The 261,610-nt window shown below is 45.2% G+C and overlaps 1 protein-coding gene across 6 annotated transcripts; it reads left to right on the top strand.

Moving 5' to 3' along the window:
* The first annotated feature begins 22,729 nt into the window (after nucleotides 1-22,729).
* On the top strand, nucleotides 22,730-249,726 carry DOCK8 (dedicator of cytokinesis 8). 6 transcript variants are annotated; one of them, XM_019463659.2, is made up of 48 exons: nucleotides 22,733-22,915; nucleotides 74,983-75,085; nucleotides 85,337-85,512; nucleotides 88,045-88,116; nucleotides 102,629-102,752; nucleotides 107,991-108,203; nucleotides 114,445-114,530; nucleotides 119,250-119,316; nucleotides 120,281-120,430; nucleotides 124,486-124,566; nucleotides 125,700-125,859; nucleotides 128,120-128,256; nucleotides 131,348-131,441; nucleotides 132,187-132,349; nucleotides 161,891-162,008; nucleotides 163,421-163,491; nucleotides 165,242-165,380; nucleotides 166,040-166,141; nucleotides 168,122-168,217; nucleotides 169,142-169,376; nucleotides 172,710-172,874; nucleotides 174,503-174,648; nucleotides 177,255-177,350; nucleotides 181,764-181,859; nucleotides 188,420-188,569; nucleotides 190,547-190,660; nucleotides 195,088-195,243; nucleotides 197,621-197,760; nucleotides 202,861-203,030; nucleotides 205,650-205,795; nucleotides 207,687-207,869; nucleotides 208,238-208,370; nucleotides 209,334-209,421; nucleotides 213,680-213,776; nucleotides 215,169-215,303; nucleotides 216,302-216,454; nucleotides 217,543-217,701; nucleotides 218,324-218,424; nucleotides 219,202-219,394; nucleotides 224,719-224,862; nucleotides 226,090-226,221; nucleotides 226,684-226,818; nucleotides 228,455-228,544; nucleotides 232,462-232,698; nucleotides 235,100-235,243; nucleotides 236,519-236,625; nucleotides 248,144-248,314; nucleotides 248,625-249,726. In XM_019463659.2, the coding sequence occupies exons 1-48, from the start codon at nucleotides 22,863-22,865 to the stop codon at nucleotides 248,683-248,685; spliced, it is 6,282 nt and encodes a 2,093-aa protein (XP_019319204.1). In that variant the 5' UTR covers nucleotides 22,733-22,862; the 3' UTR covers nucleotides 248,686-249,726. The 6 variants fall into 6 exon arrangements, with proteins under 6 accessions (XP_019319208.1, XP_019319204.1, XP_019319203.1 ...); XM_019463658.2 differs by having other exon boundaries at nucleotides 174,503-174,672; XM_019463660.2 differs by lacking the exon at nucleotides 22,733-22,915 and adding an exon at nucleotides 23,699-23,949 and having other exon boundaries at nucleotides 174,503-174,672.
* Nucleotides 249,727-261,610: the final 11,884 nt, after the last annotated feature.

Raw genomic sequence — 261,610 nt, 5'->3', positions numbered from 1 at the left:
CACTGATAAGTACAAAGTATATATACAAGTGGTATTTATGTAACGATGTGTAATTATTAGAATACAACTTGTTAACGGGGTTTGTCTTTGAGGAAGACGAAATAGGGAAGGTGATTTGGGTGGCAGACATAAAGAGGAAGGAGAAGCCCTCTACCCTGAAAGAAAAAAAAAAAACTTTAAAAATAGTACACATAAAATACACAAAAATTGTTTTAAATGTATTCACAATATAATCCTGTTTAGATAAAATTAAATATATTTGAATATACAGTTGACCCTTGAAACACGTGGGGATTTTCAACCTCATGCTATCGAAAATCTACAGATAAATGTCAACTCCCCCAAAGCTTAATTACGGGTAGCCCACTGTTGGCCAGCAGCCTTACCAAAAACATAAAAAGTCAATTAACACAAATTTTTATTATATACCTTATCCTTACAATAAAATAAGCTAGAGAAAAGAAAATTGTATTAATAAAAGCATGAGAGAAAATACATTTATGACGCAAACTTGTGCTGGTCAAGGATTAACTGTCGACGTGTATGTGTACGACGGGCAATGGGATAAAGGAGAGATGGTTACCTTTTATTTTTTTATTTTAAAAAAAAAATATTTTTTTTAACGTTTATTTATTTTTGAGACAGAGAGAGACAGAGCATTAACGGGGGAGGGTCAGAGAGAGAGGGAGACACAGAATCCGAAACAGGCTCCAGGCTCTGAGCGGTCAGCACAGAGCCCGACGCGGGGCTCGAACTCACGGACTGCGAGATCATGACCTGAGCTGAAGTCGGACGCTTAGCCGACTGAGCCACCCAGGCGCCCCACCTTTTATTTTTTTAAATACACCTTAGTATCATATTCCTGGCTACAAAAGGCATCTATGATTTTTTTTATATGAAAATTAAACTTTTTAAAATAAATTAGATATGTATCAACAGCCTTTTTGGGAAAGAGAAATTGTAAAATATCTATCAAAATATTAATTGCATATACCTTTTGACCTAGAAATTCTACTAAAAGGAATTTATTCTGTGTATATACACATGCAGACATTTATGACATTCCTAGCGTTATTGTTCTAAAGGTAAAATGTTGGAAACATCCTAACTTTCCATGTGTAGGGGAATAGCTAAATAAATTTGGCTCATTCATATGTTGGAATATGATGGCAGGGTAAGGCTTTGCATTGTGCTTACATATGAAATTGCTAGAAGCACCTTTATTTATTTTTTATTTTTTTTAATGTTTATTTACTTTTGAGAGAGAGAGACAGAGACAGAGACAGAGACAGAGACGGAGCACAAGCAGGGGAAGGGCAGAGGAAGGAGACAGAATCCGAAGCAGGCTCCAGGCTCTGAGTTGTCAGCACAGAGCCCAATGTGGGGCTCGAACTCACGAAACACAAGATCATGGCCTGAGCCAAAGTTGGATGCTTAACCGTCTGAGCCATGCAGGTGCCCTGAAGCACATTTATTTTGAATAGCCTCCAAGAAAAAGTTGGACAAAAAGAGTGAATGGAGCATTCTGGTTAATAAGAGAAACTACACTAAAAGATGGACGATTTTTTTCATCACAAGAGTGGTAAATTCATGTACAGCTTGATTGAAAACATTTAATACCCTATAATATATATATTCCATAGATTTAATGAACAACTAAGATTTCCTTTAACCAACATGTTTGTAAGGTCGTGACATGCTTGAAAGTTAAAGGTTATATTCTGGGAGATTAAATAACTTCGAAGTTAACAATCGACTCGCCTGGAGAGCTATTTGCTCTTTTTCAGTAAACATTGACGAGAAAAATTAATATTTTATAAAAGAAACAGAGCACGCACACACCTATGCCCTCCCTGGCCAGTGCTCTTTGTGCATTGTGCTTCTGTGGCCACCAGAATGTCAACGTTCACTTTATTATCTTTACTCAGCAATAGAATAACCAAAGTAGTGCTTTGAATTCTAGACACTCTGGAATCCATAAGGTTCTGTCTTGCCAAGTTTTGCATGAAATATCGTTGTGACCTATAATCTGTCTTTTAAGAAAAAACTTTTTTTTAGGTGCAATTATCAAAAGCAGAAGATTAACCCCGACCCGATGCTATTAGCCAATGTGCAGACATTAAGCAAGTTTTGCTGGTTGCCCCACTGGCATCCAGTTTCTGGACCAGAATCCAATACAGGATCTCACATTACACTTGGTTATCTCATCTCTTTATTTTTAATTTTTAATTTTTTTTAAGATTTTACGGTTTTAAGTCATCTCTACACCCAGCATGGGGCTCCAAGTCACAACCCCAAGACTAAGGGTCGCCATGCCTCACTGACTGAGCCAGCCAGGCGCCCCTACATCTCTTTAATGTACTTATTCACGGGCATTGTTCTATCTCTTTCGTGACTTTGACACATTCGAAGAGTACTTGGTCAGTTATTTTGTAGATTTCCCTCAACTCTGGTTTGTCTTACGCTTACTCAGGATTAAATTCAGGTGTGCGTTTTTGGCTAGAATATCACAAGTTGATGTCACCCCCCCGTGCCTCCCTTCGGAAGTTACGTGATAGCCATACATCCCTTTACTGGTGATGTTAACTTTGATCACTTGGTTTAAATGTTGTCTGCCAGGTTTTTCCACCATAAAGTTACTATTTTCCACATTGTAGTTAATAAGTATCTGGGGGGGAGACGCTTTGAGATTATGTAAATATCTTCTTTTTCATCATATTTTAGCCCACTGATTTTATCATCCTTTATTATTTGTTAAAATTACAGCTTTATTAAGGTATAATTTCCCTAGCATAACATTCACCCATTTTAAGTGCATAATTCAAGAATTTTAATTCATTTATACAGTTGTGCAGCAATCACGACAATCTGGTTTTAGAACAATTCTATCATCCCCCAAATTGCCTTCTCTCTACCTTGGGCCCCAGGCAACCATGGATCCACTTTCTGTCCTCATTTGTACAATACAGTAATTTTTTCTCACTTATTTGCTTGATTTTTACCCTTGTTCATCTGCACACTAACAGACATAGACACTTAAGTCCAACACATTGTTTGGCATTTGACACAGCATGCTGATCAGCCTGGAAGTCAAGAGAAATAATGGGTCATTTACTGACATCAGACTAAAAATGGACTTTGGATATTCTACATATCAGCAGGACCTAAATGATCCTGTTGTTTAGATCTCCAGTAAATTTGTAAAAGTCATCCCAATTAAATTATCTCTCTGAATATGTGAAGTCAAAGGCATAATCTCTGATATCTTATAAACACTTGGCAATTCTGACTTTATCACATCAATGTGCCTTGGAAAAATGTTAAGGTCCAGAGGCTTTGTTTCTTTGTTTTGTTTTGTTCTGGCTTGTTAGTTTTATAGGTTTTTGCTCCTGGGTTTGCTGTTTAAAATTATTTTCATCCAGAACCAATTTTACTAACCCAATGCAATATAATTTCAGGGATATTAGGTCTCTCCCACACCCTCCAGGAGAGGATAAAAAAGCTTCGTCGGTTTCACTGGCAGTATATAGGCCAAATATAGCCCACAGCTAAGTTTTTTCATAAAGCGGTGTTTTTAAAATCAGGACATTTACATTTCTGAGAACTTACCTATCTGGTTTCTCTCTCTCTCTCTCTCTCTCCCTCTCTCTCTCTCTCTCTCTTTTGATTTATTATTGAGAGAGAGAGAGAGAAAGAGCATGAGTGAGGGAGGCTCAGAGAGAGAGGGAGACCCAGAATCCGAAGCAGGCTCCGAGCTCTGAGCTGTCAGCACAGAGACTGATGCGGGGCTTGAACCCACGAACCATGAGATCATGACCTGAGCCAAAGTCACACGCTTAACCGACGGAGCCACCCAGATGCCCCTGTGATACATACATGTTTTTATAACTGGAGCTAAATAAGGGTAGTCCACGTGAAGAACAGAACCCGTGTCCTTCGGTTTGCTGTGTCCCCACTAATTCCCTATCCAATCTTACCAAGTCTAAATCACTTGGTGAAGCTCTTTGCCTAGCCCCATTGGGCATTTGCGTTTGCTATCTTAGGTTTAAATTTTTTTTTTTTTTTTTTTTTTTTTGAGACAGGGAGAGATAGAGCATGAACAGGGGAGGGTCAGAGAGAGGGAAACACAGAATCTGAAACAGGCTCCAGGCTCTGAGCGGTCAGCACAGAGCCCGACGCGGGGCTCGAACTCACGGACCGCAAGATCATGACCCGAGCCGAAGTCGGCCGCTCAACCGACTGAGCCACCCAGGCGCCCCTATGCTAGCTTAGGTTTAAACCTGAGTCACACTTGTTGGTGTTGTTTTTTGTTTCTAACTGAGCCACAACCAACTCTCACTAAGCTTGAGGGGGCAGATTAATGACTTTTTCTGACACAATCACAGATTTGTACACGGGAAAAATGAACTCTTTTTCTGACCTCACCTACACAGAGCACACCAAATATGCACCACTATTTCTTATCTCCCCACACTTCATCATATTTGTCTTGGTTAGATTAATATTTATTTTAACATGATTAGAAATGTGTGAATGATATTCACAGTGGAACCTCATGATGTCCTGTATTTTTTTTCCTACTCAACTTTTCATTTTCCCTGAAGTTAATACTTTTCTTGTTTCTGTTTTTGTAGTTTAGTTTGCTCCCTCTTGCCTTCTTATCACTAATTCACCTCAAACTCTCATACACGTGTCTAAATGTCCTTTTCATATGTTCAGATAGATAACGCATTCTTTTAATTTCACCTTCTTAAAAAAATCTATCCTGGGGTCCATAACACCTTGATCTTGGACTTCCAGCCTCTAAAACTGTGAGAGGACGAATTTCTGTTATTTAAGCCACCCACTCTGTGGTATGTTGCCTGAAGCCCCAGCAAACGAATGCACAGTGTTTGGAAATTGCACAAGAATGTACCTTGGAGTAGGTCTAATTTCATCTATTATCCGGACACTCAGTAGCTCTGACAATCTGCAAACTCATGTTCTCTCTCTGGAATTATTTTGTTGACAGTTTCCTTCCTTTGGTTTTCTCTGTCTCTCATTATGGAACTCCTCTCATGCAGCTACTGAACTTCTTACTCTGGTCCTCTAATTTTCTTTTCTTTTCTCTTTTCTTTTCTTTTCTTTTCTTTTCTTTTTTCCAACTCTTTTTTCCATTTCTTTCTTTTTGCTCTACTTTCTGGGAGGTTTGCTCAACTTTATCATGCAAACTTTCTCTGAAATTTTTTTAAAGTTTATTCATGTATTTTGAGAGAGAGAGAACTTGAGCAGGGGAGGGACAGAGAGAGAGAGAGAGAGAGAGAGAGTCCCAAGCAGGCTCTGCGCTGTCAATGCAGAGCCTGACGCAGGGCTCGAACCCATGCGCGAACTTCGAGATCATGACCTGAGCCAAAACTAAGAGTCGGATGATTAATGACTGAGCCACTCAGGAACTCCTCTATGAATTTTTTTTTAATTCTGCTGTCATACATATTTTCAATTTCCCAAAGCCCCCTTTAATTCTATGAATAGTTCTTTTAAAAATTGCATAATGTTCTTGTTTCCTGGGTACAAAATCACCCTTCTCCTTCTGTGCATATTACTAATAGTTTTCTGATCCCATTAGAGTCTTGCTTTCTTCCAAGTTGCTTTTGTTTGTTTGTTTGTTCTGGCCCCCACCTTTTTTTTTTTTTGAGAGAGAGGGCACATGTGAGTGAAGGGCAGAAAGAGAGAGAGGGAGATAGGGGGAGAGAGAAAGCGAGAAGCGGGGCTCACCCGGGGCTCATGTTCACCCCAAGTGGGGCTCGAACTCATGACCTGAGCCGAAGTCAGATGCTTAACTGACCAAGCCACGCAGGCACCCCGGTTTCCACCCTGATGAGAAAAAATAAAACCCTCACTAAAGCTCTCATAAAGGCCTGATTTATAAAGGAAGGCATTCTAGATTTCTTTCTAAGTCAGTGTGACGTACATAAACTTTGTTTAAACCGAAAGCGTGCCTTATGGCCCGCCAAGCAGACATCGTAGGTCTGCCTTGCAAACAAGTACATACAGGAAAACTGTCTTGTCCTGAAGACATCCATCAGTGCCCCTACCCCCTTGACATTAAATCTTGCGATTCCTGCCTATATGTTAACTTACAACCTTCTGACCTTTCACAAAATGTGAAAAAGTATACAACCCTGTAAAACTTTTCACTCTCCTGAGCACTTTCTTCCCCGTGAAGAGCAAGTTTCCCGGGCAGTCCCCCCAACTTGAGCTCAAATGAAACTCTTTGTGTCTTTTTAGAGATTCCAAAAGATTTGTTCATTTTGCATCCACAAATGCAAACTCTTGGTGTTGGTGGTTTTCCTTACATGTCTGATAATTTTCGGTTATCTGTTCAAAGTTACCAGTGAGGTTCTGAAAAACTTTCTGGGAAGTCGTGGTCCCATGGGTGAGCCTCCTTGACTGCCGGCTTCAGTTTCAGGTGCTCTGGCTGGGCCATTTGATTATGGTGCTCTTGATGGCAGTAACATTGTGTCTTCCCTCTCCATTTGGTCAGATACCCCAGACGACATGCCAATCTCCAGCATTCTGGAATCAAAATGGAGGCAAAAGAGCTCGGCTTTTACTTGGTTACCAATGTTTCCATAAACGTTCACAGAAAACACCATCCTTCTGTTTGCAGTGCTGAATCCTGTCCCCAAATGTGCCAAGTGTTCCCCAGAAAGTGATTCTCTCGGTTGACCTTATCCGGTCTCTGCGAGGCTGGGAGAGGGCAGTTACCTGGCTCTACGGTGTTGGATAGGGCATCTAGCGATCTAACTGCTTCTTAAACACTCACAAACCAATCTTCCCGTTTTTAATCCCACTTTATACGCATTTCCAAAAGTAGTGACATTCCCACACCTTTTGGGAGGCCTGCGATGCAACCAGGCACTCCCTAGCTTTTTCCAGAAAAAAGGTTTAGGGGTCAGCTTTCTCAGATCTCATAAGACACCTCTTGGGGTGCCTGGGTGGCTCAATCAGTTAAGCGACCGACTTCAGCTTAGGTCACGATCTCGCAGTTCATGAGTTCGAGCCCTGCATCAGGCTCTGCACTGACAGCTCAGAGCCTGGAGCCTGCTTCAGATTCTGTGTCTCCCTCCCTCTCTGCCCCTCCCCTGGCTCGGATCTGTCTGTCTCTGTCTCTCAAAAACAAATAAACGTTTAAAAACTTAATAAGAAAGCTCTTGTCTGTACGGCTTCTAAATTACTAAATCTTATTGTTTTGTCTTCCCTCCTAGTATCATTTCCACTGTGGGTTTCTGCCTGAAAATAATGATTCCTTTACTGTCATTTTATTAGGTTTCAGAAGAAAACCAAAGTAAAGACCGAATATCCAATTGATCTCCTTACTCAGAAATCCACTCTGCATCTTCCCAAGGGAACTCAAAGCTCTCTCAGGAGTGTTTGAAAACAACCAGACCTGCTTTATAATTTTCCCGTTGGCCAACTGTGTCCATGGAACATAAATTACTACTCTGACTCGTTCTTTTATCTGAGCAACCACAAGTTCATTCACTTTTATGGTTCACTCGTCAATGGAAAAGGAAACTAATTGCTAGTAGCTTTAACTCTAGCCAAACGGATCTTGTAAAACTCTTTGTATCTTCCTAGCTTTGGTCTTTGAATACTGACCCTCCCCCCACCTCCTGATTTTCTTCCAGAATAACAAAGCCTCCAATTAAAAAAAAATTTTTTTTTAAGTTTATTTATTTTGAGAGAGACAGAGACTGTGTGAGTAGGGGAGGGGAGAGAGAGAATCCCAAGCAGGTTCTGCCCTGTCAGCACAGAGCCCAATGGGGGGCTTGAACTCATAAAACCGTGAGACCATGACTTGAGCTGAAACTGAGAGTCAGGTGCTTAACAGACTGAGCCACCTGGGCGCCCCGAAAGCCTCCAAATTTTGAGCGCTCAGTATGTGCTAGGAGCTGGGTTAGACACTTTCATAGTCATTATTTCATTTAATCCTCCCTATAATTTCCTGTAATGTCCTACAGTGCCCATGCTGTTGTTCCCATTTTATACAGTGGGAAACAATCACTCTGAAAACTTAAAGGATTTGTTCAATTTCACATGTCTGTTAAGTGGTGAAGCTAGGGTTTGAACCTAAGTTGGCCTGACTCCTGACCCATTTCTTTTTCTTTTTCGTTTTTAATGTTTATTTATTTATTTATTTTTAGAGAGAAGGTGGGGAGCAGAGAGGGAGGTAGAGAGAATCCCAAGCAGGCTCTGTGCTGTGAGCACAAAGCCTGACGTGGGGCTCAAACTCACCGACCGTGAGATCATGCCCTGAGCCAAAACCAAAAGTCAGACACTTAATAGACTGAGCTATCCAGGCACCCCCTGACTGATTTCTACTCTACTATGCTGTCTTAATGATTCTTTCTTTCTGGGCTTTTTGAGTGTTTATTTTCATGTCCCCAGCTGATGTAATTATGTTCACCTCTCCTTTTCAATTCAATGTTTATACTCTATGTCCTACGACAGTTCATGGCAACCAGCTGCTTCAGCCTTTGTGAATGTCTACACTACCTTCCTATCTAACCTGTATCTGGCCACCTACCTTAGGTATCACTCCTTTGGGGATTTCATGACCTACCAAAGATTTATTTGGTGCTTTTCACGTACTCCTATTACACATACAGAATCCTATAGCACATATACAAGCCGTGATTACCATGTTCATAAACAGTTGACTTATCTGTCTCTCAACTACACTAAACTACAGAGTCCCGAGGACAGTGGCAATATTCACCTCATTCCCGTGACATGTCTATGACCTAATGCAACGCCTGATACATAGCAGGTGCTCCTTAGATATTTTGTTGAATGAACAAATAATGAATAAAGTTATGTATACACCCCAGTCTGAATGAAAACAAATGTCTAATTTAAAATGACGTTCTAATGATATTTTAACATTTGTCAAACAGAATTTCATGAACACAAGTCTTTAGTGCTTTTCGTTCATTATTCAGAGCATAGACACTATTTTCACTTCAACATTTTCAACCGAAGTGTTGACATTAATCCGTGACGTGAACCCTGACAGGTTTTCAAAATACTGACTGAATTTCACTGCAATTTTAAAATGTGAATTTTTATTTAAATAAACTCAAAAGTCATCTTATCCTTGATAAAAATCTATCATGCTCTGAAGCCTTTCACTTTAAAAAAAAATTTGTGTGTGTGTGTGTGTTTATTTATTTTTCAGTGAGAGAGAGAGAGCGCCAGCTGGGGAAGGGCAGAGAGAGGAGGAGACACAGAATCTGAAGGAGGCTCCAGGCTCCGAGCCATCAGCACAGAGCCTGATGCGGGGCCGGAACTCACAAATCGCGAGATCATGACCCGAGCCACCCCGGCGCCCCTGAAGCCTTTAACTTTAATTGAAAAAAATTTCACTACATAATCACAAAGTACAACGCAAGAAATAACTCCAAGAACTATTTTTGATCTTCACGTGTTATTATGAATGGAACTGTTTCAAGTTTTCATGTGATAAAACTTCTTACCTTAATTTCGGAGGAAACAGAAACTCATACAGCTGCTATGAGAATTTCTGCGAAATGTTTCTCAGGAGATGTGTTTGTATCCAGTTCAAACATTCTGTGGTCCTAAATCACCCAAGTGAAAAGGGCAGATGGATGGGAGAGAATGTCAAGAATAGGAATAAATAATAAACTTCTTCTTGAAAGATCCTAACCTTGTAAATGGTTTTGAAAAGAGTGCAGGAGTTTAACTGCTTTATCCTGACACCCAAGGCAAGTCATTAGGGTGACTCAAGAGTCCTTCTGTGGATGCAGGCTGGAATCAGAGAAGGTCTGGGGAGGATGTGGTCGATGTTGAGCTACCCTTAACGAAGAGATTTACTGATCAAACATTAACCGTCCAGGTATATTCGTACCACGGCCACACAGTAATGAGACAGATGATCTCCAACTAAAGGTAGAAATAGGAGGGGCACCTGGGTGGCTCAGTCGGTTGAGCATCCGACTTTGGCTCAGGTCATGATCTCACGGTTCGTGAGTTCCAGCCCTGTGTTGGGCTCTGTGCTAACAGCTTGGAGCCTGGAGCCTGCTTCGTTCAGATTCTGTGTCTCCCTCTCTGTCTGCTCCTCCCCTGCTCACACTCTCTCTCTCAAAAATAAATAAAGATTAAAAAATTAAAAAAAATAAAGGTAGAAATAGGAGTGAATTTCACAAACATAATGTTGACTAGACAAAACAGATTCTACTTCTATAAACTTCAAAAGCAGGAAAAAAAATTGGACCTATATTTAGGATATTAATTACTCTGGGAGAATTCAGATGGGAAAGGGGGCTTCTGGAAGTTGGTAATGTTCTCTATCTGGATCTGAGTGCTTGTTACGTGTGTGTGTTTGCTTTGTTAAGTTCATGGAGCTGGGCAGTCATCATCGTGTACTTCTCTCCATGTATATTCTACATTGAAAACAATGTCTACTAAAGTAAATAAAGCATCAACTGTACCATTTTCCAATCATCTCTTCCTGTCTCCAAGAGCACCTGATCTAGGAAAAAGATCATCCTGAACTATGGTCTCCCTAAATGCGGCTTATGGCAGGATACCTAAAACTATAGGAAAATAATGTTAAAACATAAGTTTTGCCGGGATGATCACATGCAACAAATACGGTATTCCAAAACTAGATCACCTTATGCAGAATTTACCCAGGAAACACCGAGAACCATTTCCAGGGCTCTTCGATCCTACAGGAGTTTTGCAGAGATTATTCTGGAGAGGATTTTCCCGAGGAGAGCTTCCATTTCTGGTTACAGGTGTGGAATGGAAATGGGAAAGGACTGCCACTTCCTTCCCAGGCTTCTACAATACCTTTCAGAGAGTCTGAAATGACAATTTTCCTGTAACAGGGAGACTCAAGGATGCAGCCTGACTCCTGACCAAGGATGGTTAAAGCGGCCCGGGCCACCAAGGTGAAGGTTGTGTTGGGATCAGCCAGGATTATTTATGAGCACGTTCAATGGATCAGATGCTAGGTCACAGGGGAGAGATCCAGCTAAAGGTCATTCAGGGTCCTGGTCATGGGGTCGCTTGGAGAGCAGAGGACACTAACGGCCGGAAAGTGGAAGCGGTCACAAACGAGTCACAAGAGAACAGTGTGAACACAGGTGCATGAAACAAGCGAAATGACCTATAGGAGGGAAATCTCCAGGAAATCTTCCAGAAGACCTAAGAAACCCCCCGTAAAGAGGCAGCTTTGGGATAACTGTCAGGCACAGAAAATGCAAAGCCAGCTTATAACAGTGCCAGTTCTGCAGTTCTGTAAGAGCGTTTTTTCCAAAAATGTTTAGGTATAGTTGACATGCAATGTTATCTGAGTTTCAGGGCTGCAACGTATCGATCTGGTAGTTCCATACATTACCCAATGCTCCCTGCCCCGGTGTAGTCACCAGGCAACATGGCTGCGAGATTATTGTCTCTTTCCCCTGTGCTGTACTTTTCATCTCTGTAATTGGTGGTTTTATAACTGGAAGTTTGTACCTCTTTATCCTCTTCATCTATTTTTTTTGCCAGTCTCCCCACCACCGTCTCTTACCTCTGGCAACCCCCAGTTTGTTTGCTGTATTGAAGAGTCGCTTGTCTGTCTGTTTCTTCGTGTTATTTTTTAGATGTTACGTATAAGTGAAATCATATTATATTTGTCTTTCTCTGTCTGATTTATTTCACTTAGCGTAATGCCCTCCAGGTCCATCCATGTTGTCACAAACGACAAGATCTCATTCTTGGTTCCAGTTGAATAACATTCCACTGTATGTATATCATGTAGATAGCACATATCCCATCTTCTTTGTCTGTTCGTCTATCGATGGACACTTGGGTTGCTGCCATATCTTGCTTATTATAAATAATGCTTCAATAAACATAGAGGTGCATGTATCTTTTTGAATTCGTGTTTTTGTTTTCGTTGGGTACATAGCCAGTAGGGGAATTCTGGAGCTTTCTTACATCTTAGTATTCATTCAACCCGAAGAGGTCAGAAACTGGCTGGCCAGCTGGAGGAGAAGAAACGAGCAGTGGCACCAAGAGAAGACAAGAAGCCGACCATGCATTCTTCCCCCTCTTCGCCACTTCAGGCTGCTGGCCCCAAGCCCACTCCGGCTGGGGGAAGATTCGTCATCATAGATAAGGTGGAGCTTTCCGGTCTCAGACTTGAAACTATGTTTGCGCTTAAGGACTTGTACCTTGGAGAAAGAGAAAAGTCATGGGACCTGCCATACTCCCATGGGGGATAGGCAAGGGTTATCCCCACTGAATGCAGAGGGAAACCATAGAAAAGATGGGTTTTGTCTCCATCCACCAGTCATACGGTCACAGTATGGGTTACATGGGCATTTACTTTAGTATACTCAGGTTTTTTGTTGTTTTTTTTTAAAGCTGATTGCTGAACCGTGATCTAGGCCTAGAAAGAGAACCGTTTCAGGATCCTAAATTCACAGTATGCCTACCCATATAGGTTATCTATTTTATTTGCCATTGCGCCCAGCGGTTCCTCTCACCACTTAATCCAAGCTAAACCTCCAGCTGATACAAGTTTTTAATCTTCTACTTTTAAGGATAGTTTCCTTTTATTTGACAGCTCGCAAACAATGGTTCTCAGACTTTGGTATGAAACAGAATCACCTGGAGAACTTGGCAGACTTATAGAAGTCTATGCTTCATCCTATTTCCGTAAGTTTGGGACTCTGTGTTTGTTCTTAGCTCTCTACGTAATTCTGACACTCCCAAAGCATGAGAACTTCTGTCTTAAAAGACACAGATTGGGGCGCCTGGGTGGCTCAGTTGGTTAGGAGTCCGATTCGGCTCAGGTCATGATCTCTCGGTCTGTGAGTTCGGGCATCGCGTCAGGGTCTGTGCTGACAGCTCAGAGCCTGGAGCCTGCTTCGGATTCTGCGTCTCCCTCTCTCTCACTGCCTCTTCCCTGCTCATGCTCTGTCTCTCTATGTCTCTCAATAATAAATAAACGTTCAAAAAAAAAAAAAAAAAAGACACAGATTGCTCAGGGATGGGCCGTAGGTTTGGGGACATGGCAGTCAGGTCACCTGAATCTAACATCCATATTCTATGTCTTAGCACCACGTAGTGATGCCGTTATGAGAATCGCAGAGATCACACAAATTGTGGCATGATACAACCTCTTGTCTGTGGCCGTGCCCAGTCAGATGTGTGTAAGGACCAGGGGACACTGAGTCAGGCAAGTCTGTCCTAAGAACCACCACGCAGCCTGCTCTTCCCTCTTCTGAAAATGTCCTAGTGCTTGTCATAGTACCTAAATTGTTATGGTGATACCGGGGCTGAGGCGGGGGGGGGGGGGGGGGGGGAATGGGTGGAGTGAAATCAACTGGGAGGATATTGGAGATCAACAAAATGGGAAAAAAAGCTTTTCAAAAATTCGTATAAGCTTTGGTCTGATGCTGGCGCTTGTCAGGGGCCAACAAAATTTCTAAATGTTCTATAAACCTGTCCGGTTTCAGTTCTTCCCCAAATGGATGAAGATATTTATGGAGACCAGAGTTACTTAAAGCAAAATACTCTGCTTTGCAAACCTATTTCTTAAAGGGTGAATACAAGCAATGAGAAAAATGTTAAGATTTTTTTTTAAGTTTCTTTATTTTGAGAGAGAGACAGAGAGAGCGAGTGGGGGAGGGTCAGAGAGAGAGGGAGAGAGAGAATCTCAAGCAGGCTCCATGCTGTCAGTACAGAGCCCTTTGTGGGGCTCCAACTCCCCAACCATGAGATCATGACCTGAGCTGAAACCAAGCATCTGATGCTTCACTGACTGAGCCACCCAGGCGTCCCAACGCTAAGATCTTAGTAGACAAGTGGGACAAGATATAAATAGATACACACATGCCCACACACACGTAGTAAAATAGCACACACAACCATGTAGTAAAATAACAGGGAAAAATACCCAACTCATCTAACTAATAAGCACACAAATAAAACATTTTAAAATGTATTTCTAGGCTAGTAAACTTGGAAAAACTAAAAATAAATGCTAGTATAAATGAAGGTAAAATGAAAGTCTTTAAATTTTTTTTCTTTTTTAATATTTATTTATTTTGAGAGAGAGAGAGAGAGAGATGGAACACAAGCCGGGGGAGGGGCAGAGAGAGTGGGAGACACAGATTCTAAAGCAGGCTCCAGGCTCTGAGCTGTCAGCACAGAGCCGGACGCGGGGCTCAAACCCACAAACCACGAGATCACTACCTGAGCCAAAGTCAGACATATAACCGACTGAGCCGCCCAGGTGCCCCCAAAACGGAAGTCTTTTAAACATTGCTTGTAAACTGGTACAAACTAACTAAAGTCAAAATCGTGTTTGTAATGTTTTGTTTTTTTATCTTTAACCTTTCATTTTGAAAAGATTTCCGATGTACGGAGCAGGAATCTATGCATAATCTTCTTCTTGACTGACCAACTGTTTTATTTTCATTATTATTTATAACCTTATTTTAATGTTATTAATACCACCGTTGTCATCGTCATCGTTGACGAGCGTCTGAGAATTAGTTGCAGACATCATACCGTTCTGCTCTACCCTAAAAACTTGAGTGTGTATCTCCTAAGAATTACGACACGCTCCTATGCAACCACCGTGTAAGTATCAAATTCAGAAAATGTAACTTTGATTACAATGGTGTAATCAAATACACAGTCAAGACGCAGACTTCGCCAATGGCTCCTGTAATATTCTTCATAGAATTTACTTTTTCTTGCTCTAATAAATTCCACTTCTGGGAATCTGTTATGAGAAATAATAGTAACCATGCAAAAGACTATTTATATGGCTTTAAAGCAGCACAGATATCAAATACTAATCAAATCACAGCCCCCATGCTCTGAGAGGATACTGGCTGCACTGCAGTATGCTTTCTGTGCACTATCTTACCTTCTCAGTGCCTTGAGTATGGCAGACTCCGTTCACTGCCTACCCAACAACTACTCTCCCCTTTGTCCCTGTTTTGTTTTGGCAGCTCCGGAGAACGAATCAGAGCAGGCTAAGCCAAACATGATTACTCACTCCTGCCTCCAGGTATTTTTTCCCAGCCTCCCTTGCAGCTGAGGGGAAGAACCAGACTCCTGTCTAGACCATGGGTTCTAAAGGCAGGTTTCCTGGACAACTTCTGGGAAAGATAGCGCCTCACGCAGAGAGAGCACTGTGCTCGGAGTCATGGGAGCTACCTTGTGATCACGAGGTCCTAAGGGGATTGGGTGTTTGGTGGCGTTGTGGAGTTGCTGTCCTAGGCTCAGACCACCTGCCTCTGGTTCACTTGGGCAATACACTTAGAGATTAAGCTACTTTTTATTTGGACCTTTAGTGACTTGTCGCTATAGATATTTCAGATCATGGTCAGAGCAGGAATAATGACATCATTTACTAGAAGAGTTTTACATTATTTACTCTATAACAGTTCTGGAAAGAGGTACCACTGTTAGCCACATTTTCCACGTGACGCGTGCCGACCGCAGCTGGCGTAGAAGCCTACCGCTGCATCCATTCAAGCATGGATCAGAGTCCAACTTCCCCTCTGGGGACACAGCAGACACAAGGTGGGAAGTACAACACTTCAGTAGGTGCCTGGAAAATTGTCCAGGCAGAACAAGCCAAGGGATAGGTAGTGGATCTTTTCTTTAGGGAGATGAGAGTAGTTTGACAGGGAAATGGGTGCACGGAGGGGCCTGAGGGAAGTCAAGGAGAGAGCTGAGGTCAGGAATGAGGCGGTGACCATCCCCACGGGAAGCGTTCCAACGAGAGGCAGAAGGAACCAGACCAGAGGACCAGTCTTGGCTTTCTGTCCCCCATAAATCCTCCCTCTCTCTATGCCATACGACTTTGAGAAAATTGCCTAAATCCTTTTGTGAAGAACTGTGTATTTCTCCATCAGGGTCCAGTGTGTGTACTCGGGTTGAGGAAGGTGGCGTTGGCAGTGTCAGATCTAGTGGGCATTATCCTCATCACGCTGTGCCCATACTCTGCGGGGCCGCCCTCATGGTGGATCTCCAGGTAGCAAGAGGCATCCCCCAAGAGGCAATGACCTAGATACAGAAACAGCCACCACTTTGATAGGATCAAGTCTGCATTCTTTGACAGGATCATTGTATTCAGGCCCTGCCCACCTTCACAGCTTCTTTTCTCACCACTTCACTCCGAACCCCTCGGGCTCCCACTGTGTGTGTGTGTGTGTGTGTGTGTGTGTGTGTGTGTGTGTGTGTAATTTTTAATGTTTATTTATTTTTGAGAGAGAGAGAGAGAGAGAGAGAGAGAGAATGGGGGAGGGGCAGAGAAAGAAGGAGACATAGAATCCAAAGCAGGCTCCAGGCTCTGAGCTGTCAGCACAGAGCTTGATGTGGGGCTCGAACTCATGAACCGTGAGATCATGACCTGAGCCGAAGTCAGATGCTTAACCGACTGAGCCATCCAGGCGCCCCACCACTGTCTTTTTTTTTTTAAGTAGGCTCCAACCCAGTGTGGTGCCCCAGGCGGGGTGGGGTGGGGGTGGGGGTTGGGAGGGGCTCATACTCAGGACCCCGAGATCAAGACCTGATCTGAGATCAAAAGTCAGATGCTTAACCGACCGAGCCACCCAGGCACCCCTCCCATTGTACTTTTAATTCCTGGGATGGACTGCGGAGTCTCCGGGCTCCCTGTTTTGTGCACAGTGCTCCCTGTGCCTGGGATATCCTGAACGCGTTTCTCTGCCTGGCAAATGCTTCCTTGCTGGTTAAGACCCAGTTCCCATGTCACTGGGTCGGTAAAGTCATTGTTCCTCAGTGTCAGTCTCTCTGCCAACACCCTTTTCACGATAATAAATCACTTCCTCTCTGTGTTTCCTCACTCACAAGAGTTTTGTGCAGCAAAACCATCCTGCATTGTCACCCGGAACTCAGGCCTCTAATTTTCCTTTGTAACGCATCTCGTTCCTAGTCCATGAGTTCTGCGAAGTCAGGGAGCAAATATTGTTCATTGTTTTGCCCCTAGTATCCCTCAGTTCAGAGCCTGACATATGGTTACCATCTGGTAAATGTTTGGCGACTGAATAAAAGGCACATAAATGATAGTGAGAGAATTAATTAATTCATGAATTAATCCAAGGTCCTTCTAGTTAAAAAACTGCTATGGTATGAAATATTCCTATTGAAAATGAAATAGCATTGTACATTGGAATATGATCTAAATCCTAAATTAAATTTTTTTACATGTTATTTATTTTTGAGAGAGAGAGACAGATTGTGAGCGGGGGAGGGACAGAGAGAGGGAGACACAGAATCTGAGCTGTCAGCACAGAGCCTGATGAGGGCCCAAACTCATGAGCTTTGAGATCATGACCTGAGCCAAAGTTGGATGCTTAACCGACTAAGCCACCTAGTCGCCCCTAAATCCTAAATTTAAAATGCATACATGTATACATATATATGTGTGTATATATAAATGTGTGTGTGTGTATATATATGTATATATATATATACACATATATATATAGTAAACTGTACCTATAAAAATATATATGATATGGGGCACCTGGGAGGCTCAGTTGGTTCAGCCTCTTGATTTCAGCTCAGGTCATGATCTCACAGTTCATGAGATTGAGCCCCCATCAGGCTCTGCACTGGCAGCATGGAGCTTGCCTGGGGTTGTCTCTCCCTCTCTCTTTGCCCCTCCCCTGATCACTCTCTCTCTCTCTCCAAATAAATAAACTTAAAAAAAAAAAACCTCTCTTAAAATATATATATATATATACATATAATATGCTTGTATATATATGTATTATGATTATTAAAAACATTTTTTAACGTTTATAATTTATTTTTGAGAGAGAGAGAGAGAGAGAGAGCAAGAGCATGAGTCGGGGGAGGGCAGAAAGAGAGAGAGAGACGCAGAATCTAAAGCAGGCTCCGGGCTCTGAGCTGTCAGCACAGAGCCAGATGTGGGGCCCGAACTCACGAACTGTGAGATCATGACCCCAGCTGAAATCAGACGCTCAACCGACTGAGCCACCCAAGCGCCCCTCACCATGATCATTATTAAGGGAAAAGTTTCTTATTCTTTATTCTTTTCACATTTACGGATTTCTTGTGACAATATAAGGAATGAAGTAGAGAAAATTAGGAACTCCAATTCTAGTGTCTGAGCTGAGGCTGGCTTTAAATGCCAGCACACACATCTGTCTCTATCTGTCTTCAATCATAAGACAACAAGACAAATATCTACTTGCTAGTAGTAATCTGTATGCTGTTCATTTCTCAACCCAAGAAATAAACACAAAACAGACTGGAAGATGTTCATACAAAGGCACAGCTTAAACACTCAAGAGAATAAAAGAGACTCTTACTTCCTTCTGAAAGACACATGAAACTCCAACTCAACTTCACTTTAACAAATATTTATTGAATGGATGCTCTGTGTCCAATACTGGGTCCGCTCTTCATTCCTTTATTCAAGTACTTGTTGAATACTTACTATGTGTCAGGCATTATTCCAGGCAACAGAGGTTGAGCAGGGAATACAACAAAAATCTCAGCACTTACAGAATTATATGCTAGAAGCATGAGAGATAATATACACAAATAAATAAATTAGGGGTGCCTGGGGGGCTCAGTTGGTTGAGCATCGGACTCTTGATTTCAGCTCAGGTTATGATCTCACACTTTATGAGATCCAGCGCTGTGTGGGGCTCTGCACTGACAGTAGGGAGCCTGCTTGGGATTCTCTCTCTCTCTCTCTCTCTCTCTCTCTCTCTCTCTGTACCCCCACCCTGCCCCACTCACTCTCTTTCAAAATAAATAAATACACATAAGTAAATAAGTTATGTCAGACAGCGATAAGCACTATAGAGAAAAAGTTGGAAACAGAGTTAGGAAGTATCTGACTAGGAAAGGGGGCATTTTAGTAGTTAAATATAGGTAGTCACGGAAGGTGACATTTAAACAAAATCTGATGGAGGTCTTCAATCATTTGGGGAATAAAGAGTGAGATGTGCAAATGATCACACTTTTGTTGGGAGTCCTGTGGCCCTCGCATTCCACGAGGTTGCGTCTTTTGGTGATGACCTACATTTTTTTTGCTCGTTCAAGGTGCCATCAGAGTGAAAGACATACTCCTTTGGGTAGAGGTGGAAGATGTAAATTTCATTCAAACTTTGAAGGATCAGAAGAGACTGTGACTTCAGGTGAGATGGCAGGGAGAATGACATGAGCACAGGAGCCTCGGGTCAAGGAGGTCTTCCTTACTTTGACAGAGAGGTAAGGTTTACAGTTGGTTCCAGGAGGGCCTAGAAACCAGTTGGAGAGCTCCCACTTGGTTGTAGGGCTGTGGGAAGTCACCAGAGTTAACTGAGCAGGGAAGAACATGATGAAAGCAGTATCTTCGGAAAATTAATACAGCGCACGGTCAGGGTCAATTGGAATAAAAAGAAGCTCGAGGCAGGCTGGCCATGAAACCCTTCTCCTTGCTGTTACTTAGGCATTAATTGAGGAGGGCGGGGCTAGGACCATGACGTCACATAGGAGTGAGGTTTATGAAGAATAACAGGACTTGGTGGGTGATTAGATCCTAAAGAGAAAGAAGAGAAAGAAATGAGAGCTGACACATTGACAGAGTCCAGAGAGAGGCGAGGAGATGGTGTCATCCTAAGACTGAGGGGCTCTGTCAGCCAAACAGCGGGGACGGGCTCTGGGTCACACAGCTAGTGAAAAGCTGGAGCCAGAAGGCAGATTTCCTGCTTTTCCCACACAAGACGACTCCAAAGCTCGAAAACTGGCATATGGGGAAATAGGGCCACTCAAATGAGGGATTTGTGAGGGCTGACAATAAAAACGAGTGATTATGGAGGGATAGCCAGCTTACAATCAGGTGGAGGAGACAGAGAATTTTCGTTTTATATTTGTGGAGTTTGAAGATATCCAAGGGGAGGTATCCGGGAGATATGCATTAATTTAGGACTGGAAACGACTTTATCCCTTACTAGCTTGTGATCTTGGGCAAGTCGCTTAACCTCGCTGAGCCTCAGTTTTCCCAGGTGCAAAGTGGGGATAATGTTATTATTTAATGGCTATAATTAATTAATACTTGCAAAGGGCTTGGAACAGGTCCTGGTACAAGGAAAGGGCTATTTGTTAAATAAAATAGGCACGATGCAATGTAAAAAAGAAAAAGAGGTTGGCTTCCTGGAGAGGTAACAAGATGTAGGGAAAATTAGAGGACAATTTATGATATCAGGTCTGTCGTAGAAGTCAAGGGAGGAATTTTACGAAGGTGAGAAACAAAATCAAATGACACAGAGATGCGGAGACAAAGGCGAGCCACGAGAGGTCAGAGGCGTGGAAAGCATCCGAATTCCAGTGGGTTGAGCATCTGACTCTTGATTTGAGCTCAGGTCATGATATCACAATTTGTGAGTTCGAGCCCCACATTAGGGTTTGCAAGTGACCTGTGAGTGTACCCAACAGCAGACACATTTTTAAAATAGGCATTTCAGTAAATTAGTGGGTAACATATTCACGGTGAATTGTTAAAATGCTGTTAAGGAAATTTGGAGTCATTTCTAGCCATCAGAGGATGGACAGCATGGGCCACAACACCTGCCTCACCTTTATAATTAGGTACCACATACTCAGCTGAACGTGGCATGTCTTGGTGTGAGATGGGCGATTTTATGATTTTAAAGTTTCCTTGACTGCAAATTCTGAAATGTGAGAGACTCTCATCACATTTTATTTGTGTTTGTACGGAAATTGGCACATTTTTGCTCTGTATGAAAGTGTACCTATGCCACAAACATTCAGAAACTCATAGTAGCCCCCATGAAAGGCTGACTTGGAACAGAGCAGACTCACGACTCCACTGTAAACATTTGTCTACAAATCATCCATTTGTTCCCAGTTTGAGAAGTAGTCACAGAATTGTTCTCCTAGCATTTTTTTTTTTTTTTGATCTAAATGTTGGCTTATAAATCCCAGTGCAGCAAATGAACTTAGATTTCTGAAAGTCAGAAACTCCACATTACAAAAAAGCATTTTTTTATTTGGATCTTTTTTCATAGTCTATATAATGCTGGACTTAAGAACTTTGTCTTAGGTGCTTAAAGGCATTGATATTTGCAGGGAAAAGTCACCTAACCAGCTCTGAAGAATTATTAAAGTAGCAGAGTCAGCCAAAACCAGAGAAAGGAAGGCCATCAGGAAGAGACTGAATTCAATCCTCCGGTGTTTACTATTAGGTTGCAAACCAGAAACCAGCAGCATCCCACAGGAATAGAATATTGTGACCCTCACATGTGAGCTGTGTATATAATTAAAATTTCCTTTAATGCAAGCCACATTTTAAAAAAGGTAAAACAGGGGCACCTGAGTGGTTCAGTCAGTTAAGCGTCCGACTTTGGCTCAGGTCATGATCTCACTGCTCCTGAGTTGGAGTCCAGTGATGGGCCCTGTGTTGACAGCTAAGAGCCTGAAGCCTGCTTGGAATTTTGTGTCTCCCTTTCTCTCTGCCCTCCCCTGCTAATGCTCTCTCTCTCTCAAAAATAAATAAACATTAAACAAAAATAAAAACAAATGGGAAATTAATTTTAATATTTTCTTTACCTAATGTATCCAAACTATCATTTTAACATGTAACTAACACACAAAATCATTAACAAGATATTTTGCATTATTTTTTCTACATGATCTTTAAAATCCGCTGTGCATTTTACACACCCAAGACCTCTCCATTCAGACTAACCATCAGTTCCAAAGGTCAACAGCCACACCGGACAGTAGCCTAGCTTTGAACCAAAAAAAAAACCTTGCTTTGGTATTTTTTTAAAGCACAAATTGCCAAACGGAGGCATTATTCAGAGAGCGCTCTATTAGAGCAAAACCGAGAGCAAATCAGTAACTTGAAATAAACGCGTACTTTCCCACTGTAGCGAGCATTGGGACTTTTCTGATATTTCTTGAGTTGGGGCTGAGCCTCTCAGCAAACCTCTCGGTGTGAAACTGAAATAAACAGGCCTGCCGTGTGTTGCCGCGTATCCTTGACTCACAGCAAAGAGGCCTGTGGCGTTTTCCCAGAAAAACAAAAACAAAAACCTTTTATCCTAATGTTGTAAAAAAAAAAAAAAAAAAAGAAGAAAGAAAGAAAGAAAAGAAAAAACTTGAAGGGGATGTTGGGGGGTAACTTACAATGTTTACTCCTTGGAGGCATTCATTCTATTTACAGCAGGTGCCCCAGGAAGGATGCGGGACACATCTTTTGCAAAAGTTGATCTGTATCCTGGGTTGTGTGTCTGCCAGCCTGCCTTCCCCCAGGCTTGGCGTGGACCCCGGACACGGCCCGGCTAGGAGAATCCCAGGGCTGGTTTCCCGGCCTCGCCGGGTCCCGCGGGGCGGGCGGACAGCGCGGTCCCCCTCCTGCCCTCGCGCGCTGGCAGCTTCGCGGCTCCGGGCGGACGGACTTTCCCGCCTCGCTCAGCGGTCGCCCGGCCCCCCGCCCGCGTGCCCTCTTGCCCGAGGTCAGGGCCCCCGCCCCGCCGGAGCGCGCCGTCGGTCGGAGCATCCGGAGGGCAGTTCCGCGGCGTGTCCACACCCTCTCGCCCGCCGCTCCCTGCGCGCCGGGCCGGGCGCCGGGTGGCTGGGCTCGCCGCCGCCGCTCGAGGCTGGGCCCTCCCCCGCGGTGACTGCAGCGCCGAAGGTGGAAATGCGGAAGTCTGCAGCCCGGACGGACAGATGAGGCTCGCGTCCCGCTCGGCGTGCGCTGCAGCGGCTCCGCGGCGCGTCGGACCCCCGCCGTCCGCGCCCCGCGCCCCCCGAGGCCGACGAGGCGCGCGCCAGCCATGGCCACGCTGCCGGGCGCAGAGCGGCGCGCGTTCGCGCTCAAGATCAACAGGTAAGGCGCGCCCCGCGGCGCGGTGGACTGGCGACCGCACCGCCCCAGCCGGCCGAGCGCCGCGGGCGGCGCGGCGGGGTGCACCTGAGACCGCCCCCCCCCCCCCCCACGCCGAGCGCCCCCCGAGGCCGCCGCGGTGGGGCAGCCGAGCGCGCGACAGCCCGCTCCTTCCCGACAATCCTGGGCCACCAGCGTCCCTTCCCCGAGCGAGCTCTCGGGCCACCTCCCCAACCCCGCCTCGCCCGCGCCGCCCTCGGGGCCTCTGACAGGTGGCCGCGCGCGGGGGCGCGGGGGCGCACGGGGGGGGGGGCGGTGAAGGGCAAGGGGTTAGCCCTTCGGGGGGCTCGCTGCCCACTTCCTCGTCAACTGCGCCTTCCTTTGAGCCTGCGGTGAGACGGGGCAAGAGGAGAGGCGGCTGAAAGGGGAGTTTTGCCTCTGGGGGCAGCTGCTTTGGGGCTTTGGTTGTTCTGAGCAGGGCGCTTTGCCCTGTGCTTTTACTTTTCCCTAAGAAGTTTGGCTCCTGTGGACATCGCTATTTTTATTCCCTGGTCCGAGGGAGCCTTGAAGTGGAAAAAGTGATTTTTTAAATTCTCCGTTTAAATAAACAGAGAGGAATGGCCTGTGGCTGATATTTTTACATTTATAGCGCTCGGGCAAAGAACTAAGGACAAGGAATCCAACTCACCGTACAATTCCTGGCCAAAATGGCACAAACTACACGCGAGCACATTTACTGCTCAAAGTTCTCACCGGAGGTGCTCTAACTGCAGTTTTTCCTCCTCGGAAAACTGCTGACAAGTCGTTGGGGCCATGTTCGTCTTGCCCTGAGAAATCCAGACCGTCTGGTTCAAAGATAAGGCGAAACTGGTCCTGAAGGGTCAGCTCATCATTCCCCTGCCCTCCCTGCCGCTGGGACTTGTTATTCTTCTCTCGGCCCAGCCGGTGAAAGGGTGGTTCCACAGGACATTTTTTTGTGCCCATAGTGTGTTAAGAGGTGGAACAGCAAGGAATTAGAAGTACGGAATAATCTGGCGGTAAGGACTTCTAGAGGGTCACCGGGCTTCCTTGCGATTTTGTTTCTACCTGCTGGAGGGCTGAGGGCAAGTCCTTTCTCTTACCTTACTATTTCTTCACCTTTAACACGAATTTAATTGTGAATATGTACGTAGATTAATGTTGGAGGCCAAAAGGTACTAGTTGAAAGGCATGAAGTAGATCAGGGATCTCCCCGTGGGATTTTTTTTTTTTTTTTTTTTTGGATTAGGTTTCATGACTGTTGCAAGCCAGAAAGAGCAATTGATTCATTTGGAGAATTTGGGAATCTAGCTGAAGTTAGCAATGAAGGTACCGCTTAGCCACAACGGTCCCTCCCTCCCTGTGAATGTTAGGTCAGGAAAATTGTGACTGGGACAGAAAGATGTTCGAAACTGTGGGGTGTGGAGGAGTTAATTCCGGGGGAGGGGGGCAGGCAGCGGCAGGACCTGTGCTCATCCTAAAAGCGCTCTTGAAAGCAGCAGCCGGGTTGGTGTGGCCGGGCTGGAATCACACGTGCTTGCAGATCGGCTCGCTGCTATAAACCGTGTGACAGTGGGCATGTCGTTTAACCTCCCTAAACTTTGGTTTCTTTCTATGTCAAGGGGGATAATCATGATACCTACTTTTTACGACCATTGGGAAGACTGAGTGAAATAATGGGGGCAGAGTGCTCGTAGGGCCTGGCTGAGGGCGTATGTTACGCAGTGGCTGTCCTCATCGTCATTGCCGTCAGCTCCCATCTTTGTCACCATTGTCTCCGTTGTCACCTTTGAGAGACTAAGGAAGAAGGGGCAGGAAAGAGAGCTGGAATTGGAGAACTTCCCACGCAGGGACCACTTTGGGCTGGGTGTGACCATGCCAGTGGCCGGCTAAAGCCGCTTGGGGCGGATGGCCTCGCCCGTATGTCTTCTGTCCCTGTGCTGAGATCACCAGACATGCTCAGTGGAACAGAATGTGCGATGCACTCTGAACAAGAAGTGCCTCACTCAAGTTAAATAAAGTAGAAAAGGTTCCCTAATCCTCGGGTAAGAATAAGGATTGGATATTCCTATTCAGGAGGGTTGTTTTCTCTTCTGAGGCATTTGTGTATTGGGCAGAAGAGTTATAGTTACTGCTCAAAGGAGTTCATTAATAAGGACATATGTGGTATTAATATCATATTAAAACTCACCTTTAGTTGATCGCTTACTGTGTTGCAGAAACTGTGATATGCTTGAGGGATTATATCATTGAATCCTCACAGAAATCTTAGGAGACTCACATGAAATCTCATATGGAAGGAAAATGAAGCCTGGAGATGTAGTTTGCACAAGGCCATACAATTTCAAGGCCAAGAACAGAGCTGGGATTATAAACTACTCTAAAGATTGTACTCTTTTTTTTTTTTTTTTTAATTTTTTAATGTTGTATTTTATTTCTGAGAGACAGAGACAGCACGAGTGGGGGAGGAGCAGAGAGAGAGGGAGACACGGAATCCGAAGCAGGCTCCAGGCTCCGAGCTGTCAGCACAGAGCCCTCCCTACGTGGGGCTCGAACCCACAAACTGTGAGATCATGACCTGAGCCAAAGTTAGACGCCTAACCGACTGAGCCACCCAGGCGTCCCAAGACTGTACTCTTAATTGGGCATGTACCATTTTGATGCCTGAGTCTTAATAATTTCCTTTAAAAGCAAGCAAGGGGGCGCCTGGGTGGCTCAGTCGGTTAAGCGTCCGACTTCGGCTCAGGTCGTGATCTCGTGGTCCATGAGTTCGAGCCCCGCGTTGGGCTCTGTGCTGATGGCTCAGAGCCTGGAGCCTGCTTCAGAGTCTGTGTCTCCCTCTCTCTCTGACCCTCCCCCATTCATGCTCTGTCTCTCTCTGTCTCAAAAATAAACGTTAAAAAAAAAATTAAAAAAAAAAAATAAAAGCAAGCAAGGAATTACCTGCTTTTTTAAAAAAATGGCATTTCAGTAGTGGCATTGGTGACCTTTTCTGTATTCTGATTAGTGTTTAAACCACTCAGGTGACATTTTGCAATTTTGAAGTTGGAAAAGAAAATGTTTTCCCTTGTGTGCCTACCCACTATTTTTTTTAAAATAGATCAACTTGGAGGTGGCTGGGTGGCCCAGTCAGTTTTGTGTCCAGCTCTTGATTTCACCTCAGGTCATGATCTCACGGCCCATGGGATTGAACCCTGAATCAAGCTCTGTGCTAACAGCGTGGAGCTTGCTTTTGATATTCTCTCTCTCTCTCTCTCTCTCTCTCTCTCTCTCTCTCTCTCGCTTTCTGCCCCTCCCCCGCTCGCTCTCTCTCTCTCTCTCTCTCTCTCTCTCTCTCTCTCTTTCTCTCAAAAAAAGATAAACTTAAAAAGATTAAAAAATAAAACAGATCGGGGCACCTGGGTGGCTCAGTCGGTTAAGTGGCCGACTTCGGCTCAGGTCATGATCTCGCAGTCCGTGAGTTCGAGCCCTGCATCGGGCTCTGTGCTGACAGCTCAGAGCCTGGAGCCTGTTTCAGATTCTGTATCTCCCTCTCTCTGACCCTCCCCCGTTCATGCTCTGTCTCTCTCTGTGTCAAAAATAAATAAACATTAAAAAAAATTAAAAAACAAAACAAAACAGATCAACTTACAAAAGTAAGATGCTGTTGAAATATGGCCATCAGTATATGAAGCATGGGTTCCTGTTTTTTCCCCTTTCTACTCATAAAGATACAAACTATCCCTTGAAAATGTTTGTGGGGTAACTGGAAATATTCAAATCTGATACATAAAAATTTGTAAGGAGCTCAGTTCTACCCACACTGACCTCTAGAAGGAGTGAGCAGGCCAGCCGACAGTAGGAGAAGAATGTTCTCCACCCTTCCCAAATTCTGTGGCTTCTCGCAAACACCGTCACCCAGTTTAGGGGCAGGGCTAAAGCAAAACAGGAACCTGGGACTGCCCACCCCTCACGATTGCCCTGCCTCTTCCGTACTCTGATGAAGCCTAAATTCCCATATGTTGGAAATCCACATTCTGGAGGAGTCCTATCCTATAGGGCTCTTTGTTTTGTTCTGAGCTCAAAGTATAATCGTGTGATGTCATCGTATGACTTGTTACGGTTAAACGTTTCTCTAGAGCACACCTCTCAGGGAGATGTGGGGGAAAAGACCCCCCACTGAATTTTTCTTTCTTCTTTTTCTTTTTTTTTTTAATGTTTCTTTATTTTTGAGAGAGACAGGGTGTGAGTGGGGGAGGGGCAGAGAGAGAGGGAGACACAGAATCCGAAGCAGGCTCCATCCAGGCTCTGAGCTGTCAGCACAGAGCCCGACGAGGGGCCGAAACCCACAAGTCGCGAGATCATGACCCGAGCCGGAGTCAGACGCTCAACCGACTGAGTCACCCAGGCGCCCCGGCCACTGAATTTTTCTGAGCTGGAGAAAGTAAAATTTAATTTCATGCAAGTGTCCTGTATTCGGCTTCATTTCAGTGTAACCGTCACTGGCTTCCTGTGCACAGAGGAAGACTACGGTAGTTAAGAAATTCACCATCATGTTTGGGATTTTGGACACTGCTTCTTTAAATGTCGTAATACAATCCTTGTATTATCAATTACCTTTCTTTTCTCACTGGCATTTAGTGCTTTCCTAGATTAGAAAAATTAGTACTAATAGTTTGAAATTTCATTAAGTAAAATCTTGGTTTCTTTCAAACAACAGAGAGTTTGGTCACATGTAAAAGCAAAATAAGGACTTTGGATATGTAAGAGACTGAAAAGGCACAAGGCAGAAAAAAACATAAATGATCGTGACATTCAGGTTTGAAAGGAATAAATAATAGAAAATGGCTGTTGTATGGCAGGTACGGGTCTAAATCTTTGCATGTGTAACTCATTCACCCCTGAAAAGTGAAACAGTTATTATCTCCATGTGTAACATGGAGACTGAGCACAGAGAGGTCATAAAAATTGTCCAAAGTTTCAAATCGCTAATGAAGGGCAGGGCTGGCATTGAAATGCAGGTAGCCTTGTTCTAGAATCCTCTAAGTAACATTTATTGACTGCTTCCTATGTGGCAAGCATCGTGCTAAGTACTTTATATATCTTCATCGCATTGTTGTAGAAAAGGAACAAAACGTTAAGCAAAACAATCATCGTGAGAATGTGATTTTGTGGACGATAAAAACAAGGAGCTGAGAAAATAGATGGCATTCAAGAATCCCAATACTTTTGAGCCAGAACAAGGTGAAGGTGTGGAGATCTTCCTGAGACGTATTTGCCCTTTTGTCTATGGAGATGACGCACATGTAGAAATATATGAATAAATGTGCATCTGCAGTGAAACAGTGCCGTTCTTTAGCAGTGACGACAGAGGGGGCATGTTCGTGCTTTCCAGGATCGCTTCATTTCTCGGACATGTTCTAGACCAATGACCTATCGACAAGGCTTCAGGCAATCCAACTCAGGATTTTGGTCTTTCACGTTCAGAATCTTTTTTTTTTTTTTTTTTCAAGATTCTTGGGAAAGTTCCGCTTTGACCTCAGGCATCAAGTGCAATTGAAAGAACCTTCTGCCAGGGTGAACTTTTCTTCACTTGGAGTTCTTTGAGCTCTGACAGTTCCCATGAAGGTGTGGAGCTAGTATTTACTTCTACATGGAAAATAGATGTATAGTTGCATCCTGCGGTTACCTGTGGAAAGAGAATATAATTACATCGTGTGGTTCCCTGGGGAGAAGGGGAGAGCTCAAGGGATCAGGTTTCCCATCTCACCTCCCCAGCCGGACACACTAATGATGGAATGGGGTGATGCTACAAACACCCCATCCTTCTATACTTAAAAAAAAAACAAACATTATTTATTTATTTTGAGAGAGGCACAGGGTGAGTGGGAGCAGGGCAGGGAGAGAGGGACAGAGAGAGAATCCCAAGCGGGCTCCGCGCCGCCGGGACAGAGCTCGAACTCGGCAAACTGGGAGATGGTGACCTGAGCTGAAACCAAGAGTCGGACGCTTAACCTACTGAGCCCCCAAGGCGCCCCATCTTTTCATCCTTTTTAACAAGGACCTTGCCAGGGCAGGGGTGTGGCAGTCCGACTGCTTGCTGAAGAAGGCTAAGAAACAGGAGTGCTTAGCATTTTTCAATGGCAGATGATCAAGTGGTTATTCATGGTTTGCTCAATAATAAAGGGCCAAGAAAACATACTATCCCTGTACCCACAAGTGTCTACTCTAATTTATCAGTCGCGAAGTTTCTCTAGGGTGGAGGAAAATGCAAGAGTTTATACGGTTGTAGTAAGCGTCTTCCCTCTGCTACTTGAGCTTGCACTGTAGTGGCACTGTTGGCTTATGGACAACTTGGGGACACACACAGAATAAAAACAGGCTCATATCGGGGTGCCTGGGTGGCTCAGTCTGTCAAGCGTCTGACTTCAGCTCAGGTCGTCATCTCACAGTTCGTGGGTTCGAGCCCCACGTCGGGCTCTGTGCTGACAGCTCAGAGCCTGGAAACTGCATCGGATTCTGTGTCTCCCTCTCTCTCTGCTCCTTCCCCACTCATGCTCTGTCTCTCTCCCTCTCCTTCTCTCTCTCTCTCAAAAAATGAATAAACATTTTAAAAAAACAGGCTTATATCTCTAAAAAAAATATATGAAGGCATCTGTATGCAGGGCTTTGGTGAGGTCAAACTATTTGGTAAAGTTGGCATAGGGTATAGGACTGTTATCCCGTGTCCCACCTCATTGACATCAAATGCAGGCTTAGAAAAGCAGAATTGGGGGTTGCAGAGCAGAGTCTCTCCTGACCTTTGTCCTTTTCATCCGTGTTCAACGTGAGAAATAGGAAACAAATAAGCAAAAATGCCTGCCGCCCATAAATTACAGTTATTAACATTGGCATGCATATCCTTTCATTTTTACAAAAGTAAGATCTTATCGCACATGCTGCTCCGGGGTTGGTTTTTAAAATTTTAAAATATCATGAACAACCCTCTCCATGTCAGTCAGTGTAGATCGACGTTATAATTTACACGACACTGTTTAAAATCACCTCGATTTCATCCGCAGTGATTTATTGAATTCATATTCTATTATTGTGCCTCAAGATTGTTTCCAGTTGTTCACGGAAACATACAGAGGTTGATGGAATGTCTTATATGTACATCTCTATGTGTTAGTGCAAAACTACCTTAAAAACTTCTAGGAGTGGAATTGCTTGGTCCAAGGAAAGAAACATTTTTCAAGCTTTTGATGCTCATGGCCGGATTGTCTCCCAGAAAAGTTATACCTATTTATGCTCCCACCAGTCGCCCTAGGAGTGATCGTTTCTTCGCATCCACACCCCTGCTGGTTTCTATCATTTTTTAAAAAATCTTTATTCCCAAGCTTGACCCCTTCTCTTAAATGTCTCTTGCCTCTTCCTGTTTAGCTTCTCTTCCAGATCCCTGCATGACCTCTGAAGTCATGCTTTAGGGATTAAAACAGTCATACGTTTCTCCTCTTTCCTTTGCCTAATATACAGCTAAAGATGCTGGTAACTCCTGTCTTCTATACTTTCTGTCTTTGTTCATTGAATAGGTGGGTTACTGATAAAGGCAGAATGTTCTAAAAACTTAGGTCTTGTCTTATCTTTTAGACACTAGCTGCCACGCTTGCACTCGCTTTTTACTTTGACAATCTAATCGAATCTATCCATCCTTTGCTTAAACTCTAGTTCTTTTAGGAATCAGAATCTCTGTCCATCATAAAACAAGATTCCAGATGACGTAATTCTCCGTGTTTTCCTCTTCGATCCGATTGTAGAGAGACTGGACCTCTTTCATACTTTTTTGAGTCCCTCTTGCTCTAGGATTGGCTTTGGGTTTACACAACCTGTTTACACAACCTCAGAAGGCTTCATGAGAGCTCTTATCATTCAAAGGATATAATTTATTGTTCTTCCCATGTGAAAGGCCGAAGATAAAAATAGCAGACAGGTTACTTAATGATATTCAGGCTAAAGACTAGATTAAGGAACGTAGAACTTCAAAGTAATCACCTTCTTTCTCCTATTTCTTAACTTTCTGGTGTGTGGTTAATGTAGTGGGTTTGCAAATTCTAGGCTTCTAAGTTTTAAGAGTATATTCATTAATTCACTCCAGCTACCGAGGGTAACTCTGTTCTGAGCATTGCACTAGACCCTGGAAATGCAAAGACAGCAAGCCATGCCCTGGACTTGCAGGAGCAAGGACGTTAACCCAACATCGTGCACCGGAAAAGGTCGGAGCCTTCTGCTTTGCTTCCTAGCCCTGCCTTTTGGGGCCTTGTGCCTTCAAAGTGGTCATCTTTGGCGTCATACTGCTTATTCTAAGGATAGTTGATGTATCCAGAACATTTTAGGAGATCCTTTTAGAACTGCTCTAAGAGACTGGAGTGTATTTATCAAAAAAAAAAAAAGCTCAAGGGCACGTGGGTGGCTCAGTCAGTTAAGCGTCCGACTTCAGCTCAAGTCATGATCTCGCGGTTTGTGAGTTCGAGCTCCGCGTCAGGGTCTATGCTGACAACTCGGAGCCTGGAGCCTGCTTCCGATTCTGTCTCCCTCTCTCTCTGCCCCTCCCCTGCTCACGCTCTGTCTCTGTCTCTCAAAAATAAATACACATTAAGAAAACAATTGGCCCAGTGGTGTGAAATCTTTTTCCCTTAAGGGAGAATCTGCTTTTTCTCTTACTTGGAAAGTTTCAAAAACATAGAAAATACAGGGAGATGATAATGTGGCAGGTTCCTGAGGGCCTGTTGGCCAGAATTAATACATGTTAACACGTGGTCACTTTTGTCTTAGATATTTCTGAGTGAGAAACAGGGACATTAAGGATAAATTTGAAGTCTCCCTTATTCTTCTCTCCTATCCTGTTGTCTTTCTTCCTGTCAGAGTCCAGCACTATCACCAAGATGTGTTTTTATTCATTTTGTGATGTTTATTTATTTATTTTGAGGGAGGGTGGGGAGACAGAGAGAGAGAATCCCAAGCAGGTTTAGCCCATCAGCACAGAGCCCAACATGGGGCTCGATCCCACGAACCGTGAGATCACGACCTGAGCCGAAATCAAGAGCTGAATGCTTAACCACCTGAGCCACCCAAGCGCCCCTGCAAGTTGTACTTTGTGTGTGTGTGTGTGTGTGTGTGTACACATATCCATAAACAATATTCTGTATGGTTTCCGGAATGAGCCAAAGTTATTAGCATGTAATCAAGCCTGTTACATTAGGTAGTACCAGTCCGAATTAATGGAAAGATGTGACCGTCAAATATTGGAAGCCGGGAGTTTAGTTGCGTCCTTAAGTAGCTCCGAGAGCTGTTGCAAAGAGGAACTGCTGATTCAGGAAGACAGTTCTATCAGAATCAATTACACGGCACTTGTGTAAAATTGTGCAAAACAGCAGGTATCTTGATGTGTACATTCTGGTAATGTTTCTTTTGTCAATCACTCCTTACGTTGTCACCTCACTCGTTTCCTGGAAAAGCTAGGAAATTTAAAAAAAAAAAAAAGTTTTTTTTGTTTTTTTTTTTTTGGTGTGACCCCTGAGTGGCTCAGTTAGTTGTCTCTGACTCTTGATTCTGGCTCAGGTCGTGACCTCAGGGCTCATGGGATCGAGCCCCATGTCAGGCTCCGTGTGGACAGCGAAGAACCTGCTTGGGATCCTCTCTCTGCCCCTCCCCCCCCAAAATAAATAAATACATCAATACGTACATTTTGTTTGTTTGTTTCCATCAGATAAGTGTATCCATGCTCTGTAGTTGACCTGAGATAAGGAGTTATGTTGAGAACACATTTATTTTTAAATAGTATGGTTTTATTTTATTTTATTTTATTTTATTTTATTTTTCAACGTTTTTTATTTATTTTTGGGACAGAGAGAGACAGAGCATGAACGGGGGAGGGGCAGAGAGAGAGGGAGACACAGAATCGGAAACAGGCTCCAGGCTCCGAGACATCAGCCCAGAGCCTGACGCGGGGCTCGAACTCACGGACTGCGAGATCATGACCTGGCTGAAGTCGGACGCCCAACCGACTGCGCCACCCAGGCGCCCCAATAGTATGGTTTTAAAAGCACAGAATACAATTTGGGCCTCCTTGCCTGGACATCTGGTTAGAGAAAGTGTGTAGGCTAGCAAAAGAGGGTGGGTGATGTTTGCTAAAAAAGCACGTGGCTCTTTGGGCTTTGCTATGACTGACCGGTCGGGCTGGGTTCTCCCCTGTCTGAACAGGGAGGCCTAGTCCCCTGGGGCACCACACCTCATAAGAGGAAAAGTGGGGAGCATGGCCACAGACAGCAGTGCCGTCCCCCAACTCTCTGCTTTGCCTCGCTGCGACACGGGGCGTCCCTCTGCACACAGCAGACCCCTTCTGTGGTGGGAGTGTTAGAATTCTCTGGATTCACTTCCGGGCCACGTACTGTACAGTCAGGAGAAGTTGAACTCTCAGCGGAAGGATAACCGCCTTGGGGGCCCCGGTCATTAGGGCATCAAACTCAAGCTGCCTCGGGGTTGAGTCACCTCTCAGTGATTGACAGTAGAATGACCGTCCAGTTCCCTTATGCTAGCAGAACAACTCAGGCTCAAAGTCCACTAAAAACGTACCTTATCCTGCTGTTTAACATAAATGTTGTTTCAAGGCAGTGGTGGCCATCTGTTCTCTGCGGGAACAAGATCGTCACCTCCCTGTTGACATTCTGACTGGTTCGCTTCACCTACTGGTATCGTGCTCTTTCATTCCAAATCACTGTCTGTGCTCACAATATCCCTTTAGTTTTTTAAAAAGTTTTATTTATTTCGAGAGAGAGCTAGAGCGAGCAGGGGAGGGACAGAGAGAGGAGGAGACAGAGAATCCCAAGTAGGCTCCACGCTGTCAACGCAGAGCCTGATGCAGGGCTTGAACTCACAAACCGTGAGATCATGACCTGAGCCGAGATCAAGAGACATGCTTAACCGACTGAGCCCCCCCACCGGTGCCCCTCATAATATCACTCTAGAAGGGGTGGCCAGTTTACCTGTTGTAATTGTACCCTATCCAATAACTTCATTCAACTCACGAGAATTTTTTTGATTGCCTATGACCTTCTCTAAGGCATCAGGAGAGGGGAAGATACAACAACCAGTAAATGCCCCAGAATTCAGTGGAGTGAGCAGGTTGACATAAGAGAACACAGGAGATGGAGTTTGTGTGGCTGGGTGAGGGTGAGGGCAGGAATGTTGACAGAACTCTGGGCAGGTAGGGGAGGGGGTTCCAGCAGCCCTGGGAGGTGGGTTCAGCCAGGCCTCGAGGGACAGGGGGGTGAGCGACGGATGTTTATTGGTCACTGGCATGATGAGAATAACTAGCAGTGTGCAGAATGGATGGTGTGGGGTCGGCAGGGGGAGTTCTGTGAGACGGACAAGGAGGGGACCACAGTCACCCCCCTGGGAGGTGATGAGGTCTGGGATTAGGCTGGGGTCTCGAGAAGGGAGTGGAAGGGGACTGCATGCACAGATACTTCAAGGGAATCAACTAGACTTGAGAAACGCCTAAATATTTATTCATTTGCTCATGTGATGGACATTGATCGTAGCCTCCTATGTGCCCAACACTGTTCTAAGGTCGACATAGAGCCTCGAGCAAGACAGATAAGGTTCTTGTTCTAAAAGAAGTCATTCTCCAGCAGAAAGATAATAAAGATGTAAAGCAGGAAACAGACGAGGAGATATCAGATAAAATAGGTGCTCTGCGGAGAATGTAAAAGGGCCGCATGGAGAGGGCAGATACTTCAAAAGAGTGGGCGGGAAGGCATCCCTGAGCCGGTAGATCGCTGGGAGCGGGACCAGGCAGAGGAATTAGCAAGAGCTGTGGCTGGTGGAGCAGGGGTAAGTAAGTCTGGTGTGTTGGAAGAAAAGAAACAGCCGGTGTGTCCGGAGTAGAGTGGATGAAGGGGGAGTGGTAGAGCGGAGAAAGGAAAAGTTGGCAACAACCAAATCCTTACAAGCAATGGGGAAAATGTAAACGTTACTCTAAGTGTGCTAGGAAGGTTTCTGGAACAGAGGCATGACTTGGCTGGAAGCAAGGAGAGCGCCCGGGAGGTAGTCAGGGTCCAGGGGACGGACGGTGGCTACACGACAAGAGAGCTGGGACCACAGCGGAGAGGGTCAGTCAGGTCTGAGACACAGCCTGGGGACTGAGTGGGTGGGTTAGATGTGGGGGGGGGGGGGGCGGGGCAGTGGGAGAAAAGGAGAAATCACCAGGTCTCTGGGGTTGAAGTCATGGGTGGATATTGATGATTTTCACAGAGATTGAAAAGATTGGGTGAGGAGCAGACTTTTAGGGTGAGTCAAGAATTTAATTGGGGGCATATTAAGTCTAATGGGCATATTAGAAATTCAAATAGAATTTCCTACTATGTAGCTTTATTTAGGAATCAGAGATTCAGGAGAGAGGTCAGTGCTGGATATTTAAATTGGCCAAGTCATTATCATGATATTTTTCAAAATGGAAGAAAAGAAAATATTGAAATTATCTTGCTAAGATTTTGACAGCCACCAAGCTGAATGTATGGGATGAAATCGTTCTTACTGAAAAACAGTATGTATGTATCTCCCTACGGAGATAATAGATCGATACGTATGATAAGGAGGCGACCAGAAGGACATATGCCAACATGTTATCAGGGTTATGCCTGGGTAGTTGTATTATTGATGATTTTTGTTGATGGCATGTGAAGTGTGTGGGTATATGTATATTTTACAAATTTTTGTAATTGTAATCTCTTTATAATATTTATAAAAGAGATACCATCCCAGTGAGAAATTATGAAAGCTTGGAATCCGAGTAAGTTTTGGGAAGATGATTTGGTACTTGTCTTGTAGAGTTTGTGTTTAAGAGAATATAGTAGACTGCACATTGACCTATATTCAGCTCTCCTTCCCTGTGACGGGATTTAACTTTTCACCTTATGGGAGGTGATTTGGTGACTTCAAGGTGAAGCTTTAAGAGCCAGCCTGGCCTTTTTTCCCTCTTCTGTACAACCAGAAATGTTCAGACTGATCTGTCAGCCTGCGTCCTGGAGTAAAGACCATGAGGGCAAGGTCATGCTTGCTCTCTGGAGGTCTTGGTCTTTATAAAGCCACTAAGATTTTTTGGATTCTTCGTTACCACAGCGTAACCAAGCCTACTCTGACTAATACAGATAACATAAAATATACAGCATTTCTATTGGGCAGCTTGAGCTATAGGCTTGGGGCTTGAATGATAGGTCGGGATGGAACATGTGAATTAGGAAGTCATCAATGAAGGTGGGAAGGTATAGTGGGAAGAGAAAACTAATGGGTCTAGGCTCGACCCACTGCCACTCGGTACAACGGGATATCTACAAAAGGAAATGAAGAAGAATTTGGCCCAGATATGGCAGAGGGGGTGAAAAGGGAGCGAGAAAACCCAGCTAACAAGGCAGTTAAAAAAGTCAGATGCTGGGTATTGAGGAGGGCACCTTTTGGGATGAGCACTGGGTGTTGTATGGAAACCAATTTGACAATAAATTTCATATATCAAAAAAAAAAAAAGTCAGATGCCAAACTATGAGGACAAAGAAAGAGCCCTTGGATATGCCTTGCTGGTGGTCAGCATAAACGTCTGACCCAGCAGTTTTAGTGGAGCTGTGGGGAAGGAAGTCAGATTTCATGGGGTTATGGGGGGAGCCGGTGCAGAGGAAATGGAGGAAGCTGGTAGAGACCACTCCTTTATAAAGCTTCTGTGAGACAGAAGAGAAGTGGGACAACGGTAACCAGAAGGTTCTAATGAAGCTTTGGCTTGTACACAGACTTGAACCCGCAATGCTGGACACGGCGTGCTCTGACCTTAGAGGGAAAGCGCATGTGTGTTTTGTTCCCAGAAAGTAAGTCTTAAATGTGGATAAAGATGCTCCAAAGACCCGGTACTGTCTCATATATCAACAATTCTGCTTTACGCCAGCATTAAGACCCCTAACAATAAATAAAATACTCTATTTATGTATTTTTCTTCCTGGGAGATTCTGAAACTCTTCTCTGGACACTGTCCTGTATTATCTTTCAGAACTGATCACCCTTTCCGTTTTATTATCTTTAGGTTTATCTTCATGTGTCTGAAGTACAAAAAATGATAGAAAAGGGTATCAGTACCAGTCCTAGTTTGCTATTTGACAGACCACCTGTTGTGGATAGAATTGTGTCTCTTCCCCAAAGATTCCTAAGCCCCGGTACCTGTGAATGTCGTCTTATTTTGGAATGAGGGTCTTTGCAGGTATAAGTTAAGATGAGGTCATACTGGGGGTTTTTTTGGAATGTTTTATCTTATTTTCTGAGAGACAGAGTGCACGCAGGGGAAGGGAAGCGAGAGAAGGAGACACAGCATCCGAAGCAGACTCCAGGCTCTGAGCTGTTAGCACAGAGTCCGATGTGGGGCTCGAACCCACAAACGCAAGATCATGACCTGAGCCAAAGTCGGACGCTTAACTGACTGAGCCACTCAGGCGCCCCAAGGTCATACTGGGTCATACTGTGCCCTAAATCTTATCCCTGGCATCCTTATAACAAGAGACACAGAGCCAGAGACAGACACGGAGAAGACACCACATGGAGACAGAGGCGGAGATTGGACTTAGGCCACCACAAGGTAGGAAGCACTAAGGTCTGCCAACAACCGGTGGAAGGTAGAGAGGCAAGGAAGGATTCTTCCCCAGAGCCGTCAGAGGGAGCATGGTCCTGTTGACACCTTGATTTTGGACTCCTGGCCTCCAGAACGGCAACGGAATAAATACCATTGGGTCTGTGGTAATTTGTTATGGCAGGCCGTAGCAAACTCATCCAGTACCCCAAAGTTTATGGACTTAAAAGCAACAGCGGATTGTTATTTCTCATGATTCTGTGAGTGGGCAGTTGGGGCTGGAAGGTCTAGAATAGTCTCACTCACAAGTTCAGGGCCATGGTAGGGCTGTTCCTTCTCACACGGTCCCTCATCTTTCAGGAGGTCTAGCTTGATCTTCCTTATGTGGTCGAGAGAACTTTCTAAGAAGAAGAGGTTGGAAGCTACTAGGATCCCTGAGGCTTTAGAACGTCTATAACTTTCCTTCTACCATATTAATTGGTTAAAACAAGTCACCGGGCAAAAACTCAGCTTTATCGGGTTGGGAAATAGATTCAATCTCTCAGCAGGCAAAGCTGCAAAATATTTGGCCCCTTTAATCTGAAAGAAAGAAAGAAAGAAAGAAAGAAAGAAACAAACAAACAAACAAACAAACCATATTGTTTTCAACGTCACATATTGAAGCAGAAGGTCTTGTCATTCCCTGCTCCGATCCCAATACCCATTTTACTGACAGGGAAACTGAGAACAGATCAAATGGACTCCTTCAAAGTGGCCCATGAGTCATGCTTTGTGAAAGACTCTTGGCCCTTGGAAGTCAGTGAAATGTCTGGAAAAGCTAATCACCGTCCTGCCTGGGGGCAGGTGAATGAACTTAATAACTTCTTGGGTTTCTCTTCAATCCCATAATTACATCGATGGAGCCAAGATTGCAAAGTTGTCTGGTCCAGAGATGAGGCAGCCGCTTGAGGTTATGGAGACGAGGTGTTCGAAAACCCCTGGGTGTCGCTCAGAGGAGCAGGATTTGAGGCTACATTAAGTGACGAGCAAAAGAGTCCGCGAGCTCTTTACCCTCAGAAGTTATCTTATGGGCTTAGAAATTCAGCAGCGCTGTGGCCCAGGGTAAGTCCTGGGCTGGGAAGAATCCAAGAGAGTAGGAGAAGAGAACAGAGCAGGGAGGCAGAAAGGCCAGCCTATCAGGAAGATAGGTGATTTGGGCTGTCTCAGAAGGATTACCCTTGTATCAGGTAGGATTGCCATTGGCTGCCGCCGGGAACAGACAACCCCACTAAACCGTGGCTTAAAAAAAATTAGGAGTTTATTTATTTTTCTTACACAGCAAGAGTTCCAGTGGTCGGCAATCCAGACTCGGTAGGATAGCCCAGGATGCTGGTGGAGGCTAGCTTCCTTGTGGCTTTGTTTTCGATCGTCCTCTGTGGGTGGCTCTCATTCTCATGGCCTTGAGATGGCTCCTGAGACTCCATGCGTTAAAGAAAACATTGAAGCCAGGAAGACGAGGGAAGGCAAAAGAGCCATGTCTGCTAACGTTGCTCCCTTTCAAGGGACTTCCCCAGAAAATGGAAACTGGACATTTGCCGTATATCACGTTTGGTCAGATCTGTGTCACCTCCAACTACGAGGGAGGTCAGCAAATATCGTTTGTATTAGCCCAGCACAGTACCACTTCCAATAAAAGCAGGCTTGAGTTAGAACGAAAGGGATAATGGCTACTGAGAAGCAGCTAGTGGTCTTTCCCACAGCCCCCCCCCCCCAAATTGCTCTGGGTATGAATTAGCGACAGGACTTCCATTGTAGCATCATGGCACCCCCAACTCATTAATCCTTGTGTCAGTTTCAAGCTCCTCGAATTCCAGGACCCTGGCCAAATGAGGAGGCATATCCAGGCTTGGGGACAAATAGTCCCCAAATCTCAGTGGAATAACCCAGGAGAAATCCATTTTTATACTCTTGCCACCAACCGATGCAGGTCCGGTGGCCCTTCTTCTCCAAGTAGTGGCTCTGGGACCCAGGCTGCTTCCACCTCATGGCTCCGTCGCCTTGTGACTTTTAGGTTACCCTGGCATCGTTCAGCCAGGGGCCAAGAAGAAGAGACGGTGAAAGACTTTATAACCAATTCCACAATACCTCAGCTCGAAAGTGGTACACAGCCCTTCTCACGTTACACGGTGAGGACTACTTACGAGGTCCACTGATCCTCAAGGGGGGCTAGGGAATACGGTTCTTGTCTGGCAGCCACTGCCTAGCAACAACTCGTCCCTGTGAGTGGGGAGCACGAATCTTTGGGGGTCAGCTAGCCATCTCTGGCTCAGGGTCCCAGTCGCAAAGGAGGAGCCAGTAACAGAACGTCAGCGAACCTACAGGTTGGCCTGGTTTGCTGTGCTCTTGGCCGATAGATAAAAGCCATGTCCGTATGGATGTGGAGAGTTACCGGGGAAGCAAAATCCAAAAGCGTATGGCCTGAAGCTCCTGAGATTCAAGGTGGAGACGCTGAGAATACAAGTCACGCTTATTCTCCAAAGCAGGGTGGCTGATAGTAGGAAAAAAAAAATAAAATCTCACTGAAATCAAGACACCAGAAGCGGCCACTTGCTACGTGCACGCGGATCTTTTCTAGAAGCCGCACATGTGGATAAGAAGCCAAGTTGCTCAGCCATTTCCTTTTCCCCTGAGAGCAAGCATTTTGCCAGTGTTGGAGGAAAACCCAGAAGAGAGATTTTGAAACAGCGCTTGAGCGATTAAATCGGAACGAATGTTTTATTTGACAGGAAACGAGATGTCAGCTGAGAGAAAGAAGCATTCTGAAACATTCACTCCCACTCGCGGGGTCACGGTGTGATGGTCCCACCTCCCCTCCGTGACAGAATTTTGATGATAAGCTGAGCCACTTTGCTTCTTGTGACTGGTTTACTTTGGGTTTGAGGAGTCCTCTTGTTTTATTGGCCTTTGAATCATTTTTTTTTAAATGTTTATTTATTTATTTTTGAGAGAGAGGGCATGAGCAGGGGAGGGGCGGAGAGAGAGAGAGAGAGAGAGAGAGACAGACAGAGAGAGAGATAATCCAAAGCAGGCTCTGAGCTATCAGCCAAGAGCGGCTGCGGGGCTCAGTCCCATGAACCGTGAGATCATGACCTGAGCCAAAGTTAGATGCTTAACTGACCGAGCCACTCAGCCCCTGCCTTTGAATCCGTTTAATAATCTGTGAGACCAGTCTTCTTACTCCTGTTATCATTTGCCATAATGAAAACCTCTTAAGCCCTCACTGCAAGGAGAAAAGCGTGCAGACCTTCAAGTCAGATTTGGGGAGACAAACTAAGTCAGATTCCTGTCCCCGTCCACGGCTTCTCAGTGGGAGCATCGTCTGCAAGTTCGTTAACTTTCCCGACTCTTCATCGTTTTCCATCTGTGAAACAGAGCAATACCAATGTCACTGGGTCAGATGGTATAACAGCTGTGAGGATGCTATGTAAATCAAAGAGCACGACACACGTGTGAAGGAACCCCCTGCAAAATGGGAATACGTGCCGTGTTCCTGTGGTTAGGCAATGTGTCACAGAGAATACACCCGGCCCAGGAGCTCCCACGAGGAAGGTGCTCAGAAAGGAAAACGCAAAGTATGGACCAAGCAAAAACCACTGGAAACGAGAGGGAGAGAGATGTTCAAAACAGCCACCACAAGAACCTCAGATAAGATTTCAACTCATTTACAAAGCCTACCCCTCCCCCCCCCCCCACAACGCACCTGCACACACGTACGCATTGCACACGATGGACGGTTCACTCAAAAGGAAAGAGACGTAAAGGCCCAAGGGAGATCTGGACCTTGACCTTCGCCACGGCCTCACATTTTCTGAATACCGAAAGAGATGACAGATACGCACTTTTGCCTTTTCCAAAAAGGAACTTGTACGAAAACTCGTGGCAGTTCTGAAGGACTGCCGAGGGAGCTTGGTAGAGCCACTTAGGTCATGCTGGTCACGTGGTCTCCAGGAATGTTTCTGTGAGAGACGGGAAAGAAAGGATGGTAAAGTAGCACCATTTAGGAGAAGACGTGGGTCGCCCTGGAGGCCAGCGGGTACAGTTACAGGTTGTTGACTACAGACCTCTTTCCTATACTTTCCTTACACGAAAAATGGCTTCTTCTGACGCAAGCCTCTGGTGCGTGAATTCTAGAAAAAGCAGAAGCGCGCATGAAGCGAGTATTTCAAAAATAAAAATTATATTTCTAGTTCTTTGACCAGAAGTTTCTCACTTAAAGTTTTAATTTTGGGGCACCTGGGTGGCTCAGTCGTTTGGGCATCCGACTCCGGCTCAGGTCATGATCTCGCGGTTTGTGAGTTCGAGCCCCGCGTCGGGCTCTGTGCTGACAGCTCGGAGCCTGGAGCCTGCTTCAGATGCTGTGTCTCCCTTTGTCTCTGCTCCAAACCCCCCCCCCCCCCCCCCCCGCTCATGCTTTGTCTCTCCCTCTGTCAAAAATAAATATTAAAAAAAAAGTTTTAATTTCTTATTTATTTATTTATTTATTTATTTAATGTTTATTTATTTTTGAGACAGAGAGAGACAGAGCATGAATGGGGGAGGGCCAGAGAGAGGGAGACACAGCACAGACTCAGAAGCAGGCTCCAGGCTCTGAGCTGTCAGCACAGAGCCCGAGGCGGGGCTCGAACCCATGAACCATGAGATCATGACCTGAACTGAAGTCAGATGCTTCCCCAACTAAGCCACGCAGGCACCCCAAAAGTTTATCACTTTTAACAGCTCGATACATGTGTATTTTCCTACACACACACACACACACACACACGCATGTTTTCTACAAAATTGGAAGCAGCCTTACAGACTGTTCTGTAACCTGCTTTTTCATTTAAAAACATATGATGACCAACTTTTCATGTCACTAAAGATTCCTGCATGACATTTCATTGTGAGGATAGGTCATAATTTATGTAACGAATTCTCTTTTGAGCTACACTTATTTGCAATGATTCACCACTAGAAAAGAGTGCTTCACTGGATAAATGTATGCCTTCACTTTTACGTTCATCTTGAATAATTCTTTAGAATAAGTGCTGGACATTGAACCGCAGACCCAGAGATTATCCACTGATCTCCATAGCTGTCCATTTGTCTTTCTGGAAGGTTTTGTGTGACATCTGTCATGAGAATGAAATTTTAAAACCCTTGAAAAATATGGCATCCCTGAAGTCTGCCTTAGTTCCTGGGGGGAGTACCGAAGGGTGGTTTGTGTTCAAATAAGTACAAACAGGTAAGGTCAATCTTTTATAGATGTCTTCAAGAAAAAACTCAGCCTCGAAAGATTGAGCTGAAGCCATTATTATGATCGAGTCAGTGAACCCAAAGATAAATTTGGTTTGGACAAATAGTGTTAAGTCATGAAGTTTCCTTGGGGCCACAGTTTTAAATGAATGCTTTTCTGGACAATTTTGGTCCTTTTTGAGGTTATCCTCATATTAATTACCAACATTTCCAGTTATACCAAGAATCTGTAAGCTAGCCCTCATCAGATAGTTATATGTATATTTTCTTTCTTTTTTTTCCTGCGTTTATTTATTTTTTGAGAGAGAGAGACAGAGCATGGGCGGAGGAGGGGCACAGAGAGAGGGAGACCCAGAATCCGAAGCAGGCTCCAGGCTCTGAGCTGTCAGCACAGAACCCGACACGGGGCTCGAACTCACGAACCGTGAGATCATGACCTGAGCCGAAGTCAGACACCCAGCGGACTGAGCCACCAGGTGTCCCTATTTTCTTGAAGAGAATACACTTATGTAGAAGTAGAAGATCACCTAAAAAACAATTTTTGTATATAATTTATTTTTTATTGCAAGAGTTACATGCTACTTCCATTTAAATCTGACATTCTCTGTTATATCCCTTTTTAATTCGTTAAGTCACTAATTCATTAATTCATTCATCCATTCATTCCCATGACAGATATTTACTTGAGCACTGTGTGCCACATACTGTTTTCCACTTTGGGGAGGGGGGAGCTATGGAAAGACCCTGCCCCCACAGAACTTAGGTTCTAATGTTGGGAATGGATAAATAATGTACCAGTCAATATATAATATAATGTCAAGTGAGGCTAAGTGCTGTGAAGAAAATAACACAGGGTGAGGGCTTATGGAGATGCCAAGTCATTTTTGGAGTGAACATGAATAGTTGAGTCAAAACGGGGTTCCAATGCCCATTTTACCACCTCCTAGCCCGCTTCCAGCTCAGTTTCCTTGTCTGTTGATTAAAAGATAATATTCTATTTCATAGCATTGATATAAGGATCGAATAAGATTATGTGGAAATTACTTATATAGGTGTTTGATAAATACTATACCTCTTTCCTCCCGTCTTTTGGGAAAGGTAACATGATTGGGTATAAATAGACGAATTCTCACTTGAGATGGAAAAACTAGACCATTCTTTATTCCGTATTTAAGGAAGGGGTAGGTAAAAATTTTTAAAAAGTGTTTAGGGGCGCCTGGGTGGCTCAGTCAGTTAGGTGTCTGACTCTTAATTTTGGCTCAGGTCATGATCTCACACTTTGTGAGTTCAAGCCCCATGTAGGGCTCTGGGCTGACAGTGCAGAGCCTGCTTGGGATTCTCTCTCTCTCCATCCCTCCCCTGCTGGTGTTCTCTCTCAAAATAAATAAATAAACTTAAAAAAGAACAGATGTTTTCTTTTCTCTGAGCAAAATTAAATACCAGCTGCTTCTCGGTAGAGAAGGGCAGCGTGTGAGCCTTTGTGTCATTAGATGATCTCTAACATCCCTTTCTGGCTCACATCACTGTGTCCTTTTATAAATTCCTCCCCTACTCCATCCACTTGCAAGGATGAGTGCCGGGCCCCAGACTCTCCTGGAGAAGAAATTTGGGCCCCAAGCCTATCAAAAATGATAGCAACGTGACTACAACTTTTTTTCAAATTTCTCTTTTGCTGAGAAGTAGAAAAACCAACTGTGTAATTCCTCTTCGTTGACTGGGGAGGGCTAACACGAACTGGGAGAAACTGAGAAGCCAGCGGTATGTTCCTTGTCCTGCCAACAGGAAAGAGGGACGTAATGTGATCACTAATAATGATTGAAACACGTTAATTCTCCCGCGTATCGACACTTGGCTGTTGCCCTGCGTGTGCATATAATTACATATTGTGGTATCATGTATGCACGTGCATGTAATTCACATGCGTAGAATTGCACATTATACTATGATAATTCTGTAACTGCCGTAACGGCCTAAAGGGTGAAGGGTGTTCTTCTCATCCCAAGATGTGGATTTGGAAACGGAGGCGGGGTGGTTCTGCACTCGATCCAAGGAGGCAAATGGTGACCCGGTGCTAGAAACCCAGGTGTGAATGCTGTTGTTAACCTGCTTGCTGCTAGTCCCCGCCTCTCCTGCCAGCAAGCCAGCTTTCTGGCCCGAAGAAGTTTTCACCACGGCTTTGCCACGGAATGTGTTGAGATTGTTTTTTCCATATGCCGTAATATGTTTAGTTTTGCCTCGGATGGGTGAGCGGATTAACTTTCAGGACGGATGGACCGTCTCCACTCTAAACACAACTAGAGGTAGCCTTCCAGCATCTGAAAATCCTGGGGTGGTATCCCTTCGTCACGGCTCCAATCACCCTGTTCGTGGGCTTGGTTTTTCAATCTTTCTATTAGTGGGGGCCGACGCTGACTCAATTTTTCTCCGAAATTAGCTGTGAACGGAGATGCATCTTCAGCCTCGAAATTCTAACTTTTCCCACACCTCCACGTTAGCCGAACTAGAAACACTCTGCTGAAAACACGGCCCAGCCTTCAGGGACTTCATCGACTCAGGGCTATAATGCGTGAAACTTGATTTTCAGATGGAGGGGCTGAGTGTCGGGAGGTGACCTCTCTGATTTGGTGTAACAAGTACATTTGTACTCACACCTGGCCCCTTCAAACCAATGCACGTTCCCACTCCTGAGTGCTGGGGACCTCGTACTGCAAACCCATCCGTGGGGTCACTGCTCTGTTCCTTCTCTGGGAAGACGACATAGTGTGGAGACAGAGACGCTGCCCTGATGATCAGCCTCGGGTTCTGGTCTCTGCTCTCAGTGAAATTTGAATTTTGGATACAAAGAAGAAAGATCTCATTGGCCCCCATACAAGTCAGTATTTGCTGGCTGACATGTTTTGTTTAATGTCACGACTCCCAGGGAGCCCCGGTTTGGACAACTGCTGTGTTTCCAAATGCAGTGCTGCGTTCTTCCTCCTTCCCTCCCCTTCCGCGGAGGCCTCAAGTGGCTCCAGATGAAATGGAGAGTGTGTGTGTGTGTGTGTGTGTTGGTGGGGGTGGAGTTATTCTATATATCTCATTGCCCAAATCCACTGACCCCGACCCCCAGTGTGTTTCCCATGCTACCCTCTAGGAGATTATGTCCATGAAAGGGACCTTTGATTTGCAGTCCCTCTTTCTTACGGCATCATCCGTCCTCAGAGACGATCTGTGGTACCCACCACTGCAAAATCTTGTCACCTTGGTCTTTAATATTAGCTTTCCAGCGAGCCTGCCATGAGTCTGACTCCTTCCTGCCCTTCTCCCTACCATTTGCTCTACTGCTGGGAATAAAGGGAGAGTTTAAGACTGTGAAGCATCTACTCTGTGTGAGGCATGAGACACTTTCCCAAGTATCTCTTATTCTCACACAATTCCACGTCATCGGCAGAGTAGGGATGCCGTCCAAGATCTGCTGGGTCAGTTGGATGATGTCAACATGTAGATGCTAAAACTTCAAAGCCACTGGACCAAGTCATATGGGACTTTGAGGTGACTGTGCAGACAATTTAGGCAAACAAACGACTAAAAGGGGCAACCCGCAAACGATCCTAATCGATCTATTTTACATCTGACAGAGGCGGGAGAGGCACAAGAAATGGGCGTTAGGTGTTCAACATAGGGCTGATTTCCTTGGGGGTAGAAGGAAGTAGACAAATACATGTTTGAAACCTTTAAAATATTCCTGTAAAATGCTCCCATTTCAAAACGGTCTTGCTGTTGAATCCAGGGATGGAGGGCATGTAATTCACAGGTAATTCACCAGTAAAGTAAAACCTTCAACAAGTCTGAGGAAGTTGGATAAACATAGGGTGGTGCCAGAGAAGAAATGAGATTTGTGAGCATTTTTTTTTTATCTTTGAGTATTGAATTCAGGGTTTCTTAATTGACACTGAAGATCATCTGTGAATACTGAGTATTTAAAGTGACTTGAATGTTTTCCTTTTGACACTTAGTAAAAATATTCTCACCATAGCCAAAATAGAATAGAATTCTGCATAAATTCATACCCGAAGTACAGAAAGAAGCATGTTTCCTTGCTTATCATACTATTAATTTGAATGGGTTTTTTTCAATATGAAATTAATTGTCAAATTGATTTCCATACAACACCCAGTGCTCATCCCAACAGGTGCCTTCCTCAATACCCAACACCCACCCACCCCTCCCCTCCCTCCCACCCCCCGTAAACCCTCAGTTTGTTCTCAGTTTTTAGGAGTCTCTTATGTTTTGGCTCCCTCCCTCTCTAACCATTTTTTTTTCCTGCTGTTTGTTTTTTAACATCTCTTGAAAGTCCACTGGAAAAACGGATTATGAGCTGTTATTTTATATCTTTTCACTGCTCCCACATTTGGTAAATTACCCCAAATATGGCAAGTCAATGAGCCTGTACAATTTACTTCAACTTGCTAATCTTTTAACCAAAAGGGCACTTTCCACAAAAAATCTTTTATGGTGCCCATTTGCCATTTTTAAGGTAGTCAGACTAGCTTTATGGCAGTTTCAAAAGTGTAGCAGTCTCTGGGGAAATAAATATTTCCAGTTTACGTTCTCTTGATAGTATTGTCATTTATAAATAAACCAAAATATTTCCAATTCCCTTCCATTGTCTCTATATACATTGTATTAAAGCATTCTTTTCTGATCTTCTCAGATTAAAAAAGAAGCGAAGTTGAGTAAAAAAGCTGTACAGACTTGGGGCGCCTGGGTGGCTCAGGTCATGATCCCACAGTTCGTGGGTTCGAGCCCCGCATCGGGCTCTGTGCTGACAGCTCAGAGCCTGGAGCCTGCTTCAGATCCTGTGTCTCCCTCTCTCTCTGCCTCTCCCCTGCTCACACTCTGTCTCTTTCTCTCTCTCAAAAAAATAAACATAAAAAAAGTTTTAAAAAAAGCCGTACAGACTTTGTGTTAAAACTTTAACACCCTTCAGGGGTGCTTGGGTGGCTTGCTGAGTTGAGCATCCAGGTTCGGCTCAGGTCATGATCTTACGCTTCACGGGTTCAAGCCCCAAGTCGGGCTTTTTGCTGAAAGTACTGAGCCTGCTTCAGATTTTGTCTCCCTCTCTCTCTGCCCCTCCCCCACTCATGCGCACATGCTCTCTTTCTCAGAAATAAACAAACATTTAAAAAATTAAAAACACTTTAATACTTTCAGAAAAGGAAGCTTGTATTTGGTTCAGTGCAAATTCTGGTAATCTGGTGGGGTGAAGTGCCTCATCTGAGGTGACTCTTCTGTGGAACACCAACACTGAAGTGTTATGCACACCCACACTCAAGCTCTACCTTGGGCTTGTGTCCCTAAAGCCCCAGAAGGGACTCCTCAGTTGTTCGGCTATTTTCCCCTATACTCTCTTTGGCATGTACCTTTTAAGCTTATTTATTTATTTTGATAGAGACAGAGATAGTGTGGGAGGGGAGGGGTAGAGACAGAGAGAGAGAGAGAGAGAGAGAGAGAGAGAGAATCCCAAGCAGGCTCCACACTGTCAGTACAGAGCCCCATGTGGGGCTCGAACTCAAGAACCATGAGGTCTGGAAAGGGAACTGAGAGTCAGATGCTTAACTGATTGAGCCACCCAGGTGCCCCAGCATGTACCTTTTAAACAAAACATTCACATTGCCCTCTTCTTTGGTCTCCAACATTGAACTTTCTATCATCGTGTGGCCTGACTCGTCACCAGATTTATTTGGTCAATTTCACATTTCTTCCTTTCAAAGAAACACCATTCACCTATGTCACGTGTGCTTGCTCTCTCTCTTTCTCTCTCTCTCTCTCTCTTTTTCTTTTATCTGATTCAATTATCAGGACCTGAAGAAAATTGGGATGTAAGTGATGTTGCCTTTAGATGCCCCCACACACCTTCCTATCCCCCTCCCTCTATGGTTCCACCCATTTCCAACATGGTCTCGGGTTTTATCCAGATGTGGTCTCCAAGGGTTACAACTGCCCCTTTCTTCTCCTCCCCCAACCACCTTCAAAACCCGCCTTCGGCTGATGAATCCTTCAACACGAATTGGTTTGGGCTGGTAAGGACTTAACGTGTTATAGCTCCTAGAGTCAGTTGATTTTTCCTGAGATAATGTGACTAAATGCAGGGTGCTGCCCGAGGAAACACAACTGTCGCTGGGAAATAGGGACTTTCCACAAACATAATAACCTAAATAGATCAGGCAACCCCGAATGCAGACTTCTGGGAGGAAGAGGACACATAGTTTGGAGGTCACACTCCCCGGGGTTGAACTCAATGCCCCCTCTTCTCATCTCTCTCTGTGCCTGGTTGTCTTTGTAACTGTTGTTTCTGCTGTAAGCGCTTCCCTTACCTGAGACCTCGCAGGATAGGGTGACGGAACAGCCAAAGGATTGCTGGGAAGTTGGCCAGGATCTTGGGCCAGTGCCAAGAAATGGCAAGCTTTCAAGTCCAGAGGTAGCCCTATGGCACGGCTTTTGGGGACAGAGCTTCCTTCACCAGAGCGTTCACATTATCCCAGATTTGCCCTCGTGAGTTCTCTCCGATGGCAGACTCTCTCAGATGGAGATGAGTTCTCTCCAGAGTGGTACAGAGACAGGTCCCCACCCCGCCCTTGGCCTGCCTGTGACCACAGCCTGTTCCTTCCAAAGGGAAAAGAAAGAGAAAAGTCAGTGATGTTTTGGATACTGTCATCTCCGAGCTGACAGCCCCAAGAAATTTTCCTTCAAAACTTTAAATGTGTAATGTCCAACCTTCCTTTGCCGTTCCTGGTTGGTTAGAGTATATCGTGTCTGCCGTGCTAATTCTGGCTTTTCAAAGAATATGCTACCAGTTTTGTTTTTTTAAGTTTATTTATTTATTTTGAAAGAGAGAGAGAATGAGAACGAGCTGGGGAGGGACAGAGTGAGAGGGGGACGACGATCCGAAGCAGGCTCTGTGCTGACAGCAGAGAGAAGGGCTCGACCTCATGAACCGCAAGGTCATGACCTGAGCCCAAGTCGGACGCTTAACCGACTGAGCCACCCCGGCGCCCCGAGAATATGCCATTATTTTTAATTACTTTTAATTTGTAGCACCCTAAAAGCTCTATGAAGCTGCCCTTGGCCCAAAGTCCCTCTCCCTTATTTTGGAACACAGGCTTTATAAGGAGGGGCCACATCTTGGGACCCCTGGACCTTCTGTCCAGGATTCCACACAGTAAGGATCTTTTAAGTGTCATTTGTCCCAGACAAGCATTTACCATATCCTTAGGAGCATGTGGGGCTCTAGATGTGAGGGCACAAGAGGGCTGCGTTGTTTATTATTAAAACTGACAGGAAACAGCCAAGGCTTCATGTGCTGCTGCTTTCGGTCGGGCAAAAGAGGATAAGTTAATTGCTTTACAGAAATTCCTTTCTGCATTCTTTAGGGAAAAAAAATTTCCATGTAAACGAAATGATCAAACTGGGCACTTTGGGGCTCAACAACTTTGACATTGTCCCTTGAAGGAATGAAACTGTTAAAACCACGGATGTCCTCTGAGAAAAGGCCGTTTATAAAAATCTATTTACGCTGCAGAAAATACTCACAGTAGGCTCCTCAACAGACCTAATCTAATAAGAAAGATTGTGCGATGCCACATAACATTGGGCTTTTCATCGCTTGGGATTCCCCCCCCCCTTTTTTTTTCTTTCTTTAATGCTTCCCCATGTTTTAGGAATAAGATTTACCCACCTGGTGCAGCCGCTCGTCCTTTTCCCCTCAGTCCCAAAGGTATCCCAGTACGGCCGTTTGGGAACAAACAACATGTAAAGGGTCCGAAGGGGAAGAAAACCAAAACCAAACAAAAAACAAAAACAAAAGCAAAACACCAAAAAACCAAAAAGCCAAAAACAAAAGCACTGACGGCCGTTGGCTAGGCGAGTTGGCAGGATGTGTATGCTTCCAGGGAGGGGCTTCGTGACGGATGGAGGAGGTCACCAGTGTCTGATGCAACGAAGGGGCGAGCTAGAACGGGGCCGGAAAGAAGTCAGTGGCTTCCCAGCAAACGGTGGCCGTGTGAAGGACGGCTTCTGCAGAGGGCCAAGCGTGGAAGCCTGAGAACACTGGACTAGGCTGTGCGAGGGAGTAGAGAGGAAGTGGAGGCCAGGTGGTCGCGGGAAGGGGAGAGAGGAGACTGAGGATGGAGGTTTTCAGCCGGGACTGAATCGAGCAGGTCTCTAGAACATTGCAAGGCATCAGGGAGTGGAGGGTGCTGGTCAAGACAGGTCATGAGACGCTCCGGGTAGAAAGAGCTGGAACGAGAGCCTGACTGAAACTTCTGTTCCAGGTACCCTTTCTGCCTTCCCCACCCCGCTTCCTAGAAAAATATGCGGGGCATTAACGGATTTTGGACCCCGACGGCTTCACTTGTATTGTGCTTGAGATTTGTTCCCCAGTGAAACGTGAAGCGACGAGACTGCACGCGAAAAAGAAAATGGTATTCGGGGAAAACTCATCCTTCGGCAGCTGCCCTTAAATATCTTCCCCATTGCTCAGATGCGTACTTGAATCACATTTGGACTCGTTTCCAAGACTGCTTGCCTCTGGAAGGATTAGTGATACTGGAGCCGTGTTCAGAGTCTCACAAACAAGCCACGACCTGTCCCTTTTTTCCCTTGCTAAGCTGCTGGAAAAGGAAAATGCCAGCAGTTTGACCCCTACGGCGGCTTTCTTGTGCCAGTCACTTAAAGCTTTCTTGCCCTCGGTGTCCTAACTTGTGAAACAAAGGTGATACTGCCTATGTCATGGGGTTGTTGTGAGGACTAACTAAGTAGGCCAATGAAAACAGTCCCTCCCAGACAGTGGGCACTCGTTGTGAGCTGACGTGGTTAATTGCCGTGAAAGCAACTACAGCCGTCGGCTTTTCTGGGCGCTAAGGATTGTAGACCCTCTCAGGTTACCTTCTGTTGACAGGGGTTGATTTTAAGGATGCATCACACAGTCAGAACACAAGCCTAACTAGCCAGCACCTGGGTCTGCAGGTCCAAGGGCATTTCTTCTCGATGTTTTTTTTTTTTGTTGTTGTTGTTGTTTTTCCCCTTACCAACATTTACAAACCGCAGGTTTCACGTAAAAATCCAGGTTTCCAGTAACACGAGTCAGGTACAGCTGCATGGCAATGTTGGTCTGTCTGGAGCTGAACAGCCCCTCATTATCTCCATATGGATCTGCAATCTTTGGGTTTGCTAAGGTTAGTGCCAGTCCCTGCTACTACTAGACTTGGGCCCGGCCGCCATGTAAGGCTGTGCAGGTTGCTCACTGCACAAGGCCCCTAGCTATGAGGCCAAATAAGGGCTGGATTCCTTATAATCTGCAAAAGGCAATCCTGAGAGCCTGACAGATTCGGGACTCAGGGTCTCCTTTTCTTCTTTTCCCTACCTGCTCCTTCTTCTGCCAGCCCTGTCGGCATCTTTCCATCCCATGGCTTCTGCTCATTTGTAGCTTCTACTGCTTTACAACCTCTGCTTACTGCCCCCTGTCTGTGTGTTTCTACGCCTCTGCCCACTCCAGCGTACTAGACAGGATCAACTGATTTGCCCAAGATCATACAATTAGTAGGTGATGAAGCCAGATTTGAATCAAGTCTATCCCTTGTTGGAAAACGATTACTAGGTAAGTTAGCATAAGGACACTGAAGATAATTTCTTTTTTTTTTTTTTTTAGCAGTTATTCATTTTTGAAAGGCAGAGAGAGACAGAGTGTGAAGGGGGGAGGGGCAGAGAGAGAGGGAGACACAGAATCCGAAGCAGGCTCCAGGCTCAGAGCTGTCAGCACAGAGCCTGACACGGGGCTCAAACGCACAGACTGCGAGATCATGACCTGAGCCGAAGTTGGACGCTCAACCGACTGAGCCACCCAGGCGCCCTGATAATTTCTTATTAGATTTGATCATTTAAAAAAAAATCCTGTATAGATTTCCTTGCATAAATTAGGACAAGCTTTATTGTTAACTTTTATTCATAGCCAACATGCATTTATGCTCACTTGTTATTTCCTGGTCTAAGAAAAGTTGACCCTAGGGTGTCCAAAGGCACGGAGTGCTTTATTCTATCCTTGGGACAAGGGTTTGATTCAAAATGGATTTTTCTGGGGCACCTGAGTGGCTCAGTCAATTAAGCGACTAACTTCAGCTCAAGTCATGATCTCGCAGTTCATGAGTTTGAGCACCGCATTGGGCTTGTTGCTGTCAGTACAGAAGCCCGCTTGGGATCCGCTGCCCTCCCCCGCCCCCTGCATGCATATGTGCTCACTCTCTCTCTCTCAAAAGTAAATATTAAAAAAAAAGAACTGTTAAAAAAACGCATTTTTCTGAGACTCCCTGTGAAAACCTGGTTTTACCTTGTTCACTCTCCATCTCTCCTAGAAAAGGACCCCCATTCCCACCATTGCTTTTTTGACATTGCCTTCCTCAGCTCCCTAGGCTCCCGTGGGATGGTCTGGACTTCATTTCCTCCGTGTTTCTGTATGAGATTAGCGGAAACAGGTTAAACTGAATAGTGACCTGTCATCATTAGCAGCTTTTGTTTATGTACTATTCTCTCAAGTGACTAATCATTCAACCCAGTGAAACACTTCCTTTATGCTCTAAAGTGGTGGGAATGACAAGCATAGGTCAGAGATTTTTGCCACCTTTATCATAACACAGAGATTTCTACCCATTATGCTTGCTTAGCGCAACTTTCTCTAGAAGCAGAAGACCGTAGGGTCCTTTCTTGGACATTGAAAGAACTGCGTTCTCATCTCATCTCCGCCGTTTACCTGCAAGGCTTGTTAGCTTTAGACAGTGGTTCAACCTCACTGGGTGTTTTCTGACTTGTCCCTTTAACCTGCCTGAGCATCGTGGACTCGTCTTGCCCATTTCGTAGGCAGTGAGGCTCTGGACAGGGAAGGTGAGCCTTCGTAAGCTTCTAAAATTATGCAAAGCTGGAGACATGCTCACTGACTTCTTGTGGGGATCACCTTGTGCTTGACCAAAAGGGATGCCACAGGAAGAAGTGTGCGTGTGTGTGCGTGTGTGTGTGTGTGTGTGTGTGTGTGTGTATGTGTGTGTGTGTTGGCTTTATGCCCCCCAGTGGCCTCTTCCCCATGTGTGATAGCTTCATTTCAGAGATCAGTTTAGGTTTTTCATTTCTAAAATCTCATTCATGTCAATTACCACGTCTTAACTTCGCCTTAAGCGTGTTTAGCACACAGTCACCTGGTGCAAAGGCATTGGAACGTCCTCAGGGGTCATAACTCCATAGTCATCCATCGAGGAAAGAGGGTGCGGCCAACACTTTAAATTGGGTTCAAACGCAAGAGACTTTCACAAAACAAAGGGTCCAAGAACTGTAGGAAGTTGAAGCTGTATGTTAGTCCCTTGCTGGAAGTAAGAAGTAAAGCTGTTTTCCTTGCGTGTTTCATATTTGGGAATCGCACAGGAGAGTAGTTCAAGAGGAACCACGATATCAGCAGTAAGATACACTCACAAACCCTTAGTAGGAACATGGGGGGCTGAGATCTCAGCAAGATCTCACTGACAGATGTAATCCCATTCCGCAGTTTGCTATCGATTAAGATTTCTGAGGGGTGCCCGGGTGGCTCAGTCGGTTGGGCCTCCGACTTCAGCTCAGGTCATGATCTCCTGGTTCGTGAGTTCGAGCCCCGCATCCGGCTCTGTGCTGACAGCTCGGAACCTGGAGCTTGCTTCCGACTCTGTGTCTCCCTCTCTCTGCCCCTTCCCCTGCTCATGCTCTGTGTCTCTCTCTTTCTCAAATATAAAATAAAACATAAAAAAAATTTTTTTTTAAAGATTTCTGAGAAAGATCATCCTTCTAAGTTCTATGAACTCTGCAGAAAATATGAGGCCAGAATATGAATAATTCCTAACTCTGACTATTTGGTTACTGGCCAGTGTGCTGGCTTAGCTGGTAATGCCATCGGAAGGAGATTCTGGAGCTATTCAGCATTGACAGTGTGGTTCATCCTACTTATGTGAGCAATATTACCTTTCTTTTAAAAAAATGTTTATTTTTGAGAAAGAGAAAAAGCACATGCATGTGGAGGGGAGGTAAGAGCAGAGAGAGAGAGGGAGAGAGAGAATCACAAGCAGGCTCTGTGCTGTCCACACAGAGCCCAACTCAGGGCTTGAATTCAGGAACTGTGAGATCACGACCTGAGCCGAAATCAAAAGTCAGATGCTTCACCAACTGAGTCACCCAGGCATCTCCAATATTAACTTTGTTTTATTTTTTCCTATAAAATATCTTTTTTTTAATGTTTATTTACTTTTGAGAGAGAGAGCGAGTACCCACGCAAGCGGGGGAGGGGCAGAGAGAGGGGACAAAGGAACCCAAGCGGGCCCTGCACTGACAGCACAGAGCCCAGTGTGGGCCTTGAACTCACGAACCCTGAGATCATGACCTGAGCTGAAGTCAGACACTTAACTGACTGAGCCACCCAGGTGCCCCTTCCTATACATCTTTCTCTGCCATCTTTCCTCCTTTCTCTTTTCTTTTAGTTTTTGTGCCTTGACCTTGTTTCCACAGTGGTGAGGAGGAAACTATTTACTTAGGGTACCCCGGGAACCTTGACCTTCCTGTCTCACAGATAAAGCCTTCCCCCCTGGGACAAGTGGGAAATTACAAACAGAAGCACTGACACACTCTGCCTCTAGTTCCCTCCGAGTGAGCGCGAAGTATGTGTTATCACCTGAGATTTTGAGGTTGGTTTCCCAGTGAGCTAGGTTTCTCGGTCAGATTTTCCATTCACTTTGAGTTCCTAAGGCAGTTGTGGCCTCCTTCTCAACGTGTGCCTAGGTGGACTGCACCTGAACCCGTGGGGCCGTTAAAAATGCACATTGGCGTCGCGTCCAGACCAGTGGATCAGAATCTCTGGAGGTGGGGCCCCGATGTTCACACTGTTTGTTGACCAGCTCCCTCATTTGTTCTCAAGCGTGCTGAAGTTTGAGGCTCCCCCCCCCCGGAAGGAAAAGGGTTTCAGGACGGAGATTGCAAAGGAAGTGTTCCAAGTTTGGTAAAGTAAGCGTGTCGTCACGGAATTCACTTGAATATCAGGAGGTCTCATATTAAGGTTTTCTAAAACAGAGGAGGAAAAGAAACAAGCACCGTCTCAAGTATATAAAAGGGAAGATTGTCATATATGTGCCCAATTAAAAGTTATTTTGCATGATTTTCGAGAAGTCTACACAATGTTGTCAGGCCATCCTTATCGTTATTTTGAGACTCTTTTGACCGTTTTGATTTTAAGAAGGGTGATAAGGAGGAAATCACCAATGAATAAAGAAAGAAAGAAATTTCTTTATATACAGTCTTCGCGTTTGCTATAACTCTTGAAAGGTTATATTACTTTATCTTTCAGTCATCATTTTTCAGTATCAGAAATAATATATACCCATTAGTGTAAATTTTACTGTACTTTTACATAATAAATTATTATTCTAATATGGCATATAATATCCTAATAAATATTGCATGAGAAACCTTCTTCCCCCCCAAAATTGGATGAGCTGTTGTTTTTAGCCAGTATTCTAGACTCGAAATACCTTTTTGATCTGGGGCGCCTGGGTGGCTCCTTCTCAAGGCTGAGCATCTGACTTCGGCTCACAGTTTGTGAGTTCGAGCCCCGCATTGGGCTGACTGCTGTCAGCCTGTCAGCTAGGAGCCCACTTCGGATCCTCTGCCCCCTCTCTCCACCCCTCCTCCACTTATATGCTTTCCCCCAAATAAATACATATTTTATTTTATTTTTTTTACATTTTTTTTAAATGTTTGTTTATTTTTGAGACAGAGAGAGACAGAGCGCGAATGGGGGAGGGTCAGAGAGAGAGGGAGACACAGAATCTGAAACAGGCTCCAGGCTCTGAGCTGTCAGCACAGAGCCCGACACGGTGCCCGAACTCACGGACCGCGAGATTGTGACCTGAGCCGAAGTCGGCCGCTTAACCGACTGAGCCACCCAGGCGCCCCTAAATACATATTTTAAAAAGTACCCTTTTGGTCCCAAAACTTATGCTTCACAATTTCACCACAGTGGCTGCCATCTTGAATAACTCTTCAGTGCACAGAGTGTATTCTAATTCATCAGGAAGGGATTTAAGGGCTTTTTGCTTCTGCATGTATTGCATTAACATGACCAACACTTTCATAAGGGATGAGCAAAGGAACCTCTTTTTATAACCAGATAGAAATTTTATTAAGGGTGCGGCATCGGGAGTTTTACAGCAAGTAGTGGATGGAAAATAAGGACGAGGCTCTTTCTGTGTGATGCCAGCAGGAGAGAATGTTTACGGAAAAAGATAAAGGACATAGTGGCTTTCTCCAAAATGGCGGCCAAAGACTGGGCATGGCCTCTGGAGAAGGATGAGCGCTGTAGCTGAGTGAGCGTACACATGCCCACCCGGGCAAGCAAAGCACGTGGAGAGGAAGACAGGGCTCCTTAGGTCAGACCGGGCTCTGCTTCAGAACTGAGTCCAATCACTGAGTTCTTCTCTGCCTGAGTTCCCTTCTCTGGGGAAAATAGGGATATGGCTTCTTCCACGGGAGATCTGTCATGAGGACGGTTTGGCTCTATGGAATGTGCATAATCCTTGGAACTTATAAAGACATACACTTTGGAAGCCTCTGGGAGATTTCCTTTAGCCACTGTGAGTGGCTAAATTTGGTAGATGAGGTGGGGTCTGCTTACATTTCCTTTTTGAACAATTTTCCCTCATTTTGGCCATCTCCCGCCCTTCCACGGAGGCACCAAAAGATACTCTTGCCTCGCTTACCTACGGTCGTGAAACACAGGGACAATAAGCCGAAAGATCGCTGGGTAGGGTGATGCCTGACGCAAAATAAGGAAGCTTGGTACAAAATACAGAAGTGCAGACATCAGTGCACATTTGAATAGAAGCTTCTCTTCAGGGCAGAGACCTTTGCTTCCCCTCACTGTAGAACCTTGGAAAGGTGGTTGCTCAATAAATGTTGAAAGAGTGAATAAAGGTCAGACTTCTGGGCTTTTGTCTCACCTTTCCTTTCTATTCTTCCTAACCAAGAGATTCTCTTCATTCTACAACTTTCCTGATCTGTTCTTTCTCCAAAACATTCCCCCTGGTGGGCCTCCGTCCTGCCCCTCCCCCACTAAAGAGCTTTTTTTTTTTTTTTTTTTCTCCCTAAAGTACACAATAGTCATTAACAGCTTAATAACTTAGGAAGAATGTAGTTTCTCTGGTTTAAGAAGTATTGTTTCCATCCTCCAGTCTAAAAAATTTTTTGAGAAGGGCGCCTGGGTGGCTCAGTAGGGTAAGCATCGGACTTTGGCTCAGGTCATGATCTCATGGTTCATGAGTTTGAGTCCCGCCTCGGGCTCTGGGCGGACCCCTCAGAGCCTGGAGCCTGCTTTAGATTCTGTGTCTCCCTCGCTCTCTGCCCCTCCCCCACTCACACTCTGTCTCTCTCTCTCTCTCTCAAAAATAAATAAATATTAAAAAGATCATAAAATAAATTTTGAGGGGAAAATGGAGATGGTTTGGGACTGGGGGATTTGGTTATTTTGAGGTGCACGTATTTGTATAAAGTTGCGTGTTTTGGTTAAATCTGAGTCGGAATTATAACCATCATTAAGCGAATGTCTGCTAGAATCTTGATTTTCAAATTAACTGGCGAGACAGGGTAATTTAGGCTAAGGGAGGGTGGTCAGATGGCCAAGTCCAAAGTCAGAGGGAGAGTGAATGGAAGGCAAGGGCAGGCAGGCAGGTCGGGTTGGAATTTGTGGGCTCACAGCAGACCAGTGGTTCCCAGGCTTGGGAGTGCATCAGAATCCATTGGAGAGCTTGCTAAAATACAGGTGGCTGGCCCCCCACCCCAGAGTTTAGGGTTCAGTCGGTCTGGGGTGGGGCCCAAGAATTTGCTTTTCGAACAGATTTCCAGGGGCTGTTGACATCGCTGGTCCAGGGACCACACTTTGAGAGCCGTTGCGATACAGGGAGGGCATGAGGATACAAGCAATCTTACTGGCCTTCCACTTAGTACATTCGTCCACCACAAGCTCAAACTGGGTTCAAGGGCAAACAAAAATGTTCTCCCAGTTGCCTCAGTAAATTCCACAATTTAAGGAAGGAAACTCCCCCGAAAAAGAGTGGGTTAAAACCATCCAGTTAAACCTTACACTACAAGGCATTTTTGGACTTCGTAGCTGCAGTCACCTTGGGTAGCAGAGGCCAGACGTTTCTTAGGGTCTTATTGAAGGCACCTCCCTGAGACACAGACATGCCGTTAATTCACAGTCTTGGCCAGAATATTTGAGAACAAATAGCCCCATAATACAGCCTTGGATGAAAAAAAAAAAGGCATGGATGGCCTCTAAACGGCCAAGGAGCTGGTCACGCCCAGGACAAATAATTTAGAAAAATCACAAATCAGAGTGGAGAAACGAGGTGCTTTTAAATAAGAGCACCCAACAATGTTTGTTGACTTTAATGGAGTCCAGGTGGGTCAGGAAGTGGGTGCAAGGGCGCAAAGTATGCTGGGAACACAGTTTTATTTAGAAATTCCAGGAGACTGAAAAACAAACAGAAAATAATAAAAAGAGCCCTCAAGAGACTCTTAGGGTGTTCAGGCTCATTCCTGTGTCTCAGCAGAAGAATTTACGTTATTCAGAAAGCTGACAGCATGTAGGTTAAAAATGTGTGTGTGTTTATGTATGTGGGTGCACACAATTTCTGCCATAAAATTAAGACAGCCACAACACAAACCATATGAAAAAAGGAAAGAGAATAGAAAGAAAAGACTCTTTTCTTGTCTCTCTGACCTAAGTGCAAATAGTATTTCCTGCTAGTGGTTTTCCTTCTCTGTATTTTTAAATAGTGTGTGTAGATTTAAATACATTTTTTTTAAAAGCTTATATCACCATAGTGACTAAGAGCACTGTGCCTGGAGTCAGATAGCCTTGGTTTCAAATCCTGACTGCAGACATTTCCTGCCCTGAGTTCTGTATTTGTTGGGTGGGGGAAGACAAACTCAGTTCAGGGCATTGCTGTGGGCATTCAGTGGAAGGGTTCACATCCAGTGGTCCCCACAGGCCCAGGCCCAGTGCAAGCACTCGAGACCTATTGGCGTAATTTTCTGTTCTCACTAAAATGCTGTGTTCACCTCCCCCAGTCCCCATCATCGGGACGTTGTCCTCAACATCTAGAAGCATGCCTATTTGTGTTTCGTGAATCTGGCAAAATTTCATTCCATAAATGCTTCCGTGGTTCAGACACCGCTTTGAAGAAGCTCTTTTTTGCCCAGCCTGTTGAGAGCCCTCATGACTTGGGTTTTCCTCGGAAATTAGACTCCTCAAAGCCAAAACACACAGACGATTGTTGGGCTTGGAGAATTTGGCTCATTTGCTCTTTAGTAAGGCTGCGTGGCTTTCCTCCAAGACCGCAGATTCTGTGACCGCCATTGCGGGCAGCACTGATGGCCATGTACGTGATGGGTTGCTAGGGAGGCAGGTGAGAAACCATGGGCGGAGAGATGTAGCTCTCTTCCCACTGCTGGAAGGACAACCATAAACTCAACGTTGGCCAAGTTTACACCTGCAACCTGGACCTCTCATTTCTGCTCCAGGCCTGTTTATGCCTAAACCAAATCTTCAGGCCAACAGAAGGTAACCATGCTGTCCTGAGCTGTAGAGTTGCCCTGTAAATGAAGGGCTTAGTTTTGTTAGATAGCAGCTCCCAGCCCACAAAGAGAAGAAAAGAGCTCCTCAGTGAAGACTCATGGGATAATTACACATACAGTAAGCAAAACAGCTCCTTGAGTTTGATGAAACCATGTTGTACCTCCCCTTATGTTGCTAGTTACAGTGTTGATTGCTAAAATACTGTGAAAACAAATACACAAACCCTTTGACGTAGGAATTCCACTTCCAGGGCTTTATTCCACAGATATATTTATAAATGTGTGAGTTAGCACACGTGAAATTTACTGAACATTATTTGTGCTGGCAAAAAGTTGGAAACAACATGGGAGGGTAAACTGGTGAAGCCACTCTGGGAAACAGTGCGGAGATTTTTCAAAAAAAAAAAAAAAATGTTTAAAGGTTTTGCCATTGGCAAGAACATAGATGGATCTTGAGGGCATTGTACTAAGTGAAATAAGCCAGGGAAAGACAAATACTATATGACCTCACTTATCTGTAGAATCTAAAACAGAACAAAAATTGAGTTCACAGATATGGAGAACAGATTGGCGGTTGCCAGAGGTGGTGAGTGGGAATGGGCAAAATGGGTGAAGGGGGTCAATAGATACAAACTTCCAATTATAAAATAAGGAAGTCATGGGGATGTAACGTATAGCATGGCGATTATAGTTAGTAATACTCTATTGCATATTTGAAAGTTGCTGAGAGAGTAGATCTCAAAAGTTCTCGTCATAAAAAAATCTATAACTATGTATGGTGACAGGTTAACTAGGCTTATTGGGCGATCATTTTGCATATTGAATCACTATGTTTTATGCCTGAGGCAAATATAATTTTATATGTCAGTTATACCTCAGTAAAAAAAATTGGAAATAACAAAAATATGTAAAAGAGATTAGTTAAGAAAATGCGCATCTATACAGTAGAATATATACACAGCCATAAAAAAAGACTGAAGGAATTCTTATATACTTACGAGGTGAAAAGAGCAAAATACAGATCACCAGTGAATGGCTAAACAGATTGTGGTATATCCATGTAATGAAATACTCCCTTGAAAAAAAGGAATGACTATTGGTACACACTACAGTATAGATGAACATCAAATATTATGTTCCCATCTGTGTACAGTATTGAGGGAAAGAATATATACATATATTTGCATGTATACTGTATATACACAGAAATATGCACAAAAAACTATTATGTGGGTTGTCTGTGGGGAGGGAACTTGCATGACTGGCAGACAGAAATAGGAGGGGGACATGTTGTAATGTTCTTTTTTACACTTTTTATATTTAAAAATACAAATAAATATTACACACTGAAAATAAAAATAGGATAGTTTATAACCATATATAACATATTATATATATCATATATATAACGTATATAACATATATATAATTTTTCTCTCTATTCCTTTTTGGTTTGTAACTAGTTTTTTAAAATCCATTTATTCAGCCTATGTGTGTGAACATAAAGAAGATGTTTAATACTATTCCATTTGCAAAAATAAACAAATATTTAGAAAGCTAGTATGTTTTTGTTGAGTTCCAGTTTAATTCTACTGTGGCGTCAGACCTCTTGCTCTATATGGTTTCTGAACTTTGAAATTTGTTAACACTTGCTTTGTGGTGGTCCAGTATATTGTCACTTTTGGTAAATGGCACAAGAAGAATGTATACTGTGTCATTAGGTGTAGATTTTCTTTCTTTTTTTAATTTTTTTTTTTAACGTTTATTTATTTTTGAGACAGAGAGAGACAGAACATGAACGGGGGAGGGTCAGAGAGAGGGAGACACAGAATCTGAAACAGGCTCCAGGCTCTGAGCTGTCAGCACAGAGCCTGACACGGGGCTCGAACTCACGGACCGCGAGATCATGACCTGAGCCGAAGTCGGCCGCTTAACTGACTGAGCCACCCAGGCGCCCCTAGGTGTAGATTTTCTATATAAGTCAGTTAGATCAAGTTGTTTATCATGTTCAAATCCTGTCTATCTCTGATTTCTTAATCTACGTGTACTATCACTTACTAAAAGAGGTACGCTAAAATCTTTCACCATAATTGTGAATTTGATATTTCTCCTCTTACTTCTGCAGTTCTTGCTTTATATGTTTTGAGCCCTTATTACTTGGTGCATACACATTGCTGTATCTTTCTGAAGAATTGACCTTTGATCATTTAGGAAATGTCCTTTCTATCTTTTGTCATACTTCTTGCTTTAAAGTCCTTTTTGCCAGGGGCATCTGGGTGGCTCAGTTGGTTAAGTGTCCTACTTTTGATTTTGGCTCAGGTCATGAACTCACAGTTAGTGAGATCAAGCCCCAGGTGGGGCTCTGAGCTGACAGCACATAGCCTGCTTGGGATTCTATCTTTCCCTCTCTCTCTGCCCCTCCCCTGCTCATGCTCTCTGTCTGTCTGCCTCTCTTTCAAAAATAAATAAACATTTAAAAAATCAAAATAAATAAGTCCTTTTTGCCTAGTATTAACATGGCTATACCAGCCTTCTTTTGGCTGTTTTTTTGCCTAATTTTTTGCCACCACTTTGTAAGCAGTTTACACAGACATTTACCCAAGACAAATAAAAGGATATGTCCATATAAAGGCTTGCACATGACTGTTAATAACAGCTTTACTTGTAATAGTCCCAAACTGGAAATAACTCAGATGTCCATTAACAGGTGAATGGATAAGCAAATGGTGTATATCCATGCAATGGAATATTCTTCTATGATAAAAGGAAATGAACTATTGATACATGCTACAACATGGACAGATCTCAAAATAATGATGCTGGTGAAAGAAGCCAGAAAAAAAAAGAGATATGTTGTACGATTACATTTGTATAAAGTTCTAGAAAATGCAAACTGATCTACAATGACAGAAAGCAAAATAGTGCTTCCCAGGGGAGAAGGGTCGGGGGAAGGGGGAGATAAGAAGGGGCAGGAGAAAGGTCTTTGACTGCAGTGATGGTTTCATCAGTGTACATACACATGTGTCAAACTTTTAAATTGTCCACTTTAAATATGTGCAGTATATTGCATGTCAATTATACCTCAATAAAGCTGTTAAAAAAGTAAAGTATGTAAGTATGTCTGTCGTAAGCAGCATGTAGTTTTTTATGTAATCTGGTGACCTCTGTCTTATTATCGGTGAATGTATTCTAATTCTATTTAATGTAATCACTGATGGATTTGAGCTTGTTTTTTCCTTGACCCCTTTCCTTCCTAAGACTCATAACTTATCTTGAACAGGATCATAACAAACAATTCCGCCTATCTCCCGAGGTCATTTTGGGGAATGAGATTATTATGTATCAAAGTCTCAGTAAGTTACCAGTCCTTACAGTTTGCAGTTTCTTTCCTGATTTTTCAGAAATGAGCAAGATGAATCCTAGGTAAAATTGTAAAGTGGATGACTCTTTTCAACGGAAAGATCTATACTTGGGCAAATTGCCTGGCATTTTTTTTTCAAATCTTTTGACCCCCTTCACTCATTTCTCCCATCCCTCTTGGCAAGCACTAATTTGTTCTTGGTGTCTATGATCTTGTTTCCGGTTTTGTTGTAGCTTCCACATATAAGAGATATCATATAGTATTTGTCTTTCCCTGTCAGACTTAATTCACTTAGTATAATGCCCTCGAGGTCCATACATGTTGTTGCACAAGGCAAAGTTTCATTCTTTTTTATGGCTGAATAATACTCCATTGTACATGTATATACAATTTCTTTATCCATTCGTCCATTGATAGACACTTAGGTTATTTTCCTGTCTTGGCTATTGTAAATAATGCTGCAGTGAACATGAGGATGCCTATATCTTTTTGAGTTAGTGTTTTTGTTTTCTTTGGATAAATACCCGGAAGTGGAATTGCTAGATCATATGGTAGTTTTATTTTTAAATTTTTTGAGGAACCTCTATACTAATTTCCATAGTGGCCGCACCCGTTTACATTCCCACCAACAGTACACAAGTGTTCCATTTTCTCCGTATCCTCACCAACGCTTATTATTTCTTGCCTTTGACAACAGCCATTCTGACAAGTGTGAGGTGATAGCTCCTTATGGTTTTGATACGCATTTCCCTGATGCTTAATGATGTTGAGCACTTTTTTATGTACCTATTAGCCATCTGTATATCTTCTTTGGAAAAAATGCCTGTTCAGGTCTTCTGCCCATTTTTAAATCAGATTGGGTTTTGTTGTTGTTTGTGTTTTTTGTTTTTTGCTGTTGAGTTATATGAATTTTTTATATATTCGAAAATAGCCCCTTATCAGATATATGATTTGGGGATATTTTCTTTTATTCAGTCGATTGCCCTTTCATTTTCTTGATGGTTTCCTTCACTGTGCAGAAGCTTTTTTATTTTAATGTAGTCCCACTTATTTATTTTTGCTTGCATTGCTTTGCATTTGGTGTTAGATAAAAAAAAAAAAAAAAATCATTGCCAAGGGCTGCCTGCGTGGCCCAATCAGTTAAGTGTCTGACTTTGGCTCAGGTCATGATCTGAGGTTTGTGAAGTTGAGCCATGCATCAGGCTGTGTGCTGACAGCTCAGAGCCTGGAGCCCGCTTCGGATTCAGTGTCTCCCTCTCTCTCTGCTCCTCTCCTGCTCACACTCTGTCTCTCTCTCTTTCAAAAAATAAATAAACATTAAAATTTGTAAAACCCTTGCCAAGACCTATGTCAAGGAGCTACTGCCTATATTTTCTTCTAAAAGTTTTATGCTTTCAGGTCTTTAAGTTTAAATGTATATTTCTGCTGTTTTTTTTTTTTTTCTATTTTTCAACTTGTCTCTTGTTTCTAGAGAGATCACAACAATACATGCTTAATAGAATTCTAATATTAGTTAGTACTTTTACCATTTCGCAGACAATGCAGGAACTTAAGAACACGTGAAGTCCGTTTACCCCTCCCACCTTTTCTATGCTATGCATATTTTATTTAACTTTTTAAAGATTTTTATTTATTAATTTTTTTCAATGCAGGTTTTTTTTTTAATGTTTACTTATTTTTGAGAGAGAGAGAGAGCATGAGTGGGAGAGGGGCAGAGAGAGAGGGGGACAGAAGATCTGAAGCAGGCTCTGTGCTGCAGCAGAGAGCCTGACGTGGGGCTCGAACTCCCGAACCGTGAGATCATGGCCTTAGCCGAAGTCAAATGCTTAACCAACGGAGCATCCCAGGTGCCCCAAAAGTTTTTATCTTTCTAAAGCAATCTCTACACCCAACACGAGGCTCGAACTCAGCCCCAAGATGAAGAGTCCCACGAGCCACCAACGGAGCCAGGCAGGCCCCCCAATGCTATGTATATTTTAAGTACCCATTATTAGCATTATTACAATTGTTTTGTACTGTCACTGTCGCTCACATATTGTCCCTTTTGATGCACTTCATTGCTTTGAGCCCTGCTGTGACTCCACCCGGGGTTGATTTCCTTCTGTCTGAAGGGCTCTCTTTACTATTTCTTTTAGTATAGCTCTGCTGGTAATAAGTTCTCTCAGTTTTTGTTTATCTGGTGAAGTCTTTATTTACCTTTTATTAGTGAAGGATATTTTCACTGGGTAGAAAATTCCAGACTGGTAGTTGTTTTCTTCTAGCACTTTAAAGATGTCATCCCGTTGCCTTCCGGATTTCACTTTTTCGGTTGAGAAGTCAATTATCAGCCCTCTGATTACACTTTGGAGGTAATGTCTTTTCCCCAGATTTTTTCAAGAACCCTTAAAATCTCTCCTTGCTTTCCAGCTGTGTTTACCATGGCGTGGCTAGGTTTGATTTTTCTCTGTGTCAATTCCGATGGGATTTTGTAGAGCTTTATGAATCTGTGTGATGCTTTTGTCGATATATTTCTCTGAATATTACTTCTCCTGTTTTGTCTTGCCTCCTCTTTTGGGACTTAAGCTTACGTATGTTAGATCTCTTTCTTTAGGTGTCAGCACGTTTCTTTTTTGGAGAAACTTTTTGGTTTTTTTTTTAAACAGGTACACACAAAAATTACTCAGTACTTACAAGTGTTCTTAGGGGATTGCAATGCCTCATCAGTAGTGATTATGTCAGGAGAGAAACTCACTTATATGATGTGTATATGATGATATCTAAAGGCTGGACAAAAGCCATGCTTTAGAGAGACCCTGAAGACATTGACTAACTCTTCTCTAGGCTTGCTGGGGAAACCCTCAAACGCTTCGGTCATCTAATAACTATTCTTCTGCATTCAGAGGAATTTTCCACAGGAAAGGAATTTGGGACGCCCCTGTGAGGAAGAAACAAGTTCCACAGCTCATCACTGAGTGGCAAACTTCTCTTTGTAGTCGTGTTTCCACCTGTTGAATCATCTTTATAAATGTTGTACGTTTATGGCATGTCTGTTGACAGGAAGAGATGGAAAATATGAGAAACTCTGAAACTTGAAACATCCATTTTGAAGCCTCAGGCTGACACACTTCTGAGGAATTCACTTCAGATTTCGTTGCTCAAAACATGTATGTGTGTGTAAGGATGGATATATATATATATATATATATATATATATACACACACACACACACACACACACACACACATATAGTATTGCATACATAATATACATAGAACATTTGCTACAGAAACTCATTTTGTAACCTTCTAAATTTATTTTTTTTTAAGTTTATTTATTTTTTGAGAGAGAGGGGGACAGAGGATCTGAAGCAGGCTGACAACAGAGAGCCCGATGTGGGGCTCAAGTTCATGAGCCTGAGCTGAAGACAGATGTGTAACTGACTGAACCGCCCAGGTGCCCCGTAGCCTTTTTAAATTTAAAGGTGCACTCCAAGGGCACTTGGCTGTCTCAGTCAGTAGAGCGTGCAGTTAACTCCTAATCTCCAGGTCGTGAGTTTGAGCCCCACGTTGGGCATAGAGATTACTTAGAAGCAAAAAAAAAAAAAAAAAAAAAAAGGTGCACTTCTTTAAAAACAAGGTGCACTTGGGGCGCCTGGGTGGCTCAGTCAGTTGAGCGTCCGACTTCGGCTCAGGTCATGATCTCACGGCTCGTGAGTTCGAGCCCCGCGTCGGGCTCTGTGCTGGCAACTCAGAGCCTGGAGCCTGCTTCAAATTCTATCTCTCCCTCTCTCTCTGCTCCTCCCCGGCTCATGCTCTGTCTCTCTCTCCTTCAAAAATAAATAAAAACATTTAAAAAAAAAAGTGCACTTTACTAAAAGTATCTGAGGATGCATCTCAGGAAAAGCCTTAGATCATTTTTATGTGGTCCCCTCCAGGAACTACGCACTCTCGAGCCTGCTGTGTGTTTTCAGACCTCATCCATGCTCCACACAGTGACCCAACCCCGGGTTATTTACTTCAGAGCTAGATTTTCTACATACAACAAGCTTAAAAATCTTTATCACTGTTGTTAAAGTACACTGCCCTAACCTTTTAATCCAGGAAGTTTGGGAAAGAACATTCTTTCACTGCTCACTTGATGCAAGTTGTCTCTAGTCTTGAACTGTGGTTATTTTGCAAGGCTTAATAACACCGTGTGCTCCCGGGCCACATCCATGTGTATGCCGCCCACAGATGTCTATAATTAGTATTTGTTACTAGCTGTGTACTAGCTACATACTTGTATTCGTTGAGTGTCTTGTTAGTTACTAAGTTATTCTAGTGAGAGTCAATTATGTGTTTGCTTTTCTTTTTTCCCCACCCCTTTCACTATTGTTTAAAACCTGTCACATTTAGGAGAATCCCAAGCCCGTTCAAGTACTTGTCGATGTGGTTTTATCTTGAATCAATTTTACAGTTCTCCCAACCATTTTGGCTGCTGGCCATCCCAGCATATAGCGAAAGAATTTTCTTTCAGGGGTGAAAGCCAGTGAGAAGCCTTCCGGGGCTGCACGGTTTCCTCGCACAGCTGCGGGCACAGATCTCGGTGCTGACTGTCCCATTTGCTGATTCTTAAGCAGAGTTGCCAGTTTGAGCTGGAAAGGTGCCCAGGAGATCACATAGCCCAGCCCCGTTCATTTCGCATGTAATGAAACTAAGACCCAGCCTGGTTAACTAATATACTGGAACTCAAACAGCTGGCAAACGGCCACATCATTGTGCAGAAATAGGGCAGCCTGATAGTTAAAATACTTGAAGGAGGAGTATGGAAACTTAATGTCTAGATGTCGTGAAGTGGCTAAAAAAAAAAAAAAAAAAATGCTTGAAATGCATTTTGTTCTTTTATATCAGGTCTGCTCCTACTCGTTTTTTTGTTTTTTTCCCAAGTATGATTCTGAAGTCCTCTTGTTCGAGAAGCCTCCTAAGCATTCCTGGGCCGAATCAGTAACTCCCTCCTCTTTGCTCACAAGGCACTGTGCACATTTTTTATTATAATACTCATCCTGTTGTATTATAATTATATATTCTGTTATCCACGTGTCCTCCTTCCTCCCACCCCCTGGACTGAGCCTCGAGGAGCAGCAACAGTATCATCTTGGACTTTAATCCCTTGGCGGAGAGCCTGGCACTTTTGTGCCCTTGACGTTTCATGAATGAATGAATGAATGAACCAATACTCTCTCATAGTCTTGCACTATGAGTGAATCTTCTGCTTTGCTGACATGAAAACCACCTGGAGTTGCTGGCTCAACCTGCAGTTTTCCAGGCCACACTCTGCGAGATGCTGTGTTAGGACCAGGGGGGTAGGATCTAGGAATCTGCATTTTATGAAGCAGCTGATACATTTGATGCAAGTGGTCCATGGACCACACTTGGCAAGCTCTTCTCCGTTTAGTTCCTTCCACTGGGACTTAGTCCAAACTGTGCGTATTGCAATGATCTGTTCATCTGAATTAAAACAGAGCTTTGAGGAGCGCCTGGGTGGCTCATTCGGTTAGGTGTCAGACTTCGGCTCAGGTTATGATCTTGCTATTCATGAGTTCGAGCCCCGCGTCAGGCTCTGTGCTGAAAGCTAAGAGCCTAGAGCCTGCTTCAGATTCTGCGTCTCCCTCTGTCTCTGCCCCTTCCCCGCTTGCGCTCTGTCTCACTCCCTCTAAAATCAACAAACATTAAAAAAATTAAAAACAAAAATAGAGCTTTGCTACCCATCCGCCTCTACCATTCTGACCCCCGAGCAGGGGTACCAACCTTTTAAACAAACCCCAAGGCTCCCTCCCAGTAAAATTTGTAGAAATAAAGAAAATAATATTTTAAAGCATTTTGAATTATTGGAAGAACAGTGTCTTAGCTCATCAAGGAAATATTATCCTGCTATAAATCTAGCATCAGAAAAGTTGTTTTCGACATGTTGAATTTAGCCTGAGACTCAAATACAGAGGAAATAAAACCCACACACAGTCAGTACTGTATGGACACCACGCCTGTGTGATCCCTTGCCCGGGCTGAGTTCTCTTCCCTGTGTAGGCAGGCTTCCCCCTCCCTAGGATCAGTGGGAGATAAAGCCGGTTGATTTTGACACTGGGATCCTAGGTGCTTTTTTGAGAATGAAGTTCCGTATCACTAACTTAAGAGCTGAAATTTACATAATTTTTTAAATTCCCAAGTAGTGTTTCTGTGCCTGCAGGCTACTTTATAGGTACACAATTTTTTTTTTTTTAACATGATGACCATAAGCAGCTTTACATCAGAAAGAGCTGAATGTGATAGATATTAAGCTAGCTTTATATAACTACCAAAAGGATCTCAGATCCTTGTAGTATATTTACACGTATATTGTTAGTTGTTTGTATTCAGTTCCTCATATTACGTTTTACTTGTAACTTATTTGGGACGCATCTTTTTTTAAAGTTCACTTATTTATTGAGAGAGAGAGAGAGCACACTATCAGGGGAGGGGCAGAGAGAGAGAGGGAGAGAGAGAGAATCCCAAGCAGGCTCTGCACTGTCCACATAGAGTCTGATGCGGGACTCTGACTCAAGAACTGTGAGATCGTGACCTGAGCCAAAATCAAGACTTGGATGCTTAACTGACTGAGCCACCCAGATGCCCCTGGTATACACCTTTCTATGGCTGAGTCCAGTTCATATTTTTACTTTAAGTGGTAAAATCGTGTTTCATCTATTTGCTGTTACGTACTCGGTGCTCTCCCTTGTGCTGGGTGCTTTGGTTATTTTCAGTTATTTGCTGCCATATACAGAGATCTTCTACTCATTCCTGCTCAAATGATATGTTTGTTTGTGTGAATTCCACGGGCTATATGTTCCGAAGTGAAATGATTAGATTAAAAGGTAACGACAGTTTTATAGTTCTTGTTGTGTATTACAGTATTGCTTTCCAGAGACACTGAACTAATATACACCCCTGTGGGGTTCCAGAGGGGTGTGGGGCATGCCGATTCCACTACAGTTTGACCAACGTGTGATCTTGTCATTCTAGCTTATTTTTGCTGGTGTAATGTGTGTATAGGGCCTCTCCAGGGAGATTTAATTTTGAAGTTCTTTAAATGATGGACGTTCGTTTCCCTGTGGGATGATTCGCTCTTTCATTTTAAGGACAGACAATTCATCTCCGTAGTTGACGGTTTTGAAGAGACAGGTTTAATTGCATTCTGTAGAATCGATCCTGTAAGGACAAGAAATAGGACCCATGTTAGGGGCTGGGTGGGGCTCAACTTGTCAGAAGAGGGTCAGTCTTAGATCACCGAATTAGGAAACCGATGCGTAAGATTGCAACAGAGGCGCCCGCTGACCCTGTTTAAGAAGGGTTGAAGAGCAGGAACATTCTGATTTCATGCTGAAAAAAATACTGGGGTGTTGGCATAGGATGACAGATTTTGCTTCAAAATGAAAGCAGGAATCTGTCCCTGCTTCCGTTCTTGGATTCCCTCAAAATACCACTCCTTTCCTGAAACTTTTCAGGTATTCACTCCCATGTCAAGTAGACCCCTCTGGTCTCTGGCTTCAGAATGACCATGAAACGAAACCGTGTTATTTGAGAGGTCTTGCGGGGAGGATGTGGAGATAGAAGTCTCAGGGGCAGGCAGTCATGTCTGTCAGAAGGCACCCAGGTCACAGCGAAGGGCCTTTGCTTGGTTGTCTCGTCCCTCTGTGTGGACGGTCCCCTGCCTAAGTAAGCAGATAAGTGATTGCCCTGCCGGTGTGGGTTGCCAAACGCAAGATACAGTGTTGTTCATGCAAGGTGGGCTTTTTGACTTGGTCAGTGGTCGAATCTATTGGTTTTTAAAACTTGGTGATTGTTCAGCTTATAATGAAAATCAGCCCTGGGGTGCCTGGGTGGCTCAGTGGTTAAGCGTCCAAATCTTGGTTTGGGCTCACGTCATGATCTCACTGTTTTGTGGGTTCGAGCCCCACATCGGACTCTCTGCTGACAGTTCAGAGCCTGGAGCCTGCTTCCGATTCTGTGTCTCCCACTCTCTCTTCCCTTCCCCTACTTGTGCTCTGTCTCTTGCTCTCCCAAAAATAAATGAACGTTAAAAAAATTTGGGTCACCTTTGCCTTCACTCTTGTGTCTTTAGAATACTTATACGCCTTTCTATCTATATCCATATCTGTTTCAGCTTTATTTGGAAAGAATTCCCATACCACACAGCTCACCTATGTAACATGCACAATTCAGTAACTCTCAGGATATTCACAGAGTTGTGTATCCATCGCTGCAATCAAGGTGAAGACATTTTCATCACCCCAGAAAGAAATCCCGTTCCCCTTAGCTGTCACTCTCCGTTTGCCTTTGGCGTGCCCCGACCCTAGGCAGTCACTCGTCTACTTTTTGTCTCTTGAGATTTCCTTGTTCTGGAAATTTCATATAAGGAATAATAAAATATGTGGGTCTTTGGGTTTGGTTTATTTCACTTAGCATGATATTTTCAGTGTGCATCCATATTGTCATATATATGAGTACTTCTTTGCTTTTTTTGTTGCTAAATAATACTCCATTGTGTGATAGACCACATTTTCTTTACCCAGGTGATAGCCATTTGGGTTGTTTCCACTTTTCTGAATAATACTTATGAGTATGTGAATAATTATGCTTATGCTTATGAATAATACTGCTGTGAACATTCATGCATAAATTTTGGTGTGACCGTATGTTTTCATTTCCCTCAGATATATACCCAGGAGCGAAATCGCTGGGGGTATATGTGGGAACACCATGTTTAACTTTTGAAAAAATTATTTCATGTTTATTTATTTTGAGAGAGAGAGAGAGAGAGAGAGAGAGAGAGAACGAGCAGGGGAGGGGCAGAGAGAGCGGGAGAGAGAGAATCCCAAGCAGGCTCTGCACTGTCAGCCCCAACCTATGGCTCGATCTCACCAACTGTGAGATCTTGACCTGAACCAAAATCAAGAGCTGGGCGCTCAATGAACTGAGCCCCCGCAAGCGCCCCCACGATGTTAAACTTCTGAAGAAACTGCCAGACTATTTTCCAAAGCACTCGTACCATTTTCCATTCCCCCCAGTAATGTGTGATGTTCCAATTTCTCTGTATCCTCACCAATGCTTTTCGTTGCCCATCTTTTGTGACACAGCCAGCCTAGTGATCGTGAAGGGGCAGCTCATGTGGTTTTGATTTGCATTTCCCCAGCGGTTAATAGAATACTTCTCATCCTAGTATTTTCCTATACTTACAAAATTAAACAAGGAAAATTAGGAATGCAGTTAGTATGGACTACTTTCACATCCTGGGGGGGCGGGGTCTCACCCATCACTGTATCATCATGTGAGGGGCTGCCCCTGACACAGAGGCCCTCCAGCCATTTTTTCCCCATCCTCGTATCCATTCATCATTCAGAATCCTGGGAAGGAGAGATCGTTGTCCCAAGTTGGCTTATGTGCCCACCCCTTGGCTTTGCAGTTATGCCTAGGCAGTGTCCAGCAAGAGGGCCTGAATCCTGGAAGGACATCGGGGTGCTCTCAGATGGGGAGGGTGGAGGCCACACATGGGACCAGAGCAGGCTTTCTGCCTGTGCAGATGTACCACATTGCCACATCTGGGAGCCAAGCAGACCATGTCAGAAACCTTATCCTGCAGGGTGATTAATAATTGTGCCTTAGCACACGTCATAATGGAGAAAATATGATAAGCTTCATTTATAATATTAAAATATTATATTTTAAAAGTATCATTTAAACAATGTATCTAACCTTTTGTTGCATACCCAGCCCGTTTCCAATGTATGATCCCGCCTGATCCTCAGGAAATGTCTTTCGCTTCTAGTGGCCTCCCTGTGGTTTAAATACGCTTTTGTGAACGAGCCTAAGAATCTACCCACAGAGGAGACTGAGAAATGTGAAATGAGAAAATGTGTTCTGAGCCCCAAACAAATGACCAGCACTTGTGTGCCTCAAAGTCAATCCGCCTGTAAGCTTGGGTTTCCCTGGTGAACAGAGCTCATGCTGGTGGGTGTGAGTTAATGGGGACCCGCTTTCGTGTGCCTGGTTTCCAGCTCCCAGCGGTGCCGGCTGAGGGCACGGCAGTGTTTCGACGTGGGGGGAGTCAAAGGATCCCTCCACCAGGAGCAGTCGGGGAAAAAGTCAGTCCTTGCAATTCCAGGTGGCATCTAATGTGCCTGGAATTCTCTGGAGTGTTCTATCATAGCAGGCAGCCAACCAAAGGGTTCACTGTTTCAAAAGAGAAGGGCTGGGGGCGCCTGGGTGGCTCAGTTGGTGAAGCATCCAACTTCGGCTCGGGTCATGATCTCGTGGTTCGTGAGTTCGAGCCCCGCGTCAGGCTCTGTGCTGACAGCTCCGAGCCTGGAGCCGGCTTCGGATTCTGTGTCTCCCTCTCTGTCTCACCACCTCACCTCCACTCGCGCTCTGTCTTTCCCTCTCTTAAAAATAAACAGTAAAAGGGGCGCCTGGGTGGCGCAGTCGGTTAAGCGTCCGACTTCAGCCAGGTCACGATCTCGCGGTCCGTGAGTTCGAGCCCCGCGTCGGGCTCTGGGCTGATGGCTCGGAGCCTGGACCCTGTTTCCAATTCTGTGTCTCCCTCTCTCTCTGCCCCTCCCCCGTTCATGCTCTGTCTCTCTCTGTCCCAAAAATAAAAAAAAAAAAAAAAAAAACGTTGAAAAAAAAATTAAAAAAAAATAAAATAAAATAAAATAAACAGTAAAAAAAGAGAGAACGGCTGGATCCGAATGGGAGCATGGGGTTTAAAGTACCGCAGCTGAGACCAGACGTCCTCGTGCAGACATGAGGACCTGAATGGCCTGGGAAGAAGGACTCAAGTGCCCCGGGCCTTTCCTTGAACCTCAGACTCTTCCTCCGCTTCATGTTCTCGCCTTTCCCCTAACAGGCAGCCGCTACGGTTGTAGGTGGCCTGGCCTTTGTGAACTTTTCAAGGGTATATATTGTTAGACAAAAGCCCCAACGTCCATGCATAGGCCACTGAGGACTTGTCCATCAGTTCTGCCCATCACCCCGCCAAGGCCTGGGTTTTATAGCCTGGTACCAAAGATCGTATCTGTAATTGTGACGATTTGTTCAAAACGACCGCTTCATCGAGACGTTTGTATTTTACCCAAGGTATTCTTCGGCGGAGATCAGGAAGCAGTTTACTCTCCCCCCAAACCTGGGCCAGTACCATCGACAGAGCATAAGTACCTCCGGCTTCCCCTCTCTCCAACTAGTAAGTATGAGTTACGGCCTTGCGGGGAGAATGGTCAAGTGAAGAAATCACAGCGTGTGCTCGCTGTCGCTTCCGGCTTTTCCTTTGCTCGTCCAAGCCCCCTTGCCCCCTCCAACCGCCAGTTCCTAACTCACTGCCTGCTTCTTGACATCACTTTCCTTCTCCCCTTCCTTCATCGTGAGCATAGAGCGCAGAGTGGACCCTCAGGGATGTGGTTCTGAAGCTTCAGGCTTTAGTGGGCAAACAGGCTCCTCGATTTCACCCACATTATGATTCACATTTTGGGGAGGGGGGTACCTTGCCGCCACTCGTGACACGCTTTTATTAGGAAAACGCGTTCCCAAATCTGAAAAGCCAGGTTAGGAACCTTCATTTTTAAAAAAAATTGTTTTCTTGGAAGAGTAATTTGCATATAATAAACGCACTCATGTTTAGGTGTCCAGTTTGATGAATTTTTGGGTGCCGGTTTCTAGTCGTTGAACCTCTGCTCAGTCAAGATACAGAGCAGTCTCTTTGCCCTAAGATTCCCATCATGCCGCCTTGCACTGCGTCTCTCCTCTTCCGGCTCCCAGCCCAAGGCAGCCACCGATCCGTTTCTGTCCCAATTGGGCCCTGCCTGGAACTTCACGTAATTGGAAATCACGGTAGAGACCTTCATTTGTGAAACAACACTTCCCCTTTTAAGTCGAAGTTTGCCTATATTTTTATATTAACACCAAACGCTGAGTGTGTGTATCTTCTGCGTGACATTATTTGACGCCAAGAATGCCTGACATGTGTCAAGGGGGATAAACCTGACTTAACTGAGATGGTTTGTAAAACCAGAAGTGAGTCCTCACTTCCTTGGTGAGAGGCTACGAGCCCTCACTGTGCTCACTTCCTCTCACACACAGCAGAGAGGCACTTTTCTTGCTTGTTCTAGCGGTTATCTTGAGTAGGTTAGGTTATTCTTTCTTTTTTTTTTTTTTTTGGTTTTGTTTCTCACTTATTACTTCAAAACCACTTCTGCTCTTCGAAGTTTTGTAACCTTCCACTTGGTTTCCTGTGGCCGCCATCTTGCCTCCTGTAACAATTCACACGCTGTTTAACCGTGTATCTTTCAAAGGTATGTTTACGGGAGTGATGTGTGCTTCTGTCAGTCGGATAATGTGTGTGTTGTGTCACTGATGAAACAGTAATAGTAAAAAACGTATAGCCCCCTTTACTGCAAGAGGTAACTTGGGATGACATTTCTTCACAAAAATCTATGACTTCCGTGGCTTGCTCGACTGCCCGTTTTGTTTGTACTTTTCCTGTTTCCGAATTGGAGATTACAGTAAAAACACGTTAGGTGCATAATATCCATGCTTTTGGGTATACTAGATAACCTTTAGACCAAGAAATACTAGATATGTTTTTTGTTGTTGTTGTTTAATCTGGTGCTAATATATATCTCAGTGAAAAAAAAAATTTCTTTTAAATTTCTGACTCAAATTGTATTCTAAACTGTGCAAAATTCAGTTTAAAAGTAACCAGATAGGCAGCTCTTTCTGTCCACGGGTCCTGTCTCTGTGTTTTAATAAGGATACCTTTATTTGCACTTAAAAAAAAAAAAGGGCGAGATACTTATATTTTAAACGAGGTAGGGAGGTGGGGTTTGGTGGCTTGCTTGTTTATAAATTACGACTGCAGCTTTCTGCAGTTGATGTCTTGAGAAACAGCGTGGACCTCACAATTAAGAGGCTTTAAGGAAGTTTAGCTAGCAAGCTTTAACCCCTTCTCTACATGCCAGCTTTGACTTTTATGCTGCAGCCTTAAATTTCTTTTTTTTTTTTAATTTAAAGACACAAAGGGAAAAGAAATTGCTTACTGAGTGAAGGGTGCTCTTTTGGTAGTTATGCGTCCTCATCAGTAAGTTTTGTCAAAAGTGAATTTTGATGAATCTCTTCATTAGCTCGGTGATCAAGTTACCACGTGGCTTAACTACCCATTTTCTAACAGGGGGTATCAAAGACATGGCAAAAGTAAGCAAAAATGTTTAACTACACGAGAATCAGGTGTTCCTACCGGTCATAATTTATTCCTGGTTCTATTTGCGAAAGAATAGCCCTTCAATATATTTCTCTTAGCATTCCAGGATAGCTTCTGATGATCTCTTCCCAGATCTCTACTCCGTTTTCAGGACACCATGCCGTCCCTGTTCCTTCTTGTCACCTGCAGGGGAAGCAGGGGGCACGATGGAGCCAAGAGGCCTGATGTTGATTCCCCCTTTTTTTTTATTTTGAGTGAGAGAGAGTTAGTGAGAGCAGGAGAGAGGCAGAGAGAAAGAGAATCCCAGGCAGGCTCCACGCTGGCAGCACAGAGCCTGATGCGGGGCTCAAACTCTTGAACCGTGAGATCATGACCTGAGCCGAGACCAAGAGTCAGCCGCTTAACCGACTGTGCCACCCAGGTGCCCCCAATTCCCACCCCACTTAAAAAAAAATCCACAGCCTGATTAGGAAACCACCCTAATGTTTCCCTGCTGCCATGCTAGAATGTCACAATGAAGTGGCTGTTCTTTCCCCTGAGTCATCTTCCCAAATGAAGGTTCCTCCAACAGAAATCGTCAACTTAATGGTGATTTCCCTTTACCTTAAAAAAAAAAAAAATTATTTCATAGAAAGGTAATGGGACATTTCAGCAAGATTCATTCCTGGCACGGCAGGGAAGTAATTTATCATCGAACAACTCTCACCCGGGAGTAGCTTTAAAAAAACTTGTCTTACACGCAAGGCTATAGGACTGTTGATTGTGTTATTTCAGACAACCAAAAATTAAGACCAAGTGCCTTTTGACCTTTTGTTTCTCTTGCCTTTACTTACATAACTACCCATTTCAAAAACTCCACAGGCTGATACAAGGGGTTGTTCAACTTTGAGCAGTATTTCACGGCCCCGAGTTATTTAAATCCAATCAACTATAAGTTTGTTGTTTTGCGAGAGATTAAGAACTTGGCCACCAGCCTAAGTGGAGCCCATTCTGCTTGGAGTTAACATGCCTGCCTGCCTTTCATGAGTGTGAGTGTGTATAAATAGGGTGCTCGGAGTTGCAAAAAAAAAAAAAAAAATGCGTTGTATCATAAAATACTACTCTTCTTTTATACGTAAATCATTAAAAATAGGGGCGCCTGGGTGGCTCAGTCCGTTAAGCATCCGACTTCAGCTCAGGTCACGATCTCACGGTCCATGGGTTTGAGCCCCGTGTCGGGCTCTGGGCTGATGGCTCGGAGCCTGGAGCCTGCTTCCGATTCTGTGTCTCCCTCTCTCTCTGCCCCTCCCCCGTTCATGCTCTGTCTCTCTCTGTCTCAAAAATAAATAATAAAAAAAAAGTTAAAAAAATTAAAAATAATCATGGATTTTTTTTATATGAAAACGTACTAGATGGATTTGGGGCAAAGCATTACTGCCATGATAGTGTTCCCCGCCTCCCCCGCTAGGGTTAACCAAATATGATGTAAGAGGTGCTGGGTAACTAGGGGCACGTGGGTGTCGTCCCTGTGTTTGGCACTGTTGTCTGTGTGTCGGAGACAATATGAGAGATGACAAGGTGGCCAGAAGTGGTTTCGGCTCTGAGGGGCCTTGTGGTCTTTTGGGGAGGACAGTTGATACAGAGGATCTATCCTGTCTTTAAGCGAGGTAGGTGTTTCTGAGAAGGGAAAAGCTTGCTGGGGGAGGCCGAGAAGGCTTAACGGAAGATTCTGAGCCCCGGCTGCACTTCAGAATCTCTAGGATTAGAACCCAGGACCTTTAGAAACACCTGTGACCAGACCCACTCGAGAACAATTAAATCAGAATCGCTAAGGGTCGGAGCCCAGGTATCAGTGTTTTAAAGTGCCCTGGGATTTTAACATGTGATCCAGGTGGAGGATTGTTTAAAGAACCTACCAAGGTAGAAGGATTCCAGACGGGAGGAAAAAAACATTAAGAACGATAGTTTCTTCTATTGTCTTGCTTGCTCTGAATTTCAGGAAGTGTGATAGTTAAGGACCACTTGCTAGCCCAATGGATGTATCCTTAGGTAAATAAAGTGGCTTCTGTCATAAATCTGATCAAAGGAGAGAAAGGGTGTGTTTGGTGTGTATGTGTGTGGTTTTATTGGATTTTTGTTTTGGGGGGGTTGTTTTAATTTTTTCAATGTTTACTTATTTTTGAGAGACAGGGAGACAGAGCATGAGCAGGGGAGGGGCAGAGAGAGAAGCAGACACAGAATCTGAAGCAGGCTCCAGGCTCTGAGCTGTCAGCACAGAGCCTGATGAGTGGCTCGAACTCATGAACCGTGAGATCGTGACCTGAGCTGAAATCTCTCAACTGACTGAGCCTCCCAGGCGCCCCTGGATTTTTGGTTTTTAACTCTAAATGTAAATGTTCGCTGTGGTGATGTGTCTCCCTCTCTCTCTGCCCCTACTCCATTCACACTCTGTCTCTCCCTGTGTCTCAAAAACGAATAAATGTTAAAAATTTAAAAAAAAAAAAAGAGTGAAATACAAGAAAAGAAAGGGTTGGGATCTCTGTCCTAAGGTAGAAAGGAGGATTTGAGACACTGTACATGCTTAATAACCTTAACCTACATTTTCATAGAGGGAAAAATTGTTTTTAAAAATGAGAATAGAAAAGGTTTGAAGTGAAATGGAACGAATCAGCTGGAATGTAAGGGTTTTTGCTGAAGAAAAGGATGTAAAAAGCCACATCCTAAACACCATGGTTACAGGACATGTTTGTGTATAACATTTAGGTAAAAAAAAAAAAAAAAATCTCGTACCTTAGAAAGCATTCATTTTTGTAATGTGTTTAAGCTAATTTGCAATAAAGCAACGTTTTTCTTTCACTACCAAAGATAACCTAAATGTTAGTCACTTGATAAATATGGTTCTTTAAAATTTCAAAAGGTATTTTATTTTTATTTTTTATTTTAGAGAGAGAACACATGAGTGGAAAAAAGGAGCAAAGAGAGAGAAAGAGACAGAGACAGAGAGAGAGAGAGAGGGAGGGAGTGGATGAGTTCATCTGAGAGTGAATGTAGATTGAGGGGAAAAAAAAAAGATGTTTTAGGACTGAACCCTGGAACACTACGTTGTAGGAGAGGAACCTAGAAAAAGTGATGTCCTAAAGGTAGGGTAACCAACCATCCCAATTTGTCCAGGACTGAGGGGTTTCCTGGTACACAGAATTTCAGAGGCTGCGGCACCCTTGGCCATTTGGTCACCCTGCATCTGAATAAAGTGTTGCAAAAAGGAGGGAGTGGTTAACTGTATCCCATGTAGTAGATAAACCAGGACTGGGCCATGACCGTTGAATTTGGCAACATGGAGGTCTTGGGTGACTTTGACAAGACGTCTTTCTTGAACAACCAGGTATATTTGAGGACCAGCCTCCAAAGGGGTAAACACACAGGAGGGGGCAAGGCTAGTATACCTGGAGATGCCATGCCTCTCCCCCCACCCCCAGCCTCACACAGAGCAGTGTAAAGTCCCCTCAGTACTGTAACAAAGGACCCAGGACCCTTGTGACTACCTGCGTGATTTGGGGCAAGTCTTTTGACCTCTCTGTTTTTCAAATACCCTGAATTGTGAAATATTGTCCAGATCTGTTATTTTAATCTGCTGTCAGTGTGCTGTCTGCATACGACACTGTGCTAGGAGCTACACAGATGAATTTTAAACAGATACAGTTTTGGTGCTATAGGAATTTTTAGTTTCACAACGAACTGAATCCGGTTCATGTCAGGAGAACCAGCCTTTGATGTGCTTTGTGGGACAAGGAAAAGCTCCAACTCCCTTCATTAAAAAATTAATACCTGGCTGTGAATAATTGAAACTTTTAGGGTATTTGTAATCTTTTTGTGTGTATCCAGTCTTCCGCTGATGAGGCCTCTGGGAAGAGTAGCTAAAAAGAAAGGCTGCACAAGTCTTCACCTGAGAGATGTGGCACGTTGCTTCAGGGCGGTGACTTTGTCCCCTCACCCTAGTCCTGGACCACTGTAGACCCCAGTGAGTACTTGCTGAATGAATGGAAGTAGATGTTATCCGTCCAGGTTTAGTCAGAGCAGCGGAACCAGGAACAGAGATGTATATGTATGGATATTAAGGAATTGGTTGCAGAGAATCGGCTTACCCACTGGTGGTGGCTCGCTAAGCAAGTCCACACCTGCAGTCAGGAAGACAAGATCACAAGCAAGCTGGGACTCCCTGGACAGGAGCTGAAGCCTGGAGTCCCTGAACTGGGAGAAGGCTGTTTCGCTGATGAAGTCGGCATCCACCCAGTTAAGTCAGGACACCCACGGGAAGCCTCCCTTGTGAGTGACTTACGGTCAACTGAGTAGGGACTTTAATTACATTAGCAATATCCCTTCGACAGCAGCACCTGAATTAGTGTTTGATTGTGTCAGTAGAAGGTGTATGTATGCTCCAAAATATTGGCAGCCTGTCTCTGTCCCCCAGCTCTGGCAAGAGACAAATCCTGTAGCCCGCCTTGACTGGCAACGTACTAGGAGGGGAATTCAGGGAAGGGTAGTTGAGCCTGGCCAAGTTGGCCGTCATGATAGATAAATCCTGATTTAGGATTATTTGTAGTCTTAAGAGTTTTTGTTGTTGTCTTAAGAGTTTGGGAGTTCTCTTTGGATCATTTTGGGGTTTTTTCTTCCACTGTTTTAGCAAGTGACAGACACAGTGTGGTAATCCATGGCATAAAGTGACCTTGGAATTACTTTGGATTATACCATTTAATCTAGTCTTGGGTCTCCACTCACCAGGAGGCCACATGTATAGCTCAACAGCAGAGAAAACAGAGTAGTTAATTTTCATGTTTGGCGTTTAAGCTCCCAGGAGCCCCAGTCTTACCTTAAGGACTGATCTTCGACTATCCCCTCCCCAACCCTGTTCTCAAACTTCAGCCCCCCCCCCCAGATAAATAACATACCACTCTGATTCTGTTCAATATTTGTCTCCTCCCTTTGCGTATCACTAAATCAGCATAGTGTATGTGTTTGTGTGTATGTGGTGATCGCCTTATAATAAAACCTACTCTTGGGATTAAGGCTTCAGAGAGTTTGGAAAATCAATCTCTTTTGGTTCCTGGTTAGTATATTATTATTATAATTTGCAAGGGGAACAACTTCCATGGAGGCATCCTTAACAGTAGTTGGGGTCTCTACCCACTTGCGAATACTGAGACTAGTTTGCATCACATTAGGAATGAACAGCCTCCTCCCTTGTTAGTTTCAGTGTAGAAAGAATAGAGAAGGTTGGTTATCAAATACCAGCTTGTCTGTCGTGCTCGAACCATACTCAGTATCACACAGCTGACGTTTACGGTCTGTTTGTCCTGGAATGTATTCGGACCTCGAGAGTTTGACTTTATGATCAATCGCGTATACCGATCACACTTGGCATATCGCCACCCAACTAGTGCCCAGCGATGGTATGCGTTCTTTACCGTGGCTCCCCTCTTCAAAGGTAGCTTTCTTTATCTGTGACGATGTGGCAGGCTTCACCATCTCACGGTTGACAAGAGATCCGTGCAGAGATGCTTGAGATTAGCTACCTGTCCTCTTCCCTACCTACCCCTACCACCCGGCTCAGTGACTCGCGTTCAGCAGACACTTAGCAAATCATGGCTGAAAGAGGGAGCCAGCCATCCTTTTCATCCAGGGTCTTGGCCACCCTGGTTTGTAGGCAGTAGGTGCTACCAGCCAGCTTTGGCATCATTTGGATTTCAGGGTCGTGACGAGCAGAACACTTGGTCTGGACCTGAATTTGTATTCTCTCTGGCCATCTCACACAAATGCCATTTCTCCCTGGAAGCTTCTACTTAGTTATTAATGCTAGTGTGACAATGCTTCCAGTTGTGCTCCAGTGAAATTTTTAAGGTATACGTTTAAAGCGCTTCCTCGGCTTGAGGCATTGATATTCTCCATAATAAATCTACCTTTAGGAATATTTTAATTAGTTAATTACTTTATGTTATTACGTGGAGCAGCTGGTCTCGTGAGAAACACAGAGTGGAACTCGGGGTGTAGTGGTGAGTGTAGTTTTTTACACTCTTCTAAACACACTATTGCCTTGTGTGTTCATTATTTCTGGAAGTGCAGATTGCCTCAAATGCTTGCGAGAGAAAACCCAACGATTGTGGGTAAGAACGTGAGCCTGCCAAGGTTTGACTTCCCGAGGGCCTACTTCCCAGCTGTGTAACCACAGGCAAATTGTTAAATCTCTAGCCTCCGGTGTCCTCCTCTGTAAAATGGGTTTAATACGAATATATCCCTTTTAGACTTTACTGAGGATTAAGTGACATAGTGTGTATAATGACCTGGCCAATTTCTTGGCACGTAGTAAGTGCTTAGTAATGATTAGCTCAATGGGTATCCGCTGTCCAACAATAAGTCTGCAAAGAAAAGGATTTTCTTCACTCAGTCCCTGACTCTGAGCTCTCTGTCCTGGGTGTGGTAAGGGTGGGAAAATCCACCTCCTCCTCTGGGGCTGGTCTTAAGCAAATCTGCATAGATGATGCCTGTCGTTTCCTCTGGCAGAGGTGAGTAGTGTCCTTTTTGCAAACGCTGTCTCCACCTGGCTCCTGCACAGGCTGATCGCCAGCTCCCTGAGCCCCCTCTGGCCCCTGTCTCTTCATTTTGAGAGGCACCCTGTAAGGACTGTGCTCATCCCCTTAGCCGACCTCCGGGTCCCTGGTCAGAACCAAGAAACTTCCCAACCCTCTGTCACATCACGTGGGAGCCATGTAGAACTGCGGGTGCCTTTGCTCTCTCCTACCGAAGTGTGTGGATCCTCTGCCTTCTCGTCAGCCCCCCTTTGTCCCTGCAGCAAGTTAAGTCAGCCACTGTCAGAGAAGAAGGAGGGCATATGTGCGCTCGGTTCTTAGCTTTGTCCTCCATTCCCAACGCGTCACTCAGTCACTCCCGTCTCCCCCACCAGCAGGGACAGCAAGGGTGGGAGGAGACCCGGCAAGCCGCATTGACCTTTTCGAATTTTATGTGCTTTTGCCCCTTCAGGAGCCTTTTGTCCCTCCCCTCCAACTTGGAGCCCTCATGTCTGGTCCACTGTATGGTTTGGTGGGGGGAGAGGGGGGCGGGGGTGAAAAACCGTCGTGTTAGCATTTCCTTGGATCTGGTCTTGTTTTCACATCCCGGCAGTCCGAGTCAAGAATCCGGAGTGTTTGTTTTATTGGTCCATGGGGTGGATGGTTGGGGATGGTTGGGTCGGGGAGGGGACAGAAGTTGAGAGCAGGAGCAGTAGCTCCTTGGGCTGATGATTCCAGACAGCCTGCCATCAATTTGAATACCAATGGGTGCTGCTATTGTAATTATTCCAGAATGCCACTCAATCTGATTCTTTTACTTCCTCAAGGCAATGGTTCCTGTTTTGGAACTTTACAGACAAGAAAAAAATATTTGCCTCGTTGCCAAGTTTTTATTTTATCAACTATAGAAAATTCTGTTTGGAATTGCCAACTACTTCTGTCATTTCTTTTGTCCCCTCCCTCCCCCACTGTGCAAGGATATAGTTGAGCAAAACAAGAGAGTCCTTTAAAAGGGAGTCCATTTAGGCCTGGGAAACCTCAGCCAATTGCCCTTAGTTTACTTATTTAACTGCAGTCCAGTGACAATGTCTTCCTGACCGGCACGAGTCAGTCCAGAAGCACCTGGAAATCGCTGCCTTGGAGAGTTTCTGCCCCCAAGTCTGGTTCACCGAGGGCTGTGATTATGTATGAAGTGCTTTCAAGAACCAACATATAGGATGAAGCAGGCCAAAGGAAACACTGTGCCTAAGTACTCAAACAGAACGAGTGTTGACTTTGCCCGAATTTCTGGACAACTGCCCCCGTTCACCGCTTCACTGTATTTGGGTAAACATGGCCTCAGAGAGCCTTTCGCAGGAGAAATTATAAAATTCAGCAAAGCCTCGTGATCTCATTTTGGATCTCCTCAGGATTCCTCATCAAGATGCAATTAAGCAGAGAAAAAATTCTGCCTTGGGGTGTGATTTGGGTGCCTCGCCGTGTTCTGACTTGACTTTCCTGTGCTGAGTCTCTTTCCCTTTTTCCGTATCACTGCTGCTGTGCTGGGCAGCTCCTCAGAGTTGTGCATGAAGAGCCGAGCACTTGCTGGGTGGAGAGGGCAGGCAGGACCATCGCCTGGGCGCTTTGCCTGGAAGCCTTGTGGGAACCCCCTTTCTCTCTCTCTCTCTCTCTCTCTCTCTCTCTCTCTCTCTCTCTCTCCCAGCCTCAGTTTTATGACCCGGTGGAGCCGGTGGACTTCGAAGGGCTTCTGATGACACATCTGAACAGCCTGGATGTGAAGCTGGCCCAGGAGCTGGGAGACTTCACCGAGGACGACTTGGATGTGGCGTTCACGCCAAAGGAATGTCGCACTTTGCAGCCCTCTTTGCCGGAGGAAGGGTAAATGGGCTTCTTAAAACGTACACGTGATTGTGATGTCGTGACCGGTATGGGTAACGGGGGGACGGGGGGAGATGCCTCAATTCTGGACTTCTTGGAAAACTAAAGTTACTCAGATCCGCTGAGATGTGCGGAATGACAACGTGGTGCTCCCGCCTGTGAGAGTTTTTACCCTGGTTTGACCAGAGGCTTCGAAAAGGCATGTGGGGACCAAGCCAGTGAAGGGGAAGCGGTAGGACGATATGCAAGGCTCAGGGGGAGGCGAAGGTGGAGGCGAAGGGGACCGTCTAGGTGGCAGCTCAGGGACCTTGGGCGGCTCACGTGAGCTCAGGGAGCCTGGGTTTCTCCATTTGTAAAAACGTCAAGTTTTTCAGTAATAATCAGTGGAACGATTCCCAAGCATTATCGTTTCCACCTACGAGACTGGATCGAGTCACAAATACATTCCACCCACGTCTATTGAGCATCCACTATGTGCTGGGCACAGCCATCAGTAGATGAACAGGGCAAAGTTCCTACCTTGGAAGAAAGTTTTGCCAAGTGGGGAAACAGTAGGGGAAGCTCTGTAGAGTGAATGCATGAATAGCCAGTTAGAGTTTGAGCTTCTGTCGTGGGTTAGTCTGTGTGTTTCCAGGTGCAGGCGTTAGCCTTGGTAGCAACAGAATTCTCTCCACATGAAACGCTTGTTATTTCCATGGTATAAAAAGCAATGCCTCCTTAGAGGCTTAGGATGAGCTTTTAGTTGCATTTATCTTCAGAAACAAAATTAAGGTTCACATCTCTCCTGGACATTTTCAACCTTGTCATCTTCCCCAAAAAATGCCCCCAAAGGGAGATCATGCCACACAGCCCCTGCTCCCGCTGCTGTGGGATCTTCTGCTTCTATTTTGGATTTTCTTTCGTCAGTTGAAGGATGTTGGGTGACATTCCCATGAGCCCTTGCTCTCCTGTTCAGATAGTTCTTATTCACAAAGGAGAGCTTACACCATGCTCCTCTCAGACACTTCAGAAATACTCGCCGGGAGACAAACACTGGGAAACATTTCCCCCCATTGCCAGCCCATTTATTCAGGTGTAACTTTAAGATAGGTAAGGTCTCTCTCTTTTTTGTTGTTTTTACCTTCGCCAGAGAATCATTTCGTATTATTTCTTTGTCTAAAATTTATGGTGACTTAATTATTTTCACATGAGGTAAGAATCTTGGAAAATCCCGATTAAGACACTTACAGTAGATTTAGAGATAGGCTTTTTTATTATTTAAATTGTGATGAAAGAGGCAGTTTTTTGTTTTTTGTTTTTTTTTTTTAACTTAGCCTCAGTGATTCGGTAGAACACTGCCTTGTGACCAGAACTGTTAGCTCACACTGTCTGTCTGATGACATTAAAACAACTTCTGCTCTTCTAATCACTGCCAAAAAGCCTGCCATGGTGATCAAAACCCAGGAAGGCATCGTCGTCATCACCAGAATAAAGACTAACTGACCCCCTGTGCACCCAGAACTTGAGGTTGAACTCCGATAGTGTGGTTGGTGGGAAGCCTGCACCCCACAGGTGAACGGCTTGGGGTTAAGTCCCTGCCCTTCTGCTTGCTTCGGGACTTTGAGCAAGATCCTTATCATCCCCTTCTTCTGCGAAATGAGAATAATATTGCATGCCTACGCCCTGCGGGGCTGATTGAGGATTAACTGAATTAATACATGTAAATTGGTTACATCAGTACCTAGCATATAATAAGTAGGTCAGAAGTGAGTCTTATCATGTGCCTGATACCTTCCGAAGCACTCCCATACTGACCTAATTTCATCCCCTGCCTCTAAAGGAGACATTCCTCTATTAACAGTGCTCTAAGATGAGGACACTAAGGCCCACAAAGGTGGGGGGACTGACCCGAGGTAGCTAATAAGGGGCGGGGCTAGGATTTGGGCAGTCAGTATTTAGTATGCAGTCCTTAGACCCATTTATCTCAAGTACCAAAACATTTAGGAAAAACAGCAAAAAAGCCCCTGAAACGCTGGGAGGGTCTTTCCCATGATGCACTGTTGCACAGGTATGAAAAGAATAGTCACCGACCAAAGTCATGTCAGCTCCGCAAAGGATGAGACAACTGTTCGTGGCTTTCCCGAGGGGAAACATGCATGTTCTAACAAGGTTACACATGAGCAAAACATAGGCCCAAATTACCCCCGTGAGAAATTGGTATTTATGCCTCTTTCTCTTGTTTCGTATGTGATTATAGCTGGTTCTGCCTCCCTGGTGTTGGAATGCCTTTAAGGGATAGGTACAGTTTAACACGATTCCCTATAATAAGGACAACCCACAAAGCATCGAATGCCAACATGTTTGTCTCATCAAAGTGAAAATGCTGTTGCCTGGGGGATATTTCAGACACTTGATGAATGGGTAGGGATGCCCCCGGCACTCTCCCCTGATACAGATTTGAGATCGTGCTGCTCTCCTTGGTTATGATAAGGGACTGTTTTGTTGTATCTCTCCAGTAATAACATGCTTTTGTTTCATTCCCCACCTCATTAGGGTTGAACTGGACCCTCACGTCAGGGACTGTGTTCAGACCTATATTCGGGAGTGGCTAATCGTGAACCAAAAGTAAGTTCGTTTTTCTTTTCTCTTGACATATATTGTTGCCTCATATCGTGAGCTTGTAACATTGCATTTTAATCAGGGCGCCTGGGTGGCTCAGTCAGTTAAGTGTCCAACTTCGGCTCAGGTCTGATCTCACTGTTCCTGAGTTCGAGCCCCGCATCGGGCTCTGTGCTGATAGCTCAGAGCCTGGAGCCTGCTTCAGATTCTGTGTCTCCCTCACTCTCTCTGTGACCCTCTCCTGCTCACACTCTGTCTCTCTCTCTCTCTGTCTCTCAAAAGTAAATAAACATTAAAAAAAAATTTTTTTAACTGCATTTTAATTGAATTTTGCCAATGCAGCTTTGGGTTTACAGGAAAACCGAATAGAAAATACTGGGTGTTCTCATATGCCACACCCTAACAGTTCCCCTTATCAGTAACATCTTGGGGTTTTGGGGGGTTGGTTTGTTTGGTTTTTTTTGTTTGTTTGTTGCACGTGTGCCCAAATGCCCGTTACAAATACATTTGGGCAAGGAAGCGAATTTGCAAATTCAAAATTCGTGAATTATGAATGCAGATGGACTGTATCTTGTCCCCTGTTCAAACACCTGCTAAGGCTCCGTACTATCTACTGCATAAAATAGCAATTCTGCCTGCTTGCCTTTCAGGAGCTTTAATAATCTGGCCCAGTGTATGTATTGAAACTTATTTCCTTTACTTGTCAGATGCACTTCCTTTCTTCAGGGCCTGGCACCCTCTTCCTCAATCCCTCCGGGGAACTCGGTCCTACCTCCACACCTCAACCCTTGCTGTTTCCCTCTGGATGTGTCCTCCCACCTTTCTCCTATCTGTCAAATCCCACCTGTGGAGTAAAAGCCAGGACAAATGTCTTTTTTCTGTATGCAGCCTCGTCTGGCTGATTCAGTCTTTCTTGGATGGACCTTACTTAAGTGATAACATTTGTTATAACTGATGAGCCCATAGTGATTCATTATTTTTTTTTAAATTTGTTTTGAGAGAGAGAGAGAGACAGCGAGAGCACGAGCAGGTGAGGGGCAGAAAGAGAGAGGGAGACAGAGAATCCCAAGCAGGCTCTGCATTGTCAGGACAGAGCCTGACGCAGGGCTCAAACCCACGAACCGTGAGATCATGACCTGAGCCGAAGTCAAGAGTCAGACGGACGCTTAATCCACTGAGCCACCCAGGTGCCCCAGTGATACATTATTATTAACTAAAGTCCATAGGTTACATTAGGGCTTATCTTCTGCGTTGTACATCCTACAAGCTTTGACAGATGTGTAACACCATGTATCTGCCATTGCGGTATCACACAGGGTAGTTTCACTGCCCTAAAATTTTCCTACGAAGCTTCGTTCATCTCTCCCTGGCAACCACTTACCCTTCTACTGACTCCATAGTTTTGCCTTCTTCCTTCACGTCTTTTTGTGATTTGAGAGCTCATCGCTGTTTTTGCCGAATAACGTTCCACTGTGTGGATTTACCAAGTTTGTGTGGCCATTCCCCTATTGAAGGAGAGTTTACATTTAAAATATAAAGAACAGGGCCTCTTTGTTTTGTTTCCATTCTGATGAATTCTTAGGGGGAGAAAAAGAAATGAATTGAAACTTGGCCTCACATTGAAAGGTAACATTTAAATTTGTGACCACAAAGTAGATTACTTGCTAGGCTTCCAGTCAAAAGGGTCCTTCTCTCCTGGGTTAATCAAATGTGCTACAATATTGTTTGTGCTTTTTGCCCATATGTCACTGGCCTAGACAGTACTCTCCCATGAGAAACATGTACATACCTCAAAATCCCCAACCTGTATGTGGGTATGTGTTGGGGAGCAGGGCAGGGAGTATCTGCAGATTGAGGGCACATCCCATTAGAGGATCTAAACATCAGATGCGGTGCCTGGGTGGCTCAGTCCGTTAAGCATCCGACTTCGGCTCAGGTCATGATCTCACAGTTGGTGAGTTTGAGCTCTGCATCGGGCTCTGTGCTGACAGCCTGGAGCCTGTTTCAGATTCTGTCTCCCTCTCTCTGCCCCTCGGCCACTTGTACTCTGTCTCTCTCTGCAATAAATAAACGCTAAAAAAAAGAAAAGAAAGAAAAGAAAAAGGAAAAAAAAATCAGAGAGCCTTTGCCAAGACTTATAGTTTGAAATTCTGCTATCCTCACTGACTCTCTTATACACTAGTAAGAATTACTGCTCTATGGGATAAACGAAGAAAGACGTTGGGGGTTGGGTTTTATCCGGCTCTTGGAAGTGTGCCATTGAATTTGTGCTGCTGTTTTTTTGGAGCAGTGTCAGTAAGCATGCTATTTTCAATAGCTGAGCAAGAGAAAGCATCGCTTATAAAAAGTAATTAAGAGAAAGTGAAATGCTAATCCATCATGTGTTCTAATTTCCAACGTGAATGGAAAACGAAGCTTGTCAGGCAGTCAAGTAAGATTATGCTTTGTTGGTAATAAATAAAAAAATTCAGAACAAGTTGTTCTCAAGCTTTTAAATGTTATAATTAGATATACTTTCTGGATATTAAGGTTCTAAAAACGTCTGAGAAGGAACAATAAATAGAAAGGTCCGTTTTACTACATTTGGTTTTTATTTTCTCCTTGGGACACTGTACTATTTCATTCCTCATAGCAACTCCCATTGGGGTATTCTTTTTTTTTTCTCTATCTTGCACAAACTTAAAAAAAGGACTCTTTCAGAATACTCATTTTAGAAATTTTAGAGATTATAGGGAAACCAAAAGAGAAAAAAATCACTCAGTTTCACTACTGACACAAAACTGCCATTAACATTTGATGCATAACCTTTGAATCGTATTTCCTTATGTATATATTTATATAAAAACTAAATTACATTATAATACTATTTTGTAGCATGATGCTTTTTCAGTCTTTATAGTAAATGGTGACTATCTCTCTTTGCTATGAATCATTCTTCCTCAACCCAATTTTTAATGGGTGCATGATATATTTATATTGAAATTCATTTAACCAATTTTGATGTGTACATGATTCCCTGTTTTTCAGTGTTATACCCCAGTATAGTAACATCCCTCTACAAAGCTATGATTTTTTCCCCTTCAAAATAAATCCCCATAAGAGGAATTTCTATGTCTACGTTAAGTACAAATTTAAGGATTTGGCAATAATACATCAGAAAGATTATTAACAACTATGCATGAATCCTAAGAATTTTGGATGTTATCTTTTAATAAATTTCCAAGTTACTTGTAAAGAGACAGTACTTTGCATTTTTTAAATTATGAAATTGGGCATACGTTTTCTATACATTTGTTGGACATTTGTTATTTTTCCTTCGTGTCTTGCTTATTTATAAAATTTGTGCACCTTTGTTAATGTATTTGTCTGGGCTCATCTCTAGGATTACCTTTACGTGTTAGGGATATTAACCCTTTGTCATATAGTACAAATTCCTTACCCAGTGTGTTCTTTGTCTTTCAATATTGCTTATAATTTTATAACATTCAGAATTATTTATGCAATCAAATCTTTTTTTTCTCCTGTGATTTCTATTTTTGCTGTCATGATCAAAATGTAATTCACAAACCTGATGTTATTTGTTAGGAATTTTGGATTAAATGTTAATCCAGACCATTAGCCACTTGATCGTTGTTCTTTTCCCTTATGTGTCTCCCTCCATTTGTTTTCATCTCTTCTGTGGGAACAATGATTATCCATAGTTTTATTTTATGCACATTTTTTTCTCCCCTCCCACCCCCCACCAAACTAGGCAATGTCAGCTTTAACTTCACGTGTGGCAACATACTAGGGATGGGGATTGCCATTGGTCCTGTTTTCTGCACACTTGTGTGAAGGTCCAGTTCCTTTCCCAGAAATTAGGTAGAAGCCTGCAACTCTGAAACTCACTGTCAGTTTCGGGAAGCTTCGAGTAGTGTTTTAGTGAGGAAGCACCTTTTCTACCCCACCGTTTGATTCTTTGGTACTCTGAATCTGATACTCTGGAAACAAAAGCTCCAGTTCGTAGAACACACTCCTCCCAGAGGTCATTCTGCCCCAGTGTGCACCTTTAATATTTTCTATGTGGGGAGAAATGAGTACACGGCTGCCAGAGGCCCTTCATCTCCCAACCCTGCATCCGTCTTTAGCTCAGTTGTTCTCTCTGAGTTGTTTCTTAATCGTTGCTGAATGGCGGTAGAAGGAGAGAGGCATGGGGAGGTGGGGGTTCTGGTGGTGGTGCAAATGGGTGCAACCTGAGAGTGGCTCCATACATAAGCCACTACAGGGAAGAAGTTGCATTCAGATTTCTGGCGAGTGTAGACACTGACTGCACAGGGACTGGCAGGAGGGAAAGCACCAAGTGCCTTCCTCGGAGTTCCCCTCTGGGGAGACAGAGCGTGGGACATCATTCTGCCAGCTCATCTCATTCACAGACAGTCTGTCCAGATTCAGGTGTCTGTTCATTCTGGCGAGTTTCCATTTTGTCCTCGTCTTCTCGAGCTGTGTTCTGGGAAGCTGGCAGACACCACAACAGGGGTTGCTGGCCAGTTGTTACTTAGTGATTAATTAGCTCTCCTTTGAACTTGTTATTTTATGTGTCAGATGATGCATGCTCGTTTGGAGAGAAATCAAGTAACTAAAGCGTGTTAAGTAAAAAGCAGTCTCCTGTCTCAGTCCTCACTCACCCCCTGCCTTTCTCTTCAGCCCACTCTTAATGACACGGATGTTGCTGTGTAGACTTCCAGAGCTTCTTTTCATACCTTCGCAAATATATATATGGATATTTATGTTTTACATAAATATTGTGTATGTAGATGCGTATATGTAGATATGTATATATATATATATATATATATATATATATATATGTATATATCCCTCACTGCCTCATATCCCAGAGGAGAAGAAATGTATCCTAAGTTATTGAATCTTCCTCTTTTGATGCACATTGCAATTGTCCTCATTTTCATGTATAATTAACTCGCATATCATTTTTCACATATTATGTATGTTGACATATTATTTATAATAAGACCACAATGGACATCTGCACATTTGCCCTTCTTCGTGTGTGTATTTCTGAGGGCAGAAATGGAGCCAGTGCACATGACACATGCTCATAAGGACTGCCAAATTTTCCTCCGGGAAAACTATACTGATTCACTCCATTACCACCTGGGCATGAAACTGTCCTGTCCCCCCATGTCTTTGCCAATGCTGGATACGATTGACCAGAAGAAAATACACATTCCTGAAATTTTTCTCTTGTCATTGTATACCAGAAGCTGTTATATGTACCTTCTGAATGTTGTTTCTATCACTGAGTTTTCTTCCCTTAGCTATCCAAAAATCCCAGTTAGATATATATTCACACCACCTGAATTCCTACTCCTAGGTATTCACCCAAGTGAAATGAAAACGTATGTTCCCATAAAAATCTATATGACAGTATTTATAGCACTGTCATTTGTGATTACCCAAAATTAGAAACCACCAAATCGTATGCAGTTTCGTGATGTATAACCAGACTCTCATACATCCATACAACGGAATACTACTCAGCAATAAAATGGAACATATCCTTCATACATTGAACCACACGGATGAGTCTTATTTGTATGATGCAAGGTGAAAGAAGCCAGACAAACAAAGATAATTTCACCATTCCATTTGTGTGATCCCTTCTGGAAAAGGCAGAGCGGTGGGGACAGAACACAGATCAGGGGTTGCCAGGGTGTAGGGCTGGAGAAAGGAATTGACTGCAAATGGTCACGGGAGACTTTTGGGAGTGCTGAAACTATTCTAAATCTTGACTGTAGTGGTACTTACCCAACTGTCTGCATTTGTCAAAACTCACTGAACTGTAATCCAAAGAGGATACATTATAATTGTTTCCACAAATCAATGGATAGAAATCTAAGATACTTCCTGGCTTTACTTAATTACTCGTTAAATGTAAGGTCTATTCCTTTGCTATGGTTTATTATATTATTTCACAGAATGGTGATTTCTCTGGAGCAGGAATAAATGGGTTCAAGTCCTGGCTCCATCACTCGCTCGTTGTATGGCCTAAAGCAAACTATTTTTTTGTGTGTGTGCCTCAGTTTCCTCCTCAGGAAAACCAGAATTAGAATAGCACCTACCTCATAAGTTATATTGTATACAACAAATAAATCAGCACATGTAAAGTACTCAGATTTCTTGGCAGATGGCAGTAGGCTAGCTACCACTTCCGATATTTATTAAACAGTATTACAGAGTGTGCTTCCGTTGCCCCTGCCCAATTAACAAATAATTTCAATTAGACCTATTCGTAAGGTATGATATGCAAAGGAAAAAAGCAGGGGACAACTCAGTGTTACTGAAAGTTTCTTTTCATTTAATAATCCAGGGAAGATTTCCCATCGTCAGCACTATACTTCATATGTTCTTGACATAAAGGTAAAATTTGGAAAATCAGAAGGCCTGCTGCTTTAGGGAGTATCTCGTTCCATTTCAACCTTATCCAAAATATTTCTCTCAAGTGAAATGAGACCTGAAGACTTCAGAAAAAGTGCTTCTATTAGCATGTTAAAAGAATGAAGCAAAACCCCTCTCCCGTATATTTTAAGGCACTGTTGGGGGGTGGTAAACTCCTTTCCTCTGGAAGCCATTTCCCCTTCTGTGGACATGTCTCTGTCATCCATAACCGTGCAGTCAAATCCTGATTTAGTTGGCTCTTTTATTCCTCAATTATCTCCTTGCTGATATTACATTTCTCTGTAATATCTAAGGATAGTCTTTTATGTTCTTGCTATCTGTGATAATGGCTTTGAATCCCACTTAGGGAGCAGGGGAGTGGAGTAATGGCCACTTCCGTTCCCTCCCACGCTCATAATTCTATAGAGCATTTGCCACTCAAGTTCTATAATTGAGACTTTTAAATCAGACAAGAGTGCTGCCCATGAAGGATAGAGGAAAGTTTTAGAATTTCTTTTATTTTTTAAATTTTTTTAAAAGTTTTATTTTTGAGAAAGAGAGAGTAAGCTGGGGAGGGGCACAGAGAGAGGGAACTCCAAGCTGTCAGCACAGAGCCTGACGTGGGGCTCGAACTCACACGAACCATGAGATCATGACCTGCGCTGAAGTCAGACGCTTAACAGGCTGAGCCACCCAGGAGCTCCTAGAATTTCTTTTGAACTTAATAAGAAAGATTAGACGACACGGAAACACAAAATACATGATCTCCTTTGGGGGGAAATATATTTTCCTACTGGACATGTTTATGTTACTTAGACTGGGCGATGCCTTGACTGGATCCCATTTTATCTTTCATGTCTGTAGCATAAAATTTGGCGTCCTAGCTCCAAAAAATAACAGTGCTTTTCTCCCCATGACTTTTTGGAAGTGACCTTTGATCTAATGAATAGAATGGCGGTTGCATGTTCTTCTCATCTCATTTCCAAATACTTGAAAATTTTGTATGGATTGATGTTTCCTGGCATCTTTTGAGTCACATTAAATGTTTCAGCTTCCCTTCCTCTGCCATTTTCTCTAAACGAACTCGAGAGCGACTGACTTGAGAATGTGTTTGGTATCTTGGTGGAAAGTCAAACTCTTAAGTAGTGAAACTTGTTTACATGCTATTTATTCTTGGCATATTATCTGCTGCGACAGTGAAACATTTCATGAGTGTTATGAGCAACATCGTAAAAGCCCTTAGACTTTGCCTTTCATCCTGGGTGATTAAGGTAATTCTGAAGGAAGGTCGTGCTCAAGGAGAGCTGGGACATCAAGGAATGGGGTATCATCTGTTTTATTACTCCATATTTTACTCCCAGTGAACTGGTAAACAATTAAAATTCAAACACATCAGTGCCTATAATTCAGTTACTCCCAAAACACCATAAAAATGTCTCCCTGATCAATAATTGCTTATTATGACACGCATTTGTTGTGCTGGCTGTCAAGGTGCTTAGCTATTTGCTTTCTAAAAGCAAGCAAGGCTCATCAGCCGGTGCAGTTACAAAGAGCGACCCAGCTGTGGAAACCACTGAGCCACGCCTGAGCCGTGACGCACAGACTCCCGGGCCACAGCTCCACACCCGCCGTGGCCCTCAGGCCAGGGCTTTCACCAAGCCTTCCCCGACCTGGCGAGGAAGGAAATCTCCGGAGGAAATCGCTCCCTTCTGTGAATTTTCAAAGCATGCCGTTTCTATTTGTCTTAGAAGCTCTCGCCCTACTCTACATTGCATTCTGATGAACATGTCTGAATGCTGGTCTCCCCTGCTCAGTATGTGCTATTTCTCACTCGACCGTGACCTCACTGAGGACAGGGTCTCCTTTAAAGTTAGGATTCTTGTGTATTCCTCTTTGCATCTTCTTTGTTGCCTCAGTCTCAGGAGACACCTTATAAACATGTGTCGAACAGGACAATGGAGGAAGCTTTACTTGGCCAATGTGCAGGGGGCTCTGGAGGGATCACGCTGCAATGTTTTCTCACCGTCCCGCTTTGAGGCAAGGGGTGGGAATCTTGTCCCCTCAGACCGGTCAGTCGTTGGCCACAACCACGGAGCCACATGGGAAGTTAGAGGGCTTGCTGGCAGGTAGAGTGAATCATTCTGATGTCTCTGGACATGGCAACTCCTGTGCTCACAGGAGCTGCTGAATAGATGCACAGCTTGGTAAGTAGGACCCACTAGCAGACTTTATGACAGTGCCAGACACCTAACATATATTATTTTCCTTTTATTTTGAAACAAGCTCAAAGTTACACAAAGCTGGGAAGTGTAATACAACGATCTTTTTCCGTCTCCCAAACCACTTGAGGGTAATTTGCCAACCTGATTCTCCATTACTGCCGATTACTTTAGTGTGTAATTTCTCTTTTTAAAACTATTGATTCATTTTTGAAAGAGAGAGAGAGAGAGAGAGAGCACATGTGTGCATGCACCTGCGTGGGGGAGGGGCAGAGAGAGAGAGGGGGACAGAGGATCCAAAGCGGGCTCTGCGTGGACAGCAGTGAACCTGATGTGGGGCCTGAATTCACGAACCGTGAGATCATGACCTGAGCTGAAGTAGGACGCTCAACCGACTGAGCCCCCCAGGCACCCCTAGTGTGTAATTTCTACAAACAAGAACATTCTCCATCATACTTAGCATATAGCCCTCACATTCAGGAAGTTCCCATTTATACATTATTACCATCTAATCCTCAGACCCTATTCAGCTTTCTCCAGATGTCCCAAGAATGCCCTTTGGAGCCAGAGGATCTAGTTGAAAGGCCTGCATTGCATTGAGAAGTCACATGGCTTTCGTATTATTTATTTTGGAGCAGTTCCTGACTGTTTCCTTGACTTTCATGACCTTGAGATTACAGGGAAGTTTTTTTTTTAAGTTTATTTGTTTATTTTGAGAGAAAGGGAGAACACAAGCAAGGAAGGAGCAGAGAGAGAGGGAGAGAGAATCCCAAGCAGGCTCTACGCCTTCAACACAGAGCCCAACGTGGGGCTCGAGCCCACAAACTGTGAGATCATCACCTGAGCTAAAATCCAGAGTCAGAGGCTTAACCAACTGAGCCACGCAGGTGCCCCCAGGCAATTATTTTTTTATACATAATAATCCCTTCATTTGGATTTGATTATTATAAAATACTCAATTCCTCATCAAACTTTCAGTTTATTTGTATCAATATCAAATCATAGTTTCCTGTTTTGTTCAGGTTTGAATCCAGTTCTCTGGTTTATGTTGATGCTCAGTTTGTCCTCACTTTGACAAGTGTGAATCCCTTCCACTGGCCGCTGTGTCTTTTTTACATGCCCCTAGCCGTCACTGATCACATCCTTGCTTTCTGCCACAAGATATTGCACGCTGATCTAACACTTTCCTTTCCTCACCCCTGGAATCAGTCATTTCTCCAAGCGGCTCTGATTCCTTTTAAGTGGAGAGCGCTTCTTAGAAGCCAAGCTGTAGGTGTTGGGTGTGCTCATTGCTATTAAGATGTTGCTCATCCAATGTGTTCTCAGGGAACAAAGTAGGGCGTGTGTGTGTGTGTGTGCGCACGAACGTGCACTGGAAGTCACAAGTTCATGTTGATAGGTGCAGTTCTGGAGTGACATCACAGTATTCATTGTCATTTTCTTCCTTTCCATATTTTTACCCCTGCTTAGATGGTGAAACACCTGACTCTTACTGTTCTTAGTATGTTTACTTACTTGATCAATCCCCCTGTATGTAACCATTGCCAGCATCACCCCCCATCACCACACAGTTGCCTTCCTCCTCGTATTCTGGTTCTGACACCCGCAGGCTTCCCCCCCCTCCCGTGTGCATGCCCCTTTTGGCCTCCCCTGATACTTACTGCCAGGCCACCCCTCCACAGAGACACCCTTGGCAGGCTACTCCGGGTGCATGGCCTCCTCGTTCTACTCAGAACCTCACCCTGTTATCACGTGCCAGGATGTTCCAAGGTTGGGCACCCTCCTCACACCATGTGGGTTCTGATTCTCCATGCCTTTTATATGCGTGCTCTCCTTACCCTCTTTGGCCTTCAACTTCCCATTCTGGGCTTCCTCACTTCCTCCCCTTACGCCCTCAGGCATGGAGGATGATCTTGTTCTGATAGTTTTAGTGCCAGCTCGTGCAGGAGGGATAGGAAGGGAAGGGAAGGGGAAGAAGGGAAAGGAGGCATATGTATCGTTTTCCAGTCATCACAACAGGCCTTCAAAATGATCAGTGTTACCCCCTATGTCACACCTGTGGAAACTGTGGCTCAAAGAGATTATGTCACTTGCCTAGCGAGGGTCTCATAGCCGGTAAATAAGGGGGCAGCATCTGAACCCAGGTCCTGGACACCAGAGCCAAATTCGGTCCACTCCACACTGCCCCTAAAGAGTATGGTCTTGGGGTGCCTGGGTGGCTCAGTTGATTAAGCGACTGGCTCTTCATTTGGGCTCAGGTCATGATCTAATGGTTTGTGAGTTCGAGCCCCATGTCAGGATTTGTGCTGACGGTGCAGAGCCTGCTGGGGATTCTCTCTCTCCCTCGCTCTCTGCCTCTCCCCCGCTAATACTCTCTCTCTCTCTCTCTCTCTCTCTCTCTCTCTCTCAAAATAAATAAACTTTAAAAAAAAGAGTTTGGTCTTCAAAATATGTTTGATCTTTGGATGGTTCCCAAATATACGATAACAGTGTTTGGAGAAAAAGAATACAATTCTCTTGGGAAGCGATAGGTTGTGCTCTTTTTAGGAGAATAGTTTTTCTACTGTTCTACTGCTTGGCCTCCTTCCCCATCTCTCTTTTGTCTGCAGATAGGTTCAACAGGAGCATGGCTTTATTTGGCTCAGTTGCCCGCGTAGGGTAATGAGGTTGGGCGTTCGGGTGGCCAGTGGCCCTCAGCCAGCAGTCTCACTACCTACCCGTTGGTGGTTTCTGCCTTCCGTGGCTGGCACTTCTAAAATGAGTCATCTTTACATGCTTGCCAGCCCTTGTCCTCTCCCACAGCCAACTCTACCCCTGCTGCCACAAGGGAGCTTTGTGACTTTCTGAGACTTGAAAATGGGGAAGTAGACGCTAAATCTAGAATGAGGAAGGGGAGAAAAGTTTGCTGTGGTTCCAAACACGCAGCCATGGAAAACGGCAGTCTCAATGCCTTCCGTCCTCCCAATCCTCAGGGCCGGTGCGTGTCTGGCATTACAGTGTACGTATTGTATATAAGGAACTTTTAATACTATTCAGTGACTCATTTTTGTAATGCCCATTTGTCAGTGTCTTTTGGGTTCATATAAAGGACTCCAGGAAACATTCTAACAAAACGGAGGAGAAAAAAAGAAGAGCAAGCATCCATTGGCATAAAATAGCAAAAGATCGATGGCCAAACAATTCTGACTTCTCCCAGATTTAAGCATCTTTAGGCAAAAATTGATTAGAACGTTTCCAGATACAGTGTATGAACTTTTTATCACAAAATCTTAAAGCCGGGCAAGTATCTTAGAGTTCACCTCGTGTTTATGCCTCACCTGTGAAGAAACAGAGGCACTGGGAGAAGTGATTGAGGATGATGGGGGCAGATGCATGGCTGTAGTTGTGTGTGTGTGTGTGCGTGTGTGTGTTGTTACCTGTCAGTGAACACTCAGATAAGTGCACCTTAGGAGACAAGAAAGAAAGCTAAGGCAGATACGGTTCTGGTTGCCAAGGCACACAAGGTCTTAAGTTAGGCTGCTTCCCGATTTTTATTTCTGTGGCCTGAGCAGGTGGCCTTATGAGGAGACATGTGACACTGAACCTTTGGCATCAGTTCTCTCTGGAGTGTATAAGTCCCAAGAAGGTCAAAGGGCAGACACCAAAGTGTGAAATTTGTGTTTTAATTCACTGTTCGTATTAGATTTTAGAATTACTTTTTTTAGTGTTTATTTATTTTTGAGGGAGAGACAGAGACAGAGCACAAATGGGGTAGGGGCAGAGAGAGAGAGAGAGAGAGAGAGAGAGAGAGAGAGACAGAATCCAAAGCAGGCTCAAGGCTCTGAGCTGTCAGCACAGAGCCTGATGTGGGGCTTGAACCCACAAACCGTGAGATCATGACCAGAGCTGAAGCCGGACACTTAACCTATTGAGCCACCCAGGTGCCTCTAGTTAATTCCTTTGGGAATTTTTCCCCTTAAAATTGGATTCTGCAGGGAAAATAATCGTAGATTCAGTGTGTTATAATTACAAGAGGCATCTTAGGATGCCACTCCCTATTTACCACTATTTTGAGTTGGGTGCATTTTCCACAGGACATTATATTACATGTAAGTTTTTCTTTGAACCCTTAGAGTAAAAAAAAAAAAAAAAAATTGTGCACTGGTTACCCATCCAACACCCGCTTGGATATTCCTAAGTTTCTACTGATGAGAATAATTTTTAAGAAGCTAACAGGTTTATGAAATCCTATGTAAAGCTCTCTCTCTCTCTCAAAGATCTTCTGTTCACAGAAAGTAAATATTATAAAATAAATCTTGCTCACACATGTATCTGCTCTTCTCAACACTACCATTTGCACACTTAGAGCAACTGGAACCAAAATCATTTTCTTAAATATTTTAAGTACTTAGTACTTCTGGGGCATTGTTTGAAGGGGTCCCCCAGAAGACGTTTTGGGAATTGATGTCTATGAACAATATATTTTAAATTTCATTTATTTGGTTGGTATTTAGGAATTCCAAACCAGAAATTATTCTGGATATTTCTCTTGAAATCTTTTCTAAATGTTTAGTCTTATTTCCTTATTCAGAGTTTACCTTACTCATTGACTTATTTTTTTTCAGTTCCCAATTTAGCCTGCTGGTCCCCCAGCCCTGTCAATACAGGTTTAGATCGGGGCAATGCAAGGGGCCAATGCAAGGGGCAATGCAAGAGACACTAACGATGACCATTTATAGTAAACTTTGACTTGAGTTCGTCACCATACCCATCTTGTGTGTCTTCTACGCTATTCCTTGTCTCCTTTCACTCAAAACAAATTGCCTGTCTTTAGAGCACAATAAAATCGAAGGACAGAGCTGTTCTCCCAGCAGACAACACTGGGACCTCTCATTTTTTTCTTTAATTAACTTAATCAACTAAAATTTATTGACTACCAGCTCTGTGCATAACCCAACACTTCATCCCTCCCAAAGAGTTATAGACTCTGTATTTGGATCGTTGCTGGTAGCTCTCCCACATTTCCTGCTTAATCTGTCTGCCATTTGATTGGCCTAATAAATCCTAACTCATTTCATATCCTTTTACCAACCTGCTCAGGGGGGTTTCGAATAGTGTGAGAAATCAAACAAAATGGCGGCGTGGTTGTGCGGTTGACTTTGCAGCCTGTTTTCCAGGAAGACTCTGAGTCAGAAAAATGGGGAAAAGGCGTGCTGGTTTCTGTAGTTATTATTTCACAACTCCTATCTGTTGCCTTTTGCATGGTGGTCTCGTTTCTTTCTCCAGTGACAGTGGTGGCCATTATATTTTAAACCCTTTTCATAGCTAGACATTTTTGAAACACAATCTTAATGGAGTGCATGGAGTGGAGATTGAGAATATTAGCAAAGATTTTTAGCATGTACGTCATTTATCTCTTCTTTTTCTTAACCATGTCCTGCCTTTTTCATTCATCATTAAGAACACTGATGGGGACATTAAACGTTTTCCTCTATTTTTATCTTCAAACGATCTTTATTTGCTGCTCTGCACATTGCTAGATTTATTCCAGCCTCTTAACACTGGGGTCATAGTTTAGCGTCAGCTTGTTGCCAAATGCCCCGCAGCTGAAATGACCACACCTCCGAAGTGGCATTTTCCCAGACCATTCCTGCCTTTAATAATGAGCCAGCCAGGAGGCAAGTCTGTCTCTCATTACAGCGCAGCTTTGTATTAGGCCTGGTGCATAATTAGATGTGAGGAATTACAATCGGTCTCTCTTTGCAAGATCTTTCAGTGCCGTGTGTACACTTAAGCCATTACTTTTGTTTTGAATCTAATATGTTTGCATCCCTCTCTTTCTCTCTCTCTCTCTCCAAATGATATAATAACAACCATAAAAGAAACCAAGGAAGTGCGGAGATTTGCAGCTTTAAAAAGACTGGATCCCGAAGGGATTTTCACAAGACACTTCAGAAACAGACGTTTGAGTCAGAATCCTTGGAGAACAGTGAACCCAGCGCGCAGGTATTTTCTGTCAACAAACGTGGTTACCAGGTTACCGGTCTGATCTGCCCAGGGCATGCTGTTGATGTTTGAACTAGAAAAAAGGCTAGAGACTCAGAGAATGTCAGAGTGGGAGGGACTCTACCATCTGAGTCAGGGATTTCTGTTTTTCAAACCTGTTTGTAGCTACAGAAGTTGCTGTTCAAATGAGAACCCACAAGTTCAATAATGAAAATACACAAAAGCGGAGGGAGGGTGCCCACGGAGCCCACCCCTGCTACAATTCCTGAGGACACCCAGGGGCGTCCCTAAGGCAGGCTGCGTGCAGAATGAGTGAAAGCCAGACTGCCTGGGTTCTCTGTGGTTTTTGCCACATACTCACTCTGTTGCCCCAGACAGGATAATTTACCTCCCTGGGCTTCGGTTTCCTCCCCTGGGAAACAAGGATGATAACAAAGCCATCTTTCATATTGTAATTTTTACTTTTATCTCCTCATTCCGTTAAATTTTTTTGAGTTCATTTTAAAACTAATTGTGTGTAAGTTATATCAGCTGTACATTACGTTTCAGGATGGGAAAGGAAAAATTAGGAAATATTTACCTTAGAAAGGAGTGTTGGGTATGGGGACCCAATGGCATAAATGAAATAGCGCCTTAGGGGACATGCTCTCTGACCATCTTGGTCAACTGTTGTGTGATCTTGGAGGAGTCGTGTTCTCACCCGAGTCTACTCAATGGGAAATGACGGTCTCTTCACTTGGTCTCTTCTCATTTTAAATCACAGCTCCCTGACTTCAACACTAGTTTAGGTTTGAGAATATTTGGACCCTTCGGGAAGAAACGGAAGCATCTGAACTAACTGGGCAAAGTAAATATTTGGAATCTGGAACAGTCTATTGAATGTATTTGAATAATTTCTCTAGAGAAGGACAGCCATAGTTGACTGGAAAGATCGAGAACTCAGGCAGGGATTCTGTGGAGGAATAGTTGAGCATATATATTTTGTGCATCTATTAAAATTATGGAGCAGTTGAAATCCTAGAAGAGAATTTTGAAAATATGTTCATGTTAAACCACAATCAAGAATCGAAATTTAGAACACTGATGGGGAATCAAAATTTTGAATTTGGTAGGAAAAAGATGCCTACAGAAACACAGAAGGCATTGTCTTTGGGCACTAGAACTCCTGTAACTTCTTAAAAAGTATTCTTTTCTCAATTTTACCCAGTTTCTCTAACAAGTACTTATTACTTATTTAAGGGAAGCTCACTGTCTTAGTCACTTTGGGCTGTGTAACAGACTACCATAGACTGGGGTAGCTAAAACACCAGACATTTGTTTCTTATAGTTCAGAGAGGGGGAAGTCCAAGATCAAGGTGCTGGCTGACTTGGTTCCTGACGAGAGCCCTCTTCCTGGTTTGCAGACACCTTTCGATGTATCTCCACACAGTGGAGACCAAGAGAGAGGAAACAAACTCTCCCGTGTCTTTTCTCAGAAGGGCACTAATCACATTCACTAAGGCCCCAGATTCAAGACCTCATCACCTCCCAAAGGTCCTGGGACTTGCAATTTCAACATAAGAATTTTCCAGGGACACACACGTTCAAGTCCATAACGCTAATGACAATAACAGCTGGTCACTAACACATAGGGTCTTGTGACTCTTCGATGGGTTAATTTGTGTGAAGCATTCAGGACAATACGAGCCCACACTTAGTGCCCCACACAGGCTAAGTAAAGAGTCACAAGAGAACAAAAAGTGTATAATTCCCCATGTGTGAGGTCCCCAGAGTAGTCAGATTCCTAGAGACAGAACATAGAATGGCGGTTGCCAGGGGCTGTAGGAAGAGGAAGAAATGGAAATGACCCCTTAATGGGGACAGAGTTGCAGCACAGATGGGTACAGGTGAAGAGTTCTGGAGACTGGTTGTACAAGCGTGTGACCGTCCTTCGCCCTGCTGAGCTGTACGCTAAAAAATGATTAACATGGTAAATTTTATGTAGATTTACCACAGGTAAAAATTTTTTTAGAAAGCCAGTGCTCTATTCCAACTTTTATAGGTGCGAAAAACAAAGGGGAAGGAATTTGCGTTTCTATAGTGCGTTTTCTGAACTGGTATAGTTTTCAGCTTGGCTCTCCTTATAAGCATCTCACCGTGCTGAATGACTAGACAGTTCTACAATACTACCTGGTTTTCAAACCACGTGGTCTCTACAGCCAAGCTCACTGCTTTATCTGAGCTCTACCTAGGAATCAGCCATCAGTTCCAGTACTGAATATGGTGGGCTTCCTCAAGCATGGAATACCAGTGCTCTGTGGGGGATTTTTAAGGGATTTTTCACTGGTAATTTTGACTAAATTCAATTTTTTTTAAGTTTATTTATTTTGAGGGAGAGAGAGAGAGAATCCCAAGCAGGCTCCCCGCTGTCAGCACAGAGCTGGGCACGGGGCTCGAACGCCTGAACCGTGAGATCACGACTGGAGCCGAAACCAAGAGTCGGATGCTTAACCGACTGAGCCACCCCGGTGCCCGGACCTTGTCTTGGTCACCTAAATTAGGCCTAGTCTTGGTCACCTATCAGATACGCCACCCCAGATATCTTAACAACAAGAAAATGTAACCGAGGGAATTGTTTAAACAGGTTTTGGAGGACCCGGAGAACGGAACAGGAAAATCGAAGTCCGACAGAAACTTTAGGTGCAGGAAGCAGCACGTCACCCTGGGGCTGGGGCCTAGGGCAGTGGCTCTAAGCCTGGAGCTTCACTGCAATCCCCTGGAGGGCTTGTTTGAACTCAGATGGCTAGGCCCCACCCTGGAGTTTCTGATTCAGTAGTTCTGGGTGGGTGGCACTCAATAATTCGATTTCTAATTAGCATTTCCCAGGAGGTCCCAAGATCACATTCAAGAACTGGGGGTCTAGTGGGAAGAGTTTGGAGTTTCCAGAACCTAAAAACCCTGAAGAGTGGCTTCGGAGCTGGGACTCAAATCCCTGGGGAGGGGGTGGGACCTAGCTGTGGGGAGTATTTCCCGATCTCGGAGGAAAAACCCCACAGGGTCAGGGAGTCTGGACTCTGACCTCTTAGACGTGGGACTGTCCACCTGGTGCTGGTACCAACAAGGAGGTGAGATGAAGATGGTTCTAGAAGTGCCCAAAGAGGCCGAAAGCCAGAACCAACTGCCACTACCGAAGTGTGAGGAAATGCGAGCAAAGAGGGAGGAGGGAGTCCCTTCTCCCTGCTCCAGCCGTCCAGTCTCCCTATAGCGCCCCCTCCTGGCGCAACCCAAAGGGAGCCGTGGCAAAGCCGAGATGTGGCTTGCTGAGTGCCAGAGTACAAAATTTAAAGCTGAGGGAGGATAGGCAAATTACCAACACCCCCATGAAGCACCCTTGTTCAGCGTACTAACTGCACTCAACTAAGTCCTCAGCTGGGTTGTGGAGTCAGGTTATGCAAAAGTTGTATGGTTTTCAGTATTAGACTAATACTCACCGTGCAGAGATGCTCAGGCAGTGAGACAACCGGCAACATCGTCCACGTCACTGCCATTCTTGGCACCTTCTGAGTGGAATGGTGAGGCCAGGTGCCTGAATTTACGTAGGTGCAACACATAACATGATACAACTCCGTGGTACACATAGATTTCATAAAAATTAGATCATATTATACCTAATATTGTATGCCCTCCGTTGTCATATTAACAATACACCATACTATGACCGTCTTTCTCTTCCAACGATTACGTGTTTCTTGGGTTTTCTTTAAATGGTTACATACAGGGGCACCTGGGTGGCGCAGTCAGTTAAGCGTCCGACTTCAGCCAGGTCACGGTCTCGCGGTCCGTGAGTTCGAGCCCCGCGTCAGGCTCTGGCCTGATGGCTCGGAGCCTGGAGCCTGTTTCCGATTCTGTGTCTCCCTCTCTCTCTGCCCCTCCCCCGTTCATGCTCTGTCTCTCTCTGTCCCAAAAATAAATAAAAAACGTTGAAAAAAAAAATAAAAAAAATAAAAATAAATGGTTACATACATTCCCTCGGATGCAAGGTCCAGAATCTCTGAATGCTTCTTCTTAGGGGGACATTTAGATTGTTTCTCTTATTTTGTTGCTATAAACAATGTTCCGGAGATGCTCTTGTCCTCACAGTCCTTGCTGACTTGTCCAGTTTATGCCCTTAGAATACATTATGGACATCATATATATTTCTTGACGTCCTTTTAAAGAAACTTGGTAAATTCACTTCCTTTTCCCAAGGCTCTCATAAATTCTAAGCCAAAGAAGTATCAATGATTACAGTACTAATATTGATTATTGCTAGCACAGTTAGGTCAAATTTATGATCTAGCAGAGTAGAATTTCTGTAAGGTCGGTGGATGTCACAAAAAGTATACATCGTAGACATTGTACAGTACCATGTCCATTTTGTAGAACTTTAGGATAACATTTTACCATTAATTTTACAGATGTTTGTAATAGTTCCATCTGCCTTCTTACCCCGTATCATTAATTATGGTTGTCAAGGCTTTGCCAAATCTTTGGCTGGGTTTGCAATTCCCCGTGACTGAAACGTTCCTAATGGAATAAAGCATCTGCTTGTGAATTGCTTTACGACTTTTTTCAAACACACTGCAGCCAAAAGTGGACACTACTTGACTGGCAAATGCTTTCCTGCTTTTTGTTCTGGTTCCTGTTGCCCTAACTGTTACTAAAGCCCCGTCGAAGGGTGTTCCCACCCCCACGTCTCTGTCTTTGGAAGCATAATATCGAGTGTGGGAATTTATATGAGGTTTAATTTGGAAGGCTTCTCATACAACCTCTCATTTTCAGTTTCAAAAGCCAAGTTCTGGAGTTGAGATTAGGCCAGGATCCCTCTATGCCCCAGTCCAGCCCCCTTTCTATTATATGTTATTTCAGTTCTTTTCTGCTTGAGCGTGAGACCTCAGTGAGGTTCCCAAGAGACTTGGCTCCCACCTCCAGAAAAGAACATGGCCCCAGAGCTAACAGGAACACCGTGCTGTGGTCAAACCTTTCCTCAAGGACCAGTGTATCCACATCCGATGAGTAAATTACCTGCTTCCAGGTGGGAAGGAGACGTTTCATTTTAGGGTATTCCGACCAGGAGGCTAAGATGTGATTGCTTGGCTCAGAAGCCACCTGAGGCGTGACTCTGTAATCCCACGTTGGAGCAGGGGTCCGACATCCCAGATGCTTCCGGACTCACTTGAGACCCGCAGTCTCTCTCACAAGATGTGTCTTTTCTCGCAGGCACGCCCCCGCCACTTAAATGTGCTGTGTGACGTGTCCGGGAAAGGTCCCCTCACCGCGTGTGGCTTCGACCTCCGCAGCCTGCAGCCTGACCAGCGGCTGGAGAACCTCCTGCAGCACGTGAGTGCCGAGGACTTCGAGAAGCAGAATGAGGAGGCTCGGAGGACCAATCGGCAGGCAGAGCTCTTTGCCTTGTACCCAGCGGTGGACGAGGTGGGTGCGGCCATCTCCATGTGTGAACTGCAGTGGGGACACAGAGTCTCCAGGAAACTGCTGTTGTCCGTCATCACTCTATAGCACTGCCAGAAGGCCCAGCGGTATGATTTCTGGGCTGTTCTTTTTACCAGAACAGGCCTGTGGAAGAGCAAAACCAGTTATCGATCAAGCTTACAAATGAGGTTCCGACAATAGCAACCAGGATTTCCATAGCTCTTAACGAAACGCTTTCACTGATACCATCTCATTTAACCTTCAGAACATTTTACGGTCTGCATGCAGTAACCTCACGCAGTGAGTCAAACCATTCAGTGATTTGGGGGATCTGTTTTGCCGTTAATCCATCAAGGCGTGTTACTTAAACTTCGGTGTTCTTTTTTTTTTAATGTTTATTTTATTTGTTTATTTTGAGAGAGAGCGCATGAGCAGGGGAGGGGCAGAGAGAGGGGAGAGAGAGTCCCAAGTAGGCTTTGCGCCCTCAGCTCGGGGTCCAATGTGGGGCTCAAACTCACAAACCGTGAGATCGTGACCTGAGCCGAAGTCAAGAGTCAGACACTTAACCGACTGAGCCACCCAGGCGCCCCTAAGCTTTGGTGTTCTTAAGTGTTTTGTTAAAATATTTTTAAAAATAATGTCTGTAGGGCTGCCTGGGTGGCTCAGTCGGTTAAGCGCCCGACTTGGGCTCAGGTCATGACCTCGCGGTCCGTGAGTTCGAGCCCCGTGTCGGGCTCTGTGCTGACAGCTCGGAGCCTGGAGCCTGCTTCGGGTTCTGTGTCTCCCTCTCTCTCTGCTTCTCCCCTGCTCATGCTCTGTCTGTCTCTGTTTCTCAAAACTAAATAAATGTTAAAAAAAAATTTTAAGAAAGAAAGGAAGGAAGGAAGGAAGGAAGGAAGGAAGGAGAGAGAGAGAGAAAGGAAGGAAGGAAGGAAGGAAGGAAGGAAGGAAGGAAGGAAGGAAAGAGAGAAAGAAAGAAAGAAAGAAAGAAAGAAAGAAAGAAAAGAGAGAAGGAAAGAAGGAAAGAAAGGAAGGAAGGAAGGAAAGAGAGAGAGAGAGAAAGAAAGAAAGAAAGGAAAGAGAGAGAAAGAAAGAAGGAAAGAAGGAAAGGAAGGAAAGAAAGAAAGAAAGAAAGAAAGAAAGAAAGAAAGAAAGAAAGAAAGAAAGAAAGAAAAATAATCTCTGTGAACAGCCTGAAGAGAATTGCTTTGAAAACATTCTGGCCAAAAGTGATCATAGCTGTGCTCTTGATGCATAGAACTTCAGAACCTTGATTGTCCACTCTTTATATATCAGAGCTGACCCAGAACAGTGTGATAATTTAGGCTTTACCTGTGGTCATCCCCAGGGGGGTGCTTCAGATGGGCTGAGAAATGACCGTCCTCCAAGCCTGTTTCGGCTCCTTATACTTTATGAGGCTCTCAGTCTTTCCTCCGCGTGCCAGAATGTCTGCTACTGGCTCGTGCCAAAACTGGCTACAGCAATATCTCCGTGGTCCAAATTTTATTCAAAGTTCTGTTGCAAAATATATGATTTGGGGGGCATTTTTGCCTAAAAGATACACTGTCCATCCATGCCTCTAAATGTTTTAAATTTAATTTTTGGATCAAGCAAGAAGACCATTAGGGAGCCTGGTTCTTTTTTTTTTTTTTTAATGTTTATTTATTTATTTTAAGAGTGAGAGAGAGAGAGAGAGTGCACACATGTGAGTGGAGGAGGGGCAGAGAGGGAGAGAATCTCAAGCAGGTTCCATGCTTAGCATGGAACCGGATGTGGGGCTTAATCCCATGAACCTTGAGATCATGACCTGAGCTGAAATTAAGAGTTGGTCCCTCAACTGAATGGTTCACCCAGGTGCCCCTAGGGAGCTTGATTCTTAAACCTTTTGAAGCCCCCACCCCTGGGTATTGTGACTGCTGACTTGCCCTTCTATGAGTTTACCAATGGTCAGCGGAAAGGACAGGAAAGCAGACATCTGTGATGAGATAGGATATTGTGTGTACTGTGCAAATATCATTGAGGACACTGACCTCATCCTACGCCTCAGTGAGGACCCGGAGGGAAAGTGTCTCTCAGGCCTTCAGACAGAGAAGAGTTCGCGTCCACTGGGGAAACGCAAACACAGGAGACATGTGCGTGTCTTCTCATTGGCTCTCCTGGATTCATTACTTAGGATCAAATTTCTGTTCATCACTACTAAATCTAGTGGCTTACTTACTGGTGTCCTGAATTATATTCAGCTTTCTTTCCTTCTTTTTTTAAATTTACTTTTACTTTTTTTAATGTTTATTCATTTTTGAGAGAGAGAGAGAGAGCGTGCACGTGCACGCACATGAGCAGGGGAGGGGCAGAGAGAGAGGGAGACAGAGAATCTGAAGCAGGCTCCAGGATCTGAGCTGTCAGCACAGAGCCCGACGTGGGGCTCAAACTCACAAACTGTGAGATCATGACCTGAACTGAAGTCAAATGCTCAACCGACTGAGCCACCCAAGCACCCCTTCTTTCTTTCCTTCTTATCTTTATTTCCCAACCCTCTTGGTTTTCTCATCTCTTGATTTATTTTCAGTGGCCTCAAATTCCTTTTCTGAATGAGGCAGATTACAAACAAAAATGAATGATGTGGGCAGCCTTATTGCCTCCGTTCTTGAGATTGCAAAGTAACAGAGAGGTAAAGTGACTTGTTCAGGATTCAACAAGCAGGTGAAATGACAGAATGGAGCTCCTAGCCCATTAACCCCAAATCTTATGTTTGCCTATTTATCGATCTACATATGGCTGCCTGGCAGATTAGCACACGTACCTGAAACCCCGAGATGATATCAGCAACCACATTCTATCTCATACCTTTTCAGTTTCCATGGGAAACTTTAAAACTTATTACCGGTGTTAAATATGACCTTCACATGCATTCTTTTTCCTCCAAGTTCCATGCTGGGGGTGCCAATATGTAAGAAAGAGTCCCAAAGTGGACATCAGGAGAGAGAAAACAATTTGAAAGGGGGGCGGGGAGAACATGTCCAGTGAGGCAGCAGCTCATTGGAGTCGCCCTCGTGGGATTACACGGGAGGGTGTCCAGTCCCACATTGAGTGCAAGAATGAGTTACAGACTGTGTTGAAGGCGCTTTGTTTTATGGTCTTTGAAACAATGCAGAAACTTGATTAGGACTGAGAGTTATGATCTAGCAGAGGCCCTAATGGGCCTGCTTTATTGAGTGGAGAGGAATGCTTTGTAATTAGTGTGCCAATTATTTGTAAATTGGTATGTCTACAGTGCTGGAGGGCCCCTAGACCAGCCTTTAATATTTTGAAGCTCATACATCCAGAGGTTGCATTTGCCCTTGTAATTTGCACTTTCTCCAAAGGTAGCCCTGTGGAAGAAAGGTAAATTTCTGGCTCCCATGAAGTAATCACACATGCTGATTTCTTTTGAAAGCACATTAATTAAACTATTTAATATTACCATTACTTTATTTCTTGGCGAGGAGAATTAGAAGAGAGGTGGACCATTATATCCCAATTATGACTGAGCCTGCAGGAGAGGCAAAAGTAGAATGCAACCATTATGCTTCTTTTTTTTTTAATGTTTATTTATTTTTGAGAGAGAGAGAGAGAGAGAGAGAGAGTGAGAGGCGGAGCATGAGAAGGGAAGGGGCAGAGAAAGAGGGAGACAGAATCTGTCAGAATCAGGCTCCAGGCTCCAAGCTCTCAGCGCAAAGCCCAATGCAGGGCTTGAACTCATGAACCGTGAGATCATGACCAGAACCAAAGTCCCACACTTAACTAACTGAGCCACCCAGGTGCCCCACAACCACTAAGCTTCTATGAGGCACGTTTGTTCCCTGATTCATTGTGGGTTCTGTAAAAGGTATCCTATGTGTTGGTCCCTAAAACCATGCCACTATACTCTGAATCGCAGAAGAGTTTGCATTCAGACTCTTGAGGCTGCAAGTGACAGAGCCCAGTTAAAAACCAGTTAAGAAGAAGAGTAGTGGGGGGGCTCAGGTGATGAGATCACAGGCAGGCAGAGTTAGAGTTGGCCCCAGGATCCGTTGGGTCAGCTGATGGAAGAACATCTCTCATACTGTCTTTCTCTTTCTCTCTTACTGTCTCTCCCCCCATTTCTTTCTCTCTAAATACACACACACACACACACACACACACACACACACACACACACTCAGCAAGATAGAACAACAAACATCCTCTAAAGCTTCATATTTTCTCTTCTCCTCCTTTGCAAGCTAGTTCCTACTGCAGACAACTATAACACTTAAGAAATGCATGTAGACTAGAAGAGACTTAGGAAAGACATCAATATGTAGACCTCGTTTAGATCGTGATTTAACAAACTAACTGCAAAACACACACACACCCAACAAAATGGATACATTTTGGGGAAAATTGGAACTGACTAAATATTCAGCAATGATAAGAAATTACTGTTAATTCTTAAGAGTCATAATGATTTTATAGCTCTGTGTTTTTCAAAGTCTTTATCTTGTAGAGATGTGTGCTGAAATATTTACAGAAGAAATGATATGATGTCTGGAGTCTTGCTTACAAGTAATCCAGTATTGAGTGTGGGGGTGGGAGGAGAAAGTAGTCAATGGGACTGTAGGTGAACCCAGGTTGCCCCTGAGTTGAGCTTGTGGAAACTTACATGACAGGTAAGGGAGGTTCACTACATTACCGTCTCCAATTTTGTGTATGCTCCCATTCTCCCAATGAAAAACTTTTAGCCAAGGATCCCAAGGGTTGGAATCCAGACCAGAGAGGTAGCCTTAGAAGCCCGTGAATATGTGTTGAGGTTCTTCTCCAATGGAGTGGGGTGGGAGGAGGCCTCACTTTTCAGTGTGTCAGCTCTGATCACCCCACAAGTGCCAGCTTGTTCTGGAGGGAGTTGAACTCAGTGTGGACATCAAGCAGTGGCTGTCCCGAAACACGATCAGCAGTTCCAGCGGGCAAGGTGGCCATCTGATGAACCCGGGCTTGGGCCTCGAGGAACGGAGGTTAGGGTACAGCTGGTTTGCTACTTTGTTCCACCCATCTGGGTACAGATTTACCGAGGACACGATTCTACTGCTGTATTTAAAAATGTTACCTGTCTCTGTGGGGTATTTGGTGGAAAGCTCCCATCATTTGTAGGCCAGGAGAATATAATCAGACACGACTCTTCTTTGGACCCTTGTGAGTTGCAGACCACCAGTGTTTAGGGAGTCTACTGCAAGAGCAGGAATTCAAGTTTTCAGGGATTTGCACTGTTATCTTTGAATAGATGGATATAATTAAGATACTGTCGGGGCGCCTGGGTGGCTCAGTCGGTTGGGCGTCCGACTTTGGCTCAGGTCAGGCTCTCGCCATCTGTGACTTCGAGCCCCGTGTTGGGCTCTGTGCTGACAGCTCAGAGCCTGGAGCCTACTTCAGATTGTGTGTCTCCTTCTCTCTCTGCCTCTCCCCTCTCTCTCTCTCTCTCAAAAATAAATAAAACTTCAAAAAACAATTTTTTAAATATATTATGATAGCTCAGATTTGAATGTTGAAAGTTGCCTCAGGGACTTGATACTTCTTTTTAAGTCTTGAGTCCCGAAGTGGTAAAATAGACAGGTGTATTTGTCATTACTAAGTCATTGCTAATTTGCCATTACTGCGCTTCCTGTCCTTAGAACTTTTGCCAGCTCTAGCTGGATATGCAGGCATAGAACCTATACATATTCAACCCCAAATCTCTATATCATCTGTTTAAGAGAACAGTGAACTGAGAAAGACACTATATTGGAGTCCTGATGGTTTACATGTAGCCTGACGTGAGCTATTCTGACTCAGACCTCAAGCCTGAAACTCACATATTTACTAGTAAAACTTTGACGGGAGAAATATTCTGAATGTGTGTTTAGAGCAAGCAAAAAAAAAAAAAAAAAAAGCCAACAATACCAACAATAGGTATTAGATTTTGCAATGCCATCTGTGGATGTTACTCAGCCATATTCCTGTTCACATTTCCTTCCTTCCTCCCTCTGTTTCTTTGTCTTAAATGCGTAGCTTTCTGAAAGGAGAAATTGTTTGCTGTCAATGTTGACTTTGAAGCTTGGGGTTGGATGAAAAGTCCAAGTGTTATCCCACAGTTAGAAATAAAGCAAATGACAGTCGAGCCCTGGACAGCAGCCTTCCCTTCCCTGGACTCACTTCAGCTGGAACCCCTCGTGGAAATTCACTAATGATTTCTTTACCATGTGTTTAATAATAGGAGGATGCCGTGGAAATACGTCCGGTACCAGAATGTCCTAAGGAACATCTGGGCAACAGAATACTGGTCAAGGTCCTGACCCTGAAGTAAGTATCAGCAAACATCCCAAACACGACACTGAGGCTTATCTTGCCCTTTAGACAGAAACTGTCTCTGTCGACAGAGCCTAAATCAGGCACCTGTCAGGTGGTGGGAGGAGTAGACTTTGGAGTCAGCTACACTCGATTCTATTTCTACCAAGCCTTCGACTGTCACTCTTCTATAATAGGGAAGGCACACCCTGAATTAGTCATGTAAGGTAATTGAGTGAAAAAGCATACATTAACAAAAGTAACAAGGAAAGCTGGATGGTGGGGAAAAAAAACAACTGAAAAAAACCTAAATAACAGTGAGTGGTGTATTCGAGTCCGCTCTGATTAATTCATGAGAGCTGATCGTGCTCCTCCCAGCTCTGTGTTCTGTGAAGTCAAGCAGGTAGCGTGACGTTGGCCATGAGGGAATAATTACAACATAGAAATCAGAAAATGCTGCAAATCAGAGCTTTTTCTTTCCAGGGACTTGTTTGTTAAACATTTACCGGCACACCGCTGTTGAAACATAATGTGAGATGCGGCTAAAGCCCAGTCTCAGTGCCAGGGGAACAGGGTAGCAGGGAGCAGTGGGGACTATAGCAAACCATCCCAAGGGGACACTACTACTGGTTAGAGCTGATTCTTGCCATCCAAGTACACAGGCCCTTTTTTTTATCAACTGTCTGCTTTGCTTTTGTTTTTGTTTTTGTTTTGTTTTTTCAAGAGAAGCTGGAAATTCAATTTTTATGCATAATTTTCTGACTTCTTAACTATCTTCTCATCTCCTTTTTTTATTATTATTTTAATGTTTATCTATTTTTGAGAGACAGAGACATGGTGTGAGTGGGGGAGGGGCAGAGAGAGGGAGACCCAGAATCCGAAGCAGGCTCCGGGCTCTGGGCCGACAGCTGTCGGCCCAGAGCCCGACACAGGGCTCGGGCCCACGAACCATAAGATCATGACCTGAGCCAAAGTCGGACACTCAACCGACTGAGCCACCCGGGCGCCCCAAATTTCCTTTTTAAATACTACATAACTGCATGTCTGCATTCTGGATTCCTCTTCTGGGCCAACTGTTTGCCACATCTACTTAAATTTTTTTTTTAACGTTTATTTTTGAGAAAGGGAGAGACACAGTGCGAATGGGGGAGGGGCAGAGAGAGCCACCCACACACATACTGAAATCGAAGCAGGCTCCAGGCTCCAAGCTGTCCACACAGGGCCGGATGAGGGGCTTGAACTCACGAACCTTGAGATCATGACCTGAACCAAAGTCGGACGCTTAGCCAACTGAGCCACCCAGGCACCCTGTGACATCTACTTTAAAGCAGTCATCTCCAAATTCTTTGATTATTTAACTTTCATAGTGAGAAAAAGCCCTGTATGCTCCATATATGTATGACAATTTTGTACACAGACATTAAAATACTGTACGCGTTATAGGGACGCCTGGGTCCTACAGGGACGTCGGGCTCTGTGCTGACGGCGTGGAGCCTGCTTGGGATTCTCCAACTCCTCTTCTTCTCTCTGCCCCTCCCCCGCGCATGCTCTCTCTGTCTCTCAAAATAAATAAATAAACTTTAAAAGACACATAAAATGTTACATGCATTATCAAATAGACATAAATTTTGAAGTATGAACTAAGTAAATCAAAGTAAATTAGAGTAGCTTTTCCTCCACAGGAGCAGACTGTCTTGCATGCCCACCGGAGGGTCCATTGCAGCCTGCTCCTGCAGACTGCCACGCTAGAGAAGGCTTCCACCTCAAATCACAGACTCTTCTGAAACTATTAAGTTCTAGATGTTCCATCCAGGCAACAGCACGTGAGCATAGTATTGTTTCACGCCCTCGGGGGAGGGCATCCATGTCTTGAAGTGAATTCACGGACCCCTAACGCAGCCCCTGGTTTGAACTTCGGGCATCTGGACTCTGGACTCAAGGCTGTGTTTCAACCCCCGGGAGCCTCTCTGAGAATTTGAGTTCTTCCTGATAGATGAGGTTGTTACCCGGGATGATCTCGAGGTTCCTACCCGCCCTGCACTCCTGTGATTCCAATGCGGAGCCTCCCCAGATCCTCTCCTGAGAACGCGAGCGTGAGCGGGCAGCGCTGCTCACCCTGGGTCCTGGGGGCTCGCTTGATGTTGCAGCCCCTCCCCCCAGCCGGCTCTCCCAGCGGGGGGAGGGGCAGAGGGGCTTTTGTCTGTAGCAGGACAGGAGGGGCCCCGTGAGCCCGCAGTCGGTCAAGTCAGGGCTGCAGAAAGGCAGACGCTAGCCCTTGCAAGCCAGCCCTGAATGCCAGCCTTGCAGCCGGGCCGCTGCCCGGAAGGGGCCGCTGGTCTCCTCCCTGTTGCCGGGGAGCCCACCCTGTTGTGTGAGGCACTGGTGCACCCCCAGCCGGCCCCTCGTAGGTGCAGTAACTATGCTATTTGGGATTGGAGGAATTCTCCCTCGTGGTGTCCCTTTGTCACCAAACTTTCTAGACCTTTCCAGCCAATACACAGCAGCAGTTCTCACAGGTGGGAGAACATGGCCACGAAGACCGACATGTATTATTTGAAAAAAACCAAACAAATAGAGCCTTTTGGATGTCTCTTAATGAAAATCGTCAAGTGTGGATTTCTGGTGATGTTCTTCCCAATTGCCAACGCAGACCTCAAGCAGAACCGAGGTGTTTGCCCACCTTGGTGGGCACTTGGCCCACTCAAGGGGCTTAATATGCTTGGCCCACTCAAGGGGCTTAAATAGCATCCATATCGACTTAACACCTGCAAGAAGAGAGATGGGCCAAAGAGATTGGCGCAGCTACTCTGTCCCACTGCTCTGCAACAAACTGGCTGCAAAAACAAAAAAGAAAGCAAGTTCTTTTTTTAAAAAAAATTATTTTCTTTTAATTTCTGTACTTATTTTGAAATAGCACGAGCAGGGGAGGGGGAGAGAGAGGCAGGGGGAGAGAGAGAATCCCAAGCAGGCTACGCGCTGTCAGCAAAGAGCCCCAAGCAGGGCCTGAACTCACTGACTGTGAGATCATCGTGACCCCCAGGTGAAATCAAGAGGCAGACGCTCAATCGACTGAGCCACCCAGGTGCCCCAAGAAAGCAAGCTCTTTTAGGTCAACCTGCGGTGTCAACAGATGAATAGTAAGAACTTAATGACAATGCTTAGGCCTTCCATTTCCCCAGTGACGCTGACCTGCAGAATTTTGTTTCTACTCCTATGGATTTTATAGCTGGGGAATTTTTCAACAACTGTTGAGATCAAGCACTGTCACTGCTTTGCTCTTGAGAAACATGTAAAGCCTCAAGCAAAAAGAAAGAATCAAGCTGATGCCATATCTGCAGATGTCTGTAGCACATGGGAAAAAAAAAGAGGATGACAACGAAGTATTTGTCTCATTTGCATTTTATGTGGAGAAATCTTTTTTTTAACATTTATTTATTTTTGAGAGAGAGAGAGAGAAAGAGAGCACAAGCAGGGGAGAAGGAGAGAGAGAGAGACACAGAATCCAAAGCAGGCTCCAGGCTCTGAGCTGTTAGCACAGATTCCGGAGCGGGGCTTGAACTCATGAACCGCGAGATCATGACCTGAGCCGAAGTCGGCCGCTTAACCGACTGAGCCATGCAGGCACCCCTGGGGGGAAATCTTTTAGTGGAAAATTTATTATCCCCTTATGCGAAGTAACCTCAGCTCAGACGAGCTGTCTTGGTGGTGAAACCAGTGTGTGTCAGATTTACTCAGGGAGCTTGTTTTCAATGCAGACTTTGGGACACCTTCCACCACTGTTTCCCCCCAAGAGAGAAATTCTGGTTCAGGAGATCTCAGCGGAGACAAAGAAACCTGTGTTTTGATAGACAGAGTTACCCAGTGATAAAGCCCTCCTCTCACACTGCCTTGAAACAAAACTTGGCCTAATTTACATGACTTCTGAGGCAATGGTGGTCCAGGGCCTGGTTACTGGTGCTCTCAGATGGCCGTATCCAAGGTCGTGGGTTGTTAGCCTGAGACGCTTGGAATCTGCACATCTGTGCTCCATGTGTATGCTATAACATGTGGGGAGGGATTATGCCTCGGGTATGCGGTCTCTTCAAACCCACCCTTTCGAGGGCAATGGGCAATTAGGGCCAAGAATTTTCTAGCTCTCGCTGGACCCACTCAGCTCAGTGTTTATTGGCTGTGCTCGGTTCCCTGCCCCCACCAACTACTAACTCAGAAGCTCCCCTTGCAGTGGAATTAGGAAAGGGCAGACATTCACCCCTACAGACGGTCCCTATCAGTCCAAGGAAAAACAACAGAAGTTTCCTTTCTTCACTCTCTGAAAAGCCTTGTCCCTTAGAATTGAATTCATAGGGATTCCTACCCGAGCGATAAAGGGTAAACTGTGAACAAAGCCTTTACCTGAGACAGAGGCTTCACCATCAGAAAGCACAGCAGCTACCATGATAAGAAGGGCCATGCTGGATCACACCGTGGGACCATTCTTCCCTGTCTCCCCTGTGGTGCCACAAACAAGTGCTTTTTAGGAGAATGTAGCCTCCACCACGATCTCCAGTAAGTAGGAATCTTCCACGAACCTCTCATATCTCTCCACGAATCTCCCAGTGCAGATTCTCATCTGCGCGGAGTGATCCAAATATTTTGGGGAACGATTGACATCTTTAGCCGGTTTATGTAACGAGTCACCGTCAGCAAATTCGAGATCATCTAAGTTAAAACCCTCTTTCTTCCTCTCTCTGACAGGTTCGAGATTGAAGTTGAACCTCTGTTTGCCAGCATCGCCCTCTACGATGTTAAAGAAAGGAAAAAGGTAAGGAAGGAACGACCCATCCCTGAGGGTACACTTAACTGCTCGTGATTTTTCGGGTTCATGTTTTCAGATGTCACTTCTGTGCAACAAAAACATACCAGATCTGAAAGCAGATGACCTTTGGTACGTCCAGTTGTACTGGGAATGCTGGTCGTTTGTGTTCTTTGAAGAATCTTAAAGCGAGAGCCTGTTGGAGGTGGTGGCCTGTTTGAGATCGAGAGAGAAAAGAAATAGCAGCATATGGGATGACCAGTGAAACAAGGCAACTTAAATTCATTTTTAACAGGGCATATGTGTAATGTTACCTCGGTTTGGGAGCTTTTGCGTTGTGGACTAGCCTCATCACGGATGGAGGGTGCCATCCTGTGCAGTAAATGTATTAATTTGCCATTGGAGAAAGAGCTCACCAACTGTGATGTGCTTTTTTTTTTTTTTAATGTTTATTTATTTTTGAGAGAGGGACAGACAGGGTGTGAACAGGGGAGGGGCAGAGAGAGAGGGAGACACAGAATCCGAAGCGGGCTCTAGGCTCTGAGCTGTCAGCACAGAGCCCGATGTGCGGCTCGAACTCACAAACTGTGAGATCGTGATCCGAGCCGAAGTCGGACGCTTAACTGATTGAGCCACCCAGGTGCCCGTTTTCTCCTCCTTCTTGACTGTAAAGTAACCGAGGGCAGAGACGGCGTCTTTCCCTTCTTGCCTGCAGTGCCTAGCACGTCACTGGTATTCAGAAGATAAGGACGGGTTGATAAAAATATAAGTGTTTCAAGGAACATCTCTCAAACAGCTCCAGAATATCTAGAAATTGTGACAAAAGGTGAATCAGGTTTTCCACCAACCCCTAGAGACGTCTGTGATGACCCTCGTTTTGCAACATTTCTTTGTGGGGTTTTACTCTTCAAACCTACTTAGACCATGAGAACAACAGGTGGGACTCATTTTTTGCCTTGTTCCTTGTTGACAGATCTCGGAAAATTTTCACTGTGACCTGAACTCTGACCAGTTCAAAGGATTTCTGCGTGCTCACACGCCCTCTGTTGCCCCGTCGAGTCAGGCGAGATCTGCCGTGTTTTCCGTCACCTATCCGTCCTCCGACATCTACCTAGTCGTCAAGGTAGTTAAACACAATCTCGTTTGTACGTCGGGCATTCGGATGCTTCACTGTTGTGTTAGTCCCAGAGCACGTGGGAGATGTCAGAACGTATCCACTTGTTCTCTGCGCGATTCGCTGTCTGCGTTTCAACTTGCCCCTTTTTCCTTTCCAAGCAAATTCTGTGTGGGATACTAGAACGACTGTGGGTTTTGAAGGCCTACAGTCTTGATTTTGAATCCTGGCTTTGAAGCCTTATCGCTATAGGACTTGGGGTAATGACCCAAACCTTGCTGAGACTTGGTTTCCTTATGTGTAAAGTGGGGATGATCATCCTGCCCTCCGTGGGCCGTTGTGGTTGTGGAACAAAGCCTGGAACGTCACAGGCCCCCTTCCTCCTGGCCCAGCTCTTTCTCCTATGCTTGGCTGTTCAGCTCTGGGAGGCTGCTGTGGAGGAAATCCACATAGACTTTCCTGACTCCGTTCACGTCCTTCTAGACACCTGTAGTTAAATGTTCCCAAGTCCAGGCTCTGGCAATTTAAGATGTGAGCTATACTTTCTATATTTTACCCTCCCTTTTGAGCACCATGTGACAGACTGCGTATGTGCAGTGGGACTCGAAATCTGCGGGACAGTTCCAAGTACAGGGACCTTCTGTTCTCAGCGGTACTCTTTTTTCTGATGTGAGAAAAACGGAGACTTTGTCTACACACCCAAGTGCCTGGTTAGAGGTTAACAACAAACACTGGATATTTCACTTACCTTAAGCCAAATATTTAGTCTTACTGACTGTTTACCCCAAAACTGAAAACAAAAACAAAAACCCAAAAAACACAAGATTCAGGTGTTCTGATTTCAGGTACACCCAGAGTTCTGGGTTTGGAACCTTTTCTAGTTAACGCAGTGTCTTACCTCCATAATCGCATTGATTCCCCCCATGACCCCATGAGAGTAGCATATCGATTCCAAAGAATTTAAGTGACATGGAGGTCAGCTAACAAGTGGCAGATGTCTCGGTGTGTGAGCTGCCTTCTCACCATTCTACAAAGACTCTGAAACGTTACTATTGCTTGAAGAGGATCTGTTTAAGCTTTTAGGAAGCATTAAAGTTAAAATCCTATTGCTAAGAAGACACATCTGTTGTTGTCAGACTTCACATGTATCCATTTTCCTGCAATATTACTTAGACATGTTGGAAGATTAGCTTCGAACCCACCCTGGCACCCCTGTAGTTAAAGTTTTCTCAGCCTGGGAAACCAAAGACACTAGTCCCATAGAGCCGGATTTTGCTTCAGGCTCTATTTCTTAGTGGATGACTTTATTTTGGTAAATCCATCATAGCCTGCTAAGTATCAGCAGCTACCTATAGGTTACTATTAACTTGCTTAATAGATTCCAAAATTTTCAAATATACAAATGCATTCATTTGGCCATAACGAACATTCTGTCAATTGTCTGGATGCAGGGAAGACGTTTAAAGCTCAGCAAGACAGGCCCTGGTTTGCTTCTGGCTTCTTTTCCTTTACTGTAATGGCATCATTGCTGTTTCTTTCTGTCTAAATACAGAGCAAAAGGTGTGTAATATTTAGCAGGCAGATGCCATGCAATAAAGAGGAGCTCTTTCTTATTTTTATTCCCAGGCTGAACACCAGGTTCTTTTCATTTCATTTTATTTTTTGAATTTTTTAATGTTTCTTTTTGAGGTGGGGGGAGGGGCAGAGGGAGAGGGAGACACAGAATCCGAAGCAGGCTCCAGGCTCTGAGCTGTCAGCACAGAGCCCGATGCAGGTGTCGAACCCACGAACTGTGAGAACTGAGCCGAAGTCAGAAGCTCAACCAACTGAGCCCCCCAGGTGTCCTGAACATCCAATTCTTAACTGTATTTTAGGTAGCGTTTCCTGGTTTAGTATTGCATATACCATTGCTTTGAAAGATTATCCAGGCTTAAAGGTTGTGTGTCTCAGTTGAGGGATGGAGAATAAGGATGAGATTTAAAACTTTCAATATGAACATGGAAGGTGTGGTACCAGCCCCTCTTGATCTGACAAAAATTCCCTGGTAATTCCAACGCACCCCCTTCCCCTGCCTGACTTGGTTGTAAAGACACATGTGTTTGTTTTACACATAAACGTGACGGGCCATACCGTGGACCCTCATAGCAGTTACAGCACTTGTCACAAAGTACCTGGCGTTACCCTGTCCACCCCAGGGAAGGGAACAGTACCTGCTGGTCTGGTCAGATCTGGAGTCTCCCACTTTCAGATTCTGGAGACCCCTCTCCTGTGGTCTATACGTGACTAATACACTATACACGACTAATGCTTGAAGCATTCCCATTGTTGCTGCGGGGTCCTAATAAAAAGGTTCTCCATCTGTGTTCAGATTTCAGGTCAAAGACCACATTTTTAGCCACTGACTGCCTGGGAAAACCAACTTCTTCCCGTTTTTTCCATAAGCTCGCCACTTCAGGAGAAGAGGGGCCAAGCGTATCTTGTTTACCACCTATCTCCCCAGCAGCTACCGCCCCGAAGGTGCTCAGCCAGTGGTTTTTGAATGAATGAACGAATGAGTGAATGATTGCTGACTAGCAGTGATACCGGTCAGACTCTAGCTCAAGCGTTGTGGTGTGTGTGCTCAGCCTGGGGCATCTGGGGGGGAATCAGCCTTTGTGAGAAGTGAGAGACTTCCGGTGTGTGGTTTCCATGAGACGGAGAGATGCCCAATGAACAGCTCCACACCACTTTCTCTGAAAAGGCCACGAAACACCCTCCATCGCTAGGGTATTCCTGGTTTAAATACTATCTGGCAGTGCCTCTCAAGAATGTGTGCCTGTAAGTGATGAATCGGGGGAATCGACTCCTGAAGCTAAGACTACACTGTATACGCTGAATGTTAGCTAATGCGACAATAAATTTGAAAACAAACCAACAAAAAAGAATCTGTGCCCGATGGAATACGTTAACCCAGATTTCTTCTTTTTTTTTTTTTTTAAATTTAAACTTAAGTTAGTTAATGTATAGCGTAATATTGGTTTCAGGAGTAGAACTCTGTGATTCCTCAATCACCTACTTACAATACCCAGTGCTCAACCCAGCAAGTGCTCTCCTTAATCCCCATCCCCCATCTAGCCCAGCGCCCCACCCACCTCCCCTCCAGCAACTCTGTTTGTTCCCTGTCATTAAGAGTCCCAAATTTTTTTTGAAGCAGCATCTCAATTGATGTCTAATCTCAACACAGGCTAATGGGATCAACTCCACTTGTTTTTCTCTTCAGGCTTCAGGTTTAACTGCATTTTCTTGGAGCAGAGGGTTGGGAAATTTCAGATTGCCCCTTTCCTTTCTCCTAAAGAGGATGGCCACATTTATGGCCAGTCAGATCGTTTACCTGAAGCAAAATGGAAGAAGATATTCGACAGTGGTGACATTAATTCATATTACCAGCCAGTTAGCAAAGTGAAAAGCTGTACCATCCGCTGCTTTTTTTTTTTTTTTTTCCCCATGTCTGTTAAATCCAGAGAAGCGGCCCTAATAGGAAATACAAGGGAGACAATTACAGATAATTTATTCTCTTCATTTATTCATTTTGTGGAAGGTTTTAGTCCCCAACCTGACTTTTACAGAGGCCATATCTCTTTTTTACATTGTAAGCAATAATAAAGAAAATGAGTTTTTCCCTTCTTACATATGTCTCATGGGTTCTGTTTTATAAAATAACTTTTATTGCATTTTTTATTGTAGGCATAATGCACGTTTATGGTTTAAAAATAGAAAATACACATAAGCAATAGGAAGAAAATAAAAATAGCACATAATCTCAGCATACAAAGATAACTACTGTTAACATTTGCTGTGTATCTACAATCATCCTTTTAATATACCTTTATGATTTTTTTTTTTACACACCTATGGGGTACTCTTCATGCCAATTTTTTTCACACTAATTTTTTTAGATCAAAAAACATGTAATACGAACATCTTCCCTGTCATCACATATTGTCACAAAATATCGCTTTGATGGTTGCCCCGATGCCAATGTATGGATTAATTTATGAGTTTTGTTTTAATATTTTTGTTGGTAGATTGAAAAAGTCCTTCAGCAGGGAGAGATTGGAGACTGCGCAGAACCCTACATGGTTATCAAAGAAAGCGATGGCGGAAAGGTATGATGTTGGGGTATAACTAAATGGTGACATTTTAGAATAAGCAGACATTTTCCCCAAGTTCCACAAAATAGTTAAGTCTATAATATGTCCCCATAAGAGACATTACTAAATCGTGCCTTTAAAAAGAACGAAGAGAAACTGGTCATTGATGATAACTTTTTAAAGAAATAAATTCTTGAATTCAACAAATGATGACATACCCACCAGCATCTAAGAAAAGTTGGCTAGGACAAAGCCACATCTGTTGTGTTGGCTCCAAGGCTCTGACCCAGGTTGTGAAGGTCACAGAGACCTCACGAAACTGAACCATGCCTGAGCTCTACTGGACTTTCTCAATGGTGGCAGCCAGTTTCCAAATATCCTTTCTGGTGTGGATATTTAGAAATAGGCTGAGACTTCTGTACATCATAAAATCACGTAGAAAACATAGGTACTGAGCCTGTGAAAAGGACATCCTTTCTCAGCAACCATTTGCAAAAGTTTCCAATGTGACTTTTAAAACGTGGCCTTTCTGGAATACTACTTGGCTTAATCAGTGTCCTGCTACGGACTTATAAATCTCAAATAAGATTTATTGAACTCAAGACATTTATTTTTTAAAACTTACCTTCTATTCTGAACTTAGAAAGAAAAGCTTGGAAGTGTGGTCAACCTAATAAGGAAGTCATTAGCAACCTTTATACATTTTTCTGGAGTTTTCCAAGGCAACTTTTGAAAAACAGGTTCTCTTGAAAGCTTGGTAGATAATATGTGAAATTTTTCATTCCAAAATTTCGTCGTGCAAATCCAAGTCCTGTGGCTAGCCCCTAAAAGAGTCACTTGTTGTTTAGCTTGTATAACAAGCCTTGGACGACAATGACTTCTTTTTCTTCTTCTTGTTCTTTTCTTTTTTACTTGAAGGTATATTTATAATTAAATATTGATTTTCTTTAAACTCTTCCATTTCAAATCTGCATTTTCTTATCAGCTAGACTTCTAGGATGAGTTGTATCTTTTTCCTGCCTATTCACTCTTTTTAATCAGTTGGGTAGAGATTTTGGAGATGGCTGTCCTATTCATAGCAGAGACCATTGATTTCTTGCTGGCACCATATAGTTTGTCTCTGCTTGTCCCTTTCTACTTTCTTCTAGAGTAAAGAAAAGATTGAAAAACTAAAACTTCAGGCTGAATCCTTCTGCCAGCGTTTGGGGAAATACCGGATGCCTTTTGCCTGGGCTCCCATAAGCTTAACAAGTTTCTTCAATGTCTCCACCCTGGACAGGGAGGTAACCGATGTGGAGTCCATGGTTGGTAAGATTTTCAACTGCAGTGGGAAAGGGGGGTGTCCCAGGGTACTAACTCTGAGGTCAGCTGCTTATTAGTGGGGGCTTGGGGGTACAGTAAGGTGTGAAGAATGGGAAGGAAGAGGGAGATAAATAGGATGAAACACTGTTGTGACTGACTTACAAATGCTTGAGCGGCCAGTGGTCCCCAAAGCAATTACCGTGAATATTTGTGGAGCTGAAATATACTCTTATAGTAAGATGTTTGGTTGGAATTTTCTGGACGCTCTGACACTTTAAAAAGTTAATTTTCCGTAGCCACCTCCATTTCAAAGTAAAATTTTTGAATTAACAAAGTGTAGTAACTGTCTACAGTGGGTTCAACAATGCCACCGTGGTTGGCTCGTCAGCGTAAGAAAAGCTACACTCAGATAGGGCTTCTGAAAGCAAAACTCAGGTTTCTCAGTAAAATTTCCAGTCCCTTCAAGTTTGGTGGTGGTGTCTTTTTTTGTTTTGGGTTGGTTTTGCCACGTGCAGTGAAAAAGATGCCAAGAGAATATTTAGTGACTGTTCCAATTTTTTTTACCCTACTTCTCCTTTTCATTGCCTCACCCTTGGTCTGAGTCATTAATTTCCTGAACGGGTTGGCTATGGAAATGTTCAAGAGGGTTCAGAGTTTTCAGGTCAACCCACCCCACCTGTGGGGGCGTGTCTGTTGTCCTCAGTGTCTGTGTGTCCAGCAAATATTTAAGGCTGTGCACTTTTCTCCTGCATTCCTAAGCCCTGACATTTCTGAAATGCTGCCTGTAACGGGGGACTGGAGGAAAAGGCACTTTGTTATTGCTGCCGCTGTTCTGGATTATTGTTGCGTAACTGCCAGTCAGAACTGCTGGGTTATTTCTGATTTACCAATAGCAAACCTCACTTTAGTGAATCCTGACCTTCACACCACGGGGTGTGTGTGTGTGTGTGTGTGTGTGTGTGTGTGTGTGTGTGTGTGTTTAATGCCAACTTCTATGTAGATCCAGGTAGCCTTACCTGAAAGAGTTATGCATAGACTTTAGAGGGCACCGTGAAGTAGGTGATTCAGGCATAGGGTTTGCTGAGTCCTCAGTAATCTCCAGGTCAAGGATAAATTAACCTAACGTCAGAGGCTGCTTCCTAAGAAGTAATTGGGAGGTGCGGTGTATTATACCGGGGCAGTGTGGCGAATGCAGGCGGGCAGTGGAGGCACGAAGCGCCTCACAGCATCACAGCAAGAATTAAGGGTACGAGAATATTCAAAGAGGGGGTGTGGCAACATTAGCGTTCCCAACAATTTGACCATTCACAACAGAACCCCTTAATTTTGCAGTACAGAAGCAACAAGATCCCCCTAAATCACAAACAGGGGTAACACATAACTAGGCAGAGTACCAGGGTCCGAGCCAAGGTGTGGGCGTGACTCAGGGTTCTACTCCCTGTTAGACGGGTCAGCCGGGGAGCCCGGCTCCACTGCCCGGGGCTCACAGGGAGTGCGGAAGAAAGCCCAGATTCAGAACGTACACGGGCCAACCCTAGCATGTTTGGGTCACAGTCCCAAATGAATTCAGGGGCATTCGAGTACATGGCTCTCCCAACGGAGGGCGAGTGCAAAAATAAAACAAAAGCAAACACTGTTGGCTCAATAACGCTCATCTGCAGACCCAGCTCTGGCTGCAGTTTGGCCCTTGCAGGGAGGCCGACCCTGATCTCCACGTGGGAGGGGACCGCGGCTGCTCGTGGCTTCTCCACTCAGGTCACAGGAGGACTAGGGACCCCAACCGGGGGACTGAGAAAAGTAAGGCCAGTGGAGGGAAATTTTCATTCAAAACAACAATGGTCATGTTCGGTGTTCTGGCATAGTGACTTTGAACATCTCTTTTATGTACATTGAGACTAAGGTAACATTGTACGTCAACTACACTTCAATAATACCTTCTTGGGGTGCCTGAGTGACTCAGTCGGTTAAGCGTCCAACTCTGGCTCAGGTCATGATCTCGTGGTTCATGAGTTCAAGCCCCGTGTCAGGCTCTATGCTGACAGCTCAGAGCTTGGAGCCTGCTTCTGCTTCTGTGTCTCCCTCTCTCGCTGCCCCTCCCCTCCCCCTCCCCTGCATTCTGTCTCTCTCTCTCAAAAACAAATAAACATTAAAAAAAATTTTTTAAATACATTCTTAAAAACCTATCTTTTACATGATAAAATTAATGACTTCTGTGTATTCAAACACAAAGGCATATGCTTTCGAATGATGATTGTTTTCCTTACAGGGAGAAGTTCTGTGGGGGAGCGGAGAACTTTGTCCCAATCTAGAAGGCTTTCTGAAAGAGCCCTCTCCTTGGAGGAAAATGGGGTCGGATCCAACTTCAAGGCCACCCCCATGACCATTAACAGCTTTTTCAAGCAGGTATCTCTTCACGTGACAGTGTGTCTGGATTTCTCCCCACGACGGCCTGGGTGTTGGAGCCCAAAGGGGGAGGTGTACGTAATGATTAGGGGAGCATGTTAGTTAACCTCGTCAAACCTCAGTTTCGTTACCTGCAGAACAGGAAGGGCGGTGCTTGTTTCTTGGGGCAGTTGGGAGTGTTCGATGACACGAGGTGTGTAAAGCTCTTCACACGGTGACCGGGATACAGCAAGTGTTGGCTCATTTGATTGACGGAAGGATTCATTCCCACTAATGCAAACTCTCCTATTTGAATTCTCATGGTCAGTTCATCTATGAGGCTATGAAAACTCTCTGGTGGAAACATCCCTTTCCCCCTTGGTCTTGGGGTTTCCTGGCCCAGCTCTTGTCCCTCTCACTCCTGTTCCATGCACAGGCTTTCCACGTTTCTGCCATATTTGTTTGCTCATAGAGGGGTGACCATTGCAGATAGTGCTTTTTATTAGCTCAATAGACATTGAGGTCATGTAAAAACCACAGGATCTCTTAGAGTAATCAACTTCATAGAGACAGAAAGTAGAACGACGGCTGCCAGAAGCTGGAGGAGGAGAGGAATGGAGAGTTGTTGTTTAATAGACACAGAAACCTTCGGTTTTGGAAGATGAAGGAATTCTGGAGATTGGTTGCCCAACACCGTAAATGTACTAACGCTAATAACTGTCCACCAAAAAATGGTCAAGATGGTAAGGTTCATATTATGTGCATTTGTTTCTGTTTGGGATATCCCCCTTCCCATTGTGTTGCTTTGGTTGGGGTGGGGGCCAGAGTATCTAACTGACATTTCTCATCTGTACCTGGGAATAAGACCCACCTGCCTACTTTCCCGAGCCTTTGGATTAGAGCTCTTGCCCTTGAATCCTTGAATCCTTAGCAGAATACCTGTCTCATGTAGGCACCTGGAGAGTAGTATCGACACTTAGTCTTCTTAATCAAGACACATGTGAAGAAAATGAAGATAGGAAGAAGATGAAAAGATGCTTTCTCTATCTTCAAATCTTTGGAGAAGGAAGGAACCTTACTCTGTATTGTTCCAGAGAATAAGGCACGCATGAGTGGATTTAAGTTACTGGGAGAGAAACCTTTGGCCTGGATTTCTAATGGTCACACAGACTTCCTAAGAAGGTAGTAGAAGGATTGTTGAGAGGCTGGGAACAATAGGTCGGGAGTAGTAGAGAAGGAATTTTTTTCCCCCCTTGTAAAAGGTGTCTTTATTTTATTACACTCCACTTTCATTCAGTCATCTGATCTAATTGCAGATTTATGATCAGTCTTTTGTTTCTTGTCCATGAAATGTCCCTAGAAGGAATTTTTTTAATGTTTATTTTTGAGAGAGAGAGAGAGAGAAAGAGAGAGAGAGAGGATGAGGGGGCGGGGAGGAGCAGAGAGAGAGAGGGAGACACAGAATCGGAAGCAGTCTCCATGCTCTGAGCTGGCAGCACAGAGCCTGATGCGGAGTTCGAACTCACGAACCATGAGATCATGACCTGAGCTGAAGTCAGACGCTGAATGAACTAGCCATCCAGGCTCCCCAGAAGCAAATTTTTAATTGCCTGTCTTAGCCTGTGACAGACCAAATGGACAAATCAGTCTGCAGAATGGCATCATTTATCCAACACTACACCCAGAAGCACTCTTCTGAGCCCTGTTAATATTAAGTATAGTCCTGTATTCCTCCCAAGTAATCCTTTGAGGTAGGATCTATTATTATCCCATTTTACCAACAAAGAAACAAGCCCAGAGAATGCAAAGTCAGGGTATAAAAGAACCAAATAAGGTAATTGATAAGGCATATCAAATTGAAGTGCTTAAATCTCTACCCTGATAACAATGAATGCACCTTCTTTTAAACTTTGCACAGAGCTTTATTTTATTATTTATTTATTTTTTTCATGGTAAGTGCACTCCTTAATCCCCATCACCTACTTCACCCCTCCTCCCACCCCCCTCCCCTCTGGTAACCATCAGTTTGTTCTTTAGAGTTAAGAGTTTATGTCTTGGTTTTCTTCTCTCTTTTTTCCCCCTGTTTTCATTTGTTTCATTTCTTAAATTCCATGTGAATTAAATTGTGTGATATTTCTCTTTCTCTGACTGACTTTGCTTAGCATTATTCTCTCTGACTCCATCCATGTTGTTGCAAATGGCAAGATTTCATTGTGTTTCATGGCTGAGTAATATTCCATTGTATATATATATACCACATCTTCTTTATCCATTCATCTTTTGACCCACATCTTTTGATGTGCATTTCCCTGATGATGAGTGATGTTGAGCATCTTTTCATGTGTCTGTTGGCCATCTGGATGTCTTCTTCAGAGAAATGTCTGTTCATGTCTTCTGCCCATTTTTAAACTGGGTTATTTGTTTCTTGGGTATTGAGTTGTGTCAGTTCTTTATATATTTTGGATACTAACCCTTTATCAGATATGTCATTTGGAAAGATCTTCTCCCATTCAGTATAACTTGCCTTATAGTTTTGTTGATTGTTTCCTTCATTGTACAGAAGCTTTTTATTTTAATATAGTCCTAAGGGTTTGCTTTTATTTCCATAGCCTCAGGAAACATTACCTAGAAAAATGTTGCTATGGCCAGTGTCAGTGAAATTACTACCTGTGCTTTCTTCGGGGATTTTTATGGTTTCAAGTCTCACATTTAGGTCTTTAATTTTAGTTTGCTTTTGTGTATGGTGTAAGAAAGTGGTCCAGTTTCATTCTTTTGCATTTAGCTGTCCAGTTTTCCCAGCACCATTTGTTGAAGGGACTGTCTCTTTCCCATTGTATATTCATTCCTCCTTTGTTGAAGATGTATTGACCATAGAATTGTGGGTTTATTTCTGGGTTTTCTGGGTTTCCATTCTATTCCATTGCTATATGGGTCTGAGAAGGAATATTTAACAAGAGGTTGAACTAAATTATTTCAGCATTGGCTGCAGCCCTAGTTTCTATGAAAAGTGTGTTAGAATAAAACTTAAAGATCAAAATCTTCCTGGAAATCATTGGCCCCTACCCAGGAGCCCATGGTGCATTCTTGCTAACCCTAACTTCTCTTTTTGCAGGAGGGGGATCGCCTTAGTGATGAAGACTTATTCAAGTTTTTGGCTGACTACAAAAGATCTTCCTCCTTACAGAGAAGAGTCAAGTCAATTCCAGGTATGGATGGCTTGTCTTTTCCTCTCTAGCTTTGCCAAAGCCATTTATGAGTAGACACATTATTTGTCTGATGCTACAGTTTATAAAATAATGTTTGCTAAATGAGATGTGGGATTTTGCCATAGGAGTTCAGAGTCTGACTTGGTCTACTTTTTTTGAAAATCTGTTTCTATTTCTATTTCTGTTTCTACTTCTCTTTCTATTTCTATTTTTACTTCTATTTCAGGAACATCATGCTGTAGATCTGGTGTCTCGGATAATCAGATAATTGAACAGAGGAGCCTCTTTATCAAATAAAATATTGTACGGAACTTGTAGTTTAAAAAGAAAAGTGAAAGTGAGCTGCCTTGGTAGAAGATGAGAGCATCTTCCTTATTAGCAATTTGATAGTTCCTGAGGCACTTCTGCAGCACCCTCGGGTACCAGGGAACCCAGTTTGAAAACCACCAGTAGTCACGTGTGTGTGTGCTACTATAGTGTGGTAGCTTTGAAAGGAAGTTTAAAGATCCATTTCTACTCCTTGTACAATTTCTTGCTTTTTAATTTCTAGAAACTGAATCTCAAAAGTGGTCATCGCATGATCTTTCTCCAACTATCAGAAATTAGCTGAGAATTCCAAAATTCTTACACTCCCACAACTTATCCCTTTTTTTTTTCATAAAAGAAATATAGTATAACGGTCTTTCTTGACTCCCGTGGAACATGACAGCGTCTTGACTGAAACAGTTCTGTTTTCCCTCTGTAGGCTTGCTCAGACTGGAAATTTCTCCAGCTCCAGAGATCATCAACTGCTGTCTGACTCCTGAAATGCTGCCAGTGAAACCTTTTCCTGAAAACCGGACGCGTCCTCACAAAGAGATTTTGGAATTTCCAATCCGGGAAGTCTATGTCCCCCATACTGTGTACAGGTAAGAAACTAAGGCTCGTGGAAAACCTTGGAACCCACATGTAGAGTTTTGTTTGGAGAATGCTCTCATTATCCTTCAACTGATCTCCTCAACTTCCTTAAGTTTGGGAGAAAATGAAATAGGATGCTTACATAACTATGGATAATTGTTAGATCAGTTTCTAAAAATGGTTTATCTAATTTTATTTAACAGTGTGTTACATCATAGTTGGAATTTGGGATTACAGTGGACATATTCCTTCCAGAAAGGAAATAATCCTGCTAGTCATTACCTTGGTATTTTATACATACAGAAGGACATATTAGGGAGACCAGTGTGACCAAAAATGTTCTCATTGTCTGAAAGAAAGCTTTTTAGCTCAAGACCAGCTCTGTCCGGTAACGTTTATAGCAGTGATAGAAATCTTCATTACGTGTGCTCCCCAATACAATAGCCACTAACCACATGTGGCTGTTCAGCATTTGAATTGGGGTGCGTGCAATGGAAGAATTGAAATTTTGATTTTATTTAACTTTATTAATTTCACTTTAAGTTCAAATGGTTGCACGTGGCTGATGGCTACCATACTGGACGTCACGGAACTAGACGGTAAAAACCTAACAAGTTAGGCTGCCTCGGTTTCTTAGAGTGCCTTCTTGGGGGGCTGGGGCGGGGAAGCTTGTCAACACACGTCTTCCAAAGCCATTGCTGCTCATATCTATTAGTTTTTATCTTGAGAAAAAAACTTAAATGCAGGGAAAAATGTTGTAACAGGTGCCTTTCCTCTACCGTCTAGAAATGACATTTGTTGTTTCTTGTATCTTATACACATACACGTGTACATTCTTACTGGTTATATTGAAGCCTCCTTTATCCCCAGCCTCAAGTCCCAGACTTCTACCTTGCCTCCCAAATGCCATTGTTAACCATGAACTTGGATGGGTTCTTTCCTCTATTTTCTCTGGTTTGAGACACACACCCATATACATACATGTATCTGTGAACACCGAATGATGTTATTCTTATATTCATTTTAAATGTACCTAAATAGCTTTATACTCTACGTTACCCTGTACTTTTATACAGCAGTATGAGTTTTCTTCTCTCTTATTGTGAATTCATGAATTTTATTGATGTGGTGGGTTGCACTCCATTACAGTCATTATCCTGTATAGTTACTCAGTTTGTCACACATATCACCAAGGGGAAGTCCTTAACAGCTTGTGTTTTAGAAATATTAATATAGATTCATATAACATTTATTTTTTAACGTCTATTGATTTTGAGAGCGTGTGCATGCACCTGCATGAGTGGGGAAGGGGCAGAGAGAGAATTAGAGACAGAATCCCAAGCAGGTTTTATATTGTCAGTGCAGAGCCCCATGTGGGGCTCGATCCCATGAACTGAGAGATCATGACCTGAGCTGAAATCAGGAATCAGAAGCTTAACCGACTGAGCCACCCAGGTGCCCCTATGTAGCATTTAGTCATTCTTTTTAACTGCTGTATAGTATTCCTTTGTGTGAAGATGCCATATTTTACTTATCCATTTCCTGTTTTTCTATTAATAGATATTTCTGGGGTTTTATTTTCCAATTTGGGGCTCTTACAAACCCTATGCAAGGTGAAAATTTTTGCATTTGTCTCTCTGTGCACATGTGTGAAAGTGTCCCTAAGCAACATCCCTTAAAGTGAAATTACTGGGTCGCCAGTGATACACATTTTCAGCTTTTTTCATACTGCCCCTTGTTTCCAAAACTGTACCAGCACGCAATCCTTCCAGCAGGACAAGTGAGCTGATTCCCCAGACCCTCATGCATATTTGCCAGTGTGACGTGTATGTATGTGGGACTGAAACGCAAAGAATTTCAAAACTCACCCAATTCCCACCCCCACCCTCACATTTCTCGATGTGCAAAATTGAGACCCAGAGAAGGTGAGTGATTCATTGAGGCCGAAAATCACAGAAAGAAATATAAACAAGCATCCGCTCAGTTTGAAATGAGTCTCTTCATGGGGTGCCTAGTGGCTTAGTCGGTTAAGCATCCGACTTCAGCTCAGGTCATGATCTCACGGTTCGTGAGTTCGAGCCCCGCATCAGGCTCTGTGCTGACAGCTCAGAGCCTGGAGCCTGCCTCCAATTCTGTGTCTCCCCCTCTCTCTGCCCCTCCCCTGCTCACTCTCTGTCTCTCAAAAATGAATAAACATGAAAAAATAAATGAGCCTCTTCCTTTCAGTACCGGTGAGGTCCACGTGGTCATTTCCCTACTTCATCCTTTCTAAAGCAGCTCTCCGTGGTCTTTTCTCATTCCCTAAATACAAACCCAGCCCCAGTCCCTCTCCTTAGATAAGTATTTCTGGGATGGTGGTTTCAGCTCCCCACTCCCTAGGGGGAGATGAAGGCATGAAAATGTTTGCTTGTGGAGACTGTGTTTGTATCTTTTTAGAAACTTTATCCTACCTTTGGAAAAGGAAGCGCTTGTGGCGGAATAAACTTGCATCAAATGAATTCTTAGTCAGCTTGTCCTCAGCACTTAATCACCCATGGAGGCATTTACAACTCTTTCTACTCCTTGCTGCAAACATGCTGCCTTAATGACATCACAGCAGGACTCAGAATGCATTAGTGCACCTGATGATTCAAGGGATGGAGGGGTACTAACCAGGACAAGTCCGGACAGATTTCTCTGAACCCGACTTGGCATCAGGAGAAACAGACCCGCAGGTGCCCAGTGAAGGCTCGCCAAGGCCAGCCCATTAGAAACCAGGTCTCTCGTTTTCCTTCAACGCCTTCTCTTGGCTCCTAGGCCACCATACTTTCTAGCTTGTCTGAGGAAGGAGCGTTACAGTGAACTTGGCTCAGAACCTCTTAGTGGGGAAACATCAAGGAATTTGGAGAGCTTCTTGTCCAAATCTTTAGAGTGGTTTCAGTTAGGTTGGTCTTAGCAGCAACCCAGCCCTGGACGAATCTTCTCCCTTCCTGTATCTCCCTCCCATTTCACAAAATAGAAATGGAAGCCTCGCGTTAGGTCTCAACTGCGGGTCAGATCAGTGAGCGGACTGTTGGCCTTGGCTGACCCACTCTTCTCATTTCTGTCAAAATCCGCACCCCCCCACCCCACCCCCGCCTTTTGTTGCTTCTCATCTCCTTATACCTCAGGAAACTCACAACCTTGTGGCTTTTCTATCCCCTTCCCCTCTGGTCAAAGTGTCCCTAAGCAAGGATCTCTAAACCTATTTACAGTACGGGATCAACAGTGGGTTTGTCCTAAAGCCTTATCTCTCCTGAGAGTCTTATCATGTAACAGGGACAGCAGTTTGTCTTTCTTTTCGAAAAGTTTTCCTTTGATTTAGTGGGATTCTGGATACCATCCTAAGGGTTTGGCATTGGGGAACTCGCCCTGTTGACACTGCTGTTTCCAGGTCTCTGATCCTGGTCACGGCTGCATCCATCTACCAAAATCAAACAAATGAAGATTAAAATGTCCAGGGCCGGTAAATTCAGGCATAATGCTTTGTTTTACGGAGGGTTGACCTCATGAATTTGAAATGATGGCTTCGCTTGTCAAAGTTCGATCTACCTGGAACTTGGGGAGAGTGCGTCTTGTGGGTCAGGCAGGGAATGCCCGAAGGTATCACATCCAGCATTTGAATTTCAAATTTGTGTAGTTTTCACCTAAACTGCAGAGCTCCCGTGGCGGAGGGAACTATTACGTGGATCTAATGACAGATGGAAATTTCCTGGCCTTGAATGCGAGTGGTGGCCAGAGTCACACATATTACAGGACTGTAATATGGGTGAGGCTTCTAGTGAACACCGTGTGAGTAGAATTCAGTAGAACTTATTTTTTTTACCTGTCTTAAAGGAGCATCTGCCATGGAGCCTCAAACAGAATCGGTTTAGGATAGGCTGAAACTGACTTCCTGTCCTTAGTCCCCTTCCCCATCCTTCCTACCCCCTCGTTCAGGGTCACCACCTCGTGCCACAGTCTGTTCTCTGTGAATGCCACCGTGGTGCCTCTGCCTTATTCAGATTGGTTTTTTTTTTTCAACGTTTTTTTTTTTTTTTTGGGACAGAGAGAGACAGAGCATGAACGGGGGAGGGGCAGAGAGAGAGGGAGACACAGAATCGGAAACAGGCTCCAGGCTCCGAGCCATCAGCCCAGAGCCTGACGCGGGGCTCGAACTCACGCACCGCGAGATCGTGACCTGGCTGAAGTCGGACGCTTAACCGACTGCGCCACCCAGGCGCCCCTATTCAGATTGTTTTAAGGAGGAATCTGCATGAACTGTAGGATCACTACCCTGGGCTCCAGCAATATCCCCCTGAGCCAAAGCGGGTCGGTCACGTGTAAAATAAACATTCTAAGGGAGGAGGTGAACTTGGAGCCAGAAGTGCTATTGCCAGGAGCGGCCGGTGTCTTCCAGACCAGGGGCCTTGGCCCCCTGCGGGCCCCGTGCTCAGGTACAGGCGTGGAGGCTTGTCCCGCAAACCTCGTTCCCTGCCACAGACCCAGGCCGGGCCCTTTGCAGAGTCACCAGCAGGACAGTGATGATTGTGAAGAACATCGGGGAAAATGAGGTTGGTAAACAGGATTATCCAAATCTGAGTTTGGCACCCCTTTCTCCACGGCCAGATGAAGAGAGCACCAGTTGTTAGGCCAGAAACATGTTTGAGCCCACTCCTGGCTCATTTCCCAGGGACGCCCAGCAGCTGGTAACGGGGACACCAGCTGCTGCCTTCCGGTGGGGGCACGGGGGGAGGGGGAGCAGGGCTGTCGCTAAGGCCCAGCGCGACCTTTCAGGACGTCTCCTTCTGCAGCCGCCACGGGGGTGTGTGCGGAGATCACAGGTGCTGAGGTTGTAATGAGCTTGTTAATCTCCTCGCCGTCCCTTTAGCTGGTGATTATATCAGAGAAAGCCACATAAAGTGCGTTTTCATCTCTTAGCCCGGCCCCCAGAAGCCTCTGAGGTCTTTTCATCCAATTAGCTGACTTGCGGCGGACGACCGTGCTTGCCGAGAACAAGTGTATCAGTTAGAACATGATTTCTTTGACGGATAATGAGCTGTTTGCAGGCCTCCTCCTATTTAGCTGAATGTTCTCAGACCGGCCGTCTGCATTCCCAAGGTTCGCCTGATGTCTGGTTGAACAGGGAGGTGCCTCCCATATCACAGGGAGGGGGTCTGAAAACGACTGGCAGACATGTGATGCACAGAGATACAAAGAAGGGCGTAGCAGAAATGTGGGAGTGGATCCTGCATGGGTGTCTGGAAGGTAAAATGGAGCGAATACGATTTATAAGGAAAGGAATGAACCAGAAGTAATTCTGGATGAGATGGTCAGGAAGGAGCTGGGCCATGGTGAGTGGACGGTGTCCTTGAGAGAGACTTTGATTTGGTCCAGGGAAGGGGACTCCCAATCTGAGCTCAGCCGGCCGTACGTCCGGACCGGACGTTTTCAGTACTGTGTCCTGAGGCTGGGGGTGTCTCAGGGTCCACTGCGGGGAATTATTCTATGTGCTACCAAAGCAAGCACAGCGGGAAATTAATAACACAGTACCGGGGGTGCCTGGGTGGTTCGGTGGGTTAAGCATCCGACTTCAGCTCAGGTCATGATCTCGTGACTCATGAGTTCGAGCCCCGCGTCGGGCTCTGTGCTGACAGCTCGGAGCCTGGAGCCTGCTTTGGATTCTGTGTCTCCCTCTCTCTCTGCCCCTACCTTGCTCACACTCTGTCTCTCTCAAAAATAAATATTTAAAAAATTTAAAACAAAAAAAAAAACAAGTGCAAATGCCCAGCCCCCACTGGGAGACCCCCTGGAGAGGACCAGGCAACTCCATCCACCTGACTTGGGAAGCAATCCCAACATACCCTGGGGTATCAGGTGAGGTGAATTTGGCAAAGAGAAAGTCCTGGTTTATCAAGACGCTGCAACACAGCGGGAAACCTCTCCACACGGGGACAGTATTTTTACAGCATAGCCCGGATGCTGCCAGCACTCCAGCATTCCTGCTAATGAATAATTGGTGGTTTCTGATGTGATTGGCCCTGGTGTAAATCATTATCAAACAATACCTTCCTTAAATAACTGTCGAAATGACAACTCCCCGTTCTTACTTAAAACAAACTTCTATAACTTTTCACACCTGTGCAAGCCTGTTTATTGGCTAAATTCCTGCTTGTCACCCTTTCAAGGGATCTTTAAAGAACTCTAGCAGAGTTCTTTAGCCTGAAAACCCAGTCCTTGGTTTTTACTAGTCTTAGCAAGCAGTTGCTTGTGGAATATGGGGTTTATTATAAACTAGCATTTCATTTGGAACAATAGTACCACACAGGCAAAAAGCAAAGTGAATTCCTGGTGCCTGAATTGTCCAGATACTTAAGTCCCCGCGCTTGACTTTGCTGTGGCAAGTTGGTCTGAAGAGTAAATTGGGAACACAGTCTCACCTTCCCGATGCCTTGCTCCAAAACTCGGGTGTCCTCCTTCTTTATGGAATGAAAATCAGGAGGGAGCCAGTTAGCTAAGATGGCTTACCAAGTGCAAGTTTTGCAAAGCCAGCCTGCCACCACAACATTCAGCCACTTGAGGGCACAATTTGCTCACTTTCTAGGTGTAGACACACCTAGTTATTTTTTTCCATTTCAAAGCAGATGGAGTCTTGATTTATTAAAGGAAAACACAGCTTTTTTTGTTTTTTTTTTTTGGCTCTTGAAGCACAGGACCAAGAAAAACTGGAAAGTATCCCCATGTCCCGGAAGATGGCTATTGTGATTTTTTGCAGGGACAAGTATTCTAACCTGTCAACATCTGCCTTCTTTCCTTAGTCATGACCTTAGAAATCTGGCACGTTCCGAATCACTATGTTGTGCATCTAAAACTTAGGTAACGTCATGTGTCCACTCTACTCAGAAAAAATTCTTTTCAAGAAAGGACGTGAGTGAGACAGTAATGAACTAGTGTCACAGAGGGTTCTGTGTTCGGAAATGTCACTGATGCCACATGTCACAGCCCCACATTTGTCTCTGGTTTATACTCATTCCTTTTGTGTCCACTAAGTGTTAGTGTGAGCGTCCTACTGAAAGGTCCCGTTCCGTGCACTGAACGATGGTGAAAGTCATTTTTCCTTTGGATCCTTCACACAGCGCTCGGCAGACAGGCTGGTGCAGCGTCCTGTTTGGACACAGACGGGCAGCGTAAGGTGGATGGGGCAGAAGCATCAGGGAGATGGTAACGAAAGTGAGACCCATCTGGGCCCACGTTTGATGATGATGATGATGATGGTGATGTTGAGCAGTCGGCCCAGATTAGAAGGAGCCTCCTAAAATTCGAGAAGCCTGGTTTCTTTGATTTCTAGACTCTTATTTCTTTTATTATTATTTTCACATGCGTTCTTTGAAGTGGCTTGTCCTCTGATGACATATCCTTCAGAGAATTGTTCCCTCTTACTTCCTGCATCGTGCAGGGGGACCGTGCAGGGGGAAACATCTTCTCTCCTCTATAGCTTTTTCACCCTCAGTTCTGACTTTGTTGTGTACTTGATACATGATCTAAAGGTACAGGTTCATCCACTCTCCGCCAGACATGTTTGGCCATCTCTAAAGCAGAGGTATTTAAAAAAAAAAATTACTTATGTTTATTTATTTTTGAGAGAGAGAGACAGAGTGTGAACGGGGGAGGGGCAGAGAGAGAGGGAGACACAGAATCTGAAGCAGGCTCCAGGCTCCGAGCTGTCAGCACAGAGCCCGACACAGGGCTTGAACTCACGAATGGTGAAATCATGATCTGAGCCAAAGGCAGCCGCTTAACCTGATTGAGCCACCCCGGGACCCCTAAAGCAGAGGTGTTTTAACAACCCTCCATAATAATGGACGTCCTGTGCTTTCTGGGCCTCAGACCTCACCCTTGGCCTTTCTCAGCAGAAGTCACAATGCCCTGAGGCCAAATATTAGACGCTGTGTTAGGGTCTTCCCAGGGGACAATGTGGGTACCGGTTGGGACAAGGCTGGCTAGCCCCATAACACAAAGTGAAATATATTTTATTTCAAATTTTACTGATTTAGATTCAGCTATTTACTGATAGGTAAGCAGGGAAGGACTGAGTGTTCCAGTGTAATGTAATTTTTGAAAATTATACAGTCAGATTTCTTGGATATTTGCCACTAAAAAAATGAATTTCACATACCCACCAACCTAAATACCAAAAAGGTGATAAAACCAAAAATGTGCCCGTTCCACCTCATTTGTTTTATGTTCTTTGTTTGACAACCTTCAGGAGGTAAACTGGGATCCATGCAGCTGTGTAGAAATAGCCATCTTATAGTTCACTAAGGATGACAGTCGAGGAATTCCACTTCCTGGCTCATTTGAATGGTTTTAAAGAGATTTCCATGCCTCAGGCTAAAAATCAGACATTTAGCAATAAGAACATCTCAAAGCTCATGTCTCAGCTTTTCCTAGAGTTTCTGTTTTTCTTTTTAATTACTTATTTATTTTTAGGGGAGAGGGGCAGAGAGATAGGGACAGGTAATCCCAAGAAGGCTCTACGTAGACAGATCCCAGGAACCATGAGATCGTGACTTGAGCCGAAAGGAAGAGCCAGTGGCTTAACCTGCTGAGCCGCCCAGGTGCCCAAGCTTCAGGTTTTAAAACCTTCACACCTGTGCTTCCTTTTGGCCCTGGCCACTTTCTTCTTGAGGGTGACATGGGTGGTGTTTTCTCTCTCATCAGGGTCCCAAGACCAGTGCAACAGCCTTTCTGAGATCCCTTCTTGGGTCCAAAGACAGGAAGCAGACCAGCTGTGGCTAGATTTACATCGCTGCCATGTCGGGCTGCCAGTTCACACCCCCTAGGGTCACACACACACACACACACACACTCTATACTCCATTTCACCTTTGAGAAAATTGAGAAAGAGACAAACCAAAAAACCTTGGCTACTCCCACGCTCAGAGTTCTGTTCTCTCTTGTCCCCATGCATCACCAGCCTTTACATATCCCGGTTGCAAAACTTTTTACTTCACCATCGTTGAGCCGCATGCTGCCAAAGGACACATCACCCAGGACACTTGGGTGCTGCTGTAATTCTCCCGTAACATCAGTGAGATGTGCCTAGTGAGGAGAGGAAGAGGGAAGGGAGGTGAGATCCGTTCTCCTGGGATGGACTTTCTCCCGCTGTCCTCACCAGCCAACCCACGCGTGGCGGAGTGGACTGACCAATGGCTCCTTTTGCTTTTGTAAAGAACAAACATCAAATTAGTGGTCTGTCCTGGCTTTGTGAAAAAGCAAACCGAGAACACTTAGGCTCCCCAGGCCCCCTTCCAGCCAATATTTTGACACCGGTAAAACTTCGTTGAGACCAAACCTGAGGAGCAACTTTCATGGGGACAAATGGGAGGAAGTGTCTTTACCAAACAGGACCATTCAGCCTGAAGGGAGGCTTCTGTGGTGCCAAGGAAAAGTACCCATGATCACAGTCAAGAGACTCTCGGTTTTCTCATCTGTAAAATGGGATACCTCTGGGATACTTGGGGAGATGAATAGAGACTTTACGCATGAACGTGCTTTGTGAAATGTAAACCGCTCTACAATACCCCTCTTAATTGTTTTACTTGTGTTAAGTGTTTGCGTTTAACCTGATCGTTAACTCCTTGAGGGTAGTACGTTGCTCCCTGATTCAGGACCTAATGCTGTTTATGCAAGTGGTGGAACCCGCTCGCTCCCTAAATGCTCTTGGTACTGGCATGTAGGAGGGGTAGAGGCAGACTGGTTTTTAGCTGATTCGCCGGTATTTTGCTCTGGTGGCAGGTTGGTGGCATCTGGGAGCCAGCTGCGTCCCTCATGTCTCTAGCGCCCCGATTATCTCCTCTGCAAGGTACTGGTACAGCCAGGGTGACTTCCCCAGCTTGCCTTGTGGGGTCTGTCTCTGAGATTCAACTCCAAGCAGGTGCCCGGGGAAGGTGTGACTCTCGTGGGAAGGTTTTGATGTGATCTCCTCATTGGGGATTGGGTTGGACCTACCACTTGGATTGGAAGACATCAGTCTTCCCATAGTCTTGTTTCAGAAGGTTAGCCCTGGTCTTGTGAAGGTCAGGAGAGCAGACAGTTGATGACTAACTTTGATACTATTACGGCTGGAAAAGAGGCCCTATTTCTTTCGTACCCCTGGAGGGGCTCCTTTCTCACCAATCATCGAAAATGAAAGATCGTCTGCAATTCTTTTAAATGCCGTGAAGCTGGCATTGAAACCGCCCATTGGTAACTCACGTAAAATTTTTTTATATTCCCATTGTTTTCTTCACGGTTTTTCTTCCCTGGTCCTGGAATTCAGGCCAGGCCGTATTTGACGAGTTAGATTCTGTGTGGATGACGTAGCAGACTCTGAGTTTTTAGGATTTACTCAGCAGGCAGGGCCACGTTCAGCGAATGGCATTGACAGAGTGGAATAGAGGGGGGGGGCTTGTGAAGAGTGGAAAGTTTCCCTCGTGATGTCCAGGGTCTGTTGACGCATCAGGACGGGATGGTGGGCCCGCTGTCTGGTAAAGATATTCCAACCAAAGTTCCCGGCCAGTTCGCTAGCGATAGTGAGTGTCAGGCGAACCCTTTCTTTTTGCACGGTACCCATGTAGAGCTTTCCCTGTGAGGATCAGGAACTTGCCAGAAATTTAGCAGTTACCTAATACGTGATTCTGTAGACATGTCAGCACCTCCCAGCAGTTTCCCTGCTTGATTCGTGGATATTGGGTGTGTGTGGCCATTTGTAGAAGGTCGTGGAGGAAGACACCTGCAGCGGGAGTGATGTTTGATGTTGCTAAGTGTGAACCCCAAGGCGGGTCCGGGGCAGAGGTGGGTGGGGGAGGCCAGACGCACAGCTCTGGAGGTGGTGCCTCCAAAGTCGTTGAGACCCCTCCGTGTCCCTCCGAGGTCGCTGATTTTTCCAGGGACTGCAGTAGCTGGTGTTGTCACAGAATCGCTGTAGTACTGAGCACAACGCCACCACGACAGATAAACGGGAGCGGGCCACCTGCTGATTTCATGAGGTCTCGAGTGTCTTCTCCCAGAGTCACATTGAAAGGAACCCAAACTCTGGCCTGGGAATCCGTGTCTCTGGCCAGCAGCCAGGGTGCTGACTCTGTGTGTCTCCAGGGCAAGGAGAGGTGCAGCCCATGACAATGACAGTTGCCCCAGCCCTCCTAGTGGTCTGGGGATGGGCACAGACCATCACACTGGTGATGAGCCTGGGGATTGAGAACTCCTCCCTACCCTCCCTTCCCACCCCTGCCTCGGAGCACCATACCTGTCCTTTGAAAAGCTTGCACACCTAGCAGAACTGGTCTCCTTTGAATGATGTTGACACGTTCATCTGGCCACTATGCTGGGGCCACCTGCCACATGCCAGGCACCGTGCTTGGTGCTGAAAGAGACCAGGAGTGACGCCTCTCTTTGGAGGCATAGCCCCGGTCTCCTAAGAGACACCGGAACCACTTACAAAAATGCCAACCCGCTGACAGCCATGCATGCAACTTTGTCCTATAGCCACCTTGAGATATTTGCAAGTTCCCCCACGTCCAAAACCCAGACAAGCCTCCTCTCTCCCAAGCACCCAAAGCAGGTGTGTGTTCATAGAGGGAGCTGGGGGGGGCGGGGCATCGGGACGATTTATGTCTTCATAGACCCCCAACTGCATTACTTTCTTCCCCCACCCAAACCAAGGGATCTGACAATATTAAAACCTATCAGAGGGTGCCTGAGAGGCTCAGTCCATTGGGTGTCCAACTTCGACTCAGGTCATGATCTCAAGGTCCGTGAGTTTGAGCCCCGCGTTGGGCTCTGTGCTGACAGCTCAGAGCCTGGAGCCTGCTTCGGATTCTCCCTCTCTCTCTGTCCGCCCCCCACTCAAGCTCTCTCTCTCTCTCTGTGTGTCTCAAAAATAAATAAACATTAAAAAAAAAAAACATCAGGAACGATGCAGCAAGCGTTTTAATGAATAGTGTTGACTTACTCACTGGCTGGGATTTTTTGTTTTCTTTTTGAATGGGTGGGGGACTAAATAAAGTCTCTGCCCCAAACCAAAGGAAAAAATAAAAAAGTCAGTTGTAGCCACAGCAGAGATTGGAAATTTTCTGGTATGTGTAGGTATTTTTGTCAGCTGGGCAGATTTGTTCTAGGAAAGTATGTGCAAAGCCTGGAAAAAATGTGCTCCTTCTGTGCTTTAAAAGAACATACAAGTTGGTTCATGTTCATCAGCCACGTGACAGTCCTGTCTGGTGGTCTCCTAAAAAATGCAGCCCGGTCCAGATTTTGCCTCAAAACAGTCTTTAAAGCCTGAATTTTAAGGCTTTTACAAAGCCAAAGATTATTGAAATGCTTGTTCTGTTTTTAGTTGGGGAAGCTTTCATTAAAAATTTGCTGTGTTAGGGAAGAAGGAAGGATGTTTGTGGTCAGTACTTCTGGGCACTCTTCTTACCTTTTACCCGACCTGTCACAGCCTGCTGAAGAGACATTAATTAATTCAGGTAATGGAATCAGAAGTAGACCCAAACAAAAATTATTGATTTATGTTTATTTATTTTTAATTTTTTAAAAATATTTATTTTTGAGAGAGAGAGAGAGACAGAGACAGCATGAGTTGGGGAGGGGCAGAGAGAGAGGGAGACACAGAATGTGAAACAGACTCCAGGCTCCAAGCTGTCAGCACAGAGCCCGTCACGGGGCTCGAACCCATGAACCGTGAGATCATGACCTGAGCCGAAATCAGATGCTCAACCAACTGGGCCACCCAGGCATCCCTGATTTATGATGTTAGTAATTCTCTAATTTTTATCCTTAGTTGGAGATTAGATTGATGCCAAAAAGGCTCTTTCAATATTAAGAACCTTATCCGATAGGTCGTCATTATATTATATTCTTTAGGCCAGGAGGATAACTCTGAGATCCAGTCAAGAGGCAGAAATTTTATAAGGTGTAAAGCAATGTTTAAAGGAATCACATGTTTGGGGCACCTGGGTGGCTCAGTCGGTTGAGCATCTGACTTTTGCTCATGTCACGATCTCACAGCTCGTGGGTTCGAGCCCCGCGTCGGGCTCTGTGCTGACAGCTCAGAGCCTGGAGCCTGCTTTGGATTCTGTGTGTGTGTCTCTCTCTCTGTCCCTAACCCACTCGCATTCTGTCTCTGTCTCTCTCAAAAATAAATAAACATTAAGAAAAAATTAAAAAAATAAATAAAGGAATCACGTGTTTAAATGTCAGCAAATACCTGACCTATGCTTTTTAAAACCATATGCAACAAACAGGGGCTCACGGGTGGCTCAGTCGGTTAAGCGTATGACTCCTGATTTCAGCTCAGGTCATGTCTCCCGGTTTGTGAGATCGAGCCCCACTTCGGGCTCTGCATTGACAGTGAGGAGCCTGCTTGGGAGTCTCTTTCTCCCTCTCGATGCCTCTGCATCCCCCCACCACCTCTCCCTCTCAAAATAAATAAAAAAACATTTTTTTAAGAAATCAACAGGCACTCCTGATCTCACAGTCCATGTGGTTTGTCCAGGTGTGGCTTAGCTGGGTGCCGCTGACTCTGGGCTCTCAAAGGCCACAGTCAAGATGGCAGCCAAGGCTGTGGTCACTCCATGAGTCAACTAGGGAAGGATTCGCTTCCACGCTTACTCGTGTGGCTGTTGACAGGATTCAGTTCCTCTTGGATTGTAAAGGCTTTAGTTCCTCGCTAGCTATTGGCAAGCGGCCTCCTTGAATATTTTACTGTGTTGGTCTTTCCATTGGGCAGCTTAACAACATGGCAATTGGCTTCCTCATAATAAGCAGGAGAGAGGCTCTGTGTGTAAGCAAGACAGAAGCCAGAGTCTTTATATGAAACTGACCTCCAAAGTGACATCCTGTGACTTCTGCTGTGTTCTCTTGGTTAGAAACAAGTCACTGGGTCCAGCCCACACTCAAGGGGAGGGTATTACGCAGGGCAAGAATACCAGGAGGCAGGGGTTCCTGGGAGCCATCTTGGAAGCTACTACCCCAGTTTGGAACCAACTACAAAAGCTGGGGTGCTCCAGTTGTGTGAATTTGAAGGAGTCTAAAGAGGTAGAAAGAGGAGTGACAGAGGGCGGAGTACCCCTGTGGATGCTGAGGACACCACTTGCCGTGGAGAATCTTCCGGTCAGCCTGGTATGTTTCCAGGACGTCTGCAATACGTCGCTCCCTAGTAGAAAAACAATCACTTCTTGACAGATCCTCAAAGGTGAGAAGAGTCTCCATGCCTGCCCCTCAGTAACCCACACTCCAAAAAACAAGTCTGCAATATAGGAAGAAAAAAAAATTTTGTTACGGGGTTTAAAACCAATAATCCCAAGTTTTCTTAGAATCGGTAGTGAGGAATACCCTGAAGCTATACATATGAGGGAGTGTGTTCACTTGTCTGCTTGCCCAGTATGCCAGCACCTCACCCCCACCCTCCCTCACACCCCACCATGCTCTCACCTCCCAAGCATCTGTGAATCTGTGTACTTCTAAAATCTATATCAAGTCCTCTGGGTGAAGTGGTAAATGTAGCCGTGGAAGGGTGAGCTGTGCAGGATGTCTGAAATGTATCCTGCCAAAGTAGTTCAGATCCAATCCCTCCCGTGTAGATAACATACATTCTCATTAAACATTTTCTAGTCATCCAAAAAAAAAAAAAAGAAGAAGAAGAAGAAAAGAAATCATTGAAAATAGGGGTCTAATAAACCAACTGGGGGCTTGATCTCTTCAACACATTTCTGAGCCCCACCCCCCCACGGGGGAGTCATGTTTGAATATCCAAACAACAGACCTGAAAACCACATCACGGGTCCCGTGGGGGGAGCTGGGAGTTGGGAGAGATGCGGTTATCCAGTGAAGGTTTTGACTATTTTGTCAGGGTCAAGTTAAGAAGGTTTTAGGATTAAAAAAATATGTGGAATAAAAAAATTTGGATTTGGGACCTTTCTGTGTTTTGTCACTCCTTGTCATGTGAAGGATCCAGATCCGGATCCAGCTTCATGATTAATAATGACCCCCTGTTCCTTTCCATCCTCTGTCTCCACTCACACCGACAGTCCATAAATCCAGCCTCTTTGTAAGGAGGAAAGGAATCAAGAAAATGAATTCATACTAAGGTGGGAGTGGATGATGTTTAAACCTCTTAATATTTGAAATCTAAGCAGTGTTTCAAAAAAAAAATATTTGGTAACATGGATATCTTAATTGGTAAAATTTCATTTAGCTCAACAAAGTATGGCTTAAAAAAATATTTCAAGTAAGCTTGGAGAGAGATTTACTTTTTTCCTAAAGCAGTCAGTTTTCCCAAGCAGGTTTCAAATTTTTATGTGTATTTATGATTGTTTTCAAAGGGAATCTGGTCCAGATAAGACTTGAGATTGTAAATGTCCCAACTTTCCCTTGGGTCTTGTACTGTTGAAAACTAGTTGACTTTTTTTTTTTAAAGTTTATTTATTTTGAGAGAGAGAGAGAGAGAGGGAGAGAGAGACTCCCAAGCAGGCCCCATGCTGTCAGTGCACAGCCTGGCATGGGTCTCGAACCTACAAATAGTGAGAACGTGACCTGAGCCGGAATCAAAGAGTCAGATGCTCAACTGACTGAGCCACCGGGTGCCCCAGAAATCTAATTGACTTTTCTTTTTTTTTTTTTTTTTTTAAGTGTTTATTTTTGAGAGAGAGAGAGAGAGAGAGAGAGAGAGCATGAGCAGGGGAGGGGCAGAGAAAGAGACACACACAGAATCTGAAGCAGGCTCCAGGCTCCAAGCTGTCAGCACAGAGCCCAACACAGTGCCAGAACCCATGAACTGGGAGGTCATGAGCTGAGCCGAAGTTGGACACTTAACTGACTGAGCCACCCAGGTGCCCCTCTAGTTGACTTTTTTCTTTTTTTTTTTTTAAGTGTGTTTATTTTTGACAGAGGGAGAGAGAGAGAGACAGAGCATGAGTGGGGGAGGGGCAGAGAGAGAGGGAGACGCAGAAGCAGGCTCCAGGTTCTGAGCTGTCAGCACAGAGCCCGACGTGGGGCTCGAACTCATGGACCGCGAGATCATGATCTGAGCCGAAGTCGGATGCTCAACCGACTGAGCCACCCAGGCGCCCCTAGTTGACTTTTCTTAAACAAGTAACTGGGTTTTAAGAAGAGCTCACGTGCATTCACATGTGTCTAAAAGGTGGCATTCTCTTGGCCCCAGCTTGAAGTCCTGCTTTATTTATTAAGAGTGCTGGTTTTCCAAACTCTCACTTAAGAGGAACTTTATGAATCATAAAAATAAGGAATAGGATTGATGTAATAGGAAAGGTGCTCTACAAATGTCATAGGAGCTGTGTCTAGTTCATGTTCAAAGACAATGTAATAATAGTTCTGTATAAAGACACCATATGTGGTGCTCAAAGTGTAGTTCATCAGTTGAGAAAACATGGACATTCCTTACCCCTACCCCCATCTTGAAAAGTGCTATGATAAGAGTTATTGGAGTTTACTGTTGTTTTGCTTTGTTTTTCCCTCTTGTTTTCTGTTTTTGAGCACTTTTTTTTTTTTTAAAGCATAACAGGACCATAGAGAGAGAATGCTGGGTCATTTATTGCAGTGTTTCTAAATAATTGGGTAACATTGTGTCTCTGGCCTCTTAACTGCATTTGCTTTTTGTAGGGCTGGGGGGTAGGGGTCCCCAAAGCTCAGAATGCGGTCCCAGCGCGTATACAAAACATTGCGGCCTGGCCTCCTGAGCATGGCGGTTACCGAGGGACGAGCTTGTGATTCCATCCCCAGTGCCTCCTTCGAACCTTGTGCGGTTTCCCAGGGCAGGCGGCCTCGTGTGGGCTCTGACTGGGGCCCCGGGACAGAGCCTTTGACAGTCCCTTTCTCTCTCTCTGATTTCTGAAGCTGGAGCGTGCCCTACATCCTACACGTGAGGGTTTTCCTTTCCACCTTCCATGGATCCCTTTGTAAATTTGTGCTTCGATCTAACCTTAAGTATTAGACACAGAAACAAACGCAGGTCATGGCGTGAGACCGTAGAATGTCAAGACAGGACATGGAAAATGCCTCATTTTTATGCATTTATTTATAAACCTCATTGTAAAAATAATTTGGGGCAGCTTAAGGGGGCTGTATAACAAGGATAAAATTTCTGAGTAGAAGGAAAATAAGGAGAGGGCAATCAATGTAAATCTGGGTAAGGTTAATACCAGGACATATCTTAACGTCTTTGGCAGTCCCTTAAAAAGTTAGCTGCACATTTGACCTCTTGCTTCCTGGCAGCCAAGCAAAAACACAACAATAACAAAGGGAAACATGATGAACTACAGGATTCCTATTTCTGACAAATGAAAAACACACCAGTTCTCTTGGATCCGTGCTGCTCGAACTTGAATGTGTGTTTGAATCATCGGGGGTGTTGTTAAAATGCAGGTTCTGATTCAGCAGGTCTGTGACGTCCTAACTGGCTCCCGGGTGGTGCTGATGCGGGCGCTTTGCTCCTCCCAGGACGTCCTTTGAGTCGCAGAGCCTTAGCTCCCTCATAAGCACGTATTTACAAAGCATGCCGCCGCTTAAAATGTTAGGTTTGCAGGTTTCCTAGGTAATTCTGGGCTATAGAAAATATTGAGCTCTCAGATTTCTGACTCCAATTTGCTCTTGATGTATTTCAAACATCAAAACCTCCAATAGCAAGGGACAGGACCCACCCTCCAAAGCTAACTGTATTATTTCATGCCTTAAAAAAAAAACAAAAAAAAACTTACCGTTCGGGCGAACATCCTTCTGCCCTTGTAAATAATAAATTAGAAGACTACGTTATAATAAAGTTCTGGTCAGTCTGTGGACCGAAGAGACATTTGCTGTTGTTCTTAGAAGTAGTGATGGTTAGGTGCACTGGGTCTGGCCTCAGGGCACTGGATCTGAATCCCACTGTGCCTTTTGCTAACTGTTACCTCGGGGAAATTACACATCCTCCCTGTGCCTCTGTTTTATCATCTGCTAAGTGAAGTTGGGTCAAATACTATTAGCTGTTTTTATTATTACATTTAAGACATATTTTCCTGGCAGTGAAATGTGGATGATAAATAAAACCACAGCTGCTCATCTGGCACGACCACCTTAAAAGAATGTATCTAGATTTGCAATTTCCTTTGGAAGGTTTGAGTAAGTCGCAGACAACTTTAAGATCACTGATATTAACAGGCGCTTGAATTTCGTCCTGTTAGAATCAAAGTCAGTTGCTAACACATTACTAAAAGGAGTGAGAGCCACCAACCTTTCCCCGTAGTTTTCAAATGAGGGCATCTCGTTTATGCAGGCGGTTTTGCTGTATTTCCACGTCAGCAAATAGTTCATCGATTCTTTGGCTCTGTCTTTGCAAAAAGGGCTAGAGTTATTTTTTAAGTTTATTTATTTATTTTGAAAGAGAGAAAGTGCACAACTAGGGAAGGGGCAGAGAGAGAGAGAGAGAGAGAGAGAGAGAGAGAGAGAGAGTAAGTGAGTGAGTCAGGCTCCCAAGCAGGCTCCACACCACCAGCGCAAAGCCCAATGCAGGAGCTCAAACTCACAAACTGTGAGATGGTGACCTGAGCTGAAGTCAGACGCTTAACCGACTGAGCCACCCAGGCGCCTCAGAAAGGAAGAGTTTTTAAACACAAGAAAAGAAAAATACTTTGAAATTACCAAAGTAGGGTGAGCATGTTTATGGAGGAAACCGGAGAGCTTTTTATGCAGTATGTTTCAGTGTGTTGTATCAGGAGAGCCGGGTACTAATTTCCCACCCCATCTACTTCAGCCTGTATTGCTGGTGGTCCTCTGGGAAAGCAACACATGGGTCTCAAGCTTTAGGAGCATTAATAAAATAGCAAAGCTGATTTTGCTGGCATTTTATTCTCCCTCTACTGCATATCCGTAGCCAAGATCCTTTTAAGGTCTCCCTAAACCTGAAGCACCTGACCGCGTGTTATTTAAAACATACTGAGATCGGAGTGCCTGGGTGGCTCAGTCAGTTAAGGGTCCAGCTTTAGCTCAGGTCGTGATCTTGCGGTTCATGAGCCTGAGCCCCACATCGGGCTCTCTGCTGTCAGTGTGGAGCCTGCTTGGGATCCTCTGTCTCCCTCTCTCTGCCCATCCCCCCTCTCAAAAATAAATAAACGTTAAAAAATTAAAAAGAATATATTGAGATGCATGTACTTCCCCATTTGTTATATATATATGTATATATTATTATTTTATTATTATTATTTTATTATATTATTATATTATATATTATAATATATGTTATATATAAATTATATAATTATATATAAATTATATAAATTAAATTATATATTATATAATATATATTATAATATATATTGTATAATATATTATAATATATTATATTATATTATTATTATATTATTATATTATTATTTTATTATATTATTAACATATATGTTATTATTATTTTACTATTATATATATATATATATATATATATATATATATATATATATAAACAGTCTGCAAAGTATGGGAAAATTTTTTCACCTCTAGGTTAAACTCAGTAGAGTTGCCATTGATGAACTGACAAAATGTTATACGTAGTAAGCAGTTGATTTTATTTATTTTAACAAAGCTGATCTCACTACGATGCCTCCACTCAGCTTTTCTTTGCAATTTTTTTTAATGTTTATTTATTTTTGAGAGAGACACAGAGTGTGAGCAGGGGAGGGGCAGAGAGAGAGGGAGACACAGAATCCGGAGCAGGCTCCAGGCTCTGAGCTGTCAGCACAGAGCCCAGTGCGGGACTTGAACCCACAAACCATGAGATCATGACCTGAATTGAAGTCGCTTAAGCAACTGAGCCACCCAGGCGCCCCCAAGTAAGCATTTAGTTTTAGAATCATGCAGCACCTGGCTGGCTTAGTCAGAAGAGTGTGCAACTCTTGATCTCTGGGTCGTGAGTTTGAGCCCCATGCTGGAGTAGAGATTACTTAAATACATTTAAAAAATAGTAAAATGAATAAAATCATTAATTGTGATTTTGAGATTTTACTTTTCATATTTTGGAGCTAATAATGTTGGAGGCCTCAGACATTTTCATGAAACCCTAAGATGTTCCTCAATCTTGGGCTCCCGCCTGTCATCCTGAGGGGAAAGTGGCCGTGCCCACAAGCCAGTCCCAGTCCTTGGCATGAAGTCATCATTGCTGCACATGTGGAAGGAAATAGATGCCAGTTGGAACTGGAGGAGAGCTCCCTCGTAAAGAGCATTTTGTCCTTTGCTGAGGGGCTGTGAGGAGGTGGGGAGAAGGTTTATCATAGACATGGAGAAAGAGAGAAAGCAAGGGGGAGCTAAAAAAAAAAAAGAGGCACACACACACAGATTGAAGATAGACAGAGACAGAGAGACGTTGAAAGATGGAGAGAGAAACCTGGAGAGATGGACCGGTTCCCTAAGTAACGTCTACTGAGGCCTCAGCCCTGAAGAGTGTTGGTGGTTGCCCGCTAAAGCGCACTCAGCTGATGCCATCGTGATAGGAAGACTATCTTCAGTGACATCTGCGTTTACAGCTGACAAAGCACTTCTCAGGGGTTAGTGCGTTGGAGACTCCTCTCCAACCTTTTTCTTACAGGTGAGGAAATAGACTTGTCCACCTTACACTGAGAGAGCGTTCTCTAGTTTTTTAAAGGACATTTCCACCCCTCTCTCATTTGGTAAGGACCACTGATCACAGGTCTCCGTCGAGGCCCATCTTCCCTGGCATAAAAGCAGCTTAAATTTTGGGTATTACTGATCTTCAAAAGAAGGTGGGGACAACTCCAGTCACAAAATCAGCAATATAAAAATTTTTCTCCTTGTTTAAAGAATTTTTAAAAATATTTATTTATTTTCAAGAGAGAGCACGAGCAGGGGAGGGGCAGAGAGAGAGGGAGACACAGAATCTGAAGCCGGCTCCAGGCTCTGAGCTGTCAGCACAGAGCCTGACACGGGGCTCAAACCCACAAAGTGTGAGATCATGACCTGAGCCAAAGTCGGACACCCAACCGAATGAGCTACCCAGGCACCCCACCCCCTCCTTTTTTTTTAAAAGTATGTACTTGATATTACTACTTTGTTATAAGTTCTATTCTGAAATAACAGAAAGAAAACCAAAATGGACACCAATTCCATTTCTAAATCAAATTGCTTTTTTTACTTCCCTGTTATCATCTGTTACACCTTACCCTTTGTGCCTATTCAGTTTCTGGATATTTACAGCCCTGTCCTAGGTAAAATTTTATATTCTGAATTCTCACCCAACATTGTTCAAGGAGGATAAGCCAATGAACTCACTTCAAGCTCACTTTCAAAGAGACACAGGAGAAGCACCAAGGACTGTTTGATCTTGAACCTTGATCCTCTTTAGGATTTCCAAGATCCTGTAAGTAAAATATTCTCAGAGTCTAGAAGGCTAGGTTTCTGGCTTTATGACATGACCAGGTGGTCCTCCATCCATTCCTTTGGGAGGAAGTGGCACATTTTTTTTATTCCAAACATAGTTTGGGTTGCCATTCTCAGCAATGGAAGATACGTAAGCAGTCATGTCACAAAGGGTTACTCTGTACCACTGCTCTTTTTAACCAGGTTTTTTCTTTTTTTCTTAATGTTTATTTATTTTTTTTATTTTGAGAGAGCACGTGCGAGCAGGAGAGGGATAGAGAGAGAGAGAGAGAGAGAGAGGGAGGGAGGGAGGGAGGGAGGGAGGGAGGGAGAGAAAGAATGCCAAGCAGGCTTCATGCTGCTAGCACAGAGCCTGACTCGGGGCTCAATCTCACCAACCGTGAGATCATGACCTGAGCTGAAACTAAGAGACGCTTAACCGACTGAGCCTCCCAGGCACCCCTTAACTAGGTGTTTTCATAGGAGGCTTAGCCCCAACTTGATGATTCTTACCTCGTGGCTTATTTTCCAATCTGTCAAAATCGCAGTCAACACAGATTATCACCAAGGATTCACTCACCACAACACCGTCTACCACTGTTGTCAGCCGAACCCCCACTCCGTGAAAATTGCAGCCTCCTCCCTCTCCCGCTCCAGCAACTTTATTTTTTAAATTTTTTTTAACGTTTATTTATTTTTGAGACAGAGAGAGACAGAGCATGAACGGGGGAGGGGCAGAGAGAGAGGGAGACACAGAATCGGAAGCAGGCTCCAGGCTCTGAGCCATCAGCCCAGAGCCCGATGCGGGGCTCGAACTCACGGACTCACAGACCGTGAGATCGTGACCTGAGCTGAAGTCGGACACTTAACCGACTGAACCACCCAGACGCCCCAAGCAACTTTAGCTTCTTGTCGCCTCTCTCCATGCCTCACACCTGGAACCAGCCGGTGCTGGATCTCAGCCACCAGCAGGTGGACGCCTTCGTTCCTCTTGCCGAGCTGCCCGGCTCTCTTCTCCAGGCTCGGCTCTCTCTCCTGCTGGCCCTTTTGCATTAGCAGCTCCACTAGAGAGCGGTTCAAAGTGTCCGGTCGTTTCGACAAGTGCCCGATGTTCTCTTTGCTGTAGCTCGCCTGCTCCTTGAGCTGCACTCCAAGCTAGAGAAGCCTCTGGGAGAGGACACAGATGTCATCGTTGGAATAACAGGTTCTTCTCTTCGTTTTCTCACCCTGGAGAGAGAATATGCTAAACTGAGTAGGGCGCTCACTGGTGTTCTTTGCATTATGGCTTTGCAGGATTTCTAGGTCCCCTGTGCTAAGCTGTTTTCAGGAAAGGTAATAGAAGACAGTCCCAAGGCGGTGAGGAGCAGGGAGAGTGTGGTCGCCAGTTGGATCTAAGAATGATCAAATTCTGCGAGTTTAACTTCTGACTTCCTGGAGCTGCTCAATTACAGCAGCTTAAAAATCATTGAATCAGTGGAAAAAATTCGAAGTTTCCAAAACAGTTTGTCATCAAAAGAAGCCATCGGATGTGGCTCTGGGAAGAAGGCTGTTGATGGATACCGGGTGTTCAGTTAAATGTCGTGACGTATAGAATGAAAGAAAACCGTTTTTGTCTGCGCTGAGGAAGATTGGATTGTACTAAATGCACATACGCTGGACCCACACTTAACTAAAGCAGCTTTCAAAATCGCTCGGCCATAACCAGTGATGCCTATTTTGGTTATAGGCTACCTTCTCAAGAATCATTAGATAACATAACTCTTAGGGTTTTTCTCCAGCTGATATGAGGCATATAATTTATCACTTATAAAAATACAAGCTCATTTGTCAGTTTCTTGATAATCACCCTTACCTGGTTTAGACTCTCTGAATCACCCACCCTGCAGATAGATCTTCCCTCCCAAGAGATAACATTATTGCTTTTCATATATTCATTTCTTTAAGAGCATGCATATTTAACAAAACACATCACTTAGCATTGTGGAGGTAAGAAATAGAATGATCCTTGGGAGACACATCTTCCTTAAAAAAAAATGTTTAGGCAAAACCATTTAACCTCCCTGGAATCAGGTTCCAGCTTGCAGAAAGGGATGTTGAACTAAATTCTCTTGAAGTTTCCCTCCACCTGTGTGTCCTGTGGAAAGCGCGTTCAGTATGGAGCAGGACCCTGAGCACCCATAGTGATGATGTTTGAGAACAAGGGTCCAGCACCCCTGTGGAAGCAATGTGCAAAATTGAAGGACAGGTGGGTCAGGTAGGCAGCGCCCCTGTACTGGGACGCGGGAGAAGAGTGTGAGGACAGCTCACCTGCTTATCCAGTCTGAGTGACGACGGTCGTGATTTACACGGACCCTTTGACCCACCTACTTCAAAGCATTTTTACAAACTTTCGCTCATTATTTCTTCAACCACAGCATAAATAAAGGTAGATTGGTGGGGGTTTTTTTTCCAATTAATTCAACGATGAAGAAACTTGAACTTTATAGAACCTAAAGAGATTTTTCCAAAAGGACACTACATTGCAAAGGGGGCAAGATAGATAAAGGATTCATCAGAGCCTAATAGTTGAGACAAAGGAAATAGCCTAAATGTGTCTTTTTGGAGACTGGTGCAAACTATGGCACATTCATAACATGAAAAATCATGTAGCCATCAAAGCCATGTGTATTGGGAAAATGGTCATAACTGAACATTCAGCGATACAAAAACAAAAAGTTTTGTCTATACAGTATGATAAAAATGTTGGACGTACAGAGGAAATAAAGGCAGGAGGAAATACGCTACTCTGAACAGCGATTTTCCTCAAGGCAGTGGGATATTGGGTAGTTGATATTTTATTCTCTATACTTTTCATTACTTTTCAACTCTCCAAGATTGAAAAAATGGATACATATCGTCATAACCATGTAACTTTCATAATTGTGATTATGAAAGAGAGAGAGTTTGCGTGAGAGAGGGAGTGGAGTGGGCCGACTCCAAAGGATGATAGGAAAGATCTCTTGGATGATGTGACATGTGAGCCGAAACCCAGGAGATGAGAAGGGACTGGTCATGTGGAGAACTGGAAGAAGCTCTTCTCGGCAAGGGGAAGAGCAGGTGCGAAAGCCCTGACATAAGAATCAGTTTAGAATGTTCTAGGCCCTCAAGAAAAAGGCCAGTGTGGGAAAGTAATGAGCAGTAAGGTCAGAGAGATTGCCAAGGGCCGATCACCTAGGGATCATGATGCGAAGCTTGGGAAACCCTCGCAGGAGCCTGCCGTAATCTAGTTTACACTTGGAAAGGTCCTCCTGACCGATATACAGGGAGTAGATGATAAGGGACAAGCATAGACGCCAAGAGATGAATTGGAAGCATCACAGTGGTCCGGCTGAGACACGAGAGTGGTTTGCAGCAGAGAGTGTAGGTTGTGGCGTGTGTCAGACTTAGTAGCTGTGTGCAGGAAAGCCTCGTCATCGTCACAGCTGTCCTTAGTGCATTCTTACTCGCGAGTGCCCACCACAGCCCTGCGAGGGAGGTGTGATTATTAGCCTCCCTTTGGAAAGCCTACATAACTTGCCCAAGGCCAGCTCTCTGGCTCCAGAGCCAATGCCGTTAACCGCTCTTGAGGCTACCGCTCAGGCAACATTCGCTGTGCAGATGGAGCGGTGGTAGCAAAGGGGAGCAAGAGTGAGCAGAGGGGTGTCTGCACCCCTACCCTTGTGCCCACACCCACCTTTGAACGGCATCCCATCCTCAGTATGACATCCGTGTCCGTTCCTAACAGCCTCGCGTTTGGGCTCCCTCCGTTCGACAGGGCAAGGTTTGGGAGGTGCCGCTGAGACAGGCACAGGCTCTGTTCAGAACAGCACTGAACTTGATTTCGGATCTGCTCTGTGGCTAACTCAGAGGGTGAACTGTTCCTCGACCGCCCCCCCCGCCCAGGGCCTCTGTTTTCTCATGTTCAAAAGTTGGGGCTTGGACTGGGTGGCTCCCAGCTCTCACCCCCCAAATTCTACATCCATCCCTTCACTGTATCATGGCCTGACACCTACGTTTCGGAGGAAGGCATCGACGCTTTCCTGGCTTTTGAAGCCTGTTGAATATTATGCCCGTTTGCTAAATTTAATCAATTTCCTTGTGATGACATTCTTGCCTTGCAATTATATTCTTTTTCACTTAAGTGTAGGAAGCGGTCACCGCAGTGAACCGTTTACAGCCACTTGTGATCCTGAGATCACAAGAGATCAACAAGAGGACAGGATGGCAGCTAGAAAGAGCTGGAGACAAAGGCCAGCAGGCAGGGGGAAGTGTGTGCGCCAGCCGCTGCCACGCCAGGGCATCAGAAGTACAGTGCAAGACACAGAGTGCCCTAGAGAGGTCACGAGACACAGCAGTTAAGATCTGTCGCCAGCACCGTGTCACCCCCGTTGTGCTTCCAGAAAATTGCCCAATACAGAGAGTCGAGGGTAAAGTAAGACCTCCCTGACCTTTGCACTTGCCGAAGAAAAGAGCGCCTGTGTGTTCTTGATAGCTCCAAGTAGCATTTTCTTCCTTGAGCACCTGAGAGTTGTCCCTCATCACCTTGCAACCTCTTTGAGCAGAGAATCGTGATGCGTTTTTCCTCCCTCGATGTGGGATGCTCCTCTGTCCCCAGATAAGTTCATTTCAGTGTTTTCCCAGGTGATTTCTCAGAACATTACACATGTGAAACATACCATGAAAGAACAGATCAATGAAATGAGTTCTGAGGTCAAAACATTGAGGGAAGGGAGCGGCCTCTTTTCCCCTGACAGCAGATTCACGGTGCACATTAACCTGTGTATCTTGGTCTCTTCCAGTCTTTCCCAGCAGCATCTGGTCACCCAGCTCCTCCACTTCCCCACATACTTGTTAACGTTTTGCAAAGCGCTAGGGTTCTGTGGAACAGGTGGGGCACTGCTGTGTTGTGTTCAGCCTCCAGCGACCAGCAGGCTAACGGAATTAACCTTGCCTGATAGCTGGTGTAAGACTGAAGGTTTTACGACACTCAGTGAAATAAAGCATCGTCGCTTTCAACAATGATAAGTTGCATGAAACATATGACGGAACAGAAATGTCAAACCCCGAAATTTCGTTACGAAAGCGAAGCTAGGTTGAGAATATGATTTTTTTATTAAAGGCCCAGCTCTAGCCCCGGCATTCTCGTATTTTCTCAGCTCTGAGGGCTACCCCCATCACAAAACATTCAGAAACCTTTCACTTCCTCTTGCCTGACCAGAGCAGGGATTCTGAGGATCACTGCGTCCATTCCTGATAGTTCAGGGGGCTCTCCCTGGAGCATTAACTTTGTCACATGGCTCGCTTTTTATTTACACGTCTGGTGCCAAATCACTGAGGTGGGGCTGTCAGCCAGGTCCTTCAGGAGCGGGTTCACTCAGCCCATCCATTTGGTCTTGTCCAGGGCTGTGGCTATTAGTGTTGTCCCCGCTGACAGTGTCGTAGCAAGGAAGAGCCATGGGGTAAATCTGGGCATTTATGCAGACGCTGGTCCAAAATGACCACTTTCACACACACGTGACTGCAGGATAAATCTGGTTATTACAACAAAGGGGTTATGGGTGCAAGACGAGAGTCAATGCCAGCTTAGTCCTTCCCTTTTGATTTTCCAGTCCCTCACTACCGCAGACTTCATAAATTAAACAGATTTAGAATTTTCATCTTCTGCCTCGTACTTGAGTATTGACTTTTCCCTTTTCCAGTAGAGCATACTTTACATTTGAACATGGACCCAGTGCATGGCATTGACTATATCTATTAAAGGTGGGAAATCTGGGGCACCTGGGTGGCTCAGTTGGTTGAGCATCTGACTTCAGCTCAGGTCATGATCTTGCGGCTCGTGGGTTCAAGCCCTGCATCACGCTCTGTTCGGTCAGTGCAGAGCCCGCTTCGGATCATCTGTCCCTGTCTCTCACTGCCCCGCTCCACTCATGTGTGCCCTTTCTTTCTCAAAATAAATAAATGAACATTAAAAAAAAAAAAAGATGGGAAATCTTCTGGGTATAGTTGAACAGATCTTTACCACACAAAATCACATGTGTAGATAAGTAGTTCTCAAATGGGGGTGATTTGGACCCCTCCGGTGAACATTTAACAATTTCCAGAGACATTTTTGATTGTCGCAACTGAGTAGGGGGGAGATACTCCTAATATCTAATGGGTAGAAGCCAGGGATTGTGCTGAATGTCCTACATTGCACAGGACCATCCCACAACAAGAAGTTTTCAGTCCCAAGTGTCAGTAACAGTGAGGTTAAGAAACCCTTATACCAACTAACAGGCAAATCTTTTTAACGTATTATAAGAACCTACTATTCACAAAGGAAAAATCTGGTCACCTGGTCCTCTCTCTCTCGGTCACTCCTCTCCTGTGTCTGGTTCACACAAAGGTAGTTTTGTCCTCTTGAAAGCCTTTGGGACAAGCATGTATCTGTCTGCAGAGACTGTGTTACCTAGGAGTTAGAACAGTGGACCAAGTGTGAGAAGGACAAGACGTTTGCCCAAAGAAGGTGACACTAATTGAATCAGCCCTGTGTACTGTTGACACTCATCTGTTAATAAGACCCAGAAAATGAGGCACACTTGTCACCGAGAGATGTCATGAATAACACAGGATGGAAAGACCATTCTGGTCATTTCTGTGGGAGTCTTGTCAGAGGGAATACAGCTTAGTAGTTAAGAGCCCAGCTCTGGAGCCAGACTCCCTGACTTCAGTTCCCGACTGACATCTCCTACCTATATGATTTTGGGAAAATGATTTAACACCTCTGTATCTCATCTTTTCCTTATTTGTGACATGGGGATGATGCCATGGCAATAGTACCTACTTAGAGGATAATTATGAGACTTGAACAGTTTAACAAACACGAAGAATTTGGAACACTGCTTGACTCAGGATAAGTGCTCTATAAATGTTAGTATCATTATTTCTTTGAGTCAAGGATAGGATTCTTCAAAAATATACACATTTGTTCCTTTATTCCACAAATATTTACATAGCACCTATATGTCCTAGGCAGTATTATATGCTGGAGATTCATCAGTGGATGAAAACATCAGATAAAAATCTCTGCCTTCCCAGAGTTTACCTTTTAGTGGAATATACTGGCAATAATGCGAATAGAATGAAAAAAACATACAAAATGATAATTAGCCTAGTAGCTGTCGCATAGTTGTTTGATGGATGGATATATTTTTCATGTTGTTGTTGTGTGATTGTCATATAACTTGTGGGCTGGAGGTTTGAACAGTCATCTTAGGTAGGAAAAAAGGGTGACCAGCTCTTGGTTTCAGTGAAGGTCATGATCTCACAGTTCGTGAGTTCAAACCCCGCGTCAGGCTCCACACTGACAGTGCGGAGCCTGCTTGGAATTTCTCTCTCTCTCTTTTTCTCTGTCCCTCCCCTTCTCTCTCTCTCTCTCTCTCTCAAAATAAATAAACTTAAGGGGCGCCTGGGTGGCTCAGTCGGTTAAGCGTCCGACTTCAGCTCAGGTCACGATCTCGCGGTCTGTGAGTTCGAGCCCCGCGTCGGGCTCTGGGCTGATGGCTCAGAGCCTGGAGCCTGCTTCCGATTCTGTGTGTCCCTCTCTCTCTGCCCCTCCCCTGTTCATGCTCTGTCTCTCTCTGCCTCAAAAATAAATAAAACGTTAAAAAAAATTAAAAAAAAAATAAACTTAAAAATATATATATATGAAAAGAAAGCTAAACATATCCAGAATTCAATGCCAAGAAAAAATTGAAACCACAACATACAGATTAGAAAGGGAAAAAAAGGAAGAAAAAGAAAAGAAACGAGATGTGGTCGTGAGTTTCGTTGAAGATGAGCTGAACCTTTTTTGCTTTCTTTGTATCAGACATACTCCCTCTAGGCAAATTTCCATACCCTCAGATGGTAGGACTTTCTGAGCTGCAGCAGACACGTCTTTCCATGTAGCAAAGCAGAGAACAGTGCTGGTTATCATCGATGACTGCAGCTGGAGAGGAAGAATCAATAATACCTCACTCCTCCCCAAATCATTCACTTCAGAAAGGAGAGACTCCGTCAGAATAATTACCTCATGAGCATAGGCTTCAGTATTCACTGAAGAACTTGGCAAAATCATGCTCATGACTTGATTCACTGGTTCTTGACCTTTTCTTTTCCAGAAACCTTCTCTACGTCTACCCGCAGAGGCTGAACTTTGCTAATAAACTAGCATCTGCCCGGAACATTACAATAAAGATCCAGTTTATGTCTGGGGAGGATGCTAGCAATGCTATGCCGGTAAGAGGGACACGTATACGTGCCTCACCCCGGGGTGTGCTGACCTTCCCACCGGCAACATCCAAAGCCCAGCGGCGCACAGAGTCCGTCTCTTCAGGCCGACCAACACCTCTCAGCAGGCGCAAAGGCCTTTGGGGCTAGTCCGACATGGGTCCCGGTGTGCTGATGGGGAAACAGGGCCAGTCTAAGTTGAAAGTCTCTTCCCTAACTTATTTCCTAGCGGTCTATGAAATTTGGAAATGCAGAGCGTTTGAGAGGACTGAAAAATATCACGAAATCTTTCCAAACCACCCCTGCTGGCATAAGAGTTGGAGAGACGGGCCCACTGCGTCAGCCATGTTTGCTCTATTTCCAGATGTGCATTGAGATACACTCTGCCTGAGCCCCAGACCACATCTGGAGATATATATTGCCTAGTCATGATAAGCACACACCATCTCAGCCCATCTCGGGAATGGAGCTTCATCTCGAAGCAAAATTTAAATCAAATAATAAATATATAATAACAGTGTTCTCTAGGGAACCCAAAAGGCCAGAATTTGTACTGTATTATTTCTACTATCTGCCAATAAGATGGGAAGTTAGCTGTTATTATTTAATGCAAGTCCCAGAACCCAGTTAATACACCTTTCTACTGAAGTAATTTTTTTCCAGTGCATCCATTCTAGAAGTATCTCCTTTTTTTTTTTTTTTTTTAACCATCTTCCTGTTGGCTTACTCACCTACCCAAAGGTATCTTCTTGCAACAGTGGTGGGAAGGAAATGCTCAAGGAAATACTCAAGGAAATGCCCCTGGTTCTCTCTGCTCTGGCCCCTGGCAAGGCTCCCAGGGCAGCCGGGTACAGCTGCACAGAAATTTCTCGTAAGGGACAAGTGGGGGCCAGGCCCAGCCTGTTCTCTACTCCCCAGGCCCAGGACCTGTCACTTTTGCACCTAGTAAAAAGGGCCCTTGTTTTCTTTGCCCAAAGATGAGTCAAATCATGTGCCTTTAGGGCTGAGTCAGGCCAGAAGAGGTGTCTTTTTCTAAATAGCACGAACATGTGGACAGGCCAGTGAAGGCCCTGATCACCCAAGCGACCAGGTCCATGTCTCTGGAGGGAAAAGAGCCCGGGCCAGAGTCGCTGGGGCAGCGCTCTGTGGCTCCGCCCTGGAGTACAGACATACAGACAGTGAGGCGGAGTGGAGAAAGTGCTGGCCTTCCAGGCTCATAGCCCTGTGGCCCTTGGTCAGTAATATACCCTTCGTAACCAGTTCCCCATTGGTACGTGTGCAGTTGGATCAGTTGTAAACTCAGCACCCTTAATTTGCAAAATGCAGCTCTGTGAGACCAGAGCATCCCCTGGGCCGATGGCAGTTGATTTGATGAACCCAAATATCACCGCTCATTTGGTCTTTTCTGTATTGGCGAACAGATCATCTTCGGAAAATCTAATGGCCCGGAGTTTCTCCAGGAAGTTTACACAGCCGTTACATACCATAATAAGTAAGTACGTTTCAGAGTTGTAAACCTACGTCATGGTTGTCTCATTATCTCCTGGCTTTTCTGAACCCCTTAGATGATTCCTCCCAAAAGTTTTATAATTTGGGGGACTGAGGGACCAAGCAAATATATGTCAGTTCCATGATTCCGGGTCAGAGATGCACATTTTTTGCCATTGCCTAAGACTGGGAGAAGAAAATATCTTTAAGAACCGAATGTTGTTTGGCCTTTTCTGGAGCCTTCTGTCCTAGTATGATAATGAGAAGTTTTATGGTGTTAAATAAAGAAATAAATTTCCTACCTTGCTCTGAGATACTGCAGGGGGCCAGAAACAAAACCGGCTCTCCTTTCTCTGTCTACTTGTCTTCTAACTATCACTCCACACCTGCCCCATTGTCAACTTTAAGGAGATTTAAGTTGGCCAAGAGAAATGGAACACTCATTATTCTGTGGGTAAACTGAGTCACAGAATAACGTCTAAACCGTTATTCACAGTTCACAGGAAGAGGAGATGAATAGTCCACCCTTACAGAGTCAGATGGACTTGGGTTTGATCCTGGCTTGATAACCTTGGCCCATTTAAGCATTTCTCTGAATGCACTTTCCTGGGTTGGGCTGACAATGAACTGAATAATATACATGAAGCCCTTAGTAAAGTATCTGGGACTTTGTAATTCACTAAAATCAGGTTCCTTTTCCTTCCTAACATCATTCATTTGCTAATCCAAATTCCTTTGATGAGTGCCAGCCACATGCCAGTCCCTGTTCTTGGGGTGGAGATAGAAAAGGAGGTCACAGCAAGACTCTGAGCCTTATCCCGTTTTCAGATGAAGTTGAACTTTTCCATTGTGTGTGCAGAGATCTTTCCCCCCAACCCCGACAAAACCTTTAGTTTGTGAGCAGTGTTAGGTAGGCAAAGCATATCCGGGGGCATAAGGTTGGTCCAAGGATCTCCAGCTTGGGAGCAGAATGATGTAGAGTAAAAAGCAAAACACTGTAATTTGGCTGTTGTTGAAAGTGCTGCTGTAAACACTGGGGTCCATGTGCCCCTATGCATCAGCACTCCTGTATCCTTTGGATAAGTTCCTAGAAGTGCTATTGCTGGGACGTAGGGTAGTTCATTTTTAATTTAGAACTACCCTAAATGTCCATCAACTGACGAGTGGATAAAGATGTAGTTTATATATACAATGGAATACTACTTGGCAGTGAGAAAGAATGAAACCCTGCCATTGGCAGCAACATGCATGGAACTGGAGGGTACTATGCTGAGTGAGATAAGGCAGTCAGAGAAAAACAGATATCATATGTAGAACTTTCACTCATATGTAGAACTTGAAAAACTTAACAGAAGACCATGGGAGAAGGGAAGGGGAAAAATAGTTTCAAACGGAGAGGGAGGGAGGCAAACCATAAGAGACTCTTGAATACAGAGAACAAACTGAGGTTTTGGGCAGGGGGGTGGAGGAGAGGGAAGAGTTGGTGATGGGCATTGAAGAGGGCACTCGGTGGGACAAGCACTGGGTGTTGTATCTAAGCGATGAATCACAGGAATCTACCCCCAAAACCAAGAGCACACCCTCTGTGCTGTATGTTAACTAACCTGACAATAAATTACATTTAAAAAAATAAAAGGCCACACACCAAGCAGGCAAATTCTGAGGAGCAAAAGGACTGTGGCCTTACAATTTATAGTCAGAGAAGTCATCATTCTTGCTAAAAGTTGTTTGTGTGTAATGTGCTTTTGAAACAGGTCTCCTGACTTCTATGAAGAAGTGAAAATTAAGCTTCCTGCTAAGCTCACAGTACATCACCACCTCCTGTTCACCTTCTATCATATCAGCTGTCAGCAGAAGCAAGGAGCCTCCGTGGAAAGTCTTCTGGGATATTCGGTGAGTCGTTTTCAACTTGCTGATTCACCCTGCGGTTGAGGGACTCAAGGTCCCTGTAGAGATCAACAACTAAATTCTACTCACTTGCTTTTTTTCCTGCCAGAAGTAGCAAAATACGCCAAGCCAGATGATAGCAAAAAGCAAACATGACTTGATGTAGCAGATGACATATTTCTGGAAGGGAAAGCTAGGGGATGCTGGATTCTGGAAGAACACTCACTTAGAAAAAAGCATGGCATTGTCCATTATTTCCCGATTTAACATATATGCTCCACATATAAAACTAGCTCTTTTTTCCCCAAGGGGAAGAAAGTTGTTTCTTTAAATATGTGTGTGTATATATATATATATATATATATATATATATATATATATATAAGGTAAGATAAACATTGATCTTGTTCGGACACTCACAAACACTGGCTATAAAGAAAAATGCTACTACTTTGGCTCTGAAAGCAGTAAATCATGGATATTACTATCTTCGGAGCTCTCAGGGAATTTAAAATGCAAAGAACTTGACTGAAATTACTGCCGCAAAGAGGCCTGGTCAATATCTAATCATCATTTAGTTGCATTTGATTATTGTGAGCTAGATAAATTGCCAGAATTATGTGCTGTAATAAATACCACTTTATTCTTTACATCATCTGTTTCAGTGGCTGCCAATTCTCTTAAATGAACGCCTTCAAACGGGATCCTACTGTCTCCCAGTTGCCTTGGAAAAGCTGCCCCCCAACTATTCCATGCATTCTGCAGAGGTAACCGCCAAGTTAGCCAGGAGCCCTTTCCTGGCTGGCCATGGTCTTGGACCACCTGCCCAGATGCACTTCTCATTCCCTTAAATGTGACTGAGGATGCTCAGCATGTTTGGGAGGACGGCCGTCTCTCAGCGTGTTGCATGTTCTGAGAGCACGTTGCTCTGATAGGATGGGAGCAGATGTGGACGTGGAACCCCCTTCATTGAGGCATCCCCAGTTCTGAATGTTTGGCAAATGCATCTTGCACCCAAGGAAGCACCGCCTTGCATTCGCCACGACAAAGGGACTCACAGAATAATGTATTGTAAAGCACAAGGCAGATAGAGCCCTTCCGCGACAAAAGCTGCTCTCAGTACAGATTCTTTTAGCAGGTTCCCACACTAACTGTCGCCGGGTTCTCCTCCTCTGGGTGGGTCCCTTGTCGCTGTCTGCAGTTGGATACCTTTATTGCTCCCGAGATGCCAATGTCGGTAGTCTTTGCTTCCTCCTGTTTCCTGTGCCACCTCTTGCGCATGCACAGTGCTGCAGTCCACCCTTTTAAGGGAGCCCGGTGGCCTCTCCGTGGTCACCACAGAGGCACTGGCCCTGCACCAGCTCTCGTGCTCCTCGTCTGCCTGGCGCAGGTTTGCATCAGTCAGTATTACTTTGAAGCAAATCCCAGACGTTATATCATTTCATTTATAAATATTTTACAATTATCTTAAAAGATAAGGGCTCTTGTGGCACCTGGGTGGCTCAGGCAGTTAAGCATCCGACTTCAGCTCAGGTCATGATCTCGCGGTTCTTGAGTTCGAGCCCCGCGTCGGGCTCTGTGCCGACAGCTCAGAGCCTGGAGCCTCACTTAGGATTCCGTGTCTCCCTGTCTCTGTGTCCCCGCCCCCTGCTCACACTCTGTCCCTCTCTCTCTGTATCTCAGAAATGAATAAGCGTTAAAAAAAAAAGAAAAGTTTCCAACACTGGGCCGAACAGAACTTGTCTGTGGGCTGGATCCAACTTTGAGCCCCCATTTGTGAGTCTGTCTGAGGACTTCCAAGGGTCCGCACCCCATGCACACATCCTCCCCTTGTAGATACAGCAAGCCTCCTTCCATTAGAAGGCGGGAGACGCCCACACTCACGTGGCTGGGCCAGGCTGGGCGGTGCTCACTCAACGCTGTGTGGTGGTGTCTCTAGAGGATGCCAATTCTGGTGGGAATTTAAGGCAAGTCCCTAAGGACTGAACAACTGCTGATCTATAAATGGTATATGAAAGAGTCCTTTTGAGTAATTAAAGCGGGAGCCTACCAGGACTGCTATTTGGAAACACGGTGTTAAAAGGGAAAGGAACTGCAGGCACTCGAAAGCATTAAAATTTCATGTCTTGTAAGGTATTCTACACTTGGTCTTGACATTCCTGACTAATGGGGAATTCGCTGCAGTATTACTCCCTGGAATCCAGGATTATCACTACTGGATGGGAGTTTAAGACCCATCGCTCACTTCTTTTTTTTTTTTTTTAAACAATTTTTTGTAGTGTTTATTTATTTTTGAGAGAGAGAGAGAGAGAGAGAGCACAAGCGGGGGAGGAGCAGAGAGAGAGGGAGACACGGAATCCGAAGCAGGTTCCAGGCTCTGAGCTGTCAGCACAGAGCCCGACGCGGGGCTGGAACTCACGAGCCGCGAGATCATGACCTGAGCCGAAGTCAGATGCTTAACTCACTGAGCCACCCAGGCGCCCCACATCACTCACTTCTGATCCCTCCTTTCAGCATAAGAAAATGGGAGTTTATTTGACTTGTCAAAGTAACAGTAACTAATTCTGTGAAGAACTGAACTTGAACTCAGGGCTCTTAACTCCTGGACCACTCCGATTAGGCTTCCAGGGAGGGTTATATTTGTAGAACCCTGACATTGACAGGGTCAAGTTGCTTCACTCGGCTTGTCGGTGATCAGAAAAGGGGACTGAGTTGCTAATCTTTTTTTTTTTTTTTCTTTAACACAGAAAGTCCCTCTACAGAACCCTCCCATTAAGTGGGCTGAAGGACATAAGGGAGTATTTAATATTGAAGTGCAAGCTGTTTCCTCGGTCCACACCCAGGTAAGGAACCTCAAGGTCCACTTGAGATCAGAGCCAGAAGGAAGCTGTGGGTACAGCAGAGAAACCTGTAAGGACAGAGTCCAGTAAAACATCAGTGACCGTCTTTGCGCATGGGTAGAACAAAAACAACCTTTGGTTCTTTGTGGAGACTTCCAGGCCTGTTCAGGTTTTATTTGTGGTTTAAATGAGGAAGACCTCATAAAAATGTGGAGCCCCTAGATGAAGGAACCCAGGACCTGCCCTGCTGCCTGCTGGCTGAGACGTCGTGCGAGGGGGTCCCATTTGCAGCGTTTTCTCCTGCTGTCTCATTTCCCTCTGTCATCCTGCCATCTCTCCAGCTTTCCCCCATGCCAGTTCGACATTCCCTCCTTTTCTGGCCCCTGCCTGCACTTTACGTGTGCTCAGACCCCCTGTTTGGCAACGTGTCTAACCTGGTGTCCTTGCCTCTGCTTACAAACCATGCCAGAGTCCAAAGCATGTTTTCTTCAGTTAATAGTTATCAGGAGATTGTTTTGGGGCGCCTGGGTGGCTCAGCCGGTTGAGCGTCCGACTTCGGCTCAGGTCATGATCTCACTGCTCGCAAGTTCGAGCCCCGCGTCGGGCTCTGTGCTGACAGCTCAGAGCCTGGAGCCTGCTCTGGATTCTGTCACTCCCTCTCTCTGACCCTCCCCTGCTCATGCTTCCTCTCTCTCTCTCTCTTTCTCTCAAATATAAGATAAAACATAAAAAAAAAAAATTTAAAGAAGCGATTGTTTGGTTCACACCATGGCACAGAGGAGTTCATACCCTCAGTGTGAAACAGCCTTGTCTTAGAACTCCTGGTCTGGAACGTGGGATGAGAGGCTTGGAGCTGTGTGTGTCCGTGCACCCCCGGTGAGCACGGAGGGGTGAGCCCTGTGCAACGTGTGCCGTCTGCCCTCCTAGGACAACCACCTGGAGAGGTTCTTCACCCTCTGCCACTCCCTGGAGAGCCAGGTGACCTTCCCCATCCGCGTGCTGGACCAGAAGATCAGCGAGACGTCGCTGGAGCACGAGCTGAAGCTCAGCCTCATCTGCCTGAACTCCTCCCGCTTGGAGCCGCTGGTGCTGTTCCTGCACCTGGTGCTGGACAAGCTCTTCCAGCTCTCCGTGCAGCCCATGGTCATCGCCGGCCAGACAGGTGGGAGGCCTGCGGGGCCGGGGGAGGGGGGCGGCGCCTTGTTGTGGGAACCGAGACTTCCCGGAAATCCTGAGAACAGGGGCGGTGCTATCTTCCTTTCCAATGATGACGTGAGTCCAGGGAAGCCAAGTCCACTGATTTTTTTTTTTTTGAGACTTCCTGGATGTTAAAAAAAATGCATATTAATGTAGGATGCTTAAAATTGCAGCTTTTAACGACGTATGTACTGAATGATCAGAGGCAATATTTCAAGTTCCATTTCTCATAATTGATGGATTTATTTTACCTCTGAGATATTTGTTTTTTTGACCAACAAAGAAATAGGGTTTGAAGAAGTCAGACAGTTCCTATTAAATGGGAGGAAAGGAACTCTCTAAATTGAAATTCAGTGTGATCGCTTTTTTATGGAGATATAATATGCATATCTTAAAATTCACTAAAGCATATAATTCATTTGTTTTTTTTTAAGTTTATGTATTTATTTAGAAAAATAGAGTGGGAGAAAGAGAGACAGCGTGCAGGGGTGGGGCAAAGAGAGAGAATCCCAAGCAGGCTCCACACTGTCAGCAAAGAGCCCGTCACGGGGCTCAAACTCACGAACCGTGAGATCATGACCTGAGCTGAAATCACTAGTCAGGCGTTCAACTGACTGAGCCACCCAGGAGCCCCACAATTCACTGATTTTTAGCACATTCACATAGTTGTCCAACTGTCACTGGTATCTAATTCCAGAACATTTTCATCAGCCCTAAATTTAGGAAGTCCCTACCCATCCATAGCCACTCCCCATTCACCCTTCCCCTCAGTCCCCAGCAACCACTCAGTGGTTTTTCTGTCTTACAGTATATTTTAAATGCTTACTTTGAACACGTTAGCACTAAGTACGATGTGTAAGACTTCCTCTGGGGACAATGTCAGGTATGACCTGGGTCCAGCGTTCCCCCGACTCCTGCAGGAGACCAGCAGCTGTGAGGCACCTTTGTTCGGGCTGTTTTCAGCTGGACTTATGTGGTCTTGTGCCCTCCAGTCCAGCGGATGTCTTTTGGGTCCCACCCATGCTCCAGTCCTCTGCTAGGTGTTGTAGGCTCTGCAGGAACAGTCAAGAGCGTATGGGACTTACAACATGGCAAAGAGCAGCAGGACCGACAGAAGTCCTCATAGGGACACATACGCTAAATACCGGAGCAGGGGTGGTGAAAACATCCATCTGGGAGGATGAAGGAGGGTCCCAGGAAGAAGACAGTATTTGAGATGGCTTTGAAGGAGGGGAGGAGGGGAAAAGGCCAAAATGTGCAAGCAAGATGCACAAGACAAAGGCGGAAAACCCGAATGTCTGGTTTAGAAAAAAAGAGGTTCAGAAAACAGTATTGGAAGACCCTTTCCTGGGAGTGTCAGAAGAGAAGTAAGTAACACAGTTGGGCCGTGGCACATGAGTGAGCTGGCGGGGAGGGGCCATGAACTCATAGTCTAGAACATGCCAGGTAGCCTGCAGAGCCGGGAAGAATCCCTCGGGTGCATCGTGTCCTGGGATGCTTCTTTCGTGCATCCACAGGTTAGACATCCTTGTCACAGGCAGGCCAGAGTGTTGTTCGTGGAGCTGTTGCTTCTCCGGATAGATTCCTGCAAACTGGCAAGCTCACCCCCCTCCCAGATTTCTTCCCATGCCCCCACATATCTGCACCCTGCTTTGTCTGTTCCAACTAGTGTTTTTAAGTTTATTTTTATTTATTTTGAGAGAGGGAGGGGCAGAAAGAGGGGAACAGAATCCTAAGCAGGCTCCATGCCATCAGCGCACTGCCTCACGCGGGGCTGGAACTCACAAACCGTGAGATGATGAGTTGAGCCGAAATCAAGAGTCAGACACTTAACCGACAGGAGCCACCCAGGTGCCCCGTATGTTCCAGCTATTTAACATAGACTTGTTCACTAGACAGAGTGTTCATTCACCTGTTTTGAGCTTGTAGCAAGTTGCTGCCTGTACTGGGGGACCAAATAGTTGGAGGCACTTAAGGTACAGCATTTATTCAGAACCCATCTGTCAGGCACTATGGAAGGCACGGTGGGGAGACAAGAAAGGAGGAGAAATGCACTTCACCCCGGTGAATGCCGGGAGGCTGGATGCCTCCTCAGAGAGACAGAGTTCCCCCAGGAACGGCCAAAGAACTTTATGTGTCGGTGTCACTGAAACCCTGTACTGGGTGGTGTCAGAGCCTTCGTGGAGGAGGGGGGATTGTGCCCATCATTGCAGGGCTGCTGGGATTTTGCCGGTGGGAGCAAAGAGCACTTTCCAGGTGAGGACAACAGCATGAGAAAAATGGCAGAGCTAAGACAGAGCAGACACATGGTGGGGACTGAACAGCTACCTCATTTTAAAGGGAGTTGAATTTGAACAGAAAAGGTACAAGACTGGATACCTAGGGTGGGGCCAAACCGTGGAGGGCTTGGGGCTCCTGAACAAGACTGTACACAGTCATCAATCATTTGGGCGGGTCCACAACGGAGGACAGCACGATACATCTCCCTTTTTATTTTCTTTTTATTTTTATTAAAAAAAAATTTTTTTTTAACGTTTATTTATTTTTGAGACAGAGAGAGAGAGAGCATGAACAGGGCAGGGTCAGAGAAAGAGGGAGACACAGAATCCGAAATAGGCTCCAAGCTCTGAGCTGTCAGCACAGAGCCCGACGCGGGGCTCGAACCCACAGACCGCGAGATCATGACCTGAGCCGAAGTCAGACACTTAACCGACTGAGCCACCCAGGCGCCCCACATCTCCCTTTTTAGATTAATCTGTGGCCCCAAAAATCTGCGTGCTGCAACAGCACATCTCAGACCCGAGCACACCTGAGAATCACCTGGGCATCTTTTTAATGCGGATTCTGACTCCGGAGGTCCGGGGCGGGGCCCGAGAGTCTGCATGTCTAACTGGCTCCCAGGTGATAGTGCTCATGTCAGTGCGGGTCCCGCTGAGTAACACCAGGTCACAGCACGGTTGAGAGGGGGAAGGGGGTCTAGACGGTCTCAAGTCTTTGTTGTGAAGAGCCACAGTAGACCCCGTCTCAAGTCCTGGCCACAGGGGGAGATGGAGAAGGAAATGTGCAAGTCGTTCCCAGTAAGCAGAGCCGGGGCGGAGGGTGGCCCTAAAACTGCTCACTCTGCCCCGGCCCGCATCGTGACCTGCCTGGTTCAGCTGGTCGGCAGCGAGGACTCCTTGGCACAGCCCCGGAGAACATTCTACCTCTGATCCATTGAGGACCCAGCCCTAGAGAACATTCCACCTGGATTCATTAACGACTGATGATGAGGCCACCTGTTTTTCTCTCGGTTCCTCAGCCAACTTCTCCCAGTTTGCCTTTGAGTCTGTCGTGGCCATCGCCAACAGTCTGCACAACAGCAAGGACCTGGCCAAGGACCAGCACGGGAGGAACTGCTTGCTGGCCTCGTACGTGCACTACGTCTTCCGCCTGCCGGAGCCGCCCAGGGACTCGCCCAAGTCAGGTAGCGTTGCCCCCGGTGTGGGCATCTGGTGGGCAGGTCCCCCCCCCCCACCCCCAGCCCACTGCCACATAATTACAAATATAAGAAAATGCCCAACATCACCTCTTCCACGGAAACTTTTTTTCCAGGTAAAACCCATTTTGTTCATTTGTCACTTATTTTTGCATCAGTGATACAAAACGGAACATGAATGCTGAATTGAGAAGTTTATTTCTAGAGCTTTCCCTCTTGCTTCCTTCCTGCCTCGCTCCCTCTTTGTATACCATAGGCACTTCCTCTTTTTTTCCGCTGGTGGGATGACCTCTCACTGGTCTTTACCCAGTGGGTAATTTCTTTTTTAAAAAAAAAATTTTTTAAACGTTTATTTATTTTTGAGACAGAGAGAGACAGAGCATGAACAGGGGAGGGTCAGAGAGAGGGAGACACAGAATCTGAAACAGGCTCCAGGCTCTGAGCCATCAGCACAGAGCCCGATGCAGGGCTCGAACTCACAGACTGTGAGATCATGACCCGAGCTGAAGTCGGACCGCTCAACCGACTGAGCCACCCAGGCACCCCCCCCAGTGGGTAATTTCTGATGCAGGCGAGGATCTTTTCTTTTCAAAGATGGCTCAGTGACAACAGGAATGTAGGACACTAGGATGATAATGACCAGGGACACAACACATATCTGACTGTTGTGGTGAGCACTGCCTCCTAAACGTCTCATTATGAAGAAAAGAAATCCCTGTCCTCATTTCCCCCAAACTAAACTTTTGAAATAACAACGGTGCCTTTCTCCAGTCTTCCCAATTAGTTACAGAGGTAAGAATCGCCCGGTGCTTCTAGTCAGCAGGATATGAAAAGTAGCATTACCAAGTTTACAAACCTCGAGGTCCTACCTAGCAAAGAAACTTGCCATTTTTATTAGTCCACGCAGCCTCATTGCAAGTAAACCTGTAATTTCAACTGAGATTTTTTGTGTAAGTTTTTTTTTTTAATGTTTATTTATTTTTGAAAAAGAGAGAGAGTAAGCAGGGTAGGAGCAGAGAGAGAGAGAGGGAGACAGAATCCGAAGCAGGCTCTGAGCTGACAGCACAGATTCCGATGCAGGGCTTGAACTCACAAACCATGAGATCTTGACCTACACCGAAGTCGGACGCTTAACTCCCTGAGCCACCCAGGTGCCCCTCAATTGAGTTTTTACAGAACTGGTAATATCTCAAAGACTCACATAATCACTTTTGAAGACTTACACGTCACGGTGAAAACTGATATGAGGCTCAGAGGATTCCTTGGATTCTCAGATCTCAGAACACCTCACGGGACTTTTAAAGCTGTCTTAATGTAAATATTAATAAGTTCAGAAGTCCACATTTCTAGCTTGTCTAGAACCATCAGAAGCTCCAGTAGCCCTGGGGTTGGCTCAGTAGCCACCTCTGCCTTTGGATGAGGTGTGTGTTCCCAGCTCCCTGCTGCCTCCCACCTTATCAACTGCCCCTCGGACCTCCCCCAGCATTTGATATAAGACCCTAATTCCAAGATCTAATCAGGTGGGTTTTCGTTCCACTCTCTCCCTTCCCCTTTCAAGCACAGTAAGTGACTCTGATCCCCTTTCTGTTGACATGTCGGTACCTGGCGGGGTGCAGGCGCCCCTGCTGGCCTCCCCGACCCTCGCTACCACACCTTTGGACGCACGTCGGCTGCCGCCGTGAGTTCAAAGCTGCTGCAGGCGCGGGTGATGAGCAGTAGTAATCCAGACCTCGCGGGACCACACTGTGCAGCAGACGAGGAGGTAAAGAACATCATGTCGTCAAAGGTAGGGAAGGTGTCAAACCCTGAAAGGTGACGCGAGCTCTTTTCATTTTTCACCGAAACTTGGCAAAACGGCACGAAATCGACCGGGACCGTTGCCCCTGCTCCACTGGCCCGATGCTCTCAGGGCTTCGGCTTTGGAAGTGATCGAGACCATTCTGCCAACGGGCAGAGGCAAGCTTGGCATTTGAAGATCTGCTCAGTTAGTTGCCACTGGTGGGAAATCTTTAGGGGATAGCTGATTGAGCCGCATGGGGTCCATGGATTCTGTTTGCAAAGAAGCAAATGTAACTTTGATTGTTTTTCAGATGACTAGAATGGTGTTGTTGCCATTGTTGTTTTTAAATATTCATTCACATCCATAAGTTGATTTCCCCATATAATAATTCCAAAGAGCAAAGCCAGGTTTTATAAACAAAAACGGAGATCCTGAGAGGGTTGATGACTTGGGCTATCCTGTTTTCCTACCATGAATTCTTTGCTTTTTCTTGGCACAATTTTTTATTTTGTAACACTTGAAAATTTATAGAATTATTGTGAATATAGTACAGAAAGTTTTTGTATACTCCTTACCTAGTCTCTCTTTTATTAACATTTTATATTAGGATGGTACATTTGCCACAATTAACTAATGTTGATCCATTATTATTTTTATTAACTAAAGTTTCATATCTTATTCAGATTTCATCCTTTTTTCCCTAATGCCATTTTTCTGTTCCAGGATCCCATCCAGGATACCACAGTATATTTTGTAGTCCTGTCTCCTCAGTCACCTCTTGGCTGGGACAATTTTGTAGACTTCCCTTGGTTTTGATGACCTTGACAGTTTTGAGGAGTCCTGGTCAGATACTTTGTAGAATGTGTCTCACCTGAACATTTTTTGCAAAATTGTGATAGAATCATGAAATTCACACTCCTGAGTGTATAATTCAATATTGTTGTTTGTTTTTCTATAAAGCTGCCATCTGAATTTTTTTCCCCAGTTATCTATGGATCTATGGATAAGCTTTTAGAGTAATTTCATTTCCCCTGATTATGATAAATCAAACTCCTAGGTGTTGACATAGTTTCTCTTACAAAATCCGCCCACTGGAGACAGTGTGTTGTGAGAAGAATGATTTGGAGACCAGAATTGGGTCTCGACTCTATCACCCCCCCAGCTGAGGGGTCAGGGGCAAGTCTGATCCTGCCCTGGGCCTCCTTTTCCTCGTCTCTGTGGAGTTTCTGAACCATGGATGAATAGAGACCCACTACCAAAGATTCTAACAATCTAGAGTGTGCACCATATGAAATTGTTTCTATTCTACCTTTTTTGACTTCCAGAATCAACCCACGGCTTCTGAGAGCTGATTGGTCAAATTTCTGAAGTGTTCTGAGCCAGATGTTAACCACAGACACTGTCAAAAATGAAATTATATAAACTAACAATTAAATAAGCTGTATTAACTAAAAACTAATCTAAACGTAATATGGTATCTTGGATCTGAAAACTGAAACTCTACGTTAGCGGAAAGACTGGTAAAATCTGAATCTGTGGTTTAGTTGCTAGTCATGAGCCCATGTTAATTTCTCAGTTTTGACAAAGGTGTCATAATTATGTAAGATACTAACATCGAGAGGAACTGGGCAAAGAAGGGTACACAAGAGCTCTGTACTACCTTTGCAACTTGTCCATAAATCCAAAATTATTCCACTTTAGAAAGGTAGTATTCAAACGCCCTTCCTCACTATTTTACTACGTTTTACTCTTATCTGTGTTCTTGAGGTCATTTGTGTCTATTGTATTTGTATGGAGGATATACAACAGAATGATTTGCTAGTGCACCTCTCTTCCCAACGCTCTGTTCAGTGACGTTATGTTAACCTGAAATCTGCCACGATGAAAGCATTTACAGCACAGAAATAGGCAAATGCTGCACACCAGCTCCTCCCCCTCAGAAGCCGATTGTTACCTTTGCCAGCACACCATGGTCCAACCTCATATTTAAGGTCCCTTTAAGCATTAGCATTTTCTGATGGCCCCTGGGGGGAAGGGTGGGGAAATAGCCTGCAGCTATCAATGACAGCCTTGATCATTCTGGTGTCCTTAATAAAAATGAAATTATTAAATTTCTATGTGGATTGGGTTAAGAATTTTCTAATCGTGTTGTAGCAAGGGGAGAACGTTTTGTCCACAGTGGTTTTTGACAATTTTTAAAATAGTGTTTTAAGAGCCCACGACAGTACCGTACTAGCCCACAGAGAGGCGCTGTTCCCACACTTTATTTTTCACGCCCTCCCAATAAAGTCACAACATGGAAGGGACTTCGGCAGCCCGTGTTCTTAACGAGGCTTTAACTATGGGTCACTCTACACACTAAACTGCTAACAGTGATTATCTCAGGAGCAATAAAATTAAATGTGACCTTACATTCTTTGCTCTGTTTTATATTTATGACAATTGTCTTTCCTTTGTAACCAGAAAAAAAAAAAAAAGGCAGAAATGTATCGGAAATGAGTTCTGAGGTTGTGATTCCCAGACCGCAGGCTCATCTGTGCAGTGAACCAGTGTCAGCGGACAGATACGTCATGGTTTGTGTTTTTCAGATTGCTGATCGTAACTGCAACAGAATGTCTTACTATTGCTCTGGCAACAATGATGTTCCCAGTTCGACCACAGCCCCAAGGCCAGCCAGCAAAAAGGTACAGAGCCGGGCAGTGTGAGTACGATTTGCCCGTGTCCTCTCACTATGATTTATAATAGACACCATCAAAGTGCTCTCCTCCCTCGTTCTCACCCTCCTGACACACACACACTTTTGTAGCTCTGTCCCTCATCGTCCATTTTTTGACCAATTAGTTTCCTATTCAGTGAGTGGTTCTCCAAATCTCCATGCATTCAGAAGTACCTGCAGGGTTTGTTTTTTTTTTTTTTAATGTTTATTTATTTTGGGGGGAGGGGGCTGGGTAGAGCGCAAGCAGGGGAGGGGCAAAGAGACAGGGTCCAGGCTCTGCGCTGTCAGCACAGAGCCCGATGCGGGGCTCTAACTCACGAACTGCGAGATCATGACCTGAGCCGAAGTCAGACCCTCAATACGCTGAGCCATCCAGGTGCCCTGCCGGAGGGTTTGTTAAAACTGATGGCTGCACCCTACTCCCAGAGTTTCTGATCCAATAGATCTGAAGTGGAGCCCAAGAATTTGCATTTCTAACAAGTTCCCAGGTGACACTCATCCAGAGACACGGTTTTAGAAGCACTGCATTAGTTTCTTTTTCAGTAGCAGGTAAGCCGAGGACAGTTCGTTCTCAACAAAAGTGAATGGCAATAATTAGGTATCAGTTATTTCAATACTAGATCAAGTGACAGGAAATGCTTCCTCAAAATTCATTCGTTTTTAAAAATCTTTTTAATGTCTGTTTATTTAATTTTGAGAGAGAGAGAGAGAGAGAGAGAGAGCGCACAAGCAAAGGGAAGGGCAGAGAGAGGGAAACACAGAATCGGAAGCAGGCTCCAGGCTCCGAGCTGTCAGCACAGAGCCCAACGTGGGACTTGAACTGCGAGATCATGACCTGAGCCAGAGTCAGACGCTTAAACGACTGAGCCACCCAGGCACCCCAAAACTCTTCGTAATCGGGAGTGCCTGGGTGGCTCAGTCAGTTGAGCGCAGACTCTTGATTTTGGCTCAGGTCATGATCTCACGGTTCATGAAATGAAGCCCCGCGTCAGGCTCTGAGCCTACAGCATGGAGCCTGCCTGGGATTTTTTCTCTTCCTCGCTCTCTACCTCTCCCCCACTCATACTGTTTCTGTCTCTCTCAAATAACGAATAAACTTAATTCATTCTAATCAGCTTTACTTATGAGTTCAGAGACTTTACAAACTGTTCGCCAGAACATCCTATAAAAAAAAAATTCTCCCGCCCCAGTCACGGCCTGTGTGGTCTAAGGGGTGGGGGTGTCTTTCTTAGGATTTCTCCTCTGCCAGGCACCCAGAATTGCTCCTTTATGGTAGTTACTTAAGCCCTTGAGTGTCTTTCAAGACCCTTATTAAAATCTAAGTATGCTGATTGGAAGGATAACACAGTAAGCCGTTTGCAACAGCTGACGCCACGGAGAATGTTTATGAAACATGCAAGGAGGGAAGGAGCCTCAGCTCAGCTCACTTTGGACCAAGTGAGGGAAAGATCAAGCGTGGCGGGGTGGGGGTGCTGCCTGCGCCTGGGGGTGCAGACTTTTCAGTAGTCCAGGCACCGTATGTCTGGGGAGAGGTACCAGGAGTTACTTTTCAAAGAAGTGAAAAAAGATGGGGCCAGGTGCTGACAATAGCTTTTGCACCTACTCTGAAACTTAGCTTGGTGCTTTGCAGTGACTGGTTACAAAGTCCCTCTTTTAACAAAAAAAAAATTTTTTTAACGTTTATTTATTTTTGGGACAGAGAGAGACAGAGCATGAACGGGGGAGGGGCAGAGAGAGAGGGAGACACAGAATCAGAAGCAGGCTCCAAGCTCTGAGCCATCAGCCCAGAGCCCGACGCGGGGCTCGAACTCACGGACCGCGAGATCGTGACCTGAGCCGAAGTCGGACGCTCAACCGACTGAGCCACCCAGGCGCCCCACAAAGTCCCTCTTTTAAAAGCCATGGTTTGCCGGCAGCCAGGCTTCCTTAAGGCAGGCCATCACGTTTGGTTTTGCACTTGCCTTCTTTTGACTTTGTTCCTGCTGGTTTCAATGACCAGAAGCCAATCTTTTCATTTCAGAGGGCAGCTGAGACAGTGTTTCCTCGGTAGCTCAGCAAAAAAGGATTTAGCTGCTTGGCTGTCTCCTGTAACGTCAGGAGCAAGGTGTTCTTGTAATAATGTTGCCTGGTAAGCAACATAAATTACTTTAAGAAGCAGCTTATCCTCTAATCTCTTCTTGCCATAAGACTCTGGCAGTCAAACTGACCTATTTTCCAGAGGTTACCTTTGAAGCTAGCGGAGCGTGTCTTTCCTACAGGGGCAAGATCCGGGCGTAGCCAACTTACATCATAGGCACACTTAGACCACCTGCTACATTAACATTCCGCCTCCTGGCGCTCTCAAGGGGGTGAGCTTCCTGGCAGTCTCCTAACAGCAGACAAATGCCCTCTTTCCGTGTGTTAAGATCATAAAGATTTGACTCACCTGGAAGAATGAAGGGGGGGGCCTCCTGACAAGCTGAAACATCTAAGCATTTTGCACCCATCGCCATTAACCGGCTAAGGATATAAATAGAATACCCAGCCATCTGCACATGGGTTTTTCCATGAGTCTCCCTTTAGCTTACTAATTCTCAAATGTTAATGTCCGTGAGATAGTAAATTGGGTTCCTTGCACACTGTTTAGGGTGGGTGCTGTAAAGGTTTGTCAAGGGCAGCCTTTGCTATAATCAATTTTTGTTTTAGGGATTGAATTGAAGACTTAACTGCCATTTTGCTGGTACCCTCGCATGTGGTATTAGGATGCTCAAATCGGTTTTTTTGTTTTCTTATTTTATTTTATTTTATTTATTTATTTTTCAATATATGAAATTTATTGTCAGATTGGTTTCCATACAACACCCAGTGCTCATCCCAAAAGGTGCCCTCCTCAATACCCATCACCCACCCTCTCTTCCCTCCCACCCCCCATCAACCACACCCAGCATGGAGCCCAGTATGGGGCTTAAACTCAAGACGCTGAGATCAAGACCTGAGCTGAAACCAAGAGTCTGATGCTTAATCAACTGAGCCACCCAGGCACCCCTCAAATAGTTTAGCTCTCACCCACAGAACAATAAAAAATAGTTCATCTATATTTATGCTCGGTTTTATGATCACCAGATTAGCGAAATCCAATGACAGTAGGCAGATGCCATTTTTTGCCATTAGTTAAGGTGGCTGCCCATCTCTGTTTGCCCAGGACCAAGGGTTCCCTGGGATGCAGGACTTTTCTGTTTCCAGACCAAGTCTCAGGAAAACTGAGATGAATTGGTGGCCTTACCTTTATTCTTGAACTTCCTCCCAAGCAAAGCTGTTGTCAGTGCATTAATAAGTAGCCAGATAAACCAGGGAATGGGAAATGTACAAAGATGCCACAGTCACCACCTGCTACGTTTGCTGTTGAGCAGTTAGATAACTCGAAAGGAAGTGTAGACATAGAGCAAAGCCGAGAACTTCCAGCATCTGACCCTGGGACATAGGAGTTGAGAAATGCTGAGTTCCCCGCTGTTTAATGCAGAAGATCTGCTCATAAGCCCAACCCATCGTGTTTCCTACAATGCCATAGTGCGATTATAAAAACAAGAATTGTCTTACCTGGAACAGAGCTTAATTTTTTTAATGTTTATTTTATTTTTGAGAGAGAGAGAGCAGGGGAGGGGCAGAGAGGGAAACATAGAATCCAAAGCGGGCTCCAAGCTCTGAGCTGTCAGCACAGAGCCCGACGCAGGGCCTGAACCCATGCACCACAAGATCCTGACCTGAGCCAGAGTCAGGTGCTTAACTGACTGAGCCAGGCACCCCTGGAAGAGAGTTTAGATACCACCTAGGCAACAGTTCTCATATTGAGGTCCCTGGACCAACAGCACCAGCGTCACCTGGGAACCTGTTAGAAATACAAATTCTCAGGTCAGGCCCCAGACTTAGAAGATCCAAATCCAAATCCAAAACCCTGAGGGCGGACCCAGCAGTCTGCGTGTCTCAACAATCCCTCCAGGGGATTCTGACTCACATTCCAGTTTGACCACCATTGCTACCAACCAACAGATTTATAGATGAGAAAACTGAGAGCCAAGAGAGGAATGGCTTGCACGTGGTCACACAGATAATTCGCCTCACAGGCCGAGAGGAAAGTAACAGTCTCAGCCCCACCTGCAGGGTCACTCCCAGGCGAAGGCCATTCCTTCAGACCTAGCCCTCTTCCATGATACCACCACCAGCCTCCTCCCACCTGCCTAGAAGATTCTCCGTGTCAGGTTACCTGAGCACTGACCTTGCCATCCAGCTGCGGTCTGGGACACCTAGGACATGTGCGTCAGTAACTAACAAGCCACTAGAGAGAAGAGGTGTCAGTGTGGAAGTCCCTTGCCATCTCAGACTGGTTTCTCTGGTTCTCGTCCAGCATTTCCACGAGGAGCTTGCCCTGCAGATGGTGGTCAGTACCGGGATGGTGAGAGAAACCGTCTTCAAGTACGCCTGGTTCTTCTTCGAGCTTCTGGTGAGATCCTTGCGTGTTTGTGTGTCTACCCCGTAGGGCGTGAGAAACACGTTGCAGAAAGGCAGCGCAGTTGCCCAGGTTGGGGACTGACGTTTTTTTCCCCCGAGTTGCTCCTGCTGAAAATATGGGATCGTTGCCCAAAATCCAACTCTGCCTCACTCTGCCCGTCTTCCTACCCATGCTTGCCAATGCCACCTTGAGAATGTCCCTCCCGCCTGTAGCTTCTAGCCATCCTCACCGCCCCACACCTGGCTGAGCTGCCACCGTCTGCCGGGTGCTTCTTGCAATTCCTTTCTCCTTGCACGTGTTCGTTTTTGCGCTGGCCCAGTCATTTCGCACGGGGGCTGCCGATTCTAAACAGGTCGTGTCGCCCTCCTCTTGAAAACCCTTCACCGATTTCCAGCGTGCCGGAAATAAAGCGCAAATTTTATCGTGGCTTATGAAGCCCTTGTACGATTATGTTTCCCTCCGTCTCTCACCTGGGCTCATACCACCCTCCTCTCTTCATTCAGCCACGTCGTTCCCAGTTTGGTTCTTGTAAGACGCTGTGGCCTTTCCAGCCTCAAAGCCTTTCTCAGATTCTCCCTCCCCTCCCTACCTCCCATCCCCTGCCCCCGCCCAGGCACGCACATTTTGGGTTCTTCTCTTCGGGGTTCAGCTTAAATGTCACCACCCCTGAGAGGCCTTTCTGACCCGCCTATGCTGTAATATGTCTTCCTCTCTGCTGTTCTTCAAACACCCTGTTTATTTCCATTCCAGCAATCATCCCAATTTATATTTGTCTTTCCGTCTTGCTTATTCAACTGCTAGGATTTGGGTCTGTCTTTATGATCCTCTCTGTAGCCCCAGCACACTGCTTGGTGCCAGACAAGCACCAACTGATATTTATTAGGGAAAGAAAAAAAATGAAACTTGCAAATCTGTTTACCCTCCAACTTCTATCAGATCTCTACTAGAAGGGCAGAAGGCACAGCTGTAGTCCTTCATTTTCACATGAAAAGAACAATACTAATACCCAGGTTTTGAATCATTACTAGAAGGGAAAAGAAAGCAACTAAGAATATCCGTTTTATCAATGTTGATAAATGGAGATAAATTTTGATATGATGTTAAATGAAAAAGGGATACAAGCATAGATACCAACCACAGCTGACTCGTGAACACTGTAGGGGAGAGGAACACCATCCCCCCCCAAGATGAAAATTCAGATATAACTTTGACTCCCCCCACGACTTAACTAAGAGCCTCCTGTTGACGGGAAGCCTTACCAGTAACATAAACAGTCAGTGCATGTTTTATACGTTATGTGTGTCATATACTGTATTCATACAATAAAGTAGGCTAGAGAAAAGAAAAAATGTTAAGCAATCATGAAGAAGAGGAAATACATTTACAGGACTGTATTGTACTTATCAAAAAAAAAAAAATCCGCATGTAAGTGGACCCTCGCCGTTCAAACCCATGTTGTTCAAGAGTCAATTGTACATAAAAATGTATATACAGACAATCTCGGGGATTAGGGTTAGGAGTGGATTAGGATTTAGTGATAGAGTTAGCTTTATAGTCCCTGGGTTCTTTCCGCTGTGACATTAAGTCAGTAATTTTTGTTTTACGAGAGAGAGGGTAGGATTTCCCCCTGAGCTCTAGTTTATCTATGTAAGTTCAAGCCTAAGAAAAAGGGAACAGTACTGAATAATAGGATAGATATTAGACAACAAGGGGTCAAAGGAAACAAAAATAAAAGTCATCCTGGGGAGGAAATGAGAAGAGATGTACAATCGGGTTAAAAGGAAGTCAGCCCGTGCCACAAAAACATCCAGGATTCAAATCTTTGAGCTTTTCACCGAGTCCCGACCCCTAGCTGAGGAAGGGTGTTTGCTAGAGAGGCATCTTTTCAAGGCACAGTCTGGAATTCTTACAACAGAATCTCCCGGGGGCTGTTTAGTAAAAATGAAGCAGATTCTAGAGACCCTCCCTAGGGCTACTGAATGAGGTAAGGAGTGGAGGACCCCAGGAGTGCACATTATCCTGTCTCCCTGGGGGACTTGTGAGCACCCGTGAAGATCCACTAGTCCCCACCATCCCTGCCCCACGAGGCATCGACAGAGCCGAGGGTCTTCGTACCCAGCCGGCACCACAATTTCCCGTTCTAAAAGCCAAGTTCATTAAGGTGGGCGGCCACAGCCTCCAAGTCTTGTAGCAACAACGTCAGCCCTGAGACATGAGCTCTGTGCTCTGGCAGCAAATGAACTGGCCTTGAAACCCTCTTGAGGCATGAGAAGCATCAACAGCAACATGCCATTCCTGTACGTCCCTGTACTCACCCTACTCGCCGTCAAGTTTCTCCACGTGAAGGAGATTCACTCGGGTCATCGTCCATCTGTACACAATTCTTGCAGATAATCTTAAACCAAATTCATCTATCAGATGGCACGTGAAAAGTCGGGTAGCAAAAACGAAATTTGATGTTGTGGAATCTCAAACAAACCAAGTCCCAAGGTATCCCCGTTAAAAAATATCTCACGTCATTTACGCATACACACGCACACATATGTACACACACGTCACCTAGTCATTCTTAGATATTATTTAGTAGTTACATATTATAAGCACAATCGCTAGACTGGAGAGCCAAAACTCTGATGAGGTTCTCAAACTCTGCTATGTCAGGGTTCCAGTAGCAGCCCTAAGGGCTCCTTAATACGTCCTTGAAACCCCAGTAAAGACCTGTATGTGAGAAGTACCCTGGGGAGTCATCCCCATTGCACACACAGGACACGAAGACTGAAGCAGGGTTTGCCCAGCCCGCTCAGCCCCCGAGGGCCAGAGACTCAAGGGCTCTCGTCCAACGTCAGTCCTCTTGCCGTTTTGCCTCTCCTTGGAAGCTCAAAGTTACATAACGCTTCCTTAGCCTAATGTATTAATCACATGCGAAACTTTTATATTCAGAAGTCACCTTGAATACACTGCTTCTCCCATGCCCGGCCAGAATGGACTCAGCCTCTTGAGGGCTCGGTGGCTCCACCTGGCATCTTAGAGCTCTGTCTGTATTCTCGGAAGGTGTCACAATGACTGTCCTTCCTCTAATCCTGTAACTGCTGGCATCCCTGAGGAGGGAAAAATAATCCCATCTGAAATGTAGTGTGCATCTTCCCAGCTATGCTCCGGGCACCGTTTTAAGCATTGTCTCATTTAGTCCTCGAACAGCCTGGAGGCCAGAGTTTGCTCTCACCCCCAGTCTATAGATGGGGTTGCAGGAACTGTGGTGGCCCTAAGGAGGGCTCTGTGGGTCAGCCAAAGGCTTCGTCTGTACCCCTTTACTGCCCTTAACTGCAGGGAGCTACGGTTCCAGAGAACCATGGAAAAGGTGAAAATTGCTTTTGATCTTGCACATTTATTGACTAGGACTCTGTGGCCCTGGGAGAGGAAGCGGAAGCTAAAGTTGCTAGCCCTCCTTCCCTCTAGGAGTCCCTGATGGTAAACAGAGGAGGGAGTTGGGAAGAAATCTCTTGCCGACCTGAGCCAATGGAAGCGGTCGGTCCACAGGCAGATCACCCAAGACGCTGCTCTTCCCCGGGGCTCTGGGTGTTGTAACCAAAGTGTGCCAGGGTCCCAGTAGGACGGCCTTGGCGTCTCTCAGAAGGCCTCACAGGAAAGCACTCATCAAAGCGACTGGGCCAGGTATGAGCACATGGGGTTGGCAAGGCACGGAGGGAAGAGTCTTTATCTGTCTCTACAGGAGCAAGGGCCGGGAACAGTGTAACTGGGACTTAAGACAGAGCTGAGACAGAGCAGAGGGTCCCCATGACAGGAGCCGGATTCCTACAGAAATGTCCCCACGAGCAGAAGCTTGCCGCGGCCCCGATGAGGTCAGCAGAGTGGACATACAGCAGGACCTCCGTGTCCTCTCCCTCACTGATTCCCTGCTGGTCCCCTCCCATTAGCCAACTCCAAGCAGAAGCCCAAGGACAAGGAGGCCTGAGAGACGTAGTCCGTAGAGATCAGCTTGCCAAGGTTCAGAGACTGACGCAGAACACCAAGCAATGGATGTAGGTGCTGGAGTGGAGGCAAATGGAAGCTTTGCCAGAACTTTGCAAGGAAACGGATCCCAGACTCAGACAGGACACCCAGTCCAGCATGCATTGTGGGTGCATTTGCCTCGTGGATGCTCAGGAAGCTATTTAAAAACCAAAACCGTTTTTTTTTCCTAAGAAGCCTGAAGAGAAAGAAAGGACCGTCTCCTCAGACTCGCCCGACAACGCGGGCCATTTAACACCCTTCAGTTGCATTAATGCCCCAGCGCCAAGGAACAGCCACTGTGGCAGCCGAGTGTTGAACACAAGCCTGGGGCCAGTTTCACACTTGCTAATGAACAAATCCCTGTGCCCCTTGAGAAACCGCTAGGCCAGACTTTGGGGACCCACAGGTCAATGGGTGACCTAATTTACTCACAACATGAAGTTTTGCACCAGCGGGTTCTTTAAAGGGACCCCTGCTGTGCATGGGTCACGAAGACCACTATGGGGGATCGTATTTTCCTGCCTTACGCCACCTGCAAATAATAGACCGAGCATCCACTGGCGTTTCCAGTGGGTGTTCTTCTGTGCAGAGCCCAAGGACACAGTAGCTGGCAAGTTACTTACAGTCTGGAAAGAGGCCATCAGTTGAAAGTACGGGATTGTGAGAATTATTTACTGGTTGTAGGGTGGCCAAGCCCCGCAGGCAGGAGCCGGATATAGCAGTGAGTTCTAAAAGCCTGGTGCCCCAGGGTGAGTTAGCCAGAAGAAAATCAGGATCGGGGCAGCTCAGACAAAGAGGCCTTGTCTTCCCAGGTCCTTTGTTAGGAGCAAAGTGGGAGAGACGCGGCTGTCAGACAAGAATGAGGTCCAGTGCCCACCTCTCATTCTGGTCCTCCCTCCCACCAAGTGTGTGAGACTCTGGGGTACAGACACCTCCGTGTGCCCTGAACCAAGCAGGACCCTGCAGGGAAGAGAATCCATGGTTCTTACGCTGGGCTCTAGGATTTTAAGTCTGTAGGGCTTCCTCAAGCTGGCCCTGATATTATCTGAAAACATAAAACACACACAGCCTGTCTCTTATTCTCTTCTTATTTTACCTTCTCTTTGTTTTTTTATCTCTGCTTGTCTCGGTGCTAATGAAAGTTGTTGGTCCTGCATTCTTAGAAACAGAAATCTGCTGGTAGTGCCTGAGAGTCCTCCCTTGTGGCCCTTGGGACTGGAACACATTTTCCCATAGGACTGTCTTTGTCCCCCCTTCTTGCAGCTCTGACCCAGGGCGTCATCTTCAGGCAAATGTGGGCGGTTAACTCCCGGGGCCATTTCTTTTTCGCAACGACTCTCTGACTAGCCTGGGCACATTCACAGAAATGACCTCCGAGGGTAGGCATCCTAGGGTAAGAACTCCCAGCCTTGCCCATCAGAATGTCCCCGCTAGCCCTAAGCAACTTCCAACGAGGACCAGACACAACTTCTGGGGGTGTCAAGGGGGCCTGTATTGACCCACGAATCTCCGGGCCTTGGGAAGAAGTGCAAAAAACAAATCATGATCGTCATTTTTTACAAATGTTTTTTAATGTTTATTTACTTTTGAGACAGAGAGAGACAGAGCATGAGCAGGGGAGGGGCAGAGAGAGAGGGAGGCACAGAAGCCGAAGCAGGTTCCAGGCTCCGAGCTGTCAGCACCGAGCCCGATGTGGGGCTCGAACTCACAAACTGTGACATCATGACCTGAGCCGAAGTCGGACGCCCAGCCGACTGAGCCACTCAGGGGCCCCATGATCTTCATTTTAAATTTTGGTGGACGTGGTGCTGGTATTGTACTATCATAATACAGGCAATCACCAGCAGACACACAGGTTTTTATCAGAACACACATTCTTAACACACATTTTTAAGTATACGATTAAGTATTTTTTAAAAAAAGATATATAAAACCAGCTAGCCTTATTGAACTCAAAACATAACTTATCTTAGAGGCGCCGTTCCAAATAGCGGCTAAGTTTCTGCCTAGCATAATATAGAATTGTTTCTAGAAAACTCTACTCCCGGTTTCAACTTGAAACTCAAGGGGATCATCTCTTCCTTCTTCTCCTTATTGTAGTTTTGGGGACAGAGGTGACTGCAGTTCACCTCAAAGACAGTATCCTACACAGTTCCTTTTGTGTAATGTGTTGAGATCCATCATCCCGAGTGGCCACGGGAGCCCAATCTGTGTCTGCCTTCCCGTAGGCAGTTGAGAGCAGGGGAGTCTTCTAGCATTGCAGCTAAAGAATGAAGTTCCCTGGCTTGGTGAGCTGCGAGAAGGAAGCCCCTTGACTTGGGGTCAAGAAGAGGACATCCTTCCCACCTCCTGCCACCACGGTAACCTTCTGTGCATCAGGAGCATTTTTTGTCCAGAGTCTGCTTGGGCAACCACCAGTGCAGATCAAGCGTTGGAAAGTCCGCCGTTAAGGAGCCTTCCTTCGAGTCCTTCCCCCTTTTCCACAGCGTAGAAGCAGGTCACCAGTTTCTGTCTTGACATTTCCCCCACCCCCTCTGCAGGTGAAAAGCATGGCCCAGTATGTACATAACATGGACAAACGCGACAATTTTCGGAGGACTCGCTTTTCCGACCGTTTCAAAGATGACATAACGACTATTGTGAACGTGGTCACCTCGGAGACTGCAGCCCTTCTAGTGAAACCTCAGAAGGTAACTGGGCCTTTTATTCTTTATTCTCTCAATCTTTTACCTTGAGCATCTTGTATTTTCATTAGCAGGGAAAAGCGTCGTCTTAAGACAGTCATTTAAATGTGACTGAATATGACAACTCAGTATAGTTATACTGGATGGGACCCTGGAGTGGTACTGGGGGGAATAGATATGGGCAGAATATTCTAGTTCTTAGAAAATACCTCTTGAAGTATTATGGCATAATGGGCATGATTTTTATAGCCTACTCTCAAAGAACTCTGAAAAAAATTGTTATATATATACACACGTATATATATATATATATACGTGTGTATATATATACGTATATATATATATATATATATATGAAGAGAATGATAAAGCTAATATAGCAGAATGCGAAGTATTGATAAATCAATTAAAGTGCATATAGCAGTTCTTTGTATTTGGAATTAGTCCAAAATAGAAAGTTTAAAAATAAATAAAATTAAGTAGAACGATTTTAAAGTTTTTTTTTTTTAACATTTGTTTATTTTTGAGAGACAGAGGCAAAACATGAGTGCGGGGTGGGGAGGGGGGGGATAGAGAGAGAGAGAGATACACAGTCTGAGGCAGGCTCCAGTCTCTGAGCTGGTCGTTAGCACAGAGCCCGACGCAGGGCTCGAACCCACGAACTGCAAGACAATGACCTGAGCCGAAGTCGGAGGTTCAACCAACTAGGCCACCCGGGCGCCCCTGGAAGTAGAACAGTTTTAGAAGGCAGCTCTAAAATTTGAGGCAGCAGTGGTCATCACTAATACCTTTATCGTTATTAAGGATTTATATAGTATGAAGTGCTCAGGAGAAGATTTCCGTTCGGTTATTTCTCGCAGCAGACTTTCTGAGCCCGGCAGTGGAGTCTCCGTGTTGTCAGACACGGACGGGGAGCCTCAGTGAGACTGAAAGATTTTCCAAAAGCCACACAGCCAGCAGCGAGGCCAGGACCGATGATTCCAAGCCCAGAATAGTCAGACAGTTACGTCAACTGCCCAGGAGTGGCCCCTGTGCAGGACGGCTGGAGCCGGAGAACTTACCACTCAAAGATACTGTGGAAACTCCTCTGTGTCAGGTTTCTGTCCACCCCAGTGTCTGCTCAGCTTGGCCTGAGTTTGCAAAGTGCACGTCATGACCAAAGGAAACTATTTTCAAATCGCATTTTCACTAGAGGCAGAGAACGCTATTTTCTCATTCTGAGAATAAAAGGACGTAAACGTGAAAAAGTGAATCCCCACTTACTCTGAAGTGCTGTAAGATGTCAAAAATATGAGCACCGAGAAGTAACCACAACAAAAGCCGTCGTCTCATTTCATGCAAGAGGTCACTCTACCGTGTGTAACTCTGACCTCTCTTGGGCTGGGAATGTCACCTAATTGGAGAAAAAAAAAAAAACATTCCTGAGGTAAAAACCAATTCCTTTATCCTGGTTAGATTTTCTCAACAACCCTTATAAATTAACAACTTGTCTCACTGAAGATAGTGGGTATGTTTCAAGTTCGTTTTGCCAAGACAAGAGTTACAAGAATCAAATAATTTATGGCAGAGCCACGTGGAGAAATACGAGGCAACCATTAAAAACTAGTTTTGAAGAAATGTTAAAAATGCAGGGAAAGGTTTGTGGTACAATGTTGAATGAAAAAAAATGCAAGGCCCAACATTGTCTATAGAGACTGAGCTCAATTATGTACATACACATGTAGGAAAAAAAGGAATCGAACGAAATGTACCTGAATATTAACAGTGAATAAAGAATTGCTTGATTCAGCCCAACAGTCCTGGCACCATTAAGGGCTAACTTGTATTTTGCCACAATTTTGCCGGGTCACCAGCTTTGCCCAGTGTCAGTGTCTCCCCCAGGGACACGGTAGGACCTGTGTGTCCCAGCCTCCCTACCAGGCACTCGGTTGGTCATGATCGGGGCTTACCGCAAAATGATTCACGTGTTGGTTTGTTTTTAAGGAAAACGAGCAGGCAGAAAAGATGAACATCAGCCTGGCTTTCTTCTTGTACGACCTTCTGTCGCTCATGGATCGTGGCTTCGTATTTAACCTCATCAAACACTATTGCAACCAGGTGAGTGTCCCACAGGCCTAGCCGTGTTGTTTCTGGCTCCTTCTCCTCCAGTGCTGTGGTCACTGCCGTGGTATGCTGTCATGCTCCCTGCCAGGTTAGACAGCTTGGCTCCTGTGCATTGTGGGCTTTCTGGTCATTTGTCTTCCGGGCTTCACTAGACACACTGGTCCGCACGGACTCCTGGAGCGTTTGCCAACCCGAAGGGGCCAACAAGGTCCTGTGTGAGACCCGAGGGCTGTTGGTGCTATGGTCTTCTTCGCTGTAACATTTAACAGAAATCGTGTGACCGCGGCATTCGCTCTTAGACCAGGTCTAGAATTCAAAGCATGGGGTCTCTTTTCACATATTAGGGTAATTCATTAAAATGTGGCTGTGGAATTCGGACTTTAAAGAACCCTGATGGAATCTGCCAAAGAGCCCAGACCTCACTGAGCGCAAAGCAAATATCTCATGACCGGGGAGCATCTTACCACAGCCCTCTCCTCAGACATTTAAGGAGGATTCTTCTTTTGTTCGCTGTCCCCCTAAATTGTCCCAGCAGGTGTCCTGCAAGTGGTTGCTGTTGTGGCTTCTCCTTTCCTTCCGCATTCCTCCTCTACCCACCACGACCGCTGTCACTGCCACTGTGACCACTCCCCACCAGCACTGTCGCCACCTGTGACTCCCATCGCCACCGCCACCCACCCCCTCCACCAGCACCAGCACCGTCACCACGGCTGCCTTCTTCCTGTGAACCAGGCACCGTGCTGAGCATCTGATAGAACCAGTATCTTTAATCCTTGCAAGGTGTCCTCTACATTTTGCAGATGAGGAAGCTGCGTCGTATAACTTGTTGGTTGGAAAGACCGTGGTTGGAAAACCCAGTCTTGCCTAACTCCAGGCTACAGCGGACTCATCACTCTGTTCTATCAGGCTTTGCTTTCTGTGGTCAATCCCTTCATGATGCTGAGTAATTCACTCAACTTTTCTGGGGCTCACTTCCTCATTTGCAATATAAAAGGATCTTCCCCAACTCCCGAAAACAGACCATGACTTTTCTAAAAGAACTCCTAATAAGGAAACCCGCCTATAAAAAGAGAATCCTAAGGAAACCGCAAAATGCTCAGAGCACCGACATCTTGTGCAGCCCGGTCTCCTGACCCTACATGGATCTTCCGTTCCAGGTTCCACCAGCACGGAGGGGCGAAGGACTACGCCATTCCTCTCTGCCACCCCCATGTTTAGGGTTATGGGTCATCAGAGGAATTGCCAATATAAATTAATCTGGTTTTCGAAACAGGTCGCTGGATGACTTGCCAGTATAAGCTAATCCCTTTTTCAAAACTTAAAGTTGGACATATAGAAAGCAGATGCTAGAATACCATGGCAGACCCAAGGTTAGCTGCTGTTTAAGAAAGAATTTTTCATGACTCTTGTGAAACACTAAGGCAGACTTTTATTCAGGACCATCTATATAAGTGTGGGGACCATTGCAATGGGATTTTACAGTACAGGAGATGGGGCTTAACTCTAAATACAAAAAGGAAAAGTGGGAATTTAGAGCCAGGGAGCAGAGTAGGGGGATTAGTGGGGGGGAAATTAATAAGCAGGAATATCAGGAGTGGGGGGGATTCTGGCTAAACCAACCTGACAGGATTCTGGGTGAAGGCAGGCCAGGGGGCTGGTGAGGGATGAGGGTTGGGGAAGTCAGTGAGATATCAAGGTGGTCAGATACTGAGGCTGGGCGACTGGCTAAACTGACTCAGGAGGATCTTTGCTGAAATCGAGCTCTCTACGACATGTCCAAGGGCAGGCCTATTTGCAAAAGAGCTCAGAGGAGCCTGACTCGAGTTTGGTGAAAGAGAGAATCTCTGTGACACGTGGGCAGCTTTCATTACCAGAAGGCAAAGGAGGCGCTCCAAAGGAGATGTCTGCCCGCCCTGCAAACTCACTTTATGATTTTCTCTTTTGCTTTCCTTTCTTCTCTCTTTCTCTTTTCCATCTTTTCCTTCACTTTTAAGGTAAGGCGTGCTTCTCATTTACCCTCTTTTTCTTCCTCTTTTCTGTCTCAGCTGCCAGAGAGCCTTCGAGTCAGAATCTATAGGCTGGTGTTCTTATTCCAGTGGTGCCATTAAATTCCTCTGCGATCCGGGGAGCTTAACTTTTACATGAGTGGCTTCCTTATTGGCAAAAAGACAGAGTTGGATTAGATTTATCCAGGCTTTAACATTTTCACTCTGTGCTCTGTTTGCCAGTGATATCTGTGGGTGTTGCTTAGTACAATTAACGTGGCCCCTCAGGCTTAAAGTGGTCCCTGACGTAGTCAATGGTGATTTATTCCATTAACCCTAGCTATCTAGGTACAGTATGAACATCATACCTGAGGCAAGTTTTTATTCTTCCAAAGTCCCCTGGTTTTGTCATTTTACATAGCCTGATTCAAACATCCTATCACGTTTTCTGCCATTTACAGACCTTGTGACAATGGGTATAATCTTAGCCTTTTATTAATAGTCACTAACGATAGACAAATCTAGTTTTTCACTCCCTTGATGTCACTTTCAATGTGCCACTAACTTAACACCCATCCTTGGGTAGTGCCACTGAGGCTACCACTGCGGGTCCTGACCTTTGGGGAAGATGTTTCTGGAATGGCACCTTGCTGTTTTCTAAATATCACCAAAATTATTTTTGAAATTTCTGTCTTTAATGAAATCTCAAGGGAGCTTTTTAAGATACCTATACTGCGGGCTTCTTTCAAGGACAAATATCTTATGCTTTCAAGCTCTGACTAGTTTGACCCAACAACTCTTGGTGAGTGACCAGTGAGGTGTATAAGATCAAGTTCTAATCAGTCCAGTTTACTGGTGAATCCATAGGTGCAAAGTCAGCCAGCAAGACACAGTGACAAAGAGTATAGGTTCTGGTAACTTTTGTTCGCACAAAAGTCATGCTTTATTTTTTACGTAATCCGTGATGGTATCCCTTTGTTTCCAGTAAATGTCTAGCTACAGACCGATTGATCCTATAGGCAAAATGGATGAGCCACCACCCAATGTCTTCTTCTAAAATGGTTGAAAATATGTTGCTCCTTAAATGATACCATTTATGAAACCACTCTGAAAATGCAAGAAGAGAAGGCATGTCCGTTCACACGGATGAGATGCTTGGTTTCCCGTGCGGGGGCCCGAGGGTGTTGATGGTGATACATATGGAGAGGCTCAAGGTCTATCAGGTCCATCCTTTCCCTACTTTGTCTTCAAAGAAGCTGCCTCTGAGTCACAGCCCATGGAGTCTGGGTCCTCACTGGTTCCTCTCCCTGAGGGAAGCAAGGGATCTCTTCCACATTGTCCCTGGTGTCAGCTGTTCATTGCTTATTTCATGGCTCGTTGGTGTTGTTTTCATCTTAATTTTTTAAATTGAGATAAAATTAACGTGGAGTGTTATATTAGCTTCAGGTATACAACGTATTGATCCAACAATTCTATACCTTAGGCAGTGCTCACCACAAGCGCAGTCTCCCGTCACCATACGGTGTTATGACAGTATTGTTGATGATCCTCATTAGCTGTGCTTTCCATGGTTTGTCTGTTTAAGGGAAGACTTCCTCAGAAACGTCCCAGCTTCTTCTTTCTCCTCCACTTCCTCCTCTCTTACTTTGGGGCAAACTCCTCAACTTTTTTTTGCAGGGGCTACATCCTTTCTTCAATAATAGGATGCCTTTATGTGGGGAACGGGTCTGAGAACTCCCCATTGGGGCCTTTAATGAGAAACTACAAAAGAACAGTAGTGGCCTGAGAGTCATCCAGTCGTATTCCAGGGGTTTTGTGCGGCCCCCTATGGGGTCAACCCCTTTCATTTAGTTCTTTAGACAAAGTGGCCTTTTTGTGAAATGAATGATGTTATGTTACACAGAAGACATACATCCAGATTATTTGCAACACAGGTTTGCCACGGTGTTGTAGATTTGACAAGTGTGGGGGTCAGGTCAAGAATCCACATTTTGGACAGCTGCTAGGCTAGAATTATTAAGGGGAAGAGTATGCATGAAAACTCAGTGGGCCTCCCTGTGATACACAACTTTCCCTCTGTTGCACCGTCCCATTAATTTTTTTTAATTTTTTAAATGTTTATTTACTTTTGGCAGGGGGGAGCATGAGCAGGGGAGGGGCAGAGAGGGAGGAAGACACAGAATTCCAAGCAGGCTCCAGGCTCTGAGCCGTCAGCACAGAGCCCAACACGGGGCTCAAACTCACAAACCACAAGATCGTGACCTGAGCCGAAGTTGGACGCTTAACCGACTGAGCCACCCAGGCGCCCAAGTCCCATGAATTTTTATTAAGTTGATTGTCTTAATCCGGAGAGAAGGGAGGTTTTTGCCTCTGCCAACTTCAACTCCATTTACCTTGTCATAAACACATCTTTGCTGTTTTCGTTTTTCCTCCCAGCTGTCGGCCAAGCTCAACAACCTTCCGATGCTCATTTCCATGAGGCTGGAGTTTCTGAGAATCCTCTGCAGCCACGAGCATTACCTCAATCTGAACCTCTTCTTTATGAATGCCGATACTGCGCCAGCGTCCCCCTGCCTCTCCATCTCTTCCCAGGTAATCCCTGAAAGAATTCCTCAAGCTATTTCATTGAACTAGGCATTTATTCCTATAAAGGTTGGTCTTGTTACTGAAAAGAAAAATGGAGCTGTTCACACCGGATTGCTCGATCCAGAGACATACAAGTATGGTACCCGAAGTTGTACCATCTAACTGATCATTTACAAGCTGCATGACTGGTTCCTTCCTAGGCTCAAGGGTCTCTGCTGGGGTAAGGAAGAGTGAGGAATTCGTACGCACTACGGAAATCTAGAAATTCATAGAAAAGTCACATAGCTTCCTTTGTCCGGCATTAATTGTCTTTCCACTTGAGGCTGACCGTCTTCTCTGCTCACTTTCCTTTTCCTAAACTCCAGAGCCCTAAGATTTATGAAATGGCATATTCCTTTATATTAATTCCATAATGATCAAATAGCGGTTTTTGACATGGGTATTACATCTTTGAGCTATCCTAGAATTTTCTGTTGATACTCTTATGAAATGGAGTTCAGCACAAGTTGAGTCCATCTTGAATCAGACTCCAATAATTTCGTTCTTAAAGCACTAAGAAGACCTTGTCATAAACTGATCAAGCATTCTTTTTATAGGGAGTGTATTTTCTAATGAGTCTTACTCTCGATCAGCTGAAAATAAATAAATAAATAACACCTGTGTCATATTTAGAGACAAGGCTTTGACTGACATGGCCAATCTTTCTTTGTGGAACAGTATCTCACAGGTGAGGTTCAGTGGGCCCCAGGGTCAACCAGATGTTAAGGAGCATTATGCAAATACAGAGCTCCAGAGTCAATTAAGTTCTAGAGACCCTGTATTAACAGGTTTTTGGTTTTGGTTTTGTTTGTTTGTTTGTTTGTTTTGCGGTCGGCTACCCACGAGTCTGTAACTTGTTGCTGTAAGTTATAAATACCCAATGGGTGGAGAAGAAAAATATTTAATAAGCACTGATTCCCAAAGTGATTTAACTACTAAAAACCTTTCTTCCCCCCTCCATAGAGTTGTCAAGGGACTAGTGCCCTCTAGAAAAAAACTTTAAGGAAATACCGTTTCACAGTCACATTCCATTATTGGTGACAAATCAGTGGCTCAGAGCAGCAGACAAGATTTCTCAATATTGTGTTCTATTTCTGTTGGGTATTCCTTGATGCCAACAACAGAGGTGAAGGTTGGTCTTACTAATCAAAAAAAAAAGAAAACTTAGCCATTTATGCCAAGTGCTATGAGCCACTTGTTAACGACGTCACCATCTCATTGTGAACTGGGGGAGACATGACTTACAGCAGCGATTCCCCATGTGCTAACTTTGCCCTGGGTCTTCTGCCACGTTTCTCTTCTGACCGCCCCGGGGAATTAGTAAGCCCAGCCAGTGGCCAGGCCAGTCCCACCGGCAGCAAATGATTTCCAGGGACACTTCAGATGCCCTTGGTGCAGTAGAAAGTGTGCCCCCGGGAGAGCGCGGGAATTGCCTGGGACTTGTAAGTCTCAACAGAATTGCCTGCTCGAAGCCACAGCGTTGGATTCCGTTGCCCGTTCCCTGTCCACGTGGTGTCCTGGGACTTGAATCTTCACTTTCGATCTGGGGTGGGGAACGGAGTATTGGTCATTTCGTGACAGACCCTGGCTGCTTTATTTCCATCTTTCGCAATTGGCAGCTCCCTGTTTGTGGGAGGGGAAAGCAAAGTGACCACTCTACGGGCAGCTCCGTTTCCTCGTCCGTCAGGTGGGGAACGCACTGGACAATGCTTGCAAAGACTCGTGGCAGCATGGCTCTGTAAACGCTGGCTGTTGCGATTTTGTTCATTTGTTTGTTTTTATTTTTTAATTTTTTTTAATTTTTTTAAAATTTTTTTAACGTTTATTTTTTATTTTTGAGACAGAGAGAGACAGAGCATGAACAGGGGAGGGGCAGAGAGAGAGGGAGACACAGAATCTGAAACAGGCTCCAGGCTCTGAGCTCTGAGCTGTCAGCACAGAGCCCGATGCAGGGCTCGAACTCACGGACCGTGAGATCATGACCTGAGCTGAAGTCGGACGCTTAACCGACCAAGCCACCCAGGCGCCCCTGTTTTTATTTTTTTTTAATTAATTTATTTGTATTGAGAGAGAAAGGGCGAGAGCGTGAGACGGTGTGCACGTGAGTGGGGGGGGGTGCAGAGAGAGAGGTGGGGGAGAAGGGGAGAGGAGGGGACGGAGAGAGACAGGGATTCCCAAGCAGGCTCTGCACTGTCAGCACAGAGCCCGACGCGGGGCTCGAACTCACGAACCGTGAGATCATGACCTGAGCCCAAATCGAGAGTCAGGCGGTTAACCGACTGAGCCACCCAGAGGCCCCAGACCATTCTTGTGACTCAAAGAACTGCTCCTTGCATTTGTGCAGAACTCAAGCTCCTGCTCCAGTTTCCAGGACCAGAAGATTGCCAGCATGTTTGATCTGACTCCCGAGTACCGCCAGCAGCATTTCCTCACCGGACTTCTCTTTACTGAACTGGCTGCCGCCCTCGATGCTGAGGGGGAAGGGTATGTTTCTGACATTTCGATTGGAATACGAAGCCAAAAACCCACACACAAAAAACCCCTCCTTACTCAAGTTTGCCGTCCAACCTCTCCGACTTGGCGGAAAAACTCTACCATTCACCAGTTCTGAAGAGTAGAAACACTCACGTGTTGAGAAAATGGTGCTGGATAGGAAAAGTGGAAAGCCCTGAGGGACAGAGAGAAGCCACAAAACGGCTTTTTTTCAGCCATTGATTCATTGAGAAGAATTTCCCAATTCTAATACAGCAGGCTTCCCCGGGATGCTTTGATTAGTGAACTCCTCAGGAACAAAGACATTTATGAGACGTGCCCCGGGTGATCTGCGTACACACGGAGGCAGCAGCAAGATGCTGCTTGCTTAATGTTGACAATGAAGAAGTGGCCGCTGATGGGAAGGCAGTTACCCAGTGTCCAGATTAAGTTTCTAGTGTCCAGATTAAGTTTCTTGCAGGGAGGCCTGCCCACAAGGGAAGAGATGCCTCAGGTCCAGGGGTTGTAAATCCTTTCACCTCTTAGAAGCCTGATCACCCAGGGGCATGTCGGAGTATCTAGTCTTAAAAGTCTATGGACAGGGCTGGAGACAGACCACCCCTTCTCCTTTCCTTCTCTCCCTGTGCTCCATGAGCTATAGGATTAGAAAACCACCGTCCACCCGATGGCACAAAAGGAGACAGTGCCTTCCAAAATATTATGCATCCCATTCAGTAGTTAGCAAATGCCTACCCTGGGGCGTGTAGAGTCAATCAGAGATACACCAGTGCCCCAAACAGCCAAAACTCCCCGGCTCCGTAAATCTCGCCATTCAGGGACTCAGATTGTTAGGACTGGAAAATAATTTGGGCTCAGCGCTTTTGATGTTCAGGTTAGGTGCGAAGAATTGAAGGAACTTGCCCAAAGTTACATTACAAAACCAAATCTAGAGCCCTGGTTTCCTGAGTGCTCTCCCAGGGCCCACCCTCCCATAGCACACCATCGCCCTCTCTGGAAAACCCCTTCCTACTGCTCCTCCCTTCTTCCTTCCTATGCTAAAGGAGTTTCTGGAATACAGTCTGCTGATTAGTGGCAGCATTGCTAGATGTTACAGATTTTTGTCTAATGGGCAGTTTTCAAGTTCTCTCTAAGTGCTTGTGATTTAAGGAAGGAAACAGTGACTTGAAGGGAGCACCTTCAAGCTTGTGTGACTGCAAAATCACAAACATATCCTAAGTGCTTTGTCCATAACGATATTACCCAAGTGAATGTCTGTCCCTGCCTCCCAGGAGGCCAGTATGGGAAACTGAATGGTCTTCACTCTAAATCCTGCCTCTTTTCAGGAATTCAGGTCCTGAGCGCCTCCTTTGAGAGCTTCAATCTCACCTTCTTCGTCCAACCCAACTAAACTCCTCTCTATTTTCCCGGTAGAACTTTCTACCCTATAATTAACATAAATTTTCAAAGCAACACAAAGTGCCCTGACCTATAAGGTGCTGAAAATGAGGTTTGAACACAAAGAAAATCACCTTAGTTTACAGATACACACACACACACACACACACACACACACACACACACATTTTTTTCTTAATTGCCCTTTAATAGGATTAATCTACATGATCCACATCTAATTGTCCTTTAATAGGAGTGATTTCTGAAAGGAGTCTTTAGTAGTTTCTGTTTTCCATGTCCCTTCCAGTGAGATGTCTAGGGAAACCGCCCTGACATCTATTTTGATTCTTTATAAAATTGTGGCCGTTATTTTACTAGCAAAAGAGTAGAGTATGTTCAGAGGTCATCTTGTAATTATGTTCAGTCAAATAGGAACATTCTTCAAACACACACACACACACACACACACGGTACCTTTTCTACCCACTCCCCGAAGGTAGCTAATTAAGAGTGTTTCTCCTTTGGCAACAAATAATCCCTGATTTCTGGGTTGTCAGTTGCTCCCCTGGAAAGTCCTTAGAAATACTGTCACATACTTATTAGTGACTTTGCCACGTGGGCTGAAACCTCAGAAAAGTCTCATGGTCTAACAATACTTCCTCTTGATTAGTACTGCCTTTTGCTGCCAAGACAGTTAACAGACTCACCAACAACCTGCCCATCTCAAGGGTAAGGGCCCCAGATACATCTCAGTATCTGGGCTTCTGAAAGGGGCCATGGCTCCAGTTTCTAAGGGGTCTCCCTAGAACCCCCTTTACCTGGGGGTGCCCACAAATATCTACACATCATTCAATCCACAATGTTCCTCAAGCATGTGGAAATTATCTAGCATCTCTGTGCTAGGTCCTTCACATGCTCTTCAGGAGAAAGAACACTTTCCAACTCATTCTATGAGGCCAGCATTACCCTGATACCAAAAGCAAACAAAAGACGGATATGACTGTAGATATGATTATCCTCAACAAAACACTGAAAACCTGAATTCAACAATGTATAAAAAGGATTATACACGGTAGCTAAGTATGATTTACCTTGGGAACACAAGATTGGTTTAACATCTGAAAATCAATTGATATAATATACTGTATGCATGGAATAAAGGTCAAAACCCAGTCAATCATCTCAATAGATGAAGAGAAAGCATTTGATAAAATCCAATACCTTTTTCTGAAAAAAAAAATCAACAAATCATATAGGAATATAACAGAATGTCCTCAGCCCCGGTAAAGGGCATCTATGAAAAACCCACAGCTAGCATCATACTTATTAGTGAAAGGCTGATTGCTTTCCCTGTAAGACCAGGAACAAGATAGGAATGACCACTCTCGCCACTTCTGTTTTACTCATTGTTTGTTTCGAAAGCCCTACCCAGGGCAATTAGGCAAGACAGTGAAATAAAGGCGCCCATATTGGGAAGGAAGAAGTAAAACTATCTTTGTCCGCAGATACCATGATTTGTTTATAGAAAATCCTACGAGGCGCTTGGGTGACTCAGTTGGTTAAGTGTCCAACTCTTGATTTCGGGTCAGGTCATGATCTCGTGGTACGTGAGATTGAGCCCAGTGTTGAGCCCCGCGTCAGGCCCCACATGGAGCATGGACCCTGCTTGGGATTCTCTCTCTGCCCTTGCCCAGCTTGCACTGACAGGATGGAGCTTGCTTGGGGTTCCCTCTCTCCCTCTCTCTCCATCCCTCCCTCTCTCTCTCTCCCCTTCTTTGTCAAAATAATAATAAACTTAAAAAAAAAAGAAAATCCTATGGAAGCCATTAAAAACCTATTAAACATAATAAATGTGTTCAGCAAGGTTGCAAGGTACAAGATCAATATACAAAAATCAATTATATTTCCATATACTTGTGATGAACAATGTGGAATGAAATTAAGAAAACAACTCCATTAAAAATGGCATCAAAAAATAATAAAATCTCAGGACTAAATTTTTTACCAAAAGAAGTACAAGACCTGTATGCCAAAAACTCTAAGACACTTTAGAAAGAAATAAAAAGATCTAAACAAAGCAGAGAGGCATGACATATTCATGGATTAGAAGATTCAGTGTTGTTAAGATGACGTTACTCCCCGAACTGATCTACAAGTTCAGTGTAACCCCACTCAGAATTCCAGCTGGCTTCTTTGCAGATACCGACAAGCCGACCCTAAAAATTCATATGAAATTCAAGGGACCCGGTGTACCCCAAACAATCTTGAAAAAGAACACAATTGAAGGACTCACATTTCCTGATTTCAAAACCTACCACAAAACAATAGTAGTAAAGACTGTGTGGTTCTGACACAAAGATAGACATATAGATCAGTGCAATTGAATTAAGAGTTCAGGAATACATCTTCACATTGATAGTCAATTGGTTTTTGACAAGGGTGCCCAAATAATTCAATGGGGGAAAGAGTCATGTTTCCAACAGACGGCACTGGGACCGGTGGGTATCCACGTGCAAAAAGAATGACGTCGGGCCCTCCACGTCATACCCTGTGCAGAGGTTAACTCAAAATGATCAGACCTAAATGTGAGTGCTGACGCCGCAAAACTCTTAGATGAAGTCACATGGATAATCTCCACGAAATAGGATCAGGCACCAGAAGTAGATCTGCCACCAGAAGTGGGCACGACAGAAGAAAAAAAAAAAAATAGCTAAGCTAGACTTCACTAAAGTGAGAACCTGGGCGACATAAAGGACATCGTCAAGGAGATGAAAAGGCAATGCACAGAATGGGAGGAAAATATTTGCAAAATGTAGATCTAATAAGGGATTTGTACCTGTTACGTAATTTTCAAATCTTACAACTCCATAACAGAAGGACAAATAACTCAATATTTCAAAGGGCAAGGATCAGAATAGACATTTCTCCAAAGAAGGTATGACCAACAAACACATGGAAAGATACTCAACACCGTTGGCCATCAGGGAAATGCACATCAAAGCCAGATTATGACCCCTTCTCTCTTAGTTGCTTGGGTCAACTGTAACAAAAATACTGTAGCCTAGGTGGCTTATAAACAACAGAAATTCATTTCTCGTAGTTCCGGAGGCTAGGAAGTCCAACATCAAGACGCTGGCAGATTCAGAGTCTGATGAGGACCCACTTCCTAGTTCATGGATGGCCATTTTCTTGCTATATTCTCGCATGGTAGAAGGGGCAGGGAGCTCTCTGGGGTCTCTTTTCTGAGGGCACTAGTCTCACGCATGAGGGCTCCATCCTCATGACGTAATCTCCCAAAGGCCCCGCCTCCTAGGACCATCACTCTGGGGATTAGGTTTCAACAAAGGAATTCTGGGAGGACACAAACATTCAGTCCATAGCACCTTCATACCCACTAGGATGGCCGTAATAAAAAAGATAAATAATAACACGTGTTGGCAGAGAGAAAATGGAACCTTCGGACACTATCGGTAGGGGTGTAAAATGGCGTAGCCACCCTTGAAAACAGTTTGGTTGTTCCTCTAAAGGTTACACATAGAGTTACCGTAAAATCCAGTAATTCAACTCTGAGGTGTGAAGTAAATTCATATCCAAGAGAAGTAAACTTATGTCCACCCGGAAACTTATACACAAATATTCAAAGCAGTGTCCTGTTTGAGAGTGTTTTGGTCCATCTCCCTTCACCATGACCTCTGGCCTTCTGTGTTGTGCCATTAGGATCAGCAAAGTGCAAAGGAAAGCGGTCAGCGCCGTCCACAGCCTCCTGAGCTCTCACGACCTGGACCCGCGCTGCGTCAAACCAGAGGTGAAGGTCAAAATTGCTGCCCTTTACCTGCCTCTGGTTGGCATCATTTTGGATGCTTTGCCGCAACTCTATGACTTTACAGGTGAGGATGCCTCTGTTTCCTTCTTTGGATTGAGGAGGGCCCCTGCTCATGCCCCAGCGGAACGAAGTTTCTCTTACGAGCTTTAGTGCCAATATGCCTGTGTGAGCAATTTTCCACACCGGTGCCCTCCAGACCTTTTCTTTTTTTTTTTTTTTTTTTTTAAGGTTTATTTATTTTTGAGAGACAGAGACAGAACGCAAGCAGGGAAGGGGCAGAGAGAGAAGAAGGAGACACAGAATCCGAAGCAGGCTCCAGGCTGTGAGCTGTCAGCACAGAGCCCGACGCGGGGCTCGAACTCACGGACCGTGAGATCATGACCTGAGCCGAAGTCAGACGCTTAACCGACCGAGCCACCCAGGCGCCCCTGAGCCTTTCAAATCTCAATGGTTTCTGGATGTGTGCTTTGGCCTTTACAGTAATGATGTAGCTGACAAATGGGAAAACAGTGAAAGTATTCCATTACTAGAGGTAATATAGTGCACCTGTTACATGTGGAATCCTTAGATACACTAAGAAGAATATAATTTTTAAGAAAGAAACAGCTGTGGGGCACCTGGGTGGCTCAGTTGGTTAAGAGTGCTGCTTCGGCTCAGGTCATGATCTCACGGTTTGGGAGTTCCAGCCCCGCATCAGGCTCTGTGCTGACAGCTCAGAGCCTGGATCCTGCTTGGGATTCTGTGTGTATCTCTGGGCCCCTCCCCTGCTTGTGCTATCTCTCTCTCTGTCTCTCAAAACTAAATAAACATAAAACAATTTAAAAAAGAAACAGGTGAATTCAAGTTCCAGCCCATTTATTGCGATATGTGACCTCTGAAAAGTTCCTCCACCTTTCAAGGCCTTCCCTCCCCTTTCCCTCAACTGTGACAGTGTGGTGACAATTCTGTATCTTAGGGGTGTGAAGAAGATGAAATGAGAGCCCTTCCATAGAAGCATTTTATGTGGCAGGTGTTTGTATCCTTCTCTCCATCTTTCCTAACCTGACCCATCGTGTATGTGAGGGAAGTAAGACCATCCTCAAATTAATCCTGATAGGATCAGATCTTACATAATTGCCACATGCTATTCATTTCACCATTTGTCTAAAAACTCAGCTGCCTTTCAGCACAGATAGGGCATGATTTTTTTAATTGAGTTCTACAAATATGTGAGTTCTGTTTTCAGAATTTTAGCAGAAGGAAATACTGTTTGCAGGCTAATTTTTCTGAAAAATTGAAGGTCCAAATACTTAGGATGTTGACAAGTCCAGCAAAATATGACCTTTTAGTGAATCAATCAGTTGTGAGTATTTTAACACACTTTTCAAAGAACTGCTTAAGCAAAAACTTTGTGTGTGATTTGGTGGTGTTCTTAAAAACCAACCTTTTGGTTGCAGACATCTAGACCTACGTATAAATATAAGCATGTCGACATTATATACGGATGATAAATTAAGATTCATTTCAGGCATTTGGAATTCAATACATTGTTGCTGAATTGGTGGTATTCGCCTTTTATTTTATAAGGAACCGATGAGTTCTGTGATTATAGGTTCCTTTCTATTTAGTCATTATTTAAAATATTTGAATAGAGTAAAAAATATTCTATTACATACCCGAGACTAATTTTACACTAACTGGAATTTAAATAAAAACTTCAAAAAATTTTTTAAATGTTATATCACAGGAAAGTGTTAATGAGAGCTTTCTTTTTACAATTTGAAAAATCAATTTCTAGCCGAATCTTGAGCTGGGCATTTCGTCTCTTTTAGTAGCCTGCCTGCTTTTTCCTGGAGATGGTAGCAGGTAAATAATGCTAACCATCAGGCTTTAAATTACTGTACTGACTTCAGTGACGAATAAGTATCAGTCTCTTGGTGGGTAGTGGGTTGGGGACACAGGGAAATAGTGTTTTTGGTTTGACATCACCAAAGTTTGTTTGTTTAAGACTTTTAAAATAACAATTTTAGGTTCCCAGCAAAACTGAACAGAAATTACAGAGACTTCCCATACGCCCCCTGCCCCCACAAGCACATCCTCCCCCATTATGAACATCCCCTACTAGAGGGGTAAATTGGTTACAACAGATGAGCCTACAGAGACTCCTCATAATTACCCAAAGTCCGTGGTTTACATTAGGGTTCATTCTTGGGGTTATAAATTCTATGGATCTGGACAAACATAACAATGATATGTATCCATCATTGTGATGTCATTCAGCGTAGTTTCTCTACCCTAAAATCCCTCCGTGCTCTGCCCAGTCTGTTCCATCCCGCTTCCCCAGTCCCTTGCAACCACTGAACTTTCTTCCGTCTCTATCGTTTTGCCTTTTCCAGAGTGTCATATAGTTGGAATCATATAACATGTAGCCTTTTCAGATCGACTTCTTTCACTTAGGAGAATGGGTTTAAGGATCCTCCAACTCTTTTCATGACTTGATAGCTCATTTCTTTTTAGCACTGAATAATATTCCTTCAGATGTACCCCAGTTTATTTACCCATTCATCTACCGAAGGATCTCTTGCTTGCTCCCAAGCTTTGGCAATTATAAATGTGCGGGCATAAATTTTCAACTCCTTGCATAAAGTACCAGGAGGCATAATTCTTAGATCGTATGGTAAGAGCGATGATGTTTTCACCACAGCTGCAGATGCCCGTAGTGGAAAAAATCGTGCCAATGGCTCAGACGAAGAACAAGAAGGAGCCGGTGCAATTAACCAGAATGTGGCGCTGGCCATAGCTGGAAATAATTTTAATCTGAAGACAAGTGGAACAATGCTTTCTTCCCTGGTATGTTGATGCACATTTCTCTGGTTTATTTTTTTGTGTGTTTTCCCGTCTTCTGGTGGGCGTGTTCTTATATTTGCCTGCTGGAACCCAGAATAGAACAGGCTGTGAGAGGTCTGCCTCTGCTCCGTCCCGAAAGGCCTCCGCGTAAAGCTAGCTGTTGGGAAGGGAAATGGGGCCGATGAGGCAGCACAGTCACAGATGGTTCAAATTCGGGCAGTCTCAGTGGTGCCTGAGTTCAAGGTTTAGAACACCGGGAAAGAGGTGAACTTGGGATATCTGAGATCAGTGCAAAGAGGATCAAACCACAGCTCCCTCGGGTGGGAGGCTGGAGCTGTGTTTATTCTGTGTTTATTCTTCACACTATTTCTGCCTCCAAAAAAATGATCAAAGGGGGCCAGGTGCTTGGGATGGGGGCTTCTCATGCAAAAGACTTCAACTTTTCTGGGGCCCCCAGGGAGCCTAAACCCGGAATCGTATAGTTCTGTCCTTTTGCACAGACTCTGGGCTTAAAAGGGGCTTCTCCGGGAATACCGTGTCTGATTTACTTGAAGTGGGATCTGTCTCTGTCCCTTGATGAGCTCCGACTCTTCCTTCGGCAGACAGTGCCGCCTTGTCCAGCTTAATTGAACTTTGCATTTCAGCGTGGGGTATACATCCACAGAGAACACCGCTCAGTTGCCTCCCGGGAAGGCGGCATCTACATAGACCTAAGGCTGCTTTGCTGGATGGTTTTCCTCGCTTCCCTCCAGCACTTAGCAAGCTGGACCCCCTGAACACCCCCGGGAGGGCTGGAGGGCAGGGATAGAAGAAAGAGAAAGGACATTTGAGAGTTGACGTCACCCATCGTCTTGCGGTTTGAGAAATACCGTGTTGTATGACCTCCTCCATCTTTCCAATGTGCATCTTAGCACAAAGCTCGCTGCCGGAGGTGGTGTTGCCTTTTACATTGTTATTTGCCTCCAGGGGCAAATGCCCAAACGCCCAAAGTCCACCATTAGAGGATCTTCCCTGGGAAGTCGTCACTAAGGTTTTCATCTCTTCTTGTCACCTACTCAGAAAAACTGAGCTAATTTCATAAGCCCTATCATTCATCCCCAAGCCAACATTTCCCTCACATACACGCAGCTCGCGATGTCACATTCCTCTGCATTATTAGCTACACCGCATGAACCAAGACTGCGGCCACATATTGTTCTTTGTCTTGATTTGATGAGTTAAAGTAAGTATGCTCAGCACTCTAAAAAGAACACTTGGGGCAGAGGTATTCAAGCAAATAGCCTGAGCTCCCCCGTCCCCCGCCCTCCGACCCCCAGCAAATCATGGATTATGATTGAAGTCCCAGCACAGAGGACCCCATGAAATTAGGGATTTGATTCATTTGCTGAGCCCTTCGTGATCTTGATATTGTACTTTGGACCCTGACAAAGAAGCTAACACTTGAACAGTTGGGATATTTCTGGAGCTTAGCTAGTCTTTTTCTCTGCTCTGAGTTCAGCGCTCCCGTGTCGAGCTTGAAGCAGAAATACGTGGAATCTTAGCAGGATAGAAGCCCCTTTGTATCATTTAGACGGGGCGGCGGCAGTTGCGGGGGCGGGGGGGAGTGCTGGTCAAGGCGGGGCAGACCACCAGACCACACTGCTCCTGAGCCACAGGGCCCCCCAGTACATGGCCAGAAGTCTGGCTCAGACATGGCCCCATGTGAGACCCTTTGGTGAGTACGCTCAGGGAACACGGCTTCCTAGCCCAGGAAAGGACCAGTTCCTGGGAACGGCTCCCCAGCTGGGGAACAATTGCAAAGACTGTGTTCTAAGAGACCAGCATCCCCTAAGCTTTCGGGGTTGCCACTGCTCTACTCTTTCCCTTGTCCATCCCGCCATCTGCCTCCTTGCAGCCCTACAAACAATACAACATGCTGAATGCCGACACGACCCGGAACCTCATGATCTGCTTCCTGTGGATCATGAAAAACGCCGACCAGACCCTCATCCGGAAGTGGATCGCCGACCTGCCGTCCATGCAACTGAACAGGATTTTAGATCTCCTTTTCATCTGTGTCTCGTGTTTCGAGTACAAGGTGAGCATGCGGTGGCCCAGCCTGACACCAGCCTCTTAGCTCCCAAGTTCAGGTCTACCTTGTTACTACTGCTCCCCTGTTGCTTGGGGAATGGAGGCATCATGAGTTTTTCTTTCTTCTGTATTAAGATCCGTGACCTCTTTGCATTCTACATCTGGTCGTTTCTCCGGGGAAGGACTTCTGCCTTCTGCAGAGAGAACCCCATTCTCATTCATAGGATTTCAGCCATAGGATCCCCCAAACGGCATCTCCATATGACGCACGTCCGAACTGGCCACTGTTCGCTGTGGAGTGTTGTGTTTTGACGGTTCTCCCTGTGGACAAAGATCTCACCACACTAAACGTCCTTCTGCCTCTGTCCTGTCCAGGGAAAACAGAGTTCTGACAAAGTCAGCACCCAAGTCCTGCAGAAGTCAAGGGATGTCAAGGCCAGGCTGGAAGAGGCTTTGCTCCGCGGGGAAGGGGCCAGGGGGGAGATGATGAAACGCTGCCGGGCTCCAGGTATGTTGGCCTTGCCGCTCCTTGCTTTCTGTCAGCGAGTTCTACACCCTTTGTGAAGAAGACTGTCTTCACAGCTCAAGTAAACACACTAGCAGTTTCTTAAGCTGTTAGGATAATAAAGACAAGCAGATTCTAGGATTCTGTGCCTGGTGTATAGAATGTTAGCTGTGTGCTTCCAAGGAAAAGCTCCTGTCCTGAGGTCACAGGAACCCTGGACGTGTCCCCAAATGTGTCTTCTGTTTAACATTTGTCATTGGGAAAGGCCACATCCAAGAATGCGAATCATAGGATAGATGGCATGTTGTCTCTCTCAAGGTTGAAGCCTCTCCATCGGGGCCTTTGACAAGTCTCTGTAGAGCGTGGTCAAGACACTGGATAATTCTGGTTCTAAAAACATCTCCCCGAATCATTCAGGGTGTTATTAGATTGCAGCTGACTTCCCCCTGAGGGTGTCAGAGTGTTCCAGTCCTCCAGGGACCCTGCCTGTGGAGTGATCTCAAAAAGGCTGCTCATCACTGTAGAATAGAGTGAAGTGCTCAGGTATGCTCAGTCTTCATCACTGTGCTCAAAGTTACGCAGAGTGACGGCTCAATCTAGGCGAAGGGACACAGTGGCTGAGAACTTGTGGGGAGCTCAGCTCTTCCAATGGTGGTTGGGTGCCCTTATTTAACACCCACACGCTTCAGTAATTCACCGAGAATCCCAGTTCCCCTGGAGCCTCTGTTCATAACAAATGCGCTCACCAACCCTCCACAAAGGCAAGGGGTCTACAGCTGTAGGCTGTCCATCGGAGAGCAGGCAGCCGGGACCTGGGCAGAGGCCTGTCCCCGGCATCTGGCACAGGCTCTCATTACCCAGAGACACGGTACTCAGTCCTCTCTGTTGGGCTTGTCACGGAACTTCTGGTTATCTTCGAGGGTTTCATGCTAATCAAATTCCTCTCGTGCATTTCTGAACTCCTAGGGAATGACCGATTTCCAGGCCTAAATGAAAATTTGAGATGGAGGAAGGAGCAGACACATTGGCGGCAAGCTAATGAGAAGCAAGATAAGTGAGTCTCTCGGCAACTTTGTGCTACTTTTACCTAAAGCCCCAAACTCTTTTTCCCAGGCTACTTGTATTACTGAAACAACTACATCCTTCCAAGGTTAAGAAAATGAAACATCATTATCTGTGTAGATTCAGTTCTTCCAGGGACCCAGGATAATCAAAGATATAAGGACTTATGATTTACAGCTCTTAAAACCTTATCACATTGATAGGCATTTAAAGAAAACCAATATTTAGCAATCTCAGATAGCTTGACGAGAGCTGCTGATGGGGAAAAGAGAGGGCATCCGAGACCACATAATTCAAATTCATTTTGCTGTTCCGGAAATGTGTACAAAATGTGTAGTCAGAGATTTTTTTGTATTACTCAATTTTTTTTTTTAAGTGGAAACATCCTAAATGCTCAAGAATAGGGAACGGTGTAAGGAAGTGTTAGGTTGGCATTAAAACTTCATGATATGGGAAATGCTTATGATATAATGTTAAGTAAACAAGAACAGGACAGACACTTGATTTTAGAGTAGAATCTTAAGTCTCTAAATACCTAGAGTAAATAGATTTTTTTTAAGTTTATTTATTTTGAGCGAGAGTGAGCATGAGCAGGGGAGGGGCAGAGAGAGAGGAAGAGAGAGAATCAAGAGCAGGCTCTGCACCACCATCAGCTCAGAGCCTGACACGGGGCTCAATCTCAGAAACCGCCAGATCATGACCCCAGCCAAAATCAACAGTCCACTGCTTAACCAATTGAGCCATTCAGGCACCCTTAGGATAAACACATTTTAAGACTAGAAGGAAATTTACCAGAATATTCACAGTGGTTTTCCTTGGGTGATTCTCTTTGGGTATTGAGGTAATGGATGTTTCCTTCCTTATACTGTCCTGTATTTCCTAGGATGGCCACGTGTAAGATATATGTATATTAATATAATTATGTAAATGTATCATATAAATATTAATATAGTTATATGACTATTATATAGCCATATAATTGCATAATTATAAATATATGTTGATTATACATATTAATATTTATTGATTATATATTAATATATTTAATCATATATTTATATGTACAATTAAGTATATATTATGTATTTATTAATATATAAATATCAATAGAATTATATAGGTGTATTATATAAATATCAATAGAATTATAAAAACAGATAAATGTTATAAACATAATACATAAATTATATGTGATATAAATATATATTATATACACACATATATACACACATGTATATACATATATGCACATATATGTTCATATACATAAATAATGTATTATCAGAAAAAACATAAAAAATGGATGGAAAAATTCTGCTTGGATTGCAGTGTATGAGATATATATGTGTAGAAATTTGGATATATAAGGACATAAAACCAAATATGTTGAATAGAATGCTCACGTCTGCTGTTCCTCTTTGCGGCATATAGCCCGGTGCATCTCGGGCTCCGCTGAGCCAGCCTTTGTATGTTTGAAGACACCGCCCCACCCACTTGACAGGGTGGAAGTAGCAAATCTCCACGGGTATGAAGCACCCATCCCGGGGGTGGGGCAGACTTGAATAACAGTGTTGTTTTCCAAGTAAATAGGAGTTACTGTCTTTGTTATCACCACGAGAATGATTCACTCTGGGTCCACATGCGGGACTTTTGAGAGTCAAATTTATTTTAAAACATTATGGAGATAAACCCTTATTTATTACATATGTTACAAGCAAAGCCTAATTGTTGCTCTCATTAGTAATATCCATTTGCTGTGGCTATTTTATTCTTGCTCTAAGTTCCCTGAACTAATTTGTAAGATATTTGGTTCTGAGAATCCACAAATTCTAGTTCAGGCAATGAGCCCCTTGCCTCCCAAAAGAATCCCGATGAAAGAAACGTGCATGTAGTTATGTGCTATGGAACGGCCTAGGTGCTTAGGCCAGCTACCCTCTGAGATTAGGAAAAGAGCCTAAGAAGACGTGCTTTTCCTGGGCTGCATAGATTGATGTTTTGGGAAACCTTCCCCTGTTGCTTGCAGAAACCACACCACACTGAGCCTTTCTGTGCGGAGCCTCTCCATACTCTCTGGGTCAGCTCCCAGCCCGGAGCTACGTGGTGAGCCGCCCGTTGTTGAGCTACAGGTTCACCTCCTCAGAACATCAGGGGCGATGTGTTTTTTGGGTTTGTTTTTTCAAGAGAAACCATGGTAAAATTGTAACTGCTCCCCTTACCTATTTGGAAAAGTTGCTGTAATTATAACAGTGGCCTTTCACCTTTTTCTTTCAGATCATTTTTCAGTTATTTGGGCTCTCTTTCTTTTAGAGCAGTAATTTTCAACATTAGATTCACTAGGCGAGCTTTTAAAGCTCCTAGCTCCCAGATGGACCCCAGGCCAGTTAATTCAGGACTTCCCAGCAGTATTACCCAGAAATCAGTATTTGGTAGAACTCTCTAGGCGATGCTGTTGTGCAGTCAAATTTGAGAACTAGTGTTTTAAAGGCCTGGCTCGTAGGCTTTCTAAAAACTACATTAGTGGGGGTGGTAGTTGCATGAAAATATAAACGTACTTAGTACCGATGAACTGCACACTACAGATGGTTAAAATGGTCGGGGCGTCTGGGTGGCTCAGTCGGTTAAGCTTCCAACTTCGGTTCAGGTCATGATCTCACGGTTTGTGAGTTCGAGCCCCGTATCGGGCTCTGTGCTGACAGCTCGGAGCCTGGAGCCTGCTTTGGACTGTGTGTCTCCCTCTGTCTCTGCCCCTCCCCTGCTTGTGCTCTGTCTCTCACAAATGAATAAACATGAAAAAAAATTTTTTTTAAAATGGTTAAGATGGTAAATTTTACGTTATGTGTATTTTAGCACAATTGAAAACAAAAACGAAAACCAGACCTAGGTCTGCATTGTCCAATACAGTAGCCACATTAATGCTATAAGTGAACAATACAGGCCAGATTTGGGAGATTTAGTGCCCATGAAAGAATGTGAAAGATCTCACTAGTAATTTTTATAGTGATCACACGCAATTTTTTTTTTCTGTATTGGATTAAATACAATATTTTAAGTTAATCCCACCTATTTCTTTTTACTTTTTTTTTTAGTATGACTACTACAAAATAGAAAATGACATTTGTGTCCCTCATTATGTCTCTGTTGAAGAGCATTGCTCAAAATCTAAACCTACCAATATGTTTTTTTAAAAATAACTTTTATATTTCACTTTTCTTATGCAAACATTATCACTTGTACAATGAGGAACAATTCGTTGTTTGAGACCAGAGAGCCTGGCGTAGGCTTGAAAACATTTAAACCCCGGGGAGATCTTGATTCTGAGCCCTCGGGGGTATGAAAGGAATGGTACTGCTCCCATTGCTGGGTGAGGAGGACTCAGGAACAGCTGGTGAACGTGGTCCAAGACTTGGGAGCTCACATCATCGTGCCCCAACTCCCGTGGCAACATTTTGGCCTCGGGAGCATCATGGGAAAATTAATTCTTCGCACTTCCCTTTCCTGGCCACTACATGTAGATGATACAGAATATCCCTTTCCAGCTTCACCTGGATTTTAGGAGAATTCATAAACTAGTGCCTAAAACGTTCTGGTTCCTCAAAATGAACCCTCGTGGAGAAGCAGCACCAGGCGATTTCCCATTCCCTAATGGGTAATAACCAGTTACATCCACAGGAATGCAACCTTGCTCCCCACTGGGGAGAAACAAAAGGCCTGCACTTGACTGAGCCACCCCAAGGTGGTCTTTGGGAAGTCAAGAGACTAACTCTTCCCGGCCCCAGTGCAGAAGCACCACTCTTTTCTAATCCAGCAGTCAAGTTGTTTGCCAAGGTCGCATCACACCTGGCCTCACTCCCTCTGGCTTGTGGTGGAGGCTTCCCTTGACTCACATCTAGAGATGGCTCTCATGCATGAAATACAAGAATGTCCCGAGCAATCAGATTGGCTAGCCCAGTTGCTAGTAGCAACCAATAATTGCTTTTCTACCCATTTGGTTATTTCTGTAATTGTCATCGTTATTCGTAATAGTGGGGCTGTGGATGACGTGGGGACTTTACCTAGAAAATCTTTTTAAGCAGGCCCTAATCTCAGACAGCACCCTCACTCCTTTCTACCTGTAGCCAGCTCCTTTGCTTTCACCCAGATGGACTCCTCAGAACATTTCTTTACGCCTTGGTGCATAGATTGCCATCACTGGAATATGGCCAGGTTTGATATGCGTTTTAATTTGACCTCCTTTTTTTTTTCTTCCTTAGAACAAAGGCAGAGTTAGATCAAGAAGCCTTGATCAGTGGCAATCTGGCTACAGAAGCAAATTTAATCATCCTGGATATGCAGGAAAACATTATCCAGGTGAGGACAACGTACATCTGATCTATTCACCAGGAATATGTTTACTGGACATTCATAAGCAGTTCTTTATAGAACTGTTGTTTATTTGTTTGTTGGTGGGTCAACTCCAGTTGAATTATGGTTGATGTCTAGTATGAGAGCTAAGATTATGACAGGACCAGATTAAAAAAAAAAAAAAGATGCTAACTTTGCATAATGATGTCTGCTCGGGGCACGAATTGGTGAAGGAAAGTCAGTTGTACCATGGCTTCGCCATCCCCGCTGCAGAAAAGTATAGAGTCACTGTGAACTCTGCAGAAATACAATTGGCCATCCTAATTTTATCTCCCAAGTGAATGTTTCCAAGAAGTCGCAAGAAGTCTACGTGATAATGGGTTTTTCGTTAACCTGAGAAGTGAGTCCCCGTGTTTCCAGTGAGACGTCATTTATTTGAGTAGGTCCGGGGCCGCTTTTCTTAGCTAGGAAAAGAAGTATTGTTGAAACGCTGTTAAGCCTTCTAACACCAAAGCAATTGTTGTGGAAAAATAAAGACAGGAAGTATGTGATGTAAATATCACAAAAATAAAGACAAAAAGATACGAAAGATATCTTAAGTCTTTGGCATCATATTGATTATATCTTTATCCAACACTGCTTTGAGTGCTACATGCTTAATACCAATCCTCCAAATGTGGTTGGTTGGTTTGTTTTTAATTTTCAAGGAAATGACACTTATCTGTCATTATCTTGGGTGGTGGTAGTCTTGCTGTTCTATTTAGGACACCGCTGCCCCCGAGCAGCCCCTTTTTTACCGGGAGGCCCACAGTTGTGTTTGGAAACCCGCAAAGAAAGCTGCACCTTCTGTACAAAGAAAGAACATTCCAAGAGCTGTTGTCCAGGACGGGGGGAGGGGTACCTTATGACTTGCTTAGCAGCCCAGAAGTAGGCATAAGTCCCAAACTATTGGGGAGGTTTTATTTATTTTTTTTTTAATGCTTATTTATTTTTGAGAGAGAGAGCACGAGCAGGGGAAAGGCAGAGAGAGAGGGAGACCCAGAATCCGAAGCAGGCTCCAGGCTGTGAGCTGTCAGCACAGAGCCCAACAGACACGAGGCTCGAACTCACGAACCGCGAGATCATGACCTGAGCGGAAGTCAGATGCTTAAGTGACTCAGCCACCCAGTTGCCCCCGATTTGGGAGTTTGGGAATAAAGTCATTTGGAAATAGGTCTTCAACTGTCATGGCATTAGTTGATGTGTGTGGCCACTTCCCAAACCCTTAACATGTTAGATAAAGAGAGATGGAAATGAGCATCGCTGTGCTAATCGTCAAGAGTGCCTCCTTGTGTCTTCACCCCTCCGCTCACTGGCACCGCACAGGGATTCAGTGATGCTGTTCTTCCACTTCCCCAGGCAAGCTCGGCTCTGGACTGTAAAGACAGCCTGCTGGGAGGTGTCCTAAGGGTCCTGGTGAATTCTCTGAGCTGTGATCAGAGCACCACCTACCTGACTCACTGCTTTGCAACACTCCGGGCTCTCATCGCCAAGGTAAACATGCGATGCTTGTTTTCTGACTCTTAATTAAGAGCAGAGAGTCTCATCCAGCTTCACACTCCTCCCTACAGATGCACCAAAACCCACATGGTGTGGCGTTAAGCGACATTGAGGTAAAGGTTTTAAGTCCCCCTAAGAATGTTGAGAAGTCACCATCGAGAAGAAAACAGTGGCTCTCACACTGGAAATGTGCACAAAACTGTAGAAACTTGACATGTCCACTCACTGGAGACATGAGAGCAAAAACAATTGAGCACTTTTACTTTCCCCCTTTTTAATACCGCGTTTGAGTGAGATTAGCATCCTACACACGACTCCCATCAATCAGTAAGTCTTGCAAAATGTCATGTCCTAAAATGACAGATTTAGAAATAAATTGCTCATAGCCTGAAGAATACAGATTTTCCTTACCTAAAATGGTCTAATGCAGTTTATCTTCTCCCCCTGTATTGGAAAAACCTCAGTACCTTCTTCATGGGATCTCTTCCATTTTTTTTTTAAGTTTACTTATTTATTTAAGTAATCTCTACACCCAGCGTGGGGCTTGAACTCGAGACCCCGAGATCCAGAATTGCATGCTCTTCTGACTGAGCCAGGCCTTTTTTTTACACTCAGAAAGTAGAATTCCTCTGCTCTCCCCTGCGGATTATTTTCTCTTTCTTAGTCGCCAGTCATTCCCAGGGGGCCCCGTAAACTCAGGATAATTCCTTCAGCGTTGTGACGTTGCCCGCGAATGCAACCTGGCCCACACGATGCCATTGAATCATGCAGCCCTGATCTTAGTTGTGCCGTTCATAATTAAATCTGAAGTCGACTCCGTTGCTTCAGTTCATCTTCTGACTCAAGGAGCTCGTTATCTTTCTGGAGCAGTGCGTGAGCTCCTCTAGGCTTTCTGCTTGTCCCGGCAGACGCGGCCTCCTTCAACAGGCACCCGGCCCAGAAAGCATATGAAGGTGCCGAGTGACGCCTCATGGCCCCTGTGTCTCTCCTAGTTCGGGGACCTGCTGTTTGAGGAGGAGGTGGAACAGTGTGCAGACCTGTGTCAGCGAGTGCTACATCACTGTAGCAGCAGCATGGACGTCACGCGGACCCAAGCCTGTGCCACCCTCTACCTCCTCATGAGATTCAGCTTTGGAGCCACCAGCGTAAGAGCCCAGACCGGCCGGGGGCCCCAGAGTCAGTAGAGGAAGTCAGTGCAAAGCCCTGGTTGAGGGGGAGGTGGTGGGATTGCCGTGTACTCGTGTCCCTCGTGAAAGAAAACAATCCACGACGTAGATGGTAGCAGAGCTGAATTTGTGACCCGAAACGAACATGAAGACCGATGATGCAGTGGCTTCCATCTGTGTGTTTCAGTGTGAAAAAGGAATGAATGTATGTAGGCTAGAAGTTGGCTTCTGTGGAAAGAAATACAGCAGGCAGGTTAGGAATTCAGAAGCGTTTGTCTGGTTTCCCAGTTCTGCTGAGTGGTGCCAGAATGACCTGCGGAAGAGGGTTTGAAATGATCAGTGTCATCTACACTGGTTTTTAATTGCAGCTTGGCAGCCATTGGAATTCGGCCTTAATGGGGAACCATCTCCCTTTACTTTAGTTTATCTAGATTTTGGTATGTTCTTTGGGAACTTACATTTGTGGTCCTGTTAATGAATATGCTCAAGAGATATTAAAAGATAAATTCGCCCCTGGGGAAAAAAAGCAGCTCCCCCCCCACCCCCCCCACGCAAAATATGTTAGGCATAACCATTTGAAATATTTAGGACATTCCTCAGGGGCTCCCAGGATGGCTGTATTTTTCCATAGGGCTAGAAAGGAGGGAGAAACAGAAAGTCTCTGCCTATCCAGAGTCCAAAAGCTCAGAAAATGTGGCCATAGAGATCCTGTTCCTGTTTGCAGTTTATGTAAAGTCCCCGGAAGAGGAATCTTAGCACAAAAGCATACATCTTTGAGACCCGGCTTTGCAGGCACCTTCCTGCCTTGCAGCATGGAGGCCATCCAGTCCTCGATGAAAATTTAAAGGGAGCTGACAGATTTATGTCACAGCAGTATCCATTTAAACCATTTAAGCAACAGTATGAATCTTGTAAAGTATAGCTCACATTTCATTGAGGGAAAAGGAAATGACGGAGACGGGATGACAGAAACACTGGGGAGTTATTGGTGTCTGGCTCCAATGCCTTCCACCATCTCCTAGCCCAGTGCCTCTTATTTGTCCCATCTCGTCTTTTTCCTGCTGCAGAACTTTGCCAGAGTAAAGATGCAAGTAACCATGTCTCTGGCATCTTTGGTGGGCAAAGCACCAGACTTCAATGAGGAGTACCTGAGAAGATCCTTGAGGACGATCTTGGCCTATGCAGAAGAGGACATGGCCATGCAGGCCACTCTTTTCCCCACCCAGGTAGACAGAAGAGCGTGCCTGGTCTCATGCATGGGTCCGGGATCAGCCGATTATAAGCTTGTGTATGTGTACGTGTGTGTGTGTGTGTGTGTGTGTGTGTGTGTGTGTACTAGGTAATTATATAACATATAATATATAATTATATAACAGTTCTATATTATACATAAAATATGTAAGTATTATGTGTACATATGTATTTAATATATAACATTACACACATATGAAACCTAAGCTGAAGTCCTAAACTGTCTCCTATTTGGTATAAAAAAAATAATAATAATAAATAAAAAAAAAAACACGCTGACGTTCCAGAGTACAGTTTAGGGCTTTTCAGGTTGCAAACGAAAGTTCAAGTTCATTTAAAGAAAAAGAGGGCGGATAGTATAAGGATTCAGGGCCAATTCATGGATCCCAAGCGCCAGCTCACATCTGAGCCTCAGAATCATTTGGACCTGCAAAGATGAAGGCCACAGAGGGTCCATCTAGACTCCCCTACACCTGTGAGCTCTGCTCCCATAGAGAAGAACGTTTATGGTTTCCCCTTGACCTTCCAAAACAGCCCCTCACTTGTTGCTATGGATTACAAAGCCAGGATTATTTAGAGGTATACGCTGTTTTTCAGGTGGAGGAACTTCTCTGCAATCTGAACAGCATCTTATACGACACGGTGAAAATGAGGGAATTTCAGGAAGATCCTGAGATGCTTATGGATCTCATGTACAGGTAAATTTTTCTGATAAAACCAAAAGATGTCACTTGAGGGTCTAGGGTTTGTTCCTATGGAGTTCTCATTGGTGTAATTAGCATAAGCCATGTGGGTACACTCTTTTGGATGACATCCAAAAGCGTATATACAAATTGGTAGAAATTAATCATTCAGAGTGGGTTGGTCCATGCACACGTTTTTAGAAATATGTCCCTAATTTAAAGTGAGGTATCTTTTACAACAGTATCTTCTACTTACCAAAGAATGAGAGAAAAGAACTATCTTTTTGTCATATGAATTATTTTCCATATGTTTCCCCCCCCCAATTATATTTAGACATACGTGTACAGTTGTATTTAGAAATCATATTTTATTTTATAGTTTGACGCTTTGTTTTATGGTCCTTGTTCAGGAGAAACTACTCATAGAAATAAATGTGTTCTGATGTGAGGTCATAGAAGGGTAGTACTTTTGTCTTCTGTTATTATTTTGAGAGAAAGGAAAGAAAAGGAAGGAAAGTGCTAGAGATCTGTTAAAATAGACACCATTTTTTTAGGCCTTTTTCTTCCCTATAAAACTTCAATTAAATGCCGTTTCTTGGGGTCCAGCCCACCCTACCTCTGGAATGAAGACAGCTGGACTGATAAATGTTTGGGGTTTTGTTCTCTCATTTTCTGAACATGTTGGGGGAAACTCTTGGGATGGGGGGATTCCTGGGGGAAACAGTGGCATCCACAGCAGAAGAACAGTGTCATTAGCCAGCTGTCCCTGAAACCTTCCCAATATGCCCTCAGAATTGCCAAAAGTTACCAGACATCTCCTGATCTGCGGCTGACCTGGCTCCAGAACATGGCAGAGAAACACATGAAGAAGAAGTGCTACACGGAGGCCGCCATGTGCCTGGTGCACGCGGCCGCCTTGGTGGCCGAGTATCTGAGCATGCTGGAGGACCACAGCTACCTGCCCGTGGGCAGCGTCAGCTTTCAGGTGGGGGACAAGCTCAGCCTTTCCTTTAGGGCAGGGGTTCTCACCTGGGGGGAGCAGTCTTGCCTCCAACCCCAGAATGCATTTGACAGTCTCTGAAGACATTTTTGGCTGTTACAAGTGGGGGGTACCTCTGACACCTGTAAGCCAAGGTTGCTGCTGAACATTCTATGATGCGTATCAGTTCCCACCACAAAGAATCATCTGGCCCCAAACATCAATCAGTGGTGCCAAGGATGAAAGAACCCTGCTTTAGCAAATTACATTTGCCTCTTCTAATCGCTTTACCATCTTGTTTGGGGTATCTGTTAATTGTTTACAATAAATGTGGAGTTGATAGGCCCCGTAGACATTCCCAAACACTCAGATCCATGATTACATTTGACCCTCCCCATCAACCCGTGAAGCCGGCACATAGGCAAGGTGTTATTACTCCCACTTTACGGATAAAGACACTGAGACAGCAGTTTCTCTTTTTCTCGTTTAAGCTCTTTCTCAAAGACTTATAGTTGGTGCAGTACACGGACACCTGTGAAAGTACTTTCCAAACACGGGAGAAATGATTTCCCTCGTGGCCCGTTCATTTGATCAGATGCCCCAAGTCTGTAGCGTCCCACACGTTAGTCCCAAATCAAGGAAGAACTACATCGACCCGGGAAGAGAAAAAAGGAGCTGAATCAGTACTTTCTTGGAATAATCTGAATATGACCCATAGTTAGCAAAGGAAAGTGGTCTACCAGGCCTGAAAGTTGGCTCGGGCTACAATGCTCGGTGGTCACTTGGACAGCTTCTGCCGAACAGTTTAATACGGTCTTTAGAGAAAACAAAAGTTTTATGAGTACCTTTTTAAGAGACACCTAATTTGCAGAAATGACTCTCCTTGAAACCATGAACAATATAGTTCAGTAATAGAGCCCTTTTCAAGCCAGACTCGCAGTCATTTACAAGTGTATTATCTTTGCTTGAATCTACGTGACTGATTTTATAACAGGCTTTTTTTCCACTATTGTTCTTCAACACAATTCTGTCATGTCTGTGTGAACCAGAGGGAGAGGACAATTCAGAACATCTTCCCTAGGCTTCGAGAAGAAGTCCCTGGAACTGTTGCTGGGGGGCCAGGAGCTTCGGATTTTCTAGAACTCTGTTCACCTCTTCACCTGTTTGCTTCTTATTATTAACCCCTCTTTCCTTATGGCTTTTGATAACAATGCTATTTATTCTAACATTTTATTCTCAGCAAATAAACTCTATGCTCAATTCAGAAATGTTTGTCATAAAAACCAAAAGGGAAATTCTTATCCAAAAATCATAAAAATATCACATCTGATTTTCATTCACATAAAAGTGAAGAAAGCTATAAAAATCATTTTAGAGGTATCTACTTCTTTCATCACATTCATTTTGGCCATTTGATATTATCAAGGATAAATATTATAAGTGCTACTCTTTCAGTTCCCAGAAAATCTTTAGGTGTTTTACTTAATGTTGAATTATGTCACCCTCCTTTTGTGTTTCATTAACTGAACTATTTCTTAACATTCTTCTCTGCCTTTTTCACAGTTACTATATATTTTTTATTTTTTTTAATGTTTATTTATTTTATTTGACAGAGGAGAGAGAGACAGAGAGGATGAGAATCTCAAGCAGGCTCTGCAATGTCAGTGCAGAGCCCCATGCAGGGCTCTAACCCATGAACCATGAGATTATGACCTGAGCCGAAATCAAGAGTTGGATGCTTAAATGAATGACTGAGCCACCCAGGCGCCCCCCAACAGTCACTATATTTTATTTACTATTGTTCACTTAAGTTTTAATGGCATTTCATGATTGACTTTCATGTTTGGTAAGCTTAATAATTCTAATTTCACCTAGAATTCAGTTGATGTGCTTATAATAAGCTATGCCAAGGCAAGATAGAATAGTTATTCTAGAACCAACAGAATTCCACATCTCTTCCGCATGGGGGCAGATAGCTCTATTTCTCATACATCCATATCCATTCATTTTATTCTTCTAGATGATACTGAGCATTTATTGTGTCTTCATGAACTTTACGTTCTAGCCAGGGAGAGCAACATCAGATTCCTTATTTGATTCTTTATTGATTCCTTATTCCTTACTGATTCCTTATTCGATTCCTTATTGAACTACCTTTATGATAAATGTAATAAAGAGGTACAAGATGCTGGGAGTGTTTATAATGTGACCTAACCGGGGGATTGTGAGAAGCTCAGAAGGACCAGGAAGGGGAAGGCAGAAGGAACTGTGAAGTATGAGGTCCTCATGGTGCACAGAACATGGTGAGATAGGTGTTCTCAGCTGGGGAAGAAGAGCCAAATTGTGTTCCTGCCTATGAGTCAATTGCTTTCTCTCAAGGAACACATACCAGATCTTTTTGGAAACGTATGCTTGCGAGTGACAAATACCTAGCCTAGACCGACCTTAGGTGGAAATGGAATTTATCAGCTTGCCTGAGGGAGGTGAGCAGTAAGCAGCACCTGCCAAATTGGAAGGAAGGCCCCAAACCATGTCATCAAACTTCAGTGGCATCACTGCTTCCTGTCTCTGCTTTCCCTTATGTCGACTTCATTGGGCAGACGTTTCCCATACTCGCTTAGGTTAAGGCCTTCCCTGGTTCCAGACCAAGAGAATAGAGAGATGGTTCATGGCTAGCAGGTCCCAAGAAAGTCTCAGTGGATCTTATTGGTTCTGACAGAGTCACGTGTTCATCCCTGAACCAATCGTAATGGCTAGAGAGATGGAAAGCTCTGATTGGCTGGACTAGAGCGCGGGGGGGGGGGGGGGGGGGGGGGGGGGGGGGGGGGGGGGGGGGGGGGCTGCGCCAGGAGTATGGTTCCTTAGTTTGCAGAAAGATGAAGGACAGCGTTAACCACAGATGTCCAGAGCTGATTTTTTAAATACTGTGTGCTTTAGTTTTCAACCTTGTTCTTCTCCAGTAGAATTGAATTTTTGGAAAAGAATTACAAACCGGAGATAGATAAATCTGTGCGAGGAAAATAACCTTGAGGCCACTGAATTCCAAGGCCCTGAGATCGTTGAAATTCTATGCCCCAGAGAGCAGTGTTTATTCCACAAACGTAGATATGGACACATTCTCAGATGCTGCTGTTACTTCTGCCTCCCTGATTCCCAAGCCAGGAAAGGCTGCCAGAATCTTTTTCCTCTGATTACAGCTAACAAAGCTACTTTACTTCAGATCTGTTCCTGTCCCTGTAGAAAATTGCATACAGTTCTAATAGTACTCACTTCTTGAGTTATTAGATTCTTGTAGCGGAATCCCTTGTACCTTCTGTTATTCCGATCTGGAAACATCATAATAGAAAGACCAGGTTTGGAAAAAGACTGGCTCAAGAGATTCTGAGAGTCTCCTATATTCCTAAAACTGCAGTACAGTCTGGGATGTGAAGATACAGGACCGTGACAGCTCTCTTCTGTGATTGCTAAGGTTGAGTCCCTTGATCTTGCTAGCCAGGCGAGGAGGCAGGCAGATTTTTCTTCTCAAGCCAACTCTGGTCAGTTAGTAGCAGCCGACTGGAATGCTATGCTGGAAAAAATTTTGAGACTACAGTTGACCCTTGAACAACATGGGGTACCCCCCACATAGTCAAAAATCCACATGTAACTTTCACTCCCCCTAAACTTAACTACTAATAGCCCCCTGTTGAGCAGACACCTTACTGGTCACAAAAACAGTCAATTAATATGTATTTTGTATGCTATATTTATAATATATTGTATCCTTACAATAATACCTAATTTTTCCTTAATTTCTTCTTGGTATCTCTAAGCCACATGGTTTGTGAGTCTTTTCAAATTGTTGCAAATCTCAAAAATTTTTCGAATATATATTTTTTAATGCGCGTAAGTGGGCCCGTGCAGTTCAAACCCACTGAACCACAGTTCAGTGGTGCTATAATTGATTAGTTATGCCTGCTATGAGTGTAGGAATAGAAAAGAGTGGCGTGTGTGCTACCTGTTTGCAATCTCTAAGCTGGGAGGATTTCCCAAGTCTTTTATGCTCTATGTGCATTTCTTCCACAGCTGTGAGGTTGAAAAAAATGACTCTTAAGATGTCAAGAGTGAGAGTCACCGCAAGGACCAGAGAGGGGCTGAGGCGAGAGAGGCACACAAGGATCAGAATTTAAGGAAGCACTCACTCTTAGAGTCACATGAGTTCAGAGTCATTACTTACAGGACCCTGAGAGTGAATACCTCCCTGAATTTTGTGCTCTTGGTTTTTTCGCTTGGTTCACGCTGGCCCTGGTTACTGTACTCCCTGCTGGAGACTTTAAACTCTATGGTTTGTGTAAAGGGAAAGCTGTATATAGGAACAAAATGAGCGAAAACAACGGTAACTGCCACATTGCCATAAACACGTCCACAGAGAGGACATTCTCACTTGCTGTTATAGGATGGTTCACCTGAAAGTCAAGTCAGTAGCATTGTACTCCAGAGGTTCACCTGGCTATGGAAACAAGGAGTCTAGCTAACTGTTAATTGGCCTTTGCTTTTATTTTTTTTTAATGTTTATTTATTTTGGGGTGAGAGAGAGAGGGAGAGGGAGAGAGAGAGAGGGAGAGAGAGAGAGAGAGAAAGAGAGAGAGAGAGAGAAAGAGAGAGAGAGAGAGAGAGAGAGAGAATCCCAAGCAGGCTCCATGCCCTCAGCACAGGGCCCGGTCCCTCAAACCATGAGATCATGACCTGAGTCACAACCAAGAGCTGGGCGCCTAACCGACTGGGCCACCCAGACACCCCTGGCCTTTGCCTTTTAAAAGCCATGACCCCAGGATGTCTGGGTGTTTCAGTCAGTTAAGCATCTGACTCTTGATTTCAGCTCAAGTCATGATCTCCCAGTTTGTGAGTTTGAGTCTCTGTGCAGACAACGTGGAGAGTGCTTGGGATTCTCTCTCTTCCTCGCTCTCTGCCCCTCAGCTGCTCCCTGGCTCATGCTCTCTCGCAAAACAAATAAATTAAAAAAAAAAAAACATGACCCCTGCTGGGTGTCCCATAGGGTCGTTTCACAAAAGTAACTCAACCATTGTTACGTCGAGGTACGTGTCCTTTACGTACATCCTGATGGTTAAAAAGAAAAGACGACTAAGTTTCGAAGACCAGTTGCTCAGTGTATTTTCGAGATGAATGGCAGCCAGAGCCTCCTCTGGGTAGAATTACAGACCTTGTAAAATCACAGGCTGGGTGAGGATCTTTGAACGTGGGCTGCCTCGTTGCTGCCTCGTGGGTCCCTGTGGTACCTCTCCTTAGCGTGGCTCCCCCGTCCTCCGGGCTTATAGTGCGATCTCTTTCAGAATATTTCTTCCAACGTGCTGGAGGAGTCTGCGGTCTCTGATGACACCTTGTCCCCTGACGAGGACGGTGTGTGCTCGGGCCGGTACTTCACCGAGAGCGGCCTGGTGGGCCTCCTGGAGCATGCGGCTGAGCTGTTCAGCACGGTCAGTGCCTACAGAGACCCCGGGGCCTCCCTGCAGACCGAGCGCCTCGTGAGATGCAGCCTTACCACCGAGCCAGGCGCGCCTGGTGCCGGGATGCTCAGGGGGCGGGGTGGCCCCCGGATGACTTTGACGTATGCAAATTGCATCAGCTCTCCAGGTAGCTGAGAAAGCTTTCATCACTGCGGTATTCCGGTCCTCATGGCAGGCTCTTTGCCTGGGCAACAGCATCCCTGCATTATTTCCATTTTAACAGGGTGGAGGTTAGGCTGCAGAGAGGTGAGATGACCCGCCCAGGGTTACACCGCAAATGACGAGGTGGGTTCTCACCCCCTCGTTTTCCCTCTCATGGAGATAATCATGGGGGCAGAGCCTCTGGGAAGAGAGGGAAGGAATAGATCGACTGTCTTCCTTCTTGACAACTGGGTGATCCTCAAGTTTGTCACAAACCAGGACCAGCTCGGAGAATTGTGGGGGCTCACACCGCTGAGACTCCCCCCATTCCCCTAGTCTGGGTCTAACCACCCCTAATAAGAGAAAAAAAAAGGTAGATGAAGTCCGTGAGATTCAGGGCAGGGAAGAAAGTCTCTTGCCCATTTTTATTCTGATAATCCCTCACTGCCCCCAGTTTTTAAGCCGTGTAAATATCTAATACATCACTGTGTTTCGCTGATCCAATTTATGTTTATCTTTATATTTTTCTTTCTTTTCTGCTTTCATTTCTAAGTTCCTACCCTACGCCCTCTATGTATTTTAATTATTGTTTTACTATCTTTTCTTTTTTCTGCTTTCCATTTCAGGATTCAGAGAAAGTGCAGTATACCTCTGTTTTATTCTTAAAATGCAAGAAAGTGAACTAGTTAGAACCCTACCAACTCCTTTCAGGCATGCGTTGAACATTGGGCTACAGAGTGGCCCCTGATGACATTTAAACACTCTGAAGCTGTCTTCCTGAATAGTTACTGTTCCCTGCAGCCAATCTCCTGTCTGTTTTTATCCCTTGAAAACCCTTTTTCCCAGTTAACATCATCGTAAAGGACCATTTAGCATGTGTCTAGTTCAGTGTGAGCGCTCCAGCCATTCCAGAGAAGCTCAGACATCACTCCTGCTCTTAGAATATCGTGGTGCCAATTAGTAATCCGTTCTCCGGCACTTACTGAACTCTGAATGTTCTTCTTAACTTGCCAAGGGATTAAATTCTTTTTTTCCTCTTCTTCTTCTCTTTCCAAGGGAGGACTGTACGAGACAGTTAACGAGGTCTACAAGCTGGTCATTCCCATCCTGGAAGCACATAGAGACTTCCGGAAGCTGACCTCCACACACGACAAGCTACAGAAGGCTTTTGACAGCATCATTAGCAAGGTAGTCGGGGACCCTGGCCAGTGGGTCCTGTTACCTGGCAGCAGGTGACCCTGTCCCAGAGATGCTTAGCCTTGCTTCCTCTCTAGGGAGGGATTGGCCTGGAACACATCATTACTGTAGCTCTCACCTACTAAATGGAGAGGGCCTGGTAATAGACAGAGGACCAGAGTGCAGACTGTGAAAGAAAGCAGCTTGAATTACTTTACAACCAGGAAACATGAAAATCCTTTAAATTCACTTAAAATAAGTCCTAGAAATCTTTTGTGGCATTTTGATTGTTATTATTTCCAAAGTTTATTCCATAAATATTACATTTTTTTTTAAAGGAGTGATTTTGGTTTATGTTAGCCATAGGAATAAAATGCTTTGTAACATAACAGTGAAAGACTCCTGCCCTTTCCAAACCAGTAGATCTTCGAGAATTTCCTAGCTAAAAAGAGGCTTTCTTATTTTGCTCATTAGGGTCATAAGAGAATGTTTGGAACCTACTTCCGAGTTGGTTTCTATGGATCCAAATTTGGGGATTTAGATGAGCAGGAATTCGTTTACAAAGAGCCTGCAATTACCAAGCTACCTGAGATTTCTCACAGACTAGAGGTAAGAAAAGTGCTTGATATTATATACTTCACAAAAGCAAGTTAAAGTGGGTTATTACAAAAAAAAAAGAGTTATGGATTCATCGTTGATCTGTATAAAACTTTTCCACATTGCATTTATAATATGAAGGTATTAGGTGAGGTCATAAGGTAAAGCAGGATTTGGATAAATTTTCCCTAAGATTCTGTGTATGTTTATCAAAGTTTATAAATTTATATGGTGATTATTTATTTTCAAGACTATCTAAAAGCCACTTGTTGTCACGTGCTTTCTTATAATTCTTTTGAAATTTTAGTAATAGTTTTTCAGTATGAAGATTTTTTTTATTTTTTATTTTTTTAATGTTTATTTATTTTTGAGAGAAGGAAACAGAGCATGAGTGGGACAGGGGCAGAGAGAAAGGGGACACAGAACTGGAAGCAGGCTCTAGGCTCTGAGCTTTCATCACAGAGCCTGACACGGGACTCAAACTCATGAGTGGTGAGATCATGACCTGAGCCAAAGTCAGGTGCTCAACCGACTGAGCCACCCAGGTGCCCCTCAGTTTGAAGATTATTACCTTGACTTTGAATCTAGCCAGATTACTGAGTTATCCTTAGAAGATGTTATGGCCATCCTTTTGGTATCACAGGACAACACATCCCACTTCTGACACAGAGATACTCCCAATAGCCCTCTTCCTGCTGAGCTGATCCAAGGAGCCCTCCTCTATGGATTTTCAGAGTCACTGTCTAACCTCATAGGCTGGAAGCCCAAACCTGCTGTTTACATTTGATCTATAATGTAGCAGAAAAAAACGAAAGCATGTTCCTGGAGGAACGGATGGAGAAAAAATAAAACAGCCCAGGGAAAAGTGAGAAAAGCAGACACTGAAAGGGCCAAGCACTTAGAACTCAGGAGGAAAGTCAAGAGGTGCCTGCCAAACAAAACCCTCTCAGGCTGAGTAACTGAGTTCCCTGAACTGCTTACAATTAGCTCAAGATTCATTTCCTCATGCCTTCTTGCCATTGCTTTGAATTTACTCTTTTTCGTGACTGTAAAATTTAAAACACTTTAGTTGCCAAATTGTTCCTTACACTATCCATCCATGGCAAATAAGACAAGAGACTTCAGTCCCTACTTGACTCAAAGGAACCATGGCCCAGAGTGGTTGGATAACTTGTCCAAAGTCATTCAGCTCATGAGAAGGAAAACTAGCAATTGACCCCAGGCCACTTGGTTCCCTAATATGTTTCTTCAACATAGAACTAGAAGTATATATTTTGTCTTCTTGTGGAGTATGGTTTGTCACATTCTGGGAAGCCTGGTGACCTCCAAGTTCCTGGGATACAAAAGGCAAGAAGGAAATTGTGCCATTCCCCTAAAGCTTCTCAGGAAATATGATGACATTGGTTGAATCAGACCTCAAGCATACTCATTAAAAGGAAGCCTATGTCAGTTTGCCATGCTGCACTTCCTTATATTTTTATTTTTGTCTCCAGAAATGCTGAACCTGCCTCATTAGTTCAGAAGAACTTCCAATAATCAATGAGCAAATTCTTCCTTACACTTATTCCAAACTGACTCCGCCTCTGAGACTCAAAGACTTGCATTACATTTAGGTCACCTTTATAATCTGTTGGTTCTTCTTGCCTAGGGATTTTATGGTCAGTGTTTTGGTGCAGAATTTGTGGAAGTGATAAAAGACTCTGCTCCAGTGGACAAAACCAAGTTGGATCCTAACAAGGTATGGGGAAATTTACAAGAAGTAACCCTCGGGCTCTGATTCTCTTTGTCCTTATGCCAAGAACATAAAATGACCTCTCTCTGGGCTCTCAAAGTCACTTAAGTGCAGCCATACTTTTTTGTCTAGGGTTCAGCAATTAAATGGTTGGATCATAAAGAAACCGTACTCAAAGGCAGGAACCAGAACAAGAGCTACCATTAATTAAACATCGACTGTGTTCCTGGCACTCCATCAGGCCCTTTCTTTACTTCATTTCATTTCATCCTCCGAGAGCCCTTTGAAGTAGGTGTTGTTATTCCTATTTTACAGAGGAGAAAACTGAGGCACAAAATGAATAAGTGGCATTCCAGGATCACGCAAGTGTCAAAGCCAGCACTCAAGCTCGGAGTCTGTCATCCTCAAACCCATCCTCTTCATCATTGCCCTTTATTGCCTTTCTCTCCAAACTTGACACTCTCACCTTCAAACATACTGAAAAGATGCACGCTTCTCACTGCCATGTAGTGGCCCCCTTCTTTAGGCTGCAGGAATTTCTTCCAGCCCCGTGTAGGGCCCCTGTGCGGTTGGGGGAACGATGGAAAGGGCTCGGGCCTCAGTGTCCTCACTTTTCACATGAGGGTGTATTCTGTCCCACCCCCAGCTGGCTGTGCCGCGTGCAGTTGGACTTTCCCCAGCCGGAGCTAGCGTCACCCTCCACAAGTTGCAGGCTCTTCTGACACTAGCCTCGGGCCACCTGCACTTCTGACCAAAGGGCTAGTAAACTTGGGGGTTCCTATGGCAGCCCTCGGATTAGGTAATCCACTAGAATAACTCACAGAATTCAGGAAAGTGCCTTAAGACAATTACAGTTTTAGGGGCATCTGGGTGGCTCAGTGGGTTAAGCGTCTGACTTCAGCTCAGGTCATGATCTCACAGGCCATGGGTTCGAGCCCCACATCGGGCTCTGGGCTGACCGCTCAAAGCCTGGAGCCTGCTTTGGATTCTGTGTCTCCCTCTCTCTCTGCTCCTCCCCCACTCATGCTCTATCTCTCTCTCAAAAATAAATAAACATTAAAAAAAATTTTTAAAAAGACAATTACAGTTTTATGATAAAGGGTACGCATAAGGCAAAGCCTGGGACAGACCCCAGGGTTTCCGTGCACCTTCCTTGTGGAATCTAGGCATGTCCCCCCCGCCCAGCAGCTCAGTACGTCCACCTGTCAGGAAGCTCCATGGAGCCTCGGTGTCCAGAGTTTAATGTCCAGGCATGATCGGTTAACTCGCGGCCATATTACTTAAGTCTCCAGCCCCCACCTCCCCTCCCTGGGAGAGACCAAAGAGTCAGCCCAAAGTCCCAACCCTCTAATCACATGATTGGTCTTTTGGGTGAGCAGCCCCCATCCTGGGGACCCACCAAGCTTGAGTCACCTCATTAGAATAACAAAGATACTCCTATCTCTCAGGAAATTCCAAGGGTTTGGGAAACTGTGCCAGGAAAGGCAGACGAAGACAAGCTACATTCCTTACTGTATTACTGGGTGCTGTCTTCCTACACAGCCCACCTCTTAGATATGTCCACGAGGCTGTCTAAGCTGCTGGGAATAATGCAAGTTCAAGGCATTTATTACACGCTGGGGGACAGAGGAGTGTTTGCCATCTGGCAGGCCTGCGAAGTAAGAGTCCAAACCCTTCCCTCGCTCCTGTCCTCCAGGACACTCAGGAGATGATGCAAGTAGGGAGGAATTGACCAAATGTTAAGAGTTTGTTTTTCTGCATATTTCAGAAGACTTGCTCGCTTCAGACACCTTCCCTAGTCCAGGCCTGTAGTAGTAAGTGTGGTAAGAGCTGAGCTAAGCTTAGAAGTGTCGGAGGTCCTTGGAAGATGGATGCCCATAGCACGCGCTGGGTAGAATCGCCAGCGATGTCCCTGATGCAGGGTGCGCTGTTCCCCTCTTTTCAAATGCCCACGGCAGGTTATGAGAGTTCTAGATGAGAAGCTGAACCCAGAATAACCGTCGGACTTCATCACACTAAATGGCGATTTACAGTCTGAGGTCAATTATGTCTTCCATCCGTTTCAGTGGGCGGGTGTTATGGGATCTATGGTCATTGTCATTTTTTTTTTTTTTTCTGAAGAAGCTTTCTTTCTTTTTTTTCATTCTTTTGTTCTTCCTTTCTTTCTTATAGAGAGAGACAGAGAGCATGCGCAAGCAGGGGAGAAGGGCAGAGGGAGAAGGAGAGAATCTCAAGCGGGCTCCACAGTTAGCACAGAGCCTAATGAGGGCTTGATCCCATGACCGTGGGATCATGACCTGAGCCCAAATCAAGAGTCGAATACTGAACCAACTAAGCCACCCAGGCGCCCCTAAGAGGCCTTCTTTCTTAATAAATGCCCTTCTTTAGTGTATGTGCAGATGTGCACGTGCGTGCGAATTTTAAAATGAGGTACATGTGGTGAAATTCACCTTTCTGGCGTTTAGTTCTATGAGTTTTGACAAACACATGTAACCACCACCATAAAGAAAAGTTCCATCACCCCAAAATATTCCCCCACGCCCCTTCTTTCTACCTTTAGCCCCCTGACAGTCATTGATCGGCAGTCTGTCTCTGTAGTTTGGCCTTTTCCAGGATGTCACTTAAATGGAAACCTATACAAGTGGACCCATACAGACTTTTGGGTGTGGCTACTGTCATTTCACATGATGCATTTGGGATTCATCCATGTTGTGGCAGTTTGTTCCTTTGTATTGCTGAGTGGTACTCTTTTTTTTTTTTTTTTTCATTTTTTTAATGTTTACTTTTATTTTTCATTTTTTTTAAACAATTTTTTAACGTTTATTCATTTTTCAGAGACAGAGACAGAGTGCAAGTGGGGGAGGGGCAGAGAGAGAGGGAGACACAGAATCCAAAGCAGGCTCCAGGCTCTGAGCTGTCCGCACAGAGCCCGACGCGGGCCTTGAACTCACGGACCGCGAGATCGTGACCTGAGCTGAAGTCGGACGCTTTACCGACTGAGCCACCCAGGCGCCCCTATTTTTCATTTTTTTAATGCTTATTCATTTTTGAGACCGAGAGAGACAGCGCATGAGCGGGGGAGGGGCAGAGGAGAGGGAGACACAGAATCTAAAGCAGGCTCCAGGCTCTGAGCTGTCCGCACAGAGCCTGACGCGGGGCTTGTACCCATGAACCACGAGATCATGACCTGAGCTGAAGTCGGACGCTTAACCGACCGAGCCACCCAGGCGCCCCTATTGCTGAGCGGTCTTCTGTTGGATGGATGGATGTACCACTTCCTGTTTCCCCATTCTCCACGGGAGGGACATTTGGGTTGTTTCCAGTCTTGTCCGTTATGAAGTCTGCTCTGGACAGTGTGCACGTAAGTTTTCATTTCTCTTGGGTGCACACATCAGAGTGGGATTCCTAGGTCGTATGGTCAGTGTCTTCTCTCTGGGTAAGAAACCGCCGCCCTCCTTCAGAAGGGCGGTACCATTTTACATTCCCACCATCCGTATATGAGAGTCCCAGCTCCTCTCCATCCTTGGCGATGCTCCGTACTGTCCGTTTCCTTTCATGTGGCCATTCTCCTGAGTGAACAGTGGTCACAGTTGTGCCCAAAAGGAAAACTTGTCTGTTTGCGAACTTGCATACCAGGTTTCAGGGAGATGAGGTAGCTCTGCTTGGAGGGGCAGCTTGTGGATCTGACCTCACATGGGCACGCTGCCCCGTCCTTCTCACACTCCTTCCCGTCCCTGGGGGCGCAGAGCAGGGATGGCTGACGCCTGGCGGCTGACGTCTGACCCGAGGCTCTCAGCTGCTGTGGCTTTTGTGCACGCACAGGGGTGGTGCAGCCGTGCTGTGTTCTGGCATGCCTCCCCGGTGCATCCTGGGTGGTTTGCAGCCGAGCTCATCTCCTCCTTCCCCCACCTTTTCCCCTCCAGGCCTACATACAAATCACTTTTGTGGAGCCCTACTTTGATGAGTATGAGATGAAAGACAGGGTCACCTACTTTGAGAAGAATTTCAATCTGCGAAGGTTCATGTACACCACGCCCTTCACCCTGGAGGGGCGGCCTCGGGGAGAGCTCCACGAGCAATACCGGAGGAACACCGTCCTGACCACCATGCACGCCTTCCCCTACATCAAGACCAGGATCGGCGTCATCCAGAAGGAAGAGGTAATGGCCCCCGGACTGAGGTCACCACTCAATGCATGAGTCTCTCTCCCAGGGTGCCACACACCCCTCCTCCGTGCTCCTTCGTGGTAGACTGGAGTGAGAACCCAAAACGAGACATGCTTGAGATATCACGGTGGTGGGTCGCGCTCTGACAGTCATGGCCCCAGGGAATCCCATGTAGGCAGCTACATGTTTCATAGCACCACTTTATATTGAAGTATTTGCTATGTAGGATTTATATCTTTAATATAAATATCATGACATGACTATAGTATTTAACATGTGTCTTTTCATGATATGTTTATATGAAATATACACTGAAATGTTAAATATTTCAATTTTTATATATTTGGAGGCTTACAGTTGGGTTATTAATTGTTAGAGACGGAACAGGATGCGAGTAGCCCCATGAGTTGATGGTGAGCTGGAAGAAGGGCCCCGTGCGAGGTAGATGAGGAGAGCAACTGACTTCTAGTCCCAGATTCCCCCCGTGGCTTTGCCCAAGGCACTCATTTCCCTTCAGTTTCCCCGTCTACATACTGATAGCGAGGACCCCTTTCCCTTCCCTGGTTCTATGTACAGAAGACTTTGAACCCCTTGTAATAGGACTGATCAAGAAGGTGTCTCAAAATTAGGCATAGGGTAAGCATTTTATTTTACTTAAAAATACCTAAGTGTACATTTATTTGCCATTCGGTTTATATGGGGCCCCAGCCTTCCCTGTGGTTTGGGTTTGGCCGATGACAATTCACCTGTGTCTCTTGTATAAACCCCACCTGTAATGCGCTGCGCATGATTTTCAGTTTTCATTTCTATAAAGCAGAGGGGGAGCTTAGAGATACTTGCTAAACAATACGAGGGCAGAGTCCTTCTGGATTTTCATGACTTTTTCGCCCCTGGCCTTTTACGGTTGTCTCATGCACACCTAATATGACAGGAATCTTTATAGCAACTCACTTTCATGATGCCCTGCCCCAGCATACAGCTTGGTTTTCAGAGAAACAATTCTGTTTCTTTCCACACCCACAGTTCATCGGCTTATGCATTATTTAATTAGATTAGGTCATTAAAATAACAAGCATAACAGGCATCATCAAGTGGGTGAACACACAGAGGTGAACTTTGATGAACAAATACCTCATCGGGCAGGAGCAGAAGTGACTGAGCTCACTGCCCACCGGCTAGGGTGTTCAGCAACCACATCAGAGAGCGGGAGGTGAGGGAAGTCCTGAATGAGTGACTTGGTTAAGAGGAGGTTGGTCTAGAAGGCATCTGTTCTATTTCTTATTGTTTTGGACTTTTGAACATGAGGGCAGGGAGGCCTGGCACAGGAATAAACTCATGGTCCCGGTAAGAGTCCTCACAGCTTTATCTTGGCCATTGCTAGCTCCTTGAGAACCTCAGTGTGTTAGATTGCTAGGACTGTCGTAACAAAGGACCATGAACCGGAAATGTATGGTCTCACAGTTCTGGAGGTGAGCGTCCAAATCAAGATGTTGGCAGAATTGATTCCTTCCAAGTGCTGTGAGGGGAAGGATGCATTCTGGGCCTCTCTCCTTGACTAGTATACGACTGTCTTCTCCTTGTGTCTTTATATCCTCTCCTTCTATGTGTATCTCTGCGTCCAAGTTGCCTCTTCTTGTGAGGACACTTGTCATATAGGGCACCCTTATGACCTCTCTTAAACTTGATTACCTCTATAAAGACCCTGTCTCAGATAAGGTCACATTCTGAGGTACTAGGAAATTAGGACTTCAGGATATGAAGTGAGGACAGGGTGGCCCTATGACTTTCAGGAAGGACCCTACCCCAAACCCACAGAACTTGGCAACTAGCAGATTGACCCTTAAGAGGATTCTACTGACCAGGAATTCACTTTCAGAGTGAGTTGGACAAGACATAAATAATGCCAAAATCATGTATTATGGCGGGGGGGGGGGGGGGAATCTTTTAAGGATGGTTCTTCTGATACCCTTTCCAAATATAAGCCAAGTAACTTGTTCAATAATGGGAAAGAAAACTGAAAAGCGTAGCAAGAACATGGATTTTGAATGCAGACATCATTGCAATTAAATTCTGAGCTCTCTCCTCAGGACCTGTGTCATTCTGTGGCACTTAATTCACTTTACAAATCCCCCCCCCCCCCCTTTGCTGTAAAATGGACAGAATGCAGAGGCTGTTTAAAGTAGTCAGCGAGAAATGTATGCCAAGTCCCTGGAACACAGGCAGTGTTCCAGAACTGTTGGGCCTCGCCTACCTCTTCACCCACCCAGATCATTTTGACTTACTCTGAAAGGCTCCTTAACCAGCTTCTTCAGATCCAGGTCTATCGTAGCCCCAGGTTCGTCCGTGGCTTACGAGACCAGACGGTGACTTCCCTACGCTTGTGTCTTATGTTCAGTTCGTTTTGACGCCAATTGAAGTCGCCATTGAAGACATGAAGAAGAAGACCCTCCAGTTAGCGGTTGCCATTAACCAGGAGCCCCCCGATGCCAAGATGCTCCAGATGGTGCTGCAGGGCTCTGTCGGAGCTACTGTGAACCAGGTGAGCAAAACCAGCTGGCCGCCACTCCTCTGCTCCTCGTTTTTTTGGTTTTCGCTATATGTCTACACCCTCCCTCCCTGAGGTTGATGAGGAGGGCGATCCACGCATAAATGGTACCCCTAAACTTAGAGCCGCCACGTACGAGGCTTAGAACACTCTGAGGGGGCCCCTTCTGCTTCATGTAACAACCCCCCGTAGAAGAGAAGTCCCAGACACGAGCGGGCCACGTTGAAGAGAAGTCTTCACTTTGAGGCCAGACCTGGCGGTATGCTCCAGATCTGGGGTCCTGTTGCGGAGAGCTGAGTCATGCCCAGTGGAGGCAGACCTGTTGCAGAGCTTGAGACCAACCGAAGGACGTCTGCAGGAGAGACGGGGAAGGGTCGGGACCATGCAGCCCCTGGGTCAGTCACCAGATGAGCCCAGCATGCCAGGGGCCTTGTCAACCACCGTGACCAGGGACCAGGCTCCCCGTGCCAATTCAGACCAAGCCAGATGTTCTCAAACCCATTAGAATCCTCACTCCCAAACCAAGCATGCAACTCAACCAGTCTCGGATGCAGGGAGGTGCTAGCTTCATACTTTCTGTCCGGTAAGCATCCTTAATTTCTGATCCGGATCTGCTCTCGTCTACACCTCCACTCAAAAGCTCACTGAATATCGTGAGTTTTTCCTCACTCAGTGCAGCCGGACTTCCCTGCAAAAACCGTACCCGGATGCTATTGAGGGAGCAGAAATAGCCCAGAGGAGAAATGACTATTATATTGCCAAAATCAGAAAACAATTAGGAAGTCTTTGCTTTAAGTCCTGATCCTTTCATGAAAATGGAAGGCCTTACAAGCCCGTGACCATGAACTACATATGCACTACTGTGCACATCTCTGACTCAAGCCACCAAATACACAAAATGATGCTCACCACCAGGGCAGCCGGAGTAGTGAAGGGGAATGGATGGATCAGGACAATCCCCATTTTTAGAAAAGGAACTCGAAGCACATCCCTGGTGAGGTGTTACCTTTACACATGAAGATCCTATTATTAGCAGCTTTGATTAAGAAAATACATGTCTCCTAACCTATTCTCCTAAAACTCCGGACTCCTAAGAAATCAAGGTTTCCTGAGAAGTTCAAGACCTCCCTTGCTTTCTTTTTTTGTTTTGATTGTGATCAAACTGACCACAGAATTCATTGCTCAAACGGAGGAGTCGCTCCAAGATTTTCTCCCAAGTAATTCAATTTTCATTCCAGTGTCCTCTTGTTTTGTTACTTTTCCCATCAGGGACCGTTGGAAGTAGCCCAAGTGTTCTTGGCCGAAATTCCAGCTGACCCAAAGCTCTATCGACATCACAACAAGCTGAGGTTATGCTTTAAGGAATTCATAATGCGGTAAGAAGGAAAATGGCCGGGAATGCGGTAAAACAGTGGTTCTCGATGTGTGGTCCCCAGACCAAGCAGCTACAGCATCACCTGAGAACTTGCTAGAAAGGCGACTTCTCAGGCACCAACCAGACCTGCTGAATCAGAATCTCCAGAAGTAAGGCCCAGCAGTCTTGAGTTTTAACAAGCCCTCTGGGGATTCTGATGCACAGTCATGTCGAAGAATCTCTACAGTGGGACAGTGACACGTGGGCTACTATTAAGTAACTGACATTTAAGCTGTAAAGTGCTTTCATGTTTATTGTCCCATGTGTGTCTCACACATCAAACAGGTATTATCACCAGCCTCGTTTTGCAAAAGGGGAAACAGAGGTTCAGAGATGGGAGGTGATTTTGCCTAAGGCCACGTGGCTAGTTAGTAGGAGAGCAGAGTTCAAATCCAGCTCTTCTGAATCTGATGGGCTCACACCTCCATCAATGTGCTGATTGTCCACAGTGCTTTCAAGTCCGCAAGGGGGGGTGGCACGGTCTTTATAATTTTTAGTATCACACAATAACTTGTTTTTAGAATCTTAAGAATAGGCCCTGCCTCAAATTTGGTAAAGGCAAGATTCTAAAAGTGGGTTTTTTCAAAGGTATGGTCTGTCTGGCAGTTCACTTCGCCAGACAAGCCTCTGCTCCTGAATTCTGCAGGGGAGTTGGCATCAACTGTTCAGGGGGTGCCCAGGTGACTCAGTGGGTTGAGCATCTGACTTTAGCTCAGGCCATGATCTCATAGTTCGTGAGTTTGAGCCCCGCGTCGGGCTCGCTGCTGTCCACATACAGCCTGCTTCGGCTCCTCTGCCCCCCCTCTCTCTCCGCCCCTCCCCTGCTCATTCTCTCTCTCTCTCTCTCAAAAATGAATAAACATTTAAAAAAAAATAAAACCTAGCCTGTTCAGGCTGCATAGGTCTTGCAAACACAGGGGTGCATCTTTGAGCGTGGTTGACAAGCTCTTGCAATACAGACAGGTCTAGTGGGGTCTCCTGCGGTCCTAAAATGAAGCATTGTGAAGGATGCGATGGTCTTCCTCCCATAAGAGGGAACAACGTCAGGAGAACGTACACCAGTATTTCTTTTCATCCAGAACCTTGGTGCAGCGGATCAGGTACAGGAATAAACTCAGCTGGCAAACGGAGAATAAAGGAGGCTAAAAGTGGAAGTTTGTGAAATTCACTGGAGATTCATCAGATTGCTCGTGTTGGGTGAGACTAGAGATACCCCTCCTCCGCAGGCTCTGGTGAGAGATCTGCCCCACTTGCCGTGTATGGAGGGGACTCACTTGATCCTGCAGTGAGCCACAGCTGTGTCACGATAGCATGTGTCTGTGCGTCTGTGGGTCTGTGTGCACACACCCACACACACGGCACACACAGAGGTTATAGTTATTAACGCCTCGGCGTTTGAATTGGGTCCTGGATCTGACACCAATTCTGACATGACCCCAAAGCTACATTTTCTACAGTGACCAGTGCATTTTTAGAGAACAAAAACCTAGAAAAATATTGGGGGAATGTTTTTAAAAAAATCAAATGCCTCTGCACGTATCTTCATTGAAAATTAGTTATGGAAACCCCTGGGTGGTTCAGCCAGGTGAAGCTTCCGACCCTTGATTTCGGCTCAGGTCACGATCTCGCGGTTCTTGAGTTGGAGCCCAGCATCGAGCTCTGGCACGGGCAGCGTGGAGCCTGCCTGGGGTTCTCTCTCTCCCTCGCTCTCTGTCCCTCCCCCGCTCACACACACTCTCTTTCTCTTTCTCGAAATAAATAAACTTTAAACATAAATAGATAATTTAAACATAAATAGATAAATAGTACGTAAATAAATGTAGTTACGGCTGGAGACCCCTGCAGCTGGCAGCGGCCCAGGCCTCTCTGAGCCTCTGACACATTTAGTGGGACAGAGGATGATGACGCGGGTGTGATGTCAGTTGCGGACCATATAGCCGAGTGTCCCTCTGCTCCCTAAAGGGCACGTATCCGCACGACTAAACACCAACACGGTGCAGCGCATAGGACACACTGTTGAGAGCACAGGGAATACAGGGCTCCAGGGTGCAGAAAGGAACACGGGAAGCTTCTGTGGAAGCATCACTCAAACTTGGTCTTGAATATTTAGGTACAGCGGGAGGGGAGGGGTGGGAAGAGGGAGCCATGCCCCGTAAAGTAAGGCCCTCGGAGGGCCCGGGGGGCTCCTCTGAGTAAGGGCAGCATGTCCCGGGGAACCTGCTGGGACAGGAGGAGAGAGACCCCGCGGTTCTGGCAGGTGGGGGTCTGAAAAGAGCTGAAATACAAAAGCCAGCTTGTGAAGAGACGTGATTTTGTTTCTTAGCCTGTGAATCTTAAGCCATCACCACGAGCGGTGGGCGAGGTGACCTTCCTCTCCCTGCACCGTTTCACGGCTTCTCGAGTCCCCCCAGCAAGTTGCAGCCCTTTCGTGACCGGAGGAAACACGCTGTCACATCGTTGGCACCCGGGGAATTTCCTCCCCACTCTCGGCTTTCCCCCGGCCGCGGTGACGCAGGAGTGGAAAACAGGGGGGGCTCGGACGGCTCTTGGGTTTCCCCGGGAGAGCTCCCGCTTCTCAGCGGACTCGGGCAGCGGGTTGATGAGCCCCGACTTCCAAGGGGAACATGAGGGGGCCTTGTGATGCCTTTTCACCGAGAGCGGAAACGTCCGCCCGCCAGGTGCCCCACAGCCGGCCCGCCGGGCAGCGGCCTCTGACTCAGCTCCGCCGTCCTGGGCCTGGCACGCGGGCCACCGCGGCAGGTGCTCACCCAGCCGGGCCTGCCAGGTCGGGCCCTTGATCCCCTCCTGCCGTTTCCTGCGATAAGAAGGAACGCCTCGGGGTTTCAGAAGCCGAGATGGTGAGATACACCATTCTGTTTCCTTCCCCTGCTCCCCAAAGTACTCAAGCCATTTTAGACACGGCAACGTGAGCCAATCTGGGCTTTTTAGTGTTCTTCTTATGTTTCTGTCTTAGCTTGGGCTGATGTAACCAGATCCCAAAGACTGAGTGGCTTGAACAACAGACATTTATTTCTCAAAGTGTTGGAGGCTGGGGAGGCCAAGAGGAAGGTGCTGGCAGACGGGGTGGCCGGTGAGGGCTCTCCTGCTGGGAGGCCCCGTGGTCACTGTACCCTCACATGGTAGAGCGAGGAGGAGGAGGGAAGCTTGCTCAGAAGGGCACGAATCCTATCACGTGGGTCCCATCCCCATGGCCTAATTTGTTTATTGTTAAAAATATTTTTACTGTTTATTTGAGAGAGAGAGAGAGAGAGAATCCCACACTGTCAGCCCAGAGCCCAACGTGGAGTTCCATCTCAGGAATCGTGAGATCATGCATGACCTGAGCTGAAATCAAGAGTTGGACGCTTAACTACTGAGCCGCCCAGGAGCCCCCCTTCCCCCATGGCCTAATTTAAATCGAAATTCCTCGGGGCGCCTGTCCTGCCCCCAAATACACAGGGGCTTGAACACAGGAATTCGGGGAGACACAAACATTCAGTCCATAACATCTGAACTCTCTCACCCTTATAAGGACTAAGTGACTTTTAAATTTACTTTTATATTTAAATAAAAGATCACATCCTCAATGGCTATGTTAGGGGACATAGTTTCAAATTCATCCAGACAGGGTTCTGTTGCACATCTGGTCACAGACTCAGAAAACAGGGTGTTGAGGGGTGCTGTTTTTAAACTGCATTTAGGGTCTGTGAAGAGGAAGGAGGGAGATTTTGCCCAAGGAGCCAAAGGAAAACCAACGTGTATAGCGTAGGTAGAAACAGAAGCAGGAGGTAGAAAGAGATTTCAATGTTTGATAGGAAAACAAAGCCTTAAATATCATGTGAGGTTGCTCTGAAGCAGGTCAGTGGTGGGGACACAGTAATGACTTCTGTCACTTTTCCAGGGTTACAGAGACCTTATCAGCAGGCCAAGGACGCTAGAAAACTGCCAAGTGGGACAGGTTCCACGGCCATGCAGGAACAGTGCACGCACACACCCCCCACGCGCACACACAGGGCTCAGCCCCTCCTTCCTGTCTCCTGCAATGATTCTAAAGAAATCCATTTTTGTTACAATGTGACCTTGTCCTTCTCTCTTAGCACCCCTCACCCCCACCCCGGCCAACTCTTGTGATCCAGCTCTGGGTCCTCAAGGCTGGTCCCATGCTGGAGGGTTGCTGGGGCTGATACGGAATGGGAGAATATCATACAAGCATTTGAGCCCCAGGACTCTGTGTCTCTTGGGGCCTGAAAGAGGTTGAGGCCAGGGTAATGGCACTAAAGACTATCTTGTAGTCTGATCTGGTGAACCGTGCCCCTCTGCCTGGATTCTAGTGTGTTCCTCAGGTCCTCAGAATCTACTTCCGGGTGTCAGATGTGAGACCCAGACACCTTCCCAAGCCTGTAGCCCCAGTCTAGCCCCCCACCCCCCACATCTGGCATTAGGAGGAGGGAAAAGGGCCACTGTACCTTCCGTGAGGGAGATGGTCACACAGGCCCAACCAGAGGAGGTAGAGGGGGCTCTGAGGGGACAACAGAAAGATCCAGCCACTGCCCCTTGTCCGCCCCGGGGCGCGCTCCCTGCCCCCACCGTGCCTCGCCCTGTCAGTCTCATGAGCAGACCCCTCTGCCCCAAGGAAAGCGGGCAACGTTGAGAGTTACTTGGCTAGGTCCTCCCACACCTGATACCGTTTCATCCCCATAAACCCATTTTATAGATGAAGGAAATGAGGTTGAAGAAGGTTATAATTAGCCAAGGTCACACAGCAAGTAAGTGGCAGATCCAGGATTTAAACTCTTCACCCTGGACAGGCTCCCCTTGGGGTCTGGGGTCTGGGTCTGGGTCTGGGGTCTGGCAGAGGCCGGCCGGGGAGGCAGGAGGTGAAGGGGCTGAGTTGGAGACACAGGGAGGTATGCCTGGAGGAGCCCATGGTCGGCTCACACCTGCTGCAGCTGTCCCTGCACAGGGGCCACGTGTGCCCTAGCGCCCTGTCCCCAAGCCACCCGTCCTTTGCCTTAAAGGGCCGGGAGCACAGTCCTCAGTTTCTCCAGTGTCTCTGTCAGATGTTCCCCATTCCGGCCCCGAGTGGACACTTGCTAACGAGGTACCCGGAAGAAGCTGAGAAAGGCAGAACACTGCCAACTGGGGCTCGAGCGAGAGCACTTGCAGCCGGGTTCAGGCTGGGAGGCCAGCGTCTTCCCGGGTGGAACATGAGGTGTGGGGGCCAGGAGTGTGGGCTCCCCAGCCAGGCTGCCTGGGTTTACATCCCCTGTGCCTTAACTAGCTGTGTGACCTTGGGCAAGCTACCTAACCCCAACTTTTTTTTTTAATGTTTATTTATTTTTGAGAGAGAGAGAAATCAGGGGAGGGTTAGAGAGAGAGGGAGAGAGAGGATCTGAAGCGGGCTCTGCACTGACAGCAGAGAGCCCGATGCAGGGCTCAAACCCACAAACCATGAGATCGTGACCTGAGCTGAGATCGGATGCTTAACCTACTGAGCCACCCAGGCACCCCTTTTTTAAAATCCCTTTTGAAAGAGTTTATTTATTTTGAGAGAGAGAGAGAGAGAGAGTGAACACATGAACAAGCACGTAAGGGGTAGAGAGAGAGAGAGAGAGAGAGAGAGAGAGAGAGAATCCCAAGCAGGCTCCACACCATCAGCACAGAGCTGGATGTGGGGCTCGAACTCACGAACCGAGAGATCACGACCTGAGCTGAAGTCGGACGCTTAACTGACTGAGCCCCCCAGGCGCCCCTCCCCACTTAAAAATGGGAATTATAATAGTAACTACCTCTTAGATCTAGTGTCCGGATACGATGAGCTAATACACAGGGCTTAGAATAGGGTTGCACAAACTAAGTGACCAGTAAATGTAACATCATTCAGTGGGACGAATAGAGACCCGATCAATTGGAATAGGAAGCAGAAACTGAATTTAAATATAGAAAGTGAAGTTTAAATTTAAATGGAGCAATTGTCCACCGCTTACTTCTGTGCCTTCATAAGGTTTGTACCGTAAGACACGGGGGGGGGGGCCGAGGAGACCGGAGCCTGGGAGAAACAGGACTCTGGATTTGCACCTGCTGTTGCCACAGGTGTGTGGCTCAGGACAGAGCTCAGCATCTGTTTGCCTCTTATTTTCATTAACGGTGAAAAACGAGGGACAGGAACGTAAATTCTCCAGCAGTTCATCGTTCTCCTATTGAGCAGTTTTTGTACTCGGATTAGCTCCATCAGAAGTCATAACCACAACAACAATCAGCGTTCTTACACATTCTGAGCATCGCAGGTTTTCACTCATTTCGGCTTTACAAGCACTGCGAGGTCGGCTATTATCGCCGCCATATCACAGGGGAAGGAGTAGGCATGGAAAGGTTAAGTACCTTGCCTAATGTCACAAAGCTAATACACCCCAAAGCGGGATGCAGAGGTGACTGTCTGGACTCTTAGGGACTCCAGAGTCTAGAGTCTAGACTCTTAGGGACTATTCTGTGCTGTTCTCTTTAGGAACTGCCTTCAGGTGCTAGAAATGGAGAATGGAAGGAAGATGGGTTTCAATAAGCTAGAAACTTGTTTTCCTCTCATATAAAGTAAGATCAGAGATTGTCACCCCAGAACTACGCCATCAGTGTGGCCTCTTTCCATTCTTTTGCTCGGCCATCCTGATTATAGTGCGTCCAGCCTCACGGTCACAAGATGGCTGCTTAGGGCTCTGGCCCTCCTGACCACATCCTTGGGAAGCATCTAGAAATGAGGAAGGAGCAAACATCTCTGCCCCTTTAAAGAGCCTTCCTGGTGACTTTATCTTGTATCTCATCGGCTCTCCATATCCGGTCAGGGAGGCTAGGAAATGTCATGTTCCAAGTAGGCTCACCACGTGGAGTTCCATCACTAAAAAATAGAATGGATTGAGGCAGCAGCTACCGGTTTTTGGCAATCCCAAGGGACTGACGTGCGGGCTGTGCTGAAGGAGCATCACAGAGGAGGGAGGCCGACAGATACAGAGGTGGAGGGCTACCTGACCACCCTGTCTGTAGGCAAGACGCCTAAGTCCTTACAGAGAGGCCCCAGGAAGTGACCGTCAGCAAGAGCCAGGAACCATGTTCTGGAGTTAAAACTTCCCGCTCTTTGTCCACATCAGCGTGGGTTCTGTGGGACTCTGGCGGCTGGAAAGCCCCAGGCACGTCTGCTATAAGAAAATGCTTGTGTTCAGTGAGGTTACCAACAAAGGAGGTGGGCTTCTGAAATAGCATCACTGAGTGAGAGCAGCACACTTCAGATGTACATGGACCTAATGAAAATGTTACAGGCAAGGCCAGTGAAACAATTATTTACGTTATAGTTCTATGCTACTGTGTAGATTTCCCAAGAGAAATGGCTGTGCCCAGGGAGGTGTATTTAGTGCACGGCTCTCTTTATTTATGGATTTAAATTACAATGGAAATTATTTTAAGTTTAATAAAATCCAGTGTATGTAATCCAAGTGGAAGAACGGAGGAAACACAGAAAATGTGTATGAAACAATGTATAAATTATAAAATTTGTTAGAGTATGGAACACCTCGGCCACTCAGTCAGGTAAGCATCCGACTCCAGCTCAAGTCATGATCCCACGGTTCGTGGGTTCAAGCCCCACATCGGGCTCTGTGCTGACAGCTCGGAGCCCGGAGCCTGCTTCGGATTCTGCGTCTCCATCTCTCTCTGCCCATCCCCTGCTCGTGCTCTCTCTTCGTCTCAAACACAAATAAACATTAACAAAAATAAATAGTATTTAAAATTTGTTAGAATAGAAATTAGTATTACTACTACAAAAGCTAGAACATTTTCACCCCACCTATTCATAGATTTGTCTTTGGAATGCTCTGTTTATTTATTTTTTTATTTTATTTAAATCCAAGTCAGTTAACAGGTAGTGTTATAGCGGTTTCAGGAGTAGGATTTAGTGATTCATCACTCACCCGTAACGCCGTGTTTATTTACCGCTACCGAAAAACACAGAGGCTTAAAAGGACAACATCTCCTTATTATGCATGTGGCTCTAGGGGTTGGTGGGCTCAGCTAGGTGGCTTTCGCTCAGCCTCTCAGTGGCAACCAGGCAGCCGCTGGGGCCCGGATCACCTGAAGGCTTCCTCACTGTCTGCGCTGAAAAATACTCACCCAGAAGGCGGTTCAGGATTGCCACAGTGCATGCCCCACGAGACCTAGCCAGGCAGAAGGCACGTTGCCTTCTGTTACCCAGTCCCAGAGCATCACCTCTGCCACACTGTCCACAGGACGGGCAGTTATTGCTGTGACCATTTTTGAAAACTACGACCTGCCACACTCCAGAGGCACGGGTCTGCCTTAGTATCAAAGCTTCTCCCTTAGCCGACTCCACGGCCCCAGGAGGTCATATGAGATCATCATTCCCATTTTACAGATGAGAAAATTGAGGGTGTCGGTGTTTGAGTCATCGTGCTAATGCGTAGCAAGTGGGTGTCAGCTCCAGCTCTGCCTGCAGGTAAAGCCAGCTTCTGCAGGCCTGTTGTCGTCTGTCACCCCACCGGGGTCTTGAAGTCATCCTGAACCTGATTTTATGTTTCACATGGCGGTAGCTCGTGGAACAGTTACTCGAGAAGCAATAAAATAATAATAAGGGATGAGGTGGATTTCTCAGGATTCAAAGGTCACACACCTCCCGTTCCCACCGCTTCTGGAAACCTTGGACATGCCACCTCAGGCATCCTACAATTTGCCTCACTTAATGGCAACCTTAAAAGCTAGGGGAATCGGGGCGCCTGGGTGGCTCAGTCGGTTAAGCGTCCGACTTCGGCTCAGGTCATGATCTCACGGTCCGTGGGTTCGAGCCCCACTTTGGGCTCTCTGCTGACAGCTCGGAGCCTGGAGCCTGTTTTGGATTCTGTGTCTCCCTCTTTCTCTGACCCTCCCCTGTTCATGCTGTCTCTCTCTCTGTCTCAAAAATAAAGGTTAAAAAAAATAAAAAATAAAAAGCTAGGGGAATATCCAGTTAAGGGAGTTCTTTTGGCTTGTGTCTGAGTTACCAAATCCTTCTGCCACAGGCTAATTCTAGGGGGAAGCGGTGATCATGGGTTTATTTTTGCTCAGGCCAGGTAGCGTTCCCCTGTCACTCAGCCACATTCTACCCTCTTTACCTTTGATGGTTATCCTGTACATGTGTTGAGTGGTCATACCGAGGGTTTGGGTAACAAGGTCCCCATGACTGAACCCAGACCTGACACCGCTATGGGGAAAACAGTTTAAACCACACTGATCGCCAGAATGCCATTATCTGAAGCAAAATAAAGAATTATTACTAATTTCGCAATGTCAGCTAGGTTTCAACCATTAGGTCGTCCTCCAAGGTCTGTTGATTTGTAAGTGTCCTTGGGTAGAACAATGTAGAATAAAAGGCAGGGCTTTATCATGTTGACATAACATGATTTTCTTCTTCGGTGTGAAGCGTAAGCTGTGAGGGACCCCGGAAACACGAGGCTTGACTGTCTCCAAGTTAGATCAACACAACGCGTTTTAACGATTTTTCTGTCTGATACTCTACGGTTTTACCACAGTGGAGTTGGGTGTGGGTCTTCTCTTGTCGAGGAGACGATTCGTGTCTGTTTGCGATGCTGGAAAACTGTCAGCTGGCATCTCTTTATTTATTTATATTTTTAAGTTTATTTATTTTGAGGGAGAGAGTGAGTGGGGGAGGGGCGGCGAGAGGGGGGAGAGAGAACTCCAGGCGGGCGCCTCACTCTCAGTGCAGGTTTTCACAAACATTGAGATCACTGGTTTCCTGAGCTGAAACCAGGAACCGGACGCTTAACTGACTGAGCCACCCAGGCACGCCTCAACCAATGTTTTACATTTTTAATTCTTTTTTTTTTTTTTTTTTGATTGCTTCGGTGATTTCCTTAGATCTGTCGTATAGCTCCTGTGTTCTCCATTTGTGTCTGGTATATTTTTTTAACCTGTCCATTGTGACTTTGCTTTAGTAGCTATATTTTTAACTTCTTTTTAATGTTTGTTTATTTCTGAGACAGAGAGAGAAAGAGACAGCACAAGTAGGGGAGGGGCAGAGAGAGAGGGAGACACAGAATCCAAAGCAGGTTCCAGGTTCCGAGCTGTCAGCACGGAGCCCGACGCTGGGCTCAAACTCATGAACCATGAAATTATGACCCGAGCCAAAGTCAGACACTTCACTGACTGAGCCACCCCGGTACCCCTAGTAACTATATTTTTAGATCTAGAAGTTTCATCTGGTTCTTTTTTGAAATTTCCCTAATCTCTTCTTTCGTACTCTCCAATTTTTTTACTCATGAATTTTACGCCTTTTATTACATCTCTGTATTCGCTTTGGTCTTTTCTATTGTTCTGTCGTCTCAAATTCTTATTGGGTTATTTCTTCTGCTTGTTGCCTCTGTTGGTTCTCCCTCATGATGGGTTGGTTTCCTGATAATATGCTTTGTGACATTTAAAAAAAATTTTTTTAATGTTTATTTTTGAGAGAGACAGAAACAGAACGTGAGCAGAGGAGGGGCAGAGAGAGAGGGAGACACAGAATCCAAAGCAGGCTCCAAGCTCTGAGCTGTCAGCACAGAGCCCGACGTGGCTCGAATCCACGAACCGTGAGATCATGACCTGAGCCGAAATCGAATTAGCCAACTGAGCACCCTGCTTTGTGATGTTTTATTGTGAGCACATCCCTTTGGCAAGGGTCACTCTTTGTACAGGTGGGTGGCCCATGAGCCCTGATTGAGAAGGGTTTCTCTAGGAGCAACTTGACATTAATTTCCATCTGAGCCCTGCATATGTCAGGAATCTTGGTTGCTTTTTTTTTTATTATTATTATTGTTTATTTATTTTTGAGAGAGAGAGAGAGCGGGGGAGGGGCAGAGAGAGAGGGAGACACAGAATCTGAAGCAGTCTCCAGGCTCTGAGCTGTCAGCACAGAGACTGACACAGGGCTTGAACCCATGAACCATGAGATCATGACCTGAGCTGAAGTTAGATGCCTAACCAAGTGAGCCCCCCAAGCGCCCCACACTTAGCATGTTCCATTCTGCAACGACCCTGGGTTTGAAACCTGGACCCACCCCTTCCTCACAGTGTTATCTTAGGCGAGTCACCTGACGTGGCTGAGCCTCAGAGACGACACAGAGCCACAGACTTTCCAGATTTGTTGGGGAAATTAACCAGATAATGTATGGAAACCTCCTCGTATGGTGCCTGGCACCGAGCATCTCACAGCATCGAGATCGCCTGGGTCATCACTCTGTAGCGATTCTCATTCCTGAGATCTGATTCCTTAAATCTGAGTCCAGAAGTCTGAATTTGGAAAGGCTCCACAGGCCCCCCTGATAGGCTAGCAAGTTTGGACACACTCTTGGAGGTACTGGAGGAACGTTAGATAGTAGCTAAGCACTTCACGCTCCTGTGAAGTAAAGCCTCATTCCCCTCTCTGCCCTGTTGTGTGTGTATCTCAGATGCGGTGAGGCCGTGGAGAAAAACAAACGTCTCATCACGGCGGACCAGAGGGAATATCAGCAGGAACTCAAAAAGAACTACAACAAGCTGAAAGAGAACCTCAGGCCAATGATCGAGCGGAAAATTCCAGAACTCTACAAGCCGATATTCAGAATTGAGAGTTCCAAGAGGTGAGTTCGGGGCAAGGAGGCCTCTTCCTGGGGGATAAAGGACAGTGATCAGGCCCGGCCATTGGGGCACGCTCTGGTGCATGGGGCATCGGAGCACTGGGAGTGTGCCTGGCCTAGAGAAGCCTCCAGAACCGGATCTGTCCCGATTCCATCCTGCATCCTGAGTGCTTACCCCCTGCCCTTCTCCTTGACCTCCCTGGGACCCCTTCCTGTGATTACCCCCTCCCTCTCTTTAAAAGGCTAAGGGATCTTTCTTACCTCTGTTTTCTCTCTCTCTCTCTCTCTCTCTCTCTGTCCTTTTTAATTTCAGAGACTCCTTCCACAGATCTAGTTTCAGGAAATGTGAAACCCAGTTGTCACAGGGCAGTTAAGAAAAGCTGTCTTCACGCTTAGAGACTGAGGCCCCCGTGACCCTGACGAAGTGCTCGCTGGTACTGAAAACACGGGACATTTGCCGCGCAGGACCGACCGCAGGCTCCCTGACAGAGCCCTGGAAGCTTCAGGATCCGAGTGACCGTGGGGATTCCATCTAAATGGGGTCTGATTAGATTTTGGCCATACTGAGGGATCGGGATAGTGGAGGGTGGTTAATCAGAAGTGCCAGTGTATTTATCAAAGCATGGTTCTCCCAATACTGTACAAAACAAGGCCTACATGGCATCTCCTGTTGAATGGTTGGTCACAGTCTACGGGAGAGATGACTTCTTCTGGCCATATTTGGATTTACAGGATAACCCCAAATCGCCCAGGGGAAAATGGAAAATCTGTCCACCGTCCTATTCAAAGTGAACTTCAGTCCTTCCCTGTTTGTGGGAAAGTAGGGTGAGCCGGCAGGTGGGCAGAACATAAACATGTTCAATAAATGTTCCAGGGGAGTCCTCACGCGAAATCTAAAAGTCATCATGGTTGGAAACGTGGGGGTAGATTAATTATTTGTGAACTCATCACCTTTTTGGTCACAGCGGACTGATTGTGCAGTTATTTTTGCTGGATTGTTACTGTGTGTTAATTTAACAAGCGTGTCGAGAGGCGCACTGGACACAGTGAGTTAGGAGATCCACGGTACTCCGCGACATTGACTTGCATCGAAACAGTTCTCCTGCAAGACTCCGCCTTTTTTCTTAAGCTCCTTCTCGCTCACTCTTTCTCTGCTCCTGTCTGGGACCAAGTTTATTTTTATAAAAGGATAATATCTCTGCTTTCATTTCAAAAAATTGTGCTGTCCGTCAGCATATGTATGTATATCAGCTACAGAGTATATTCAACATTGACTTCTTTTGACAAAGAAGGAGACAGATGGACGCAATTATTGTTTGAGAATTAAATGGTCTATTTTTCATGCAGCTGATGACCTTGACTGGTACTGAAAACGTAATAAGAATTGCAAGCAAAATGCTTCCCTTTGCAGCTCATGTTTCTGTTGTTGTTGTTGTTTTGTTTTGTTTTAATTTTGACAACTCGTAACTCTTGGAAAGCATTGCAGAGAAGACGAAACATTTTTATGCCATCAGGCCTTTCAGACAGTGCTAGCCAGGGTCTCACTTCTTATGCTGTGTTTAATTTGGTATTCCTAAGAGAGAATGTAATTTGGATAACCCAGAACTTTTTAGTTTATACCATCAGGTATGTATGAACTTATATTCTGAAAGAGGTCTTTTTTATTATTATTATTACCAAAACTTTACTAGTTTAAGTGGCAAACTTTTTGTGTTTTAGGCATTTGGGGCAGAACTCTTTCTAAAGTAGATTATACACTTAATTGCTTTTAAATGCGTACATATGATATACGTTAATTCCATATGCTGTTTAGCATCTTTTGTGGGGGAGGTCTGGATGAGACCAAGGTCAAATACATTGTCACTGTCCTCCAAAGCCCGCCAGCTTTAGTGAGGAAGAGCATCCACACACATGTGGCCACAGTACGGAGCAGACTAGAACAGGCCCTACAGAATATAACCTTTTAGGGGCACCTGGCGGCTCGGGTTGGTTAAGCATCTGACTTTGGCTTAGGTCATGATCTCACGATTCGTGAGTTCGAGCCCCACATCAGGCTCCGTGCTGACAGCTCAGAGCCTGCTGTAGATCCTCTGTCCCCCTCTTTCTCTGCCCTTCCCACACTCACTCTCTCTCAAAAAGAAACAAACGTTAGCAATGCCTGGGTGGCTCAGTCAGTTGGGCATCCAACTTTGGCTTGGGTCACGATCTCACGGTTCGTGGGTTTGAGCCCTGCGTCCAGCTCTGTGCTGATGATGCAGAACCTACTTGGGATTCTCTTTCTCAAAATACATACAACTTTTAAAAATTGTAAATAAATAAACATTAAAAAAAGAAGACTGTAACCTTTCAGGAGTGAGTCAAAGATTGGCCATCACTGTCAACATCTATTATATTTTGCCCCCAAACAAGTGTTCACTGTGAAGTTATCTAGGGTTGTGTTATAACTCAAGAGCCCTAATAATCCTAACTGCCTAAGATATTCCTGATTAAATGTCCCCTGGGTTTTCTCATGCTCTCTGGTACCACAGTGGGTGCTGCTTAGTGACAGGTGCAGGGACTGGGTTAACTGCTGCATTCCTGTCCCCTAACCCAGTGCTGAACTCACAGAAGGTACTTAGTAACTATTTGTTGAATGACAACAAACGGATGAATCTTAGTAGCCTGGCTTCTAAGACAGCGCTGCCCACTAGGAATGCAATACAGGCCACATAAATAATTTAAAATTTTCTAGTAGCCACATTAAAAATAATCATAAAAAGGGGCGCCTCAGTGGCTCTATCGGTTGAGCATCCAGCTCTTGATTTCAGCTCAGGTCATCATCTCTCCGTTCGTGAGATAGAGCCCCACACCGAGCTCTGCACTGACAGTGTGGAGATGCTTGGGATTCTCTCTCCCCCTCTCTCTCTCTGTGCCCCATCCCCCACTCATGCTGCCTCTCTCTCTCCAAATAAATAAACATGAAAAAATTTTTAATCATAACAAGAGACAGGTGGAATTAATTTTAACAATACATTTTAGTTAACTCAATATATTTTAAAATGATCATTTCAACATATAATCAACATACAAACTATTAATGGGGCATTTTACCTTCTTTTTTCATACTAAGTCTTTAATATCTGTATGTATGTAGTTTACGTGTACACATTTTCCATTCGATACAAGACCAGCCACATTTCAGGTGCTCTATAGCCACATGCGGCTACTGTATTGGACAGTGCAATCTAGAAGCTTCCAACTGTTAAAACTTGATGCTTCTGCTGTATGGGCCCTGAATGTCGTGGGGCTAGCGTCTGGAGAGAGAATGCCAGAATTCTGAGTGAGACCCCATGGGCCTCCCTACCGGTGAAGCTTGCAGAGTTGGGGCTATGGATTGGCCAACCTTGGTTTTGGTTCTCATAGTCTTTCTGAGTTAACCTGGATGCTTTACTCAGTTCCAGATAGTTTAGCCGTTCTTTAGGTAACAGGTATAGATATAGTGGAGGCATTGCTGCACTTACATAGATAACAGCATAAACAAAGAACTTGGACGCTGGTCCTCTTAACCCTTAAATATAGGGTTAAGAAAAAAAAAAAACATTTTAGGGACACCTGGGTGGCTTAGTTGGTTGAGCATCCGACTCTTGATTTCGCTCGGGTCATGATCCCAGGGTCGTGGGATCAAGCCTGGCGTCAGACTCTGCCCTGAGCATGGAGCCTGCTTCAGATGCTCTCTGTCTTTTTCCCTCTGCCCCTCTCCCCCAGTCATGCTCACTCTCTCTCTTTTCTAAAATAAAAAAGAAATTGATTGTACATTTAAGAATCATTTCTTCATAGGGGTGCCTGAGTGGCTCAGTCACTTGAACATCTGACTCTTGATTTTGACTCAGGTCATGATCTCACATTCGTGAGATCAAACCCCTGCATCAGGCTCGCACTGGCAGCAGGGAGCCTGCTTGGGATTCTCTCTCTCCCTCTCTCTCTCTCTCTCTGCCCCTCCCCCACTCACGCTCACACTCGCACAAGCTCTTTCTCTCAAAATAAAAGAAAGAAGCACTTTAAACATTCCTAAAAACAAAAAAAAGGCCAAAAAGCATCCCTAAGAGTAAAGCAAATTAGGCCTTTTGTTTCTCTGAGAATTAGAGAAACCTGATACACCATCATAGCATCTTGACTTTACTTTGGAAAACCCTCATCGTAAGCTTACTGGAGGAATCTTCTGCTTAACTTCATGCCTCCTCTCCTTCCGCAAGGTCAAGGGTACAATTTGTCCCTACCTCTTAAGAATCTCCAGGAAGGGTCACCTGGCTGGCTCATCAGTGGAGCATGTCACTCTTGATCTCGGGGTTGTGGGTTTGAGCCCCACCCCTGCACGGGGTGTAGACATTGCTCAAAAAACAAAAATCTCCAGGAGAAGGAGACCTAGGCTGCACAGACCTGATTGGGATGTCACAGCACTCACCGTCTTCAGCCCCTTTATTCCATTCCGTAAGGAGTCCTTTCCGTGACAATAGATTTGTTTAAAACAAATTTTTGTTTGTTTGTTTAAAAAAATTGTAGAGCCGTCATTGATCATTGTGGTTGCAAGTTATCTTTTCAAAGACAGGGAGCCTTTGTTTTGCTTTGAATGTATTTTAAATGCTTGCTATCTCAAATGTTGTAAAGCGGCTATCAAGTATCGTTTTGCGAAGAAAACAAAACACCCCAAAGGTTCTAACGCATTCAGGAATGCTGGGTATGTCCACGGTATCCCGTGTATCGTGTCACGAACTGAGAGCAGAGCTTCCCAATCTTTTTCGCCCCATGGGTTTAAAACATGTTATCCGTCGAGACGTAACAAATAGCCCGCCGACTTATTAGCTTTAGACAAAAATAAACCGTCTCTCACCCAGTTCCTGCGGATTTGCACCAAGTCAAGATACTGGCCAGAGCCGCGGTTATCTGAAGGCTTGGCTGAAGGTGGAGATTTCTGTTCCGAGGTGGCTCATTCCTTGGAAAGTTCGTGCTGGTCGTGGATGGGATGCCTCCCTTCTCCATCCTGCAGACCTCTCCCCAGACGGCACGAGTGCCCTCGTGCCACGGCTGCTGACTCCCCCTGCAGGGACCGATACAAAAGGCCTAAGGCGCGAGTGGCAAGGCCTTTTAGGACCTGACCTCCGGAGTCAGACTCCCTCACGTCTGCCGTGGTCTGTTTTTTAAAAACAAGTCACCAGTTTCAGTCTCCATTCAGGGGGCGAGTGATTCGGCTGTACATTGTGAATGAAGGGGTGTTAAAGAATTTTTTAACATCTTTTAAAATCACCACAATAGGGTATGTAAAAATTCCGCATTTGTGGCCTCACTGGGGTATATGGACCAAGTTACTTGCTGCTAGAGACTTCCAGCCCTGAAGCTCAGGCTTCTCCGAGTTCTTCCCAGGGGGCGAGGCAGCCAACCTCAAGTAATCTCTGTAACCCAGCTCCTGGGTGCACTATGGCACATGACTTGGGAAACCCTGGCCTAAAAGTAGTTCTCAGTTGGCAATCTTTTGCAAGGGATAGAAAACCAATCTCAAGTCAGTGTTTTCAAAGGGGGTAGGCGAGTTTATTGGCTCATGTAACGGGCCAACCCAGAGGTCCTGTTGGTTCAGACCCAGCTTGATTCGGGACCCACAGAGCATGTCCTGGGTCCATCTTTCATCTCTCCTTCCTCTTGGTTGGCCCCATTCTCGGGCTTTCAGCAGTGGCCCCTGGAAATTTCAGCTCATCCTTCAGGACGGCAGCCCTCAGGTGGTCCTGAACCTCAAGATCTGGTCTGTTCCAGAATTTTCAAGGGAATCTTTCAGGTTCATTCTAATCAGAGTGGCATATGCTAACCAAGGTTCTCCCCTCAGGCTAGAAACGGGGTCGTTTCAACTCAAACCACATGGCTAGATAAAGACTAGTAGCTCCTCAGGGAACTGGGCAGAAAGGAGAAAGGAAGTAAAGCCAACCATGGGGGCTCACTACCAAACATTTTACCTTAAAGCATTCAGAAGGGGCACCTGCGTGGCTCAGTCGGTTGAGCGTCCGACTCTTGGTTTCAGCTCAGGTCATGATCCCAGGGTCTTGGGATCGAGCCTCGCATCGGCCTCCATGCTGAGCATGGAGACTGCTTAAGATTCTCTCGCTCTGCCTCTGCCCCTCTCCACCCACGCCCCTTTCTAAAATAAAAAAATAAATGAAATAAAAATGTTTTAAAGCATCCAGAAGAGGGAATTTGTGTGGAGATCAGGATGATGGTTTCTTTCATATCCTGTTCATAACCACTGACCTGGCAGGACCATCCCCAGGAGGGGAGATGAAGGGGTCAGGCAGCGGAAGAAGGAGGACCGAGGGCTTATCATATCCTGAAAAAAAGTGGGGTCCGGGATAAATGGGAGTGGGCCATTTCGCCCTACCAGTCATTCAGCCTCTGGCCCATCTTGCCAAAAATGGCGCACCTGATCAGGAGTCAGAACCCCAGGCAGAGAACTCCTGGGGGCAGCACAGCGTAGCAGCCTAGCTTGGAAACTACGTGGAGAGCTGTCTGTGTTCCTGACCCCACGGCCTGGGGCTGCAGCCCATGGGGGGCCGGGGGGTGCACTGCTCTCTCTGGAATGACGCTGCTGAGTCCAACCCAGTTCCTGGTCTGACAGTGATCTTTGTGGCATTAGCCTGGCAGCTTTCACCTTTGCTGGTTTCCTCACCGCTGGAAGATAGCAATGACCAGCCGCAAGGACGAGGCGGTGATTTTGCAGGTGGGGTAGCTCCAAAGGATACAGCTGAGAAATCAGCTCCTTGTGCCTCATCGGTGCTTTTATGCAGTGAGAGAACGTGATGTGGATGAACACTGTGCTGATAACAAATCCTGTTACCACCAGGATGCTCGGTGTTATTAGTGAGATGATTAATAATAATAATGGGGCACCTGGGTGGCTCAGCTGGTTGAAAGTCCAACTTCTTAGGTCATGATCTCATGGTTCATCAGTTTGAGCCCCACATCAGGCTCACTGCTGACAACACGGAGCCCACTTGGGATCCTTTGCTCTCTCTCTCTCTGCCCCTCCCCCCATTGTGCTCACTCGCTCTCTCTCAAAAAGTAAAATTAATAATAATAATAATAATAAGACCACGGAACTGCCAAAAGTCTCTGGGCCAAGGATCAGAAGTCCTGGCTTTTTACTCCTCCACTTTCTAAACCTGCAACTCTGGCCAAGTCACTACACCTCTCTGAGCTTCCGGGTTTTCCTAACTGTAGAACAGGGATAAGAGTTGCTCTGTCTTCTTCTGACCTGCTGAGGAAACTCAGTGAGATAATTAACGCATGGGACCCGTTCTGGATACTCAGAAGGGCTGCCCCCAGTATAAGGAGGCACTATTCACCAGACGGCTCCAGAAGGGTGAGCCAGCCCCCCACTCCCCCACGGGCTGCAACCACCGCGGGCAGCAGTCGTGAAAAGCAGGCCAAAGGTGCAGGCAGGACAGGGCCCTGACCTACCAGAAAATAAACGCCTGGTCTATTCAACTTGAAGTGCCAGTATGTCGTTTGGCAAAGGCCAACAGCAAGGGCCTTCAGGGCAGAAGAAAGAAAGCGTATCAGTGGAACGAGAGGGTACACAGTGGCGCCTGGAAACCCGATCCGACCTGGCTTCCCTCCCTCTTCAAGGGCACGTTTGGAGCGCATTCCTCTGGAAGGTAAATACACGGATGCCTTCAGCCCACCTGTGCCCCCCACCGCCCCCAGCCCGTAGGCGCTCCCTGGGGGTATCAAAGCACACCCACTCCCGCTTGAATCAGAGCCACCGAGGGGCAAGTTTCCACCCCCATCCCCCACCCCCACAGCACTCAGGGACAAAGAGGGGACAGAGCACCCATGCTGGTCCCGCAATAACCAAGCTGACGTTACTGGTTCAGAAGCCCGGGGTTCCTCTGCGGCCCCGCCCGCCCCACTCCATCCACGCCAACTCTGCAGCCGGGCTTCCAAAGTCTCTAGACGCAGCGTAAGCCAAAAGTCTCTTAAAAGGCCTGCGTGGGACCCAGCAACTTAAGAAACGCGATGGCCCTAAACCACCGAGAATTGAGGCCGGCCGTGTAAATGGGGCTTAGAGAAGTCGAGCCAGCGCCCCCGCCCCCTCCCGGGGTGTTGGTGCGCAGGCGCAGGAGGCGTTCTTTGGCTGCGAGGGCGGAAAACTGTTCCAGCCTGTCTCACAGCCAGGAGCTGGCGCTGAGACAGGGAGGTGCTGTGCAGCATGAACAGGGGGGACTCGGGGAGGCTCCACGGTCTCCTTTCTCAGGAGCTGTAGGCAAAGGAGTCCAGGTGGGAGTCAAGTAAGGTAAATACCAGGAGCAATGGACTTGGTCCTCAAACCTCCCTGGGCGCCCTCCGGGTAGAGGCAGCCAGAAGGTGCGGCTCAACACGCATTCAGAAGGAAAGGGTCGACGAAGGGGGGTGGGGAGGAAAGGGTCAATGAAAGTTGGGGGGCGGGGGGGGGGGCGTTGTCCAGTGAAGTCTCCTGAACAGAATCTCCACATGCACCTGCCTCGACTCTGATTCTCTTGGCAAATCCACAGCGTTGGGAGGCAAGTGGGTCGGACAGTAAGACCCAGTCCCTGCCCCAAGAGACTCCTGTGGACACACACGTGTGCACACGCCTCTAGTCCAAGTTTGAACGTGTCCCCACCCTCCGCTCCACCTGACCTCCAACTGGAACCTTGCCACGGGCTCTTCCCCCCACTCCGCACTTGCTTCTTGGAACCTTCTTCCCTTTCCCGCCCACCCCTCGCTGACCTCTCCGGCTCTAGCTTTATCTGGGTTCAGGACTGTCCCCTCCACTTGTTTGGAAGGTCCAAGAGGCCGGGAGCTATCCCTCTTTTTAACAGTGAAGAGATTGAAGACGGGGAAACTCTCGTCCAAGTAGACACTAGTCGCCCTGGGTAGTCAAGACACAGCCCTGTTCACGGTTCACATGGTGATTCTTGTCATGGGAACTACACACCAGAGAAATTACATCCTCCTTCAACTAAACAATACCAAGTTAACCATTTTACAAAGAGCTGGTCAAAGTCATGTTAATAGACGACATAGCATTTCTTCAATAAGTTAGACTATTGTTGCCAGGAGATACTAAAGCTCACTTGGGGTCACCTGGGTGGCTCAGTCGGTTAGGCGTCCGACTCCTGATTTCAGCTCAGGCCATGATCCTGCGGTTCATGGGATCAAGCCCCATGTTCAGCTCTGGACTGACAGCACAGAGCCTGCTTGGGATTCTCTCTCTCCCTCTCTTTCTCCACCCCTCCCCGACTTGTGCTCTCTGTCTCTCTCAAAAATAAGTAAATAAGCATTTTTTTTTAAGCTGTGAAGAATTTCAAGATGGTGGCAACAGAGCATTAAACCAAGCAGGGGCCCCTCTGGGTGCGGGGTCCTGTGCACATATTGCGCACCTGTGAAGCTGGCCCCGCTGGCCATCCTCGTGGAGGGGCCTCAGGGAAAGACAGAGATCCCTGGCTAGGTCCTCCTGTTCCAGCCATCCCGTACAAGGTGCCTGACCCAGGAGGGAAGCCATCTTGGATTTCCAGCCCCAGTTGAGCCTCCTGAGGGGAGGTGTGAGTGCCCAAGGGACTCCAGGTAACACCAGCAGAAGGACCATTCTGCTGAGCCCAACCCAGATCGCACAACTGTGAGCAGACGCGTATTGTTATTCAAGTAAAACTCCCTAAAGCTCTCATGGAGGATGGCATAGTCCCAAGGACCCCTCACTCGGGATGGTTTGTTACAGAGCCGTTGGTAACTGAAACAGGAGGAAAGAGAATTCACAGCTACAGGGCACCTGCTTTGTGTGGTGCCCACGCACCTGATCTGCACAACAACCTGGCTGTCATTCCCGTTCACAGGAGAGGCTCCTGCAGTTCCGTGGGTGAGGGATTGCCCCCCGCCCTATTCCACAGTCAGTACTGACTGAGAGGCAAAATTGGAATCTGAGTCTGACTGACTCCAAGACCCATATAATGTCCCTACAATGAAACGAAGAAAGATCCAGGGAAGGTACGTGGACCTTGGAGCCTGTTGGGTAGGGATCTGGTTCAGTGTTCCTTATGTCTCCTCGCAAATCCCAGAGCTGAAATGTCAGACGGGGAAGTGATCACCACGTGAAATACCCATGATGGGGCACTGTCAGCTCCCAGCTTTCTCATCTTCTGCCATAATTCCTATGCTCCTGGAAGGAGCCTACAATGAGATTGCTCTGGTTTTCTGATAGCGATAATACTAAGAAAATGGCAGTTGATTAGCTAGGGTTAGTCACCACTGATTTACGTGGGTATTTTCTCCCACAAACCTCAGGCACCTGTGGCCAACTGGGAATGATCTGGGAATGTGTCCAGGCAATGATCTTGCACCCAGAAGGAGCAAGAATGAACTTCAACATTAGTTTAAGCCAGAGTTAATTAAGAAGCAGAAACAGCTGTCCCTAGGTGATGGCACCTAACAAAAAAAGACTTTCTATTTATGTTATTTGCGGTGTTGAATTTTCTTTGCTGAGCCTTCTTGAGTGTCATCAAGGGGTGAGTGAGTGTGTCGGCAGGTGCCTGTCTGTCTGACTGTCTGCTTGTGGGTGGTGAACTCATCATGCTAGGTCAGCCATGAGATCAAGGTTGAATGCTAAGTCAGCCTTAAGCAAAATAGTGGCATTCCCTAGCACAGAAGAGGTGCTGGGCAGGCAAGCAGTGTGGACCGGTGTTAGCACAGATCAGGAATTAAAGATCCTGAGGTTTGGTGCCTAGTTCTGCCTCTCATCATCAGTCATGGCAATGGGCTGAAGGTCTGTGTTCCTCCCCAAATTCATTTGTTGAACCCTGCCCTCCAGTGTGATGGTATTTGGAGGTGGGGCCTTGAAGAGGCAATTAGGTCATCAGGATGGAACCCTCATGAATGAGATTAGTGTCCTTATAAAAGGAACCCCGGGGAGCTCTCACCCTCTCCATGTGAGGAGACACCAAGAAGTAGGCCATCTGCAACCCGGAAGACAGACCTCACCCCACACTGAATCTACCAGTACCTTGGTCTCAGACTTCCAGCTTCCAAACTGTGAGAATAAGTCTGTGGCCCTTGGGTATAGCAGCCCAGGGGGCCCGAGATGGTGATATTGGGCTAACTGATGAACTTTGTAAGCTCCCGTTTCTTACTTATCTGTAAAATGAGATGTATAAAGACTAAATGAGTTGTAGCACGTTCAATAAGGTCCCAGGCCTCAGAAGAAGGCTTCATAAATGTCAGCTATTGTTTTCTCTGATGAGCGAAAGAAGAAAAACATCCGTTCTTTGACTCCCCTGCCATTTCCTCGTTGTCCTTTCTCTGAAAAGTATGTCATTTCCATCTTTTCTCCCCTCATCTGGTACCCATCCCTCTCTCTCTCTCTCTCTGTCGCCTCGTTCCTTCACCTTCTTCTCCTGAATTGGGGTTGAGGGTTGGGGAGGACTGCAGAGGACCAAGGACAGAGAGGCATTGGTGTCAGGGTGATGGTGCAGTTTACTGGGGCTATTTAGATTTTTCTGCCTCTGAGGTTGTCATTTTTCCAGGACTCCTAACATCAGGCAAAACCTCAGCAATCATCTGATGATGTCCAAAGCCCCTCATTTATGGGCAAGGAAACTAACCCATGGAGAGGAGCTTTAATGGCTTCCACACAGTGTTGGCTATACCTGGGCAAGAACCAAGGCCTCCTGGATTCCCACCCAAAAGAAAAGGGGAAGGCCAACCCCACGTTTCCACCTCAACCAGGATGTTCAAACTCCCCAAAGCATCTCACCTCCTTCCTTGCTCAGCTATGGTAATATCAAATCGTACCAAGATTTTGGCCATGAGGGACTCTCATCTATGGACCGAGATGCTCCTGTCCTGGGACACCAATAGAAATACTATTTTTTTTAATGTTTATTTATTTTTGAGAGAGAAACAGAGTGTGAGAGGGGGAGGGGCAGAGAGAGAGAGGGAGACACAGGATCCGAAGCAGGCTCCAGGCTCTGAGCTGTCAACGCAGAGCCTGAGGCAGGGCTCGAACCCATGAACCATAATATTGTGACCTGAGCCGAAGTCAGATGCTTCAGTGACTGAGCCACCCAGGTGCTCCCAAATCCCGTTTTTTAAATGTTTGTTTTTATTTATTTTGAGAGAGAGAGGGAGCACACGTATATATGAGCAGGGAGAGGGCCTGAGAGAGAGGGAGAGAAAAATCTCAAGCAGGATCCATAATGTCAGCACAGAGCCCAACACAAGCCTCACTTCCACAACTGTGAGATTATGACCTGAGCCCAAATCAAGAGTCAGGTGCTTAATCGAGTGAGCCACCCAGGTGCCCCTAGAAATACTATTAATAAATAATAACCATTGCCTTTTTTTTTGAGACCTTACTATTTTCTAAGCAGTGTGTTAAGCACCAACTTACTTGATTTTTTTTTCTTTTCTTTGTGTTAAAAATTTTATGTTTGCAGCCTAGGAATAAGTGTCCGACTTCTGAGCCAAAATGAGCAAAAACAAAAAAAAGGGGTACAAATGTGTTTTCTAAATTTGTTTTTCCCCCCAAATTAGCTCTGCTATGTTGCACGAGCCACCTTTTCTGAGCCCCCTTTCTCTTCTGCTCCATGGGGAGGGAAATATCTGCAGGGTTCCCATAAAGTTTAAAAGTACATTTGTCTGGGGCGCCTGGGTGGCTCAGTCAGTTGAGCCTCCGACTTCGGCTCGGGTCATGATCTCACGGTCTGTGGGTTCGAGCCCCGCATCAGGCTCTGTGCTGACAGCTTGGAGTCTGGAGCCTGCTTCGGATTCTGTGTCTCCTTCTCTCTCTGACCCTCCCCCGTTCATGCTCTGTCTCTCTCTGTCTCAAAAATATATAAACATTTTTTTAAAAAGTCCATTTGTCTGACATCAAGTATTCAATAAACAAGAACTATTATCATTACTCCATTTAAAATTTCAGGATATAAAGAAGAGCAATATATTTAAAATATACTATCCTAATCACATCTTTCGGACTTTCCTTATGTTTTTCATTTTCCAGCCTGTCATCCAAACTCCCTGACAACCCCCGGCCAAATTGCAAAATAGGAATTTAATGGGGTAATACTGGGATTGCTCATTGAACTGCAAAACCCAGGCAGGCTTGGGGACCTAAGAGTTCTCCACTACTAATTCTCCTTCCAGACTCCACGTGATGGGAGCATGCCCCCTGCAAATGTGAGGGTCAGTCATAGACCTCTCCAAGCAAAAAGGAAGACAAAATCTTTTCAACAGAAAACTCTAAGGGAAAGCCTCCGCTTGGATTAGATC

Source organism: Panthera pardus, unplaced genomic scaffold, assembly GCF_024362965.1.
Source record: "Panthera pardus isolate Hobbes unplaced genomic scaffold, ASM2436296v1 HiC_scaffold_20, whole genome shotgun sequence".
Lineage (NCBI taxonomy): Eukaryota > Metazoa > Chordata > Mammalia > Carnivora > Felidae > Panthera > Panthera pardus.
The sequence above is the reverse complement of the archived record's forward strand: the minus strand, read 5'-3'. Positions and strand labels throughout refer to the sequence as shown.

Excerpts from the sequence above, each read along its gene's own strand:
- DOCK8 (XM_019463658.2), top strand. The coding sequence starts at position 22,863 with ATGGCCACGCTGCCGGGCGCAGAGCGGCGCGCGTTCGCGCTCAAGATC. Across the intron at positions 102,753-107,990 it reads ACAGTGAACCCAGCGCGCAG|GCACGCCCCCGCCACTTAAA; the intron begins GTATTTTCTGTC and ends CTTTTCTCGCAG. Across the intron at positions 217,702-218,323 it reads CCACTCTTTTCCCCACCCAG|GTGGAGGAACTTCTCTGCAA; the intron begins GTAGACAGAAGA and ends GCTGTTTTTCAG.